The sequence below is a fragment of the Mya arenaria genome, chromosome 11 (assembly GCF_026914265.1).
Source record: "Mya arenaria isolate MELC-2E11 chromosome 11, ASM2691426v1".
NCBI lineage: Eukaryota > Metazoa > Mollusca > Bivalvia > Myida > Myidae > Mya > Mya arenaria.
Window position 1 is genome coordinate 26,513,942 of NC_069132.1, and position 288,358 is coordinate 26,802,299.

At 34.7% G+C, this 288,358-nt stretch overlaps 12 protein-coding genes across 15 annotated transcripts; 8 read left to right on the forward strand and 4 right to left on the reverse strand.

The window, feature by feature from the left end:
* Positions 1 to 3,094: 3,094 nt before the first annotated feature.
* On the reverse strand, positions 3,095 to 11,856 carry LOC128209642 (uncharacterized). Its single transcript, XM_052913759.1, has 9 exons — positions 10,885 to 11,856; positions 10,470 to 10,544; positions 9,854 to 9,895; positions 8,718 to 8,885; positions 8,254 to 8,478; positions 7,571 to 7,813; positions 6,352 to 6,451; positions 6,160 to 6,216; positions 3,095 to 5,845 (listed from the first exon to the last, which is right to left on the reverse strand). Exons 1-9 carry the CDS (start codon positions 11,504 to 11,506, stop codon positions 4,960 to 4,962), a joined length of 2,418 nt encoding a protein of 805 aa, XP_052769719.1. The 5' UTR covers positions 11,507 to 11,856; the 3' UTR covers positions 3,095 to 4,959.
* Positions 11,857 to 33,435: 21,579 nt separating this feature from the next.
* On the forward strand, positions 33,436 to 50,754 carry LOC128207279 (fibrillin-2-like). Its single transcript, XM_052910114.1, has 30 exons — positions 33,436 to 33,739; positions 35,514 to 35,748; positions 36,322 to 36,472; positions 36,784 to 36,937; positions 37,486 to 37,614; positions 38,336 to 38,449; positions 38,729 to 38,851; positions 39,128 to 39,250; positions 39,574 to 39,699; positions 40,365 to 40,487; positions 40,818 to 40,940; positions 41,200 to 41,322; positions 41,841 to 41,963; positions 42,222 to 42,344; positions 43,061 to 43,183; positions 43,682 to 43,804; positions 43,983 to 44,105; positions 44,894 to 45,019; positions 45,199 to 45,321; positions 45,558 to 45,680; positions 46,145 to 46,267; positions 46,468 to 46,590; positions 46,828 to 46,950; positions 47,381 to 47,503; positions 47,791 to 47,901; positions 48,978 to 49,091; positions 49,548 to 49,664; positions 49,807 to 49,932; positions 50,168 to 50,186; positions 50,320 to 50,754. Exons 1-30 carry the CDS (start codon positions 33,667 to 33,669, stop codon positions 50,414 to 50,416), a joined length of 3,660 nt encoding a protein of 1,219 aa, XP_052766074.1. The 5' UTR covers positions 33,436 to 33,666; the 3' UTR covers positions 50,417 to 50,754.
* A 1,651-nt stretch (positions 50,755 to 52,405) lies between these two features.
* Positions 52,406 to 57,113, forward strand: LOC128209538 (HHIP-like protein 1). Its single transcript, XM_052913612.1, has 8 exons — positions 52,406 to 53,063; positions 53,373 to 53,461; positions 54,804 to 54,985; positions 55,254 to 55,403; positions 55,632 to 55,767; positions 56,052 to 56,188; positions 56,689 to 56,776; positions 56,978 to 57,113. Exons 1-8 carry the CDS (start codon positions 52,602 to 52,604, stop codon positions 57,063 to 57,065), a joined length of 1,332 nt encoding a protein of 443 aa, XP_052769572.1. The 5' UTR covers positions 52,406 to 52,601; the 3' UTR covers positions 57,066 to 57,113.
* Positions 57,114 to 59,317: 2,204 nt separating this feature from the next.
* On the forward strand, positions 59,318 to 68,604 carry LOC128209047 (coiled-coil domain-containing protein 85A-like). The gene is made up of 6 exons (XM_052912866.1): positions 59,318 to 59,397; positions 60,481 to 61,204; positions 61,582 to 61,706; positions 62,518 to 62,622; positions 62,901 to 63,002; positions 63,665 to 68,604. Exons 2-6 carry the CDS (start codon positions 60,520 to 60,522, stop codon positions 65,078 to 65,080), a joined length of 2,433 nt encoding a protein of 810 aa, XP_052768826.1. The 5' UTR covers positions 59,318 to 59,397; positions 60,481 to 60,519; the 3' UTR covers positions 65,081 to 68,604.
* Positions 68,605 to 70,373: 1,769 nt separating this feature from the next.
* On the reverse strand, positions 70,374 to 89,929 carry LOC128209787 (carnosine synthase 1-like). The gene is made up of 14 exons (XM_052913994.1): positions 89,804 to 89,929; positions 82,074 to 82,258; positions 78,398 to 78,581; positions 77,653 to 77,891; positions 77,251 to 77,508; positions 76,798 to 77,070; positions 76,390 to 76,618; positions 75,590 to 75,759; positions 74,829 to 75,047; positions 74,031 to 74,247; positions 73,670 to 73,832; positions 72,780 to 73,063; positions 72,171 to 72,257; positions 70,374 to 71,617 (listed from the first exon to the last, which is right to left on the reverse strand). The coding sequence occupies exons 2-14, from the start codon at positions 82,248 to 82,250 to the stop codon at positions 71,106 to 71,108; spliced, it is 3,012 nt and encodes a 1,003-aa protein (XP_052769954.1). The 5' UTR covers positions 82,251 to 82,258; positions 89,804 to 89,929; the 3' UTR covers positions 70,374 to 71,105.
* Positions 89,930 to 95,708: 5,779 nt separating this feature from the next.
* On the forward strand, positions 95,709 to 97,794 carry LOC128208224 (uncharacterized). Its single transcript, XM_052911699.1, has 2 exons — positions 95,709 to 96,254; positions 97,458 to 97,794. The coding sequence occupies exons 1-2, from the start codon at positions 96,066 to 96,068 to the stop codon at positions 97,761 to 97,763; spliced, it is 495 nt and encodes a 164-aa protein (XP_052767659.1). The 5' UTR covers positions 95,709 to 96,065; the 3' UTR covers positions 97,764 to 97,794.
* A 1,517-nt stretch (positions 97,795 to 99,311) lies between these two features.
* On the reverse strand, positions 99,312 to 121,772 carry LOC128208217 (E3 ubiquitin-protein ligase FANCL-like). 3 transcript variants are annotated; one of them, XM_052911688.1, is made up of 13 exons: positions 121,581 to 121,772; positions 115,431 to 115,588; positions 114,455 to 114,574; positions 112,878 to 112,934; positions 110,799 to 110,893; positions 109,923 to 110,019; positions 109,017 to 109,236; positions 107,294 to 107,377; positions 105,593 to 105,638; positions 104,604 to 104,685; positions 101,690 to 101,806; positions 100,727 to 100,798; positions 99,312 to 100,026 (listed from the first exon to the last, which is right to left on the reverse strand). In XM_052911688.1, exons 2-13 carry the CDS (start codon positions 115,509 to 115,511, stop codon positions 99,997 to 99,999), a joined length of 1,101 nt encoding a protein of 366 aa, XP_052767648.1. In that variant the 5' UTR covers positions 115,512 to 115,588; positions 121,581 to 121,772; the 3' UTR covers positions 99,312 to 99,996. The 3 variants fall into 3 exon arrangements, with proteins under 3 accessions (XP_052767648.1, XP_052767649.1, XP_052767646.1); XM_052911689.1 differs by lacking the exon at positions 121,581 to 121,772 and adding an exon at positions 119,004 to 119,047; XM_052911686.1 differs by lacking the exon at positions 121,581 to 121,772 and adding an exon at positions 117,319 to 117,560.
* Positions 117,714 to 137,217, forward strand: LOC128208220 (GTP cyclohydrolase 1-like). Of its 2 annotated transcripts, XM_052911693.1 has the most exons (7): positions 117,714 to 118,088; positions 120,421 to 120,504; positions 126,151 to 126,260; positions 128,349 to 128,404; positions 129,561 to 129,592; positions 130,491 to 130,575; positions 130,991 to 137,217. In XM_052911693.1, the coding sequence occupies exons 1-7, from the start codon at positions 117,779 to 117,781 to the stop codon at positions 131,118 to 131,120; spliced, it is 807 nt and encodes a 268-aa protein (XP_052767653.1). In that variant the 5' UTR covers positions 117,714 to 117,778; the 3' UTR covers positions 131,121 to 137,217. The 2 variants fall into 2 exon arrangements, with proteins under 2 accessions (XP_052767653.1, XP_052767654.1); XM_052911694.1 differs by lacking the exon at positions 120,421 to 120,504.
* Positions 137,218 to 139,548: 2,331 nt separating this feature from the next.
* On the reverse strand, positions 139,549 to 151,372 carry LOC128208222 (eukaryotic translation initiation factor 3 subunit K-like). The gene is made up of 8 exons (XM_052911697.1): positions 151,286 to 151,372; positions 148,981 to 149,079; positions 148,328 to 148,448; positions 147,226 to 147,300; positions 146,362 to 146,428; positions 143,736 to 143,813; positions 142,421 to 142,546; positions 139,549 to 139,907 (listed from the first exon to the last, which is right to left on the reverse strand). Exons 1-8 carry the CDS (start codon positions 151,336 to 151,338, stop codon positions 139,876 to 139,878), a joined length of 651 nt encoding a protein of 216 aa, XP_052767657.1. The 5' UTR covers positions 151,339 to 151,372; the 3' UTR covers positions 139,549 to 139,875.
* Positions 151,373 to 151,525: 153 nt separating this feature from the next.
* Positions 151,526 to 155,679, forward strand: LOC128208223 (tetratricopeptide repeat protein 9C-like). Its single transcript, XM_052911698.1, has 3 exons — positions 151,526 to 151,910; positions 154,233 to 154,421; positions 154,745 to 155,679. Exons 1-3 carry the CDS (start codon positions 151,619 to 151,621, stop codon positions 154,864 to 154,866), a joined length of 603 nt encoding a protein of 200 aa, XP_052767658.1. The 5' UTR covers positions 151,526 to 151,618; the 3' UTR covers positions 154,867 to 155,679.
* A 7,312-nt stretch (positions 155,680 to 162,991) lies between these two features.
* On the forward strand, positions 162,992 to 168,658 carry LOC128208225 (calmodulin-like). The gene is made up of 7 exons (XM_052911700.1): positions 162,992 to 163,149; positions 164,317 to 164,347; positions 164,501 to 164,644; positions 165,558 to 165,663; positions 166,040 to 166,176; positions 168,044 to 168,098; positions 168,555 to 168,658. The coding sequence occupies exons 1-6, from the start codon at positions 163,147 to 163,149 to the stop codon at positions 168,070 to 168,072; spliced, it is 450 nt and encodes a 149-aa protein (XP_052767660.1). The 5' UTR covers positions 162,992 to 163,146; the 3' UTR covers positions 168,073 to 168,098; positions 168,555 to 168,658.
* A 9,854-nt stretch (positions 168,659 to 178,512) lies between these two features.
* LOC128208221 (N-alpha-acetyltransferase 40-like) lies at positions 178,513 to 187,363 on the forward strand. Its single transcript, XM_052911695.1, has 9 exons — positions 178,513 to 178,748; positions 180,252 to 180,296; positions 180,532 to 180,582; positions 181,280 to 181,332; positions 181,609 to 181,704; positions 182,471 to 182,629; positions 183,217 to 183,300; positions 185,660 to 185,737; positions 186,270 to 187,363. The coding sequence occupies exons 1-9, from the start codon at positions 178,743 to 178,745 to the stop codon at positions 186,448 to 186,450; spliced, it is 753 nt and encodes a 250-aa protein (XP_052767655.1). The 5' UTR covers positions 178,513 to 178,742; the 3' UTR covers positions 186,451 to 187,363.
* The last annotated feature ends 100,995 nt before the right edge of the window (positions 187,364 to 288,358 follow it).

Sequence of the window (288,358 nt, forward strand, 5' to 3'; positions counted from 1 at the left end):
TGAAGTTAGCAGCCTAGCGGCGTGAAGTTAGCGGCCTAGCGGCATGAAGTTAGCGGCCTAGCGGCCTAGCGGCCTATCGGCCTAGCGGCCTAGCGGCCTAGCGGCGTGAAGTTAGCGGCCTGGCGGCCTAGCGGCCTAGCGGCCTAGCGGCGTGAAGTTGGCGGCCTAGCGGCCTGGCGGCCTAATTATTTTTCTATTTCCAAGCAATTGTTAATGCGTTTTTTTTAAAAAAACAATGATAACTCAAGATTTTTTATTCATATAGTTACATAGCGGCCTTAAATTGTTATTTATTAAGAATATTTTTCTTTACCTTTCATTCAAAAACAATTTTAAATTAACTGTTTTATGCACAAATTATCACTCTGAAACGTTTTTCAACTTGTTTTCAAAAAAGTCGATCAAGCACTTCAGCGACCTAGCGGCATATCGGCGTGAAATTAGCGGCCTAGCGGCCTTTCGGCCTAGCGGCCTAAATTGAATCCCATTTCAAAGCATGTTTACATGCATTTTCTTCTAAAACAATGACATATTAACTGTTTGAATGCACAAATTAACACTTTGAAGCTATTAGCGATAATCAACATATTTTTTTCAAAAAAGTCGATTAAGTAATCAGCTATTTCAAAGCATTAAACATGCCTGATCTTCTTAATCAATGATATATTTACTGTTTATATGCACAAATTATCACTCTGAAGCGTTTTTCAACTTTTTTTCAAAAAAGTCGATCGAGCACTTCAGCGGCCTAGCGGCCTAGCGGGTGAAGTTAGCGGCCTGGCGGCCTGGCGGCCTAGCGGCCTTAAATGGTATCCTATTTCAAAGCATGTATACCTGCATTTTCTTCTAAAACAATGACATATTAGCTGTTTTTATGCACAAATTAACACTATGAAGCTATTAGCGATTATCAACATTTGTTTTAAAGCGTCGATTAAGCAGTCAGCTATTTCAAAGCATTAAACATGCATGATCTTCTAAAACAATGATATATTTACTGTTTATATGCACAAATTATCACTCTAAAGCGTTTTTTATTTTTTTTTCAAAAAAGTTGATCGAGCACTTCAGCGACCTAGCGGCCTAGCGGCGTGAAGTTAGCGGCCTGGAGTGATAATTTGTGCATAAAACAGTTCGAAAAATATTCTGAATAGATAACAATTTAAGGCCGCCATGTAACTATATGAATAAAAAACTTTGATTTATCAGTGTTTTAAAAAAAACGCCTTAACAATTACTTGGAAATAGAAAAATTAATTAGGCCGCCAGGTCGCTAGGCCGCTAGGCCGCTAGGCCGCCAACTTCACGCCGCTAGGCCGCCAGGCCGCTAACTTCACGCCGCTAGGCCGCTAGGCCGCTAACTTCACGCCGCTAGGCCGCTAACTTCACGCCGCTAGGCCGCTAACTTCACCTTCATATACACAAGTGCAAACATCATGCTTAATACTTTGTTCTAGAACTCTTGCAATTGATATAAGAAAATGATGCATTCTGTGTGATTCCAATGATCGCCAAACATAATATAGTTTTATTTTAACACATTTGCAGTGGAAATCAATCTATTTAACAATTGAGAATGGTTCATATTGACTTTCAGAGGCGGCTCTGGTGTCTACATTCGACATAGGATGCCACGCATTGAGTTTTTCATTTTTTTTTGGGGGGGGGGTTCTTTTTTTCAGGTTAGCTCTATAAGTTATTGTACTAAGGGTTGGTGCTTAACATAAAACATAATTTGGTAAAAATATTTAAACATGTGCATTATCCCTATACAAAAAACACATTTTAATTCGTTTGAGAGTGAAAAGGTTGTTTGTAGCTCAAATTAGATAAACTATGTATAAAAGGGAAGTTCTTACTAATTGTTTAAATAGAATTATATACGAAAACGCAAATAGCTGTGTTTGTGTAAATGGAACCAAATATTTTAAAATGCATGGAGGAAGTTTATCTCCGCTACTATTTTTCCTCTTTGTAAATGATTTGCATAATATTCTTGAAAAAGTTGTATGTTAAATGGTACAATTGTGTCAAAACATGATAACGTTTGATCGATCTTATCGAAATTATTCGTTTAAGTAAATATTGATGAGACCGTATTTTTTTCCAGAATCGTATTTGGATTTGAAAAATATATATTGAAATTACTGTAAAAGATGGCAAATACCTATTGACACTACAAAACAAAGATTCTATATTTTCAAAGGGAAGACATATGGATTATGAATTCTTTCCATGCAACATAGACTACGATTAGTCTAAAACGATTAAAAAATATTTAGGCGTTTTATTTTGTAGAAATGGTTTAAGGCAAAATAGTATATTGCAAAGCAAGCTACTAAAGCTATTTTTTATAGATGAAAAAAAAACAAGATATTACTGTCTTTCAAATAAATTTATTCAACAAGATCGTTATCTTTTTGTTTTATGGATGTGAATGCTGGGAATATGGTAACACTACTTTTCTGGAAAAAGTTCAGCTTAATTTTTTGAAATATATTTAAGGTGTTAAAATAGTACAACGTATTGTATTATTTATGGCGACACGTGCGTTTAACCGTAACATATTGGCACTCGGTTGATTGACCTTTGGCCTTTCACAGTGTCTCTGTACAATAATGTTTGAGCAGATTAAAGTTTTTCGAAAATCCTAGATAATCACGCTTAAAGTTTGTGTGTGATGTTACATGATATGTTGAGTGTATGTGATGTCTTGATGCCTGAACAGACTATGATATTCAGTCGATTTATACCTTTACATGCGACCTCTGGTGTCGCGACGAGGAAAGGTAGGCTTACACTCAAATTAACCAGTAAAGAATCATACCACCGATTTCCAAAGGAATGCACCTTTTAGGATATTCTTCTATTATTTCTTGAGTCAACTAAGCTAACTACATCAGAAAACCTCAGTCTTTACTTTCCCCGATCGGTGTGTATTTTTGCTGTTAATCAATGGGACGCTTATCTTGAAAAATTCGATTTTTTAGATGACTGCATAACTGCTTTGCCGAAATAATAAAACCGTACTCGACGTCATCAACGTCTAAGCATTAGACATGCAATACATGTTCTTAAGTAAAAACAAAGTCAATGGCAAATAATGATTTATATATTCAAGCAATCAAAATATACAGTTGATGTGTATCATTATGTTCGTAATGAAGTTCAATTTTAAACAAAAAACAGTTCCATTCGTTTAGTTAGCTTTACCTTTAAATGTATACTGCAAGTATACTGAGCAATACGACAAAGCGCTTGTTTATCGATATTTCAAAACAGTTATTCATAAGATACAAGTCTCATCTTATTAAAAACGTAAACCCTTACCTACCCTAAACTGTATATGAAATTCAATTCATCAATAATTTACATCGCCTTTAAACATATTTGATATGGGTAGGGGTCTGGTGTCTAAAAGTGTAAAATTCGTTATTTCAATATATAGACAGAAAAGCCAAATTTCATGATATGTTAAGCTATTAAGTTTTATGTTTGCCGAGTTTATCTTGATATTATCAAGAATAAAATTAACATTATTACAGGGTGACATGAGAATTCTCAATCGACTCACATAAGGATATATTTAAATTATTTTTGAAAAATCTGAAGATCGCGTAATTCATTGTAAAATTACAAACAAGTAATAGTTAGATGACAGGAAGTAAATTCTTAAATAAGAAGATTAGGCGAACGAGCCCTATTAACTATTAAGAAATTACTTCAGGTTATCTGAGTTACTTAGCATACAACCTAATTGGCTGATACATTGACAACGCAAAATCTGACGCAGGGAGTGTGTATCGGAAGAGTGGCAGTGGGCGGACCTTTACACACCGCAAAAGGTGAAATTCGTAATGATTTAGTCTAGTACTTAATGAATTGACTATCTGCAATTACATGTGCTTAATAATGTAGGTTGTATTCTAAGTCATGAGTGGTATTCTCGATTCAAGCATGTTAATCCATCATACCTGACACGTGATTCCTGTTGTGGACAGTGCTGGTTAAGTCTATCATAAACCCCCATAGAAGTCGAGTCAACAATGTTAACATACAATGTTATTAGGAACTTTTTCGCGTGATTTCAATTGTTTGCTCGTCATGGCGTCTGTAAAAACAACGAATGCAAGTGCATGCAAAGCAGTTTCTATGTCAAATGTTATGGAGTAAAACAAAATTATTACTTATGGGTTTCCATGACGGAACAATAATCCGACAACAATTGTTTTTTGGATATTATTTATATTCTAAAATGTAACTTGTCTCTGAACACCAATATATTGGTCTTCCATTTATAAGAACTAGGCATTTGCAAGTCCTGCTAGCATATAAATGATTTGTAAGGGATTGTAGATCAAAATAAATATTGGTCATCCCTAACATATCCGAAAACTGTTGAAACATATGAAATAGTTTAACCAAACAATTTGCTACATTTAGAAACCAAACCCACCCACGGTATCAAAGCATGCTCACTCTTTAAACATAGTGCATGAACCATACAATAGTGGTGTAGAAGAAAATCCAACTTAAGAAAAAGTTGATACATATGTTATAGTGTCATTTGCAGTTGCATTAATTTCCCTTGTTTTATCTTCAGTATTCTCATTAATCAAATATCCACACATAAATACGTTTCCATTTGTGATTTCACCTTCTTCAATTTCAAGATCGATCAACATTGGATTCGTTAATTCTGACACATAAAGCCATTTACCGTCATCACCCAGTTTTAAACACCATGGGTTTTGAAAAATATGTAATTCTTTTTTTTCAGTGACATACGTACGAGGTTTGATAAGGATAAATCTAACGCATGTTGCACGCAAAGTATTATCGTTCTGGTGTACGAGAATGACCCTCAGAAAAAGGTTCAAACATCAAAGTTTACTTTGAAAAGCTCGTATTAAGAAGTTGTCGATATTATACCGACTAATGTCAGTATTTCGTATTGATTTACATATGCATATCAAATATTTTCAGGTCACTGCAGTTGTACATGCCAACGACAAGCTGACCTTTCCTATTCGGAAGTTGATCTTCTGTGTCCGACAAATAAAGAACACTGTCTGGAGGGGAGATATCATCTGAGTTTAAGACGACTTTTGTCTGCCTTGTTTCTGTATGGATCATACAAACAACATTGTTTAAATATCCACACATAAATACGTTTCCATTTGGCCCAATTGCAAGTCCTCGATGCGTTTTTATGTGCTTTTCAGTTGGCAAGGCCTGAACTTTTGTGATTTCACCTTCTTCAATTTCAAGAACGATCAACCTTGGATTCATTGATTCTGACACATAAAGACGTTTTCCGCCATCTCCCAGTTTTAAACACCATGGATTTTGGAATATTTTTTCATTCTTTTCAGTGACATATTTAAGATTTCCAAGGTCGTCTCCAAATTCTATCCGTGCACGGGGACTCTCAAACGAGATGTAGAACGTTCCAGATTTGAAATCGATTCCCCTACATCCTTTGCCAACAAAAAACGATTTCTCCTCTCTCAAACCATCTTCTTCAACAACAAAAAGTGCCACTTTTCCAGCTTCTGGGACGGTAATTGCTGCGGAATGGTCATTTACCGCACATGCATTCCAAGGATAGCATTTACGCTGAGAAATGCGTAATACTGCTACGCATTTAGCTGCGTTTAGATCAACAAGTTTAACGCTGTTGTTTTTCAAATCGCAAGCTATGATTGTCTCCTGGCACAACTGACAAAGGCCGGTTATTGCAGGCTCCACATCGCCTTCCATTTTCATATTGATCGTATCAGCTAGCTTCGTTTGTACGTCTTTCTCTGGTATCCGACTAGACGGAGACAGTTCCGATTGCGATCTGTGAAATTAATTATTTTCATATTTAATTAAAACCTCTATAAAAACAAAGGTTACTATCAATATGAATCTGCCTACTTTTCAGCTTAAACAGCCTGTATAGATTATCGCTGTTTTGAAAACTGTATTAAATACGTTACGTTACGTATGTAGTATAGCATAAAATAAAGCAAATATTTGAAAGGCAAAATCTTATAAAGAAAGGGCCCGAGCTCCTTTATTATGCAGTCGTTCGTTACTAAAAACCATCAAACGATATGATTTGTTTCGTGTCTAATAGACAACTAAGGGAGTTTGTAACTAAAAGACACTTGCCTTTTTGCTGGTGGTATAATCGTTGAACCAGAATCAATCTCACCCGACGATTGGGCGCTTTAAATATAAATACATAACATCATAATAATCGATATTTAATAACAAATTATTCAATCATTGCATTTAAAATTACCTTCGTTTACATTATATATATATGTATATGATGGCATACACTCCATCCAGTGTACTTACTGTTTGAGCATCTTTTTTCTGATCGTTACGTCCGTCATAGATCTTTCTTGGATGGAATTGTCTCGTTCGTCAACAGGTTTAAAACCGGATTTAGATTTCTCTGTCAAAGTATATGGCGAAATCAGTATATACAATTCAAAGGACTGATTCCCTTCATGTGTAAGACTATAACTATAACATCAAACACGAAACCTCTTACTTATGCATTTTCCACAGTAGTTTGAATATTTTGTTGAACTAAAGTCAAATCTTATCTTCGTCCAATGATATTGATTTTACATTCTAAGTTATGTACCCTATTTTATTCTTTATAATCTTAGGTTGTTTTAGTCTGACAATTAATGTTTTCAGACCTGGCTATTAATAGTGTCCGTGATATTTCTCTTTTTCTATCATTCTTAATTAAAAATGAAAATTCTTTCTTTCTTTTTTTGTATTGTTTTGTGTATCTGTTCATGAATTTTAACTTCAGAAAATAACCCTCAATCTATTGCATTTTTATAAGGACAAACCACAATAACAAACATTTGTGTATTAGAACTTTTTGTTTTCTACTCCGGTCATCCAGACCTTAAATCTTAAGGTTAAAGTTTATGAAAGTAAGTGTAATTAGTGTGAGGAACTGTTGACTGTTTCACGGACATTTTACCGCTTATTTGATAATCACATTTTAAGTCTTATTTTGAACTTTAATTAACTTCATTACATAGAAATGTTCACTTTGACTTGTTTATAGTAATTTAAATATATATATATATATATATATATATATATGTATATATATATATATATATATATATATATATATATATATATATATATATATATATATATATATATATATATATATATATATATATATATATATATATATATATATATATATATATATTTCCGTATGAAAATGTTATTTTTTTTCAAAAACAACAGCATAACATTTTGGGGTACCTGTCAGAAGCGAATGGAAACAAAAAAAATGATAGGATAAAGCAAAATACAATAAGATAAGGGAGAACATCACCTGGGCCTATGATTCAAACTGATTATTACAACAAATGTACAGAAACTTATTATATATTTATGTATAACAATAAACACCCCAAAATACTGTGAGAAGTGCGTTAATGCATCATATATTGTAAAACGCAAATACACTTAAGTAGGTTGTGCACAAAACTGCATGAGCATGATCGGTATGAAATATTTGAAGCATATTTACCATGTAACAAATCCGCAAGTCGTATCTCAACAATCAATTCTTGGTCTGGAAAGGTTGTCCTAGCTGCCTCATGTAGCTTTGCGAATATGTCGTGGATTTCTTCATTGTACTTGACATCCATTTCACCGAAAGTATTTGTAAGCACTACCTCAACAGCTCCTTCTTTGGTCTCATTAATCGGTCCAAGTGTCAAGCTTTCTAAATCATCACCAAACTCTTCAACTATCTCGTCAAGATGGTTTGCTTTAAAAAATTACGTAGTGGTATTAAGTTGTCGTTAAGCAATGCAAAACGAAATAGACATTTTGAAAACTTCTCAGTATAGCAAAGAATACTCTAAATCAAGAACATCAATTGTTTTAAGTCTAATATAAAAACAAAGGAAGGCGTAATTCTACTACACAATACATTTGATTTGGATCTATAAAGTTTCATGATGTGCTTTCTGGTGGTTTATAGAGTTAGCAGTGAAATAAAATTGATATTTTACTGTTCTAACCAGTGAAGGTATCAATTTGTTCACTGTTTTGAAATTTAAGCCCGTTCCAATGTTCAAATCAAAAGTCATTGCGCACAGGGATGGGACACAATTTTAACAACTTCCTTTCGGAAATGACGTTAGGTTCGCAAACAGTTTCGCGCGCTTTAAATAAAAATGTACATATGCATTTTAATAAGCTCACCGATATCTGTAACACACTGATCAAAATCTTCCTTATATATGACAATTTCTTGGGAATAACTCTCATGCCCAGGAAGTTCTTGTATGGCATCAATGACAGGCCGAAACACTGTGTCCAGTTCGCGCGATTCATACATATTCAGGAATGTGATCATCGCCGTTATAGATTCACTTTGCATCGTAATTTCAACGCAGGCATTTCTGATAGCCTTCGGTTTAATTTTCACTGTAAGAAATCAAAATTAATAATCCTTGAATATGAATATGATTGTTGATTTTTTAAATAAAATTTGAAACAGTATATACACATATTGCCTAAAAGTCATGCAACATCTTTTCTGTTCTTAATGATAAGGCTTTTTATGACTGATAGTTTTTAAATCATAATTGAATACTTATATATTATCATTTCTTTTGGGGACAAATGTGAAGAATTTACAAAAATCAAAATAATTTTTTACTTACTTTTTGTAAGCTTCTGGCAGACCTCTCCGACAGCCCTTTTCAAAACTTGGTGTTCCGGTGGCCATGGTGGGCACGCCACCTTTGGTGCGGTTTCTTCACGAAACATCTTGCACACGACGTGTGTTGTGTTATGGTCCTCTGGCTTGAATAGCAATGTCGTTTTGATCTCTGAAATATATAAACAAACAATGCCTTTACTTTTTTAAATAATAAGAGCATAACTACAAAACTGTTATCATTCTTGTAAACAGTAGTGCGTAGAATTTATATTTTTTTAAAAATCAATACTATTGATTTATATGAGAACTTAAAGCTGAAATGAGGGGTCTTTAGAAATAAAATTAGACTAGAGCAATCATTTATGTTGCCGGAAAAAGAGAAGACAATTATATACCACTAAAGCACATGCATTTCAAAGAAAGTTTGTGCATGTTAATAATTGCTAATACCACTCCTAGAACATTAACATATAAACATGTTATTGTTATCGATTGAAAGGATTGTCATATCTGATACAGTCTGTTCAAGAGACAATGTTTTACAATTGTCCATGCTTTTAAACTATATAAAAACGATGGCTAATGACTTTTTTGTCTCCATTTGGTGAGAAACTTCTTCTAAGATAAATGTTTTCTCGTGAAGATGTGTTTAGACATATTGACGTAAAATGGAATCAAACTCTATTTAACATCAAACGAGATTCGCTATCTTTCACTAGCACACGGACTGTACACAAAATACCCATGACATTCCCAGAACATGACATTCCAAACAGATGTATTGAACTTGGCAATTGCATCCCATTCATTGATTTAACACTTAATTGGATTTTAAGGTATTGTTTGAGTTTACGCTACACAAGTGCTTTTTTCAGATTCGAGTTGGTGGGTATAAGAGGAATGAAAATTATTCTCAAAATGCTGGAACCTGATTATTTTATGGATGTTATGAAGTTGTTTTCTGAAGATAATAACATATGAATATCTTCAATATATGAATTTTGCATTAGTCATTACCAAAAATAATAATAAACTAATGTCTCATTCGTCTAAACTGGAGATACTTTCAATTAAAAAAAGAGTAAAATTTGAAATAGTTTATATACGAGAACAAATGCCATTATCTTGTTTTCGTACCTGGGGTTATATCTGCCCTGGGAGGCAGCACTTCTGTCGATCCTGCAAGACATGGAATCACAGTTATCTAGATTTAGACAATAATTCACATTTGTTACATTTGAAGATCATAATTACCGTGAATACTGATTTGAAAACATACAGAAACAAGCTCAGTAGCCAAAAGTTTAAACATAAACCCCGTTTAATGGCACAAGTTTATTTTCAAAATTGTATCCATTTTAAATTTATACATATATGATAAACCATTCTATTGATTGCAGATTATTCTTAATGCCGTCATCAACAAGGGATCGTACATATCAGCAAATCAGGTGTCGAAAAAGAACACTTAAAAAAAGACGTAAAATATATCTATAGTCTATAGCCTTTATATCATTTTTAGGAAGACGTTCAGTGTATAGGCCAGGAAATGTTCATGGTGACTTCTTTCTAATTTGTACTAGGTAAATCGGCTATCAGAAGTAATTTGTTGTAATACGATTTTTTTTTCTTTGGTTAGTTTTTTATCCTTGCAAGGTGGGTAGGTTTTGAAATTGGCACCTGGCCCTAAACAAACACTCGACTTCGTATGGCCTAATGATATACGTAAACACAGGAACATGTACATACATACCCTTTTGCCTTCTTTTATCCCTTTCATCACGCAGGCTTACAATTCTGGCCGCTCTTTCAAGCTTGTCTACAGCATCTGCATATCATTGACAAAATACAGCATAATGAAAGATATAACCGGAGCATTAATAGCCGCCTTCTTTAGTTGAAAGCAGTTTGAGATCAATAATAACACAATGCCTATTCAAGCAGAAGTGATCTGCAATGTCAGTTTTTCTTTTGTGTTATAAGTGGGACCCCGTGCTCTTGCTTATATTATACATGCATATTGACAAAGCCATTTACATTACAATAATTATCAGTATGCCATTGAAATTTTAAAGTAATGAATAGCATTTCGTAATCTTAAAACGAAAGCTATGTTTGGTTAAAGTATTGTATTATAATAGAAGCACAATACTACTTTTGATATTTACCACGTGGAAGTTCTTGAAGTATTTCTTTATTGTATTTTTCATTCATATGCCAATTTTGAAGAACATGTATCAACTGGTCATTTGGCGGTGTTACTTCCTCTATTCCTTTGTCATACAATTTCTTTATTTTTGTTTTCATTTCTTCCCGATCCGAATCGTCTTCTATAAAACGTATGCATGTGTCTGTCGCATTTTCTAGCAGCCGAGAATATTTCGCATATTCATTTTCAGAAAGTTTGGCTCGAGCATTCTGAAATAGTATATCCTTTAAAGATTTCAAACTTTCCACCGCTTGTTTAACGTTCGTTTCATCGGGAATGTCACAGATCTCTGACAAAATAAAGCAAAACATGTTCAGGTCCCAGTTTTCAACATTGGTGTCTTTCTTTCGACCAGGAAAGAACACCTTCTCTTTAGCCTTGCCTGTCTCCCGACTCAAAATTTTACTTTTCTTTTCAAACAAAAGATCGTCCAGAGTCCAAGATTCCGTTGATTCTGTTTCAGCCGGTTTAGATATTAGAACACACCTTTTTAACATTAACTTAAACATAAGATATGAAACGCTGATTAAACCATCCACCAGTTTAATAAAACGTAGATTTTCGTCCGTTTCAACATCCATTTTTGTGTTTTGTGTATCTGTTCTTATCAATCAACAAGTCAACTATAGATAATTCACTCTTTCGTTTATACTCTATTCAAATTGTGGCCAATGAGGTAATACAATCCAAGAAGTTTATCGATGCATGTAAACATAAACATTCTTTATAACCACTTTTAAAACACGACGCAGTTGCGGTAACTAACAACTGTGTGCACTGTCCACTTGTAATATTACACATTTTTCCAGTCCTGCATCAGGTTCAATCCTACGCAATTCGTATCAGATCAATGTTCATCTTTTATCATATTTGAACAATATGCGTCTCACATAAAACTCGCATTATTCAGATTTTATATTACGAACTAAAGGGAAAAGGAAATATAATACCAGGTAAAGATTAACTTCAGGATACGTGGTAAACCACGCATGTGTTTATGTATTGTCCAAGGTCAAGGTACTAAGACACTGGATTGGTCGAACTCGTATGGATGTAGACAAACTGTAGACAAACTGTAACGCAAACTTTAAATAAAAATAGGGCATTTTTATGCCATAATTTTTTTTTACGAAATATCGTAAAATTAAAAATATGAGTCAATAGCATGTGTATAATAAAATTTCCCGAAATACATATCTGAGTGGACAATCCGTCCTACTAGAAACATATTATTTTGTAAAAGTAGTGCCTGACACAACTGATGAAGGGAAGAGAAAGAAAGAACTGAAACAATACATATGGTAAGAAAATATGAGGAAAAACATAAACGTAAACGATGTGTTCATAATCAAATATGACATGAAAACAGTTCCTCGACCTTGTTATACAGACAGATAATTAAACGGAAGGTGGTGGAGGTGGTGATGGTGGATTTTGTGAAAACTAAAATAAAATGCCGAGGCTTTTGCCCACACTAAAAATAAATCTGTCTTCAGTAATGGCTACAATGTATCGCGATTTGCTGTTCAGTGCCACTTGAGATAAATCTCAAAGGTGATTGGCTAAGGCTATAATTAATGCGGAAGCTTACTGTCGACATGGTTAAATACCACTAAACTAATGTTTGAACAAATCCTTAAATAATTTTATGTTATCATAAAATTTCATAAATGCTTAAGTTCCGACAAACATGTAATTCTGAGATTTGTTTCTAAGGATGTGTTTCAGCATGTTCATAAGTAAGAAAAAAGGGTCATGGTTACACTAGGTTTCGATTTGAAAACAGTCACTTGAAATGCAGTTTGATTAAATTGTGTGACAAAACGAGTTTCTCATGATACTTAATTCCTTTTCGTAATTGACAAACATTCAGAATAATGTCCTTTCATTGTTGTTTTCCATGGAAAAGGTAGTCCAAGAAAATATGTCTGTGCACGTTTATAAAACAGATTCACATAACTAAGCCTTAGATGACTCAGTTAAAAAGCTAATAAAATAAATTAAACGAGTTAATTTGCAGTTTGGATGTTTTTGCTTAATCTCTCAAACTGTTATTTCCTCAGGAACGTCTGAATCTGAAGTAACTACACCTGTAACTACATCTGCATCTGTTAATTCATCAGCATATGTAGCTACATATGCAAATATAACTACATATTCATATCTAACTACATATCCCTATGTTATTACATCTGCATCTGTAAAAACATCCGTAACGATACCTACATGTGTAGCTACATCTGTATCAGTATCAACCTCCGTAACTACATCTTAAATAACATCTGTAGCTACATCTATAACTAAATCTGCACTTAAACTTCTCCTCCATATGTAACTACAAATGTACATCTGTAACTATATCTGCATCCGTAACTAACTCTGTAACTTTATCCGGAATTGCGGATGATGTTTATTTTAACCTGGTATATTTCTAATACGACCTAAATCCATGCTTACTCAATGCACTGTACGTGTTGAAGGCTTACACTGCCGTTCACAGTCGGAAACAATCGATTCCAAAAATATTCTGTTTGCTTCAAACTCACTGTGTGGGAATGGACACCGGATATAGCTCGAAAAATGATCAATTAATAAGCATTTGATTCTGACACATGGTAAGTTTTTTGTTATTATTATTTTATTTTATAGTGATATTTATCAAATTCGAAGAGCTTCGAATAGATCAATCCTGTGCAATACACGACTATAATGGAAATGTGTCTCCTCTTTTGTATAATAGCAAAATTCTCGCCGAATGTTGCATGATCGCTCACAAAGGTTCAGTTATGTGGTACGATTTCAAACATAAAACAACAAATAGAAAATAAGAATGAAAACTGAATCGAGCGATTTCATTGTAATTACAGCATCTAATATTGTGTATGATATCAATACGATATGTTTTGTTGTTATGGAGATATTCATCCTTTTTGATGACCTGAAGATGTATCGGGGATAGCTGAAGCAAATAAAAAACTGCACAGGGGATAGCTATTAACTGTACTGAGGATAGTTGCGATGCATTTATATTAACGAGACTGTCATGATGGTTACGTCTTCTTAACTCTATGCAAGCTCAGGGAAAATTGTCCAATGTTGTCCATATCGAGAAATTAGAGCAATAATGTTACTGTTATATGTAAAGTATACCTTACATAAATGTGTCCCTAGTTTGTATATATAAATAAAGATGATCGGTCCGTATGTCTTTGCATTCTAATGAAAATTCAGTTTTATATCATCAGCTGTCCATATCATAAATATAATATTGACCAGTGACGCCATACAACTAGTAAGTGCGGCTTGCTATTTTCACAACGACGTAGAAACGTCGCAAGAAAACTTCATTAGCTTTGTTTAATAAAACACACCTAAAGCGCTTTAAAAGTATTTAGTGGTAATATAAAAGGTTCGGTATAATATAAAAAATATTTACATTACACTTCGGGCACCAGTCAATTGTAACCACGGCCCCCCAGGTCCTGGGGTATACCGGGGATAGCCGGGGAAAAGGGCCGTGTTTTTATTTCCATGTGCCCACGCAGGGCCGGGTGGCCGCGGTGGTTTTGCCATAGCGCCAAATTTAGCGGAGATTGGGCCTTATGTAGAGTCTCTGGGGTGCGGGGGCATTTGGCCGGTGTTTAACCATCAGTTTGTTCCCGCAGGGCGGCGATTTTACCCGGGGTTGGCTGGACCGAAAGTCAAAGTCCCGGCTATTTTTGCAACGTTTTTGCCCACTAAGTCATCAATAATAAATAATATATTGTGATCAAATTTTGTTCACTTGAAGCTGTTTCTAAGCTTGGATCGATGTTGCTATTACTTAGAACAGGAAATGGTCTCAGCTCGTTCACTTCACCGAGAAACTAAGTATTGTGACCAACCTTGAAATATAAGCAGCATGCATACACATGTATACGTTCATTTAGGAGGACATGTACCAAACGATTTGACTACATGTATATACATAATCTGAATCACTGCGCGCATATCCATGATTATCACATATCTATACGCCAATTATTTTCACTACGCACAAAAGAGTTCCAAGGAAAAAAATACATTTTAACTTTATTCTGTTTAACTGAGTTGGGAGAAAAAGCATCTTCCAGAGCCGCTCGTGTAAGATAGGTTCATCCTAACCCTCTCTCAGGGTTTTCTACGGAAACTCGGTAAACCTCGTTTCCGCAAAACACCCTACGCTCGGGTTTAGATGAACCTATCTTACACCCTCGGCCACGGGAGTTCCTTATAATCATATCAGCAGGCCTGCACGGAAACATCAGGCTTACCATCTATAATGACATTTATGTCTGGCAATGTCTCAAAAACGTCTGCTGAGCAGGACGTATATTGGCATATAATCACATGATCGGAACCCTGAATAAAATAAAAAAAAGACGATAATCACCTTAGTGTTAAAACCCTCATATATGTGCATTTTATCATGCCAGTGGCGCAGTATAGCAGTGTAATAGCAGAATTATATTGGTATAAATGATTTATGTAATGGGTCTGGAAGTTTAAAAAGGTGTTTCCTTTTTTACAGATACATTTGTTGGCAATATGAACATCCAAACCGACATTGAAAAGTTTATACGTGTGTGATCGCGTTTGTTATCTTACAAAACAGCACATGTCGGCCTTTTTCGTGTGTCGTGAAGATCATGATTATACTTACTTTGCTATGTATTATGTTATATTGAACGAAAGTGAGATCAGTTAAACAAACTTATTGCAACTCTAAACAGTGTGTTTCCACCATTTTAAATGAATCAAAAGGCAGTCTATGTCTCTTATAGAGTCCCGCCTTCGTTTTATTACAGGTGTTTTATTAGGTGATTTATCAACCAGTTGATTCCCCGACAAATCTGTTTCAAAAATAATGTTTTGAGAGTGCTCAGGCGGCGGTTTTGTTACAAGATTTATCCAAATGTTTTAAGAAACACCGAAAGCGGGCCTGTGTAAGCGGCGTACAGCGTTGTCAATCCAGGCAATGTGAGTTACGTTCCTTTGAAGTTGAAAAACGCTTTGTCTACAGGTACATAAATTGTATATAATATGATGCTACTGTGCACTTACCATGCTAGTGGACCTTGTTGGACATTGTGTTTTTGTTGTTATTCTAATAGTTTGTTTCCATTATCAGCTTACAGTGTTACTGTATGAACCTATATAATATATGCTTTCTAAATTAAATGTTTGACAATAATTGTTAAAAGTTAACAAATGTGTTGTTTTTTTTCATTTATTTATTATGTTCATAGATTGCAATGGTCATATATTAAATGAGTTTGAATAGAATGATGGAAAGACACACCTTATATATATTCAACATTACTTAGATGTAACAATTATCATTATTTCATAGACATATTAATACGTGGTAATACAAATAAACAAAACATAAAACTTAATTAATGTAATAAGAGTTACAGAAAAATGTTTCTGATCATCAAATGTATGTAAAAAACACCCATCTAAAACTTAAATTAAATAGTTCATCAACAAAAAACGGAAAAAATGTTGATTTTTATTTTTTCCCTCTTCCTGCGCACAATATTTCAAGTATCAAAATACGACTTAGGTGGAAGTTTTATGGGAAATGATTTCGCAAAATTTAAATCACCTTTATTTCGATTTTGCTCCCCATATGACACTTACGACACTTTTACATGATCAAAATGTTTTATTAGCTGTTGTGTTTCATTATGTTTGCGGTTTTTAGGATTTGTAAGATTATGTAAATATTCAAGATATGAGACCCTAAATCAAGTTTACTGATGAACATGGCATACTCGTATTTGGGTTTATGTTTTATTTGAACATTTGTTCTTGAACATGATACGAGTTTATTGATTCAATACAAACGCTCATCTTTAAAACATTGGGTGTTTTGTATGTGACTGAAAAGTCGTATTCATTTTAATACTTGCGTGTCCTTGTTTTACGATCGGCTGAACACTTTCATAAATATTAAACCACATGCGTTTCTTAGGCACGGGCAATAGGAAGTTCGATTTATTTGTATGTTTACCATATCCATTGGAACACATAAAAACTTGAGAAATAGAAGCTAAAATAGAAAAAAGAAAAATGTCTCAAGTTAGCAAAGGTACACGCGTTGTCAATAACATATAAGATGGAATCACAACAATCAGTTTTAAATTTTCATTTTGTGTTAAAAGATTACTTTTATGTAGCTTCAATTTCAACTGGTTACAAAGAACAATAGTGCGTAATGCCATAGCTTCACGAATGAATACTTAATCAATGCCATTAAACATGGAAGTAACGTTAGTTTTAGGATGTAAGGACCATCTCATATCAAAGTATCATATGACCATGTTTTGCGAACCAATACCTGCTATTATTTCTATGAAACAGATTGATGTGTTTGGGTTTTAGTTCAGGCAAATCTTGTTTTACAACTAATAACTTCAACATTTGCCCGGTGATAAGATGTTCCCTGTTATTGAAAAGCCGTATTCATTGTTTTAAAAGGGGCGAACAATTATTTCTTAATATCACCTCAATTACTCTGCATAACAAATAGTTACATTGAGGCATACACTGAGAGTCTGCGACTTTATATGACTTAAGGTTGTTACGTTCAGGAGACACACTGGAAATGCTGTTCGTCATAATTCTTAAAAACTTATTTCATCTGTTTGCTTTATTGTTTTCCCTTTTTTCATTAAAGTAGCTCAACTTTGTGGATACAAATGAAAAGTTGATTTGAAATTTCTGTAATGAAGACACACAATACATTATATCAATCTGCTTGATTTTATTGCAAGCGTGATTTTTACAATCTTAGCTAGATTTCGAAGACACAAAATCTGCATAAGGCCACATCAAATTAATATCTTGTTTTATGGATTTGCTAGACAAAAATTGGGGCGAACGGGAGAATGTTTTTACTTTTTCCGTTTCAAAGAGATAACGAAGCGGCGAAACGCTATCTTGATAAAAAAAATCGCAATCTGAAGGCGATCGTTAAGTTGTATATACTAATTACTGTCACATATATGCATATGCAGGTTTTGTCAACATATTATCATTATTTATACAGAAACAGCATCAAAGTAAATCACCATAGCACTACTTTTACATGAACACTATGCAAAAGACCTAGGCCAGGAGGACTTGTAATCTGAATAGTCGTCGGAAGCTGATGTTGATATAGCATTTTGCCTCATGAGTCGGTAGAAGAGACCCAAAGGTCAACTGTAAAACACTGGCAGAATCTCTTGTCAGCCATGCTTATTATTGTTGCCAGATGTTGAATCATGGTCAAATCCTCATGTACTTTCTTCACTCCCCATTCTCAAGGACAATTAACTGCCAAGATTGCTAAAACTTGCCCATCTTATTCCTTGTCTCGTTGATGTCCCATGAAGCTGAAACTACGTGAAACTGCCTAGCACAAACAGACTTTCTGCTTTTAGGGTGCCTAGATTTCCTTATCTAAGATTGCTTCATGAAATAAAATGGACTGTAATATCCGAAATGAATGACAGTAATTTACCACGACATTAACTTCTTTACAATGGTTGTAATCAACCCGGTTTCAGGTTCAGTCTCAGGATAGTACATACCATCTGTATGTGTTACACACAATTTAGACAATTTGACAAATACGACAGCATATATTTAGCATTTATTTTGTAAACCTTTCAAGAAATTCTACTAAAAATAATCAGTCTCGGCAAAATTCTAGGTGCGGACTTATTTTTTTCTTAAAAGTACTTCTTTGCATCTCGGAAAAATCAGGTGCGGTAGATCCGACAAACAACTGATCAATTTGTTGTGATACTTTCAAGTTATCAAGTTTAAACACGTTATTGATTCTAATTTTGATTTTAGAATGAAACCGCAAAACATGAATATATACAAAAGTAATGTTTTCTGACATCCTTGTAGAACTGGTTTGAATGACATTTTCTTTATTGTTTTCTCATTATTACTGCAACATCACTTAGTCAATAAGAGTGGTATTAAATACGTTTATTTCTATCATATGCTAGTAATTATAGCCTCATCGTTATGTTGTATATATACTTTTAAACACAAATGATTGGCATTTAATTCAAAATACATTTTTCTCAATTCCCATATAAACCCGTCCCTAAAATACCCCAGGGGGCCTATGCTCGGCATATATACGCCACATAAGACTATACATCCACCTGGATAAAATTGCTGAATAATCTGTTAACGTTTTAAATTAATCCTATGTGTATATTCTCATATGATTTGCAACTTTGTATCCCATATGTAAATGGTTATGTTTTTAAGTGTCAAAATATGTTTTCCTTCAACACTGTCATTGAAGTACATGTTGAAATATACGTTGAAATAAACGTTTAGGTACACATTGAAATATGTCGCTCACGTTGAAATACACGTTGTCGCTCACGTTGAAATACACGTTGTCGCTCACGTTGAAATACAAGTTGTCGCTCACGTTGAAATACACGTTGTCGCTAACGTTGAAATACACGTTGTCGCTCACGTTGAAATACACGTTGTCGCTAACGTTGAAATACACGTTGTCGCTCACGTTGAAATACACGTTGTCGCTCACGTTGAAATACAAGTTGTCGCTCACGTTGAAATACACGTTGTCGCTCACGTTGAAATACAAGTTGTCGCTCACGTTGAAATACACGTTGGAGAACACGTTGAAAAGCGTTGAAGTACGCATTGAAATACACGTTGGAGAACACGTTGAAAAGCGTTGGAGTACGCATTGAAATACACGTTGGAGAACACATTGAAAAGCGTTGGAGTACAGGTTAAAATACACTTTCGAGAACATGTTTAGATGAATTATTGTGGAAACTTTCAATCTTCTTGTAAATAACAACTTTAAATGATCACAAGAAAATTTCCAGGTCCCGTTTCTTGAAAATCATCAGGTATTTACTCAACTTAGTAAATTAGTTAAATAACGAGAGTACTTCAAAAGGAATTTAATCTTATTTGTTCTATCTTAAATTCTGATTGTTTTGCTTCCATTACTACCTAAGAAAGATGAAAGTAATTATATATCTGAAAAGGGTTAGCATTAATGCATACGGCAATTTATTGCAACATATTCATTTTGAGTAATTACCTAAGTACATTTCTTGCTCTATAAATAAACCTATTTCAAATGTTGACCAGGTTTTTATTTCAACAAAATTTATGGGAGAATTCGTTTATTATTGAGTCAAAAACATGAACAATTTCGAGCCATGTCTGGGTGTTATGTGGTTAAACAAGTTGAGTGTGTTGAAGTTAAGTCTAGTCAATTCTTAAATATTTTCGAAAACTAGGGCCTGGTTTCTAATATTGAAGATTTTTTTTAATCCAAACGGAATACTGTAGTTTTTTTTATCATAACATTTCAATTCAAATCTGACATAACCATGCTACCTGCATGATAAGAGTTCGATGGCACAGCAAACAGATCGCGCGTCACGAAGGGTAAACATAGGAAATCCACCTTGTTCTGTGATATGTGTTTGTTTGTTCAAGGTAACAAGAACCCCAGGCGTGTTGAAACTTTGATGTCCATGAAAACAGTATTAACTTAAGATTTTGACTGCATTAAAATGATGCATTTTTGGTTGATTATAACCAAAAAAGTGAAGTATCCATTTTACTTTATATGAATATGGAGTAACATTGTTATTGCAATAACTACTGTTACATATAAGACATCCTGCATCATCCTTGGATGGTGAGTATTTACATATAAAAGGAACTAGATACCCGATGATAAAATTGCAAGAAAAAAGACAATTGTCAAATACTTACATATAATTGACCTCACTGTGTACGACGCATTGCATCTTACTGATTTATTACATCGCTTACGATCTGCGCATTTGTATCCTGAAATTTACTAGCGGCGTGAAGTTAGCGGCCTAGCGGCGTGAAGTTAGGGCCTGGTGGCCTAGCGGCCTAGCGGCCTGGCGTCCTAATTATTTTTTTCTATTTCCAAGCAATTGATAATGCGTTGATTTTTTTTAAACACTGATAAATCAAAGTTTTTTATTCATATAGTTCCATACCATTGTTTGGAAAAAGAAAAAAATAATTAGGCCGCTAGGCCGCTAACTTCACGCCGCTAGACCGCTAGGCCGCTAGGCCGCCAGGCCGCTAACTTCACGCCGCTAGGCCGCTAGGCCGCTAACTTCACGTACATAAATTTACTGGGGTTGTCTACCACGTGAATCCAAGTAAGTTTTAAAATAGCGTCGGTTTATTTATCTGTACTCATCTACATATATGATTTAAATGGGAAAGCATTATGCGCTATTTTAGATGAAACAGCAACATGACTGTTACGTTTATTCGTTCAATCATGTTAAATGATTATTATTGGCTTCATTCTTGCTTGCATTGACAATTCTATGTTTGTTTTGAGGACATATGGTGTTTTTGTCGAATTTTATTCCATCTTATGTATAGCCTTTAAGTATTTTTATTTAGATGTCAATAAATGGTCAGAATTTCTTGATACGTTTCTGTCCGCATGATTTAATAATGCAAATCTCAAAGGAAATTATGGTTTGTATGTGTGCACATAAAAACAGCAATATAACCCATTTCCAAGGCTCTCTGCATTCTACCAATTTTCGAACAAATCGCGAAAATACACCTTATAACGTTTGACTTTTACAAAAAAGATGTGGGTTCGAGCTACTGTCCATTGGAATATGAGCTAGAAACGCTATCGTGTTGCCTTTCTAATCTTGTCGCAAACAATTATCGTTAAACTAAATCATTTAAATAATCGGATAAGATGTTTGCGATTTTCACAACGACTAAGGTTTGAGTAGTCTTAAATAGATTGTGTTATTTACTTTCAGGAAATGGAGAGAAAGGTATCTGTTTTCCACCCTGTAAAGGCGCTGTTACCCTAAAACGTTAAATTCGTTGTTGTCTTTATTTAGTAAGTTTAATGTATTGTTAATACATTAAAATATAGTTAGGCTATATACCGTAGGCCTACAGATTTTAGTACCGCAATTCAAAAAAGGTATCGTCACATCTACCTTTCGAGATAACATGTTGAAAGAAGAATTAACGCGCCGGGGTTGCAAAATGGTACATATGGTGGTATGCAGTTTAAAATAGTGCGAATAAGACCACTTTATTTAAATTCGTAAGTAAGATTTTAACGTCAATTTGAATTTGAAATCTAGCCGAAGAATCTTGAATAAATCTTGCGCCGAGGGAAATAGATTATTATAGATAATCACGCAGAAAATGGAAAAGTGTTGACTAAAATACCCAGTCTTACATTACATAAAACAAGTAGTAAGAACATCCTCAGCTAACATCGGGTTTCATTTAATAAATTTTACACTAGCAATAAACTTGCGAGATGAAATCATTAATCCTAGTATATACAGGTTATCAGTAACTGTTATGAAACTAGCTTATTGTATCAAAACATACATATCAAGTTACGTTACCAGTTTTAAGATAATGACAGGCAACTATCGGTTAAAGTTTAGGGCCACTCAAAACACTTTTTGAATCAATTGTTATTGCCTGTGAAGAAAATGGAAAAAAGTAAAATCACGCTTGTCTCGCAACAACCTTTCAATGCTATCAGCGCTTTCATTTTACTTTTGCAGTCGAAACTAAGACGAATGTACCTTTTGCAGACCTTTAATTTTGATGCATCGATTCAAAGGGTTTTCGAAATTAATAAACGTAGTAGTTATCTTAATTGTAGTCATACCCTAACATTTATACGTGAAACTAAAAGTTAAAAATCTTCCACCACACTAGGTATGACTAGGCAGAGTTGACAAACTGTTTAGAAGTCACGAATGAACACGCTCTCATAAACCGGCAGTTATTATCATTCTTTTAAGGACAGGTAATTCACCAGTTATCATTTTCCAGCGACTACCTTACGTGTACGAATTAGGGAAATTGACGGAAGGCACGAAAGTAGTAATCACGGGAGTTTCAAAAAGAAACGCATCCAGGTAAGTCAACACTGTGGATGCTTCGGTGACTAATTTCTACTGTTTTGCTGTATCTGATTTAGTGTGCGTCCATATATACTAAGCACGAAAAGGAGCAATCGATAATTGAGTGTATTAAGATAATTAATTGCATTACTTGCCTTCATAATGACCCACGTTTTCGAATGGTCTCTTTTGGGGATCTGCCCAAAACGTCTTCTTTTATAAGAACATCTTGGGGCAATTGTATACAACTGAACAAATGATATTGTGGTTAGTTTGCACATGCAAAAATTGAATCGGTCAACAGTCAAAATTGGTTAAATGTTGACGAATCAATAAACATTTCGACTTACTTTAACCAAACCAAAGACTTTACCGGTTTTATTCAATTGGCAGCCATACTGTTCTCCATAATGTTCACGCAACCTGTGTCAATTACAATAACTTATGTAAGTTATTAATAACAACTTTTATCATTTATTTTCTTCTGGAGTGAAATTGGCCGACTTATAACAGTTATAGACTAACAAACACTTTATAGATTAGCAGGTGTAAAATTCTCAAACTCAAATTCTAAGGATTTGTGCAAATATCAGTCCAACACCAACTACTCTAATATTATTGTTAACACTCATGTTTTCCTTTTAAACAACGAAACATTATATCAATTAAACATAAATTATGTTTGTAACAATATTAAAACATGATCGAACGTGTTTACCCAACGCTATCCATTGTAGATTTAATATCAATTTCGAGAATACTGCCGATGGACCCGATTACTGCGACACTGCTTTTGTATTCGATGTTCGCTTTAACTTTGGGAAGAACAAAAAGGTTATTGTGAGGAATACAAGGCTGCATGGTGTTTGGGGAACGGAGGAGCGAAATGGAATGACATGGAGGCCGTTCCCTTTCGCTATTGACGAACCATTCCAGATAGAAGTTGTTGTCAAAAAGGAGGAATTTGAGGTAAAACATATTTTCAAGAGTTTTATGTGGCATTCACATCGAACGCACAATTTTAATAAGTCAAATCCGAAATATTGACGAAAACAATGGTATTGTCACACAAACAATTAAATATAACAGTGTTGCAACTAGAAGTACTATCAATGATCTCATTCCATTTTTCCTTTATAGTTTGGATGTATTGTGCATTTCCAAATATCGTGTATAGTTAAGCGTTTTTGGTATATTTATATGTTTAACCATATTATTGTATAAGTCTTTTCTAATCACAATAATCTGTTTCAGGTCGTGGTTGACGGTAAATCTTCTTGCCTGTACAAAAACCGGGTGTCACTGAATCAACTTGAAAGCAGTAGCTTTTTCAGAGTAGATGGTGATGCAGAGATTGAAAAAATTGCTGTGTATAATTAACCATTTGAACAGTTACGGGTCTTCCTACATAAACTAATTTCAGTATCTCAAAATATGACATAGAAATTGACACAAAATTCGTAATTTGTATTTCTGTGTCACCTAAAAGGCGGCACATAGGTAAAACTTGTGAAAAACACGCCAGAATCGTCGGTGTCGTTAGCAAAGACTGATGTGGATAATAATAAAGTTCTTTGATAATCCAATGATCTATGTAACAGTGTTTGATAATTATGTCCCTTTTTATTTAGCCCGCGTGTAGTGACAAACGTATAGGGATCATGCTGTCCGGTGTCTTAGTCATCATCCGCTGCGCAATACTTGGATGATATATTGAAAACTACAAGGGCAAACCGAGTAGTTAAAGTAACGGCAAATACCCTGTTCAAAGACACAATAATATTGCACTGAGGTAGAGACACACAGCGTACAAACAATACAAACAAAACACACAGGGATCAAAGTTGCTTATCATTATTTGTTGGGATTAATGCGTAGGAACGGTCATCGACACGTAAGTTTACTGGGGGGGGGGGGGGGGTTAAACAACATGTTATTTATGCATATCCATCACACTGTCTCGACCGAGTGCGATCAATGCATTGCACCATTAACTCTAGAGTTATGGATCTTAATTTGACAAAGGTTTATCAGTCCGCTCTATAACATGAGCATTTCTTATCTTATATTTCCAAACTTGGTTATAATTTGCAAGGGCATTCTAACCTCGAGAAGTGCGGAGTTATGACCATTGAATTTTCAAAATAATACCATATTCACTGTGTCCTTTTTCTTACTCAAGCATTTTATATAGAGCATTTCCCGAAAATGCTAAAATGTTCCGAACATACTTAAATGGACCCTGATGCTGTTCATATACACAGGTTGATTTAACAGTATGTTGGTCTTTCTAGAGGAAAGAAGAGCTTTAATTCGGCTGTGTTAAAGAATAACAGCAATCGCACATACAAGGGATGGCGTGACCAATGTCGTTGTATAGTAGTTTCGCAGCAGATATAGGATCTTCAACAGTAATATGCAAGGACGTGTCATCTGCAAAGAGAATAATAGGTGTCTCTAGAAGAACAATTTCGTTAATGTAGACTAAGAAAAGAAGGGACCGAAAATAGAACCTTCGACACTCCAGCAGATTCTGTGCCGTGGATGATGCAGAATGTTAAGACACGGTGCTCCCTTGCATCGCTGAGAAAGTATATAAGCAACGTTAGTGGGACACCTGACGTACCATTTGAAGGATAGAAGACTGTACGCCTTACGGGGTGAATCGCTTAAGACGTATCGCAGGATAATACACATTTCACTTCTGTTTTATCACCGTGAGCAAGACGGAAACAGTGATGCATAACAAGTTGATTTACGGGACCCAATTTCTCGAAACTTCTTAAGTCTCTTATAACAGGATTAAGCTAATCTCAGTATTTTTGTTGTTCTATAAAATGTGTTATATTAATTTCTTCAATAATTTTTAGAAATTATGTAGGAATAATCTGTACGATTATCAGAATAGACCATTTTCCATTTATCAAAATCCATTTTCAGTATGTATTTTGGCTAATTGAAATAAGCTTAAGAAGATTCGAGAAATTGGGGCCGGAAGATTTGTGCTTGACTGAAATGAGGTCAGAAAATCCGTCGCGCGTAAGAAGTTAAATATATACTCATTCACGAGTCTTTCTAAAACTTTCCTTAACACTGAAGAGAAATTTGCCTATACTTACCAACATCAAATGTCTTATGAATGATACATACATAAGCTCATTTCTAACGACGATGTACCTTTCCTGAACGTAGAGACCGTTAAAGATAAGGCAATTTCATTCACTGGTCCCCTAGGACTAAACTAAATTGATGAAATCCGGTCCATTTGTATTGGAACACTTTAGTTTAAGATCTAAATAAAATCTATAACGTCTTGAGAAGATGTTCCAAAAACAGATTGCGTGTCTGTCTCTGTAAAGTTAGTTAAGTGTCCTTCATTAATATTCAGGTTTGAATGAGAATGGAAGAAATTATTCAGCTTATTGGCCTTATCAGTGTTTGATTCAAAAACGTTGCTTTTATTGACTAGAGCTGGAAGTTGAAGTTTGATAGGAAAGATGGTCATACAGAACTGTTAAGAATATTCCAAAATAAGAATTGTTAATATGATTTGTTGAAGTTCTCAATGCGCAATTATGCAAAATATTTTGCTCAAAATATGCAAGCACGTATATCAGAAGATTTTTCTAGAATGGCTGACGCGGGAGGCTAGCGATAGGCTGACACCCACCACGTGACCACTGGTCACGGCTTGGAACGCTGATAAGCCAAGCACACACCACGTGACCACTGGTCACGGCGTGGAACGCTGAAAAGTCACGCTTTAGATGTAAACGGTTAAACCCGCACATTAAGCAAGGGATGATTCAGTTCAACCCGCAGATCCATAAAACATTTTATGTCAGCATAAAATTATATTAATGTATTGCTACTGAATAAGGAGAGGCTGGCCATGACAAGTTCAACTAAGTGGGAGACGTGAATAATAAACAACAGTCAGTGAAAAGGACATTTATTCAATGTTATACTAAATAATAAATACGAGTTTGACATCCTCGTAATATATTATTCACGACTAGCACATTGGGCGTCCAAATAACCGCCATAAGTGTAACCACACGACGCCCAAAGGGAGGAACGTTGGCATGGCCATAGGTGCTGTTAAGGATGATTAGCTTATGAAACTGGGAACCTAATCTGTGTGAATTCAATTTTAACATATACGAAAACATTTTAATTTATGTTTTCCTATATAACGTGAAAAAGCGATGTAGAAGATACAGACGGATTTCCCAGAACCGGGGCTTCCGCCCCGGCTTCACAATCCGAATTGTCATGTGACAGCAAAAGCCTAGTTCGTTTTGACACGTTTGAAGAGGTATCCGGAAAAGCTGTGGCGCTGGCCGTTTTCTTACTTCTAGGCCGTCCAGTCCGCCTCTCAGTTAACACCTTCTTATTTCGACCTGCAGTCAGGGCATGACGAGAGTTGTCTCGACTTGTTCCATGTAGTGGAATTGGTGCTTCTTTGTTAGTGTCTGTGTCGGGGCAGCAAGGACAACTAGATACTGCGGCAGCCTTACGTTTTTGACGCCGCATCTGAAAAATATCAAAACCTATAGAAAAGAAAATGTGGTTGCATTATGCACCGCACAAAGCAACAGAAAAAATGTCATGCTGCACCAAACAAGGTTGATCCGCGCTACAACGTGGTCGCAATGTGCACCGCACAAAGTCAAAAGATGTGCACAATGCACTAAATAAAAAGTTGACCCGCGCCACACCGTGGTCTCAATGTGCACCGCACAAGGTCAAAAAATGTGCACCGCACAAAATAAAAAAAGTTGACCCGCCCCACACCGTGGTCGCAATGTGCACCGATCAATGCCAAAAAATGTGCACAATGCACTAAATAAAAAGTTGACCCGCGCCACACCGTGGTCGCATTGTGCACCGCACAAGGTCAAAAATGTGCACCGCACTAAATAAGATTGACCCGCGACACACCGTGGTCGCAATGCGCACCGCACAAGGTCAAAAATGTGCACCGCACTAAAAAAAAAAGTTGACCCGCGCCACACCGTGGTCGCAATGTGCACCGCACAAGGTCAAAAATGTGCACCGCACTAAATAAGGTTGATCCGCGCCACACCGTGGTCGCATTGTGCACCGCACAAGGTCTAAAATGTGAAGACTGCAAAAAATAACAATGACCACACCGTGGTCACATTCCAAAGCCACCTGTGGACACCTTGTGCACCACACAGATAAGAACATGAGCATACCCCACTGAAAACAGTGAAATCATGCCGCACTGTGGTAACAAACAATATTATACAATTAATAAAACTGTAAAGATGTATTTTCAACTAATCAAACTGAAATATCAAGCATAAAGCTTATCGTAATGGAATATCATTGACGAAGTTGAATATTCTTCATAAATTAAAGAAATGCAAAGCTATTCCAAACTTTTGCGTAATGTACCAATCTAGTTATTGAAACATAAAAACGTAACTTGCGTATCACTTGACTGTGGTACGGAAGGCTGCAACTATGGCTGCCCGAAGATTTGACAAAAGTTTGAACTGCCCGTCTCTGGAAAGGTGGCAACCATCCGAACTGAAGTGTTTTGCCTTTGCCTCTGCCGACCAAAATCCATTGGATCGCCATAGATATGCACGACCAGGAAAACGGGAATGCAGATTGATGTGAAGTTGTATGTTCAAAGCATCCACTCGATCATTGAACCACTCAATGTCAACTGGGTAACGGATTTGCATAGATGCTGGACATCGATGTAACACTTGGCATACTATGGCCTGTGTAATGTTCAAAACAGAAAGTGCACTGTCAACTATATCACAAATTTGATTTGTAATGCCCTGCACGGTTAATTTAGAGTTATATACGTCATAAGTGCCAATCAGTAATATGAGAATATCCGGAGAAAAGTCGGCCACTGTTCCAATTTTAGTTTTGAGAACCGCTGCTGATGCCCCAGGAATGCCAGAGTACTGTATCATGAGCCGTCCGTGTAAACCTAATTGAAAATTAAGCGAATCCTCCTCGCGAATGAAAGTTCGAAGTCGAGATACAAAAGAATGTCCAAAAAATTGCACTTTCATAGGCGCGGCCATTTTAAATCGCTTATGTCCTTAAGACACACATATGGGTCAAAGAGGCTTACATCCACAGACTGAGTACTCCGTTTTCTAAATAGCGCAAACCGTACAATGTTTCACAACGTTAAAAGGCATCGGAAGGTTGCCACCACTATATTTTTAATCCAGTAATAGGACGAAGCAATTCCTATTAATAATGCGTAAAGTATATATATACCTTCGCACACAATATATCGGTAAAATTATGCAAAATATTTTGCTCAAAATATGCAAGCACGTATCTCAGAAGATTTTTATAGAATGCAAGACGCGGGAGGCTAGCGATAGGCTGACACCCACCACGTGACCACTGGTCACGGCTTGGAACGCTGATAAGCCAAGCACCCACCACGTGACCACTGGTCACGGCGTGGAACGCTGATAAACCACGCTTTAGATGTAAACGGTTAAACCCGCACATTTAGCAAGGGGTGATTCAGTTCAACCCGCAGATCCATAAAACATTTTATGTCGGCATAAAATTATATTTATGTTAAATATTTAGAGACGCAGCATTATAGGAAGATTATTCTTGCATACCGGACGTGTGTTTCTAGCACACCGGATAGGCATTTTCTGTGAATTTGGCCGTGCTAGAATATAAGTATCTTCCATGGCCGCTCCTGCGCGATGGTTGGGATGAACCTATCATACACGAGCGGCTATGGTAGATGCTTTTTCTCCGACCTCAGTTAAACAAAATAAAGTAAAAAATGATTCATTTTTCGCTAGAACTCGTTTGTGCTTAGTGAAAATAAATGCGTATTCATATGTGATAATTCGTGGTTGTCATTGATATGCGCGCAGTGATTCAGATTATGCTAATTATCAAATCGGTCTTTAAATAGTTCTGAGGAGAGTGCACCATTATTTCTTGAATTGAGCATGAACACTTTTTTATGGTGCCATTAGAAGCGAGAAATAATTAATTAGGATTTTAAACAGAACATAACAGAAATATTATTCGACTTAAGCATAAAAAGCTCATCGTCACAAAAATATGTATAGAAATAATGCATGGCATTTGACAATAAGAACATAAGTTCTACTAATAAATAAATCATAAGTTTGATATAAATATTGTGAGAGTGTGTATAATAATAACAAGAATGTTATTAATATTAAGGTATAATATGAAAAGGTAATGATTTCGGTGTTATATAAATCTATGTGAATTTCTCTCTTTATATAAATACTGCTCTACGTTAATTAATACAGCCGCAAGGTTCATGCTGCGTGGTACATACAACTTTGAAACAAGCTCAGTAGCAAAAAGTTTAAACATAGACAGGGTTTAGTGGCACTGGGTAAACGCCAAAGACATAGAACATAAAATCACAAACAAGAAACATAGAACAACAGCACAAAACTCCACAAACAGAAAAACAAAACAGACATCAACAACAACAAAAAACAACACGCACACAAAAGGAACAAGAATATTTGTACATCTTGTATGTCCTAAGGATCTACAGATTAAGTTTATGATACAATCAACATAACCAAGATGGAAAAAAACAGCAAATATTTATACTCTATTAAGGACTCACGTAATTTAAAAGGACTTATCACAGTAAAGCGCTAACTTCCTTAGGGTGGTTTGGTTTTTATCTTGCATTAAAACAATATATTTCATCAAACTCGTAGGAGTGTAATAATACTTCGGAATATATTGACGTCTAAGGTCCGCATATACTGGACATTTGAGGACGAAATAAAATTCGTCCTCAATATCATTTAAATTACAGAGTGAACATGTTTCTTCATTTCTAGGATTCTTATTGTGTCGACCTATTTCAATATTTAGTTTATGGGATGATAAGCGTAATTTGGATAAAATACTTCTATACTTTGTATTTTCTACAAGACTGAGATATGAGGATTGTTCAGAATTTGTCTGAATTTCTTTGAAAACATCTAGAGACGAAGGCAAGTCTATCCCAGACCTTCAATTGATGATACAAATATCTCTGTGTCTACTTTTTAATACGAGAACAAATACGTCCATTTTTACCGACTCAGGGTATAACCATTATTCATAAAGACCAGATAATTGGAGAATTTCCTTAACCTTTGATGCCCAGTTCGTAGAAGAATGATTTTCAACACTATAAATTTGATCCTGTAATATAACATTTAAAATGCAATTATCTTGCTTGACTATATGAAGTTTTAAGAAATATTTATCCATTCTTACATGCCTTTCGTTATACAGTGGGAACCTGCCCAACTCTCCATACAACGCCAAAGTTGTGGGTGACTGTTTTACATGTAATACCTATGTACAAAACTTTTTGTGAACTCTTTCTACCACGTCCGAATTTATATATCCCCAGACTTCAGAACCATAGTTAAGGACTTATAATACGTATGCATCAAAAAGACTAAACATTATATCTATTGGCACTTTAATATTACGGACTAGCGCCATCAAAGAGTGAAGTGATCTCAACCCCTTTCCAGCTTAAGTTTTTGTAGCTTGCATGAATGCGACGCCACTACTAAATAAAATTCCTAAATAATTAAACGAGCTAACAATTTCCACTTCCAATTAACAGTAAGGTTCCATTTGCGACAATATGTAAACTACTCTGCAATTCTGCCTTAGTCTCTGATACAATAACCGCATTTCAATATCATTAAGAAAGAGAGGAAAAAAAATCGGCGAGGCTATCTCTCCTTGAAACAGGCCAACGTCACTATTAAAAAAATCTGATAATGTTCCCAAGTGTTTTACACATAGTTTCACTTCGTTATACATTGATCTTACTAGGGACATAACTTTATCATCAATTCCCAACTTAATAAATTTATTCCAGAGTCTGTTTCTATCAATTCAATCGTAAGCTTTTTTATAATGAATTAAACAACAGTAAAGCTTTTTCAACAGTAAAGCTTTTTTCCCTTTCAAACTGCTTTTTAATCAATGAATGCAAAAAGAAAACAGGATCCACAGTACTGTTCTTATTTTCAAATCCGAATTGCGCATCTTTTAATATACTATTTTCCTCCGCCCACGCTTTTAGTCTTTCATTCAATATAACAGTGAATAATTTTGAAAAACAGCTAGTAAGAGTTATTCCCCTTTAATTATTTGGATCTGATTGATCACCCTTTTATGGATTGGGAAAATAACACCAGATGCCCAAGAACTTGGAAATGACTTCATGTCCAATATATGATTAAAAAAGAATTCAATGGCCCAATGATAAGTGGAATCGATACCTTAAAATACTCGTATAACACATTGCCTTATTTGAGCCTAATTTCCCAATTGCTTTTTTAATTTCATCATTTGTGATTGGTGCATCCACTGATTAAATATTGCCACAAGACAAGGTTTCCATGATGCTACAGACGACAAGGGAGGTAATTGTGTGATGACAATAATAAAGGAGTTCCATACGGGTTCTTGTTTTATCTTTGCCCATTGGCAAGATAAGAATTTCTAGCATGGTCAAATTTTTGGATCTAGTTATCACCGGAAAGGCATCCCCCAATGCCAGATGAGTCACGCGCTGTGATGTTATACTTACAATTTCTTTTAGTATACACTTTATATAATCATCATTATGAGATTTCAATAGATGAGTTCCATTAATATTAACATTAACTTTTCAAAAATATACCCTAACAAAAACAAAATAACCCTTAAAAGACGTAATGTCGATGGAACGTATTGACGTATGCAGTGCATACAAATTACTGCGCGTCATTACGATTTTTTCTAACCGGAACGGAAACACATGACAGATTAATAATATCATTAATAAAGCCACAAGAAAACTTATTTAGTGAAAATTTGCCTATTTCTAAATTGAATTTATAGAAACCTTACTATGTCTGGACATAAGAAATTAAAATAAGCAACATGTAATGGTCATACGAGAGTATTTAAAATTGTTAGTGTTCAAAGTTTTCACTAAGATGCTTTATACATATTGCTCTATAATTTCAAATTAATTTAAATTTTATCATGATAGGGATCATTTATAACTTACATCCGTAGCAACTTGTATCATGTCTCAACTTTATAATAGTATTAAGTAGTATGCATAAATTGTTCGCTTTTGTCATAATTCACCCTTTTAAAAATATGTATCTGCGTTTTAATATGATATTCAGCAAGGGTAATTTGGGCGCGGATATTCCGTCGGACATATAAATAATACCTGTATTTCCATTTTTGATGTAGTCACAATGTAATAAGAAACCATACTACCTTATATAAATTTTATATACATGCAGTACTCATTGTATGTACGGAAATTACAGATTTGCGAAAAGATACTCATTTTGTCATTTGATCATCCGTTACTAAAGCATATTTTATAATTGCAAGGAAATTAAGTAAAACCCAGACAAAGAAGAAGAAATAGTAAGACAGATATAGTGATGAGTTCAGCTCTAGCTATTATATTGTCTAAGTTTTGAAATATTATATCCGATGACAAAGCAGTGCTTTATAATAGCGGTGACGAAGTTTGTGTGCCAAGTCAGAAGACAATAGCTAATTGAGCTATACTTTAAAACACTGCGGTTATGATTAAGTTAAACTAATATAATTACAGTTTAAATCTTTAAAACGTAAACATTGATGAGTTTGTGTGTGTTTTCTTAAGAAATTGTGGTATTTTTTACTCATAAAGCGATAAAATGTTAAACATTCATACATTTGTCTTTAAGATAATATTTGGATTAAGTTTAGTTGGTTCTACTTCAACACAAGGTACGTCTATATTAGTTATATGTTCGATTCTCGGTCCGGAATCATGTGGGTTTGGTTTGTGCCCATCTAGCCGGACTTGTGGGTTTGGTTTGTGCCCATCTAGCCGGACTTGTGGGTTTGGTTTGTGCCCATCTAGCCGGACTTGTGGGTTTGGTTTGTGCCCATCTAGCCGGACTTGTGGGTTTGGTTTGTGCCCATCTAGCCGGACTTGTGGGTTTGGTTTGTGCCCATCTAGCCGGACTTGTGGGCTCATGTTTCTCCCACATCAATGGCCTACACTCTCGGTTAACATCGTCTCAGAGAAAGTTAATAATATAATGTTGTTCACAATCGTTGTTTAATAAATTAATGAATTTTTCAAATAAGCTTATGTTATTTGTGTTTAAAAAATCAAAATGAAGCTTTATTTACATTTATTAAATATGTTAACTTATTGTTTCGATTGATTTCCGGCATTTAAATTACATTATGTAAACAGTGGTTAGTGCACTCACTTCCCACCTAGGCGACCCGGGTTCGATTCCCGGCCTGGGCTTATATGAGTTTGGGCTGTGGTAACCAAGTCTGACAAGTGGGTTTCCTCCGAGTACTGCGGTTTCCCCCACAACACAAGACCACACTCTCGCATAACAGCGTGCCAACGAGAGTGATTAATATAAGTTTCAATAGCTTGTTTCACAATCGTTGTAAAAATAAATAAGTTTAAACTAAAATGAAACCGGTTTAAATATTGTCACAAAATGTTTTGACAAATATATTATATACATTTTTGGTAGAATTGTGTTTACATACGTTTAACATTTTAGTTTTAACAAAAATATGTATTTAAGGGGAAAAGGCATTAAGCGTGTTTGACCCTATTGTCAATCTTCGGGATAGGAGTGTTAATAGAAGCTAAAATTTTAATATTTCTTAAAAGCTTATGTTTTATAGTATTTCCTTTTTACCAAATATCTTAATCCTGTAAAAATATGCTCTGTTTAAATAAAAATACTTATAGTCGGAACGGGTTTCATATTGCACGTAACACATGGTATACATTGAATTTCATTTATGCGGAAAATGTGTGCCCTTATAATACTGAACTGATAATAGGTCCGATAATTGTTTAGATTCTAAATAAGATATTTGATATATTTGTGATATCTATTTAGCTGTAAAGCGTTTAACAATTACATGAGAAAACTTGATAAATACATATCTGATTGTTCAGCATTTTTAGTTATACCACTTTGCAGTGTAAGTCAATATATACCATTTATAAAACTAGAATTATGAACGTATCATGAAAGATAAACTTAAAATTCACTCGTAGAAAGTGAAACACGACTGTCCTCTACATTAAAATCTTTCGTGTTTCTCCTGATTAAGAATACAGGGTGTCTAACACTTATGGAACATTTCTGGTTAAGCGGTCACCCTTGTAATTTTATTTAACGCTTATTGTACATCAAATAGAATGACATATCTGCTAAGAGAGTATGTGATGTAAAAAACAAGTAATATACATGTACTACCAGAGAAATTAAACGCATTGTATTTCATGATCGAAGCCATTTTAACAATCTCCTGTGTTGGGGTTGAATTATGACATTGTAATTACAATAAACAACGACCAAACAGCATACACAATATACGATATTGAGTGTAATATTTACCCAGTCTATGCGTTTTGATTCCGATTACTCATGACTGCCATCTATGATAATAAATTATTTAGGCGTGGCTCTTGTTCTCATTCCTTTTAATGCCCATGTGTCCATTCTATCCGCAGATTGCACATCCGGTACGGCTGATATCGTCTTCGTCGTGGACGATTCTCATTCTGTCCAGCGCTCCAACTACGAGCTGGTGAAAGACTTAATAGTTGATATAGTGAACACGTTAACAATCGGGCCTGACGCCGTGCAGATTGGATATGTTCGATTCTCTTCTACAGTAGGACACGAGTTCTACTTGAACAGTTACAACACCCAGGCGGCTGTTGTCAAGGATATATCTGGAATTAAGTAGGTGGTTTCATAGACAGAAACATGCAACGGCATAAACACCCCTAACATGCCGCAAACATACACATTCAGACATGATTTTATGAATAAATGTTTGAAAATACCAGACACCTCTTATGATATTTTACTGAATGTGTGTTGCTGTTGTTGTTTTTTGTTTTTTTAAATCTGTATTGCTGTGTGCATTCTAATTTTTTTCCAACATCGTACTATACCAATTGTACAAATTTCAAATGATAATGATTCTTAATAAATAATGCTTCTCCTTAATCCACAGTCATAGACACGTTGTAAATGGATTCCATAGATCTGCTAGTCGAACAAGTTAACAATACACGATATGCATAAATACGTTTGCAAATTGGATTAAAATTATTTACTTTTATATCTGAGTTTTGTTTCATTAGCCACCGACTTAGTTTTAATTTTTGTCGTTGCTTTTACAAGAGGAGTGAGGAAAAACCCTGTAATATATCACATTTAAAGGACACTACATAATATAATTAATACAAAATTTTACATGGAGCTCTTTAATGCAAGATCAAATAAAACAGCATACAAACTTAATTTCAGGTTTAAAGGTGGTGGTACTGACATCACACGAGCCCTGAGTAAGGCCCGGGAAGAGCAGTTTACGTCCACTAGAGGTGCCCGAGACTCCGCTCAGTGGGTGATTGTTCTCATCACTGACGGTACCTCTACAAATGTCGAAGCCGAGGCTGAGGTACATGCACATGAATTGCAATGCCACCGCTAAATGAATGTTATTGCAAGTACTGATGACATATCTCTTCGGTCGTCAAAACTTTAAAGCAGTATTGATTAGGTACTTTGTCTGAATGTTTTAGTCTTGTCTTTTTCTGATAAAAGCTATTGGAGCTGCGAACTTTTGATATTTTAACAATTGAAAGACATTTTTTACTTTACGTCTGAATCTCGAGCTTATCGGAAGGGTTTTAAACGTTTGATTATCTTCCGCCTGCCTTTGTGGTATTGTTTTAACGTCAAAGGTATTCACCCTGATTTTGAATTCAGAATGTCAAAGCAGCAGGGATCAAGATAATTTCCCTGGGAATCGATGAAGCTGATGAAACTCTCCTGAAGTCCATATCTGATGCTTTCTTCTACATTGTGGACTTTGATAATCTTGGCGATATTATTGGAAGTCTTGTGACAGCCACTTGTGAAGGTAATGTTTTTACTCCGTTGTTGAAAGTCATGGCGTTGTAATTTTCAAACATATTCCTGTTTGACAAATATATATAATAAATATAATTAGTAATGCATTATTGAAAATGGATTCAATATCCATAATTTACATTTGCGAGAAAGTGGCTAGCTCCTAGATTAGTTTAAACACAAACCAAAAAATATCAGCATAAGTTTTATCATGTTCTTATACTTAATAAAATGCGCATTTTACCAAGGCTTTCGGCTTGAGCGCACGTGAGTATGGTTTGTGGAAACGAATCCGGACAAATGGGTTTCCTCTGGGTACTTAGATTTCCCCCACAACACAAGTCATATTATTTTGTAACATCGTGTTAACAATGGTGATAAATATATGTTGTATTAACTTCGTTGTGAAATAAATATGTTTAAACACATTGATAGTACCAATACTATAGTTTGCTTAAAACTAGTGGTAGTAGAATTGATTACTTCAAAGCATCCCCTGCATTTACTTTTTTAATTCCGATCTCAACAATTTCAATTTCATTATTACTCATTACTTAGCAACCCAAGAGCCCGCTTTACCCTGCGCGTCTGGTCCTTGTCATAACAACGGTTCATGTACAGACGTAGGAACGGACAACTTCACCTGCTCCTGTCTTGCAGAATACACCGGAATATTATGTGAATCAGGTTGGCTCTTTCGTTTAACGATCGTTTAACTTTCAAAAATAAATACAGCCAAGCAGAGAGACGATAATATCTACAAAGCCTATGCTTGCCATGGCCTGTGGTAGTATACTGTACATGGTTCAGGACAAAATGAGAATACATCTGATTATATAAAATTGCTTTTGCTAGATTTCGATTTTCAAACCATAAACTAAACATTGAACTTGGAAGAATATAACTACTCCACAATACCAGAGACTTTGTATATTTTCATTATTTTGTCTGAATCAAAATTTGACAGTTATTTATTGTGAATATCACGTATTCTTTCAATGACCAAAATTCGATATTATTCGTAAACAAAATATTTTAGTTGATGTTCATCTGGTAATAATTCAAATGGTTTTTATTCTCTCATGGCTAATAAAAATGATACTACAATTAAAAAACAAAAATGTGTATCATCTGTTGAACACGATACATATGTTTATCTTTTATTGCAACTACAATGAATTGCTTTTGTAGATTGTGTGTATTTTGGGCCGGTGGCCTTCGTTTACTTGAATAAACTGAATTGAATTGAATTGAAATCAGAACAAGACATCAATTTAGCGTTCGTAGAATAAAATGAAACAACAATAATTTTATATAATCTCGTTGCTCTTATTGAAATAAGAAAATTGTGTTTACCGATGAAAATTTATGTTGTTTGTTGACGTGCATCCGATCTTCATTACCACAGTGTACGATCCGTGCGATGAATCGCCATGTCTTCATGGCGGTGTGTGTAACTCCACGGGCATCATTTACGACTGCGACTGTCCAGCAAATTACCAGGGAACCAACTGTGAAACAGGTATAAAACGAATTTGTATTTAACTATAAGCTTACAGCCCATGAGTAAGATATAGTTAATATAAACATTTCTACATGTACATGCAATGTTATTACTGCTGTTTTATTACTTATGAAAAAAACATGGTTGTAAATATCTGCATTCTTTGTTGTTCGTCTATGAGGGTATATGATTGTTTGATAACACTTAACTGACTTTAATGGCAATATTGCTATTTGAAATTAAAATGAAAACTTAAAATTCGTATGTGAAAAGGCTATGCTTATTTTTTAATTGCAGATGTGAACGAGTGTAATACAGGTGCGCATGACTGTGTCCACATCTGCAACAATACAGATGGGGGCTACATCTGCTCTTGTGATCCAGGGTTCAGTCTCAATTCGAACGGAAATTCATGTGATGGTGGGTGGATTTATATAACTTAATTATAGTTGTAATAATTTCCTGTGAGGAGGTCCTTGTGTTATGTAAGCTTAAAATTTAATTTAAATTGTTAGGTTTCATGTGTTATTGAAAATGAGCATGCGCATGTTCTGGGTTGCTATTATGCAAACATTTACCAATGCAATATTCTAAACATGTTTATGGCCTTTTAAAGTTTCTAGACAAGTTTTATACCTTAACACCCACATACCTTATTCTTTCCATATTCAATATTTTGGTTCGCACCCCATCTAGATGTGAATGAATGCCTAACAAGCGCTCACACGTGTGTCCAAGGATGCAACAACACTGTTGGAAACTACACCTGCTATTGCTGGGAAGGATATGTCCGGGACGATGTGTTAAACACATGTATTGGTGAGTGACAAGGCTTTGTGACACTGCAATATATTAAGGTATACTTTCTGCTGCAACAGCACTGTAAGTCACTACACCTGCTGTTCATAATTCATTTTCTTGTTTCACCATTTTTTCCTAGTTCTTCAAAATGAATGGTGAATTTCTATTTTCAATGCAAAATTTAACGTTTTGGTTTCAATTAATTTCCAGTGTCATCAACACCACAAATGAAAGTGTATTTGAGTATAAGAAACTACTAGCGTAACTAGGATGTTTATCAATGGATTGGGTCTGTAAATAAACTTATCGAATAGAATTATCTTTATATCGTATTCACCCAGATATCAATGAGTGTATGAGCAACTCCACCAACGACTGTGCACTAGGATGTGAGAACCTGCCAGGCTCCTATACGTGTACCTGCGAGCAAGGGTCCATGTTTAACCAGACATCCAGGGCCTGTGAAGGTAGGTGGACTTGGCGTTCAGATCAATTAGTTTAATTGAAGTTCCATTTACGGCTGTTTTAATTCGTGACTTGTGCAAGTATTGCTTGTAAATTTCCATTATACTATATCACAACCTGATTAGAAATCGTGTATTCAAATATTCATATCAATAAATGATAATGCAATGAAAACTGCAGGGAAAAGCTCCGTATCTAAAGATCTAACGAACATTATGTGTATAGCCATACGGTTTAGGCCCAATAGAAACTAAACGATAATCACACAACGAGTAAAACAACACTGACAGACCATCCACGCATTAATATAATGATCTGATAGACCACACACGCATCAAAATCATCACCTTTATAAATATAATAGTTGGTGGTAACCGTTGTGGTGCAATCAATGCAACCGGCGTTCATTTGGGTTATGAACAGGATTCTCGAAAACTCATATTTGTTTCAACATTTATGAACTAAGTGTTGAAATCACACGAAAATAAACACAAATTAAAAGGATGATTTGGATTTTTTTTCAACTACAGAAACTCGTAGTTAATGTTATTCAACTGCTTCAAATAGTAATTTAAAGTACAATGTATGTTTTTATTAACTAAATGTAAAGCATAAATTTTGATAAATTTTAAATTATTCTACTCTTTTTTAATGAATGAACCAAAAGACTTGGACGAATGTACAGACGGTAGCCACACCTGTGAACATCAGTGTGACAACACAGTCGGGAGTTACACCTGCAGTTGTCATGCTGGCTTCTCTCTCGACAGAAATAATAGTACCTGTTCAGGTCAGTCGCTTTTATTTGCCAAACATACAGATACTTTGAGTGTTACCGTGATAACCATACGTATTCTGGTGTTCAACGACAATTTTCCAGTGCCTCAGGCACAACAATCAAATGGTTATTTCACATAGTTTATCTTATCTCAGTTTTGTTTAAAAGTAGTAATTTGAATTGGAAAATTAAGCTTCAAGAAAGAGAATCTTGTACAGGTACATAGTTACGTCTGGCTGAAGTATGCATATCACTCATAACAAATGGTTTGCGCCATGGCGTTTTCAATTATGTTAAACACAATACTAACTATAAAAATAAAAATATGAAGTTTCTTTACAGACATTGACGAATGCGTGTCTGAGACGGACGACTGTAGTCAACTTTGTACAAACATTGAGGGCGGTTTTACATGTAGCTGTACACAGGGATATCTCCTTGACGAGGATAACAAAACATGCTCGGGTGAGACGATTGCATTGTGCATACCTTTGAATTTGTAAAAGAATGCTGCAAATATTGAGATTGCCTCATTATCTATATATATATATATCATAACCTCTGTGGTTAACATAATTAAGGTAGCATATACTGTAAAGTAGCAGTGGAAGCTGATGGGGGTGGGGGTGGGGGTACCTGTGGGGGTTAATTAACGTTTGTGTAATTATGATGTTAATATTGCACTTTGAAACAAATGAATTGTTGTCGAGTGTTGATTTCTTAGATGAGAACGAATGTGCAGTCAACAAACACAACTGTGACCAGCTGTGTTTCAACATCGAGGGGAGTTTTACATGCGGCTGCACAGATGGATACAGTTTGAATGATGACAACACAACATGCTCAGGTTTGTACTTTTTAACATGTTACATAACATAAATGCATGCCTTTTTTTACAAAATACCAAATTACAGGATTCAGGTATAAATATTTTCTATATGACTATGCAGCCTAGTCATTATTAACTCAAAATATTAAGTTGATGATGACTAGGCCTTCTACGGTTGTTGTACCATCACAACACTCATTTAGTCCAGATACACAAAAATAAAGACTCCATTACATTCTTGTATCTGTTTGTTCTAAACAGGACTTTACAATATCCAATATGTTTCTCATAGACCTCTAATATAATCGTTTAATGTTAATTTTGAAGTCACTGTATAAAAAACCTGCTCTTTTGCACATTGGCAAAATTTGAATTGGAAAATTAAGCTTCAAGAAAGAGAATCTTGTACAGGTACATAGTTACGTCTGGCTGAAGTATGCATATCACTCATAACAAATGGTTTGCGCCATGGCGTTTTAAATTATGTTAAACACAATACTAACTATTATAAATAAAAATATGAAGTATCTTTACAGACGTTGACGAATGCGTGTCTGAGACGGACGACTGTAGTCAACTTTGTACAAACATTGAGGGCGGTTTTACATGTAGCTGTACACAGGGATATCTCCTTGACGAGGATAACAAAACATGCTCGGGTGAGACGATTGCATTGTGCATACCTTTGAATTTGTAAAAGAATGCTGCAAATATTGAGATTGCCTCATTATCTCTATATATATATCATAACCTCTGTGGTTAACATAATTAAGGTAGCATATACTGTAAAGTAGCAGTGGAAGCTGATGGGGGGTGGGGGTGGGGGTACCTGTGGGGGTTAATTAACGTTTGTGTAATTATGATGTTAATATTGCACTTTGAAACAAATGAATTATTGTCGAGTGTTGATTTCTTAGATGAGAACGAATGTGCAGTCAACAAACACAACTGTGACCAGCTGTGTTTCAACATCGAGGGGAGTTTTACATGCGGCTGCATAGATGGATACAGTTTGAATGATGACAACACAACATGCTCAGGTTTGTACTTTTTAACATGTTACATAACATAAATGCATGCCTTTTTTTACAAAATACCAAATTACAGGATTCAGGTATAAATATTTTCTATATGACTATGCAGCCTAGTCATTATTAACTCAAAATATTAAGTTGATGATGACTAGGCCTTCTACGGTTCTTGTACCATCACAACACTCATTTAGTCCAGATACACAAAAATAAAGACTCCATTACATTCTTGTATCTGTTTGTTCTAAACAGGACTTTACAATATCCAATATGTTTCTCATAGACCTCTAATATAATCGTTTAATGTTAATTTTGAAGTCACTGTATAAAAACCCTGCTCTTTTGCACATTGGCAAAACCGACACTCAGAAGAGAAAAGTGAAAACCATTAAAAAACGAAGTTATCTCAGTGAACAGAGTTTTTGTACAAATGAAAGAAAACGTACTTTTTACGACACGTCATTAGGTTGTGCCGTCTTGTTTTAGCTCACGAGTTTTAAAATATAAACGCATGAAGCAAAATCAATGTTCTTACACAGTATCTACGTATTTTTGAAAGGTATAACTATTTGTAATTTGGCTATGCGTTTATAAAAGGATTTCTCATGTTTAGGTAGGCATGTCCTCATTAAGTGTCCTGTTTCCATTGTCCATTTTCCAACCCAAACTATTTTCCTAAAGTCAAACAACGTGTATTCTAAATAAACTTTGATACATATTTTTAGACATAGATGAATGTGGTCTGGAGACGGACGACTGTAGTCAGCTGTGTACCAACATTGAAGGTGGTTTTATTTGCAGCTGTAAACAAGGGTATCTTCTCAATGAAGACAACAAAACATGCTCGGGTGAGGCAAAAATACAATGAACATTTAATAATTTGTAAATGCTAAAAAAAACATTCTGGAAGAGTTATCATTTGGAAACTTGCAATACACTCTCATTTGAAAAGATCATTAATACTATTCATCGACAGCTATGATAATTGCAACAATGTCTACGTTCCATAGCATCGTCTTTTTTAAGCAGTAATATATTTTCAAAAATCATTTTCAAGACATATTCAATGGTCCCGAAGAACCAACAAACTCTAATGTTGTTTTTATGCACATGAGCATCCCTAGAGCTGCCAGGTGTTAAATAATATCCAGCCTATCTTTAGAGATTAAACCCACCAAACGAGATCTACATATAACACATTAGTCCGTGTACATTTTAAGTAGCAAAGACACAAGACGATTCACGTTGCATTTTGTTTTATAAAAAAATGTGTTCTTTAGATTACACTTTTAACTTTAAAATTTGAAGTGCATGAATGAAAGATAGTTGAGTACAATGTAATTCAGATGAAGACGAGTGTAAAGTTAACACGCACAATTGTGGCCAGCTGTGTTTCAACACCGATGGTAGTTTTAACTGTGGTTGCAGGGATGGATACCTTTTAACTGATGACAACACAACGTGTGTAGGTATGTATTTAGACTAGATGCCATGTACAACCAAGAATGCCTTATTTTGTTTAGAAAAACGTTCTGCAAACATAAGTAAAAATGAATAAGGAATATTTTTTAAGTCAGACTCGTATATATTCTTTCTGCTAAGAACAGTTTCTGAATACGAGTAACACCTATATTTTACTGTTTGCAGACCTTGACGAATGTTTACAAAATACATCAGGGTGTGAACAAACATGTACTAACACGGAAGGAAGTTTTAATTGTTCCTGTAACTCTGGATATATTCTGCAAGATGACCTCAGGCTTTGCGCTGGTATAATGGTTTTATATATTTGACTTTGTAACAAAACGTATATTACAAATAACCTTTAAGAATGATAAATTACATCTAACTGTGAACGTGCGAAGAGGTATGTGCTTATATAAAATCGTGTTGTTATAATCTATTTCGATTTAATTTTGGTTCTTATGACACTTATATATATATATATATATATATATATATATATATATATATATATATTGATAGATGTAGACGAATGTGAATCCAAAGTACACATTACGCTTATAGCTTGGCCTTTGTCGTGAATACTTAGCTGATTTTACCCCTCAGTGAACTATTATATTAGCTGAACGGTTCAAGGTGCTAACCACAACATTTATTGATAAAAATATTTATGTAGTCCGTGTATATTGTGCATATGGTAGTATTTTATCCTTGTTGAACAATCTCATGGTGGAACATTTAACAGCTGGGCTTTTGCCTTTAGCTTCTATTGTATTGTTGAGTGGACCACATAGGATTTTGTGTACATAAATAGTTCAAGTAACAGTAACTCTTAAGACTGATTCGTGTAAGTTTGCTTAGAATTTCATGAAAGGCAATTATGAATAGCGTATATTGTTTTAGTTGCTTCGGAAACACCATTACAATGAATTAATTTTAATCACTGAGAAAGCTCGATTAAAAACCAATATCATTTTTTTGAAGTAAATTGGCAAAAAAAATAGTATTTTCTTAACTAAAATGAGGTTTTTACATTAAAACAACTAAAACAGTACCAAGGCACAATGGTAATATAAATGCATGTGTTGTTGCAGATGTAGACGAATGTTTTGATGATCAATACCAGAGGTGTAGCCAGATATGTATCAACAGCCAGGGAAGCTACTCCTGCAGCTGCGATGATGGATTCGTATTAAACACCGATAGATTTGCCTGTGATGGTATGGATAATCTTGTTTCGAAACTAAATGATGTTACAGACTAGTTACACACTAAATGGACGTTTGTATTTATCATTATTCGATAGTTTTTGCTTCATACTCATAAAACTACCTACTATGCAACAACAAGACAAATAATTCACATTTAATATCGCGGTTCTATTACAAATCTTTTACAGATACTGATGAATGCGCCTTAAATAAGGGTGGGTGCTCCCATATTTGTAACAACACGATTGGAAGCTTTGAATGCAACTGCAACAGTGGCTATACTCTCAACACAGACCAAAGAACGTGTAGAGGTACTTGCCCTTCAAAAACAAATCATTTGATCAACTCCTTTCATTTGTTCCATAAATTATTGTAGTCATTATGAACTTTGCTTCTCGAGAAGGTCCATCAAAATTACATTTTATAATATTTCAAACAATGATGAATAAAGATATTTTATTACTCACAGTGGTAGAGATATCAAATCGTCTAAACGTTTGCTATCATTATCACATTTTGTTAATACAAACACACGTAACCTTTGCAGATATAGACGAGTGCCACCTGAACACCGATGACTGTGCCCACGAGTGTACAAACAAGAACCCGTTTTACTCGTGCTCCTGTCAGCAGGGATACCTGACGTTTGACGACGGCAGAACCTGCTTAGGTAAACACTCATTTAATATATATGGTTTTAGATGTATTTATTATTTTATTTATTCAAAAGCACCTACAATGGCCATCACATGAACGGCAAATGGTTTAGAAAGCCGGAACCCCAAACTAGATTATTTTCAGATGTATCAAACTTTGGTACTAATTTCGTTTGGTATTATTATATCATTAATCCCACGATTACACAAAAGCTGCACGAGTACTATACGTGTACATTTAAAATACAGTTAAGCAAAAATTGAGTTGTTAACAACCGCCATGCAGTAAATGTCACAGGAAAAAAGTGCTTTTCAACAAACGTTGAAAATACACAGAAAAGGGCATATGACATTTCAAATCATTTAAAACTATATCATTTTATTTGTTGACGTTTTAATATTACACCATCTTTCTTGCTCTTATATTAACTTGCACATGTGCAACTGTCGAGCCTAATTTTCATCTCGTTTATTGTAGATGCCGACGAATGTGCCCGAAATGTAGATGGATGTATGCAGGAATGTAATAATACTGTGGGTAGCTTTCTATGCTCTTGCAATACGGGCTACCAACTGGAGAGCGATCTCAAATCGTGTCGAGGTACCAATCGCCAATACCACAGTCGCACTAGTTTTCCTTTTATTATATCCTAATTATCGTTGGTAACGTATTATATTCTTTTTAATTCGCAAATAGTCGTTTTTCTTTAAGCATTAAAGCATTTCACAATAGTTTTTGTTTTGTACATGTATTATTTGTATTCATTATTTCTTATTTATTGTGTATGCGTGTACTACCAGATGTGGATGAGTGTACCGAAGGAGGCCACCAGTGTTATCAAACATGTATTAACAACGAAGGCAGCTATACTTGTGACTGTCTTAATGGTTATAAACTTGGCGTTGATGAAAGATTCTGTGCAGGTAATATAGTGTTACTTGCCAAATATCTCGCATTAATCCAAAAGTATTAAAATAGCAAAGACGGTGTCATCAAATGTTTGCGAGCTGTTGAATGGTCTATGTTGTCATATGACGTTAAAGTTGTTATTAAGGTTATTTAGATGATCCAAATATTACAAAGTTGAATTCACATACCATGCATACACTTAATGCTGAAACTACAGTATACTCGTATAAAAGTTATTGAATGTATTACAGATGTGGACGAATGTGCTCTTGAAATCCACGACTGTGGACAAGTTTGTACAAATAGGATCGGCACATACCAATGTTCGTGTCATACCGGGTTTGAACTTCTTGTGGACGGCAAAACATGCTCTGGTAATGAATAATTTCAAACGTTATCCCTTCTTGATACATCTCGTATTTCGATGTCATATTTGATTTCGCGAATGTTTATGCGCCCTATTAGAATTGTTCGTCTGCGCATGCCAATCTTTACAAAATTGGAATACATTTGTGTGACGATTTATAAGTTAAATATCAGTATTTCGTCATCTTAAGGGCTACAATCAGAATTTCATGAATTGTTAAATGAAATGTTTTGCATGAAAGAGCATCATGTCCTCTTTTTTTAAAAGAAATGTTACATTTTCTCAGTGTTTTACTTGGCCTTCCAAAAAGGGCACCATTTTAGTCCCCAATATCAGATATGAGTGGAAATGATATTTGGTATGCTTGTTGGTGTCTTCACAACCAATCCACTATTAAAAATATACTTAAATAGTACAAATGCACCTGTTTACTCCAGACATTGACGAATGTGCCCTCCGTACCAGTGATTGCAAACAAACGTGCAACAATACTGTAGGCAGCTACCAGTGTGGCTGCTTTGTGGGATTTTACTTGGAACAAGACGGAGTATCTTGCCAAAGTACGTGTATGATTAATTACTTCAGAAAGTCATACATCGAAGAATATCACGTTTCAATTTTTTTTCATTTGGTTCATGAACAATTATTTTTAAATAAGTAGTCAAAAGAAAATAGCAAATATAAAAGCATGTCGGGCAATTTTGCTTTGTAAGCACCATCAGCTGTCCGTTGTCCTAAAGTAGATTAAAAAATAAAAATAAACGTGCAATGCCATACAGCTACACTTGTTTTGCCACTCGCGAAAACAGGGAATACATTTGCTATTTTTATTATTTGCATTTCTAAGACATTGACGACTGTATCGGTGTAAGCTGTGTTCACGGTTCATGTAAGGACGGACTTGCAGCTTACAACTGTGTCTGCTTTTCTGGATACACCGGAAGCCTTTGTGACAGAGGTATCATATTTTGCTTTGTGGTAATTTTCGTAGAAAAAGTTGATATTCATTATTTGAAGAAGCTGGGATATATAACTTTGTACTTGTCGGTTGCACACTCGGTCGATCAGACCTTGTTTGGTTGATAACTAGAAAACGCATGGTACAATGTCCTCAAACTTTTAATGCCTCTTTTAACGTCAGTAGGTCAAAGGTCACAGTCGTTTTGATATGAAACACAAAAGCTGCTAGCAGTAACTTTGAACATAGACATCTTTTCCGATTTGTTACTAGAGTATGCTTAGTCCTAAAAACTTAGGTATGTAGGTTGATAATGACCTGGCGATGACCCCTACGGAGTTTGGGGTCAAATCGACCTTGAACCAAAAAGACCTTGTCCGATAAATATAAAAAGAACGCTTTGGCCTACGGTTCTAAAACTTCAGGGGGAGGTTAGGCATTACCTTAAGATTCCTATAGTGGACTGATTAAAGGGTCAAGTTAGCCAAGTAGACCACAGTTATGGCCATCTTTCAAAACATGTATCTTTAAAATAAAACAATGACTAATGATTTAGTTTCGGCTGTTTTCTTAGTTGCAAAAATGACCACTGTCGTATTCTTATAAACATACTGTTACCGTCAACTGACAGTTAAAAAGCTATCTGCATATTTGTACAACTCATATTACCCATATTCTTAACTTTATAGTATCCATTTTAACTAATTGGCTGCTGTCAAGAGGACGCATACATGTTTTTGTCAACTCCTATAACAACATTTATAACGGGTCAATAACTTAACTTGCTATCTTTAAACATGGAAGTGGTGTTGGTCATAACCTTATATTACCCAACGGACAATATATGCGAAATGACTAATTGGCTGCCATTAAGGGGGCCTACATGCTTTACAAACACCATTTACTTCTTCGTATTAACTTCTCCGTGTCTTATTCCATTGAATCAGTTGACAATTATCATACGTATATAATAATTATATATTTGCCGGTCCGGATTTATATAATCTTCTAAAGTATCCTTAAACCGATGTTGAGGTAGTTATCATATTACACTCTCGTATATTTTATTGAATCAGAAATAGACGAGTGTAGCTCGAATCCTTGCCAAAATAAAGGAACTTGTCAGGATTTGATAGCCGGTTATGATTGTTTCTGTACAGAGGGTTATGCAGGTCGGATGTGCGAAACAGGTAAGTAGAAATGATCAACTTACATAAATACAACAATTATGTTGAGTTTTTAATATTTTGTCAGAATCGATATATATCACAATGGAAACTATTAGAACAAACGAAGTAGCAACACAATAACAATGACCCAGATAAGAGGTACAAGGATCACGGCCTAATAGACACTTATAGAGGAACGCGCAACGCATAAGTACAAAAACAACAACAACAACAACATATGCGTTAAAGTCATTAATAGGTCAATTATTACATTAGGTCATCAATTGTCGGTTTGCAAAGAGGCGTTGCACACCAAATCTTCATTGTCAACGTATAAATCTTATTTAATATTTTAATACAATTAATGAGCACATTGTATATTTAAAAAGAACCTTGTTTGTATAATTGTTCGAAGACTGATACCTTGTAATCTATCTATCATTTTATAATCAATATTACCTATCTATCTCGTTACAGACATTAATGAATGTACGAGCGGCCCATGCCTTAACGGCGGCGTATGTGTTGACCATGTAAATATGTTCTCGTGCAATTGCACGGGCTCAGGGCACGAGGGAAACCTTTGTCAAACGCGTACGTATAACGGCTTTTACGTTTGCCAGACCTTGATTCAAGGAGTGAAACTTATGCATGATCATTGTTTTCTAGTGTGTGTATTGTTTTAGAAAAATCTGAGCTTTTTCAACAAAATTTATGAGTAAGGTTATTTTTTCAGCTGAATTATTTTTCTCCGATAGAAACTATGATTTAATTCGGACAGCCGTGCCTGCCGCAGCTGGAGGACTTGCTTTATTGTTGACCATGGCATTTTGTTTCGTTTTGATACGACGACGACGAAAAGGCGCGTACTTTGTATATTTACACAGCTATAGAGATATGTGTATAAGATTTATATTAACAGGATTACTCCATTTTAAACGAGATCAGTTTTGCATATTTCTAGCTATAGAAATAACTTTTTAAAAAGTACAAGAGATTAGTTCGGAAGTTGAGTGTACTTTGTTTTGAAAATGACCAAATGAAGCATGTTAAAATGATAACAAAATGAATAATTGATTCTTTTTTATTGTTTTCAGAAAAGAAAGAGCTTATACTGTAAGTATATTCAAAATACTATATACAAATCAACATTGTTTTATTGTAATGACAATAATTTAGAAAGTAAGATACGTTTTTTAACATTAATTTAGTTGATTCATTATATATCTCTGACGTTTTGATCTTACAGAAACGATGAAAATCCAAGGAGAAACAAGGATGCCATTGACGGCGAACTGTTTGCAGATGTTTCCAACGTAACGGTTGAATCATGGACTAGATTTTAGAACTGTTGTTATAAGTCAACTGTACGATTGGAAGTTATACTAGAAGCGATAAACATATTTCATTGGATCTTTACTCTTTATGTCATTTTTGTCTGGAAATTGTCCCAATAACTTGACTGATCTCAGCTTTTATATGTACAAAAGTGTCATGTTTTATTAGATTTTAGTGTACATTTTAAATAAGCATTGCTCAATTTTCTAACATCCAGTTGATATCTTATGCGTCATTATCAACAGCATATCATTGTTGAGCTATTTTCATGTGTGTTAATGTTTATGAGTGACTGGGTGCTTACTGGTTTGGGTTGGCATTAATGAATAATACTACCACACCGTCACATTGTCTTTGTCTATGTGCGCCTTGCAGGCGGCAAATGGTTATCAGACCGTCTGTCGATTTATCCGTCCGTCTGTCCGCACGGTTTCCGATCAATAACTTGCCAACGCTGGGAACCAGATATCTCAAACTTAGTTGGGAGGTTGGTTATGACTAGCAGATGGGCCATATTGATTATAAATTCAGTGAGTCAAAGACTAAGACATGGTGACCTTCAGCTGAACATCCGTTTCCGATCACTTACTGTAAAATGCTGGTTCACAGAGACCTCATACTTGATAAGGCAGGTTGGAAATGACCTGCAGATAAACCCTGAGGAATCTGAGGTCAGTTAATCAATTGTCAAGGTCGTGCTGAGAATAATTTGGAAATCCGTTTCTGATTAATAACTGAACAATACTAGGACCTAGAGACGTCAAACTTGGTAGGCAGGTTGGTCATGGTCGTGTAAATACGATAAAGACATTTACCTACATCATTTATATAAAGTCATCTAGTTTTAAGTATTTTGTTTCTTCATTCACTTAAACTTTTAAGTTATATTTCTGTCACCTCTTTTTTATTCTGGATCTTCATTAAGAATTTGAATCCTGGCAAAAATCATTTCATTTATGTATAGTGTTAAATGTTCAGTATTGACCAATATGTGTAAGTCAAAGATACACAAATTGATATCCACTCCATCTTGCATTGACCAATCTTATTCGTGTTCTTACTTTGCTTCTTTCTGTTCTTATTCTACAAATGCATCCTGGTGTTCTGCCATAACGGAAATTCCTTGAGTTTTATCTTCAATATAATCAATATGGCTTTTGTGACGATTATTGTAGAAGTATATGCCTTTATCAGTATTATAAGTACCGTGGGACTATTATTTAATTATATTATTACTAATACTCATTATTCGACGGAGGTATTTTCTGTTTCACCCATCTTGTTTTGTGTGTTATATAATCATATAAGAGATGTTATAAGTGTTATAATGTAAATATGACTGTACTATAGAATGCAACTAATGTAATATACGTATAAATAAAGAAGAAGAAAAATACGAAGATTTATCATTGAATAGTGAATTAAGGTAACCGATGAACAAAAATTTGAAATTTGATGTCTGGTGACGCCATATGAGTATGTTATCATTTCAAAGGGTTTCATGGGTAGAAAAATAATGCAGTCGAACCCCGTTGGGACGAATTTCAGGAACCGACGAAAATACCTCGAGTTTCGGGGAGTTCGAGCGAAGCGGAATTGGTAACCTTAAGTATAAAGAAATGGTCCCTTCCATTAAGTTCGAACCAACGAGGAAATCGAGCCAAACGAGTTCGAGCTAACGCGGTTCGATTGTATGTAAAAGAATATACTGAAAACAATATTACAAACAAGCTTTCTTGGCCATCAAAGATTGAAAAATAGGTCATTTCGAGTCCGATTCCAGTTAAAATAAAGAACAAAAGTGAAAACTGCAATTAACTTAGTCTATAACGTATTATCGATTTTACCTATTAGTGATCAGCCAGAAATAACCTTTCATTTGATAACAAAATTATATGGTTACAAGGCATCAACATTTAACATTACCACCAACGTCTCGATACACTGACAAGGTTGTGTGTACAGTGGGATACATTGAAGGAGAAATCAAGTGAACCATGTGCTTTATTACCAAGCCTTAATTGGCTGTTAACTTACGACAAGCCAGAAGTGTTGAGGATGTAATTCATACGTGAAGTCAATCAGATGCGTCTGCCTCGTTACGTTGTATTGATGTATGTTATAAGCGTACTGAACAGGGAATTGTAATGTACGTGACAACGTATTTTTACGTTATTATACTATATCGACATCATGACTAGACGGTCTGTGAAGTGTGTTGTGTTTATGTGTTTGTTTGGATTTATAGCAACGGAAATTGAGCAAAATAAGGACATATGCTTCTGTTTATCTGAGGAAATTAATGGTCTTCGAAATCCAATTCATATCGAACCAGTGACAGAAAATGGAGATAAAGTGTATCTAATTGGGGAACAAATCGGTGTCGTATATTTGTACAAAGGCGGTAAATTGTCTCCTTATATCGATATTTCTCAGCGGGTAACTGTAGAAAGCAGCCAGTATGACGAACGAGGGCTACTGGGATTTGCTGCACATCCTAACTTTGAAGAAAATAAGAAGTTATATACCTATTCCATTAGAACAGTTGGCGGTTCTGATTATGCCGTGGTCACTGAAATAACAGGTGGAGATTTGGAGTCCGAAAAAGATTTACTGTACATTCAACAACCTGGAAAATTGCAAAATGGTGGACAAGTAAGTCATCTTCATTAGTTGATTCTTTATTCATATTATGCTGGAAGCACTGGCACAGGATTTTCACGATTTTTATAAAAATCAATAATTTTTCAAATTATTGGCATTGTAATTTTTAGTTTGGAAAATAAGAGTTTTTTTTCTATTTTTTTTAAAAATACTTCGAGTTTGAAAATCCGATGCCAGTGGTCGGAAGTTTTCGTCCAGAACATATTAATTCACATTTGACATCTTTAAGCATGGCTGGTTATATATAACGACTGTTAAAATTACTTGTATATTCAAAAATATTGACTTGTCTTCATACAGATGTTGTTTGGGAAGCTGGATGGGTACCTTTACATTTTTGTTGGCGATGGCAACCCCAGCAGCTATGCGAACATCCAGGCACAAAACGGGTATTAAACGAGCATAGAATGCTCTCTTTATTATTTTCTGTTTTGTGTCTTGTCATATTTTTGTTATCTCTCGTGCCCCGTGGTACATACATAAAAATAATACTTTAAACTTAAAACTTGACAACACCACACACTACGGGGTTAAGTTTACTTTAAAATGATAACTATTACAGAGAATTACATGATTCGTATGATTGATAGTGCTATGGTTTTCAGTATAACACACTCACACACACACGCACACACACACACACACACACACACACACACACACACACACACACACATATATATATATATATATATATATATATATATATATATTATGCTTCAAAATCACATTGTTTGAGGCTCGTGAACGGAGTTGGCCATTTAGGAATGGGCTTTATATTTAATGATCGTTTAAGTATTATTTAAGTTATGCGACTTGTTCCACTCGATTTAAACTTGTACTTCTTCCATGTCTTAACAGTTCGACAAAAAATATGTAAATAAATCGTATAATATAAAAATAAATCTATAAAAAGGAATATCGATTGTAATCAAAACCGCAGGGTGATTTATAACGTCAAGATGTAATGGATTCACATCGCAGGACACAATTTGATTGAAAATGTAAATTTGATTTTAATCAATGATAAAAAATGCAGTCGGTGGTCTGAACATCGTGCGCGAAGCGACGTCTAACATATATCTGGTAAAAGTCGTGCAAGGCCGGTTTGCTAGTTTCTGTCTATTTAAAGTAACTCGTAAAATGCACTTTTTATTACGAAATAAAGTGTGGCAAATCATAAGGAGTGTTGAAACAAAAATGCCAGAAGCCGGAACTCTTCAGCAAATGTTGATATTTGCTCAAATATCGCCTTTGAAGACCACAATTTTCATTAACGTTTATAATGCGATTAAAATTAATTATGGCTGTGGTGTTACGTGATTGGTTGATTGACATTATCACGTGATGTTATCGATGTATCCTCAATGGGTCAACATATCCACAACTAGTTAAAGTCCGGTGGCAGTGTGGACTAGCCGGCTTTTTTTTCAAAATTCTTGACTTTACCGGCGTGGGTTCGAACCCCACTAAAACCAATATACTTTTTATGCTATTACTGTATATCTTTCTGCAATATCGATAACATAGAATAAATTAATGATAAACTAATTGTTTTCAGATGGAAAACTAATTTTTGAGCCAAAAACATGAGCGAGTCACTTTAAAGCAAATGATATTCTAGGAGTGAAACAATTAAAACATAACTCTGATAGGAAGTCATACGGTCCAGCATTTTAATCCAAACGCATCTATAATTACTTGAACTAAACAACGTTTTATCAATTATAGATCAAGTCTTCTCGGAAAAGTTCTTCGAATTGATGTTGACAAAAAAATTGTGTATGACGATAAGCTTCAATATTACTCCATACCTCACGACAATCCAAAACGAGGCGACTGGAAACCGGAAGTATACGCGATTGGTTTGAGGAACTCGTGGCGATGTTCTCAAGACAATGGCGATGAAAAGGGTATGCATATGTGGTGATGTTTTGTTGTTTCTTTCATTGATTTGATACTTCCAATGCGTCAATAGCATGTTAACCGTTCAAAGAAAATTGTGTTGGTATAAACGGAAGTGGCTTAATTGATTCCAAATTGTGGTTTAAGTGAAAACACTATATTTAATGACATTTTATACATAGTGTATTGTGGAATTTATTATAAAATGTATAAACACGTATAAAATATGTTATTGTCTAAAAACAATCTCATCAGCGCCATTACTCGTGTTTACAGGGAAATTGAAGGGAAGAATATTTTGCGGAGATCTTGGAGACGGAAGTTCTGATGAAATCAATCTGATAGAAAAAGAGGCCAACTATGGTTGGCCATTGAAAGAGGGATATAACTGCACACATCTCTCTGAGGCAAAGTGTCAAGCATTAGGTTTGTAGAGTGGACAACTTTGTCAACCTTCTTGTGAACTTGACAGTGCAAGTCGTTTGCTTTTTGATGGAACAAATTTAATGAAATCAAAATAAGTGATTGATTGTCTGATTCAAAATCTTATTTTATTATTCATACAAGCTGATATTGACGATTTATATCATAGGAAATAATTTTTTATACAAATTGCTTTATTGAATATATCTTAATCTTATTGTTGATATCAAGTAAACGACAAACTGCCTTTGATGGCGTTCGGGAGAAAGAAAGATGAGGCGAAAGCGTTGGTTGCTGGTCCTTTATACCGGGGAACGGAACTGGGAGATCTTTACGGGAAATTGCTTGTAGGAGATGTATTCGGAGGGTAAGTGGTCTGTTACGTGTTCATATACAAAGCGTATACTATAGGGTCTAGTGAAATTATTGGTCTGACACAATAAACATGTTACAAACAATAATACATGTAACTATATGCAGTATACACTTTGCGACACTTTGGTGTTAAGATGATAGGACAATTCATCCCAGTCTTCGCTTTGCGACCGAATTGTTTTCCTTTAATGTTTACGCGTGATTCAGCCAATCGCAAACGCATTGTCATTATTTTGTTAATTTCCAATCTGACTACAATTAAAACTTTCCTTACAGAGCCCTTAAATTCTTAAGAGAAGAAAACGATATTTGGAAAGACACAGATCTTCCTGTGTGCAATAAAGAAAGGTGTGGGTGTGACGCCAGGGAAGTCTTGAGCTCCGCCTTACTTTCCTTCGGACAAACACATGACGGTAAAAACGAATGAATAGTTCCTGGCTTTTTGTAATATGTTTCTTACATAAATAAGCCAACAAATGCCATACTAGTAGCTGACAACCAATCTATTGAGCAAACATTCTCGTATGTTCCCGTACTTTTCCACAATGTAGTTGGTTGGTCCTTTGAGATCATCATTAATTGTTATTACATTGCGATATGATCGGGCAATAGTACGGTACCATGTTCATAATTCTGAATTTTCTGGTGGGAAAAACATTGTGTTTTGCGTAGTCTTTCATTTTGATAATGCATTGATCGTAGAAACATTAACAGTAATTATATTGACTTTATTTTAATTTATGTAATGGTATATAGACTTTTTAAATGTATCGCTAATTCTTTAATCTGAAATTTAAGTTTTAAATGAACTACGCTTTAAATTTGCGTGGTTCGTTCTTCATGTTTTTTAACAGGTGTTTGTTAACATTTTGCGAATGATGATAACCAATTCAATAAAAAACTTTTCTTACAGGTGAACCATTTTTATTAATGATTGATGACGTCACGTTTGCTCCTGGAAGTAATAAAGGCAGGCTTCTTCGGATGCGTCCGCCTTTAACGTATGTATCGATAAATACGCTATATCAAACGCAGTTTCGCTCATAATCTTATCGAATATTTGTTTTTGTTTAAATAATTCATATTCCATCTCAATTCACAATGTAAAGGCATGTTACAAAGGGCAAAAACTAACGATTTTTTACATATTAAGTATCACACTACATGTACATAGTATGTCATGGTGTCCCTGTATCTTCCAGGTCTACACACGTTACATGCGGGTCAAGGTCTTTCACGGCTTCAACGACAATGATGCTATTTACAATTTTGCTTTGGTTATACAAATGACTTAATATCACAGCTGTCTTCGAAGTGATTAAAAATGTTGGTAAAGAGGTTGAAGCCATCCTTTTTGGTACGCGGTATTCATGTGTTTGTTCTTATCGAATGTGCTCTGGACCCATGAGAGTAAAGAAATCAGAGATATAAGACTGCTGATCAGATCAGATCGCAGATATTTATTTTTCCGTTCGAAAATTAATGTTTATGGCTAAAGGCGTTACTTACGGTTAAAAAATGCATAAAGCATCACTTTTTGAACTTAAATTATATGAAAATCTGTGATCAGTTTTTTTTTCAGCTGTCTTATATCACTGGTGTGCAGATAGTTACGCAAAGATTTGCTCATTCAAAGACAAAAAAAAAAAAAAGTTGTCAAAACGGTAAATCTTTGAGAGTGCAACTTTAAAGGCGTGCGACAAGTTATTACATCTGTATATCAATACCCCAATAACGCTGCATATCTTATCAGTCAGATCAGTCTCTTTAATCAAAATATCCCATTGTCTTAATATACAGAATTCATGGCCGGTGGGCCCAGTGAGATAATAAGTATCTTCTATGATGGACAGGCCACGGCTACATGATACGTTGACAAACATATTATTTGGTCTATATAACATTTCGTTGGACATAAGAACATTTCTTACGGACATGATAGGATCTGTATTTGGTCTTATAATATATCACCTTTACGAAGATATCAGATTTTTAAAATAATAACACTATATTTGACAAGGATCAAATGATGGTTGGATATAACAATTAAAACAATAACACTGTGACGGAACAAAGAAATTACAGGATCGCTAAATTAGCTACATGGAGACAAGACAATTATGCCGTCGGGTATAACAGCAATATTAAAAAATGTTTATTGAAAAGAAATCACGTCCAATTTGACAAGATAATGATGACATGCAGTTTAACAACCAGCCGAGGACTCGTTTTGGCATGTAATATGTTTCAACGGGAAAGTATGATGTTTAGACACAAAACATAAGAAGAATGTCTAAATAACAAAACAACACATATGTTCGAAAAGGTAGAACAGCTATATATGTCATCAACATAGCTTAATTAAAGTGACAGAAAAATGTCTCAACACAAGACTATGGAAGCGTATATCATACATACATGTATATTGATAAATTGATCATGTAGTCTTGTTGACAAGAGTTATAATATGACATGTCGCCAAAGTTATGTCGACCACTTATTCGTGGTTATGGCGACAAAACTAGTTGAACATGTAATGGACTAGTGGATTTAGGGTGACCTGAAGTAACCCCAAAGCCCGTGCAAACATTTTATGCCATATACATTTCGATTTTGAGAGGGGTGCACGTCAAATGGTTGCACCCCAAAGAAATGTTCAGCTTAGACGTCAACATTTAACATTTAATAAATTGTGCTGTTAATCGCGGCAAATTACTTAATCGAATATTTTCAAGTGTATGTTGTTATCCTTGGCTTCATGATGTTTTGTATTGTATAATATTGCTAAAACCGTCCTCTCATTACTATTCCATAGTTTCCATAAATATTCAATATTTAATATCTATACTGAGTACACGTAGTAAAAGGGCGTCTATCTTTGTATTAATATAAATTTTGATATATAGCCTTCAAACTGTTCACCTGTCGCGGTTTGTTTAACATTTTGCTGTATCAGGTAGTGAGAAACATGCCTTTTGATGCTTATTTAAGGTACTTAAATAAATAGTTCGAAACTTGAATCTTTTCAAAAGCATGTTGCGTTCGCTTCTATATTCGCGTCTTTAGTATGGTGATCATGGACCGCAAGTTGAAGTAGGCACCAACACCTCTAGAGGACACCAGCGACGGACACACAAAAAACGCCGACAAACTGTCAACGTTCACCGGTATACAATGAACGACAAAATGCTCATAAAGTGTTGATTTGAATCTCTGTAGTGCATTATGCCGAGGTCACATATCCGTACTATATCCGTACAATTCATGATATCGTATGATTCCACCAACCGTTTTAAAATCCGTCCGGAATTCATGTTATCGTAGCTTCTGGTCTTGCGCCTACGGGCCCAGTACGATATTTTTGGCAATCGTATGATAACCGTAGGGAAATGAACGTGTGTTCGTACGGGATTCCAACGGTATCCGTATGGCATATCAGTACGCAGGACAGTAGACAAGTAAGGGTAGGTCATTTCATGTGAAATTATCAGTTGAACGTAACCCCAAAAATTAATTTACCGGGATAATGTTTACCTGTACACCGCCTGTCAAAATTTCGCCGCCATGTTGTTTAACACAGGTGTAAATAATATTTAACATTATTCAACGTTACAGATCTACGGTATGAGTTAAAAGTAACTTTGTGAATGTCTTTTTCTATACTGTGTCGTATGAATTCCGTCAGTCCAAATGACATTTGCTCTCATTAATCTACAATCCAACTAATATAACTGTCATACTCGTAACATCTATTAGCTGAATAACATTTTAATGATTCATGTTCTTATAATTAGTATTCATCTATTTATACATGTACGTTTAATCTTGTAGTGCAAACATACTTTAAACTCTCTAAACATGCGCTCGATGTAGGGCTTGACTTAAAAATGTACATACATGTATGACTTTTCTTGTTAATAGACTTGTTGAAATCCATCCCACAAGATAATCTTTGTTTTGAATATTTTCTCTCTTTTTTGGGGAATGTTACATGTATTAAACTTATAAAGACATATAATGTTGAACCTATAGTCCACCTAAATGGCAATCCACAAGTCTTTTGACGATTTTTTTTAACTATGGCAGCTAGACTCGTGACTTCCACCATCCCATCAAAAAGTAGCGAATGGTCCTTGTGTAGAGAATCTTCGTGGCCACAATATTGAAATTATCTCTGTTATCAATTCAAATTTCTAAGAAAATATTATTGCCCACTATTAAACACGTATCTATTTATGTCATTATTCCAAAAAAACGTGTTCAGATATCATAAAACACTTGTCGATTGTTTATCAAGTATCCCGATATCTGTAAATCTGGGACAAATTTGTGACCCAGAATATATTTATGTAAAAATAACTACTCTAATGACAAATTCAATCCAGTTTAGATCACTGTCGGGTATATATTGGACAACTTTGTCATTATTATTCAACATCGATGCCTAATATTACTATTCATTCTTTCGCCCGGTGTTAAATGGTAGAGAGTTGTAGCATTACAGGGATACATAAGAAATGTTAAAATGATATAAAAAGTATCCCTGATTGCTCATTATTGTAGCTAGTTTAACCTATAAAGACAATGTTGAACAATTTTGTTGTGATGTGACTTAGTTTTCATATATGGCTTCTTTTGTTATACACAAAATGTATAAGATCTCATAGATAAATATGTACATGTATTACTGTTGCATCTGTTTCAGACTATCGTTTGTGCTTAGATAACCAAACCTCTAGCCAAAATGGATGGAGCGGGCGTCAACTTGGTACCCTCGTCCAATGTTTCGACAAGTTCAAGTGCTAGAAGTACACCTGTCCACATGGCCTACAAACCAATCACTCCGAGCTCATCTCTCCTAGCTCTTTCCAAAACACCAGATGATGAAATTCGACGGAAGAGCCAGGATGAACTTTTGCATATTGTGCGACGACTTGAGGCGGAAAGCCGTAACATTGTTGCAGAACATTCTAGTATTTTAAAAGATGTGAACAAAAAAATGCAGATCTTACTGTTAGAAGTTCGAGGCCTGAAAGATATCAACCAAAACCTTCAAGATGACAATCAAGAACTAAGGGACTTGTGCTGTTTCTTAGATGATGATCGACAGAGGGGTCGAAAACTTGCTCGAGAGTGGCAGAGATTTGGACGATACACTGCAAGTGTTATGAGAAGCGAGGTATCAGCCTATCAAGAGAAACTGAAAGAGCTTGAAGGCAAGCAGCAGGAGCTAATCACCGACAACCTTGACTTAAAGGAACTATGCTTGTACCTAGATCAGGAGAGATTGAGGGCATCCCAACCGAGGGATGAAGGCGATGGCAGTAGTAGCAGCACAGTGGCTGGCAATGAAGATGGGCAGGCTGACATCGAGCTGGTGCCTGTCAGTGAACTTCAGGGGGGAAGGAATACTGTCGATGGCAACACTGGTATGTAGACACAAATATTAGAACTCAGGGCTTAACTGAAATTTGGATAGTGAAATGAAAGTGCACTTGATTTACCAAAGTTATGTTTAGGTACTGTGTTTGGTAATAATGATTTAATTATATGATTTAGTGATTAAACATATACATGATTGTTTACCTTTTGGTTTATGTTTCACTTTTATTTCTTTATCTGATAAATATAATGTCACAATATTACTGATTTAATCAATGAGTGCTCACTTAAGACTTTCACTAAAATAGGCTGTGGTAATTGTTCAAAAACTTGAACTGCTATAAATATATTGACTATTGAAAAATTATATGTAATAAAGCATCCATCATTTAATGTAATAATATTTTGAAAATTCTTGTTACAGGTAAAAGTGACTACATCAGGCAGTTAGAGAACAGGGTAAAGTCATTGGAGAAAGAAAAACAGGCCAATGGACCATGCTCTCAGCAAGGCTCATCAAGCAGCCTTAGAGAAGCACCTCTTGTTCAGGTTTGTGTACTGTAAAGTGGGTCTTATACAATGTATGGGCTACTGCTGGTGATCACCATTTGTGACAACGATTGTTTTCACACACTGTTTGTTTTTTACAACTTGTACATTTTTTTATATTTTTGGAACAAACTTAAAAAAAATGAATAATTTTTGGACTGATTTTTTAGCCGTGTTTTGTTTATGAATATGGTCTGGCGAAGTCAAAATTGGTCATAACAGGCAAATTGTTGGTTATTAGAAGCCCTGATTGTAAGGTAGTGGTTGGCTGGTAATCACCAGTGGTCTATTAATTGTCGCTGCGGGCTAAAAGTCACTGACTGGCGACTACATATTGTCGGCATCAAATACTGTTTGTTTTTGATTGTTTTGTTTGATAATTTGACACAAATAAACTTTTCACTTCTTCATTTAATTTTATTCTTAAACCATGCAATAAGTGTGATTTTTTTTTACCTGTACATACTAACTAGATGCGAAAACTCACAATGAAAAAGTATTCTTTTTAATTTACTGATAATTGTCAATTAATCTGACTAATTAGTAGTTCTGTCCATTTGATTAATCAATTATGAAAATCCAGCCGATTGCCCATCAGTATTGTAAGTCATTTCAAATTATACTGGAATAGTGAACACTATATTACTTTTATTCAGCAACATGAGAACAAAAATCTAAACGATTTATGAAACTAACGGGATCCATTGTTAACTTATGCATGTAATAATAAATTATAAGGAATGATTTCCTTATGAAACTCTTGAAAACTTGTATCAAACATTGTGATTATTGCTAGTTCATGTATGTGTAGGTCACTGGTACCCAGCGAGTTGGACCAGATGGTACCCAGGCCGGGGAGACCAGTGGAAAGGGAACCAGCCCTAACAAACCAGAGGCAGTTGTCCATGCCATGAAGGTCAGTTTTAACTTTCTCCTTCATGTACGAAAAAAACAGAGCTTGCTATAATATTAAGTCTCTATTGGCAGCAATTAAGTTTTTAAAATAAAAACTACTTGCTACCTGAAACACTGTCCTTCAGTTATCACACTACAAAGTACTTCCAATTGAGAAATTGTTTTGAAAATTACAGTGTGCCCTGGTTGAATATTTTCTCTCTCTGGGAATGTTCATTCAGCCAAATACTAACATGTGAAGTATATGATATATATATATATATTCCTATTCATTTTAAGGTGTTGGAGGTGCATGAAAACTTGGAGCGGCAGGCCACAGAGGTGGGAGAGGAGAGTAGCCTGGATGACAAGGAAAAGGCCATTGTCCGGGAAATGTGCAATGTATGTATCATTGGTTTAACATAAATAACCTTTTTTCCTCAATAATTGAGATATTAAGACAGCTCCATTACTTGAAGTTGATGTGAAGGTCAAAATGCTAGATGATGAAAATGGCAATATTAGGCCATTATTAAAAAAATTGTGATAACCTTACCCAACAAGTTTTGGATTATGTAGGTTTGGATTAAGTATACACGTTTTGGCTACAAACTCCACTATGTAAGATAAAGATGTAGAAAAAATTGATAATGCAAAGCAAAGAACAACAGTATGATTCAGGCCCATTCTACTTAGTCCTGGTGTTGTCTTTGTTACATGTGTAATGTATGCAAACTGTCACATATATTTTCTATTACCTAAAACAATTTAAAGGAACCTCTATTGCAAAGGGCATGGAAAATCTAAAATGATAGCCATTTATTAAAACCATTCATTGGTATTCATATGGATATAGGTTTACTTTTTCACCTTGACAGTTCACACTGCCCAAGTTGTTGGTATTTGTGTATTACATGTACATGTAAATCCAAATGACACTGAGAATGGATATATATATTTTATAAACAAAGACAGACAACATTAGACATAATGTTTACCTACATGTATCATTATGAACGCTATATTCTTGTATGCAGTTTTAACAATATTTTCCCAATCCTCAGGTTGTATGGCGGAAGCTGGGAAGTGTAAAGGCAGAGAAGCAGCAGGGTGATCCTCCCCCTCCAGCAGGGCCCCCTCCAGGTCCTCCCGTGTATGAGAACCTTGGTCCGGCTCCTCGCAGTAAGAGTACACCACCCAGCCTACCTCACCACATCTCGCAAAGTAGCGTATCCCCTGAGGACAACATCTACCCTCCCGGCTATCAGCAAGTGCAGTCACATGGGCAGAGGCTTCAAGGAGGTCAGGGAATGTCAGCCGTCCCGGGTGTGGGACAGTATGACCCTCGGGACCCTCGAATTGAAAATACTGGAGACAGGAGACATGGTGCCATTGTTAATATGAACTCTAGTTATTCTGCTGGTAGCAGTCAGCAGTATGGAGAGGCTGAATTCAGGGTGCCAGACAGTTATCAGTTGCAAGGGGTGGGTCCCTATCAGGGCCAGCAGAGAAATGTGCCACCAAGCTCTAGCCAATCCCAGCGCCCCCCTCCAGCATCCTTCCAGCAAGGCCAGGATGCGCACTCCGTTGCTTACTACGCCACAGGGCAGCCACAAAACAGCCAGGTTCACTCATCAAGGTCTACTCCTGTCACTCCGACCCCACAGCTCCAGACCAACTCACCTGCCCCTGGGCAAAGAATGGAGCCCCGGAGTCACTCCTCTGGGCCTGCTAGAAGGGCTATCACACCGAAAGGGACAGAGGTCTATGAGGTTCAGTCTCCAGTCCCACATAGGGCACAGTATTCAAGATCTGAGCACCAGATGGCTCAAGGTCAGGGCCCTGTGTATCAGAATCATCCACCTACACAAAGGGCAGATAATTCATATGAAAATGTACCTAGTGGATATAACTACACATCATCACAACAAAGCTTCAGCTCTGGTCCTACTCGAACCCAAGATTCAGTCAGTGAAAATTATGATTACCAGCCTACTTATTCCAGTTACTCTGATGACAATAACCCACCCAACAAATACCCACAGACAAACAGGCCAGTCAGTCAAAATGTAACTTCACAGAATCCAAGGCCAACCCAAAGTCGCCATGTTGCCCAAGGTCAACCACAGGGCTACTATCAAAATATGCAAGGGGGTCAGCGGGGCCAGACTCCATCAAAGTCAAATGTCCGAGACCCGTCTCCTCAGGGATCGAGAAAGACACTCCCGTCTCAGCCCCATCCCTCAGCTTCAGGCCCTCAATTAACCACACATAGAGCCACGCCCACCAAATCTGGCTATCAGTCATACCCAGGACCACCAAACCCCCAGGTTTCAGGTCAGCCCAACCCCGCTGGAGCTCCCCCAGGGTATAACGCACCTCCAGCTTATGATCGCCGCACCAGTTATGCTGACAATAGAGATGGGAATCATCAATACCCTGAAAGAAGAGACCCTCGAGAGCAATACTACAGGAAGTGATTTTTGCAGTTTGATAATTTTATATTTAACAAAGACAGATACACATCGGATCATCTCTCACAAACTTGCTAGAAAATAAACTATTTTGAAAGTATATTGAACAGTCAATTAGGTTAAAATGTATAACCTAGATGTATTTGTTAAATTTACATGATATTCTAGTGTTGCTAGTAATCTTTATACTTTTAAACTTTTATAGATCTGCTATACATATACACATTTATCAATTCCATGCATTTATCTGATGAAATTTTGATATTCTTAACCAATCTCAGGTTGTTAACACTTTAAGGGCATCATTTATTTACATGCACTTCATCATAAGTGATCAATTATTCACCTTAAAATAGCTATTAACCTTCATTGTAAATACTTTCAAGAATTCACAAACTAGTGTGTGTTCAATTCTTGATCTCTGCTACACATTCATGTGTATTTTTAGAATAGATTGTCTACTTTTCACTGACTATGATTAGGATTAACATGTACAGTGAAAATGAAAGAAACACTTACATTTTTAGAGCATCAGATTCTTCTTCAATTTTAGGATGATTGTCATAGTTACCTGCTTTTGTTTGTCTCTATAGCTTTGAGGAATCCATCCTCGGTACCCAGGCTATTCATCACGTATTTAATATATTCTGTAAAGTTATCTAAACAATATAGCATTTGTTTCGAAGATGTGAGGAATCATGCATTTAGAAACTTGAAAATTCACGTCCATGTGTCGAAATTACATAAAAACAATTGAAAATTTACTCTTACCATATATTGAGGGATTTTTAAGAGTCATCCTAGAGATTTTCAGGCACTGCAGTTATTACCAATATCAATGTATGCTTTGGTTCTTTGATTGTAAAATATATTAAAAAAAATAATTTCTGTCTCTGTATATATACTTTCTTGAAGAATGCCTGCATTTATACATTTACAGATAAATGTGCAATCATTTGGCAACTTTATAAATATATTGTAGTAGTTATTGTTCACCTATGCAAAATAGTTGTTGTATAATGGAAACAACATGTGTACAACTTGTGCACAACATTTTGTGCTATAGAATTTTGCAAACAAATCCGTGTTAATTCATAATCATTTTGCATATAATACATAAAATTATTAAGTTATATTGTAGTGGTAAAACTTAACTACAATCAAACAGATATATGAAGAAATAAGAATTTGTGATATTGTTACAATAAACTAGAATAAATTAGCAATGACATATCATAAAACAGATGAAATATTGAGAGTTGGTATAAGTGTTTTTTATTATGGATATGTGTAACTGTTGTCTATTTTTATACATTTTCTATTTAGCTAGTCTCATGGAGGAAAACCAGTCCAGGTATTGTCATAGCCTTGGTGCCATTCATGCTGGCTTTATGCAACTTGGTCCACATGTTGCCAGAGACAATAAACCAATGCACGGCAAGGCCCATAACTCTGGCTTTAATTATTGTCAACTACTGGGGTAATGCCCCTTGATTGACTGGAAAAAGAAACGGACAAGCATTGAAGTTCGCTCTTTGTTATTTTGTTCTATTGTCTATGAATATAAAATATATTTATTTATATTGTGTAACATTGTATTCACATTGTTATAGTATTTTTGTCAAATTTTGATAGGAATATATACAAATGTATTATGTATTAAGTTTGGGCCGAACATATTTTAACATAAAGACCCATAAATAATTCTGTATGTTTCATAAAAGAATGTCATGCATTTTATTCAAGTACTGTGCCATATCTTGCAAGTGTATTTAACCTTACCATACTTGTTGTTTTCAAAATGATTTCCATTTGATTTTGTGCATTAGTTTTTTGAAGATGATATTCAATATAACAGTGGTCACTTAGAACATAAGTTGCACGACACAACGATCTTTTTGTTTTACATTTGATAAGATTCTTACCTGCATTTAATTTATCCTGATCTTTTTCAAGAGAATTTTTACATTTAATGTTAATAATTGTTTGTTGGAATCTGATCCATATTATCATACATAATATACAGTATTAAAAGGGAATATCATTATTATTTTAATGGTGCTTCATTCAAATTTTAGATGAAATGTAAAATTGCCAAAACTTCTGAAAGTACAACCATGATTGAAATAATGAAAGAAAAAGTAATTATTGTTAATTACCTTTGCTTTGACTACCAGGTCTTTGGCCAAAACATTAATTTTTCGTCACATTTGTGCAAAAACTTAATAATGGCTCTATGCAGATATCAAGATCCTGCCCATGGGTGGCAAGTGTTAGTTCCTCAGGCACATTTTTAAAAAACGATATAATATAATTTTATTTCAGTTTTGTTTTCATCTAAAAACATAAGGAGAAAAATCTCATGATAACAATATTTTTCACTCTGCTGTTCCAACCAAAAAAAACTATTTTGGCTTGTTAACAGAATAGAAAATATTTTTGAGCATTAAAATAATGCTTGGATAAAATAACTGCCATTAATCATTAGAACTATTAAATCATTATTTATTTTTGGATTTACATGCTGAACCACCAATGTTTTTATTGCTTTGTTTAAAAGTGCATTTAGTTGTATTTAGTTTGGTGCAGACAAGGTGCTTATCAGAAAAGTGTTGTTTTTTAAATGTTGAATACCGTTGGAAACAAGTCACATGTTGTTATGGTTGACATTGTAATGTTTTATGATGTTCCTGTTATCATATTTTAGTGTAATTATTTTAGCTTCAGTTTGTTTTTCATCCACATGAAAACATACGCCAAGAAGTAATATTTGATTTATTGTAAAGTTGTACATGTGCTGTTGTTGCATGTTGTTTTTGGATTTCTCTTCAGAAAACAGCAAAGAAATTGTTGAGATTGACACAGTGAAGCATAACATGTTAAAGGCACTATTTATTGGTTTAAACCTTTCAAAAGAACATTTCAAGGATACAGAGGGTTAGAGCATATCAATAATAAAGGATTTTCTGAGGTAATAATACATGAAAGGTAAACAAGTGATATAAGCGCAAAACAAAATAAATCAGGACATAATTGAGAAGGAAGCTTATAAGCTTACACTAGGCCTCACTTCTGTCACTTTTTCAAGCTGCTTGTAATGGAGTAAGGTGTACTATTGATTGACATGGTAAAGCCACTTAATATCGATAAATCACTGTTTTAAACATGCACAGGGAAGACATACCTGCGAAGGGAAGTAACTCTGTCAAATAATAGAAAATATTCATTTTAGAAACTCTCGATGAATGCCGGTATTAACTATGTCAAAATCTATATGTAATTTTTCCTTTGCTTTTGAAAGATATATTTTATGATCAGTACAATCTGGATGTGCTTGTTTTTGGCTGACATGTTTTATTTGGATATTGGAAAGCATTGCTGGACTATATATGCCAATTATAATGTACATTTTGAGTAACTTTGCAACATGTGTGCAGTTCATTTATGATGGAAAATTTCTGTTTTGACACTATATTGTTCTTGAATTGAAATTTTGTAAAACAGTATCATTAATAAAAGGTATATAAATATTGAAGTTTGTATATTTTAATCCATTTTCACCTGTCTATGAGTTAGGGTATACTTTTTAATTAGTTTAATTAATTAATTAACATGATATACTTTAAGGTTAAGGTTGACAAAAAGATCTACCATTTATGGTTCATTGTCGCAAGAAGTTGACCGAAAATATTTCCCTTTGCTGAAAAGCAGCAATAACCATATTGGAAATTTGATGATTTGAGGTTTTAACAGTCTCTGTTTTTCAGATAAGTTTCTGTGATTTTATATAAAATTACTGTTTTGTGTTTTGTTTTCATAAAAATAAATAGCATATCTGAATTTGAACACATCAGGAAAAAATGTCACCAACATCAACTATGGGAAATACTGCCTTTGCAGATATAGTGGGATCATGGTCTTAAATAGCATATGGATGAACTGACCATATTAATGGATTAGGCCAAGAGATTCCCTAATTTGTCATCTTAATTTTCATGAACCGTTTAACCTCCTTTTAATATGTTTCAAAATGACTTGTATTGTTCTTATTTCATTCAAATTAAATGTCATTTATTGACGGGAATTGATTTAAAGACAATCGTCACTTATACAAGTTTTCTGAAATAATGCGCTCTATTTTTTGCAACTAAATATTGAGGTCGTTTAAACACCCTTGTTATACAAGTTCAAATTCCTTCACCTCATTAAAGACATTTCAAATAACCCTATACAAGTTTAGGAAGCTTGCAGTAATGACCCGCACCTTTGGCTACAATAGGCCAACCCCCGCACCTGGGCCCCCAATGGACCGACCATCGTACCTGAGTCTCCAATGGGCCGACCCTCGCACCTGGGCCTCCAATGGGCCGACCCCCGCACCTGGGCCTCCAATGGGCCAACCCTCGCACCTGGGCCTCCAATGGGCCGACCCTCGCACCTGGGCCTCCAATGGGCCGACCCTCAAACCTGGGCCTCTGGTGGGCCAACCCTCGCACCTGGGCCTCCAATGGGCCGACCCTCTCACCTCGGCCTCCAATGGGCCGACCCTCGCACCTGAGCCTCCAATGGGCTGACCCTCGCACCTGGGCCTCCAATGGGCCAACCCTCGCACCTGGGCCGACCCTCGCACCTGAGCCTCCAATGGGCTGACCCTCGTACCTGGGCCTCCAATGGGCCGACCCCCGCACCTGGGCCTCCAATGGGCCGACCCTCGCACCTGGGCCTCCAATGGGCCGACCCTCGCACCTGGGCCTCAAATGGGCCGACCCTCGCACCTGGGCCTCTGATGGGCCAACCCTCGCACTTGGGCCTCCAATGGGCCGACCCTCTCACCTCGGCCTCCAATGGGCCGACCCTCGCACCTGAGCCTCCAATGGGCTGACCCCCGCACCTGGGCCTCCTATGGGCCAACCCTCGCACCTGGGCCGACCCTCGCACCTGAGCCTCCAATGGGCTGACCCTCGTACCTGGGCCTCCAATGGGCCTCCCTCGCACCTGGGCCTCCACTGGGCCGACCCTCGCACCTGGGTCTCTAATGGGCAACCCTCGCACTGGGGCCTCCAATGGGCTGACCCTCACACCTGGGCCTAAAATGGGGCCACCTTCACCTCAAATGGGGTCTGCCTTGCACCTGGGCCTCCAATGGGCTAACCGTCGCGCCTAGGCCTCCAATGGAGCCTCCCTTGCACCTCAGGAATGATATATCTATTACCAATAACCTTTCAGCAAGTTTTACCTTCCAATATACCACCATTGCAATTTTTACTGTTATAACAATAACTGATCATAACTTCGCAGACAAAATTAAACTTTATTGATTTTCTGAAAAAAGCATAAATGCAAGCAAACAACAGAATTGTGTCCATCTATTAAACATTGATAAAAAAAATCAAACTACATACTACTGAGAACAAAGTAATGACTGTTCATGGTTTTTTTAAACATTTGTTTATCCTTTCACTACACATTTATTTTTTGTTTATCTTTTACTACACATTTGTTTATTTTTATTTTTTTACTACTCGTTTGTTTATTTTTTTTACATTTTTTTTTTGTTTTACAACAACAAACATTACATTTTAAAAACTTCTGTATACTTTTCGTTTAATCAGAACAACTTTATACATCAAGACTCAAAATTTTAACTTTCACTTTCAGTTATGGCACATGGCACAATTGAACTGTCTGGTTCTGTTTGGTTAGGAATGAGATGTAAAATATTGGCACACGTAAAACCTTTTAAGTGTCAAATGAGATTCCCTATATTACATGAGCTTACATTAAAACCAAGGCAAAAAATATGTGTGGATAGGGTTGCATGTTAACAGTTAATTGTGAGATACATAACGTGTAAAGAAACCTTATTTCCCTTGTAAACAAATGTTCAAAGTAATTCAACAGAATGTGGAGATCTCATGGAAAGCGAGCTATCTCCATTGTAGGTTTTCCTGAGTAAGAAACTGGTCTTAAACTCCGCTAGGTTGTCCTAGATCCTACAGGAAAGTGTCCAAAAATATTTGATAGAACCCTGTTAGGTCTTCCTCAGAACAATGTCCCAAAAACATTCAATAAAGCTGCCCACATCGTAGTTTTCATTGTCAAGTTTGTACTGCTTGCAAAACTTCATCAGCTTCTTTTTGCCCTCGGTGTAGGAGTGTGCGTTCACGGCAACGTTAGCGAAGGGCTCTTCAATGTTTGCATTGAAAGTCGCGTCGTCGGCGTCGGAGGAAAACTGTCGGTACATAATGTCACCCTTGTTATCACGAGCTAGAAACTCCTTTCGTATCGACTCGTCGTCAAGGATGTGGCGATGATGAGACGGTACGAGCATGATGCCCATCAATAGTTCCTGAGGCTTGTGTTTTGGGGCGTGGGGTTTAATCCCACAGGATATCATGTAGTTGTACAGAACAAGGTCGCAGCCATACAGACGCTTGATCCAGTCTCGATTGTAGAAACCACCCATGCGTCCGTTGATTTCGATCAGTTTTGGTCCACATGAGGTAATAATCATCTCAACGTTGTATGCACCGTCGCTGAGTCCTGTAAAATAGAGCGTAGATCTTTTTTTACTGTTTTGTACATGCGAGAAAATTACTGGCTCTATGTATACAAGTATTGCTATTATTGACATATGTACCGCGTTCTTAAATGGTTTACAAGTAATTGCCAAGCTTAAGCACCCCAACCACGGATGCATCAATGCCAGGACGACAGAGGGAGGGCTACCTTTTTGTGCGCTTTGTCATCCAGTATGTGTATATTGTACAAGTATGTTTGACACATCCAAAGGCAGAAGGATTTTATAAGAGTATCTGTGAGCCTTGAAGAACAACTAAATAATCTACAAAGGTCCCACTGCAACCTGTGCTTGTAACCGTAGCTAAAAATGCAGGTACACATACGTGTACAGTTCCGCAACCGTGTAAATTTTTAGACCTTTATTCTAGAGTTAAAGTCAATTGAAAACTGTTGACCACAATTACATGTTACCCTACCGCATATGTGAAACACGTTTACTTATCAAGAAATAACGGAGACAAAGGCTATGAAAAACAGATGATCATCAAATACATGACGAATATTTCCCCCTTACCAATGTCAAGACAGCACTGAAAAGCGGCCACGATGAGCTGACACTGCTTATCCAGCGGGAGACACGACGGCATTATAGCGGCAGTTTCTGGAAACATAGAATAAAAATGTTTAAATGCAATCAATTATTAGCATCGCCACCTGATCAACAATGACAGAAAAAAAGTTATCTATATTTCTTTAACATGATATTGCACATGATCGTGACCAATTTGGATGACAGTGGTAGGAATTTTTGACCTTGCACAACAGAACTTTGTGACCGGGTCCAATGGGTGTTTTTATTTCATTTACCACATTCACGCCCTATAGAATTAACATGAACACTTTTAGGGTGAACGAGAGCAGTCACAGACTGCCATATCCCTCGCCGAATTAAGAACAGTATCAACTTTACTTTCCAGACCATTACAACCCTTCGTCTTAAGAAGGGGATTAAACACACACCCTTTCTTCGAATGAATTATACACGTACATGTCACTAACAACTGCAATTTATTGTTGTTGTTTTTCAAACACAGTTTGACAATTTTACACTAAACTTTCTATTTACAACACTGTTAAAATAAAGTATTTTTTTTATACTAGAATCTTTAAGTAGTATGTTTACCAGTGAAGGAGGGGACGTTGGTCGGACCATTGTCGGATATGAAAGCAGCCACGAGTTTTCGGTCGTACATAATCAGGTCAATATCATGCTCGGAGCCCTCGTAGTACTCCATGACAAACATGTCATTGCCGAAGCCCAGCCCGATACCACCGAAATCATCCTCATTTTGAAGCAGGGAAGTGGTCTCAGCGTACTTCTTCACCAGTTCGTCTTTGTTTTTCACGAGGTTGACGCCCACCGCGCTGGACCCGTGCTCAAGTTTAAGCATGGCTGGGAACGTCACGCTACAGAAAAAAATGAAAGAACACAAATTTAAAAAAGAAGTACAAAAAGGATTTATTAAAAGAAAAATATTTGAGAGTGGAACAATGCAAACGAACCATGACATATTGATTTTAATCTTTCTTTTGAACTCTCCATTCATAAAATAGCTTCAATTTTTATGATGGGAATCCCTAAACATGTACGTCTCAGCTTGTCGACTTTTGTTCGTGGCTGCAGACTCAATGCCCAAATGTTAAAATTGTTCCCTTAGGTGTCTTCCACAATTCAAAAGTGGGCTGGGAAGGCCAACAATTAAAACGTTTCATAATTCATTTTTTATTTTGTTTTGAGTTGCTTTAATTTTCAAGAGTAAAACATAACAAGAGCAACTTTAACAATGCGGTATTTTATACGAGATTTCTTGAAATTCAATTTCCATTTTTATGGAAATATCTTTCAACAGTATAAATGTTTCATGTCAAAACGTTTCTGACGAAACACTTAGAAATGTGGTGGAACAATGCAATTTGATGGTTGGACATGCTACATCCGATTCGGAGAGTGGTGGGAGTGGTTGGGGCCATGTTGACCCGTCCAACCCAAATCTACAATACATATACTATTACCAATTGCTGATTTCCTCAATGTCCTCTGGTTTTTTGATGAGGTAAGCCTTGGAGGCGTAGAGATCAGTGGTGAGGAAGTGGGATTTCATGGCACTCTTCTCCACCAAGCAGTTCTGGGTGCGAGACTTCTTCTTAGCAGTCAAAGCGGCCTCGTTGTTTGAACCTGCGGGGTAAAACTGGATCAGTGGCCATATTAACTTAAAAAGAAATAAATTTAGCAAATGGGCTTTAATTGCTCTAATTCACTCCTATTGGATGCCGAAGCAGAGTGGCATAATTGTTAAAATCAACCTGGTTCTGCTGGAAAATTGTCACAAAAGCAAACTGTGAGGTGCGTTTACTTTCAAATAAATTCACTTACCTCTGAGCCCAACATGTGTCCGAATAATAGCGGACAATGGAACACAGTCTTCCCAGAACGTGAGGCAGCCGGCGACCTTGATGCCCATCTCCTTGATGATATTAAGGATCTGGACAGCGTGGAAATCGTCCTTACTATGGTCAGTGAAGTCGTATTGGATGAAAGTCTTGGTGTACTCCTTTGCGAAGTGGTCAGCGTTGCAGTCGACCATTATCAGCTGAAAAGGTAAAACTATTCTTTATAAAAAAAGTTGACAGTATAATTATTATACCACACGATGTCTTCATTTACTTCAAAATATAAATGCCTTCTCCTACCTACCAAGTCAAAAACATTTAGTTTAGACGCCACCTCTCTCGGGAAGGATACAAACATGAGCACCGCAGAGCGAACGTAGTCCAACAAAGGGGCATAATTAAACGATAATAAAAGCAAGAAATGTGGGCCTTGCTCAAGATGCGGCGCGTATTGTATCTGGCAACATGTACACTCAATTTAATTCGAATATCTTAAAAAAATAACTTTATGGCCAAGTTTGAAGCTTTTGGCACAATGCTGACGTCATCAAGGCTAACACAATATCTAGCCAATTTTCTTCAAAAGACAGACAAGCTCATTCAAAACAAAATCATTGTCTATGACCGCACATGAACATTGTTTAATGCTTATGCCACGGTAATACTTACCAACGTAGCTTGACTTAAATGATTGCAATTTAAAAACGAAGTATTTAACCACGTAATTTCTTATATTCATGGAAAAAAAAATCATCCACATAAATATCACAATATTATTTACATCAATTCCGTATTTCTCAGTGTCAACCCAAATGCGACGTTTGCTGTGTCCGCCTGCGCCGACGATGAGGACTTGTTTGCCGCGTATCAGCCACCTCTGGGAGCGGGCGATAGCGTTCCGCACGTACGGACGGATCGTTCGGCCGTGGACGTCACCATGATTATAACGCGAGTAGCTAGACGTCTTCCAAAACTCAAAATCGTCTATGTCTGGATCTGCCTGAGGTTTAGATTAGCTGAATCATAGTTTATTGTTCACTCGAAAAGCAATCAAGAATACATCCATGCATACACACGAATATCACATAAAAATAACAAATTGGTTGGACAACAAAGAGATATATGAGCTGATATGTGCTTTTCGTCTGTTTTCTAGGTAGAAATCAGCACTGATGTATGTTTGGAGAGGACAAGCGAAAGTCCCCCTTGTGGGTCCCTCGCCCATATATATATATATTTATATTAGCGGTTATATTGAACGTATTAACATCATGTTTTTTCAGCCCTTTTTGGGACCGAAATTCTGCCCCATTCCCCTTTTCTTTGGAGGAGCATTGACCTCGAATCATTTAGCAAATGTAGCAATAGTGCCATTCATGAATATATGTCGATTAGTTTGTTGAATAAAAGGTTTTAAAACTGTTCGGCATTATTTCCCTTTTTGCCAAAACAACGCTATTTTCCCTTCTAAAGGGCCCCGAAACCATAAGCTTAAAGGGGAAAAACACTGTTATCTAGGTTTTTTTGTTATGTGGACAGTACCTGTAGGTAGGACATGATCTCATCGACAGGCATGGTCTCTGCTACCATCTTGCAGCCCAAGGCCATGATGTTGTCCATGATTTGGCAGGCGTACATGCAATCGTGGCTGTTCACCTCGATAGCCACCGCCGTCAGCTTCCCGTTCCGCTCTCTGACCACGTAGTCAATGCCTGAAAACGTTAACATAATAGTCATTATTATTTCTATCCCATGACTATTTCTATCCCATGACTAGGAGCATGGTGCATATACATCTGTGGGCCGGTATTCATAAAACATGTTAAGTTGTTTCCTATATTAAGTCGAAATTGTCATAGTCAATTTAAAAGAAAAGTATGAGTGTTTATAGTCTTAAAACATGTATTTTCTGAGAATGTTTTATAAATCAAATGGCGGATGACGTACTTATGTAAGATATTTTCTGAATAAACCGCCCAAATACTGACGAACATATATGTACGGCTTTTTTATCTGCCATAAAGAATTTACATTTCTTGTGCATAACAGGTAGCGACCATAGACGAAGGTATGACTGGGACCCATTGTTGAAATATCAATTAGGGTGGTTTCACTTTTTATAAATTAATATAATTCATGCATATATGCATAGTAAGCAGATCTTTTTTAAGAAGTTGCTTGGTGTACTCGTAATTGAAATTTCTCATTCCATTTTAGCAATTAATGAAGTTGGAGTTAAACTCCACAACCATGCAGCAATATAAATCGGTTGTCAAAAGTCCATCATTAAGATCAAAATTTCTTAACTCAACATCCATTCAAACATCAAGCATCAAACTTGCCAAATAGATCAGTCTGCGCGTAAAGCTCTCCGCGATCTTCCGCGGTCAATGTCCGCTCATAGTCCACGATGGCGTCCATGTAGCGCTCCGACTGGCCGCGCAGCTCGTGCTCAAACTTGAATATCTCCTCCACCTCGATGTTGAATGACTGTAGGGTGGTCAGGAGGGACAGTGTTGTGGTGTTATCTCCATTGATTGGACCTTCCGCGGATGCGATACCACAGATAATCTAAATAAGCAAAAACAGTGTATTTTTGTTTTTAAATGTGGGTTTGTTTATTTTCGTATGTCCATAATGACAGCTAATCTGAGTCGCTTGTTTTTCAACCATTATTATTATATCTGACACAATTAATGCATATCATACATGCACTACAGTAACCACCAGCTATTCAAACCGAAACATACCGGCACACAGACAGCTGTGTTGTCATGGTCGCGACTGATGATTGCGCGGCAACGGAAGCCCATTCCATCCTCTGCCATCCAACGCCGCTCCTTCTTGTTCCCTGGCCGTGGACTGAGATGCTCAATGCACTCCTCTACCAACACGGAACTTCCGGGCTCAATTTCTGCCAGGAGTTTCCTAGCGTGATTCATAATGTTGTCGAGATCATCAACCTGCATAATGCTGACGCCGACGCTGCCGCAGTACATACGTCCCGACGGCTTTACAACAACCTAAAGCATTTAGATAGAGAAACATTTATAGTTTAATTTCAAATCAAGCAAATGACCAAAAGGATGTCTAACAGGGAATCATCCTAGGTCTAATGCTGGGTGCATAAATTCAGTTGTAGATTTGACAATAAATACTTCCAAACATGTGTTTCTACACTATAAACACATTGATCTACACACCCTTCTAATGCCCATCATTTTTTCGCTTTCAAGAAATCGTTTTATTTCATCTTCTGCGAAGTCGCACTCGCTGTCGTCAATGTTAAAGACAACCATCTTTGGATTGGGCGTGGTCACTTTGTGCGTGGTCTTGTAGCAAAAGGCCAAGGTCACTGGAATGTCAATACCCACAGCCGCCATCGCATTACGGGTCCAAACTTTGTTGTCAGTCGACTCACAGAGTGCCACAGAGCTGCTCATAGGACAGTCCAGACCGCGCTGTAACGAATATTGAATTGACCATACAGTGACAATAGAATATGTATCATTCAGTCTGCTTATCATTTTTACCTACGTTAATGGGATCGAACGGATTAAGACACCGATTCAAATATATTCAACAAAACACAAATATTTTCTTACCTCGATCTCAGGGCCATCATTTCGTTCACCGCTAGTACAAACATCGGTGAAGTAGTTGACCAAATACGTCACACGGCGGGGTGTTTCAAACTCTTCAAGTTTTGTGACGCCGGCAGCGTGAAAGGTGATGGCCTTGTGCACAAACAGGGAGAAAAGGCCCTCATGTTCCTTGGAGGGTTCCTTCGTCAGCCAGGAAGAGGATAATATCATGTGGAATCCTCCAGGCACCTGCCGCCCACCTGCGGGATAAACAATTGAAAATAAAACAAGGTATGAAATAACAGCCTTTCACTCCTGATTTAACTCGTATTTGGTTCGATCCCCACGTGGGACACATTTCTATTCGCCTACTAAAAGGGACTTAATTACGGGACCAAGATCTAGAATATATTCACTAGCCGAGCTTAATGAATTAAGTTAATTAATTAAAACTTACTTCCACTGGTCACAGTGGTTGCACTGGTGTTTTAACACAGCTGTTTTTGTATGTTTGTTGTTATCTATTTTTATGGCGTGTTTGTGTGTGTATGGGGGGGGGGGGGATAGGATGGGTCCTGAATACAGAACTGCAACCTGTGATATCATGATAACACATGTTCAGGTGCACGTTTATTTAAGGACTTGCAATAACTTTTTATGTCGCATAAACAAACATCTTCGCCAGCTGGTACTCAGGGTTTAGATATAAAATAAGTGGTACAGCCTAATATAGTCATATTTTGGTTTTTATCTCATCTCAACTAACCTTCAAGCAGCATGCCAAGGCTCTCATGATGGCTGTGGAGAATGGTCACACATATGCCTTCCTTGTTTAGTTTGGGGGCCGGCTTGACTCCGAGGTGGTTTACGGTCTCCGGATATCCAGTCTCGTAAAGGCTGTACTGCAGGTTGTTGTATGCCGACTTGATGTTGACATCCTCCTTTGGGGGCTGCAACGGTGATGATAGTAAAGAGATGTCATTGTTATTTAAGAAGTGCTCATACTGCAGGCTGTGCAGTTTCACATGCAGGCATTGTTGTTGTATGCCTACATGATGTTGACATCGTCCTTAAGTTAATTGTACACATACTGTTCTACTTTAATATACCAAAATACATGTACTTATTGCAGTGTTAAGTCTATCTTTACACTTAATTAGGTTAAAAAAACACTGCGCTGATATCTTTGTTGAGAAGCATTAGGTTCATATCTGCGTGTCCAAAAAAAGGATTTGTCCTTGACATATGAATATCATAACTTATGTTACACAATTATAATTCAATGGTTTGTTTTGGAATAGAACATGATGATGAGTGTGGTCATTTGATCATATTTCAAAATGAATCACTGGACATGGCCTTTTCTATGTTTGCCTATGATGCTTTTCCAAGGCATCTGTGTACGTGATTATATACATGTATACAGTACATTCACCGTGATCATTGAAGGTCACTGAGTTTCCCATCAATCTTCATGAAGTTTCTGGTATTCATCATTCTCGTCCACCAGTGCGATGATGCTTTGCGACTTTATCAAACCTCTGATGGATTAGAATGGTATACGTGGACATTTTGTATATTACTATTAAACCTTGAGCCACCGTACCACAGTACCTAACACTTCATCGTTTTTGTTTTACATACGTTATCATGAATATAAACATGACAAGTCAATGTATTTTATTGTATTTAAATCAGTTATACACATTCGGTGCATCAGTACATTTATCCATAAAAACACTTTTTACATGTTTCTTGTTACTTAAAACTGTTGAACACGAATAATGAGCAAGAGAACTTGTAACGTGGTACGGTGGTACGGGTTTTAGAAAAACCAAGGTTTTGAAAAGTGTATATTTAGAAGGGGGAAACCAACGGTATTAACTGGTAAGATCCAGTTCCTTCTCTAAGAAACCACAGGCATTTGACTCAGTGAAACTGACAGAAATAACGATTTCGGACAAAAACTGGCTACAAATACTTCCTTAAAGAGAAGTATAAGTGACCATGTTTTTGTTCGCAATCGTTATTTATGTCAGTATTTGTTAACAACACGACTTTAATACATCATTTTAGACCAAAAGCTGAGTCAAACTCCTGTGTGTGAAACAAGCCGGAATGAAAGTCCGGATTAAGCCGGAATACTGTACTGTATGCGCTTATTGATTGAGTTCGTCTTCCACATGCATGGTTAAATTGGCATGAACCAGTTCACGATGAAATCACGCCATTGTCCAATGTCATAACCTACTGGATAATAAACATGTGAACTGTGCTAGGAGGTGAAAAGGGGAGTTAAATAATTACAGTAGAGAGAAACGTTAAAGTGCTTAGCTGAGTCTCAGATAGTGAAATGAAAGTAACGTATGGGAAATACCACTCGACCAATGACTTAACTATGTGCCAATGAGGTAGATAAGTCGTGGAGCCTTGCAAACTAACGGACAATCGCCGGACTTTTTCTAGGAAATCAGTGCAGACCCCCCCCCCCCCCTCCCCGACAACACCTTAACATTTATTACGTGATTTTAAAAATTAAAGCAACAATCATGTCGCCCCACGCTGACTCGAGTTCCCCGTTTAAAGATAGCGCTGAATGGTTTCCTATTTAAAAAATAGCGCGGACTGGCTTTTCCACAAATGTGTGGTAAGCAATGTGATACATCATAAGATTCAATGCGTTGTCCACCAACGGTATCAATTCTTATGTTAATTTTCGACAATTTCGTTTTTTCTTGCAGTTGTATCATCTGGTGTATAGTCCCTTTAAAAAGTCACGTGATATGCAAATTTCGTAGTGACTGCGCGCTTAATTAAGACTTTGTTTTCGGTTTAGTAGCATACAGTATGCTTGTTATTGCGATACATATATTTTATTATTAAACTGGGGGTTAAAAAACGTCTATAAGGTTAGCAGAAGTTATTTGCATATATATTAAAAAAATCAGTTCACACTACTAAGAGATACTGGTACTTAAACAATCAGCCTTGACTGCTGTATTCACCCCCAGAGGACATTGACCTGTGTGTGGTTGAGCCAACAATAAGGTGTTTGTTTCTCTAATCAGTTCACATTTCTTAAATATACTGGGACTAAAAAAACAGCCTTGACCGCTGTATGCGATCCAGGCGACACTGACCTGTGTGTTATTAGGCCATAATAGCTGCCAACAAAAAGTTGTTTGTTTCGCAAACCGAGAGATAGCAACATGAGAATATGAAACAATACTTGTGCAACTGTAATTAAATAGCAAGAACAGTTCTGTTCTGCAATAATTAAGGAGTTTTCCGACAAAAGATTTTTTCAGATCTTGAAGCAAGCTGGGGTTCAAGTACGTCCATTAAAATGTAATTTGGATACACATACAAAACATTTCAAACTTTGGAGCATATCAGGCAAACGGCGATCCCTATCGATTTCTCCTTTCCTAAGTATGTCAAGAAAGACTTGTTTAGCATTCATTTATCTATTTGAAACTTGGCTAGATTGAAGTAGATAAGAATTTCAGAAAAAAATGAGGGTTTCTCCAGAGCAATGAATTTAGTTTACATCACTAAATGATACTGGGACTTTAACAACCAGCCTTGACCGCTGTATGCACCCCAGAGGACATTGACCTTCAATGTCATTAGGCCAACAAAAAGTCGTTTGTTTCACTAACGTGTAGATAGCACCTCGGGAATATGACCCAATAACTGTTTAATTAGAAATTTAACGACAGAAGATTTTATCAGATCTTTTGTAAAAACAGTATTTGCATAATTTTCCCAGAAATGTCGTTATACAAAATTAATGTTTTAGTGCAAAAGTAACCAATCAAAAATAACCTGTGGCTTTGTGATTGCAGCTTTTTACAGAAAGATAATTGCATTTTTGTAACCACTGTAACCTTCTTTCATAAAGTTTGGTCAACTCCTTTTATTACCAAAACATCTCGCAAAGGGTGTTTGTTTTACTCCAAAAATATTCTTCCTCAAACTAAATAAAACATAACATTCGAAGCGTTTTGATTTTTTCGCTCCCCACCCATTTTTGCAGTGAGTAAAAGCCCTCTGTTAATAACACAAAATGTCTGAATAAGAAAAAGTGTGCACCTGGTAGGTTTTGGAGGAAAAAAAGTAAGGGTCGGTCGGATTAGTGTAAACAAACATTTTTTGTATTGGGCCTGATATTTTAAAGCTTTCATAATTACGATAAAATATATTTACTGAGACGAAAGTTGAAGAAGAGGAGTGAATTTAACATTGAATAATAAGTATGCAACCACGGTGTCTAATTCATATGCAACATTGTATCAAATGCACAATTAAATCTGCATGGTACTGCATGCCATTTTATTAACTACAGTACTGTACAGTATACACAAGAGAATGTATACTGTATATGATATCCAGTACAGTACTGTGCATGCTACAGTACAGTACTTATATCAGTTACTCACCTTCACTTTAAGTGTGGAAGGGGGCCCCAAATCCACGTCGGTATTCCAGAGAATTGCATCAATCTCCACATTATAGGAGTCACAAAGATCCTTTAACTTTTCCTTCAGGGTTTCGTCGGTATCACTCCCGCCGTCGTCATCGTCGGCATTCCTGTTCTCAGTTTTTTGACCATCCATTTTCGATGCTTTACAAAGTTTAAATCAAATTAAGTTTGAATAATACTGCACAGTTTTGAATATATAGGCTCTTTGCAAAGTGTTGTGCTAACCTCAAGCGCCCGCTTTTATAGTTGCCTATCTAGCGAACAGGAAAGAACTGCCTGCTGATCGATCAACCAAACAGAACCGGAATGTATCAAAGCGCTGTAAGTGCTGAGCGGCTGGGGCAGTCATTGTTTTGATCAGCTGTTTTTTTATATGGTTTTCTTATTTTTTATCATTTAAATTATTTACTATCCAAACATTATATATATATATATATTACAACCTTATCACATTTAGTGATGTTTAACCTGAAAACAGTAAAAGATCTATAGATGTTTCTATGTGGCAAATTACACCAGTTCTGAAGCGTCTACTCATTGTTACATGCCTTCTTTTAATTAATTAACACATAACAGTTAATCAAAGCATGGTTATACCATCTCAGACCATTTCCTACTTTCTATATTTGTTGGTTCTGAAGCTGAATGGTTTGTGATTTCAAAAACAGGCTGAACATGTTGGATCTACTTTGTCTACTTTTTTGTTTACATTTTCACCAGATTGTTTATACACGTATACCGGATCTGGTCACTTTATCGAATTCGCAATGGTTACGTTCAACTAATTTTATTTTTCTTATAAGAAAAGTAAGTTTTTTTCTAACGTTGCGTAATGTTTAATACACGCTTGCGAAACAGTGGCTCAAGCTCTTTTAGGAGCTGTATATAAAAAGAGCCAATGACACTTACGAGCTTGAGCAAAAGAGCGCACATCATGATAAACAGTAAGTATGCCTTGTTACTTTACCTAATATTACCATTATGAGGTTTATTTGAGAAATCGGGGAATGCAGTGCCATATGAATATGTTTCATTTTCACACGTGTTTCGGTTATTTTATAAACATACTGTTAATGGAGTAATAAGAACGATTCTCTCTCAAATACAAGCATGTTTACAAACGAGAGTAGAACCGTTTCATCATTTTTCAGCTGATTTTCACTATAGAAGCTTACAATAAGAGAACACCAGAATTTGCGAGTGCTTTAATATGCCGGAATGAGCATTTTATACTCTTTTTTGGGTTGAGCTGGAGCCAAACGCCAGGGAGCTTGAGCCAAAGCGTGGAGGCCGAGCCAATACGATTTTCATAATAATGAACTCATGAACTCAACTCGGTGTATCTGGAATACCTACTATTTGATACTTGGTTATTCGAATATTTAACTACCTGCTAGTTGGTAGATTCGAATAGTACATAGTAGTAAGATATTGATGTTTAGCTACTCGACAATATCCAGTTGGCTAATTGCGAGTATCCAACCACCAACCAGTTGGTAGTTGGGGATTCAGATTTGTCTTGTTTTATGGTTGAAAAGTGCACTTGTGAAGAAATTATTTTATGCATGCACACATATGGATCTTCAGTTCGAACACTGTTATATGTGAGGGTTTTTGTTCTACCACGAAGGTCACCACGACCTTGACCTCAAAATCAATATAAAGTTCATACCATGGTCATGATTTGCCGACATGGAAAGTTTAAGATCCCTGAGCCTTAGCGTTTAAATATGTTTTTAAACTCACTAAAATACATATGATGTCATAATAAATGTATTTTAAGACGCACTATTTTGTTTAATGACGCCTTTTTAAGAATGCGCAATGATATTTGTTATGACGTGACGTCAGCAGTGGACTACGGCCGTTTTATATATATGAGGTACGTATATTTTCTATCCACATCGTAAAACTTGGTGCTCTTTGTTAAAGGATTTATTGTGTTCTCTTGGTTTTTATGAAGTTTTCCAAGATGTTGGCAATGACAACATTTGTCTCGCAAATGTATGACAACGCTTAAAAGGTCAGTTTATTCAAGGCTGGAATGGAAGATAACAGGATTCTACTTGGCCGCAATTTCTCGAAGCTTCTTATGTCCCTTATAACAGGATTAAGCTATACTCACTATTTTGTTCTTCCATAATTTGTATAATATTAACTTCTTTAAGAGTATTTATACTTAGGATAGGAGTTATGTTTATGATGATCCAATTAACAATTTTTCATTTATCAAAATTCAATTTCAGTATGTATTTTATCTAATTCAAATAAGCTACTTAAGCCTGTTAAGCTTAAGAAGTTTCGAAAAATTGGGACCAAGGCTAAATTTTATAGATATATAACTTGTTTTAAGCCTCAGCCATATTAAGATGTAATAAATATTAGTCAATTTAGAATAGCTTTAGCAAAATTACGAGTTTCCTTACATGAACTATGTATAGAGACTGGTAGATGGGCTAGACCTGTCTCAAAACATGTACATGAGAGAAAATGTATCGAATGTAATATTTTAGAAGACGAATACCATTTGTTATTGAATGTCCATTGTATAATGATATTCGAAACTCTTTATTGCCATCCTAGTATGGCCAAATTTATAGAGTTAATTAACACTTAAAATGAAGGAACATTTGAGTGTATTTGTTTACAAAGCTTTTCACATTATGTCAAATAGACATTTTGTTATTATGTATTTCTTTTTCACATGCTCATGCTGTCATGCTTTATGAGCTGAGTTGTTTGAGAATAAAACTTGAAACTTGTTACAGCCTAGTATACTAGGCATTATCATAGTTTGTCCATGCACTCTTCTGTTGTTAAGATATGATTTCATGCACGTTGATTTCTAAAGGTAGAATATTGTTTATTGTACATAATGTATTTGAAATGTATACATAAATATGTATTACATATCCCTTTCAATCATATTTCAATGTAAGCATATAAAACGTCACAAACATGCATATCATAATTATTTACCTTAATATATTCCCTGTATACGCTCTAGGTAATTACATTGAAAGGGCAGATGTTTTATAAACTCGGAAAAGTAAGAGTAAAATTACTCGAACAGTTGATTTATAAATGTATGCATGTTCTAAATCTAATTTTGTATACAATTTATGAGTTAATATGTTACCGCGCAAGTACATATTATTTGTATTGATCTCCATTGTGCACTTTATGACTCATGGGTCTACGACCTTCTGGTTTGTTATAAATACAACTTGAAACTTGCAACTGAAAACTTGTATTGCGGTATGTAATGCGTTTCGATTCATGATGAGTATATTTTAGATCTCTTAATTAAATATTTCTACTCCGTTTTGATCAGGATGCCATATTTTACTCTAAAATTTCAAATTTATACTTATTCGACTCTAAAATTTCAAATTTATACTTATTCGACTCTAAAAATTTCAAATTTATACTTATTCGACTCTAAAGTTTCAAATTTATACTTATTCGACTCTAAAGTTTCAAATTTATACTTATTCGACTCTAAAAATTTCAAATTTATACCTTTTCGACTCTAAAATTTCAGATTTATACTTAGTGTTCTAATAAGTAAATTATACACCTACATTAATAGCCATTTATTGGGTGATATGTCTGACATCCTTTCTATAATTGGATGGCGACTCCTTACAATTATTTTTTCTTCAAATGTTACCAATTATGTTTACATATTGATTTACTGTTGGTTTAAACATATTTATTTCATGAAAATATACAAGTGACAACATATATTCTAAATGTTTAAGAATTTGATCGAAAGCTAAAAGCTTATAAAGATCATTTCTTCTGTAGAAAGCAGTTCAATATACTAATGTGGTTGTCTTTTAAATATAAGTGCATTTATAAATAATACATCAAAATACATCATAAATGTATGTATCACAATGGAACTTAACAAATGTTTATGTGTTAACCGGGAAACAACATATATGGAGATCCATGAGATATATAATATAAAGAATAATCATTGATTTACTGTTGATGGATGTCATCATGATGATCTGTATTAGTCAGAATAACATGACTTGTGTTCATATTTATACATAGTCCTTCATTGCACCTTTTTTTTTGTTTCTTCATAAAATCACATTTATTTTAGTCAGATCTAAAACTATAAGATTTTGGGCCAAATCATTCATAGCAACAGACAAACCGAATTGGAATCATTGGCATCTGTGTTAAGAACAAAATTAGATGATTTATAAGTACTGGCCATCATCTATATATCGCGTTTTTTTATATTAATAGGATGTTGGTTGCTCTTTATAGGAATACTATACTATTGTGTGATTTGGTATTTAACTCAAACTTTAATATTGTTAGTTTTTTTTTTCAATTATTAAAATGCTAAAGTGCTGACCAATGAGCTGACGATATATAAAAAGAGTGATACCGCTGAGCTATTACTGACTATTACTAACCATGCCGATATTGGATTTGCCAATAAACATGGAACTTGATAAAGAAGGAACTTCTTACTAGTGAAATGAAAGTAGTATGTAGAGTTGTTTTCATTTTTGTAATATCAGTTTATTAAATATTAATTAATAATTTGATATTTCTATATTTTGTAAGAGCGTTTAGTTGCAAGCCACAAGCAAACTGGTTCACAACATTCAAGGTCGATCATAATAGAATTTTTTTTATTTAGTTTTACGGGAGCTCTTAAGAATTCAGTTCCTGTTGGTCATATATTGACGCCAAACAATGAATCTATTAATACAGCCGCGGCGTCTTATAACCCTTTTAGTGTTGAATACATTTCTGTATTGTTAAATAACGCGTGTAATGTGAAACATTGCAACACTCTGTAATACTGCGCATGGTTATGATATTCCTATCAAAAAAGCTGCACTGACTCAGGTATTACCGAACAATCTCTATTATTTGTCAAACATTCAAACTATTCGGACAATAGTCACCCGCTTCTTGACTTCGGCCGAATATCTGTTTTAAAGATACTTCTTGCGTATGAAGTGGTGTGCATAATAGGCATATGGATCTGCAACGTATTTAGAAATATAACTCCCCGTATACACGTAAAATATTGTTATCAGCTTGTTTCTTCAATTGAACATAATTTTGGATTTTATCAATAAGAGTCAAATAATCAAGAGAGTTTCGTTTATATATGGAAACTGAATACGGAAGTAACAGACATTCAATGCAGTGTGTTTAGATAGTAATATTGTATTATCTTTCGCTGAAGCGGTTTCAGGATTTCACATGCGGGTTGCATTTGGTAAATTGGCGCCAAAACTTAGGACGTCTTTCCCAAAGTGGTATCGTGGGTTTTTTGATAGTAATAGTCTAGCATGATGCATTCTGGTATAAGCATTGGATATCTCTTCTTCCATATTGATATAAAAAATTCAAGCACTTTGATACTTAAAGGGAATATATAAATCACTATGGCAAAGATACAGATGCATAGACATTATTTTGCGTACAGTTCAAAACCAGTTGTTTGGGATATTCCGGATCAGTAACAACATTTGCATGTATTATTTGTCCAAAACCATTGCTATGAATAGTATTTTTTTCTATTAACTGAAAGACTAATTATTCCTAAGTTGAAATTAAATAGTTTGAGTGTTGAGGCTGTTATTGATATTTCCACGCTTGGCTTGACTTGACCAATTTGGTTACTTCCGGTTCATTATCTGGGTCAGTTATGGATCAACGTAGGGGTGTTCTCAGAGTAATTAGGAAACGTTGTCAAAGGGTAATAATCCACCGAAATTGAAGTATATAATGTACTCACATTGAATATACAAGTTAAGGCACACATTTGTTCCAGTTATTCAAAAATCCTAAGCCTTTTGAACATGACATAGTGAAATTAATAAAAGGGTCATGATTTAACTAGATTTTATTATAAACAATATTAATATTATTAATTTATTATATACAATATTAATGCTAGCATTAATTTAAATAACAAACAAACACAACAGTTAAATTTACATGTAAAGATGCATTGAGATTACAGTTATAAATGATTGGAAAAACAAATAATCACACTTATAACATTACATACCCTATAAAAACGTATACAAGTTTGCCTGTATCATTGTGGGAGAACGGACCCCGGATATAGCTAAAAAAGTGATAAGTAAACAGACAAATATGCAGTTGTTTTTCTTTACCAGAGGTAAGATCTTGCTGTGTTAACGCTTATCTACCGTATCCACAAATGAAGCAAGTATTTGAACTAATAGCTGAATGCTAACTTTGGCCTATGGTGTACTTTATAATGCTTACGATTTCGCAGACCATGAAAAATATTACCTCAAATCTGAGATGATCACTTCAAAACACACAGAATTTCGACAAGTTATTTTTAGGAAATATATTGAATAAATAAAAAATCTGAATCGAAGGATTTTACAAGCACAAGCTAAACTATTTTCATTGTAAAAACTGGCAATGTAACTTTTAAAATGTTAAAGATATGCCCTAAGAAATGTTCACAGAACCGTGTACTGGGGATATCCGTCTTATATACTGAGGGTAGTTTAAAAGTTGAGAAATGTGTACTGGGGATAGCATGTAAAATGGGACAAAAATGATAGTAACACTGTTTATATACAAGATACATGTGTGTCCATTTCAAACTTTTTCGTTTACTCCAATCTTTATAAATATTAATGAATATGTATCATACGTACATTTAATACTAATTTAGTATCCAAGTGGTGTGCAAGTTGTAGTAAGACGTATCATATTTTACCAGAGGCTGATGGGTCCAGGCCAACAACTTTTAATATCATCTTCTTTACCAACTATTCAACTCTTGTTCAATTACCTACAAAATTACTTTATTTTCAGAATAACAATGCAGTACAGATGTTGTTATTGCAAACAGTACTTTCAAGAGTAAAATGATATAATCTGGCACCTGATAGATAGGCACCACACTGAAGAGATAAAATTACCATACATATGTATAGCAAACACCACATACGTTCTACGGTCATATGTTTGTGTTCCTCAATAAATCAGATTACCGGCGTATTTCAAATATTTAAATATTTGCGACTCGAAAGTTCATGCTTGTGAAAATCACACCATGGTTAACTAATCTACTAGTATATGAATGAAACAGTTTTAAGTACATACAGATACAAAAAAACATCAACATTTTTCGCTCTCATCCATCGATATGGACAACATCGAACGATTTCCCATGAGCTTGCGTAGAGGTAAAAAGCCGTAATTATTATCACAGTCGTGTTATTCTAAATACATCGTTACTATCCTCCGTACACTTAATAGCTATACACTGTGCAGTTATTTATTTGCTTCATCTATACCCAGTACACCTTCAGGTCATCAAAAAGTATGGATATCTCCGTAACAACAAAACATATCGTATTGCTATCTTACACAATACGAGATGCTGTAATTTCAATGAAATCGCTCGATTCAGTTTTTATTCTTATTTTCTATCTGTTGTTTTATGTTTAAAATCGTACCACATTACTGATTATTTGTGAGCGATCATGCAACTTTCGGCGAGAATTATGCTAATTTATACAAAAGAGGAGACACATTTCCATCATAGTCGTATATTGCACAGGATCAAGCTATTCGAAACTCTTCGATTTTTGATATACATCTTCATAAAATACAAAAAACGATAATAAAAAAACCCAAAAACCTTACCATGTGTCAAAATCAAACGCTTATCACTTTTTGAGCTATATCCGGTGTCCGTTCCCCAAAGTGCGTATTATAGTATCAAACAACATGATATTACATGTTTTCACTTAACAAATGAAACCTTCATAGCGTAACTTTCTTCAATTTTTCCAATGATGAGTGTAATAGGGAGACAGATGCAAATGTACATGATGGACATGTGATGAAATATGAGCATCAAATAACAGCACCCCCTCCTTTCAGGTGCTGGCCAGGGAGGAAATTTGGACACATTTCATCAGTTGTAATGGCATAAATGCCACCATCCTCATCTATGACACTTACGTAAAACCCTGCCAATAATTTAGGTGCATGCGCAATTGGGAGGCCGCAATATCTGAAAAATGTAATTGTCTACATTTGTCTGTCATCATTAAATTAAACCATAATAAACGTCTCAAGGATATTTGGACTGAAAATATTCCTCTAGTGTGTTAACAAGGTGTTTCCATATTTGGGCTATGTGCCTAGTTTTTGACCCCAGATAACCCACATTCGAACTTGACCTAAATATTATCAAAACAACATTTTTAACAAATCTCCAGGATATTTGAGCTAAAAATGTTACCTTTAGAGTGTTAACAAGGTTTTTCCATATTTGGGCTCTTTGACCTAGGTTTTTCCATATTCGGGCTCGTTGACCTAGTTTTTGACCCCAGATGACCCATATATGATTTTGAGCTAGAAATCAACGAAAAGGCATTTCTGACAAATTTCCAGGATATTTGTTATCTCAGATGACCCATATTCGAACTCGTCCGAGTAATTACTGGGACAAACATCCTGCCCAAGTTTCGTGACAATTGAGGCAGAAATGTGACCACAATACAATGAATCAGTTTACAATATAATACATAGGAATGTGCATTGAATATATATGTCTATATATGTCGCGATATGGTCGGTCGCGAATCATGGCATATTAATACATGAAAATTGATTATAGTGTTATTGTTTGTATTTTGTCAGCAGTTTCCGAAATATACATCACAAATATATCACAAAAGAAAATTATATATCTTCCAATGTTGTTCGACTTTATGACTCATCTCTGGGTAATCTTAAATATGTTTGCAATAAAACCCTTTACTGGCAATCAATTTAAGCTTAGATCAATAAATACAACTCTACAACACTACATTCCAAGAATGATATAATTACAAAAAAATACGAACAACTACAACTGATGAACACCGACATACATCCGAGGTTGTTTTCGATAAAAATGGACGAGGAGATCCGAATGACTGACTAAGGAGTTAAATCGGCTTCAAACAACCAATTTTAAGACTTCATCAGGATATGATTTTTTTCTAATATATTCATATTGCCTATACGCGGCTGAATCGACATTATTCTGACAAAAAAATCATAAAAAATCAGCCAAAGTTGCAGTATGCGTACATGATCCTTTATGATCCTAAAACTGTCCATTTCCAGCTCTAAATAATGCACCTTAGAATGCACCAGATTGCACCAGGGCTTTCAATATTTTCTTAGGGGGCATACCCGAACCCCCTTAGCACAATAATGAATCCACATGAACAGGGGGCTAGCTACGCCCCCACATGGCATTCGTACTGATTTTATCAATGTAGTAATGTGCATATAGGAGACCTAAGACAGTGAGTGGTTCTAACAGCTGGGTGAGAGGGTGAGACGCCATCCGCGAAAAATACTTGGTCGGATCTTGTTTAAAGGAGTTTTGATGCATGGACAAATGACACCTTTTCACAGGATTTCCCTGCTTCAGAGTTTGAATTAAGACGCCCTGGTGGCGAAAAACACTGAATTCTGCATACGTATCAGCGCAGATTCGCCTGAACTAAAGTAAAGATAATTTTCAATCTGCACGGCAGAAATAAAATTGAAGATTGTATTTCAATATAATTTATAGATACTTACTCGAATGGTTTCGAAAGACATAATGACATGAACTCAGATTCGGCCTCCTTTTCCAGCGGCTCATCCGTCTGTAAACGTTTAATAATGAAGATGATCTTTATGACGATGATGATTACTACTACTACTACAACTACGACAACGACGATGATGGTGATGGTGACAAGGACGACGACGTTGATGATGATGATGATGATGATGATGATGATGATGATGATGATGATGATGATGATGATGATGATGATGATGTTGTGATGAACGATGAACGATGATGATGATGATGATGATGATGATGATGATGATGATGATGATGATGATGATGATGATGATGATGGTGATGATGATGATTATGAATTATGATGATATTGAATTATGATGATGTTGAATTATAACCAAATGCAACTGTTGGATTTTATTTAAAGGGACTTTACACCAGATTGGCACCAAAAAAAGTTTTTTTTCTGTAACGAATCTCAGGACAATTATCTAATAGAATATTTTACGCTTTGATATCATAATTGTAAAAAAAGTACCAAAATGTAAAAAAAAAATTGTGTCGGAGACGGGGTTCGAACCCGTGTCGCCAGAATTCAAGTCCAGCGTCGTATCCACTGAACTACGACGGCTTACTCTAAATGGGTGACATAATTTACATATAGACCTACCTCGGTAATAACACGTGATAACACCGACTAGCCAATCACGCATAAGGAATGAATTCTGCCTGGTAGACATACCCAGTAATCTTTTTAAATGGAAAAATACAAAATAAATAATTAACTTAAATAAATTGTAAACTATGTGGTACGTCAGTAAGTAAGTTTCAATGCATTGTACACATCGATGCAAAGTTTATGTCAGTTTTCGACAATTTTCTTTTTTTCCGCTATTTTATCATACGGAGTACAGCCCCTTTAAGATTAAACATATTAAGTAATACAGCATATTAATGAAAAGCTAATACATGTACTTTTTTCAGGGTTCAACACTTAAGGGAGCCCGAGAGTCAGATACTCATAACTTTAGGCACTGACTCCTAGATTTTAGAGCTTGGGTCCCTAAGAAGTTCACTGTTCAGGCAAGGGAAGACAATTACAATTATTGTTAAATTTTGGGTTACAACTTTTTAGTATTTAGTAGAGTTACTGAAAACCTCAAAACATTCTAACACATATTGTTTTGAAAATAATTAGCATTACATGAACTTCTATTTTTTCCATGGCTTGACATTTTCATTTTGACGCAAACTCCTACTGAAATTTGTTGGTGGGTAGTCCGACGGAAACTCGCATAATCATGTAGTGTGTACTGTGTTACATTGACAGCTGAAGAAATTAATAATTCTAACATTTAAGACAACCAAAGACTATCAGTTGAAAATTAAAGAATAAAAATGAAGTAATAATATCAAGTTCTAAATGTTTTTGTCTAGTGAAATAGGTTTCCACATCTTACTCAAAAGGTACAAGTGTTTTGGGAACCTAGGTTTTTTTGTATTGCCCTGTTGAAAACAAAACACAAATTTGAGATTGTGTTATTTCCTTCGATTCTGTTAGTTTGTGTTTAGCTTTGGTTTTGACATCAACATGCATTACTATTGAGTGGAATTTAATTAATAAAATGTTCAATGTTATATTTCTTCGATATTATATATTATATTTCTGCAATTAGCTAAGATACATACAAATTCAATTTAAGGTAAAACATAATGATATTGGTGCTCTCATTAATGTTTTTACAACAACGAAATATACGCTAAAACGCACCTTCAACGGCCACCTAGCTAAAAAAATATTTTGGTCATGCTACGCCCCTGGATAGTTTCGCTTAATAATATCTGAACAACTTTATTTTCATTCACTTGATTTAAAATGTAAAAAAGCACTTAGACCTTTCCTTTAATTTGACTACGAACATTTTAGAAAATTGACTTTTGTACAAGAAATAACTATTAAAAGGTGTTGTCAATGATGAATACCGCGCGTATGTACGCGGAGCTTCACTACCATAACAAGAAAGACCACTAGGCTGCTATCTCGATGGATAGTTTCAGAAGTTATCTCATACCATCGATCTGAATTCAATCACAATTCGGTTCAGTGCATGGAAACGTTGGTGTTTTATTGAAAATCCTTAAATATAGGCACAAAGGACGTTTTTATTGGCTGCCTACATTTGGACACAATAACAGCATACAGCGTGTCCGCTCTCCATTATCTACTAACTGAATAAAACTCTTTGATACGATTTATAAATACGCCGACCGTATGAATTCAAATGGTTTCAGATGTAATCTAATAACTTTATTACATATTTTAAGATAAATCGGCACGAACGCTGGACATTTTTCTAAAGATTTAACTGATATGTTTAGGGTTCTTTAACGCTTTCTTGAGAAAATGTGAAAAATTATAGATTGATTTCCTTGGAGTGTTTCTTTAAAATGCCGTAGAAATGGAAACCAACCGGCACCACTTCTATAGATTACTTTCATAAAAGAAACGCGACAGAATCGATTCCCAGAAAATCACTTGCTTTACAAGACCAATAAAGAACAATTTGTTTTAGCCAGTGGACATCTGGAAAACACCAGGACGTTTATTGTCCAATCTAGACCCGTAATACCGCCATTAATCACAATTGTGCACTGGCTTCTTGTTTCAAAATATATGTATGTTGTGTGGGAAATATGTAGCACAAATACGAATGAACGAATGCGTAATATTAGTACTAGACTGTCACATGGCCGGATTCGAGCCAAAAACATCTTAGATGAGAGACAGAAATCTTCAAGTAGCTCTTCTTCTGTTCATACAAAATCATATACCGACTGCAAGAGTAAACATTTAAATAAGAGTTCGGTCACAATCAAGTTGATAAGAAAAAGCTTAATTCACAGTAAAATGGATGTTGTTGAACACACTCTCACAACAGTAGAACATTTACGGTAAATAGAGGAAATCTTTTAAGTTATAACTGTCTAAGAAAAAGATGCACGTAACCATCATGATCGCTTGCAATCCGGCTGGTGAGATAGGATCGGGCGTTTTGGAATAACACTTACCTGTGCAGTACACTGGAGAAAAAAGAAAACGCACTTCGTACATACACAATTAACATCACAGTCATAGTATTACTGTTACAACATTTAATGAATAAACTAGACTACATTATTTGCTACTGTTCAAACGGTACTAAACGGAAACACACGGAGAGTGTGGCCATGATGAGGACCACTGTCTGGTGTATAAGTGAATTTGAGGCCGCCATATGTAATAATGGGCATTGTTAAGCCGGCGATTTTGCTAAGTTTGTAAGAATCATCCGGATGAAACCGTCTTCCCCATCGGAATCAAAACAATACTGAACAGTGTTTTCAATGCATTAGAAACTGTTGGAGGCTCGTCTTATATTGTGAAATTAAAGAGGCACTTTTACCCCCTAATAAGATTTACCATAATTAATACAATTGTTTTAATATACCAAAAAGGATGAATAAATGTCGAAAACAATGGTTTTTATGAAGGATACCGCCGGGTTAAATTTGAAAGAAAGGTACAGAAAACACGGTATCTATACCTTATGAGACGATAGAAAATCACAGTAAATCTTTTAGCACTCACCAATCATTTAATAGTTTTGCGTTTTCAACTATTAAATAAACGGTTACAATATTGTTATCAGTTATAAATATGTTCCATAAATGCATTATTTATTACGTAGTTAAAGGTTTATCAGTCAAAATGTTTGTCTGTTATGCGTATGTATTGATTTTGAATAAGAGTGTCACTGAACGGATTATATTTTAATACGAAGAATGACGGAAGAAGAATGGTTTCAACTAGCATGTGTCTTACAACTAATAACCGCACTGCATAGGTTTATTAATATACTTGTTTATATCCAGCGTATTTATTTGTTCACTATCTAAGAACTTGAATGTGTTGAATGATTTTTGTGCGGCAGTGTACCAGTATAACAGAGATGTTTCGACCGAATAGTTGGTAGATTTTTTGTAAGTTGTTTTCAGTGGAACACGAACGCGTTCATTATAGCGTGCCAAAGAGATTCAATCTCATAATGATATTATACAGGATGCGATTTATATAGCTACGTAAAATATAGTACAGGATTATTACACTCATGGTGATTCACAATTACAACTCCACAACCAAGAGAATGATACACCCATACAAACGAACCGTGACTTGATTGAAAACAGAATACTTTGAAAACTGAACACTTTGGATAACACTTTGGATTGATTGTTCGAATGTGAACCCATACCGTTCTTCTAGACTGCATTCAACAGAACTTGACGTGAATGGAATTATCGGCCAAGGTGGTCCAGCGGTCTTCTACCATCGCCGCCGATGGGGATGCTGTTCCTACGCCGACGGACACCGGGTCCCCGTGCGAGGTCCGGAAATCGGTTTCCATGGATGTCGGAGAGGCTGAGGCGACACGGACCACTCTCTCAGCATTTAAAGGATTCAATCGCCGGTCCATACGGGTAATCAATTATGCGAGATCAAACATGTTTTTATTGCTGTTCAAAAACACGTTGATTTGATTCTAATAGTACCACCAAACAGGTTATTTCGACTTATCACGAAAAACCAAGAATAGAAGGAATGAATTGGAAATAGAAGGATAACATGAATTTATTTTTACTAGTAATACGCAAAATAGTGACTGCTTCGCTTATATTATAAATATTACTTTTGGATACTACGGTAAATCCATTCCAACTGACTATAAAATTTTCTCTCTTTATTGTGAGGAGTTGAAATGACGAAAATTGCCTTTTGTCTGAAACATTTCTGTAAATTATTCTAAGAGTCTGCCTGCATTGCTATGCCAACAGCGTATTCCATGAACCGCGTTCCTATTCAATATCCTCTCGAATTTCAAGGTATAAACATGTAATTTCACCCCGACCTTGTTAGCATTCCACTCCTTCTTACAGTAAACATGTACATGTATTACAACCATCTGTTTCACTAAGATATAACTAAATATCTACATCAAGTTGAAAGCGAAATGATGGGTCGTCGTTGTATTATGCCAGAAGCGTGATTGATCATTACATGATTTATTACACGGAGAGACAGGGCTCGTAAAATAATTACTCAATAATACCTTGTTAACGAGAGGCCTAGCATTTTCTCCCAGCATAAGCCATCATCCTGTTAGCCAAAGATTTCCACAATCTTAATGAATTGTGATTCGACGGTGTTATATTCCCAAACATGGTTCGATCAGGCAAAACTAGTTATTTTCATAGGGTTTCTTTGCATCTTATATCTGACTGGATAGAATCTACATGTAGCCTAAACCGCAATTTAAAGTGCTGTATCAATTTCGTTCGGCATAGACGTACAGTTAACCAGGTACGGAATGAATTGTGCATGCTTAAAAGCATTGCAGACTAGGAATGAAGGTAAAGCATTAATACAACTTCAGATTTTACTTAACAATATTATATTCATACAGTGTCGATGTTGGCTTATTTGATTAATTAAGGAAAGCTTTAACAATGCTAATTATTGAATAATTCTCTAAACCGTCATATTTGTCGTATGAAAATTGTACAATGAAACGCATACAATCATTGAATCTGACACTAGCCTGTATGTTTTATAACATTGAATATCATATCCATAATATCATACACACTGAACATTTATTTTTAGTTCATTTGCATTTTTTTCAGCGGCGTTCGAGCAAACGTTTCGAGAGACCGGAGCCGACGTACGGACAAGACACGGAATCGTACGAATCGATCCGTCAGCGCGTGTTTCAGGAACGTGCCGTCACTAACGCTATCGACGCTCTCCAGGAACGCTGGAGAATGCTGATGTTCATGTACAACGATTGTGTGGATTTAAATGAAACAAGAAAGCAGAGAAAACTTACAAAACTGTGCATTATACGTCAGTTTGAGTTGACCATAATCGTGGTTTTATTTCTTTTAATGTGTTTGCCAATATTCATTTTAGTGGCTATAATACTGAGATAGCAGTGTGTGAAGACAATAAAACTCTAGTGAGGCTTTTGTTATTTGCTCTGATCGAAGCAGATATTGTTTACAAAAATTCGTCCAACATCTGAAATGTTTGAGGATTATAAAATACCTCTCTGCCCTATATGACATTTGATATGAATCTGAAGGGTATGGAATACTGTATGTATACAATGGGTAGTTTGATTAATAGTTCTATATTTTGACATTTAACACTGGAATGTCGCATTAATATTAAGATCAACATCAAGTTTCTTAACAGTTAATTGTGATGGTGTAATATATAATAAACGATGGCATTTTGCTGGTAATACTAAATAGTATAAATGAGCCAGCCTTTAAACTTGCTATATTGACAGAACATACGTTTTGACGTACCTTAAAAATAATAATCACAGCATGGTCAAAAAGCAATTCAATGTTATAACATGTGTTTCTGTGAAAGCAACTTTGAACAAAATTATTCCTGCATATTATGCTTGTCGCCGTGGCAACCATCACAGAAAAGTAAATGTGTATGTATTTTCTTTTAAAAAGCATGGTTCCATTCATTAAAGATATATCCCAAAATGAGAACAAAACAATTTATAGTTTGTGACAATTACAATTTGAACAGTTATATTTACTTAAATATTTAGTTTACGTAATACAACTACGAATAAATAATGTATGCTACTATTGACCATATATGATGTCAGGTTTACACATACTAGCATATTAAATGATGTCATAATAATTGGGAAATACATGAACTAGGTCATCATGAAAAACACTTGAAGGGTGTGTTGCTTTCACATGAAATTGCATTTCTCTGACAGTTTTCATGACTTTCCTTTCAAACATTTAGTAATCAGAGAGGATGCATTCTTCTTTCCTGACTCAAATGTGTACAAAAGTTGTACTAGTGTACCTTATGCTCCTATTTTTGTAAATACTATAATGTAATTTGCACCCTTCTAAAAAAATTACGCTTGTTACCAAATGCGCTTCAAATGATGAAAATGCCCTTTTAGTTCAAAATGAATACACTTTCAGTTCAGAATAAATGCGCCGCAGTCACGAACAGTGCACTTTTTCCAAGTTTTTAATTTACTCCGTAAGAAAAATACGCTTAAAATACGGCGCCAATACCGCTGCAACACACTATTTTGAGAAGGGAATCTAACAAACAAAATATTCAATCCTTGCAATGTTATTGCAAACATGCAATTTATGCTGTGTTTGTATTGTAAATACCACAGCGCCTCAAAGCGAACACCGATGCTCTTCTGTTGTTTTAAGGGGCATACAGTAACTGGACAAATATTAAAGTCCGAGTAATGGGCCTTACAAAACATGTGGGTGTTGTCTCTGGACAAATGTGGACCAAGTTTCATTTGAATATCTGGAAAGTTATTGCCAATGTGAAAGTCTTTGCACTTCAAAACCAGGATGCCACCAAGGCTAGCACAATACCCTGAGTGTAAATTGTATGCTTCCTACATAAAACATAAGCTAAAAATCAACATAACTACATTCCAGGAGGTTTTCATAATTTACACAATGTAATTTAAACACATCTTTATTGTTGAACACAATGTAGGAGATGTTTTACACAATTAACATGCTTAACAGTGTCATGTTTTTATACATGGACAAACACGTTATTTAGAAAGTTAACAAGATAAAACAATGTCAATGAAAATGTTCGCTGACACTTCAAACAACATCATTACATTCAGCAATGTTCTTCATTTTCCATTTATACTTAAGCAGGCTTTCAAGTGACAAATAACCAAAAAGTAGAGATAAAAGTAAGAGTATTTATTTCAAATAAGAAGGTGTTATATGGTTATTTAATTGCTCTTATGAAGCAAACGAACAACTACTGAATATTTTTAGCAATTTTGAAGTGAATGTAATTAATAAACAACAACTTTCTTCCAAATAAAAAAGAACACTAGAACTAATGATGAAGTCTTTTATAGTTCACATATTCACTGATAAAATGTTCTAATTGGTTTTAGATATGTTCACTGGTTGCTAAGTTTTAAGGCTTGCATTATCATTAGTAAGCTTACAAAAACAATTATTTTAATCCTCAAAGACTCTTCAGTGTTGAACACAACAGTGACACTATGAGCTGACATTTCACAGTGATGCTATTAACAAGCAACATTTCTTTACTAAATGTTCTAACGCTTTTATGGCTGAGTTCCTGTTATTAGCAATAATGGTACATGTGTTGAAGTCATCTTGCAATAAGCTTCACTGTCATTGCCTGAGAAAGACAAATAAAACAAAGTGTGATCATTATAGCCATTATAATCCCTCAAAAGAAAGACGAAAATAGAATTTGAACGTTCAATATATTTTATTCATATCAAATGTATAAATGGTATTCTAATAGATAGGAAAAGAAAACAATTGTTGTAGACAAGTATGTCTTTGGTAGATTTCCTTTTCCTGAGTAAAAGTCACTTCACATATTCATGGGTTGATTAAACAGATCGCCTTCAGTAACATGTTCATGCACTTAGTAATAGGTATTACAGTCAAACCTGGTTGAACGGCCACCTGCTTTAAAAGACCACCCGCCTTATCAGACCACTCCAAATTCCCCCGTATGCTTTAACTATAAAACATACATGTACATGCATTAAGCGGTCTCCCTGTCTAATGCAGCCGCAATTACTATTTTTTGACCCCATGAAGCCATATAAACACTTATCCCATGTCACTGACACTTCTGCTAATAATTAAAAAACATAACAGCCTCAGATATTTTCGTCATCAAATCAAAATGCATACTACATCACATGATTGCCCTACATGTTTACTAATCGAGAAATCATGTTTGATCGAATGACAGAAATATCCGACGTGTTATAATTTTGTTTAAAATTAAGGCAGGTGGCCTTTCAAAGCAGGTGGCTCTTCAACCAGGTTTGACTGTAATTCAGAACTACAGATAGAGTCACCTTTTCACAGTAAGGACAGGAGCCAAAGATGGTGTTGAAACTTTGTCTGCTGGATGGGAGAGCTCTCAGCCACTGAAATTTACACAAGCATATAACTTTTTATGTTTTTAAAGCACATTAAAAAGTCAATAAAACAAGTAAATATGAGGCTCATATTAGAAATTGATTTGAATATTTCAATGAAAAAGTATGTGTTTGTTTTCTCTTTTTATGAGATGATAAAAGTGAGAGTGCAAGGATATGTTTATGCACATTCTGCATTCCTTATCCAAGATGCTTAATTGAACAATTAATTCAGCCAAATTAATGGGATTTGCAACAAATATTACCAAAAGTGAATCATTAGTTCAATAAATTTATTTTACATACATGTAGTTCAATCTGATATGTCTGATCTTTTAAATAATGGCTTTCAAGTTTGAAATGTGTTTATTGCCAATGACAACCATGGCCACACAAGGGCTATGACAATACCACAGCTTTAAAATATATGCCAGCTAAGTCTAGATATCCAATGCAATGTTTACAGGCTTAAAGGACAGAGGTCGTTTACAGGACCATGAACAATGTAACGAAAATGTACACTATAATCACGTTCACTTCAAATTAAGATGAAATATAGGTAACTTTTATTATCCCTACTCATGAATAAGTTAAACAAGACTATCACAATAGTCACAACTTGAATTTTTATAGTTTCAGGCATTGAGCGTTGTTACAGATCTGAAAATATTTCAGGATCATACCTCAACACAACCTGTGGAACTGCTGAAGGCATGAAGCCTTGTTACCTACCTTTAAATATTTCAGTATCATCCCTCTACAAAACCAGCCTTCCTGATGGCATCGAGCATTATAACAGACCTTAAATGTTAAAGTATCGTACCTCTATAAGACAAGCCCTGTTAAAGGGCTGATGGCATCGAGCATTATAACAGACCCTGCAATGTTAAAGTATCTTACCTCTACAAGGCAAGCCCTGTGGAAGGGCTGATGGCATCTAGCATCATTACAGACCTCATCTGGAATCTCATCCTCCAGTCTGTATGCATAGCAAATACCACACTCTGCACTGAACTCCTGAAACACATGATTATTATTGCATTTGATTTCATGAATTTTCATCATCATCATCATCATCTCTGTTGCCAACATCATTGTCATCATTACTGTCATCATCATTTTCATCATCATCATCATTATCATCATCATCATTTTCGTCGTCATCATCGTCATCATCATCATTATCATCATCATCATCATCATCGACGTCGTCGTCATCATCATCATAATCCTCCTCCTCCTCCTCCTCCTCCTCCTCCTCCTCATCATCATCATCATCATCATCATCATCATCGTCGTCATCTTCAGTATCATCATCATTATCACATCATCATATGAATTTCTGCTTACGTCTTTAAAAGTATAAAATTGTAACAACAAAGGAGATTACTAAATACATACAAAGGGGGGTAAACATGGAATTCCCATTCATGAAAAAATAACCTTGTTACTGCCCTTCAATGCAAATAAAAGCTGCTTAAAACCAGTTTAATCTAAACATCAACTAGAAGCAAATACAACCAAACTGAGCTGCTTTTAAGACCAGATAATACTGGTTCTATCAAGGAAATCTAGATATTCATTCTTGTTATTACCTGCACTTCTTCAAAGAACAATTCTCTAAGTAAAAAATTGTATATTGTTTCTGTCATAATCATAAGATAAAGTTCTTCAATGCTTTGGGAGATATTTCAATTATTTCAAGCAAAGACAAACTAACAGAATTGAATGAATTTACAAATCTCAATTTTCAACAGGGCAAGACAAGAAAAGCCCTGGCTCCCAAAACACTTAGACCTCTCAAGTAAGAGGTGGAAACCTATTTCACTAAACATAAAAACATATAAAACTGAATATAATTACTTTATTTATATACTTTATTTTCAACTGACAGTCTTTGGTTGTCTTTAATGTTAGAATTATTAATATCTTCAGTAATCACACTACACACTACATGATTTCGAGATTTTCCATCGGACTTCCCACATTCAAATTGTGTGAGTTTGCATCAACATGAAGAAGTCAAGCTGAATATTTCATAGTCAAGGAAAAATTAGAAGTACTTGTTATGCTATTTAGCTTCAAAACAATACTAGTTAAAATGTTTTTAGGTTTTCAGTAACTCTACTAAAAACTTTGTAGACCAAAATAAGGGCTTGCCTGAACAATGAACTTCTAAGGCGTCTGACAGACTCCCAAGCTCCAAAATCTAGGCGTCAGTTCCCAAATTAATGAGTATCTTGACTCTCTGAATCCCTTTGGTGTTAAACCCTGGTAGTTATCTCATAATAGTATTAACAGAAGCTGCAGTTGTTTATATGTTTCATCCAACAGCATTTGGCTATAATTCTCAAGTGACCACAGGTCATAATTCCTAAAGGATTTTTGCCAATATGTTTGGACTCTGTTATGCCCATTGTCATTTAAACATGCACACCATTTCTGCTTTTGAGACCAGATAATACTGGTTCTGTCAAGAAAATCCTGAATATCCTTTTAGATCATCATACTTTTTATTACATTGAATTCTTCAAAGAACAATTCTCTAATGGAATCATTTTATATTGTTCCTCTTATAATCATTATAAGATAATGTTCTTCAAAGCTTTGGAAGATATTTCAATATAAAATTCATTGATAAGTCAAATTATGAATTTTCAAGCGAAAACATGTAACAGAATTGAAGGAATTTGCAAATCTTAAATTTGAGTTCTGATTTCACAGGGCAAGACAAGAAAAGCTTTGGTTCCCAAAACACTTGGACCCTTGGGTAAGAGGTGGCAACCTATTGCGCTAGACATTAAAACAAATATAAAAGGATATTATTACTTTATTTATATTCTTTTACTTTCCACTGACGTATATTTCTATCTTAAATATTAGAATAGATATATAATTTCCTCAGTAATAAGTGTAACACACCTCATGATTTTGTGATTTTATGTCAGACTTCCCACATTCAAATTTTAGGAATTTGTGTCAAAATAAAAAAGTCAAGCATAAAATTGAATAGTCAATGAAGAAAATAAGTCCATGTAATGCTTATTACCTTCAAAACAATACTGTTTCAAATGCTTTAAGGTTTTCAGTAACTATGCTAAATACCCATAAGTTGTTGCCCCAAAACAACATGCATTGTAATTGTCTTCCCTTGCCTGAACAGTGGACAACTAAGGAGTCTGACAGACTCCCAAGCTTCAAAATCTAGGATACAGTGCCAACATTTAGGAGTCAGTGCCAATATCTAGGAGTCAGTACCAAAATCTAGGAGTCTGTGGCAAAATTAAGGAGTCAGTGCCAATATATAGGAGTCAGTGTCAATATCTAGGAGTCAGTGCCAATGTCTAAGAGTCAGTGCCAATATCTAAGAGTCAGTGGCAAAATTTAGGATTCAGTGTCAAAATTTAGAAGTGTCTGACTCTCAGATTCCCTTTAGTGTTGAACCTTGATAGTTTTCTCATGATGGCCTCTAAGTTAAGTATTAGCTCAGCATTAAACAGAAGCTGCAGTAGAGTATATGTTTTATAATAAAAAAATAATCCAGCAGTTGCATTTGGCTATAATTCTCAATTGACCAAGGGTCATATCATATAGCATTTTAGCCAATATGTTAGAACATAAATTTTTATGCCAATCGTCATTTTAAACATTCGCACCAATTCTAATTTGAATATTTTTAGCACTTACCAAGTCAATGGCCAACAATATTTGTAGGACAGGAACAATGATTATGATGATGATGACAACCATACTAAATCTATGACAATACTTAAACATGAAATCTTATCTACAAAATCAGATAAGCTCAAAGTACCTCTTTGCTGTGTGTGGATGGGGATGGAAATTTAACATCAAGTAGGTGCTCCAAGTTCTTTAACAAGCTTCCATTCTCATCCCTGAATCATCAAGGCGCAAAATGTATGACTTTCATTTACTCTTAAAAAGGTTTCATCGATATACTTTATTAAATGTAAGAAATATGGACATTTAGTATTGAGAGTTTTGTCTGCATAAACAATAGCCACCTCTACACCTTTTCTCCACTTTCACTTGGGAAACATTCTCAGTCACCAGAGTGATGAGGCTATGTGTTAGATTTATCATGATAGACCCTCTGATGAATGAGAATGCTTGGGAAAGGGAGCTTCAAGGAAGCTCAAGTGATTATGAAGTGAGAGACACCAAGTGGTCAATTTGGTATTCACCATCTTCTCTCAATCTTCACATTCCGCACAGCTTTGTGGATGACTGGTACAGAATATCACCCAGCAATGGTCAATGGTTCTTAATCACATAATTAAATTATATATACTGTAGCCGATTTGAAGCTGGATATTTTTGTAGCTGTAAAGGCTCTTCAGAGCTTATGTTTAGCAAATTGGACATCAAATGAAAGTAACTTACATCGACCTTAGTCAGAAAGTTCCTGGTTTTTCATATTAACTTGATGTGTGTAACATTATAGACCAAGTTTCATTAAAATCTTTGAAAGTTTGTTAAAATGCAAAGTGCAAACAAGAAAATGTTAAATATGCAATTACTGACTAAAAATCTTTGCAGAACTTTAAATGGACATCAAAAACCACTGTGATGTTCCTGTGTAACTACAAAATTGAAGAATAATGCCTTCTTCACCATAAACATAACCATATGGTGTATATATTCTCTACAGATGTTCTGATAACTAAGTATGAATTGACATTAGCGATAAAAGTTCCTAAAATAATAGATGATCATTTATTTAGAATATTGGTACTCGATTTCCTTTAATAAAAGCCTTGATAACATTGTACCAGTACTTACCAATCTGAAATATTGTTATTCATACTTTGCCTTAATGGTGCAATTGCTGAAAAATATAAAAAAATGAAAACCATCAAACTGTTGTTACACCTTTGAATAAAGTATTGATATTAAAAATTAATAAAACAAGGGCTGTGGAACAAATGCCAATGCTGGTCTGTTTTCCCAAGTTAAACAAGGGACAGTACTCACCAATTAATTAAAGTCAGAGTTATGGGCCTTCATATACATGTAAATATGAATACAGGTTTTATTTGAATATCTTAAACGATTTTTAAGTTATGGCCAAGGATAAGTATTTGCACTACAACAACATTGAAACCATGGCTATCACATTACTTTAACTTCTCCCTTCCCCAAACAACAACAAAGATACCTAAAAATGTAAAATAAAACTTACTATTCAACATCTACATGTACATGTATGATGAATTATTTAAACTCAATAAAAACATATTATAAATTGGCTTAAAGTTCAGAACATCAATTCCAGTAAGTTTAAAGAGGTTAAAATGACAGTCACATAACTTTTAGCTAGTAATATGGCTATATGTCATTTTACTTGCAGGTAGTTTAATCTAGTTTTATGACAGTAACTTGACTTGCAGTCAGATTCAGCTAGTAATATGACAGTCACTTGACATGCTATCAGTTTAAGCCAGTTATATGGCAGTCACTTGACTTGCAGCTATTTTAAGATAGATATATGATATCCACTTGACTTGCAGCTACTTTAAGATAGATATATGATATCCACTTGACTTGCAGCTACTTTAAGATAGATATATGATATCCACTTGACTTGCAGTAACTTTAAACTTGGTCAGATTACATGAATTGGTCAGATTTGAACAACTTGCAGTCATCTTAAACTACTGGCATGAACATCAAATAACTAGGCCACAGCTCGCCTAGAAACTTGAAGTCAGTTTAAGCTAGTGGTATTAAAGCCATATCACTTGTTCAGGGCCTCGAAACTAGTAGTCTGACTAATACAGATCGAAGAAGGTCTTGATTTGAGGGCACAGGTAGACAGTTTCAGCCTACATGTTTGTGTCTATCAGAGTATTGTCCCTTACATTCCAGTTTCAAAGGCATACCAACATGAAGGCAATGTAGGCCTAAGCCTGCACATGAATAAAGAAAATGGTATGTTTTACACACAAAAATGCTCCAACATACCTTGTAGAATAAGAAAAAACTGGATCCCCAAAACAGGCCTCAATATCGCCAAAATACTCATTCTCAAATCATTTTACAACAAACCATCAATAGTTATTAATAAGTGTATAAGATTTTACACTTTTTTAAGTGCATTCTCTCATAGATTAAAATGATGAAAATATAAATGGTCAATATCTTATTTATACAAAAATAATTCTAGAGCAAATATTGTACTTGAGTCAAATTTACTATTTTTGAGTTATGAATCAAGTACATTTTGTGCTCTAGAATATTGAGCAATGATGTTTTATCAACATAATGCCCAGGAGAATGAAAATAATAGTATAACATTGGCAATTAGAGAAAAAAGAGTTGAGCTTGAAATTGCGAAATGACTTGTGTATTTTTGTGATATTGAGGCTACAAGTAAGCAGCAGGACCAGTCCTGTTTTAGGAGTCCAAGCCCCTGGCCAAGACTCTCAAACAGGTTGGTCCTGCTACATCCCTGGTTAAGAATTTGTAAGTTAAGTTGTTTACCATGGTCAGAGCCTAGAAACTTGCAGTCTGGTAGAGCCCGAGGATTGACTGGGTCAACTGTGATTTGGACAGAAACGCTCGAGTCTGGAAATTCAAAACAAGCGCTTCTTTTAGTCATCCATAGTCAACATTTATGAGTGGCGCATCTCAGGAATTGTAACAAAGTGAATTACTTTTGACAAAAGCAAGTTATTGATAATGAAGTCATTGGGTGATTGCAAAGAAGCAGGAATTCAGAAGGCTTTGTTCGATCTCCACTGGGAATAAAGACTTTGGTTTATTAAACATTCTGATATTTATTATACATACTTGAACACACCTGACCCAAAGGGATTTTAACACACAATTCTGATCCAAGAATGGTTTTTAAACAACAAATTTGGCAGAATATTGCAAGTACCCGAAGGTGCATTTGTAGATGCATCAAGAAATTATAACTTTTACAGTAATTGAATGTTTTATTTATGAGAAAAATTAGAGCAAGCAGGTGAAATAAAAAACTAAACAGAACATTTTGTTTTAAAACAGGACAGGCATAACTGAAAAACATATTTTTCCAGTGTGTTTAATTAATATCAAGAACGAGAATCCTAAACAATTCCCTTTTACATGTAAAGTAAAAAAAACACCTACAAAGTATTCATTTTTTATAACTGTTTCATCAGTTAGGAAGTTGTCAGAAAATGAAATGTTTTCGTTGTTTAATGGAACATGGTGTCTTTTGATGATGGAACATGAGGGCATATGCTCAACTTGCATGGCTAACTACTGTAGCCATTTAGTGAACATCCAAGTAATAAATGGACAGTGTGTGTATACCATGTGATAAATTGCGTCATATATGCTACACCGGAAGGTAACATTTTGCTTCGAATCAAGACTTATAACAAAGATAACTTTTCTTTTACTACACCATTTTAAATGAAACAAAGGGCAGTCTATGCCAGTTAAAGTGCCCCGCCTTCAATCTTTTACCAGAGTTTGATTAGGTGATTAGTTTCACCCAACACTTCGATAAACCTGTTTCCAAAATAATGTTTTGACAGTGCTCCGTCAAACGGCTGTTTTGTGAAAAGGTTTGTCAAACTGTTTTAAGAAACTAAACTCTCAATCAAACTCTGGTTAAAGACCGAAGGTGGGGCTCTGTAAGCAGCATAGACTGCGCCATGTTTCATTTCAAATGGTGAAGAAATAGTGAAGTTATCTTTGTTAAAAGTAGTGAAGTTATCTTTGTTGAAAGTCTTCATTTAAAGCAAAATGTAGCCTTCCAACGTAGCATTTATGAGGCAATTTGTCACGTGGTATACAAACACTCATCAAAAATCAAGCCTCTTTAACAAAGGGAGACAACCAACTGCACTCTCTGAGTACAAGTTGTCCTTCTTGGACTGTAATTGTTCAATCTTGATAATTTCAAGGGACATTCAGTCATGCATAAAAAGGAGCCAAGCACTTATGGATATCTAACCACTGTATAAGTTTAATCAAAATACAATCAAAACTCAAGATTGAATCATATTCACACCAACATCATACACTGCTCCATTGCAGTATCTTTTCTGGCCTTTGGCCTCTACAGCTAAAAATAAAAGCAGCCAATATGATGTACAAAACATCAGTTTGACGTGGCCTTATAGTTAATAAACCAATCACTGACAGCAAAAAATATTAACTTCTTCACAAAAAATGATAACAAATATTATTGTTAACAGATTAAATTTACCTATAGCTATTCTCCTGTGTCTTGCTGAGAAAGCTGGCTTTTCTGGCTCCAAGACCCAAGTGTTTGAATCAAGTTCACCAACCAAGGACCAGAACTCTTGATAAGACTGGACTGCACACACAAAATGCTGGTAGGAAGGAGTCAGCCCCCTTGCCCCTGACCAATGGAGCTCAAACTTGACAGGAAGCTGGACAGAATATTTAGGAGCTTCATGGGGATACTGAAATTGTATGAAGACACTGGAACTTCTCATATCCTTACACTAGTTTAAACATATTTATTTTACAATGATTGTGAAACAAGTTATTACTACATTATATTAATCACTCTCGTTGGCACGATTTTACGTGAGAGTGTGGTCTTGTGTTGTGGGGGAAATTTTCTAAATTGTTTAAAGTGCCCTTATCAAGACCTTTTTCAGTAAATGAGTTGGTCTGCAATATATGTTACAGGGTGAGAAAAGTATGCAGCCAGACTGGGGCTCGAACCCAGGACCCCTCGCTATCAGGGCAAGTACTCTACAGACTGTGCTACCGGACCACTTACTTGCCATCTCAACACCTGATTAGGTAACATACTCCCCTGCTTAGTTGGAATTTGTCCCAGAATTAACAGGATTGAGAACAAGCTAAACATGATCTCGACAAAACCATCGGAAGGATATATAGTCATGGTCCCTCATCAGGAGCCATTTGTCACAGGGTGAGAAAAGTGTGCAGCCAGACTGGGGCTCAAACCCAGGACCACTAACACACCATCTCAACACCTGATTAGGTAACGAAACCGTGAAGTATATTTAAATGAGTTATTATCGAAGAAGTGAATGCGATAAATGTTTTGATTCAGATGGCTGAGCAGATCAGCCATTGCAAATGAAGCAATATTTAAGCTCGTTAAATGATATACCTGCTTGTTTATGTATAATTTCAGCACGTGTGTACGGCCATCTGAATCAGTGTAAGCCAGATGAATTTCTTGGAAATCGTCATCCACATAGGCTAACCTGAATAAAAAAGCTTTGAAAATGAGTGTTTCAGTCCTTTGGAATTAGAGCAAAGTTGTTTAAATGATTTATAACTAATCAATGTACATTAAATGTTAAAATAAATCAATCTACAAGTCTTAGCATAAAATCAAATGTTTACACATGTAAGAAAATTCGTCCTTTTTTGCATTTTCCATCCCTATAAGGAATAATAATTGATTCAGAACTCATTTCCAAGGTGGGCTTAATGGTGCATCTTGCAGCAAAGTATACAATCTAGAACTTATAATACCATTTAATAAAAATTCACAAATAGAAACAGAATTCCATTATCATTTTGCATATGAGCAATGACATGAAGGGAACAGGTCTTATAGTGTTGTTTTAAATTAACAATTTTGGGAATCATATCAAGGATATTGCGGCTCTCTTATCAACGCACTTACGGTAATTAATATTTCTGAATAGTACCGGTAATGATATCTATTTTGAAACCAATTGCTTTATTAGGCAGTCTAGTGTGTTTCATTTTCAAGTTCAATTTCAATTTGATTTGTGAAACTACATATAATATGTAATTGAAATTCTTAATCATACAATATTGTGTCATATGCTTGTTGGTAAGATTGCATTCATTATATATTAAAAAAAGCATTTACAATTAGACCTATTTTTGTTTGTCGCGTCTTATACATGTATGTTGAATGTATAAACAAACTTCCATTGAGCAAAACTTCTCCACCCCCCATCCCCTACATCAAACTGTATGACCCGTAGAATTTTAACTTCTAGCGTACTTTTCCCATCCCAGATCCTCAATGTCTGTAATGAGCTGGCGGCATAGCTGTGACGATGACTCTTCAAATCCCGTCTCTTTTTCCAACTGACGCTCCTACAAAGTATAGACAAATCCATTAGGCAGTTTCCATTCATTTTATGGCCAAGATGTGAACAAAAATATTATAGGAGGGGTTCCATTATTTTTATTACATATTGTTGAAAGAGTTCTTTTTGTTGTGTTTTTATTTTATTTTATATTTTCAAATTGTTTTTATCATATGAAACCGAAACCTTTGCAGCACAACAGTTCCCATAATTTGAGAGCAATTATTAGCCATGAGTAACTGAGTTCCACTTCGTGTGGAAAGTGGGAAGCCATTAACATCTATCTACAAAGCCCTATTTGATGTTTTAAGTACAATGCAGACACCCACTACAGACAAATAATGTTTCAAAATGCTGAAGACTGTATGACGCAATTCAAACCATTAGAGTTGGCTCCGATATTGAACTCATTCACAATAAACTAGCTTCCGACAACACAATTACAAAAGCAATAACTCCTACAACCCACTTTACTGCATCAGATTCCGATACTAATTATAAACTGTTAAATGCATCTTGTTGATGTAAGGAATTTATTATTCTGACAAATATTTGCATAGAGATAAAACCGTCTTTTTACAGGAACTGATAATCAATAGAATTGTTAGCATTGTCAGCAGCAAAATGACAGAGAAACATGGTGAAATCAGAACATTCAAAAGCAATGGAAATCATTGTCCATTGTTTATTGACATTGATTTGAAACATTAATCTGATGTTCACTAATGCATGCAAATTTGCAAATTCTAGGTATTATTTTTATAATTGCGTAAATTGAAGAAAAAAATGCCCTTTAAATTATAAATAAGTTAATATTGTACCAGTCAACACCTCTTTTCCCTATCTATTTTTATTTAACTTGTGTATGCCAGGATGTCATTATAAAGTTAAATTCAAATATGGGTTAAAATTAGTTCATATATTAATCTCTTTGGAAGAAGCAAATTTTTCAAAGAAATTCAATTTTTTGCCTTTGTGTCTCGAGGCAGCTAGGGTCAACGTCCAGTAAAGTACACATAGTTATGGAACTAATAAGACCTTGTTTACAAAGTCAACATATGTCTAATTTGCTGAAGCATCTAACATCCTCCAGACTAATTCCGAGGGGCTTATGATGTCAGAAAATCTCATCCTTAGATATGCAAATGAAAAACAAGAAAGAATTTGCTTGGCGTGTAACCTAAAGAAGAAAAAAAACATTGTCTACGGCTTCAAATTCCACTAGTAGAAGCTAAATTTATGTAGTTTATATACTGAAGAGCTGATAATTGCTTTCAGTTGAATAGATAAAATGACTTTCATATTAAACTTAGTACTTATGCAATAGTATGATACAAGCTCGTATTAATATACTAGTCAGTAAGTCATACTGAACTAATGAAATGATAAATATATAAATTAAATAAAATATTATGTAAATATGTTACATATACCAATGACAACAGGTCAGAAACTATGTTAGTTACAAGTACATGATCTGGGCAAGTCAGCTTAGTTGGTAGAGCACCGGACTTGCAGGCAGGGGGTCCCAGGTTCAAACCCAGAATCACTTGCACCAAACATACCATTTTGAGCCTGTGACATGTATATACATGAGACTGAACTCAAGGGGCTTGTAAAGGGGTATGAAGAAGCTCAGAATGCAGGCTGTCATTTTTATTAATATTATTTGTTACATCAGGATTAGTCAGGATTGGGTAGTGAATGAAGGAATGTTGAGTACTCATAGGGGAGAGGTCACAACCTCCTTAATCTAACCAGGGTGAGAGTGGTTTAGTGGTATAAGTGTCTCCATCTCACCCAAATGGTTGTGGGTCTGACCAGCGGTTCCTTCTCATCATGACCTGTCTAAATGGACCGTGTCATGCCATTACTGATTTCTACCCAGGATATATGGCTTCAAGAATGATTCTATAAGCTTTCAGCTTTTATAACAATCAAGCTTACAAAAAGTAGTGCAAACTATAAATTTAATTTAGCGTTCATCTTACTGCCACACTTTGAAGCTCCTTGAGGAAGGAATGAAGTGTATCACACTGCTGCAGTCTCTGAAAATAACACCAACTGATAAATGTTATGGTGAAGGACATGTTTTCCATAGACATATTAATAAACAAAATGGTGAAGGACATGTTTGCCATACACATATTCATACCTGAGATGGTCAACAAAATGTTTGCCATACTCATATTGACACATGAAATGGTTAATAACATGTTTTCCATACACATATTAATACCTGAAATGGTCAAAGACATGTTTTTTTATACACATATTGACACATGTATGAGATGGTGAACGAGATGTTTTCCATACACATATTGACACATGTATGAGATGGTGAACAAAATGTTTTCCATACACATATTGACACATGTATGAGATGGTGAACGAGATATTTTCCATACACATATTGACACATGTATGAGATGGTGAACAAAATGTTTTCCATACACATATTGACACATGTATGAGATGGTGAACGAGATGTTTTCCATACACATATTGACACATGTATGAGATGGTGAACGAGATGTTTTCCATACACATATTGACACATGTATGAGATGGTGAACGAGATGTTTTCCATACACATATTGACACATGTATGAGATGGTGAACGAGATGTTTTCCATACACATATTGACACATGTATGAGATGGTGAACGAGATGTTTTCCATACACATATTGACACATGTATGAGATGGTGAACAAAATGTTTTCCATACACATATTGACACATGTATGAGATGGTGAACAAAATGTTTGCCATACACATATTGACACATGTATGAGATGGTGAACGAGATGTTTTCCATACACATATTGACACATGTATGAGATGGTGAACGAGATGTTTTCCATACACATATTGACACATGTATGAGATGGTGAACAAAATGTTTGCCATACACATATTGACACATGTATGAGATGGTGAACGAGATGTTTTCCATACACATATTGACACATGTATGAGATTGTGAACAAAATTGTTTTCCATACACATATTGACACATGAGATGTTGAACGACACGTTTTCCATACACATATTGACACATGAGATGTTGAACGACATGTTTTTCCATACACATAATTATTGACACATGAGATGGTGAACAACGTGTTTTCCATATCCATTATAATTATAGATACACTTAATGGAAAATTATATTTTTTCCATACACATATTGAAACACGTAATGATGAACCACATATTTTCCATACACATATTGATACACATACATGTTATGTTGAATGACACGTTTTCAATACACTTATTGATTTATGAGATGGTGAACAACTTGTTTTCACTACAAAAATGATTCTTTTTAAAATACATGTATTATAATAGAATAATATTATATGATAAAATGTAATGTACATTTAATAAATATATACACATGTGTACATTTATTATGATACATGTATATGGACTACTTCAGAAAAGTATTTATTGAGAATAACAGGGAATATCAGGAAAAAAATATTACTCTAAACTTGAACACATTCTGTCAATTACAATCATATACAACACTTAATGATAACAATGTTACCCAGCTATACCTGTTTTAATATTGATGAAAAGTTCCCAAGAACTTGTCGCAATTTCCAATCACAGTTCACTTGGCCATCCTGCAAGTTCCCACTTGATGGTAGCTTTACTTCCAGACGAAATAGCTTGTTCTACAAAGCAAAATTCCCAAAATGAGTCTGGACATCAAATCTTTTCTTCAAAGAAAATAGCATATGATATAAAGTTAAATATCCCAAATTAGTCCTTTCATGAAAGCTTCATTTTGAGTCGAAATAGCATGTTCTACAATGTAAAAAAAAACACAAAATGAGTCCAGTCTTCAAAGCTTCACTTCAAGTCGAAGTTGTTCAACAAAAAACAAACTTGATTGGTTATCAACAACTGAAGCATTTTCAACTTAAATCTTGTGTTTTATGCCAGAAGTATCAAACAAACTTTATAGCCTCATAATTTGTGCTGATTGGAGCCTTACTGTATTGTTTGTTAAAACTTATAATAATTTGTTAGATACAAAATTACTTCCTTCAAAGAGAAGATTTAATAATCAGGCCCAAATTCCTCGAAACTTCGTAAGTCCCTTATAACAGGATTAGGCTAATCCCACTTTTTTTGTTGTTCTATAAAATTTGTTATACTTACTTCTACAAGAATTTTTAGAAATTATGTACGAATAATCTGTATGAATATCAAAATAAACCATTTTCCATTTATCAAAATCCATTTTCAGTATGTATTTTGGCTAATTGAAATAAGCGACTTAAGCCTGTTAAGCTTAAGAAGTTTCGAGAAATTGGGGCCTGTACTGATAAATGCATGTATCTGAATAACATTGGGCTGAACAACTTCTTTGCACGTCATTGAATTTTTATCTTTACCTACAAAATTAACTAAAATTTATACCTTAGTCCTTTTAATCAAATAAGTAAACCTGGATTGCTACTGAAGTTATATAAATATTGGTGATATATCATCTAAACATTATAAATGTAAGCAACTTGGCTGTACCTTTATGCTGATGTAGCCATTGTAGTGAAACCCATCAGGTTCTTGTGGAATTAGATATGGGAAGTCAGTAAGAATATTCATCGTTCTTTGACATGGTCAGCTTATTAACATACATGTAAGTAAATCAATCAATCAATACACGTAAGAAGTCCGTACTTCTGAAAAAAAGAGATAAATATAGGTTTGGTAAGAACATAAACAGTCTATATAAAACATTACTGCAGAACAAAAGAAATAATTTTTGAGGGTCTTTTTTGTTCAGTTGTGTTTTCGTCCAGTCTATTGCCACACTTAAATGGCTTACAAGTGTTTCCATCTTAAAAAGAAGAAATGTTTAAAATAACTAATGAGTATTCATCTATGTGTTCTGTGGTATTTTAGTAAGTTTTGAAAATTCCTCTAAAAGGAAAACAAAGCTAATTTCCGCCCTCTTATAGGGCAGAAGCATCTATCCATCAAGACTGAAAACTATGCCCAGAGCTTTAACTGAATTCCATTTACTTAAATGTGCCTAGTTTAAATCTGTAAGATTATCAATATTTATTGAAAATTGATAGTGATTCTTTCATAATGAATTATCAAAAAAATCTTGTGAATATATCCTTAAGAGCTGGTGTTTTTTTTGTTAAGTTCCTTGATTTGTATTATCATTTCTGTCCCATGTACCTTCTCTGAAAAGAGAACAATACTTTAGCCTAACATAAAACTGAAAACTTACTGAACTTAAAATATTAAAAAAAATAATTAGCAAAATATCCAGTTATTAATCATAGTATTTTTTAAATACCAGTCTTAAAAGATGACCATGACTGTGGTAAATCTGGTGACCTTGAGCTTTAATCTGTTGATCTAAAAATTAACAGGAGTCTAAAGTAGAAATCACCTGGTCATGTCCAAACTTGCTATAAAGTTTGAGGACTGCAAGTGTTAACTTTATTTTGATTGGACAAGATTTTTGTGTTCAAGGTCACTGTATCAAGGTTGATGACCTTCCGCCCAAGCACACCCAATCAGACAAGGTTATTGCGTTCAAGGTTACTTCGACAATGACCTTTGACCTACATGTATTAACACAAAATCAATAGGGTCATCTGCTGGGCATGACCTGCACCACCCTACAAAGTTTGAGGACCTTAGGCTCAAGCATACTTTAGATATCAACCAGACAACCTTTTTGTGTTTTAGGTTGCCACAACTTTGACATACCAGACAACCTTTTTGTGTTTTAGGTTGCCACAACTTTGACATTACTAATCTCAAAATCAATATGGGTCATCTGCTGCCAGGTCATTACCAGCCTCCCCACCAATATTGAGGTCTTCAGGCCCAAATTTATGTTCTCTAGTTATCCATCCGACAAAGTACTAACAACCAACAGACGGAGTGACCTTTGAAAGCGAAATATACCTGCTTTTTTTTAATGGGGGCATAATGCACCAGTCAATTGTAACCACAGCCCCCCCAGGTCCGGGGAATGTCGGGGACTTTGACATTAGGTCCAGCCAACCCGGGCTAAAATCCCAACACTGCGGGAATGAACTGATGGTAAAAACCCTGCCAAATGCCCCTGCACCCAAGGGACCTTAGGTTAGGCCCATTCCCCGCTATATTTTGTACAAAGACAAAACCACCGCATTCACCCGGCACTGCGGGGCCACCTGAAAGGTAAAAACACGGCCCATTTTCCAGTCATACCCCCGGACCAGGAGGGGCCGTGGTTACAATTGACTGGTGCATAATAATTCATATTAATTAAAAAATATGGTTTGGTTTTATAGTTGAGGGTTGTGAGTATAACAGGGGAATTAAAAACATTAGTTTAAAATAAAAGACGTTAAAACGGGATTCTTCTAATCCATATAAAAAATCGTGAAATCCGTCAACTTACAATTATTTGGACTAGGAGTAGGAAAACATAACGTCATACTGTACTCATAAGTCAGTTAATAAGTGTCCAAATTATAAAATGTTTCCCTGAACGTCCCAGCTAAAGGCTGGCGACCCGAAAGGCTGATAGATGCAAGCCAACAGACGATCAAAAAAATAGTAGTTAATTAAGAAATCGTTTTATTCGGAATAAAACACTAGCCCCAGATATAAATAATCAAATCACCATCCGCTTAAACTAACTTTCAGTTTCACTTTGTAATTACATAGACGCTTGAATACATTCGCCCATTCGGAATGAATATAAAACAAGCGTTTATTGATCCAGATGATATATTTAATACACGTGATATGTTCACGTGATACGTAGTGTATAAAAATAGGATGACAGTCGATATATACATCACTGGAAGAGCAAACTGTGAAAGTCAGTGAAGATATTTGCGAAAGTTTTGTTAAAGATGATGAATGACATTTCGAACGGTGCCATTAATGGAACAGATTTAAATATTGAGGACAAGTTAAGAAATATGACAACAGCGGACAATACTTTTGAAGGTGACTCGCGATTAAAGATGTCGACCAGTGCAAACAAAAAAGTTGATGAGGAGGCAAATTACGAAAATGCTGTGGCGGCGATGTCACAAAATTACGGCAAAATTCTTCAGAACCTTGGAGAAGATACAGAAAGGCAGGGACTAAGAAAAACACCAGAAAGGGCTGCAAAAGCAATGATGTTTTTTACGAAGGGATACCGAGAAAATATTCATGGTATGATTAAATTAATATTTACAGTAAACATATATCATTTTTATAGAAATATTCTTATGAGTTTCCTATCGATGTTTTAACACATAAATAACAACAATTTGTACTGATAAATATTTTAAAGACATATACAATAATATATAATGTGTATCATACATTTCAATGTAATTCTCTATTTCAATTGTATTCACTTTATTTTGGCCATTTAACTGGTAGCTTAATTTATAGATGAGCTCATTTTATAAAGGGGTTTTAAAATATATTTTAGATTTTGATAATTGACAGTAGTAAAACTCATGAATGTATCAAGTTCTTTAACTCTTCAGAAGAATGCTGTCAAAATTAATCCTCTTTGTTCACTTTGAACAGTATTATAGAGAACAAAAGTTTTTTTTCAGGCTACGCAACTTTTGGAAACTTGTAAAAAAATTGTTAAAAAAAAAAAGCAAATGGAGAAAACTTCATTTGAGATATTTTTTCAGAGGGAAAGAAACCTATAAAGAGACCCTTTAAGACATCCTGCAATATGATGGTTACATGTATATTGGTTCCATATTATAAAGGGTACAAAAATCTAGCTACCAATTTGGTAATGATTACTGATTTTTTAATAGACTGAAGCAGCCACCAAGTTGGCAAACAGATATTTTCATTTAAACCTGGGATATATATCGGTAATATTTTATACTCCCAATTTAAAACTCAAAGCAATTATATCACTTAAATTTGATTTTTTTCTGTTATTTTAAAAACAATAAGTATTCTCACAATTCCTGTATTTTTATATACTTTATTTAGTTTGATTTTCAAACCATCATTAATTACCTGTATTCAATTAAAAACAACAACAATTAAAAACAAATGGTCAGAAGTCACGGCATGCATCCACTTCAACAAGTAAAACAAAATACAGTTTACCTTAAAACCCCATTTTGAGGACTTCTTACAATCATTTTGAGTGCAATATTAATAATAACAATACATCTTATTAGATGTATAAATACCACTAGTTGTCCTCAATAATGATAAACTTAACCACGCTTTAACCATTAATGATTAAAGTATGTACATGTTACCTGTAGTATATTTGCAAGTTATTTTATTGTACGTATGAAGGATCAGCAGTTAGTTAATTACTAAAAATTTAAAGATAGGGAATAGAATAATGAAATTATAAGTCAGAAAAAAAACAAGGAATGACTATAAAGGTTTACTTACCATCATCAGAATTTTTTTTATGACTACATTCATATTTTTTGTTTGTTAAAACAGTGTCACCAGAATTGCACTAGTTTGTTTTAATAAGAAAAAATGGTTATCTTTAGTGATTTCAATATTAAAGCAGTGCTCCAGTCTTGATTTGAAAAGGACAGGGTGCTTAAAGTTGCACTCTCACAGATTGGAATTTGCCAACTTTTTATTTTTTGTCTTTGAACGAGCCAATTTATATGAAGAGGCATGGAAAACAGTGCTATTTAAGACTGTTGACAAAATATCATATCGCATATAAGTTATACAGTTATTGGTTTAGTCCAAAAATTGACGTTTTATGCATTTTTCTTAAACCACTAGTAAAGCTTTTAGCCATAAAACATCAATTTTCGAACGGAAATATGAAAATCTGCGATCTGATCTTTTGTCAGCAGTGTTATATCACTAGTTTGCAGATATTCACGCAAAAATTGGCTCATTAAATTTAAAGACAAAAATAAAAAAAAGTTGCCAAAACGGTAGATCTGTGAAAGTGCAGCTTTAAGGTCAGAAAGGGCACTTTTGATGCGCAATGAATGAGCCTTAATTGGGCACTTGCATCTACTTTAAATTGTAATAGTTTGTTATGAAAACTTGAGCTGTTATCTTGACTTTAGTGTCATAATTATGTATATTTATCATTTTTATACTTATATCTGAAAATTGACTCTATCAAACAAAAGGGCACAGTAGAAGGTTTTAAAAAAGCAGGAGGGTGCCGGAATAAGACAGAGGGGTGCCCCACCCTGCTGTTTATACCTAGCTGAAGCACTGAATTAAGCATTGTTCTATCAGCCATAAAAAACTAGCTATCAGGCGCGTAGCTGACAGTATGCAAATATGCAGTTGCATAGTGAAATTTTGACAGTTCAAAGTTTTTGTCATACCAAAACCCCCAAATTTGAAATAAAAACCAAAGGGGGGTAGGGGCTGATGTGGTTAATATGCTGTCCGTCATCGATCTGCGTAATCCAAAATTGGCCCTAGCTATGCGCCTGGCTATTATAAAAGGAGTAGCATAAAAAATATGCTAAGTCACTCTCATTGACATGTTGCTGCACGAGACTGTTGTCTTGTGTTTTAGGGAAAACCCGATTGCATGGAGAAAACCCAATTGTCGGGCAGGGTAACCAACAACCAATCTCACAACCTAACCCGGGACACTCTGGTGAGAAGCATGCACCCTTACTACTGCATAAACTTCACACCTACATATGATTTAATTTTGATAAAAATTTTTTTAATGAAACACTAAATTAAGTACTTTTGAAATTTCCTCAAAATGGCTATAAAGTGGTTCAAATGCTTTTTGAAACAATTGGATGGAAGAATTTAAAAAAATAAATAAAATGCCATATTGATCAACAGTTTATGTGCCACACCTCTTGGTTGGAACTTCAATAATATTTGCAGTTCACAGTAATTTTGAAATACTCACATCGTTTCGTGATGAACAGTATATGTTATTATTATAACTTCTATAACTTTGCTGAATGAAGTAAGCCGCATACATGCCATATCCCCGGCGGGGGGAAAAATCCCCCGGAATTTCGATCCATCCCCGCCGAGAGACAGGCGGGAGATAAAAATCCCCCCGGAATTTAATTTTTTTTTTTTTTTTTTTTTTTTTTGAAATTTTACATCAGGCAATAATGACAAAGTGAAACCACAGTATGTGAGTGAAACTCTCCAAAAGGAAACTTTTACAACAAGTGATCAATTAATTTGTAGTAATTATCAAAGGCAAAGAGATATTACTCTTTTGGAAGGAAGTAATTAATAATATTTATTCTATTCTCTTATTGTCTGAAAGTCATCAAAGCTGATAGAATTAAGCACAATTTTTTTAAAGACTTTGGAGGAAGGTAAATTTAATTTAATTGTCTCGAAAACATATTTTTCCAATGACATATTTTGTTCTGCAAGTGCATTACAGTATGACATGACAGAGAACATAAAAATATGATAAATCGTGACATAAAATAATTCTGTATAATGAAAAAGTTAAGAGGTTTTCAAAGCAAACTATATGTGAATACATTTTTTCATACTTGCGTCTAAAAATACTTTAAAATTTCGCCAACTTAGACCTGCTAAAAAAATCCCACTGAATACAACCAAAATCCCCCTGAATTTTCAACCTTTTGAACAAATCCCCCTGAATGGTCTCCAGAAAATATGGCATGTATGAAGCCGTTAGTTGCCGCTCTGCTTAGATTGCACAATAGTTAAAAAGGCAATTACCATTTTTTTGTGAAACTGAGTTTGAGTACTTCCATGGTTGAATCAGCAGAAGAGAGCTTTGCTTGTAGATGACAAATTCATCCATTAGTCAAGGAACACAAGTAAACATCTAATTTGGCTTAATAACTTGCCATTAAATGACGAAGATGATATTGTAAGTCTTTAAAACTCATATTCAGTTATGGGAGTAGTCTTGAACTGTTTTAATGAGTGTTGATCATCTTTTCATGACGACAATCTTTTCAACCACCGTGACTGTCATGCGTGAAAGCTCTTGGGTAATTATCTTGAGAATAAACAACAATCAAAAACAACAACCAAACAACTAATCTTAAATGTGGTAAAGTTTACTTTAATTTGTAACTAATATTTCAAAGACACTAATTGTTATGCCCCCCTTCGAAGAAGAGGGGTATATTGCTTTGCACAGGCATGTCGGTATGTCGGTCGGTCGGTCGGTCGGTCCGTCGGTAGACCAAAGCTTGTCCGAGTGATAACTCAACAATTCCTGGACGTATGGTCATCAGACTTCACATGAAGGTTGGGCCTGACCAGTAGATGACCCCTATTGATTTTGGGGGTCATCAGGTCAAAGGTTAAGGTCACAGTGACCTTTAATGTTAAAATAATTTTAAAGCTTGTCCGAGAGATAACTCGACAATGCCTGCACCCATGGCCCTCAAACTTGACATGGAAATTGGGCCTGAGCAGTAGATGACCCCTATTGTTTTTGGGGGTCATCAGGCCGAAGGTCAAGGTCACAGTGACCTTGAATGATAAAAGGTTGTCCGAGTGATAACGTGACAATGCCTGCACCCATGGCCCTCAAACTTGACTTGGAGGTTGGGCCTGACCAGTAGCTGACCCCTATTGTTTTTGGGGATCATCGGGTCAAAGGTCAAGTTCACAGTGACCTTGAATGGTAAAAGGTTGTCCGAGTGATAACTCAACAATGCCTGCACCCATGGCCCGCATCATTGAATTGAAGGTTGGGCCTGACCAGTAGATGACCCCTATTGTTTTGGGGGGTCATCGGGCCAAAGGTCAAGGTCACAGTGACCTTGAATGGTAAAAGGTTGTCCGAGTGATAACTCAACAATGCCTGCACCCATGGCCCTCATAATTGAATTGGAGGTTGGGCCTGACCAGTAGAAGACCCTTATTGTTTTTGGGGGTCATTGGGCCAAAGGTCAAGGTCACAGTCACCTTGAATGGTTAGAGGTTTTCCGTGTGATAACTTGACAATGCCTGCACCCATGGCCCCCAAACTTGACTTGGAGATTGGGCCTGACAAGTACATGACCCCTATTGTTTTTTGGGGTCATCTGGCCAAAGGTCAAGGTCACAGTCACCTTGAATGGTTAGAGGTTTTCCGTGTGATAACTTGACAATGCCTGCACCCATGGCCCTCAAACTTGACATGGAGATTGGGCCTGTCCAGTACATGACCCCTATTGTTTTTTGGGGTCATCTGGCCAAAGGTCAAGGTCACAGTCACCTTGAATGGTTAGAGGTTTTCCGTGTGATAACTTGACAATGCCTGCACCCATGGCCCTAAAACTTGACATGGAGATTGGGCCTGACCAGTACATGACCCCTTAAGTTTTTGGGGGTCATTGGACCAAAGGCCAAGGTCACATGTACCTTGAATGGTAAAAGGTTGTTGAGTGATAACTCGACAATGCCTGCACCCATGGGCCTCAAACTTGACTTGGAGAATTGGCCTGACCAGGAGATAACCCCTATGGTTTTGGGGGTCATTGGACCAAAGGCCAAGGTCAAATGTACCTTGAATGATAAAAGGTTGTCCGAGTGATAACTCGACAATGCCTGCACCGATGGGCCTCAAACTTGACTTGGAGAATTGGCCTGACCAGGAGATAACCCCTATGGTTTTTGGGGGTCATCTGGCCAAAGGTCAAGGTCACAGTGACCTGGAATGGTAAAAGGTTGTCAGAGTGATAACTCGACAATGCCTGCACCCATGTCCCTCAAACTTGACTTGGAGGTCGGGCCTGGCCAGAAGATGGTCCCTATTGATTTTAGGGGTCATTGGGCCAAAGGTCAAGGTCACAGTGACCTGGAATAGTAAAAGGTTATCCGAGTGATAACTCGACAATGCCTGCACCCATGGCCCTCAAACTTGACTTGGAGGTTGGACCTGGCCAGAAGATGGTCCCTATTGATTTTACGGTCATTGGGCCAAACGTCAAGGTCACAGTGACCTTGAATGATAAAAGGTTGTCTGAGTGATAACTTGACAATGCCTGCACCCATGGCCCTCAAACTTGACATTTAGGTTTCTGGTGACTAGCTGATGACTCTGGATTTTGAGTTAATAGAGTCAAAGGTCATGGTCATAACACACTCTATCCTCACACTTTAATGGTCATAATCTTAAAACTGCCTTAACGGCAACAAATCAGCTGTCATTTCGGTCCATGCATATTTCATTCAATTGTCCATATAATCCTGACAACATGGCGCTCAGGGGGGGGCATAATGTTTGACAAACATCTCTTGTTTCAGCTTATTAAACAAAGAAAAAAACAATACGTCAAAGACTATATAACCATGTTGAAGTGACGTACAAAACCTACATGTATTCATATTGCCTCAGTTTCTTGCACGTACATATTCCAGCCGCAGGGGTACTTGCGCACATGTATGCTTGAAAGGGTCATGTGTTGTCACTTATCAAAATTCTGTAGGCTGGGCGTTTAATTTCCATAAAGACCACAAAATAGACAGTAACCTTTGCTAAAAGAAACACAAAATTTACATGATATCATGCATCTTTCTTGTTTATTTTTTTAAAAGAAATTCGTTTAATTGACAATTACTATGATTTTTTTTGCGCGAGAAAAAAAATAGCAGAATTATTAAAAAAAAAAAACAACTGTGCATACAGATGTTAATTATTTTAGTGAAAAATTAATAGATTACTTACCAAAGAATGACAATGTCAAATTTAATTAATTCAATGTTATATATATTATATGTTTAACTGACATTAACTGATCTTATACTATTTGCTGTAGTATAATTGCCACTAAAAACTCTCTTTTAATCACTGTATAACATGCTTGTTCATTATCTTATATCAGACTTTTCTTAGTTGCTTATTCCATGAAGTTCATGTTTAAAAGAAATTGGAGGATTGTCTGAAACTGATTCCATTTTTGTTGTCCTTCCAGTATTAGTATTTTTTAGCGAAGCAAACATTTACAAGATACTACATATAAATGGAAATAAAATTCCATGGTTGCTTTGGCTGCTTTCTATGAATATCAAGTAAGTCTCAGATTAGGACGGGATTGTCTGTTTCTGCTTTGTAATGTCATCAGAGATTGAATGTGCAAATATGCCGTATTGTGACGGGGTTGACAATGCAAACGAAGTGCTGTGTTGATCAATAGCTCTAAAGAGCTGGAATGGCAAGAATCGCAAATTAAGGGAATGTTTGAACATCATGTTCCTGCGTTCCCATTAAAACCTTCTCAGGCAATGTGTAGGTGTCCAGCTTTATTGTGCTAAAAGGAGAAAGTGTTTTTATGTCCTGCTATTGAAACCCCCGGAAGAGGACTTCGGTTCAGCCGGTCCGTTTATAGGCTCGGAGAGTGATGTTGTGTAAACGATAGGCTTTGTGACAAGTTTTTATATTTAAGTATTAAGGGGCGAAAGTGTAAAGGTTTTATGTGACATCACAATTAAGAAGAAGATAAAACATTTTCGCTTTCATCTGGCGTTCGTTTGTCCTCAGCCAATGATCAATAGCAGTCCTTTATTGAAAGCAAGATCAGATTGGATTAATAAACAGACTAACAGACTTTAATTGATTTCTGAACTGTGTGCATTGTCAGAATGAGTTTGATTAATATGAATCATTTAAGATTTAGTAATTAAATGAAAGTTGATACCTATGTAAAATAGCTGCATGCATAAATTGATCAATGTTTAAGCAAAAATAATATTTTGAGTTAAAAATAAGTTTTGAATTATAGAACTATAAGTTTGAACAATATTTAAGCATTATACCATTGTCAGAGTTAAAAATGTATAAGATATTATTAAATTTTGGTTTTGATATAAATATTAAGTTTTGTGAGAGTCATTTTTAATGTCCCTATGCCCCATAAAAATGGGGAGGGTGCATATTAAGATTTGCCCTTGTTTGTCAGTACATGCGTCCGTTTGTCTGTAAGTATTATGTGAGCTTGTGTCCCTCAAAACTCTCAAACTATTTCACCTTAAGCCAAGGAACCTTGGTGGAATGATATTTAGGTGATGAAGTTGTGCACCGGGGGTTTCGTTTCCCCACTGCATGTAGTAAAACCAAAGTTATGGTCCTTGAAGTAGCAAATATAGTGGAAACTATATGGAATAATGCAATATTTAAGTATGGTAATTCTTGTTATATCGTCATGATTTCAAGTCTTTTTCAGATGTCCTGTATGTTGCCATATTTGATGTCTAACAAGAACCATGACAAAGAAATTAGGAAAACAAAACCCTGACAATAACAGAAATCAATGATTTATAAATTATACAATATTTTTCATTACTTCAGATGTGCTGAATGATGCCATATTTGATGAGGACCATGATGAGATGGTGATTGTCAAGGACATCGAGATGTTTTCACTGTGTGAACACCATCTTGTTCCATTTATTGGCAAGGTATAAGATATTTTCTATTGGCATGGTATGAGATATCTACTTTTGGCAAGATGTGATATATTTACATTTCGCAAGGTATGGTATATTTAATATTGGCAAGGTATAAACCTTTGATTTGGCAAGGTATGAAATTTTCATTATTGGAAAGGTAGGAGATAATTACTATTGGCAAGGTATAAACTATTTACTATTGGCAGGATACAGACTATTTACTATTGGCAAGATACAGACTATTTACTACTGGCAAGGTACAGAGTATTTACTATCGGCAAGATACAGACTATTAACAATTGGCAAGGTACAAACTATTCACTTTTGGCAAGATACAGACTATTTACTATTGCCAGGTACAAACTATTTACTATTGGCAAGGTATTTACTATTGGCAAGGTACAAACTATTTACTATTGGCAAGGTACAAACTATTTGCTATTGGCAAGGTACAAACTATTTACTATTGGCAAGGTATTAGCTGTTTACTATTGGCAAACGATGAGATATTTACTATCTGCATAAACATGGACTCATTTGAAATAATGATTCCATTAAGGCTGATCGTCAACTACTTGGTTCACTGTATTTTGATAATTGGCATATGTGATTAATTGGATTCATATATTTGAAAGTGGCATCACATTTAATGATTATAACCTGAGATTCAACTTTAAACTGTACACAGATTATACTTCATGTATTACAAACTTAACTACCATTTTCTTACTGTCGCTGTTACTCCCATTAATTCAATTTGTTAACCAGGTTTTCACATAGTAAAACCTGGTTATTAGAATGACAAATGTCATTGTCCGGGTGGGCGGCCGGCCGGCCGGCGTCAAACTCACCTATGAAGCTGAATAATTTCAGTAAGGGTTGACATATCTTGACCCAACTTGGTGTAAAGGAAGAGTTTATGTATACCTTTCATGATATTGCGTTTGGGGTTCCTAGCGTCAAGGTCAACTGTTACGAAAAATAGAAAAACGGTTGAAACTGAATAACTTTAGTTAGGGTTGACATATCTTGACCAAACTTGGTATAAAGGAAGAGTTTATGGATACCTTTCTTGGGATTGCATTTGGGGTCCCTAGGGTCAAGGTCACTGTTACTAAAAATGGGAGAATGGTTGAAACTGAATAACTTTAGTCAGGGTTCACATATCTTGACCAAACTTGGTATAAAGGAAGAGTTTATGGAGAACTTTCATGGGATTGTGTATAGGGCTTCTAGGGTCAAGGTCAAGGTCACTGTTAGTAAAAATAGAAGAATGGTTGAAAATGAATAATTTTAGTGAGGGTTGACATATCTTGACCAAGCTTGGTATGGGCGGCGTCAAACTCATCTATGAAACTGAATAATTTTAGTAAGGGTTGACATATCTTGACCAAAAACTTGGTATATAAGAAGAGTTTATGAATACCTTTCATAGGATTGCATTTGTGGTCCCTAGAGTCAAGGTCAAGGTCACTGTTACTAAAAATAGAAAAACGGTTGAAACTGAATAACTTAAATTAGGGTTGACTTATCTTGACCCGACTTGGTATAAAGGAAGAGTTTATGGATACCTTTCATGGGATTGCGTTTGGGGTCCCTAGGGTCAAGGTTACTAAAAATGTAAGAATGGTTGAAACTGAATGACTTTAGTCTGTCAATTATTGAAAACCTGGTTTCGTCGCATTGCGGCATTTCTTGTTCATTTTGAAATAAATTTGTTCGAAATGAAATACTTGTTAACATGAACTATAACCTACCTGTATACCTCAAATTATATATTATTATAGTGAGGTGTTTCATAGGTTAGGCGAACATGCACATTTTTTTCACCCAACATTTAGTTTAAACTTGTCTTATTTTTATGTTTGTAAAAAAGTAACATTAACTTAATTCCAAGTCACTCTTGTTGGCACTATGTGTGCAAGAGGGTGGACTTGTGTTGTGGGGTAAACCGGAGAACTCGGAGAAAACCTACTTGTTGGGCGTCAGATGACCACCAACCATACTGACATGCGCCACATACTTTTTTGTCAGCATCCTCAACTTTTTTCTTATACAAAAATTTTGATGAAGGTTTTATTTATTTCATTCTTTCAGGTTTCGATAGGCTATCTTCCAAACAAGAGAGTGCTGGGTCTGAGTAAATTAGCAAGGTACAATTGTTTACTTCTTATTTAGAGCTGAAAATCATTGCAGATTAAGTCCATATAGTACTTCATCAATATATTTACAAGAAACCTAATAAGCTGATAAAATTATTATTTCCGAGATCATTAAGGCAGATAGATTCTTAGAACCTTAATTAGTATCTGTTTGCAACTCTTAGAAAGCAATTTAGGTAAAAAGTGTGCGTTTAATGAAGAAGACACGTACATCTTTAAATTACGTCTCGATCAATGGGTAAACTGTCATGTTGATATGTTCGTTAATGGAAGACACATATCGGAGCGTGTTTTATTTTCTTCCACTTCCTGCTGTTTCTTATATAGATGGTGATCATGGTATGGATGAAAACAAATTAGCATACACATAAATGGCTAATAGATTATTGTATTAGAATCCATCTTACCATTTGTAGGACAGTATGAGTAATATCTTTAAAACATTTTAGCAGATTTGGGAAAACAAGATCTTAAAAAAAGAAGAGTTTCAGCATTTACAGTGAAAGTCCGTCAAAGTGCACAAATGGAGTGAGAGTGGTCTTGGTACATATGTCCACCTCTTACCCAACATGTCAAGGGTTTGGACCCCAGTAGGGAAACTTGGTAAATCAAAAAGTACATTTAGCTGTGATGGATTGGAGAGTGAGTCATAATGTCTTCACAATAATAGATTAGTAGGTCTATGCGGTATTCATTGTGTCCAGTATAAATTATCTAACTAAGGCGAAAATGAACTGCTAATGATGGGTAGTAAAGGGAGTAACATTCACTTCAATTGATAAAGAAGATTATTGAAGAAACATCTGGACCTGCTGTTAACCCCATGTAGTAGAGACTAATTGATTAGTCAGAAGAGAATTTAAGGTCATAATGCGGTGATATAGTGCTTCACCGAAATATTTATTTAAAAAAAATGGGTTTGTAAGTCCATCAATTTCTTTTTAGTTGCCAATTTTTAGATCATTGTTGTCATTTTTTAATGTACTTTTGTCTAACTGACTTTACATTTGAAGTATCAGATTCAGACATAGATTTTAATGGTAATTTCCATAATGTTGAACATTTTATTTTTTTGCCGCAGATATGGTTTAGAGCAATCTCAAGAATGAATAACTCAGTGAAATTGTTTCTCTTCTTTTGTTTTCAGAATTGTTGAAATTTACAGTAGAAGGTTACAAGGTAAATTTTGCTTCTTCATTTTCATAAATAAGTGTAATCACAATAAGACCCGACTGCCAAATGGACAGTTCAAATGGCAATTGGGCCTGTCAAATTGGAAAATTTGGAAAAATAAGCAAATTTTAAGTAGAATAAGTATAGAAGCTGGTAGTTTACTTTTCTATTTGAGACGGTTCAACTAAACTTATTGAGAACCCTGTAAATGATTTATTGGCATTTTTTTTTTCAAAAGTAATATACTAATACTATGGATAGATATTTGAATGGTTACTAAAACAAATTGGTACTTAAAATACTTGGCCCCAATTCCTCGAAAATTTCCTAAGCATGACAAGCTAAAGTAGCTTAATTATTCCATTAAGCCAAATCCCATACTTAATCTTGATGTAACTAAAGAAAAGCTACATATCCTGATAATCATCAAGATAAGTTCCTTTTAATCCTTTCCATCATTTAAATACGCCTTTGAACTCTTCTATCCTTAACCAATAATACATGTAGATATGCCCCTTAACATGATTTGTTACATAATTTGGAGATTAAATAGGGGCAACTGAATTGTGGCCAATTTTCTGTGAAGGAAAGAGTTAAAATCAAAAAGCTTGTATGAATGTAAATATTACATGAAAAAATATCAAAACAGTAATAGTGAGCTTAGCTCAATCCTGTTACAAGGGAACTTCAGAAGTTTCAAGAAATTGGGGCCAGGTACTCAAATGTTACGGTTTTTTATTGTGTCATAGTCATTTCTTTGAATCAAAATATCAAATAATTAAGATGTTAGATGGTATAGTTTGCAAAGAAAAGTAGAACAGTTCCATTAAAAAAAAGAACAGTTTCAAAATTATTTTTTTATTCAATTTTGAATAAAAAATATCATGGTAATTACTTTTTACAGTTCAGGAGAGACTAACGAAGCAGATTGCAGTGGCGATAACAGAAGCGATACAGCCAGCAGGAGTGGGTGTCGTTATAGAGGCAACGTAAGTTCAAATAAAAATTTGTATGCATCAATTTAATTATATCTTTCTGATGCTTTAGAAACAATGGCATGTAATACTTACTTCAGTACTTATAGAAGATTTCTCTCCTGGAAAAGATAATTTTGAAAAAAAACCCACTAATTTTCTAGTGAAATCATTTGGAAAATGCAGTTATTTATATGATAGGCTTGTGAAGTGACTTTGAAAAAAAGGAAATCAGGCGTTATGTGCCACAAATGTATAGAACTAAATGCATAAGAATGGTAACCACTTGATATAGCCATCTACAGTAATATTATCAGCTGCTACAAAGCCACAGATTTAGGGCATGTAGTATACATGTGAAAAAACAATGTTGTATACAGTACTTGCATATTAAAATAATTAAAAACAGTTTTTTCTTGGATATTTTCAGCCATATGTGCATGGTCATGAGAGGTGTACAGAAACTGAACAGCCGCACAGTCACAAGTACCATGTTGGGCGTATTCCGGGAAGACCCCAAAACAAGGGAAGAGTTTCTCACGCTTATACGCTCAACGTGACTGTTTAAGGCACAATGTTTGAGTTCCTCGAGAACATGGTGCTGTGATATCCCTGTTGCTAGGGAAACTGTTAACCCTGTTGCTGGGGAAACTGTTAACCCTGTTACTAGGGAAGCTGTTAACACTGTTGCTAGGGAAACTGATAACCATGCTGCAAGGGAAATTGCTATCCCTGTTGCTAGGGAAACAGTAGACATGACAATGCTACATTCCATAACAACCAGATGTTGTAAACATTGGAGGACATTGTGTTAAATTATATTTTTACGTACAGGACATTTTATGCTTTTATATTGTGTTTTTAAACCATTTTTGAGTTGTTATCCCAAATTGATTGCCCTGTTGCCTGAGTTGTCAATCAAACAATTGGTTGACTAATAATGTTATATCTTTAAAATAATAAGCACATGGTTGCATTATCCATTAAAATCACAGCTCAACACAACCTCTGGCAAATGATGTTGACACATTGCAATAGTTTGGTGATTCAGGTCAATTATTTGAACTTCCATCACTTGATGTTTTGCATTATTCCTGACAACATAACAACCAGACGTTGTTACAATTCAGAGAACATTTACTACATATGTTATCCATTGTATTGCATGAATTTGACCACGAGTGATGTTGGTTATTTCAAATATATTTATTGTTTGTGTATTTCTTGAAAGAACACTTCGTATATGGACTTAAATCAAGACTGTTCCATCACATGATATTAGGCCCAACGGTTAAAACCTAATATAATGATACACTCATAATAGACTTCACCATTAAAAGGATTTTCTCATGTTTTTGGACCAAATATTTGTTTTCCAGGTAATGCATCTAAAAACAATCATTTTATCATTATTTTAATCTATGATATAGAAAATTGCAGAAAAGATAAAATTATAGTAAAAGAAAAGTGTTTTGGTTTCAGTGGGGTACAAACCCACTCCGGTAAAGTCAAGAAAAAAATAGAAAATGGATGCCTTAACCACTTCACTAACTTCGCTCCTTTTTTCCAACAGAAATCAGACCTCATATGACCCTTTTTGCAATTTGTCTTTCTACTCATAAAACTCTTTCAAATGATATCAAAATCATATGGGTTTACTGGTTATTTTATGAAATTACAAATTTTGGAAACCTATGCATGTATCTTTATATGTACCTTTTGAGGTGTCAAAAACATAAAATGAAAAAAATGAACAAAATAGTACCATTACTTTTATGTACAACGAGATCAAGAAAGTTTATTCAATTATCATAACAAACTATTCATATTTAAAATAACTAACATGACCCATGATCAAATTTATGCAATATGTAAAGGCTCATATATGCACTCCTGGTGAAAACAAATAACATGTATCACAATATTAGCAATTATACCTATACACTGTAAAGGGACTAGGCACCAGATGGTACCAAAATCGGCAAATATAGTATTTCCTCAAAACAAGCCTAGAAATATCAATACGAGCTAGTTAAAGGCTGATAATGCATAATTTTACATGATTTAAAGAATACTTTTGCCGTTGTTTTTTCCAGCTGAGTTCACCTGTTTTAAAAGTAAATAGGATGTACATGGTAGACAAACAAATTTCAAAATGGAAAAGTACACAAAAACTGTATTACTTGTACACACTGCTTTGAATTTTGCTTATTTGATAACTTAAAGTTTAAAGAAAGATAATTAATTATTACACTCTTTGTTCAACCTAAAAATATAATAATAATTCAGTGATAACATAGCCCAAACTTTAGGCAGATACTTAAATACCTACTGAAATGCAATAAAAGAAAAGAAAAAAAATTGTTTTTGACTATATAAGATTAATACGTGTTGTATGTACAGATAAAATATTCAACTATACATAATACGCTATATCTATTGACAATAACTCTAATGAAATCTATCATAATTTGTGCATTTAAGCTGCATGGTGAATTTATAATGTTCACTTTAACCATCTGAAATTACTGATATGACCATATAACTTTTGACAAGATTGGTACAATAACGTCTGTATTCATTTCAACACAAACATAAAAATGATATAAAATATCATCTTTAAGTGTGATTACTTTTAAAAACACTTTTTTGTACTTTTTCAATTGACTATTTGATTTTCATTTGAAAAAAAAAATGTATATTACTTGAGATATTAATTTGATTTTCAATGTAGTGTTCATTGACTTTTACTGAAACCATAAATACATATTTGAACAATTAATTTTTTTACGATGCAAAAATATTTATGTTGTGAAATGGGCAATCACCATGATATTGAAAAACTTACAGACTGTTTCATTTGATTGAAACTCGTTGAAAAACGCCCCTTGAATGTGCACTTTTAATTTACATGCCGAGTACGGACTACTTTTTGTATGCTATTTCATGAAGATGCTTTATGAAATATAAGACCTCAAATTAAATTGCCTTTGTGGATGAAATAATTGATAAAAAAATAATAGTTATTAAAATTTTGTTATTTAAATTTAATCTAGTTTTGTTTTAATTTGAAATTGAATGTATTTTAGTATGTAGAATATGGGACCAACATTTTTTTTATTGACGTTTACTATTTTATATTATTGGACTTATTGCATGGTTGAAATATTTGCTTATAATTATTTTGTAACTTGACTTCATCTAATTGTCAAAGAAAGCTTGTGTAGTTTGATTCAAATATGTGTCTTTATCATTATGTTCTAAAATATTACCAAAACAAATTTAAATTAATAAGGAAACATTTAAGAATATTTTAACAACTGAAGCACGAACAAATATATCGTCCATTTTGCATCTGCATAAATGAATATTTTTTGACATTATAGACTAAGTTGGCCGCAATTAATAGAATTGTGGTACAATTTAAAACAGGGTAGCATTTGCCACATGTGTAACTATTGTTTGTATCATTTGTGTAGTAAGTAATAGTAAGAGTCCACTTTTGGATTTCTGATAGATTAAGTGGGCAGGTCTGGCGGGGACTAAACATTCAGAAGACCAAAAATAGTTGCGAACATTCTTAGTGTTCAGCACAAAATGCTTCTATACTGGCCAGTTTGCATGTGCTAGCTTCTAAATAACTCACTTTATTAAACCAATTACTTACAAAATAGTGATTTGCGGTTATTTTCATTACTAAATGGAAATTATGTGGGGGGTTTCGTTACTAAAAGGAAATTTGGCAGTTATTTTCGTTACACTAAATGGAAATTTGGCAGTTATTTTCGTTACACTAAATGGAAATTTGGCGGTTATTTTCGTTACACTAAATGGAAATTTGGCAGTTATTTTTGTTACACTAAATGGAAATTTGGCAGTTATTTTCGTTACACTAAATGGAAATTTGGCAGTTATTTTTGTTACAGTAAATGGAAATTTGGCAGTTATTTTCGTTACTAAATGGACTGTTATTTGCTTAATTAATTTTTGTAGGTCAGAGCTCTTTTAAATGATTTATTATGAATCTCTTCGGTGATCCCATTGGGGGAACCTAGAGTCCAAAAAATGACGACTTATATAAACTCAAATGACATCACCTTCAAGAAAAATTTAAGTTAACCAAGTAGGATTACATAACAAACTACTAACAATGTGTAAAATGAATGAGAGAATCTTTAAAAATTATATAACATAGCAATGATTGCCTGCATATGACGAACATTTTCCTCCACATGAATTGCACATTCTAACCTAATATTGTACAGGTTCGAATGAGGGGTAGTGCATTTTTTCATGTAAAAGAAATTTTGAATACAAATCAAACATTAAATTGTTGTATTTTTTTGCAACACATATTAACCAAGTTTTCACAAAGTGAAACCTGGTTATTAGAGTGACGTATGTCATTGTTCGGCTGGTGTCAAACTCACCTTTGGTTTGAAATAACTTAAGTTAAGGTTGACCCATTGTGACCAAACTTGGTATATAGAAATAGCTAGATTATAAAAGACATTTCATGGCGTTGACATTTTGTGACCTAACTTGGAATATAGGATGAGTTTATAGAGACTTTTCATAGGATTGCGTTTAGGACCCTAAGGATCAAGGTCAAGTTCACAGTTATTTAGAATCGAAAAATAGGTTGACTACAGTCTACGAAGACCTTGATAGCATTTCGGGCTCTTATAGGGTCAAGGTCAGTCTACGAAGACCTTGATGGCATTTCGGGCTCTAATAGGGTCAAGGTCAGTCTACGAAGACCTTGATGGCATTTCGGGCTCTAATAGGGTCAAGGTCAGTCTACGAAGACCTTGATGGCATTTCGGGCTCTAATAGGGTCAAGGTCAATATCACTGTTAAGAAAAAACAGTTAAAACTGAATCTCTTAATGAAGGCAGAAATTCTTCTGTCAATCAATGAAAACCTAGTTTTGTCGCATTACGGAGTTTCTTGTTGTAGTTTAATATTAGTTGGTTGTGGCCTTAGAATGTATTTATGATGGTGTTTTGCCATGTTTTATGTTTTTTATTCTTCCTTGTATATGTAAGAGTATGCAAACTTGGCTTTAAAATAAACATGTTTTGAGTTTAGTTTAGTTGAGCACGGTCTGTCTTTCATATATTAATACAGAGCCGATAAGCGAAAATTTCTCTCTCAAAAGAAAATTAAATAGAAAGGCTCAATAATTGTTTTATTATTGGAAGATAATGAATTCATTTGTTTTTAAATCATTTTTAATTTGGTCATATTGTCTGCATGATGATCATTTTGTTTATTTAATTTTTATCATTTATTAAAGAATGTAATCTACAATATTTCTGTGATAAACTGGCACTTCATATTACATGAACCATGATTTCTGAATTCATTCCCAATGGATTTGTATGCATGTCATACAGATATATTATTTAGATTATTAAGACCAAGTCATTGGACCAAGTTAGTATGCAGTTGAGCTTATATCTATATAGAAGTTATATTTTATTTGATGTATATTAGTCATGTAAGGAAAATAAAACCAGGTTGTGCAGAGATATCATTTTGTTAATATTACAAAAACATTCAGTTTTTCAGTGTTTGCCATTTATCATCAAATGTCACTTCGTAATCTTGTTATTTTATTTAAAGGAGCACAATAAAGGTTGACACAATATATTTACTTTTAATTTGAAAGCATTATTATGTTTAACTCATTTGACTTAATATAACAGAATATAATTTGTGTATTGATAAAAAAATATTAGCCTTTATTAATGGACTTTTTTAGATAATAGCTACATAGCCAGAAATTTCTATGTCTAAAAATCAGCAAAATATTGCTAATATTTTTTAACTGTGTCCCTTTAAAACAATCAATTGCAGATTCTATTTACCTTTGATATGTACATTCTACGGAAATTAGTCAAAGACTCCCAGGCCCCAATATCTCAAAATAACTTAAGTCAAATCTCATTCTGATTCTCATCAAATTTTACTATATAAAATCTTTTTTTTTTTTATAATGAATGGTCTAGATTCAATGAAAATTAGTTCTTTAGGAAAAAATGTAATTTAAAGTACAACCCATTGTTTATTAGCAATAACTAGAGTACATTTTTTATGGCGCTAGAATTAACTTTCTTTCAAATTTTACAAAATGTTTTTATCAGCACTTTCTGAGAATATTTGTTTTTTTGAAAATAGTAAAACATACAAAATTTGAATCATATTACGTTTTACGTGGTTAAATAGGTTGAGGTTTAAATTTGACAAGTATTTTTGTGATATTGCGTCGGTCTCATAAGAAAAATCATTTTATTATTGTACAATATTCTACAAGATATATTAGATAGATCATATTCTAGTCAAAGGAAGGACATTTATTTCTTCATTGATCTACTCATAATTAAGACAGATATTAGCATTTATTACAGATCTACACATGTACATTGTTTGTATAAATGCACCTTAAAAAAGTTCAAGCAATTTCTGTTTTCGAACAGGACTTGTTAATTTTTACTGTTATCATGGTTTAAACACTTGTTAACATTTAATTTTTAGTAGAATTTACTTTCTTGATGTTAATTCGGGTGTAAATATTTGTCTGTGTTCAATGTTTGCAGGGCGATAATTTTACATGTTACCACATGTTTATGTTTGCTTAAAAAATATATCTCAATAAAGTATTGTAATAGTTGTTTTCTTGTCAATTCCTTACAAACATTAAATGTTGAATGGTTTGTTACAAATATTTGGCCCACTGTTATAAAACATTCAAACAGTAAAAACAAGTAAAGTGTTTTTATACCCAGCATTTAACTTGTTTTTACTGTTTAAAGATGCACTCTTACTCCCAAATAAGATTTACCACAATTAATAATATTGTTTTAAAATTTCAAAATGGATGAATAAATATCAGAAAAAAATGATTATTATGAAGGACACCAAGTTTAATTTGAAAGAAATGAGCATAAAACAGTATTTCTACCTTATGAGACTGTAGTAGTCTACAGTAAATCTTCCGCTATCAAATTCACCATTACAATCTTGTCATCAGTAGTTAATATTTTCCATATATGCATTATTTATTAAGTAGTTTAAGGTTTATCAGTCAAAATTTATGTTTTTATACATGTGTATGTGTTGAATTTAAATAGGAGTGTCACTTTAAATGTTTATAGCAGTGGGCCAAATTTTGTAACAAACCATTTATACAACTTCAGTTCAACACACCTTTTAGAACAGATTGTGTTCAAACTAGGAATTAAGCTTTACAGAACACCAACAGTGTTAAACTGGCAGTTGGTCAAATAGTGATGCAAGATGGTAAGTTGTCTGGTTCCCTGCCTATTAAAGAACAAATTAAACAAAGTGGTTGGGGCAGGTAATCCAGACTAAATGATTAACACCATTTGGTAAGGTCAACGATTGGCAGTGCTAATTTATTCTAAAATCCAAACATTATTTACTGTATTGTTGGTAGTTTTGACCATTTGTCCTCAAGTGTACCCTTGACCTTTAATCCAGCGAGTTAAAAACAGTATTAAGATATTCAATAGAAAGAAAACAGTAGGAAGGAATAGTCTTAAGCTGGTGCAAGAAATCAGTTTTGCTTGGCCCAAATTTTGTTTGCTGATCCTTGGTCTTGTGCTTAACAAACTTTCTCTTCATAGTAAACTTTTGCGCCAAACTTCCCAAAAATCCTACCCGAGTCAGGCACATTTATCCACTAGGCTGCAAGTTTGATGATGGCTGATAATTATAATCTGCTTTGACATTTTTGAAAAGCGTACTCCTTGTCAGTTTTTTACCTTGATAGAAGTGGCGTAGTGCTTTATATAGAAGGAATATATTGATTTATTTGATCACCCAATAACACTGGTTTGACATACTTGTGTATACGTAACATTCACAGGCTAGTTTGGCGAAAAACTACATGGTAAATATATTTACAGGACGGGTACACCAATTTTCTAACATTTAATTTTTGAACCTTTAATTTATATTTTTTTTCTGAGAAAAATTATAGGCCATGGCCTACAGGAAGATGCACCCCTGGTTACTTCTGATTTTGACCAAGAAAGTAGACTGGAATGCGAGTCACAAGATTTTAACAAGAACTGGCTGACTTGCAGATGCCAACACTGTTATTCTCAGTCAATCAAGGGGCATAACTTGCAATCATTCAAGCCAGAGTTACATAACCTCCTCCAATAATCCATATTATTGGCGCCGCACTGAAGTGCACGCCTATAATGGAATGGGAATTTATTTTAGTTATTGGTAGGAGCGGTTTTTAATTCAATTGACAGTTGGGTTTTATTGTTATTTTATTATGATTCAGAAAAAGCTTGCTATCAGTAAACAATATTTTCAGTACACAATCCCTATAGCTGAATTTTAGCTATTACAGGAATATTGCCATTTTCCGCTTTTTCTTGCCCAGAGCATTACTTTAAAACTACTTATGGTATTGAAATAAAACTTGGTATATGGATAGGTGGCAATGACAAAAAGTACACAAGCACCCTAATTCTGTCATGTTCATTAATGTACCACACCCCTAAAGAAATCTTCAACTTGAAACTCTTCAATTTCAATGCTTTAGCCTATGTTGTTAAGCAGAATACAACAAATATGAGAATTTCATGGATGCGGTTTGATGCACCATAATATGCTTGTTGGTCTTGACAAGTCCTTGTTTTTCAACATATAACAAATGCATAAACTATTAAACAGCGCCCTTTGATGCTTTGCATCAATGGTCTTTCTTGTTGTTACTGGTAACAGGTGTAGGAAGTTTCATATGAATACATGAAACGTTCTTGCGTTATGGCCAACATTCATACATGCTGACAATGCAGCTACCAACGGCATCAGGACTTTGACAATACCATGACCTTTACCTTGAAAAACAGACGCTGATGAAATAATTCCTAGAATAATCCATGTATTCTATCGTATAAGCAGTTCACTGATAACAGGGTAGGGTATAAATAACAGCAGATGGAGTTTTTCGGGGATTTTAATACTACAATGAAGTAAAATTTTACATAGCTGAATTTACAACATGCCAATGATCTGCATGGAACACATAAAAAATAATAACTTAACTCCATTATTAAAATGTCTGACAAGGGAAAAAATACCTTGTAACAAATATCCTGAACAACACTTTTCGAGAAGTTTTTTTCATAATTTAATATAGCTTTCTTTAAAACAGTTCTTGAATCATTACAAATGCAACCACATTGTTCTTTCCATGCACTTTGAGTCATCTTGCAAAGAGGAAGTGACAATGAAAAATTATTTCACGGTGAACTCTGCAGCACTTGACTATCGATGGGACGCCATAATAGCTGCAACACCTGAAATAAAGGAAAATAATATTCAATTCCTTATATGTTGCACTTGATAATACTGCTTGTCATTAAATAATATAAGATATCAGAAATTGTATAGTTGAGAGTAAAAAAGAATGTATGCTGTATACATGTACATCTCTCATCAGAGAGGTCAAAGGTCTGAGCTCCACCAGGGATATTTTCGCAATGCGTCTAAATTGGGCACTCTCCTACCCAAGGAGAATGTTCAGTTACTTTTATATACCGGTAACATTTACTCGACTATTTGTAAGACAGTTTAATTCATCAATTATAATGAGCCATCCTTCACATCCTTTCATCAATTTTTCTTCTATTAATACCAATGACTGAATATCAACAAAACATCTAAAATTAAATCTAAACTTGTTATATACAATTGATCATAAGTTTCATGAATGTAGATGCAACCCTTTTGAAGGTATGTGTGACATGACATTTTTTACACATTCATACTAGAGTTATAACTTTTGTTATACAATGTGAAACATCAAATAAATTGCTCATGCTCATCATCATTCATATCAAGTTTCATGTTTGTAGGTGCATAATTTTGGAGGTAAGTATGGCTTAAGATTTTTCAGAACAATTTGTTTACTAGTAAAGTTAATGGCCTTAACTATTGTATGACGAAATACAATGTGAACAAGAGCGGTCACAGACAGCTATATCCCCCGCCTCATGGGGGCATTTTTTGTAACAAAAGCCAATCAATGGTAAGGGTAGTTTCTCAGGAACATAAGAAATGCGTAAAATTAAGAAAGGGCAATAACTCTTCCTAAAATGGTCGAATCGCGAAAGCCCGACAATATGTGCTGCGTCACTATATAGTCATCAATCTGTGAAAGTTTGGTAGAAATTGCATGAAAAACTTAAGAGTTGCGAAGAAACCAATTTTAAATGTAAAAAAAAGGGCAATAACTCTTTCAAAAATTGCCGAATCGCAAAAGCCAGACAATATGCGCTGCTTCACTTTATGATCACCAATCTGTGAAAGTTTTATTTCTGTGCAAAATACCATTGTATAAAGTCTCAATGCAATACATCAAGTAGTTGCTGAGATATTATCCTATGTGTGCTAACATGCAAGACCTTAACCAGAATTTCTAAGTCGCATAATAAAGGGGCAAAAATGAGTTATCTTACATGATTAAATAAGAAGGTTAAATGGTTGGGAGCCTGTGTGTAAAGTTTCAATGCAATTCATGATGTACTTGCTGAAGCATTGACTTAAAAGTGGTTACATGCAAAACCTTACCAAAATTTCTATGTTGAATAAAAAAGGGGCCATTATTTGAATTTAATGCAAACTAGAGTTATCTTACTTGGTTATTTAAGTAGGTTGGATGGTTGAGTACCATTTTATAGTCTCAATGCAATTCATCCAGTAGTTGCTGAGATATTAACCTATGTGTGCTTACATGCAAAACCTTAACCAGAATTTCTAAGTCAAATAATAAAGGCCTATTATTTGCATTAAATGCAAACTAGAGTTATCTAACTTGGTAAATTAAGTAGGTTGGATGGTTGAGTACCATTGTATCAAGTCTCAATGCAATACCTCAAGTAGTTGCTGAGATATTAACCTATGTGTGCTTGCACGCAAAACCTTAACCAGAATTTCTAAGTCAAATAATAAAGGCCTATTATTTGCATTAAATGCAAACTAGAGTTATCTCACTTGGTTAATTGAGTAGATTGGATGGTTGAGTACCATTGTATCAAATCTCAATGCAATACCTCAAGTAGTTGCTGAGATATTAACCTATGTGTGCTTGCAGGCAAAACCTTAACCAGAATTTCTAAGTCAAATAATAAAGGCCTATTATTGGCATTAAATGCAAAGTAGAGTTATCAAACTTGGTTAATTAAGTAAGTTGGATGGTTGAGTACCATTGTATAAAGTCTCAATGCAATACCTCAAGTAGTTGCTGAGATATTAACCTATGTGTGCTTGCACGCAAAACCTTAACCAAGGGGTGACGCCGACGCTTGGGTGAGTAGTATAGCTCTCCTTATTCTTTGAATAGTCGAGCTAAAAATGGTCGAATCGGGAAAGCCCGACAATATGCACTGCTTCACTTTATGATCATCAATCTGTGAAAGTTTGGTAGAAATCGCATGAGAAATGTAAGAGGTGATGCAAAGAAATTGAATGTGGGATTGACGAACGGACGGATGCACATACGCACAGGCGCATGGAATCACGCCTACCATTACTATATCCCCTCGCCTATTCAAGGCGGGGGATAAATTAATGGCAGGTGCACAACTGCTCATGCTTACTCACATTCTAATAAAAGTTTTATGAATTTAGGTACAGGACTTTGAGAGGTACCACAAGTACAGGGATGCAATGTGATGACTAAACTTCTATAATTACTGGGTATACTGTATATAGATATGATTACACAAAATAAATTTTCTTTATCCATCACAATCCATCATAAAACCTATAATTTTATTTAGATATCATTACACAACATTATTTTTCTTACTATCAAATGTGATTTTCTCTGTGATATTTTTAGTTTTGATGTTATCCTCCTGGTTAGAGATAAACACGTTGAAGTCAGAGCCAAGATGCCAGCCATACTTGTTAATCCACTGTTTCACCTGGGAATCTGCAATTATAGAGATGTGTTCAACATGGGCAAACATACTCTCAGTGTGGCCATTACTGACACATACACAAAAAACATAACTAAAATTATTTTCTTAATGTGTCTTTAAAACACAATCTTTATTGATCATGAGCATTATATAGAGTATAAAACATGACTTGTCATTCAATATTAAGAACATTATAAACAAGTTTAGTAAAGTTTGAATGACCAAGAACGTATTTTAATTTATAGTGCTCAATACACAAAATGTTACAACATAACACAAACTTTATTAAGCTTTCCACAATGATATATCAAAAAAAAAAAAATGACATTATTTCACGACTGTGACATTTTTTTTATGAATGATACAAATTATATATATTATTTTAAACAGATTGAATATTTTCTTTGGTCTCTGTACAAGGAAAGAACATAGAGTAAGGCATATAGATCACTCAATTCTGAAAAAAAAAAATATTTCTAAACTACCGACACTTTTCTCAAGAATGTCATAATACAGAAGTCATTTACAGATTTGCTCCTTTAAAGTCTTTATGCTAATTTCTAGGGATGCAAACGAATGGCAAAATTGATATTCGAAAATGCAATAATTCTTTTGATCGAATATTCGATGAACAAAATGATTATTTTAGAAGTTGTAGTAAACTAGTATTATTCGCTTCAATAATAACTGGGGCCTTTTTACTCTTCTTTGTCGTAGCCAGTACACATGACAGACCCTGATTTTCCCCAAAATTAGCCTCTGAAATTTTCAGAAAAATCCAAACAAAAAACAAAATATTTTGACCAAACAAAACACAAAATCAACTAATTTCAATTCCATTGCATTCATATTTGTAAACAAATGGCAAATTAGATTGACAAAGATCATAAATTCGCAGTTTAATGGCGTTATGAACCAATGGAGGGTTGATCTGCTGGATGAGCAGCCTCGTTCGTCCATTAATAAATATAACTATGGAAAACCAAACCAGCTTGCGAACTAGTACAATAATAAAATAAAAACAAACATAGATTTTGACTCATCTATTGTACAAAAATACAGGAAATATATCCTTTAACGCTATACTATACAGTTACATTTCAAAGCATAAACGTTATAACTAGCCCATGTCACCAAAGAGTTGCTCATTTACGCTTTAAACTGTCCACACAAAACAAGAGAACAAAGTAACAAGCTTACCAGGTACGCCGCCAAGCAGCTGTGTGAGGTGTTCTAACGGTATGGTCTGGTATGTCGCCCCCACCACATGGCACACAACTGGAACATACAGACACAATTACCATAACGTAGGGATATAACTTAGCACTCGCCCACTCGGCAATGTCAACCTATTTCTGATCTGGGCGATTGAAATTCAAAAGTTCACCCGAGTGGCGAATCCGATTTTTTCGTAGGGGTCCGAATAATATGATAATTGCGATAGCCAATCACGCATCAGAAAAATCCAATATGGCCGCGCCCATGTAGACTTACATGGAAATTTCTTGACGGTGTTGCGAAGTATGCAAGGCCCAAAAACAAAAGCATTTTGAAGAATATAAACAAATAAAAGGCCAGTGCTTAAATACTCCCTTAAATTGGCATACTACCGCCCATGGCCGCCCAATACCGATCATGGTTTGGTTCGTTTTGAGTGCGTCTGCCTGTTTTGCAAAATATTTTTGTAATTACTGTGAGTTGTATAAACTTGACAGTAATTAAAACATGAAACTAGTGATACACCTAAAAGGTCCCTTGCTATTCCAAAGGTTAAATAAAGCCTTTTGAAAATTATGAGGCAGCAAACATATGGAGAACCTTAACAAAGCTGCATATGAAAAGTTATGTGTAATGTTTTGAACCTGTCATTCCCTTGTAATAAACAATGGGTGAGTCAGTGATTTTAATTTGATGTAAATAAAATGTGTTAACAAAATGTTGGGCTTGTGGGTTTGTTGCTGGGCTCGTTAATTTAAAAAGCTACGAGCCCAGCTGGCTAGTGGTCCGGAAAAGTTAAGTTATATCCCTGATAACAAGGAAACATTTAAACATTTGATTCTTATTGCTGGTGTGTTTATGGTGCATGAAGTCTTGGTTACAAACTAGCAAATCTATGACGATATTTCAGCTTAATCTCAAGCATATAGGGATAGATCCTTATTTTTGTGCATACATTTATATCATATTATAATGAATGCACGGTGTTAGCTTCATTATAATTACAAAGTGAGGCCAGACATATATTCTTAAGCATTGTTTTACAATATCATTTCAAATCAATCATTATTCTTTGAGTTTTGTTTGAAAGAAAATACATTTCATGCATGTTAAATGTTTAACAGTGGGAAAAATGTCATGATGCGATTTCTTATTAAACAAAATAAGGTCTTGTTAATAAACACCACACAGTTTTACTTGTATTATGTCTTTGTGTATACCTAAATCATTGAAGCATGTATTTTACAAAATAGGTATATGTATTAAGAAAATTGTGGATACTTTGCAGGAAATCAAAAAGTGGTACTACATGTTTTCATATAATAATGATAATAACATAATAGCATTAAATCTTTTCATATCATAATTACATGACATGCTATGGTTCCATGTAACTATTATAGAATTATGTGTTGCATCATATGTTTCCATGTAACTTTAACATGCTATGGTTCCATGTAACTATTGTAGAATTATGTGTTGCATCATATGTTTCCATGTAACTTTAACATGCTATGGTTCCATGTAACTATTATAGAATTATGTGTTGCATCATATGTTTCCATGTAACTTTAACATGCTATGGTTCCATGTAACTATTATAGAATTATGTGTTGCATCATATGTTTCCATGTAACTTTAACATGCTATGGTTCCATGTAACTATTATAGAATTATGTGTTGCATCATATGTTTCCATGTAACTTTAACATGCTATGGTTCCATGTAACTATTATAGAATTATGTGTTGCATCATATGTTTCCATGTAATTTTAACATGCTATGGTTCCATGTAATTATTATAGAATTATTTGTTGCATCATATGTTTCCATGTAACTTTAACATGCTATGGTTCCATTTAACATGCTATGGTTCCATGTAATTTTTATAGAATTATGTGTGACATCATATATTACAATGTACCTATGACATGCTTAGTGTCCATGCAATTATGATATAATGATACATTCGGCATCACATATTTTCATGTTAATATGACATCATATATTTCCAAGTAATTATGATATGAATTTTATAGGAGTGCCACCACATGGTTCAATGTAGTTATATCTTTGACATGTGGCACCACAATTGAACATGAAATTTTGATGACAGTGTGGTATCACATGTTTCCATGTTATTGTGCTATGATTCTATGTAAAGCATCACAAATATTTCGGCTCAATGTCAAAAGCCTTGATTTAGAATGCAAAATACCATAACACTCAGATTAAACTGAATAATATTTATATCATTAACTGATTGTTCATCACACAAGTGGCAGTATAGGTTAGGCTCTGTGATTCCATTCAGTATATTGGTCAGTTATCTTTACAGTGCAATCAAAACCCTCAGACTCTAGTCTCAAAAACTTCAACTTTAATCTAAGTTTAATATTGAATAAGACCTCAGGGGCAGTTAACAAGGTAAGTATTATCCTTATCCTTAGATATGCCTCAGTGATTACATTAAGATGACAGGCCAGTTGTCTTAACAGTCAAATCAAACCACTTTGATCCTACTCTTTAACTTAAGTTAGATCTAAGTTTGATATTAAATCTGGTCCAGGCAAACATTTTTATGTGAAAGATATAGTCCTTCACTTACACTTTCTGATGGAGTCTTCAAAGCCCTCTACATTTTCTGTGAGGCCTGGTTCTTTTTGTAGGGTTATCTGAAATAAGGCATACAATAGTTGCAAAAGTGTCAAGTACATGTTTATAAACAAAATCACCACAAGCCAAAGCCATCTAAACTAAAGTTGTTCTCAGTCAATCAAGGGCATCGAAATCCATATGACCTACCAGCAAAGTCCGGTAGGATGAGTGGGTCTGGTAAAACAAGTTGGATAGTTGGGAGCACATATCTTAAGTTTCAATGCAATACATGATGAATTTGCTGAGACAATGGCTTTCAAAGCCTTAATGAAGGTGTTCATTATAAGCCAATTATGGACTTTTCTGCTTCGTGGATAGTCATTCTTATACATGAAGGGAAATAGTGTACAATTTCTTTGAAAACAGATCAAGTACAAAATAAATACAGATAGGATCTTAATAATTCATTTGTTAAGACTTTTTGCAAAGTTCTCAAGGGAAATATTGGATGTCATCATTAGCCTAGTCAGCTGCATCCAATTATATCAAACTCAATTAGTTATTTACATGTTCTCTTTTGGCTAGTTTGAATATTAAAGCAATTTGTTTGGTCAACAGTCATTACTGGATAAATATTGACCATCAATAAATATTTGGGCTAATTTTAACCGAAAAAAAAAGCAAGCTTAATGAAAACAAGAACTAGTAACAAATTCTTGGCACTCAACAACTTGTGAGGTATGCCTGGCATACATAGAGTACAATGACTAGTAATGCATGTCTGACCTACAATGACTAATGTATGCCTAGCCTAGAATATTACTAGTTAATAATTCAGACTGACCAAGCCTTGATATTAAACATGCAAGATTACCCAGAATTCCTGGAACTGACAAGTCTCCAGCATATCAGCAAGGCAAATCACACCCTTCACAGGCTCCTCTGTTTGCTAAGCATAAAGTTAAGGTGATCAAAATTTACACATTAACAAGCATGCAAACTCTGCACTGGCGCAAAGATTTTTGCCAGGCTATCTTGAAATCTCAAATTTTAGAGGCAAAGCCTGTTACAATCCAAATACGCCAAGAAATATGTCTAGTGTAGCTTAGAAACTTGGGCCTGTTCATCTGAAAAGTTTTGATGTCTGTCATTTTAACTTCAATATAGAATCAAAACTAACCTTCAAAATGTTGATTTTTCCCCTTTAAGATGATTTAAGGCACTTCTGGTCCTTTTTGTTTACTATGATTATGAAGCAAACTGTAACAGCATATCAGACTTACACAGACTTCTCATGGCCTCACAAAATGTACACCAGAAGAAGATTTTACACAGAAAATTGTCAGCTGTCTTAATTAACAATCAGACTTGAACATTTAATTATAAAGGAACACAACCAGGAGTACTTTCTCATAGCCTTTCAACTTGAACATGTTCATGTAGTCAAGTGTATAAATCTTTGATAAGTAGTCCACAGGCTATCCTTTGACTAGTTTGAATATTTAAATTATTGGACTGGTTAACAGTATTTATTGGATATTGACCATTTAATTAATGTTTTGGCTAATTCTGACCAAACCAAAGAGTTATCCAGTTTAAAACATTCAGCTGCAGTCGTTTCAAAGAAAATAAGAAAAGAAATTCATATCAGCTCATAGTTGTCCAGGGTTCTCAATAAGTTTCTGCTGAACCGTCTCAAATGGTAAAGTAACCGACCAGCTTCTACTTATTCTACTGAAAATTCATTTAGTTTTCCAAATTTGAACCGGCCCTATTGCCATTTGAACTGTCCATTTTGGCCGGCAGGCAGGTTTTATTGAGAACACTGGTTGTCATGGTCTTAAGTGACTGAGCAACCCCTTCATGCGGGCATTTCGGAGATACCCCATAGATTAAGCTAATTGAGCTATAACTGTTTTGTATAAAATAATCCTCCATTGAATGTAGTTTATGGTCACTACAAGGTGAAAGGATACCCTCACTGTGTCGATGAGACATTTACACAGCATGAAGTCTGTATGGGGAAGGTTGGTGAGAGCTTTTAGCAGAATCTGTGCGGTAACGTTGGTCTGGTAGTATCCGGGGTTAAACTGGTATCTGACAAGAGTATATAGCAATCTCAATTCAATTTTCAACCAATATTAATAAATCTATTTTTTTTTTAAATAAATCTTAATTCGAGATGTTATGTTGAGTTTCTATTACAACTACCATGATTGTTTTATCTTTCAGCAGCAGCAGTATAATCCATTTATATGTGCACATATATAAAGTTTTTTTACCATATAAAAAATAATGCAATGCAAACAAGACCTGAAATAGATTGTGTCTGCTTTCTTTCATGCAATTCATTACCTTTTTAATAGATAAATATGATATTTATGATGTGATATTTCAACAGTGTCCAATTTAAGTTCTTATTTTAAAACGCATGAAAAGCCTACCAACTTTGTCATTTTGTTAATCAAAATTTCTTTTCAATCTTCCATAAGTACCACTTAAGGCAGTACTCTCAGTTCAGGCCATATACTTGTTTATAATTACAAATAAATTATTACAGTCAGTTGAATAATACCTCTTGAATGTACTAAATAGAATGAAGTACACAAAGAAGTCAAGATGAACTCACAACTTGAGCACTCCAAGGTTTGCCTCCAGATCATATGTGTTTTCTTGGATCTGCATGTCCACATATCGCTCCAATGTCCCCAAATTCTCCGGGTTATACCTTTAAAATATTTATTTCTATAAAAATAAATTCAGTAATATTTACCGGTATTAATGAATGATGTACTAACATAGTCCATATAAACAGCCGCTTCAGAGTCTTTGACGATTTTTTATTTGGCGACTCTACGCGTCCATATCCCACTTGTTGTTTTCCTAGCCAAGAATGACAGATCCCAGCGCTAAGTATATTGAGCGGAAAGATAACGGGCACCTGTTAGATGGTGCTAAAAATAGTGCTAAAATGGCGATGCTTTGTTGACAGAAGTCGATCATAATTAGTGTTTCATGAAACACTCAAGTGTAATAAGAGAAAGGAATTGGCTAAAAAAAAATGTGTAACTTTGTGTTTTTATTTAATAATGAAGTGCTAAGTTCCGTGGAGTTACAGTTGAAGAATATATTTTACATTGGTATGGATCTGTTGACTTGTGGCGTTTAGGGAAAAAATGAATATCCAAATGTTAAAAAAGTTCCATAAACGCGCATTATTGTGGCTTACTCCAACTTAATGGCCGTCAAAGAGTCTTTTGACAATTTTTTTTACTATGGCAGACTCGAGACATCCACCATACCAGTAAAAAGTAGCGAACAGTCCTTGCACAGAGAATCCTCTCTGAGAATTATCTCTGTTATAAATTCAAATTTCTATGAAAATATTGTTGGCTACTATTAAACACATATTTATTTATTTCATTATGCCAAAAAAACGTGTTCAGGTATTATTAAACAGTAACATGTGTCAACTGTTTATCAAGTATCCTGATATCTGTAAATCTGGGACAAATCTGACAGGTTGTGTACATGTATTAAACGGTTTTCGTGACCAAGAATGTATTTATGTGAAAATAACGACTCTATTGACAAATTCAATTCAGTTTAGATCACTGTCAGGTATATATTGAACAATTTTGTCATTATTTTTTAAAATCGATTCATAATATTACTATATATTATTTCACCCAGTGTTAAATGGTAGAGAGTTGTAGCGTTACAGGGATACATAAGAAATGTCAAAATAATAAAAAAGTATCCCTGATCGCTCATTTTTGTAGCTATTTTGTGGCTAGCACCAACAATGAATAACAACATCGCTACAGAGAGATGCAAATGCTTTTATGTTCTTGTCAGGGTTTTTTCAGTTGAACAGATCGAATCACATGGGTTGTCACAAGAAAAGCTTGGCATCTTCTGGCTTAGTTGAATAGCAACATGCCATGCGTAATGGTAGTCCAAATAATTGTACGTTGATGGATTTTTTTTACGATTTTTGATATGGCAAATCCTTCACGTACAAATTTTGTACCAAAAGTGGGTAGTTATTCTGATCGGGATTCAAGGTTAAAGCATTGTGCGTCTATAAAATATCATAAAAACAAGAACTATTACCAGATAATGTTATTTTATAGTAGTTCCATACACAAAAAATAAATATCCAACAAATAATTATGAGTTTGATGGGTTTTTCTTCCTTTCATTCTGTCAAAACATAACGATATATTAATGAAGGGCAACTGCAAGGCTGTAGTTCACAGTTTTACAACAATCGGAACACTTCGGCCATGACCAGTTGTTTCGATTGTATTTACGAGGTCTATCTCAAAGCTTGTCGGATGTGGTCAAGTTATAACGATTGGGTCGAGTTGTTCCCCTTGGCATAATTGTTGTCTTTTTCAGTCAAGTTTTGATTTATTGGAAGGATAAATCATGTGTTTTAATGCATTTAATGCTTGTTTTCTGCAAAATAGCTTTGCACTTACATGGTAAAATATGAATATAAACCTTTACTATCCATTTCAAACATAAAATACTTCACTAAATACAATTTCAATATTTTTTTCACCTCCCCCGGTTTTAGCACAAACGTATGTAGACGTTAGGGGTTGGAAGAATTATTTTAGTCTAGCGTAATGGTGCATAGCGAGAAGGAAATCAGAGCTATGGTCCCTTTGGAGTGAATTTATTTAATCAATTATTAAATTTTATTCAATTATAAATAAATGAACAATAACTTACACATACAATATATTGAACAAGTGTCTAAAAATATCAAAGACCATAAACAACAACAAAAAACATTGCCAGTCAGTGCCATATGATGTCATAAACAAATTTCAATTTGTACAGAAAATATTTAAGAAGAAAAATATTCGACAATTCTAAACACATATTTCATTAATATTAAACACAGACAACTCCAGTTTTACCTGTCTATACCCTTTAAAAGGGTTGCAACTGTTGCCCTCATTGCATCTGCCATTTTGACAACAAAACACGTGCGGAAGTAGAATGGTTTACGGCACCGGTCGAATGTCGCGAATAAGATTTAATGCATTTCTTCTATAATTTTTAATGATTTTCTACATATAAAACAATTTGAGATTAATTAAGTCTTAATTGATGCATTAAGCTGTGTAATATAAAAATTGATTCCGAAACGAAATATTTGCTTTATTTTACGACTGTCGCAGTTCGACTGAACATGTTTTCCAGGAAACAAACATAAAATATTGTGTTTTGGGTAATAATTTCATATAGAAATGGCATCTAAAGTCTCTTTGCATAAGACTGATACAGAAAAGGTTGCACTTGCAATACAGTTTAAAACCGAAGGCAATGAGAGTCATAAAAAGCAAGATTTTAAGGTGGCAATTGGCAAGTACCACAGAGCATTGCTGCAGCTGAAAGGCATTGGCAGTGCAAAAAGTGCTGGATTGGGAGCTTTCATGTCGGATGAAGATATGGAAACAATGGGATATTCAGAGACAATCAGTGAAACCATGAAACAAGATGTTACCAAACTAACAGCTGATTGCTATAACAATTTGTCAGGTACAGTAGTGTTCGAGGCTACCAGACAAATCGGCCCCTTACCAAATCGGCCCCTAGCTCAAACGGTTACCTTTTCGGCCCCTTACCAAATCGTCCCCATCCCGTAGACGTTTCGGCCCCTGATTACCGAGACGTTTCGGCCCTTATTTTTATTTTATTTTTTATATCTAAATTTATTGTTTAAGTAAAAAACATGTAATTTCATTTTATTTTTTTTAATAGACAAAGCTTTATACATGCATACAAAGGTATAGATAAAAATAGATTTAAAGAAAATATCTATACACTTGAAAACATATTTTTATTTTATTTCTAAATATAAGTAAAAAACATGTAATTTCATTTTTTTTATTTTAAGAGACAAAGCTATATATATACATGCATACAAAGATATAGATCAAAATAGATTTAAAGAAAATATCTGTACACTTGAAAACATGTAAAGATTTATTCACGAGATATTTTATAAGACGAAATAGAGTTGAAGAAGAAATGTTTAAACTTTATTTATTTTTTAAATAATCTTTATATATTATACATAACTATGTTGCTAATATTATGTATAATGACATGTCCATTGTCTAACATCAGTCTTGACCAAACACCTATCGCCCGCCGTAGATGGCACCAACATTTTTCAGGAACTCCTCGCAGGTGACCTTATGCGAATCGTATGAGTCCCACTCATCCATGATCCTGGCGTTGATGTCCCTGTAACGCTCTCGATATAAGTTATAAATTTTATAAAATTCAGTTATTTATATTCAAATCAGGTATATATAAGGATGAAAAAAAAAAACTATTATTAATCTTATATTGAATACGTATGCAAAACCATACTGGCTTAAACGGTGATTTTAGACAGACGGTCTTATGGCGAATTGTCACATTCCACAGAGGTATCAGGCGTTGAAATTGTGACACTTTGTGTTTACAAGCTTATAAATACGTCTACAAGGTTTGTTCCGACTTTCCCAACCGCTAATTCTCACACTTTAAGATTAATACCAATTATCTCTTCGCACCTCAAACAGAATATTATTTCACTTTTTTTATTACGTATGTATTGTTTTACTCTTTTTAAAATGCATTTGAACTAGCAAGTTGTATCTTGTTTGCAATTCATATCTATAAAACAAACATTATTTCCTAATTATGTTTAGATAAAACACTAATTGTCAAAAATAATAATTAATAATTATTCTGGAGCAATAGTATACCACATAGATAACAAATTAATGGTTAAAATGTAAAAGGCATTTTTAAAAAAACGCAACACGTTTAAAACAAATGGTACCCACTTTTAGAAACGATTTAAAAGATATACTTACGTTGTTTATATTACTCAAATCTTCTTCAATCAACTCTAAATAACATTAACAAATTAAAGACAATTATTCATTCACACGTCTTTGAATGTCTTTTTCACACCCACAACACTAACAGTTTGCCTTGCAAAAAAGAACGCATGGTTCAAAGACAAATTTTCTTTGAAGTCTTTAATGATCAATTAATAATTAACAGTTATAACAAATAAAATTTCTTAGATTTTCTAACATTTTATATTAAAAATCAGGGTTAATAATTATTTAGATTTTAATTATATTTTTATATCAGTCATATCAATGTTTTTCATGCACATCTGTCTACTTTTAAATTTAAAGATTTTATATACAACTTATTAACAGATCTCATTGACATTTATAAGACGACCTACAATGTTTTTTTTATAAAAAATAAAATAAAATTAAGGGGCCGAAATGTCTCTATTGAAAATCACTAAGGGGCCGAAACGTCTCGAGTCATTTTAATTAAGGGGACGAAATGGCAGGGCCGAAACGTCTTAGGGGCCGATTTGGTAGTAGGCCGATTTGGTAAGGGGCCGATTTGTCTTGCTCCCGTGTTCGAGATGTCTTGTCTAAATAATCAGATTCTTTTAATCCCGATAATGTGGAAGTTTCTCAGAATCCCAATGAGTCATAAGAAAAATCCAAAGTGACATTCATCAGACCCCTGGTCAACTAATTGAAATTTGGTCAATAAATAGATCATTTAATCTTAAAGGCACTATCAGTCTGTATTGGTAGGCAGTACAAAGTCCCTGCCATTAATACCATGGTGGAAGTAGCAGGTTCCAACACTACCGGTGTCCCCAGATCCTGGGCCATAAAGGAACTCAATATTTTTGGGCAGAATGTTTAGTAAAAATTAAAATTGCATGCTAATTGTAAATGCATGCTAACTGTAAAAGTGCAGTCCCTGATATTGTTAAATGATAATGTCATATTGCATTAATATGATACTGACATTCTTGTATTTCAGCTTGTTTACTTAAGCAACCAAATCCAAACTATACAAAGATTCTGGAATATTGTGATAAAGTCATTGAACTTGAACCCCAAAATGCCAAGGCACATTACAGGAAAGGACTGTCCTATCTTAGCCTAGATAAATATGAACAAGGGCTTGATTCCTTCCAGATGGCATCAAGTCTTGACAGTTCATTTCAAGGTATGTGGATTGTAGTCTGTAATTCCCCTTTTTCAAATTCTTAGGCTCATCTGGTGCATTTAGTAAGAAACATATAATTTATTAAGTAAATTTATGTAATCAGTTTTATTTAACAAACTTGATTTTTCCTCAAAAACGATTTAGACAAAACAGAAAATAAAACACTGTCAAAAGTGAAACATTCTTTGTCAATATCACATGATTTAATTGGACCAGTGCTCGGTATATCAAATATGATTTGTAAATGAAACTCCAAATTCCTCAGACAGCATACATGTACTTTATGATACATTGTGTATATGATTTTCTATCTAACATTGCAGCTTCAAAATACATCCAGCAGTGTAAGGAGGGAATAAAGAAGCAAGATAAACAGCTTCGTGATGCTTACAAGGGAATGTTTGATAGACAAAAATCCGGAAATGAGACGCAGGAACATGGATGATAAAGGGTTCCCTGGTACTAGAGACAATATGATGTTGTATTGAAGTAACAGATAGAACCTTTAAAATGACCTCAACTGTGCAGTGATTACAATTTGGAACTCTGAAGTTTCATGTGTCTCTTCTGAGCTCTACTGGCCAGTGTTTTGACGCATCTGTTTACAATTTAATTCTTGCTCACTTATATATTTGATGTAAAAAACATGAAAATCTGATTATTTCTAAATGAATATCTAGAATTTTTCAAATTTCTTTTCAAAGATTATAATGTCAAAAGCCCATAAGCTTTAGGAGTAACGTATAGAAGTTGTGTTTTTGTTATCGAAATTACCCAATTTAAAATGATGCTTCGTTGATACCTGACATTGCATTATGCGAATGTATTGTACATCTATATGTATAGATGCATCTGATGGTATGATCTACTTTTATTTTGTAATAAAAAATAGTCTGAATTAGTTAGTCGAATCAATTAAATGACATCTGTTTAAAATATTTAGACTTGAGTCTTTTGTGTCATTAAATTATGTTTACACTATTATTTGACTTTTTTGTACAATAATGTCATTATATGATATATATTAAATTAATGTAATTCAACTACAGACAGTCCTTTCCTCACATAACTTCAGAAGTTGCTCATTTCCGCAAAGGGTTTTATTGTCTGTAAGGCCAGTGATTGCCAAATCGTATTGATTTGTTGAACTCGAAGCGGAACTTTGTGTTTTATGCATTGCTACTGTTAATACTAAATAATTACAAAATATTTACAGTCATGAAAGGTTATTTCGTTAATAAAACTCAAGTCAAACATTCTCACATTCGTTTGTTTTTCTCTGTATAAAAGAAAGAAAACAAATTCCATAAAAGTTCATCTATATTTTGTTCTGCTATTAATTTACCTGAATTTGTTACCTGAACAAATATATGTTAGTTCTATCAATATAATATAAAATGCCTATTATGTATTGAAATGAAACTTGCATGCATGAAGTCTATAATCAAATAATCAATGTGTAAGGACTATGCTGGATGAACCATGCCTCTCATGTGCCTTTTAACTCATCTGCTTATCAAAGAAAACAAGTGTAGGTATTGCCATAGCCTTGGCATCATCATCATAACAAAACTGAATGACTCTCAGATAATAAAATCGAGTCTGTAATCTTGATAAATATTTAAACCCCTGCTACAGAGTGGGGAGGGGATTATAGGAATGCCCTTTTCCGTCTGTCAGTCTGTCCGTCCGTCTTTCTGTCCGTAACATTTCGTGTCCGGGCTATAACTTACTTATGCGTTGATGGATTATCATATAACTTGGTATAAATGTTTTCCACATTGAGACGATGTGCAGTGACATTGACCCGGGTCCATACCTCAAAGGTCAAGGTCACACAAGATATATAAAGGTCAGAGTACACATGATTGTATCTGCGCTTTAACTTATGTATTGATGGATTACCATATAACATGGTACAAATGTTGTCCACATTAAGACAATGTGCAGTGACCTTGACCCGGGTCCTTACCTCAAAGGTCAAGGTCACACAAGACATTTAAAGGTCAGAGTACACATGCTCATGTCCGCACTATAACTTACTTATGCATTGATGAATTACCATATAATTGGATACAAATGTTGACCTCATTGAGTGACCTACTTATTGGGAACTTCTGTTGTGACAACATAAACATTTCCTGTGGATCTAATGAATTTCATTATTATTATTTATTGTTTTAGTTTATCGCCTAGCATCTTCTATTTTATATGGCACCTTTCAAGCTCACTTTGACACCTCTCATATATATCTTCTGCTTTTTGCACACTGTAGTGTTTTTTTAATTGTTCTAAGTTCATTCAAAAATAAGATAACAAATTCATGTTATAAAGAATAAAGATATATCTATTTGGATATGCAGACTTAGCTTTAGCATCAATTACTGAATTTGATCCAAGAACTCAACCCAATTGCAATTTGTGCCAGCAATCTATCATGACCTTAAGGGTCCATATTATGACATTGCTAAATAGAGGATATGATTAAGTGTTAAATTGAAAGTGTAAACAAGTTGCACTGATTTATACTTTGCGTACTCTGCCGAGCATTATCATTATGTGCAACAATTTTAATAAACAATCAACACAAGTGTGATATTATATTTATAACATATTTTTTATGCCCCCGTGGGTGGGCATATTAAAATCGCACCGTCCGTCCGTGTGTCCGGCTCAATAACTCGTGTCCGGGCTGTAACTTTCCCATGTATGGACAGATTTTGAAATAACTTGCCACATGTGTTCTACTTACCAAAACAACGTGACCCGTGTCCCTATCTCTAAGGTCAAGGTCACACTTAGTGTTTATTCACAATGGAGTGCTGCATATAAGCACATAGAGTGTTGGTTGTCGTGTCCGGGCTGTAACTTGTATGGACAGATTTTAAAATAACTTGCCACATGTGTTCCACATACCAAGATGACGTGTCGGGTGCAAGACCCATGTCCCTACCTCTAAGGTCAAGGTCACACTTAGTGTTTATTCACAATGGAGTGCTGCATATAGGGATATAGAGCATAGTTTGTCGTGTCAGGGCTGTAACTTTCCCTTGTATGGACAGGTTTTTCAAAATAACTTGCCACATGTGTTCCACATACCAAGACAACGTGTCACGTGCAAGACACCTTTCCCTACCTCTAAGGTCAAGGTCACACTTGGTGTTTTTTCACAATGGAATGCTGCATATAAGGACATAGAGTATAGGTTGTTGTGTCCGGGCTGTAACTTTCTCTTGTATGGACAGATTTTGAAATGACTTGCCATATGTGTTTGACATACCAAGACGACATGGCGCATGCGCATGCAATTTGTGCCAGCAATCTATCATGACCTTAAGGGTCCATATTATGACATTGCTAAATAGAGGATATGATGTAAGTGTTAAATTGAAAGTGTAAACAAGTTGCACTGATTTATACTTTGCGTACTCTGCCGAGCATTATCTTTATGTGCAACAGTTTTAATAAACAATCAACACAAAGACCCATGTCCCTACCTCTAAGGTCAAGGTCACACTTAGTGTTTATTCACAATGGAGTGCTGCATATAGGGATATAGAGCATAGTTTGTTGTGTCAGGGCTGTAACTTTCCCTTGTATGGACAGGTTTTTCAAAATAACTTGCCACATGTGTTCCACATACCAAGACAACGTGTCACGTGCAAGACACCTTTCCCTACCTCTAAGGTCAAGGTCACACTTGGTGTTTTTTTTCACAATGGAATGCTGCATATAAGGACATAGAGTATAGGTTGTTGTGTCCGGGCTGTAACTTTCTCTTGTATGGACAGATTTTGAAATGACTTGCCATATGTGTTTGACATACCAAGACGATATGGCGCATGCAAGACCCGTGTCCTTACCTCTAAGGTCAAGGTCACACTTACGTGTTTATTCACAGTGGAATGCTGCATATAAGGACAGAGAGTAAAGGTTGTCGTGGCTGGGCTGTAACTTTTTCTTGTATGGACAGATCTAAGGTGAAAGATACACTTAGTGTTTATTAACAATGGAATGCTGAATATAAGGTCGTAAGAGATAGGTTGTCAAATATGGGTGGTATTTTTTATGTTCAGAGACAATTTAAAATAACTTGCCATATGTATTTGACACGTAAAGGCAAGATAAATTGTTCATGTACTGACCTTGTTCATAGGTCAATTTCACATTAGGGGGCATTCGTCACATACTGTGACAGCTCTTGTTTCTCTTTAAAAGCAGTAAAACAAGTAAATTTGTTGAATTGATATGCACCGCCTGATTGGGCTAATTCAAGGAATGGAAATCAATTGTTGGTGAAATATATATATATATGAGTTTGAGTTTGATTGCAACTGTTTGAAATAAAAAAAATATTGTATATAATGTAGCATTAATTGACCAAGAAACCTAGTTTAGGACTCCATGTTACCTAGTTCCAAACTAATCTTAAATTTCACCAAGGCAAACATTCTGATCAAGTTTCATGAAAATTGGTCCAGATATATTGCAAAAAAATATAGCCTCTAGAGTGTCCACAAGTTTTTTTTTAAGATTTGACCCAGTCACCACATTTTTTACCTCACATGACCTACTAGGTTCAAACTATTCCAAGATTTTATCGAGGCAATCATTCTGATAAGGTTTCATGGAAATTAAAGCAGATGTATTGCCTCTAGAGTGTTCCCAAGATTTCTGTAAGATATGACCTAGTGACCTAGTTTATGACCCCATGTGACCAATTTTAATACTCTTGTAAGATTTCTTTTAGGCAAACATTCTGATCAAATTTGAACACAACTGACTATTCAATACCAATGTTTGGTTCGGGACACAATTTTTCAAAGATTTCATCTACTGACCTGGTTTCTGACCCCATGTGACCCAGTTACGAACTATTCAACAACAATCAAGGAAACCAGTTTTATTAAGTTTCATGAATATTAGATTGCCTCTAGTGTGTTCCCAATCTTTTTTTAGATTTGACCTTGTTTTTTACCCATATGACCCACTTTTAAAACACAGTCGAAATTTAACTTAAGAGAACATTCTGACCATGTTTGAACATAATCTGACCAATAACCACCATAAAATAGTTTCGGACAAGATTTTTGAAAGATTTGACGTAGTGACCTATTTTTTTTATCACATGTGACCCAGTTGAAAACATGTCCAAGAGTTCATCAAGGAAGCCATTCTGATCAAGTTTCATGAATATTAGACCATACATAATGCCTCTAATATGTTTAAAAGAGTTTTCTAAGATTTGACCTAGTGATCTAGTTTTTGACCCCATGTGCCCCACTTTACAAGCGGTCCATATTTCATCAAGAGGTACATCAAGACCAAATTTGAACATAATCCAACCAATCATTTCAATTCCGGACAAACAAATCTAAGATTTGACCTAGTGACCTTATTTTCGATCAAATGTGACCCAGTTTTGAATAAGTCCAAGATTTCATCAAGGAAAACATTCTGATTAAGTTTTATGAATATATGACCATGTATAAAGCCTCTAGTATGTTCCAAAGATTTTTCTAAGATTTGACCTAGTGATCTAGTTTTTGACCCCATGTGACACACTTTTTTAAGTGGTCCATATTTCATCAAGGGGTACATCATGACCAATTTTGAACATAAATTGATCAATTATTACCATGACGGCTCCAGACAAGATTTTTCTAAGATTTGACCTAGTGACCTAATTTTCGATCATATGTGGCCCAGTTTTATTTACGTCCAAGAGTTCATCAAGGAAAACATTCTTATTAAGTTTCATGAATATTTGATCATGTATAATGCCTCTAGTATGTTCCAAAGATTTTTCTAAGATTTGACCTAGTGACCTTGAATTTGACCCCATGTGACCCACTTTTTTAAGTGGTCCATATTTCATCAAGGGGTACATCATGACCAATTTTGAACATAACTTGACCAATCATTACCATGATATGGTTCCAGACAAGATTTTTCTAAGATTTGACCTAGTGACCTTATTTTAAATCTTATGTGACCCAGTTTTATTTACGACCAAGAGTTCATGAAGGAAAACATTTTGATTAAGTTTCATGAATTTTTGACAATGTATAATGCCTCTAGTATGTTCCGAAGATTTTTCTAAGATTTGACCTAGTGACCTAGTTTTTGGCCCCATGTGACCCCCTTTTACAATTTGTCGAGATTTGATCCAGGGGACAACGCCAAAACAATATCCTCCTACCGAAATCTTCGATTCGGCGGGGATAACAATGTTAGGATGTAAATAAAATATAATGTATTACTTAATCGAACATATTTAAGGCTTGGTATTTCATCGATGTTATAAATCAAAAACTCATCTGCCATCTTTTTTAGCCAAAATAACCTTGACATTGATCTTACCTACACTACACAATCTGAATAACTTGAATAAATATCCTTTTGTAACATGTTCATTTATCGAAGAATATTTAGCGATCAAACAACTTGTATTTCCTATTTACCCAGTCTTGACCAGTGGTAGTGTACAATTTCGGTCAGATTCAACGTTCCAGTCAGGTTCAGAGAAAAACAAAATTTTCTAAAAAAAACAAAACAACGGCGGCGGATATAGCTGTCCTTTGGACTGCCTTGTTGAATTGAAAAATGAACACGAATATCATTTTTTTAATTTACAAAAGCCCTGTTTTCATATATATTATGCAATATATGGGTTTAAATTTAGATCGTACATGTTGTGAGTTGCATCATCGCTGTACTTCCCAAGATATTTGGGTAACCATGACAACTATTCCACATGTTTCGGACCACCATGCATGGACGTTAATTATAACATTTTCTTGAAAATACACTTCAGTAAGACATGCATTGAAAGCTAAAGTTCTGTCAATTAATTACATAGAATGAAGTTTCTTAGAATTACAAATCACAAACAACATGCTTGTTCTTGGAATGAAATAAAATCAAGAGTGCTTTCAGGCTTAGATTTACAAAATTCTGTTAAAATGAATGTTTGCCGGATGCTGTTTGGTATTTTTTCATTAAAATAAAGTCAAGAACCTAATTTCAACAATGTTTAGAAACGTCAATGCAAACCAACCACGTCCACCTGGTTGAAATTGTTCTCCACTTATTGTGTGGACAAAGTTTTCCTCAAACGTTGACAAACTGACCATGAAAACAATAGGGGTCATATACTGGAGTTTAACTAAGACTGTTGGTCCTGACCTTTGACATACCGACCTCAAAACAATAGGGGCCATCTATTAGTCGAGGGCAACCAATCACTGAAGTTAAGTGGTCACATGCCGAATCGTTATGAGTTATAGTGCGGACAAAATTTTAATATTAGTTGAACTTGACCTGCTGACCTGAAAAGCAATCGGGATCGTCTACTGGTATACAGCGTATTCAACGTACGGCCGAAGTGTTTTAGTCCTAGGTCAAACCGTTCTCGAGTTGTTGTGCGGACAAATTTTGTATCATATTATTGACCGTGACTTTGACCTTCTGACCTAAAAAACCCAATATGGATCAAATAATGATCAAGGACAACCAGCCATTGAAGTTCAATGATCCTAGGCCAAACCGTTCTGAAGTTGAAAGCGCTAAAATTGTTTGCATAATACTGTTAGCCATACTCTTTGACCTAATGACTTCCGACACAATATGGATCTACTGGTCATGGGAAACTTACCAGTGCAGTTTCATGATCCTAGGTCAATCCCTTCTCGAATTAGTGAGCGGACAAGACATGGTCTACCAACCGACAGACAGACCGACCGTCCATCAGACCTTTTTACAAAAAGGGCGTTATATATTCTTAATATAACATTATCAGTAGTTATACACCTACTGAAATTTATCTCTGATGATTTTTTTTTTCATTTCAACTTTAAGGAACATTGAAATATTCAGTTAAATAAAAATCGGTGAACATTGGGCTGTTATTTACCATACTAGAGAATGTTTTCTTTTCATTCTTTTTTGTCTATACATAAACTCTATCGGAACGATTACCAGTAAGCGTATCTTAACCGTGCTGTTACTAACGTGCATATGAATTACAAAGCTATTTATTGAACGTTGTCCTTAGCAACATAGTACAAAACAGTTACTTAACCCCAAGCCTCGTGATTAAATATTAAAATCGCGCTCTAGTTTTAATCATATACCTCGTATTTAATAATTATTACTTAGAAAGCACTAGCAGATTCCAACGTCTGTCCGTTTTTCTCGATAAGGGGACATATACTTTTACAGTTAACAAAGGCAGAGTTATGTGCCTTGCTAGACAGTTTATGCGTATTGACTTGGTTACATGTGTCAGATGTTCAGACGAGTTAAAATGAAACGTCCCTTAGGAGCATAAGTGCTTCGAGTAAGATACTTACTCGTAATTATATATAATTACTTTTTAAGATAACCTCATTATCAATCGCCACCGCGCCTTATTCTGTTGGATGCCATATACAAATGTTTTGTTTCTTATTTGTATACAGTATGATTTCTATACGACGGAATTATTTACGCATTGCGAAATGCCGCATTATGACAAGGATAAAACAATACAAACTGATCCACAATTGAGGCTAATGAAATGTAATATCCACGAATGCTAGAGACCGGGCATTATCTGAAACAATCAACAATCGTTCACAAAGACATCCGGATACCCGTTAAAGTTCAGATATCTCGCAAAGATTGTTAGTTAATGTATCACTGTTTTAAGGAAAGAAGGAGGAATTTACATTAAATCATCAAAATGGTAAGTTTGATTATGTTCATTTGTATTTCTCCTGTCTTGTTTTTAACTGAAACTGTCCAACATATTCCTTGTCTTTCAAAATTATTCTAGTCGTTCGTTTTATTCAGTCAAACAAACCTCAAATTAATTAAACACATTTATTTTGTTAGTTGGTTTTCAATTTAATCCTTGTTCCAATTCGTGATTGCGTAATGCACCAGTCAGTTGTAACCACGGCCCCCAGGTCCGGGGTTATACCGGGGAGATGGGCCGTGTTTTTACCTTTCAGGTGGCCCCGCAGTGCCGGGTGAATGCGGTGGTTTTGTCTTCGCTTTAAATATAGCAGGGAATGGGCCTTACCTAGGGTCCCTGGGGTGCGGGGGCATTTTTCGGGGATTTTACCAACTGTTCGTCCCCGCAGGGCGGGGATTTTAGCCGGGGTTGGCTGGACCGAAAGTCAAAGTCCCCGCTATTCCCCGGACCTGGGGGAGACGTGGTTACAATTGACTGGTGCATAACCAATGCTGTTACTCTTCATATACATCGTATTTTTTTACTTTAAGTAATGTTTAAGGTTGTTAGTTTGTGCTTACAAAAATGGTTTGATGCGACACGTACAGTGAGTGGTTTACACAAGACTGACTGGGCCAGCCACTGTTTTATATCTACCGCTTCACCTGATTTAAATTAATGAATTTACTGAAATTAATGCATTGGATAACTTTAGATATACTTGCTGCCTTCTCATTAGACAAAATATAATGTTGACCACTTATGACTGTTTTACTTGCTTGATCACAATGAATGTCTCTTCTTCACGAAATATATAAAGAGCACAGCGGTTTGAGGGAAAATGAGCGACTTACAGAACCTTAATTGTAAAAGGCCTAAATTCAAGTTTTTATTGTTTCCCCTTGAACACCTAAATCATAACTAGAATGGATCCCAAAAGTGTCATTTCGTAATATTAGTTTAAACGCATTGTTACATTTGCGGGTAATTTTTAACTCAATCATATGGTATGTTGATTTTTTCCCCAATGGGATGCATCCTATGTATATATAGTTATGATTTATGTGTCACTGTTTATAAAATGAGAAAAATGCTCCTTCCAATTATGCCATGAATAGGCACACATATCATCAAACCATTGTAATAAAGGTTGCATGCCTCTTTCTATTTCCACAGGCTGAACAGATGACAGAGGATCAAATTGCAGGTCAGTGTTCATGAGATTAGTACGGAATGCCATCGCCTGTGAATGTGTTATTATAATCTAAAACGCGATTTTTGATAGTACGATATTCTGTACTTACGTCCTCCTGGTGTAAGCTCGGATACAATCGAAGACACATATGTGGTCGTTTTTCAGAGTTCAAGGAGGCGTTTAGCCTTTTCGACAAGAATGGTGACGGCACAATCTCCTCCAAGGAGCTTGGAATCGTTATGAGATCGCTGGGCCAGAACCCTACCGAGGCGGAGCTACAGGACATGATCAACGAAGTCGACGCTGATGGTAATTAAGCCACGTGGTGTCATAGTGAGTCACGTGGCGTTGTAGTGAGTCTCGTGATGTTGACGTGAGTAACGGCCGGCGTAGCGTCGCGTTTTGCCATTATCAGTCACGTAGTGTTCAAGTTTGTTAAGTGCTCTCTCAGTAAGAACGTAGACAATTAAGTGCTGTATGGTGTTCGATAAGTCGTCGGATACACACGGCTAAACCATTTCCTTTTCACTTCATTCAGCATCCTTGGCCAAAAAAAATCTCCATTAAAACAAAGTACCAATGAAATGTCTTCATTTGACACACACCCTTAAAATACGAAATGAGATCGAAATAACTAATGTATGATGAATGTAGGGTAGCCCTGTGTAACTAATGATGTGTTCGACGGTGTGTTCTGTAGTACCGTTGATCAGAACCTACTGGGACCGAGCTTTAGTGCTTGGATATATTGGTTGACACAAATGATAGGTTGTGAATTCTAGAATGAGGTCCCAGTTTACCCATTGTTTTGTGTAAACTGTCGGATTCGAACAGGCTTCTTCGACCACCGATTATGTTAATGTTCTTGTAAAATGGTGCACACGGACATGGTCCCTGGACCAAATCACCGTGCGGCCAAACTGCATGCCATACCGTCGAGGTGGACTGACCGGTGTCAAGATATCTGGTCAGGTTTCTGTAAATTGACTAAATTCATATCAATAATCAGTCCGCGGCAGTGGCCCGTGCATACGTGTTGTAGACCTTAGCATATATATCATTTACAATTTTAAAACGGGTGCATCCAACACAAGCCTCTATATATCGCACAATGTTGCACTTGTAGGGAATATTAACGATTGACAAGGGCAAACAGGGTGGAAACTTTCAACGACACAATGAGAATAACTAAAAACAACAACAATTGATGCTTGTTTTGTAGGTAATGGTACGATTGACTTTCCTGAGTTTCTGACGATGATGTCCCGAAAGTTGAATGATATGGACGGCGAGGAGGAGCTTCGTGAGGCCTTCAAAACATTCGACAGGTCAGTTGTCTCGATCATTAAACGTTTCTTAAAATAGATATGCAAGTGGTGGTATGTCAGAGACATTAGTATTGTCACCGTAGAATGGGGTGTCAAAAGACACGTCATGAGTGATAACGATACTCATCACCCAGAACAGAAGAAAAGATCAACAGAAGAACATATGGAGTTGGTGGCTGGCTCTTACATACGCGCACTACACTCCATACATTAACAGTTTTGCCCGATGTACACTAGAAAGGAAACGCGCAGTCGGTGCGGGACTGGAACTTAATGACTGCCGAACTTCGGAAAATAATGCGTAATTATTTCATTTACTGTGCAATAAAATCACCAATAAAATTCAAAGGCTGTCTATGTATAAATTGAATTTCAGAGACGGAAACGGCTACATCTCAGCGGCTGAGTTGCGTCACGTGATGACGAACCTCGGGGAGAAGTTGACAGATGAGGAGGTGGACGAAATGATCCGGGAGGCGGACATCGACGGGGACGGACAGGTCAATTATGACGGTAAGTGGGAGATGGGCAGATAAACGGGGTTTATGTTTAGGGTGTTGCTGAGATTGACGCACTATGATGTCAGAGGGGAGGGAGGGGGGCTTTGTTTGTGATGTGCAGGTCAACTAGAAGGGTACTAGCTTGTGAGGGATGGATAGGTCAATTATGATGGTGGATGTTCAGTGTGGCGCCGACATTGGCGGCGACGGGCAGATCAAGTAAAAAAGGAGGTGGGATCGGGCCGGTCAACTACGGGGTTAGATATACAAGGTGGGACCGGAAGTTATTGGATAACTAAGAGGGTAAGGGCGGGGCCGTTTCTGACGGACTAAGTGGGTACGTGTTTTGGATGGAGACGGGCATGTCGAATACGAGGATTGGCGTCCGCGGTTGGGTGGACATTGACGGACTATTAGGGAAGGTGTCCGAGTGTAGCAGACATTGACGTGGACGGGTAGGTAAGCTATGGGTGTAGTTGTCCATGGTGGGTCGGACATCGACGGACTATGAAGTTAGGTGCCCTAGGTAGAGCTTTCATTGACGGGGTGGTGGATCAACTATGATAGTAGGTGTCTAGGGTATGGCGGACAATGATTTGGATAGGCAGGTCAACTATGAGGGAAGATGTCCAAGGTGGACTGGATATTGCCAGGGACGGGCTGGTGTCTGGCGTAAGGCTGATATTGGCGGACTATGAAGGTAGGTTTCCGAGGTGAAACCTTCATTGACGAGGACGGACGGGTCAGCTATGATGGTTGAAGTTTAGGTTGTGGCGGACATTGACGGGAACGGGCAGGATAACTATGATTGTAGATGTTCATTCTGGGGCGGACATTGGCCGTCTATGAGGGCAGAAGTCAAGGATGGAGCAAACATTGACGGGGAAAGGCAGGTCAACTTTGGGATAGAGTAACAGAGTGGGCGGACTTTGACTGGTCAACTATAAACATATGTGTCCGTGGTGGGAAGGACGTGTACGGGGTGTGGCGGACAAAGACGAGGACGGATAAAACTCTAGGTTGGTGAGGGCATTGAATTACTTTGACTGTAGGTGTCCTAGGCTGATCTGATATTGACGCGGACGGGTAGGTCAACTATGAGTGTAGGTGTCCAGGACTGGGCAGACATTGATTTAGAAGAACAGTCCTTTATAAACGTAGGTTGGGACGGGCAAGTCAACTATGGAGGTAGATAACTGGGTCGTGGCGGAAAATGATGGGGGACGATACGGTTTATTATGAGGGTAGGTATCTGGATTGGGTCGGACATTGATGGGAACGGGCAGGTATACTAGGAAGGTAGGTGGGGACGGGCATGATAACTATGCTGGTATACATATGTGTCAGGGAGTTCGCAGGCATCAATGGGGACGAGAATATTTACTGCATGTATACAGTTATGTGGGGACGGGCTTGTCAACTATGCGGGAACGTGTTCGGGGTTGGCGGACATTGATGAGAAAGGGCCGGTTTACTTTGGGGGTAGGTGTGGAACCGGCAAGTATACAATTTGGGCAGGGTAGGTATCCGAGGTGGTACAATACAGACACCATATACCTTCAATTTTGTCCAAACGTACTAACATCGACTTGCGCATATGTACCCAAGTTTGTGCATAGCAGGTTTGGTTTCTTGGGCCGGAAACTTACACTGTTAACCCTTTGCGAGATACCAAGAGAACGTGCCCCAGGTGGAGATCGTACCCACGACCTTAAATTGAAATCAAGGTTTTGTATTAGAGTGTAGAGTGTAGTTTCTCCGATGTTATGGATCATTACTAGTTTAGTATACATTACATGTTTATACCGAAATGTTATTGGCGAGAAAATTCTCACGCTGAATTTTAAACAGGTGGAAAATGTAACGCTTATCCATTTCAGAATTCGTTACCATGATGACCAGCAAATAAATTCAAGAAATAAAAGGGCTTTCATAGTAAGTGTAGCATGCATTCATGAGGGTATACTAATGTTTTAGCTAATCTGTCAGTTTTAAAGAAAATGTCAAGGTGTTGTGAGAGCCTTGGTCGTCGTCAGCGTACAATACATTAAACCTTAACCATCACTTAAAAACGGTCAAAGATATACGTGTGTGGCAAGGAACAAAACTCTGGCTTAAATTGTTATTGAGTTATTCCCCTTTTCGTAAAAAAAGACGCACATTGGCATCTGTATGTTTTTTTTTGTTTCACTGTGCATTTTAGAACTTAGAAAGTCGATTTCAATTAGTATGTATCAAATATGATTTGTTGTTGTTGTTTTTTGTAAAAAATCAGTTTTATTAGTGATTAAAAATGTGAATAGAGAGTAACGATAAATCTTTTTTGTTTTTCCTTCTTATTCATAACTTCATGTTTGTAAAGTTTATAAAAACAAACCTTTCATTTTTCAGGTTTCATCAATCATTCCACTCCAGAAAGGCTGTTCCGTCCGGACATAATTTGCATTTTATACATTTGTACATACGTTTAGACTCAATAAAACATTTATATGTAGTGTCAGCTTCATAACTAACCAGCTGAGTTAGAACCCGATAAACAAATTGGAGCCAACGGATCCCAGAGGAAGCACATGACATGCACCGAGGAGAATTTGCTATAATATATTAAGGCATTCCGTCGAAAGTCACCAAGCACCAGCATTGGACGGTCTATTTATGCGGCCCTTAAACACCCAGGGTGCGCAGTATACAAATATAGCCCATGCCTGAGAGTGTTAGATAGGCTCCTCCCAACCCGAATATAGGATGTTTTGCGGAGTTTTACCAAGAATATTTGTGATAAGGTAATTTAAGAGGTAATGGAATTCATCTCCAATTCCGTTTGGAGTATTTCTGATCAGTCTCAGACCCTTTTCAACAGGTAAAACATGGTTTTACATAAGGCGTAAAAATGTGTTTGTTTGCGACGTTTCCATTGCCTTGAGATTATTATTTTTTCATTTGTTTGTTTTGTACGTATTGATTTTCCAAGTTTCAACTACACGTATCATTAAACTGGGGAGCAATAACATTTTGTTATGCGTTGAAAATGCTCCAACGCGTCTTCCGTCGTAATGCCAATAAGAGGAAATGGGCGTAAACAGGGACTTTGACTTCTTATTATTTTCAGAGGTAAATATAAGAGTGAAATGAAATAAGAATCGGGAAATGTAGTTCCACATTAGATTGACTATGGGTTGTGTTAAATGTACAAGTTCTGAACAAAAATCAAAATTTGATCGTCTCGAATTTGAATAACTTCCTAGAGCATTATGTCGACAACGTAAATATCTGGATGTTCATTCGAAAAGTATCATCGTAATGCACACGTCAATTGTAACCACGCCCCCAGGTCCGGGGGATAGCGGGGACATTGACTTTTGGTCCAGCCAATCCCGGGTAAAATCCCCGACTGCGAAGACTAACTGCTGTTAAAATCCACGCCAAATGCCCCCGCCTCCCGGAATACCTAGGTAAGGCCCAATACCCGCTATTTTCAGAGCGAAAACAAAACCACCGCATTCACTCGGCATTGCAGGGACACCTGAAAGGTAAAAACACGGCGCATTTCCCCCTGCTATCCACCCGGACCTGGGGCCGTGATTACAATAGACTGACGCATAAAAGATTTATGCAATTCTTGCCTATGGTATGAACCTTTTATTGACAAAAGTTGGCTCTTAACAGATTTTAATGATTAAATGTGTATGCTTTATACGTACAGAATAATAGAATTCAGGATATTAAAAACCATTTCTGACCTTTGAAAATCCCACTGACTGGATTAATTATTTTCTCGATTACATTTCGAAAATGTGTCAAGTGTAAAGGGTTGTATTTCTATGGATCGAGCTTATCAAAAATGTACAGTATGTTAGATTTTGACGGTTGTGTGAGGAAAACAGAGATCAGAATTGACTTACTGGATTTTGGACACGTCCGGAGTGGCGGTCCTTTTTTAACGATATTATTACTGACCAATTTCTCAATCAGTGCATTTAAATTTTATCAACACTGAAAAACCATTTTTGGAGATATGTTTTTGAATGGTTCCGTCATGTTGCTATTAATGTAAACCGAAATACACATGGCATACGGTTGTTAAATAACGTCGTTCATGTTGATGTTTCTGTCTATTTTATACAGAACTGGCACCTGTATAATACTGTTCGTCTCTTTGGCAAATGTGGGCACTCTCAAATATATCTTATAAATTTAAGAAGAAGAAAAGCCAGAGTTGTAATGGTGTGAGTATTGTGATTGTCTCTGCCACGCTGTATATCAAGTCTTATTTGAATAGCTTGAACGCTGTTGAGGTTTGGCCAAAGTTGCATGACGACGAACATGACAGCAACACAAAGGCTTTTAAAATGCATCGACCTTCGTCGATAAACGGATGACTTAAAATGCCAATTATATATTTCCATTGTTTTGATATTACATTAATTACAGTCGTAAAGTTTTTGAAATACAATTTTTTCGACTTTTTGTTTGATCGAAACTATAATTATGGACCCTTGTTTGCCAATTTAGCATTATTCGTTAGCTGCTTCATAGACTCCATTAACGAGCTGTCATCTTTGTCCAGCATAGTACTAATCTCAGAGCGACCGTGAACCTAATATAACGAAATAACTGCATGTGCGGCTCAAGGAATCGACGTTAGAGTTGGTGTAAATCAGGGGGCCGTACCGGCTTTTGACTTACGCACCTCTCTTAGTATCGAAATTTATTTGATTTAAATTGTTGGCATGGCGGGCGGGGGGGGGGGGGGTGTCTCCCCCTTGAAAAGTTCTTTCTGATCCGAAATGGGTGCAGTTTACTTTTGTTCTCCTATACTGAAATAAAAGGTAAACTTGGACGATTTAAGCGCGCCGTTTGCAGTTTTAACTCGCTAAGCTGATGCAACGAATCAAACTTTACTACTAAAGGCATTGAGTAACATTAGAACGATGTTAATCATTGACTTATTGTGTAGAGAATCAAATGTTTACAGGGCGTAGGGAATATCACACAAAAAGGTCTCTGTGGTAGCCGCTGTACCACGCACCCGGCTTACCCGAGGGTAGGATTCTACACCCGCCCCGCATGCACTTGAATTATATTTTATCTTCCCGGTGATGATACCTAACATTTTAACACATGCACTTTTTTAATATTTCAGGTTTTATTCATTTAATTAAATAGTTCGTGCGTATGTGGTAACTGACGTCCAGACGCGCAGTTACTTGAAGAAAACGGTAAATGTAAATTTGCAAATTATCATGGCCTTCTTATCATCGCGGTTAGGGCTTCGTAGTTTTGCAAAGTAGTTAACAATAGATTCAACATCATAGTCACCATTCCTTTATAGTTACTCGCATGCTACCAGTGTCAATAAGTGGCATGTTTACCGGTCTATAACCGTCTGGCTTTCAACCGGCGTATGAGTTGAGCTATTCACCTTTATAAACAGACGAGCATTAATTGCGATCGGCATGCGCTGCTTTTACTATAAGCTTGTCTATTTTAAGTTCACCACGCTTTTTTTAGACTTCATAATTATTTTATATTCTGCCATTATTGTGTTCTACTGACTTAACTCACCAAATGTTCGCTGTATTTGGAACTAGCACAGGATCCGTCCTTGTGCCTACACTCACTATTAAATCTCGACAGTCAATTAATAGTACATGTCATTTAGGCTTTTAGTTGACAGTTTGGTAAGATCAACTTGATTACATGTGCACAGGCCCGGCGCTGCCTCAGCCCGCCATCTAACCCATTCCGGACCATCAATTTTGTTTCCTCGTATTCCACCTCTCGAGTATCAGTATATATTTCATCTATACGTCGGCCACTCGTTGTCCACACTCGCTTCGCTCGCGTATCTTTATACAACATTGCCTTTTGAGATGTACTCGTACACAACACAGAGTGCACGCAATTTAAACGTTCCCGCCTTCTCTTACTGTAATAATTCGGCACTATATAACATGATCATGTTGATGCGCCGTAAAACCCATATAATATACAAATTATATAAGCCACTTAGTCGTCCTAATAGAAACCTCGTTATGATATTAGAACTATAGGTATGCCCCTGGATCTGCTAGTGCAACCTTTAGAGTGATTAAAAGTTACGTCCCCCCTAACCCAAAATCCTGGATCCGCCCCTGGTCCATCCTATTCGTAGAAGTCTACTTTAAATAATGATTGTTCTGATATGTTATGTACTGTACAGCTAAATTAATATGATGCTCTAGTCTGCATAGGTTAACTTTTCAACGATTGTTTTCAAGATAAAAAAATAGTTGCTTAGGCCAAAAAAAAAAATAGGTTCGTTTCCGGTCTCCTTCCCAAAAAAAAGAGGGTAGGTAGGCATTTTTTTTTTTTTTTTTTTTTTTTTTTGGGGGGGGGGGGAAAGTGATCTAGAATAGAAGGCGGCTGACTTTTATTCTAAAACAACCATATTAACTGCGTATGAGACAATTTTAAAAGGTACTAAAGCATAAAATGTAAATACAAGTCCATTCATTTATTAAGAACTGTATAATGTGTATTAATTATAATGTATAGATATACATTTTCTAGAATATAAATGCATGTATTGTTGAACATGTTTGTCTGTATGACAGATGTCGAAAAAGAGTGCCTCAGATTTGTCAATTTTTCATATTTACCAATTTCACATTTGTGCTATAATGCTATTCTTATATTTGATAGAATATTAAAATTCTAAAACTCTCCTGAAAACTTTGGGAGAAGTGACTTCTCCCTTCAGTCAATTTAGGGAGAAGTGGGGAGACTTTAAGGAGAAGTGATACTTTCGTAACACCTGATACAAAAACTATGCCATAACACACACCTCAGTTTATATTCACATTCAAACTGATTGCTATAACTATATAAAATGTTCATAAACTAGAAATGTGTCCATAGGACACGGATGCCCCCACTTCGGTTTTTTGTCACAGAAAATAAGCCATAATGATTTTTGAAGTATTTTTGGCAAAAAAGGGCCGTAACTCCTAAATGACTAAAGCGATTTCCATGACTATCGAACTTGATCAAGATATTATGGTCACAAACATGTGTTTAAAGTTTGGTGAGGATTGGACAAACAGTTTTCAAGAATTAGATCGGAAACAATCTTCGGGACGTATTTTTCAAGTCTTTTTTTGCAAATAAAGGGCCGTAACTCCTAAATGACAAAAGCGATTTCCATGGCTAAGGAACTTGATCAAGATATTATGGTCACAAACATGTGTTTAAAGTTTGGTGAGGATTGGACAAACGGTTTTCAAGAATTAGATCGGAAACAATCTTCGGGACGTACGTACGTACAGACAGACAGACGTACGTACGGACAAGGGCAACCCTATATGCCGCCACTTTGTGGAGGCATAAAAATGTATCATTTTTGGCTCAGCAAAAGTGTATGTGTCAATGTCACATAGTTTATCTCCAAATAGCATCTAAAAATGAAACAAAAACCAAGACAGCTAAGGATTTGAAACAATCAAAATGACTAATAAATGACCTGTCAATATAGTAGGGGGACGAATCTTATTTTGGTACGTTCGGGATAGGGTACGAATGTCACATTCAGCTAAGCTGTTATTTACTTGTCTCTGGCTAAATAATATGCTGACATTTAAGAACCAAATGACATTTAAATCACTGTCCTTGATGAAAACTTTACCAATACATAATGGGAGGTTGAGAAATTAACTCGGAAAATTGTTCTGACAAAATGGCGAACTCGCCGATATTTTTGACATCGTAAACAGGAGAAAAATACTGTAAGTATTAAAACTCTACATAAAGCAAAAAAAATAATATGTTTTTGTGTTTACAAATCAATTTTTTATCATGAACATTTCACGAAAACCAATTAAATATTTGGTGATACGTCATGTTTTTGATTTTCTTAGCGCCACCTTGCCGATGGCCCGAGATGGCTATGACCGTCTGCTTCAAAAACATCAATGTTTAAAATGTCTGGCATTGTTTGTTCAATACATATAACAATTACTTTTTAACTTCATCAATGCTTGACACGATTTTTCATAATTATGTCGCCTTTTCTATTTCATTTTAATGAACGTATATCATATTATCAGGTTCTTCTCAATGTACATTCTGATTGGTTAACTTTCAATAGCTCCGCCTACCGGCGATGTTTTGGTAATTGGATGACACGGCCCAATTATCGGATTAGGGGATTACCCTATGGCTAATTGCGATGTTTTGACTAATGGGACAGTGGCCAAATACTCGCTGATTGACAAATTTACAATGTGTTAAAATTTCGGCGAGGTCAATGTCGCTTTGATGACACAAATGGGCGATTTATTTGTTTTATTTATCATCAAAAGCGGCTCTGTCAATGAAAAGGGCACAGCGGGGCGTTTGAAAAGGCAGCAGGGCGCCATACAAGGGCAGCGGGGCGCCCCGCCACGCTAATTATGCTTAGCTGGAGCACTGTGACCAAAGATAAGAAAATTAACGGAAAGAAAGTACCGAAAAGTACTAAATATGCGCGCAGTTAACTTTTACACCAATAAAAAGTATAGGGTCGGCGCGGAAATAAGAGGGTCGGTCGGGCGACCGGAAACAGACCTATTTTTTTTTTGGCCTTAATGATATCTGTCATTACATAGCATTATAAGGGAGGTAACCCTTTCTTGTAAATGGGACATTCGGAACTCCTCGGCCATTTTATCGAAAAAAATGGCCGAGGAGTTCCGAATGGTAAATGGGATTGGAATTTTAGAGGTCTAAGGGAGATAACCATTTGTGCTTGCTGTGCTTGATTTAGTCTTAGCATGAATCGATTATCCATTGTTGATTCGGTTGGTTTCGGTTTCCCATAATCCTTTGCAAGCGCATGACTTCCGGTAAAATGTCTACCCTAGATATCGATAATGTATGTGTGTGATATTGAGCAGTGAAAAGGAGAGCATAAGTGGCAAAATAGATTGATAGGTGAGTAAAACATGTTAGGAACATCAGTTTGTATATTATTCTATAAATTTCAACCGTGTTTTGTAAATGTCAATGAAGTTTTCGACGTTTATACCCAACTTCAGTACACATTTAAGTGGGTGGGGTAAAATAACAAATATAATGGTAAATATTTTCATAGCGGTTCTTAAAGGTTCAAATACATATTGATTGTTATGCATAAAATTGTGGTTTGATGGGTTTGTTATTAAATTAAATGAATAATATTTTGCAATTAGTGTGGAATTGTTAAGATATGCAGCTTTAAAGCAGTCAAGTAAATGAAGCTTAAAGCATAATATGATTATGAAGGGCATTTAAATGTTGCCTGCTGTGCTGATATAAACAATAAACAGGTCTTAGAATAACAGCTGATAAATAATGTACTAGTAAATTGTAACTATTTAAATGATATCTGAATGATTTTAAAGCTGCACTCTCACAGATTAAACATTTTGACAACTGTTTTATTTTTTGTCTTCGAACGAGCCATTTATGCAAACGTGCAATAAAACCAGTGATATAAGGCTGCTGACAAAAAAGATCGGATCACAGATGTTCATATTTAAGTAAAAAAAATATTAAAAACATTTTTCTTTAAGCTGCACTCTCACAGAAAAAACATTTTTACAACTTTTTTTATTTTTGTCTTGGAAATAGCAAGACAACAAATAAAAAAAGTTGTCAAAATGGTAAATCTGTGAGAGTGCAGATTTAACAGCCTCTTTAGAGTCTTTTATACTTTATTTTTCTGGTTCACTTGGATGATGATAGAACTATTTTATTTAATTTCAGAGATGTTCATTGTGGCTGTTTGAGTCTGCCAAATTGATGCTGAACAGGAGTAGGCAGTTAATACCATTGATCTGATAGCAGCTATATCAGTGGTTTTACAAGATATTTTTGTGCAAAACACAAGAGACTGAATTCGGTTCAAGAGCAGAGATAAAATAAATGAAGTGTGTCAATATGAATAAAAACTTTCATTGACTGCGAGGACTAAAGAAAAAGATAACAGCCGAACAAGCTAGAGATTTTTCAAAAAGAAGCAAGATGGGTTTTTTTAACCCTTGGCAAATGAACCTTTAAAGGGATTATTTCATACCAAGGACAATTTTTATTGTTATTTAATTATATAATGGTATTATTAAATTGTAAAAAATGCTGTTGTTATCAATATGATTGTCTATGTTCTTTTTATTTCAATGACTGTTTAACTCCCATGGTAAATATTAAAGACATAAAATCGAGTTAACGTTTGTGGGCAATAACTAGCCAACCGGTTCACTTAGTTTGTAGGAGTGCTGTGCTAGTATACCGGCAGCCCTTGGTTCGAGCTTTTTCCTATCATGTTACTTTAGTATTGTTATAGTCAATAAGCCTAGGTGTCGTTAGCGTACTGTAGGCCGAATATTTTCTTGGCCCCAATTCAAACAGCCTTGAGATTTAAATTAAACTTGGTACACGTGCAAATTTCCGTAAACAATATGCTCATGTCCAGCAAGATTCTACATAATATTTAAAGACTTGAATGATTAAATACATCTGCTGCTGCTGTATTAAAATTTTCATAACTAAGATTGTTCATCATTGTAAATACAGTGCTCAAGTTTAAAGCTGCATTCTCACAGACTGACTGTTTTGACAAAAAAATGTCTGAAAACCAGTGATATTAGATTGCTGATAGAAAATCAGGGAACATTTTTACATATCTTGACCATTTTGACAAAAAAGTCTGTAAACCAGTGATGTAAGATAGCTGATAAATCAGTTAATCTGTGAGATTGCAGTTTTAAAGGTGCAGGTCCCTCAAGGTCAGTTGGTAGGAGATCTCATCAAATTCAACGAAGAATCATACATTCAATGATGCAATTCAACTTATTCATTTTCATTAGAAACCGCATATAATGAACACCATGAGCTGTTTGTTTTTTTTTGGGGGGGGGGGAGGGGGGGGATTATGACAAATTTATTATTTCTGTAGAAAATGTCTGATACTTTCATAAAAATTATAGCAGAACAAAAACAAATGGTTGTATAGAATTAAAATATTAATATTTATTTAATTATCTAATTCTATATAATAAAACATTATAATGAACATTGTAAAACGTAAATAAAGTACAAGGACATAAAAATATTTAATTATATATATATTTATATGATTATTAAATAATAATTTATCTTATGATAATAATAATAATAAACATAAAAAAAGGTGTTAAATATTTAGCACATATTATATATGTATGAATATCAATAACAACAGTCAAAAAACAGTTCAACCAACAAAAGAGATCCAACAAGTACTAGCATCCAACAAGTACTAGCAATGGGAATCCAACAATTATGACCTGACAACCTACAATAGCGGTTCAATCATCACTTTGTTGCAGTCAAATCAGGCTCAACTAGATATTTATCCATTAAATGCAGTCTAACCAACACTTGTGGTCAAACCAACACTTCTTGTCCATCCATTGAAAGTTGTTCAACCAAAACTTGTAAATCAACTGATTATAGCTGTCTGATAAACAATAGCTGTCTATCCAACAGTGATTCAAACAACACTTATTGTCATCACACATTCTGTCAAACAAGCAGTCCAACCAACGATGATGGTCCAACCAACACTTCCGGTCCAACCATTTATAATTGTTCAGCCAACACGTATGGTCCATCCAATATAGCGATCCAGTAAGCAACAGATGTCCAACCAACAATAGTGTTTCAACAGGCACTAGCTGTCCATCACTTTGCTACCAATCTAGCAGCCCAACCAATTGTAGTGATGTTCTTCATTGAAAGTAATGATCTCAGAAGATATCATCAGCACATTTGAATCATATCTGTAAAGAGAGGAATGGAACATAAAAAGTATATTTTTTATAAAAAAGGTAAGTTACTCACAGACTTATTTATGGATGGGTTTTAAGACAATCTGGACCCCGATTTAATTCCAGGCCTGGGTGTATGCGACTAGCCCGGTGGCCATCATAATATTTAAACATAACTAACTAGTTATAAATCATTCAGAAGACTACACAGGTGACAGGATAACTTTAATATAAATATTCAATTTCATTTACGTACATTCACAACTCGACATATACGAAATCTGCTCTGCAAATTTACTCCACCCACTTAATAAATCTAGAGTGTGATCGTGTACAATGGGTTAAATCTTTGATTTCTTCTACAAATATGAACTATTTATATACATTTTATTCTCACCATATCGAAAGGCGGTACTTTGATTGGATTAACTGCATCTCTGCTGTTGTATTTCTTCAAATTTGCTAGCGTCTTCCTTATTTACATTTTACCGGAAGTCATGCGCGCGCAAGGGATTATGGGAAACCGTAAAGTCGCGAATTCAAATCCAAAGAACTATTTTCTTTTTTTAGTTAAAACAAATCATCATCCAAAGTAAAAATAAAAAATGATTGAAAGTTCAATTATTTAACAAGATATTTTGATAAACTCAGATAAAATAGTATTACCGAAAAACGCTAATCAACACGACCATTGTTATTTGCGGGAAACCGTACTTTTATTTATTCCGAACATCCGAAAGCATACTGCAGAGCTGCTGAAATTTTACTTGACAGCATGGGTGTAAGTTTTTGTCACTTTGAGGATTGACGGTAGAAAGACCAGGCTTTTGTTAATCCTAAAAACATTAGATGCGCTTTCGTGCCCATCTTATTATTTGACTTGATTTGAAAAAGAAAGGAGTCGTAATAAACTGAATAAAAGAGAGTTTTACCACGTTTTCCCCGCTATTCCCTGGACCATGGCCAGTTGGGGGGCCGTGGTAACAATTGACTGGTGCATAAATCATAATGTTAATTGCTGTTTAAATTGTTTACAAAGCTGACACATTGTTGTTAATTATTGTGGTGAATCATTCAGCTTCCAACATTGATGTCAATATCCCTGTCAGATACTAGTGTTAACCAGTACAGACGATTTTGCCCCTGCGCTGATCGTATCTGCCATGATGAAAATGTTGAACTGGTGAAACATGTTTTTTTTATGTTTGAGTTAGTATTTTAAATTGAATGATGGAATAAGGAAGGTGGAAACACGGCCCATTTCCATGGCTATCCCTGGTATACCCACTGACCTTGGTTGGCCGTGGTTACAATTGACTCAGGTGCATTTGAGCAAAGTGGTGTACTATTATGGTATATTTCACTTTTCGCCCTGTGTATGCAGAGAAGTCACAGTAAGGAGAGTCATTCAACAGCCAGTCTTTCAACATCAAGGCTCTTATCACGAGTTATGGATAAGGAGCACATTTGTGCACAATAAAAATGATTGAAAATGCAATCATTTTTAAAATTGGCTAGTAACAAAATCCGTAAGAAAAAGCATAATTCACCAATAAATTTTAATGGATGCGTAATTAATGAATTCAAAATAAAAGTTGGAAAATCAATTTGTCTAATTTGGTTGATTTGGTCAACTTATTTAAGCTCAGTTAAAAATGGGTCATCATTTCCATGATTCAGTGGAAATTAACATATGCCCGCAAGTCCTGCACTGGTAAAATGCCTTCGGGCTTGCTCAAATTTTGAATTTTATATAGCAGGGCTTGTTCAAAAATTTGATGCTAAACAATAGTATAAGAATTCGGGTTTGTTCATCCAAAAGTTTCATTTTGATGACTGCTGATTAAGTTCATTGCGGAGTATATACAATGCAGCTTATATACAATCGTACACAGGTACAAACGGAAAATCATATGTTTCTCAAAATATGTCAAAGAAGAGGACAAAAAAGTCATTAAAAACTGTTCAAACTCTTTAACATATTTTTGATGTCATACTTGTTCTAGTCATTGTTATTTATATTTAAAGTGTGTTTTGATATCATTGTTTATTTTAGTATGTGAACAAGATTATATACTCATTTTGCATGATTGAGTTTGTACCTGTTATCTTATCAAATTAATAAAAGACATTTAAAAGTTACTACACATTTGAGATACCCAGTTTATTTCAAAAGTGTGAAGAAATACTCAATTGCAAAGACATCTTATCTGTAACTCAGTAATATTGTATTCTCTTTAAAACATTGCTTTAAAACAACCTTAAACCTTGTTTTATCTTGCAGAGGAAATCTGAAAAAGCTAAAGAGAAGAAGATGAAAAGGAAAGAGGTATGCAGAAAGAATCTTTTCAAGCTGTACATAGATTTATAATTACGGTACACTTAAATATGTAGATATTAAATACATGATCTTATACACATTTATCTTTAGTAGTTGTCTAAAACGTTGTGTTTTAAAGCATTGTGTAAAGCCCTTTTTTAAGCCAAAATAATTATTTCCTTCGTTTATTAATTTCGAATTGTCATTGCATATGTCAGAATGTAGTGTGTTCCTTATCCCACAGGAGAGTGCCCGTCTGGCTGTATCTGTAGCAAAGGTTGAGGCTGCAAACAAGGTGGGAGTTGGATTGATTCACCAATTTATTTTTAATTTGTCTGTTAAAGAAAGAATGTAGGGAAATTGTCCTAGCCTTTGGGGTCTGGCCTTTTTCAAGGCATTCCACAGGTCACATACTCTTACCCAGTTTCAATGGGAAAATTATTTAAATTCATGCAGAATGTTGACGAGTTACTCTTAAAAATTACATTCCAAATTCAATGTTTTCCAGCGCAAATGTTTGCAAATATATATGGAGGGGCAAAAACCTTTTCCCCAGATGTTTAAGAAAAAGACTTGACGTTTCACTAGGTGCAAACAAAATTGACCTTGGTCACAACTATAAAATGATTCAGGTATTGACATGAAACCTGTTCACATGTGAAGCAAGTGAATTAACTAGCTGAAATATTTGTTTTGTTTAGCTTCTAACCCGAGGGTTTGCAATCCTTTGCATACATGTAGTTTTTTCTAAGCCTTTTCTTTATTTTAATTCCTTATTGGCATTTGCCAAAGGATTTAGTGCTTCAAAGACATTGAGACAGCCAAAACACCACCTAATCCATGATTGTCTGCTGAACCATTCATGTTTTGAGAACATCAAACTTTCATGTTTAATGGTTTTTTAAAATATTTTTGACTATTACATAAATGTTTTACTATGTATAGTAATTAGCGTCATTGCGATGGTTTACATGTAGTTTCCCTACTTATAGCTTGAAGATCCTCTCACTCTTCTAGAACCATTCAGAAAGTTTGAGCGTAATGGGTAAGTAAAAGTCAGAAGTTTATGAACATAATAGATGTTTGGAAATAATGTTCAGCCTGCAAGTGTTTTTAATTGAGGTTTAATTTTTATAAAAAAAAATCAGGAAACTATCAATGATTTGTATTGAATTACGAAATTTTTGTCCTAATTTAGCAAATTTCATGATGCATATTCCTAAAAATGGACAAAAAGGCCTGGTTTGCCGACCAATCCCATTGGTGGAGACATGATAAGCACATGTACATTATAATTGATGTTCCAACTTGTTATTGACAGGATAAGTCTGACGATTGAATGCTGCCGTGTATCAGAGATGGACAAAGACACCCAGGATTTTGTGTTCGATCTCTGCAAGACTAACATGCAGGAATTGTAAGATAGATTGTTTTTTACTAGCTGAATAATTTTGTCTTTGATATGGATCCATATTTATCTAAAAATGATCTTAAAGTAATCAACAATATCATATTGTTGACCTTAATTATTTTATTTCCAAATATGATTTCCTATAGCATGTGACTATTTTTATATGCGCATACATAGAACGGGATGTATATATCACCTGCAGTGCACTAGCGGGCAGCATCCTGTATGTTGTCCAATCAATAACATTAGAAACATTTGTGCAATCATCACCAAATTTGGTCAGAATGTTTATAGGCATAATAATCTTGGACAAGTTTTTATAACCAGCCTTTAATATCATACAAGTCACTTGTGAGTTATCGCTCTTTAATTATAGAAAGTACCTAAAATCGATCTTGTCTTTTGAAAAAATTTCGAAGCCTTTATCCAATCCTTACCAATTTTGCTCAGAATGTGTATGGGTACCGGTATATCTCCGATAAGTTTGATACCCAGACATGTTGCTTCAGTCAAATTTTTTGGAAACCATGCTATATTTGAGGAAGCCTTGAAAGCAGTTTACCAGTGAAGTGTTTGTCACGTAAATTTCTATCACTGTTGTAAGAGCATCTCATGTTACCGAGCAGCTCTAGTGTGCATTTTTTCTACTCTCAATGCTTTTCTGTAGTCTGTGTATCTGTGTATCATTATATTTGTGGGCATTATGTACACAATTGATTTTGAAGTGTAGGTAGGTTCACGGTGTCTTCTATTCACATTGTGACATTTACAGATATGAGACATCTAGCTGGGGATGGAAAGACCGAGAGAAGCGCGAAGAAATGTTTGATGATCGGGCGTGGTACCTGGTTGCCAGGGACGACCAAAGACTTCCAGTTGCATTTGTACATTTCCGCTTTGACATTGAAATGGATGAGGAAGTTGTTTACTGGTAGTTAATAGTTATTTAGTTTACTTTGATTGTGAAATAATTTATTTAAGCATTCTTTCAAAATGAAGTTTTTTTTGCTTTCATTAATTTATTAATCCTCGGAATGGTAGTCAAGGCACATCACCAACAGTAAATTACAACAATATTTCAATACAAGCAAGCTACTTATTGCATGATGTCCTTACAATATGGCAAAAAACAATTACTTTTCTTCTACCCTAGTGATTGAAATTTCACACTTGATGTGTATAATTTAATAATAAAGGAAGAGGGTGTAGTAATTATTAGTTTTATTCAATTGTCTGTCTTGGTGATCACTAATCAAACCTGCAAACAGTACCCAGAGGCTGTGGAAAGAGTCTGGGCCAAGAGTAATACCCGGTACAGTTACAGCCAAAACAGAGGATGCGTTATGGAGAAAGCACATTTTGGAGAGTTAAACTGTTGGACGCAAAAGCTGGAGCAAAAGTGTTTCCTATTTTCTGTGCCGATATGTACATATTCTTGTGAAATTATGTAAGTTGAAGGCCTTTGAAAGCACAGCTTTGGAAAATAGTAGCAATCACGAGTGTAATTTATGGTTTCAGTTACGAAATTCAGCTCACACCTAATCTCCGAAGAAAAGGCCTTGGGAAGTTTCTCATGCAGATTTTAGAACTCCTTGCACACAAGTAAGTGGAGCCTGAACTATTTCAGTTACATATACATGTATGGTTATATTGGTAAAAGCTTTGTAGTACTATTCACGTTGCCGTCCGTTGCTTAATGACTGTCATCAAAATTAAATTATAATCACCATGCCCGAATACCTACATGGCTACTTCAGCTATTAGGAAAAGCAAGCCTGGTAAGATTTTGAGCCAATGATGACTAATCACTGCGCAAAATTTAAGGTATGGCACTGTAGAGGGTATTGTGGTTTGAGATTGTTTGATCTCCCTGACCCTCCGGTGCAGTACGATGTGAACTGTGATTCTCTGAGGCATTGTTACTCAAAAATACACTAGCAGCCAAAAATAAACATTCACCACTGTAACTAAGAAGTGGACTGTATACAAACTGTGTATGTTTAACAAACAAAGTAATTTCATATAAAACGCTTTATTCTGAAACTGAATGTTGATCCAATTTGCTTTATGTAGCCGATGATGACTAATCACTGCGCAAAATTAAAGGTATGGCACCGTGGAGGGTATTGTGGTTTGAGATTGTTTGATCTCCCTGACCCTCCGGTGCTGTACAATGTTAACTGTGATTCTCTGAGGCACTGTTACTCAAAAATACACTAGCAGCCAAATAGCAAATAGCAGCCAATTATATAGAACTCTTTCTTTTCTTTGGTTTAAGTCAGCCATTTTTAGCTCGACTATTTGAAGAATAAGGAGAGCTATACTACTCACCCAAGCGTCGGCGTCACACCTTGGTTAAGGTTTTGTATGTAAGCACCTTTCAGTCATTATCTCAGTAAATACATCATTTATTGCATTAAAACTTTAGATATGTATTTCCAACTATCTAACCAAATAAATTAATGAAGTTAGATAACACTTGTTTGAATATAATGCAAATTATGGGCCTTTATTATTTGATTTAGAAATTCTGGTTAAGGTTTTGCATGTCAGCACACATATGTTAATATCTCAGCAACTACTGGATGTATTGCATTGAGACTTTAATGGTACTAAACCATCCAACCTACCTGAATAACCAAGCTAATTAACTTTATTTTTCAAATAATGGCCCTTTATTTTTGAAATGCTGGTTAAAATTTTGAATGTTACCACATTCATGTTTATATCTCAGCAAATACATCATGTATTGCATTGAAATCTAATTTTACAGTGATCCATGTTTCGCCAAAACTTTTCAATCCTTACACTGAAAAGCAACGCAATAGTCGAGCGCGCTGTCTCTGTGACAGCTCTTGTTGTATTGATAGGCAATAGTTATCCAATAACTGCATTTCCGAACAATTTGTTTTTAGTTGCAAACAAGCCAAAGATAAACTGTGGTTTACTTATCCAGTTTCATAACTTTGACTGCAGAAGACAAACCTAGCTCAAGTCTGTATGACATGCAATTGTAAATTCATGAATACCTTTTTACACTTTTTTATGCCAAATTTGAAATGTACATATTTATTTATAGTGTGTTAGCGTCCCAGTATTTTGGTGGTAATAATATAATTACTCTGTTTACCAACCTTTGCTGTTTAAGATAAGCCATTGTTTTTTAATATCAAATATATTATAAAAGACAAAGTATACTGTCCAGCTTTATAAATGATTTCAAAGACTGCATGTTTTTATAGAATGTTTGTGTTTATACTGAATTATTGTCAATTCAAACATTGTTCATTAAATATGTTCACCATTGTAACTACAAAGTGGACTGAATACCAGCTGAGTGTATATGTTACAAAGCCTTTCTATTTAAAACACTTTATTCTGAAACTGAATGTTGATCCAATTAGCTTAACTAAGCCAATGATGACCAATCACTGCGCAAAATTAAAGGTATGGCACCGTGGAGGGTATTGTGGTTTGAGATTATTTGATCTCCCTGACCCTCCGGTGCTGTACAATGTTAACTGTGATACTCTGAGGCGAAACCTGAAGCTTATGCTCATGAATGGTGTTATTCGAGAGATTATGATGATCAAAATATACTAATTTTTGTTAATTTTCTCAGATATTCCCAAACACTGTAAAGATAGCTTTAATAATTCGAATGATTTTTATTTGATTAACTTTTAAAGGTTTGAGATTTGCAATATTTTTTTTGTCAAAGATAAGATTTTAAAATTGAATAATTTGCTAGATTTAAGTGAACCACCAGATGGTCTGGATATGCTGATTACAAATATTTTCCGTTTTTAGAAATAGAAGAACTTGCAGCAATCAAGTTTCAAATTTTGGTAAAATGACTAATGTCTTACTCTTAAGAATTTAATTGACTGAAATATTTCTCACCCTGTTCAGCATGAATATGTAGACGAATGTTTCTATAGTTTCCTCTCTGCGTTTGCAGAACTGAGATGGTGAAGGTGATGTTGACCACATTCAAACACAACGATCCAGGCTTTAAATTCTTCCAGGAGGCCCTCAAGTATGTTATATTTGTTGAGAATACGTACATAGGCTAGAGAAAAATAACTTTAAAAGTATCATCAAGATCATACAGATGGACACATATGCAGGTTTATTGCTCTTAATTCTTTTGAAGGAAAAAAAAATTGGATCGGATATTGTGATAGTCTTGTTGACATAGTTATCATTGTTTATAATGGGAAAAAAACCTTTACCTTTGGAATAAAGCCTGATATTCAAATGAAACTTGGTACACATGTTGCTAGAGACGATATGAAAACGTATAGCAAGGCCTATAACTCTGATTTTAATAATTTTCGAGTTAATCTCTGTTTTTGCATGAAAAAGTCTAAAAATTGATAAGCATTGATGCTTTCTCCGTGAGACTCTCCATGACGCTCTCTGTGATGTTCACTGTTGTTCCCCCCTTGATGCTTTCCATGATGCTCTCTGTAACGCTCTCTGTGAGGTTTCCGTGACGATCTCCATGACGCTCTCATTCTATTTAAAAAACCTGTGACAAAACTGAAATTTTGTGTATATATCTCCAGGTACCAGATTGATGACATTTCCCCTGAAGATGGGATGTATGAAGATGAATGTTATTACTGGATACTTAGTAAGCCGATCCGTCCCAAGAAAGCTTCTGGGGTAAGGCCCGCACCAACGGAAAAGGGGGCTGCCGGGGTCACCACTAATGGACATGTGAATGGCACTGCTGAAGTGAAATGATGACATAGTACAGTTGTAGTAGTTCAAATAGGTGAAAATGGAGCAATGTTTGTTCTAGAATGAACAAAGACCATATTGAGAAGTGGTAATTATTATTTATACGAAATTTAATGACCATAAAAAACTGTTATGAGAGATCATGTGATATTAGTGATGTGGAAGACAAAATACTAAGGACCAAACAGTAGTATTTGATTGTTAAACATATTGTTTTATCAGAGTGTTAAGAAGGGGAAAGTAAGAAAAAATGAGGTACACACGGGTAAAGAAGTTTTTGAAGGAGGTTCATATAATTCAGCATGTTAACAAAGTGCCATTTCTTCCCTTCTAAGAATGGGTTCCAATAAGAGACCTGTTCATAATGACCAAAATATTGTCATTCTTCATATATACAGTATACAGTTACATTTACTTATATTAAGTTATGTATAATGCATGCATTTAGCTTGTCATATATGTAACATCTTAACACCAAAGACGTAATACCTGATTATGTGTATACTTGAAGAAATAATCAGTCATGGACATAGAATTTTAATTTAGGTAATATTTCATTATACTTGTTTCAATTATATCACCTAATTATTGGATACAACTGTGTCTTAGTGAATATTAACTGCTGTAAAATGATTCTGTCAGTCAGACATTGCTTGTAGACAAAGACAAACCATTGAATTCTGATAAATGATATTGGACCCTTGGACCAGAATTAACTTTCTGTTTAAAAAAGAATTTGTTGGACTAATAATTCATGCATGTTTGTATCGGTACTTGCATGCTTTTTCTTATGTTTAAAATATAGATGTTTTAAAACAAAATGAAATCTCATACAATGCATTTTATTTCATTCATTATAATATCCTATTTTTGTGCAAAATCTCTTGTTTGTGAATAAATGATGTAAATTAATTTATATTTGTATCTTATTTGTCTATGTTCAGTGGAAATGACGCATCACTTTTATTGTGTTGCCTGTGAAGCATGGCATCAGAATGACTTGTTATGGAGTTTTCAAACTTGGTATGCACATAAGTTATGGTTTGTTGTCCCCTATTGATTGTGTGATGAAAGGTCAAGGTCATGGTGCCCTTATTAGAAAATTTGGCACCCCCGACAGGGTACAGCATACAATTTGCTGAGGGTTAGGTAACTAACGACCAGTCTTACGTAAAAAAACAAAAAATTTAATATCTTATCTTCATGGGTGAAAGTTTTCAGTATTGATACTGAATTCAGTATTTTGGAAAATATTTATCCTATATAATGTATTGTAAAAATGGCATTTCCCTATGTAAACACCCTATTTTCAGTATTTTGAAAAATTCAAACTTTCACCCATGTATCTTCAACATCAACTTGTTTTAAGAGCTGACAAATATGCCTCCTACTTGTTCTTGAAAGAAATTATTGAAAACAACAAATTCGTTGAATTGAAATGCAATATGGCTGCGGATTGATGGACTCTAATGAATGTAATTGTTAGATATGAGTTTGTTTGCTATTGTTTGAAAGATTTGACTTAATGACATCATTTTTAACCACATATGAACCACTTTATAGTGTGCTAAGATTACATTAAGGGAAACATTCTGTCAGACCACAGTTTGAAGTATGACTGATCAATACTAATGTTTGGTTCTGGATATTTTTTTTGAAAAATGACCTAGTTCCCTAGTTTATGACCTCATGTGACCTAGTTTCAAACTATTTAATGGTTTCATCTAGGAAAAAAATCATTAAGTTTCATTTAAACAATTTTGTAATCAGTAAAGTAAAATTAAAGACCATATCTTTTCTCAGGTTCGTCATATTTATATAAGTATTGGTATACATGTTCAACACTATAACATTTAGGTCAAAATCGACTTTGTTTACAAGCTACCAATTTTTAGCTCCACTGGCCAAAGGCCAGAAGAGCTTATGCGATGGTAATGTGTACGTAGTATGTGCATTCTTGCGTCCGTGCGACTGTAAACAATTGCTTGTGAACATGATACAGTCATCAGTTTTGATTGTATCTCGATGAAACTTGTACAGTATCTAGATATCCATTAGAGCTCGGTTCCTTTCAAAAACCAGCCAGAGCCGCCTGTGCATGCCTAGATTATGGCCCTTGATAGTATAAAAAATGCTATTGTGGAAACAATTGCTTGTGACCACGATACAGTCCAGTTTTTATTGTATCTCGATGAAACTTGTACAGTATTTAGATATCCATTAGAGCTCGGTTCCTTTCGAAAACCAGCCAGAGCATGCCTAGATTATGGGCCTTGAAAGTATAAAAAAATATGTGCGTCTGTAAACAATTGCTTGTGAACAAGATACAGTCTTCAGTTTTGATAGTATCTCGATGAAACTTGTACTCTATTTAGATATCCATTAAAGCTCGGTTCCTTTTGAAAACCAGCCGGATCCGCCCATGCATGCCTAGATTATGGGTCTTGATAGTATAAAAAATGCTAAAAGCCAAGTCTACATGAGCGAAGTCTATTTTAAGCTTACATGTAAAGTCGCAATTGCTTGTGAATGTTTGTTCAAATTATGCCCCTGGGTCATTACTGGCCACGCCCCCGGGTTCACAGGTTTGGTATACTTGGGAAATGTTAAAACCATTTGTCTGAAACAGCTATGCAGATCCTTGCTATTTTGAACAAGGCTTAAGTTAGTGGTCTAATACCATGGTTGTTTAAATTATGCCCCTTGGGTCAAAACTGGCAATGCCCCGGGGGTCACAAGTTTCCTAGGGACTTATTTAAGAAATATTTTCAAAATCTTCTTGTTTTAAACCCCAAGGCCCATACCTTTGATATTTGTTGTGAAGCATCACATGATGATCGTCTAGCAAATCATTTGAAATTACGCCCCTTGGGCAAAGCTGGCCCCTCCCCTTTTGACTTACTTTTTAATTTTTAAAGCTACAGCAATGGAATTTTGACCATGTGTACAGTTTTGCAAATATGCATCAATGCTGTCCTCGGATGTCCTTGACTTTGACCTTTTGACCAACTATTTATTTTTAAAGCTACAGAAATGAAACTTTGACCATGAGTACAGTTTTGAAAGCAAATAATTTTTACCCTCAGATTACCTTTATTTGGCACATATTAAAATAGTTCATGCAACCACACATGTTGAACGTGCAGCGTTTTCAGTTAACCCAAACACAAAAAGTGTACTATATATGTGTTGCCTATTTTACTCATACGTACATGCCCTGGATTGAAAATGACCACAAGAGCCATGCCAGTAGAGCATAGGCCCTCTTGTGCCTCTTGTTATAGAGTCATGGCTCTTTTTCAACATAGAATTTACCAAAATTAGTGTACCTGCCATAATGTATGATATGTACGATGGATTTACAAAATGTTTGGAACTCGTGTTAAAAAATATAAAACACAACCAATTGTTTTAAGGTTACAATACGGAGTTATGACCCCTTTTCACATGAATACTTTTCCTTTCCTGTGTCCAGGTGGCGTGTAGGGTAGTCTTCACTAGTGTGAGAGTTCTCTAAGAGTTCTACAGTATTGTTCGGTACAAGACCACCGTGACACCATTGACTCAGCAGGTGCGTGTGATGTACGTCCCTACCATTGATGGAGTCAGAATAAGTGTTCGATATATATATAATGACTTCACCTAAGTAAGAGATGGTAATGATTTTTGATATCTAAGGTTATATGATATTCGTGGTAGTGGTAGTAGTAGTAGTAGTAGTAGTAGTAGTAGTAGTGGTAGTGGTAGTGGTAGTGGTAGTGGTAGTGGTAGTGGCAGCACCACCACCAGCAGCAGCAGTAGAAGAAGTGATGGTAGTGGTGGTGGTGTAGGAAGTAGAGGTAGTATTAGTAGTGATAGTCGTAGTAGTAGTAGAAGCAGTAACAGCAGCAATAGTAACACCAGCAGGACCGTTAGAAGAGCAGCAGCGGCAGTAGTAGTAGTAGTAGTAGCAGCGGCAGCACAAGCACCACCTGGAACAGCACCAACTGCAACAGCATCACCATTACACAAACCGGAAGTACGTAGTGAAAGATGGACGATCCGCCCGAGTTCTACCGGATCATTTAAGCGAGATTGGGGTCAACAGATGGATGGTGAGGAGAAGAAGGAGAAATTTCCTCATTATAGAGGCGGTTGATAAGATCAACAATAGAATTGTATACATGATACTAACAGTTTCTATTTCGGGAGTCAGTCAGAGGGAACAACAACACCGGGAATTATCTCCGATATTGACAGATTAGTCTGCTTGAACGACACCAACCTAATGTTCTCTTGGTCTGACTGGGAAGCCGGGAGGAAAAACATGCAAATGGTGAAGGAGGAGAGGTGCTCTCCACAACATTACCTGTTAAGGTGAACATTACCTGTTAAGGTGATAAGACAAAACTCACCCGAACCAGTTATACATTTCAGTGGTGAATTCGATGTAGTTGACAGTATAGGCCGTGTATTATATCTTAACACAGAATGGGGAACGGTTACCCTGAAGATGTCGATAGAAGAAAACATGAATTACTTCTCAAGTGGCCCATCTCATAGCCCTTTTAAAATGTACGCTATCGTGTTCGCGCATCGGTGCAGGTCACTTCCGCTAGAATGCCACGAGTGGTTTAAATGACCGAGGCCAGGCCATTGGCCGACACCGGAACAGTTCATAGACGCAATGGAATGTGGGTGTTTTCTTTTTCCTGATGGACACTTTGACAGTCGTGTCAAATTTGTTGAGTGGAGAATTTCTCCTAGTCTTATTGAGAGAACACTGATGTTTAGTAGGAAAACATTACAGCTTAAATGATATGTGGTTCTGAAGATTCTAAAATCACACGTCATCAATCCCCTTTAATTTAATAAAGGAAAGCTGACAAGTTTTCACGAACATAATAAGATAATGCGTACTTTTGAAAAGACAACTGATTTGTTATCTGATCAACTATGTAGATTCTTTGTCATGTATATTGAAACAATGCATGAATGTGTACAGGAGTTCCCTACGTCTCTTAGTAATATATTTTTCAATATCTCGAAACACATTCTAAGTATTATGGAAACAGCTATTGCATCATGTTGTATACACAATGGTTGTGTTGTTCCTAGGAATATACTCTCTCTGTTTGCAAGTTCCCTAGATACGAATGTAGCGGCATCAAGACTGAAGTTGGCTTCTTTTTTCGTCTGTCATAATGAGCTTGAAAGAGCAGCAGACGTGCTGAATGATGTTAAACGTAGATATGACGACAGCGTGCAAGCTGTATGTGGATTTGGAAGAACGGATCCTTTAGATAAAGAACATCACAAACCACTGTTCACTACCAGTATTGTTGATAACGATGATGTTTTCTTAACAAACAAAACCGCATTATGTGTTCGCTACTTGAGACAGGAAGTCTTCTGCGCACCACCAATATTGTGTTTTGAGATGGTGAGGGGAATAAATGAGGATATTTATCAGAGACATTAGTGAAAGTATTTGGATGAACTGGGCTGCTGTGGACGCCCTCCCATACCTCTACTACCTGCAGTACATGACGTTTCGCGATCTCGGTCAGCATGGAAGACAACTACAAGCATTCAAGAACTTACTAAACTGCTCCTTGACAACGACCCTAGTTCCCATCTCTACCACGCGGGGACGTGTGCCAACCTGTTGAGGCACTGCCTGCAGATGGTGGGCCAAACGGAGTGTGCGTAACTTCTGTACAGGATGACCATAGTAGCGAAGCTTAGGAACAACGCGGCAGTGTAACGCCGCATAGCGGCATCGCCGCATAAACGTGTTTTTTTTTCGTTTATGCGGTGATTTTCAACGCATGAAAATGGATTTTTTTATGGGGCAAAAAGGCACACTTTCGCCGCATAAAAAGCAATAAAAAACATATACTAGTACAATAGTGGTTAAAAAAGTTTCATCAAGATCGGTCTTAGTTTTTTATGTCCACTTAACCAAGCTTTGAACTAGACTTTTAGAAACGTAATTTTTGACAAAGATTTAGTAAGATCGGTTTAAATGTGAACTAAACCAATTGATCTTTCTGCGAAAACGTTTGAAATGACGTTTGACCCGACTTAAGAATGGAATAAATGTTACGACAAAGCACAACACCGTCATTAGGGACATTCAGAAAACTGAATCGTCCTATGACATAACATATATTCTTGTTGTCAAACTGACGGGCATGTACCCTTGACAATGCGCACTTTCAACATGTACGTGAAGTAAGCGGCCATGCCTCCTAGCGGCCTAGCGGCGTGAAGTTATCGGCCTAGCGGCGTGAAGTTAGCGGCCTAGCAACTTGAAGTTAGCGGCCTGGCGGCCTAGCGGCGTGAAGTTGGCGGCCTAGCGGCCTAAAATTGAATCCTATTTCAAAGCATGTATACATGCATTCTCTCTTAAAACAATGACATAGTAATTGTTTTTATGCACAAATTAACACATTGAAGCTATAATCAACATTTCTTTTCAAAAATGTCGACAAAGTAGTCAGCTATTTTAAAGCATTAAACATGCCTGTTCTTCGAAAACAATGATATATTTACTGTTTTATGCACAAATAATCACTCTTAAGCAACTAACTTTTTTTTTCAAAATAGTCGATCAAGCAGTTCAGCGGCCTAGCGGCCTAGCGGCCTAAAATTGGTTACTAATATAAACCATTTAGACATGCCTTTCCTTCTCTAAAAATTGACAAAGTTATGGTTTCTATCACAAATCACCATCCTTAAACGAATGTCTGCATTTCGCCCAAAACTCGACCAAGCTGCCTAAAAATCCATTAAAGCGAATATCAGCATTTTTATTTTTTGTATTTAGCAAAATTGTTAAACCACAGATTTATCATTGTTTTGGAAGAAAACGCATGTATACATACCATTTTAGGCTGCTAGGCCACCAGGCCGCTAACTTCACGCCGCTAGGCCGCTGAAGTGCTCGATCGACATTTAAAAAAAAAGGTTTATAATTGCTTAAGAGTGATAATTTGGGCATAAACACAGAAAATATATTAACAAAAAAGAAGGGGCATGTTCACATGCTTTGAAAAGCTGACTGCTTGTTTGACTTTTTTTAAAATGTTGATAATCGCCTCAGAGTGATAGTGTGTGCTTAATACTCAGGTAATTTTTCTTTGTTTTATAAGAAAATAGGATATCATTTTAGGCCGCCATGCCAACGTCATTTCAAACTAATAATAGGGTCATCATGGACTTCTTTCTTTCATTGATTGTGTTTTAATGCACTAGTCATTTGAACACTCTAAGGGTTTATTTTCAACTTTTATTTTGGCTCAACTTGCATGCCAACTTTTCCCATATTTTCTTTAAAATGAAAGTAATATGCAACGCCCTTATCTTAATCATCACCATAATCAACAACATCATCATAACCACTATCATCATCACCACAATCACAACCACTACCACCATCATTATCCCAACAACCATCATCATCATCATCATCATCATCACAACCACCATCATCATCTCCACAATCACAACCACCACCATCATCTCCACAATCACAACCACCACCATCATCATCATCACCACCACCATCATTATTACCAACGCCAGCATCATAATAACTATCATAATTATTATCATCATCATCATCATCATCATCATCATCATCATCATCATCAACAACATCAACGTCATCACCACCGTTTTCGTTGATTTATTTTTAGCTTTATAATAAATGGTTAGGTTAATCCTCTTTATGTGGCAAAAAGGCACTGTTGCACCCCATATAAGCATTTTCTGTTTTAATGCCATGAGCGTCGCCGCCGTTTATGCGGCGATGCCGCTATGCGGCGTTACACAGCACATTGGCATATTTACAGACTGATTCATGGCATCGAGATTTAGATAGAACGATTGATAGTAAAGTAATAAAATATGTATTATAATGCAGCGTAGGAGTACGAACAATGCGGTAAAATGATCTAAGTAAATCAAATCTATCAAGCATGTTTAGCATTTTTTTTAAATCAGTCTGAAAGCTTACATAGATGGAAAGAAGTCAAGGGTCTGATAAAGTAATATAACCATGCTTAACTTAACTTCACTGTCATATTTTCATAACAAAACGCGAAAAACCTACAATGTTACGCTGCGTTCTTGGTTTATATGTACATTCGTAGTATTTCAATTATTACTGACTACTGGTACATAATTTAACTGCTTTGGTATATCATGCTTGTAAGATTTGTATTATGTAATGTCAATTGACTATGAAATGTTAAATGCATGTACATTGTTGAATAAAAAAAGCATATTAAAAAAACAACAAAAAACGCTTTGTAGTCTCTTTCGTTGACTATGAAATGTTAAATGCATGTACATTGTTGAATAAAAAAAGCATATTAAAAAAACAACAAAAAACGCTTTGTAGTCTCTTTCGAATACAATTATTATGCCCTTACATTACTATGGCGGGGAATCATTGGAGCATGTGTCATGTATTTGAAATACTACAACGCGTCTTCGTTTGTGGTGCCATAGAAATGGAGGTGAACGGTGATGGCGGCTAGTTGATCTTGCTATTCAGGTTTATATTAGTAAATTAAAAAAAAATAACCAGGGAATGTAGTTCAACATTGAATAGAATACGGTTTGTGTTAAATATAAAACTGGAACAGAAATCAAAATCTGAGCATCTAGAACTTGCATAACATTCGAGAGCTTAATGGTGACAGCATAAAGTCTGGAAAAGTGTTATAATTTCGAGGGTTTTAGCAATTCCATCACACATGTGTAGCTTGATATTCACAAAAGGCTGCCTCTTCACAAATTTAGAAGTTTTGTTATTCTTTTGCCGGTCCTTAAATGTCATATGACGATTATTGGTGTGTAATATTTCTAAAAAATATATTGACACAGTCGTGAGATTTGTAGGTTAACACTTAGTTATAATATGTGTTATTAGATTTGGCACAAAGGTCAACAATACGTAAATATTAAAGCGAGACAAAACAGTTAGGACATATTTTAGAACACACTGAACATTGCAGAATGTGTGCCTTTTTAAAGGTTAGACATTTAAGTCTGGAAAAAAACAGAATATAAATAACGACGATCATTTGCAATAACATATTATTATTAATTTTGATTTGCTCATATCTTATTGCCTCAAGACACATTTATACACTAAAAGAGAATATAAATAACAGGGGAATAGGAACAGTGTAATGTAGCATCGTTTCAGTTCATGAAACAAGAACGTGCAAAGAGATCCGGCCAATACCTTTTCCTACTCCAGTTACGGCCCTTTCATCAACCGTGACCTTGATAATAATAAAGCATAGGACGCTGTCACAAATGCTATGCAAACAAATGTCATATTTATGAGCACATGCATAGGGTGAGAATAATGTTTTATATAACTCTGACAACAGTGCTTTCTTATTAACTATGCATTTTTTTCAAAACTTGTAATGAAATTATATTAATGAGATGCTTAATACCCTGTTGTGCAAAACAAATGGGATACTAGAAGACGCAACAGGATTTGTTTTGTACACAGGCTGGAACATGTTGTGAGGCAATTTTTAATTCATTTGGTTACTGTTATGTTTTCAGAGATTTCATTTTTATTTGTAAACACTTTTTAAAAGAAGAACGCATAATAAAACATTTAGTAGTTAATGACGAACAAAAATATCGAGCTTAGCTTTAATTCGATATGAATAAGATCAGCCGATAAAGCAGATTTTATTTTGTTCGAGAACTCATCTCAGGTCTTTATTAATAAAGAATGGGTTGTTGGAACATTTGTATTTTCCGTATACCTACCAGCACGTTTATCGACTGTTCAAATTGTATTATTAGTAAGAGCATCAAAGGAACAATGTACGTTTACAGTATTTGATGTTGAGAAATGTTGGCCTTGTGTTGGTTCCAGAGGGTTTGCTCTACTTTCACCGAATGTTCTTCGGTTTGTTAACCTGCTGACATATATAAATCAAAGTGCTGAAAGCACTGATGGACTAGGGCTTCATTCAGGGAAATGTTGACAACCATGTTCTAAGCATTGAAAAAATCGGCTCACATCACAAGGGGTCACTGTTTAATGGGCTAGCTTAAACTTTAGACTAAAACTGCTTGCAAGCTGGAAAGGAAATTTGAAAAATCTAGTTAAGTGTGTGTAGAGTGAGAGGGGTGGGGGGTGGGGGGGGTGGGGGGGGGGGTAAAGCGTTAAATCAGATAAAGTCTTAGGTCTTCTGAATTTCTCAAAGTCGTTAAATCAGACTTGTACAAATTAATTTACGTGGTTGGCACACATACTTCTTTAATTTGATCAATTCCTTTTATATCAAAGGACTGTTATTTGCAATTTTAGAGAAGATTTTCAGTGATGTAATTATATACTATATAGAAAACCTGTCACCTCTTTTTCAGGGGAGCTTTAAACCACAGGGCCATACTTTGAACAATCTTTGTAAAAGACATCTACATTGTAAACCTATGTCAGACTGCATACACAATGCTATTAGGAAGTAGTTTTTATTTAAAAAGTGAAGAATTATTTTCTCCCTCTTAATTTGTGCTTGGTATTCAATTCATATAACATGTTACCATGATAACTTAGTGCTGTTGATAAATATTAGGCACTGCCTTCTGTCTAATGCTATTCATATTACTGCTGCAGACTTTTGTACATAGCAAAGCAAGTTGAGTAGACTAAGATGAGATGAATATCGTTTTTAAAGTATGAAATATTGAAATATCTCTTAAATAACATGGTGTCAGCAGTTCATCACACTGCTAGTGAGAATGGAATACCAAACATAATTTTATTCTTTATTTTATACCCATCATCAATCCACATGCAATACATATCACAAAATACTTTAACCCATATTCCGCTCCAGTGCAATACGGCCATATACCACTCTTGTGACGTCACGTCATAACAAGTATGTTGCGCAATATTAAATTGACGTCATTAAACCAATGAGTGCATCCTTAAAATGAAATTTGTTATGCAAAGATGTGGCTTCTAAGTGATCTAATTAGTAATGCATATAATAAAAGGGTTATTAGTACTGCGTTTTGATCCGGATATTGCGGAATGTCATATTTGATTCTGGTAGTTTTTTGTAGATTTTGATTTTACTCAGCTTGTGCCTTGTGAAATCCGAATCTGCAAAAATCTACCTGAGTCGAATACAACCTCCTGGATCAAAACGCAGTACTTATAACCCTATTATGTACAAAACCTGTTACCCCGTGGACAGAGCATCTTTAACCCACAGGGCCATTGTAACTTTGAACAATCATTGTAAAAGACAACTACATACATGTACAAGAAGGAAGTAGTTTGGAAAAGTTAAGAATTATTTTCTCCATCTTAATTTGTATGCATTAGATAACTCAATAAATGCAGCAGTTGGCCATTCTTGTATTGTCCTCTGTCACTGTCCTGATAGCTCCCTATTTCAATAGATGCAAAAGGTTGTAGGTTCATGATTCTCCTGGTCCAATATGTCATACAGAAAGAAGATGTTGAATGTAGAATCAAGAAGCTTTCTGTTCAGGCACTCCAAATTGAATAGTACTGTAACATTTGGAGTGCCAAGGATTTGTTGGATTCATAGGCAACAGGTATCAGGTGTTGCAGTACATTTGGAAAATACTTTTCACCCGTCCTTGTAAATCTAAAAAAGCTTTCATTTCGCAAAAGTAGTTCATATAACTATTATATTAAGGTTGCTAAATCAGAGTTTGAATAATTCTGAAAACTAGATGTGCCTTTAATTGCACCAATTTGAACTCCAACTCATAATGTCAATTAAGCTGGTTATGCAATACTGCAGTTCCTTGGTGTGGGGATTGCTTTATTTACTTGAATAAACAAACAGTTCTTGCGTTGGAAAGTGCAATGTATTAACATGCATTTTTCTTGCCCTGACTCCATCCAAGCCTTAAAACTTAGATCAACATGTACTTGGGGCTATGTGTAATATCAATGAGAACTATAGATTATGTTCAATTTAGTGCCACTTATGATATTTCATTCCACATACAAAAACACTAATTGTTCAAACCAATATCCTATGTTTTGATAAAACCATTGCCAAGTTGGTAATTTGAAAAGACAAGAAATTATATCTGGTCAGGGTTTGACATAGTCTTTCTAGACAGCTGGACTTGTTTTGCAGTTACTTTGAAAATCTTCAAAAGCTAAACTGAACAAGACTTGAGCAAAAAACTCACAATACCAAAAGGGTTTTAAAGACTTACGAGATCATTCTCACATCACCTATACCATTAGTTCTTACCTACAAATTTACGTCAACATAATAATTAATGTTTTACATAAATATTGCAATGAATAAAACATATTGCAATAAGTGCCAATAACATAGCAATCAAGTATGATCACAATAGGCCTAAACATGAGATTTCAACATTTTCCTGATAAACAATAAATAATTTTACTTAACAATTTTCTCATTTTTTACACAAGCTGAAAAAATGGTCTCTTTTTGAATACTTCACATATTTCATGGCTTTCATCATTCAAACTAACATTTCGCTTGTTATTTCAATATTCAATGATTGTGTAAACATTCATAAATGATGGTTAAAATTAACATGCATGCTAATCATGCCTACCAAAAGCACCTGACTGACCAATCAGTATCCAATTTTGACAGGACTTATTGGTAGTTCATTGAAATCCACCATGACCTCCCACAATCTGCACTGATCAACAGTAGTTAATGAATTGTTTCAATTGTTCTTATTTTCATAAACTTAGAAAACAACTGCAGTGAATAAAATTTATTCCTCATCACTGAGAGAAAGTTTAGAAAAATGAACGAAGCCGAGTTACATTTAGTAGGATATCAAATCCTACAAATGTATTCATCATTTTATATAACCGTATTGAGTAAATGTTAAATTTTTGAAAGTCTAAAAAGTTTCATTTTTTGGTATATCAAAGAACATTTGTGTGTATATTTTTGATGATATTTTGTGATTCATTTAATTTCATTCTTGTTTCATTTAGTGTTCAATCCCAAGCTTTCTTGTTCACATTTAAGTGCAAGAAAAGTCACTGATCTGAATAAATTATAATGTAAGGTCACATAAAGGATATATTGTGCTTTTTAAAAATAACATTTTTTCATCTGTTTAAAATTATGTCAAATGAAGTGCATTGACATTTTGTTATGAGTTTAAAGCTGCACTCTCATTTTGACAACTTTTTTTTATTTTTTGTCTTGGAATGAGCCAATTTTTGCGAAAATCCATGGAAACCAGTTATATAAGACTGCTGACCAAAATGTAGATGGCAGATTTTTATATTAAAGTAAAAAAAATGATGTTTTAAGCATTATTCTTAAACTTTTAGTAACGGTTTAAGCCATAAAACATTAATTTTCGAACGGAAATATGACAAACTATGAGCTGATTGTTTATCAGCAATCTGATATCATTGGTTTGAAGATGTTTACGCAAAATTTTGCTCTTTCCAAGACAAAAAAAAGTTGTAAAAACGGTAAATCTGTGAGAGTGTAGCTTTAAACTATGACAGGAATAATTCAAGGGAAGGATTTTATTTTATTTCTAGCATTAAAATTGTCTGAATCGCATGAAAATTTATAAATGATGTAAGGTATTCTGACATTGGTCACACTTTTTGAACTTTGTGCTGTCTTCTTTTTGTTTGTCTCAAATTTATACAGCATTGGCTTCACTTGTTGTTTATGAAAGGGACTGTACACCAGATTGGCACCAAAAAGTGTTTTTTTTTCCTGTAACGAATCTAAGGACACTTTTTTTAATAAAATATTTTACTCTTTGATATCGTTATTGTAAATAAAATACCAAAATGAAAACAAATTGCAGTGAAGTGTCGTATCCACTATGCTATGAAGACTTACTTTTACTGGGTGGAATTTTCCAGATGTATACCTAACTCGCTAATATCATGTAATAACATCAACGGCAGATCACGCATAAGGAATGAATTCTACTCGGTAGACATACCTAGTAATCTTTTTTTTAATGGAAAAACACGAAATAACTACTATTAATAAATCATTTGTAAACTATGGGGATCATCAGTTAGTAAGTTTCAATGCATTAATCACATCGATACCAAGTTTATGTCAATTTTCTACAATTTTCTTTAATTTTTTGCTTTTTCATCATTAACTGAGTACAGCCCCTTTAAACTGTACCTTATAATGTCTTTGACTTATCAAATATTTAATAGTAATGGTCTACAACCAAGATTTGTTTTAATTATCCAGGTTTCAAACTGCATTGTGTATGCGATTGGAAAGGTAATCTTGAAAGCTCACTTAGTATAATTTTTACAAATAACATTCACCCTGCAAGGTACTCATATTTGGATGATACATAAAGATTTGCACAGTCCTTTATGTATACTTGTATTTATTGATAAAGGATACCTTTTTCAAATCTTTGATTTAGATTACAAAGTATAACTTCTATAAATAAAATTAATAAATATATAATCTTAACTTTATCTGAATACACAAGCTAATGCATCAGTCAATTGTAACCATGCCCCCCGTCCCCCGGTCCCGGAAAAGCGGGGACTTTTACTTTCGGTCCAGCCAACCCCAGCTAAAATCCCCACCCTGCGGAGATAATCTGATGGTCAAGTCCCCACCAAATGCCCCGCACCCAAGGGACATTAGGTTAAGCCCCATCCACACTGTATTTTGCATTGCACAGGGAAGACCTGGCACTGCGGGGCCACCTGAAAGGTAAAAACATGGCCCATTTCGCCGGCTATCCCTGGTATACCCCCGGATGTGGAAGCCGTGGTTACAATTGACTGGTGCATAATGATCCACAGTGATCCAATCTCATGCCAAGATGATTTCTGGTCTGACATCGCGAGGTTAGATATTCTTAAGCATAAAAAAGCCTGGACAGCATTTGAGAAAGACTGTTGTGAGGTTAAATCTTCATTACTTTACTATTCCACAACATTGGGTGATAATGGAACTTTATTGAATATTTTGATTTTAATTTTGTTCCCTAAACGCCACAAGTCAACTGATTAATTAATACAAATTCAATTCTATCTCCACAATATTCGGCACTGCATTGTTAAATAAAACTCAAAAGTTACACTTGTAAATTATTTAACCAAATACCTTTCCCTCAAATATTTCACAAATTTATATTGATCTATCAACAACAATGCATCACCATACTGTATCTCTGACTGATTTTTGATTTTCATTCTTAGCTAGAAAACAAAAAGTGAGCACAAAGCATCTTCAGAAAAAGAACTTGTAAAGTATGCACCAGTCAATTGTAACCCCCCCCCCCCCCGGATTTCCATCCAGCCAATCCCCGGTAAAATCCCTGCCCTGCGAGAACGAAATGGTGGTAAAATCCCGTGAATAACCCCGCACCCCGGGGATCTAAGGTAAGAGCAATTCCCTAATATATTTTGAGGGAAGACAAAACCACCGCAATCACCCGGCATTGCGAGGACACTAGTTCTGGCTTCCATAACTTTAATGTTGATATTTATTTTTTTGATGTTTACAACACGTCCAAAAAGGTAATATTTAATGTGTTCGCTGAAGTTCTTTAGCTACGAGGACACCTAAAAGGTAAAAACAAAGCCCTTTTCCCTGGTATATCCCCGAGGGGGCCGTGGTAACAATTAACTGGTGCATTATATAAGAGAGGAAATCATTGTTTTATCAATGGCGATGGTTTATCACAATGTCATGTACTTACACTGAGAGTGGCTCCAATATTTTTCTATGCACATAGGTAAACAATCATCTTATTCACAGATGCTGTGCACATATTCATACATTTGGCTTCATTTAGAATGAAACTTCATAAATAAGTATGCGCATATTTGATATTTTTTATCTCCATTTTGCAAAATTGAAATCACATGATTTTTTCAAACGAACTTGTATTGCTTGAAAATTTACGTGTCAAATTAAAAATGCTACCCACGGTAAGATGAAAATAAATCCGTGTGATGGTGGTAATTATTCAATGGCGGCTTTATTAATAAATTTCCTCAATAAAACACTATGAAATTCACATCATCTGCATCCGGAAGTAGTGATAACATACATGTCTGAATCATTCGGCCTCTCAGATCCGAGTAAATTTTGAGGTCAATAAGTAGACTGGTATCCTGATTTACTTCTCCTCAAAAATATAAAGTTATACAGGTACGCGGCATATGGTTTTTAGTTAACATTAATAGTATTTGAACAATAAAAACCAAAAATCATGTTGTATTTAAAAAAGTGCTAAGTGCCATGCGATGATTAGTTAAAAAAACTTTGTATCGAAAAGAAAATATCACGGAAACAAGCAAATTATGTCGAAAAAAAGATCAGGGACCGAGTTCGGAATACCAACATTGTATACAAAGGATAACAATACTTTTTTTAAACCAACTTTCCTGGTTGTTTTCTACTTAGACCGCACGCTTTATTCGCTTTACGTATGAATTCACAAGACATTCGAATGCGCGACGGGCACCGCGGTTAGCTGATACTGGTTTCTTTTCGGATAAAAGAGAAAGAGAGTACCAGTCTATCAATACAGAGCATTTAACGAAAAAGTTTCAATGCGTACTTTTCCAACATGTTCATATTCTTATTGCATATAATCTGACCGTATGCAAGAACATTCATGTAGTTAACCCGATTAACTCACTCGCTACGCAAATTCTTGTGCTTCATTAAAAGAACATACAGTAAGCTTGAATTGTTAGGAGAACTATTTTTATTGGATGTTTTCATTGTAATCAGTTCTGGTACTACTTTGATTATTTAAATTCGGCAATCCAATCAAAATACAGCGTATGAATACATTACGTCAGTGAAACCCAGATGCGGCTTGAGAATGCAGATAGCGCGTTTATGGCTATGAACTAGACCACAAGTGCCCTAGTCCAAAAAAGCGATAGCACAAGAGACTGCCACAAGGGAATGCTCAAAACAGTATTCATTCAGTCAGGTACAAATCTAATTAGTATTAGCTTTCTACTTTTTTATTCGAGCATTTTCAGATCCAATTGTTCAAATTGAGTGAATGATTCCTGAGGCTGAAAATGAACACATTAATGTTAAAAATCTTGGGATGATTTTTGTTTTGCTGTTACATTATAGTTTTTTTTAGTTTATTTCCAAATACATCTAGACAAAAATGCCCATGCGTATACATAATATGATTACGAAACATGTTTCTAAACATAGTCAAGGTCCAATACATTCATATAAGCAACTGATCAACATTATAAATATATCAATTCATGCGACCAAATGATATATCATCAATAAACTTACATTTAAGCGTGAAGTAATTAATGTTAACAAATAAAATTACCCGTAATACAATAAATATCTTTCTCTTAGTTCCATTGCCTTATACACATAAATGGCAAGGTTTCTGTTTACAGTTACATTTTGCGATTTAAATAATTTAATAAATTTAGGTATATTCGGTGCAGTATAATAATATGTTTTTAGGTATTGCTTTCTTAGTTCTTTATACAGTTGACATTCAAGAATAAAATGAAATTCGTCTTCAAGTAAATTACATGCAAGGCATTTTCTATCACAGTGTGGTATTGCTACTGGTTTGTGCCATCTACCGGTTTCTATTTCTAATCTATGTGCAGATACTCTTATTCTCGTTAAAGCAGACCTATATTTTACTATATTAACATTTGACAAATAAGATTGAAGTTTAAAATCTGCAAACAATATGTATGATCTAGCTCTAGTAGAATTATTTAACTCGGATATCCACGTTTGTATAAATATATCAGTTATTCGTTGTTTGACTGTAGACATAAATAAGTTAACATCTCCAACACCTTGGTACATCCAAACATGATTAAAGCCTAAGGTTTGGAGTAAATGCCTCACCAAAAAAGCCCATGATTTAAAATTTGAAGTATCATATAAATCACAATACATTTGATCATACACTATCCTAACGTATCTAATAGTCTCCATTTGGATAATTTTCATCCAATATCGTATTACACTTGTACAACGTTTAGCTAACAATGTTGTTCTACCAAGTTCTCCATATACAAAATTGTTTTGAGTCTGTGTTCTAACACATAATAAATCCTTACAAAAACTCAGGTGTACTCTTTCTAATTGTATACTATTTTGTAGTCCCCATACTTCCGAACCATAGCTTAATATTGGAAAAATGAGTTTATCAAACAGGTCTAATCTGTGCTTAATTGACAGAGTAGGATATTTAGTTAAACAACTTTTCAGTTTAAAAATCGCTTTAAGAGCCTGTCCTGATAAAGTATCAAACGTGGTAGAAAATGACCCTCCAGGTGTAAAAACAATACCCAGATAAGTAAATTTATTCACTATTTCCAACTCCTGACCATTATATAAAAATCTTAAATTTCTTCTCAGTCTTCCTCCTTTTTTAAAAATCAAAACTTTTGTTTTCACAGAATTTACACTTAACTTCCATCTATCACAATAAGCTTCTAATAATACTAACCCTTTCTGTAGTCCTACCTCTGACTCGGAAAAAATAACAATATCATCAGCATACAATAACAAGAACAACTTAAGAACACCCATATCAACGCCACTAAAATCATTTGTAATCAAGTATTCTTCAATATCATTTAAATACATGGAAAATAAGAAAGGAGATAACGATTCCCCTTGACGTACACCAAGAAAACTATCAAAATCCTCACTGATAACATTATCACACTTAACACGTGATTTAACACTTGTATACATAGATCTTACTATATCTAACATTTTGCCTCTTATTCCAAGCTTTATAAGTTTAAACCACATGATGTCTCTCACAACATAATCAAATGCTTTAGTAAAGTCAATAAACGCTGTATATAATTTTTTGTTATTGCTCAACAATCGTGAAATAATACCGTGTAGGACAAATATATTATCAACTGTGCCCATATTCTTTCTAAATCCAGCTTGTGCTTCTATGTATACATGGTATTTTTCAGCCCACTCATTTAATCTCTCATTTAAAACTTTTGTAAACAATTTTCCAAAGGTACTTAACAATGTTATCCCTCTATAATTACTAGTATTGTTGACATCACCCTTTTTGTGAAGGGGTATAATATATCCCTCAGACCACTTTTCTGGGAAATAACTCATATCAAACAATTTATTGAATAAATTACATATAACATTTGTAAATTGTTCATTCATTGAACCATATTTGAAAAATTCATTCAGAAAATAATCAGGTCCAGCAGCCTTTCCATTATTTAGTTTTCTACATGCTTTTTTTATTTCATCTACTTGTATTGGAACATTCAATTCATTAAACATAACATCTATTTCACCATTCAAGTACCTTTCATTGAAATATAAAATGTCTTCATCTGGTTGAAAATATTGTGAATCTGGATCATTTATTGACTTAAAGTAATCTAAAAATTCATCTGATGTCAATGAACGTGGTTTCTTTACCACAGAGCCCTTAAGCAATCTCCAATACATCTTTGCATTTTTGAGTCTAGCTGTTTCTAACATTTTGGTTTTATTTTTATCATATGTAGGCCATGTATTTGTTCTGATATATATGAACCTGCACAAGGGAATATCCAAAGAGCATCCGTTTTGTCTAAGCTACGAAACTAATTAGAACTCGCTTTTAGATCTTCTCTTTTATTCGAACATTCTATATCCAAATGCTAATTGATTCCCGAGGTGGAAAATGAACTAATTAATTTAAACAAAATTGGGAGGATTTTTATCTGCTGTTAGCTTAAAGTGACACTCTTATTCAAAATCAATACATACACATGTAAAACAAACATAAATGAGTGATACACCCTAAACTACTTACTACATAATGCATTTATGGAAAATATTAATACCTATTAACAATATTATAACTGTGTATTTAATAGCTGAAAACGCAAACATATTAAATGATTGGTGAATGCTAAAAGATTTACTGCGATTTACTTATATGGTCTCATATAATAAGGTAGAAATACCGTGTTTTCAGCACATTTCTTTTAAATTAAACTCGGTATCCTTCATAAAACCCATTTTTTTCGACATTTGTTCATCCTTTAAGGTATATTAAAACAATTGTATTAAATGTGTTAAATCTTATTTGGCAGTAATAGTGCATCTTTAAAGAATCACCATCGGGTCCGTGCATATAGAGACCTAGCCCAAATATTATAAATACTTACGTCGTGTCTCAATCTCCACCCATATTACTACATTACAATTCATCATGATTAAAACTGTTAAATGTGTTACCTTTTTAAAAGTGCGTTCTTTTATACATTATGTTGATACGAATATTTGGCCAATATTTTGAACAAAGAGAATTGGAGAAAAAAATGCATTTTAGTAATAACTCAAAACTGTTCAGTTGAACTTAAGTTTTACATAAAACACGACCTTCCTTTGAAATACTGATAGTTATAAAATATTGATAAAAATAAATGTGAATTTGTATTGGATTCACATGCAAAATATTCTGGTAATCAGATGATTTTGTGCCATATTTGATTAATACGGCAGTTTTCAATGATATCTTACTATCGCATGAAGTAATGAGGCATGCTTGGATGCGGGCATTGACGTCAGAAAATATTATATAACCGATATCTCTTTTCTAAATATGTCTCAAGTAAAATTGGAAATGTGATCTTACTCAATCTAAGCTCTCTCTCTCTCGAGCCAAAGGGAGATCCTTTCATAAAGTATAAAGACTATTTCTCAGAAAATTGAAATGAAATCCATAATTAGCAGAACTGTTGGCATAATTTTTTTTTATAATGCTAATATAGACATTTATGGAAATCGAATTTCTTTTAATGTATCCCACGTACAACTAAGCTTGTCATTTCTTCCAGCTATTAGCAATACTGCTAAATTAAGATATTTTAGGACCAAATGCCGATTTAATTATCATTTGCAAAAGTATTTCTTGCTGAAAACTAATATGTCAAATAAACCACTGAAGACAACATTATAGCCTAGGTAAAGAAACTATTTCATTTTAACTAAAATTGGGATTGAAATTGCATATTTCAAAATATTTCAAGGCCAAAAAAACAACAACATAAGATTTAATTGACATACTTTGTTCGTTATTCGTTTGACATATTCTTCCACTACACAGCATACCCTTCCAAAAGATAACAAAATAATATGGGGTCACCACATGTCCACAATTTACGTTCACATTTTTTATTTACAAAACATGTTGACACAAATAAATCTCTGCTTGAAGATAAAGGTATTTAAACAGAGTATTTATGTTGGCATGTTTAGTAAGTGCAGTAGAGGTCTCTGAGAAACAGAAATGTTACAGATATATATATTACACACTGGAACTTTTCAGCTGAGGTTTGAAAGGAAAGATTATAAGTATCTTCCATGGCCGAGAGTGTTAGATAGGTTCATCTCGACCCGAGCGTAGGGTGTTTTGAGGAAACGAAGTTTACCGAGTTTCCGCAAAACACCCTGCGCGAAGGTTGGGATGAACTTATCTTACACGAGCGGCCATGGAAGATGCTTTTTCTCCCACCTCAGTTAAACAAAATTAAGTAAAAATGTTTTTTTGCTAGAACTCTTTTGTGCTTAGTGAACATAATTGCGTATGGATATGCGATAATTCGTGGTTGTCGTGGATATGCGCGCAGTGATTCAGATTATGTTTATAGTCAAATCGGTCTTTAAATAGTTCTAAGGAGAGTGAAGCATTATTTCTTGAAAGGTGCGTTAAAGCTGTTTTATGGTGACATTTGAAGCGAGAAATAATTAACTAGCGTTCTAAATATTGCCACAAGACAAGGTTTCCATGATGCTACTGACGACAGTCTTCAACAAGGGAGGTAATTACAATGTGGTGACCATTAAAAGAAGTTCCATATGGGCATTTTATCTTCGCCCGTGGGCAAGATAAGAATTTCTAGCATGGTTAAATTATTGGATCTACTTATCTGAGGTGGGAGAAATAATTTCCCGTAAATGCCATGATACTGTCACAGCAAAATTTACTGCAACACGAAAAGACAGGCAAGAAACGTTGAGATAAACAGGTTCGTAGTTTTATTGCATATTACACAGTGTGTGTATACCACGTGATAAATTACGTCATAAATGCTACGTCGGAAGGCAATATTTTGCTTCGAATGAAGACTTAAAACAAGAATAACTTCACTATTTCTTCACCATTTGCGATGAATCCTAGCGCAGTCTACGCCTCTTAAGGAGGTCCGCCTTCATTCTTTTACCAGAGTTTGATTGAGAGTTTAGTTTCTTCAAACACTTCGACAAACCTTTTCACAATACGGCCGTCTGACGGAGCACTGTCAAAACATTGTTTTGGAAACAGGTTTGTCGAAGTGTTTGATTAAACTATTTACCTTATCAAACTTCGGTAATAAAACGAAGGCGGGGCTCTGTAAGCGGCATGGACTGCCCTTTATTTTATTTAAAATGGTGTAGTAAAAGAAAAGTTATCTCTGATTTAAGTCTTCATTTTTAGCAAAATATTGCCTTCCGCCGTAGCATATATGACGTCATTTATCACGTGGTATACACACACTGTTACAGGTCATTACATTAAGAGACACGTTACTTTCAGCAATTGGGAATAAACGGAACAATTCATGTTATTTTGATCTTTTGTAATACTTCAATTGAAAGTATGATGTACCAGTATGCAGCTATAAATTATAAAAAAAACACTATAAAGTTTACAAATAGTTTTACGACCAGATAACTTGTATTTTAATAAAGTTATTGGGAGCATTGTACCTACAATGTTTGCCATGAAAAGTTTCAATGAAATCGTAATAACCTTGTATTGCCAGTTTTTGATTTTTGATCAACCCGTCATATTTTAGCTTCATGCATCACAATAATTTTCGCTCAGCTCTCCTTATGCAGGAACGTTTTCTGGTCCTTCGAGATCCAGGAAAGATTTTTACTGTCTGTTTGTTTTGAAGTTGTCAGTTTGTTGGAACCACTTTTTCTGACACTGAATGATATTTGGTTTGAACATGGGAACTTGACGGTGACGGCACAACCATATATGTAACTTAAGCTTTTCATTTAGGACATAAGCACCCGACGAACATAAAAAATAATGTTGTTATGTCGTCTTTATAAATTAGATATAGAAAATAAGACCTCGGTTTTATAAACATTGTTAAACTGCCGTTTTTATTTTTTGAGTTCTAAATAAATTGATTTTATCTGTGTAAAAATATCTCTCTGCATGTATGTATCTTTCTACCTTACAATGTTATATACGTTTCTTAAACCATGTAGTACAGTTAAACAAATGCATGAGTTGGAAATATATTGTACCTTCTTTGTTTTGCTATAAATTGTGAAAAGCAAAATCATACTTAATGCACATTTTCTTGGTTAAATTAACAATTAAAATAAAGCGTTTTTACTTTTGGAGAAATGGACATCCTCTAACACATTGCTATATATATATATAAATATGTCATTCATCACATACATATAAAATATCGAATATGCCAACGTTCGACATGCCATACGTATCGACCTAGATGCTAAAGACACGCACACGCACCCCCCCCCCCCCCACACACACACATTTTGTTGTTGCAAGAAATCTTTACGGTGACAGTAAAATGTGAAACTGTTTTTGTAGTAAAAGTTTCCTTCTTATTTCACTTACAAAAAAGGAAAGTTAAGATTTGAGAGATTTGAAGGAGGGATATTATGGCATGGACAAGGCTGGGTTGATAACACTTACATCAAAGTATAGCACTATAAATTTCAATCACCTTATATCTGTAGAAACGTCATAAGTACGTTTGTTTTTGTTTTATTTTACTAATTTTATACTCATTTTTTATACTGGCTAAAGGTAGCACACCCCTAATGGGCGACATTTCAAACTATGATCAGCTTGATAATTTCTTAATGTGTATCATTTCCTGGATTCAAAAACCAAATGTAAAAGAAATTTACTGTCAAATAACAATTTTATTTAAATTTGAATACCCTACCCCCATTTCAGAATTGTCGATAAAAACGACATCACCCGAGAGACAAGAACAATCCTTTATTTCATTTATTTTTCAACATTTTGGTAATAATTTGGTATCAGGGTAACAAGAAATATATTTGCTTTAGAAATAATACATCATTGATCACATCACCAACAAATATAATCATACTGTACTGAAATAGCCATATGGTATTTCAATTTTAACACACTGTTTTGACCGCGTAAAATTGGAACATCGATGTTCATAAGCAATATAACAAGTTATAGAAATACTAATGACCTGCTCTTTACTAATAATTATCTTTAATCTTTTGGGAACATTATGCCAAAAAATCAAAATATTTTATCGTCTCATTTAAAAAAAGATAAAGTTTGAAATTCCCAACCACCTATTTCAGCCGTGCCTGCAAGTTATAAAATCTTTACAGAAGCTAATATTTATGTGTAAAATATGTATTTAACTAATTTTAAATGAAAATACAATATTAACTTTAGTAAAAAATGTAAGCTAATGAAAACAATAGAAAAAAATAAATATTTGTGCTTCCGGCTGGATTCGAACCAATACATTGAACCCTCAAAAGATTTGTAGTCCTATCCTTAACAACATAGGCTAAAGCATTTAATTGAAGAGTTTCGAGTGGAGGTTTTCATTAGGGGTGTGCTTCTTTAAGTACAATTCACACATGACGAAACTATGCCACTTAGATCATCTTAATTTAATTCACCCCCTTTTCCCCTTCAAGGGGGAGGACGTAATTTCGTTTCATGCAAACATTAAGTGAGAAAAATGTTTCATGGCAAACAAAATGGCGGATTTAGAATGAAAAGTACCGATTCTGGTACCAACTTTTGCCTGTTTGCATGAAACGAAATTACGTCCTCCCCCTTGCCCTTGCCCCAATATCACCAACAGTACTTAAGTCAAATCTCAATCTCAGACTAACCTCATTTTACTACATTAAACCATAGGATGATTCGAAATCTTGCATGTTTTAGTCATTTTGAAAACGTATCTTTTTATGGAATGTGTTGATAACAGACGTATTTTTTATTTATTTTTTATTTTAAAGCAAAATAAAAACTTGAGTAATTGTTAAACAAATAATGAATTGTACTCAAATTCTAATGGCTATTGTTTTTTATACATTGGAATCCTGACCGATGGTTTAAATCAACAAATTCTATGATAGAATGCGCTCTTATAAGGTATAAAAACATACATGAGTTTCGATGTTATATGGTAAAATGAGTTGAGATTGAGAATGAGATTTGACTTAAGTATTTTCGTTGTAATTGTACCTGATCTTTTAACTATAGTTATCGTTATGTTATAGACGTCATCCACAGCCTAACAATTCAGCCTCCAGCCTCTGGAATTAACCGGAGTTTCTAGTGAAACCAGACCGTGGCAGACGTCAACCTCCGTGGATAAAACATTTAAGTATCACATTGCTCTTCCTGTGGGCATTAAGGCTTTTCTGACACAAAACATATCAGATGAAATGCCATGTCATCAATGATTTATTATTAGTTTTCAATTAGTAAGTATGGAATATCAACACTCAGTTCTCTGGTAAAAAAAAGGAAACAGGACACATCTGGAAAAAAACCTATCGATCCTGATAACAGCTTATCTTAGTTTTCTTGAAGGCGACGAACTACACCTCATTGTTTGCGTTTAGAAAATAATCAATATCATCAATAAAAAACCCTGATATGGTAATGAAGGAAAGGAGACTTGGCCCGATGTCCAACCAATGCCAAGCTGATTGACGGAGGAGATCCAAGCGTTGCAAAGTATGCGAACTATATATCTTCAAATTGCCGTCTATTTCATGTCCGTGAAGTCAACGATCTGGCAGCCTGTAAGAGTAATTAGCAGCATGACTTTCTTGCACGATGGTAGCTTGCACTCACAACAGACTAACAGCATGGCAGAGCAGTGTGGCAGTCTGGCAACGTGGAAGTAGCAGACTAACTGTGTGACAATCTAGCAGCTTGGAGTTAGCTGCGTGGCAGCCTGGCAACGTAAACCTAGCAAACTAACAGCTGGCAGTCTGGCACTGTGAAGTTAGCTGCGTGGCAGTTTGGCAGCGTTGGCAGTCTGAGAGCGTGACAATCAGGCAGCGTGAGGCAGCGATAATTGAGCAGCCTAAAAGCTCGGCAGCATGGCAGTGAACATATCAACTTAACAGCGTGGCAGTCTGACAGCGTGAACTTAGCACTCAGCCTGGTAGCGTTATGCTGGTGGCGTAAGAGTCTGGAAGACAGGCAGTGTTTAGTTAACAGCATAACAAAAGTCTAGCAGAATGAAAAAAAAAACAGAATGCACAGTTTTACAACAACTACATCAATTTGTCAACTATTTCATTTGAACTAATCTATATCTATTTACACAGATTTCGCAGCGTAGGGCGGTTTGGAATTCGCTATGATATTATTACTAGGCCACTACACATGTTTTATATCATTTTCTTGCTTAAGTTTACCTCTATTTCTACCGCCTCCCAAAGCCGAATTAAGGTTTTCTAACATTTATTTTCAAAACCGAAAGGAATAAAAGGAGCGTTTCTCCTTTCAGTATATCATTACAAAATGTCGCATTTAATATACACAGTAAAACCTCTCTATGCAGACCACCTGTGAGACTTTGAGTATACTTAAAAGGGACTGGATTAAGTGGTCGTATTACTGAATATAGGGGTGCCTTATCTGTTAATTTTACAGACCATCTTCTGACGTCCTGTAGCAGCTTGAATATTATCATTGCTCAAGACAAGTTATTCAAACATAGTCTTGTGTCAAAGGCGAATGACAATTTCTTATTGCGCATTTGTTCCAAGTTGTTAAAATTGCTAGATCGTCTAGATACCAAACATACTTTTAACCTTTAAGGAAGCAACAACATTAAAAAACAAGCGTTATCAAAGCCATTTTTGTTTGTTTTATATATGAGTTTCTCTAATCATATATCCATTTACCGCATATTTTTAGTGTATATCTGTACATTTCGTAAACCTATTTAGTTTCTATTGACAGCAATTTTAATAGCAAAGAAATGTGAAGAAATCACAAAATTAACAATTAAGTTATCAATGCTCACAATAATAGAAAAGGAAAATGAGCACGGATATCTTAAAAACGTCAATGTATGGATCCGGGATTTGAAGTTTGACGTAATAGTGCCGTCATTAACCAGTGAATGACGTTCACGTCACTTCCTTTCTATGCGTTTGTTCATCTTCTTTTAAAGGCGTAACGTCTTTGTTTGATTTAAATATATATATATTCATATATATATACATACGTTTATATTATTACTTGCTACTTTAGAGGGGCGCTCTTTGTGAATGCAACTAAAGAGACTGACTTTGCCCCCACACAACCCTGTGTTCAGTCAAATAGATAACTGATGTGTACAACTTTTCTTTTTAGAACGGACTATTGTTGTCAATTAAATCTAAAGCACGTGAACACGTAACATACAGGTATATTTAATACTATTGTGTCTGTTGTAGGATCAATTTATTTACGAGGGATGATAGTAAATGCTTCTTGATACATTGCAACTAATTCTAAATGCAACCTTTTTGAAAAAAAGACATGATATTATATTCTTTATGATATTATTTTTTCAGGTTCTTGTGGTTTTTGACCGACATTAAAGGACATATGTTTTCATTTGCAAAGTTGTCTCATGAGATCTGAATTACTGACGGCAAAAGAACAGTTGTATTTTATATTAAGTTTATTGGAGAGAAAGTAAGACGCTGAAGAGAACGAACTATTTAAATTGATATATGTCTTTCTGTTTCGCTGAGAGAAAATTTGACACTTAAATAAGACTGCATATAACAAGAGTTTGAATGGAAAATACGCTACTGAGTGTTTCAATTGTCATTGTTCAAAGGGAATATACACATTCGTCACATTGCTGCTGTGTTTAAATTACTCAAAAGTTTCCACTAGTTTACTCAACGCTTACAACAAGAAGAATCGGAGCATTTTTCCTACAAAAAGTTACAATCGAACCTCTGTATCGATGCTCTCTATCTTTCATAAATATCTAGACACAGACATATAAATAAGACCTTGATTATGGCATTTTTTTTCCTTTTACGCAGTGAATGAAAAGTGCAAAAGGTTTTTCTACTTAGTATCGATTTTACCAGAGATATTTACCGTCTCCTATCAAACATCCCGTAACTTACCTCAGAGCCGTGACATATTTTGTTGTTGGACGGTGCCCCTCAGGGCCCGTCCTAAGTAGGCACATCAGCCGAGCAAACTACAAGCCAAAGAACGCCAGTGCGCTCAGTAAATAGTTCTCATCATTGTTTTGAATACACAGCTGATTTAAAGTGGCTGTTACATAGTTTTTTTCTAAAATGTCTGCGCGAATAGTGAGAGAAGTGGGTCATGTATAATTTATTGACAATTGGTACTGAAATCAAATTTTTATATTGATAAATCATTTCGCCAATATTGACTACTACATGGAAATAGTTCCACTACATTACTACAAAAATGCATTCGGAACTCCTCGGCCATTTTACTGTATCGATAAAAATAAATCCGTAAATGTTTCGAACTGAATACTGAAGTACATTGTTGCTAAACATAATTAATTCAATACTTTAAACTATCGAAATATTTTGAAATATATATCATACTGTAGACTCTTTAAGTAGAATCATCAAAATATGATATGTTAATGGCATGACCCAAAATGACCCGGTTTATCCAAGATGGCGGATGAATCAACACATGTCCGTGGAATTTCCGATGTCAAATCGGATTTAAGGCATCACACTCGAGTTTTACAATGGATTGTTAGTGCTAAAAAGGAGAATTAAAAATAATTAATTGAATAACATCATCACCTTGTGGTCAAATTGGCTGAATTTAACGCAATACAATTAATGACTGATATACATCTGGTGAAAGGTCACCCACGACTAAAAGTAAGTTGCAGTAAAACACGGATATATACAAACTTAGTGAAAATCCAAAAAACAATGACGTCGTTTTGCTTCGTGCCAATAATTGTTGCAAATATTGATGTGAAAAATAATGATAATATAAATAACTCGAAACAACTTGCATCTGCGTCACAGTTGTCATCTTTCTGCATAAAACATACATTACAGTACAGTAGGTACATCAGATTTTCTTTAAAATTGTGATATTAATGCGCCAGTCAATTGTAACCACGGCCAACCCAGGTCCGGGGATATACGGGGAATAGCGGGTGAAATGGGTCGTGTTTATGCTTGTCAGGTGGCCCCACATTGCCTAGTCCAACTACATATTGCCGGTGGTTTTGTCTGTTTTAAATACAGCGGGTAATTGGCCTTGCCTAGAGTCCCTGGGGTGCAGGGACTTTGGTGGGGATTTTACCAACTGTTCGTCTCCGCATGGCATGGAATCTAGCCGGTGTTGGCTGTACTGAAAGTCCAAGTCCCCGCTATTCCCAAGATCTGGGGGTGGGGGTGGGCGTGGTTACAATTGACTGACCAGTGCATAATTTGGTTCCTTTTATGCCATGTTGATCTGAGTCCTACCATAGTAAAATATTTTCTTCAACTGTAACAACACTTCTATATTAAACATTGCATTGCAAAATAGGAACACGAAAGTTTCACATAATTTATCTTGAGCCAATATCATTGTTTAATCACACAAGTGTGTATAATTACACAAGTGTTTCATTAAACACTTAAATTCCGATCAGCTTCTGTCAACATAGCATTGCCATTTTGGACCTGTCTAGCTGATACGCGTCATCTTGAAGCTCAATATACATCAAGTCGAAAATTATAGATGTGTTCACTATGTGACGTGCCATATCAAAAATGGTAAAAAATCATTCAATGTACAATTATTTGAACTAAATAAACTTAGTGCTTGAAATGTCATTCTTAGCTAGGAGAAAAAGTTGGATGTGGACATGAAGACTCGCCAAAACAAAACTTGTCCAAGACTCTGAAGTTGCTGTTTATTTGGACTAGTCAAGTATTAAACTTTTCAACAAGATAAAGTTACTATAAATGATCCTGGCATTAGGACACGGAGCTAGCCTGTCTGTATTATCTGGATGGTGCTAAGCCCCTGGTGAGCCTTAAATGCCTTGATTTGAAATCTGCCACTTATTATTCTCTATCATTGTCTACGAATTTTTAAGGTAAGTGTAAAATACAGTATCTTTTGTATGTTAAAATTAACATTGGTAAAAGATAATGCATAACTTAATTGTGCATGCTGGGGATATCGATATTGTATACATGCATATAGCTTTACGGATATTTACAGTGTTTAAATAGCTCAAAAGGGTCTTACTCAATGAAAAAAAATTCAAAATACTAGAATGTAGACAGGGTTTTGACATTTTTTGGCAATTAATTAAATTCAAGGGTGTAGCCAAGCTGTACTAAATGTGGGAGGCTATGGGATGGGGAATCCCTGTAACCGTAGGAGGTTGGGGGGGGGGGGGGGGGGGCTGCTCCCCACGATTTTTTTTAAGTGATTTTTAAGGCTGTGTTAGCTATCTAGCACAGAGAAACAATGCTTTCTATAGCTGATCTACCCTTTAAGGTTTTATTCTGATGTCAAAACATAACCCTCGACTTTGATGCCATGTTTGGCCATTTTTTCATTTTTCAAATTGATGTTACGCATGTGCGTAAGTGTGTAACGCTGGCTACGCCCCTGAAATTGTTCTGTTGCAATTTTGGGCAAATCATTCTCATTGGTATGCCTATCAAGCATCAAACATGTATGTCTAAAAAAGATCAATAAAAACAAGCCATATTACTGAAATGTTCAAGGCCAACAGATCCCTTCAGAGAAAATCATGCATAACCCTTTTATCTACATATATTCTCCCTCCAAACAGAGACCTGGTATGTTAATTTGCATATTTAATCCAGGACATCCACATACTATGAATGCACTTCCCCCTTTGGCAGAATGTTACATTACCCTTATTTGTTATTTCAATTTATTTCTGAAGACAGCATGAACTTTTATAGAAAAGGAGTGTCAGTAATTTAGTCTGACAGTCTGTGATTTTTTTTCAATCAGAAGGAAATTTTGCAATTTTTACATGGCCATGTTTTGACATGCTTGCACAGTGTGTGAATTGTGATCAAAATTGTGCTTGATTAATTTTGTGCTAATGCGTATATCATGGACTTGACATATTTCTTAGTTACCAAATGGCTTGTTCCAAAGGGTAAAGCATTTGGAAATGTCAGTTCAAACCTGATAAATATGAAATTCTTTTCCTTAATTCAATTTTGATATTTTCAAAACACCCTCTTTTTTAAAAACTTGTTTTAATAGATTTTTATGGATAAGAAGACTCTTAATTTGAACATCAACTTGTTTAGACTAAGAAATAATGAGCCCTTAAAGCTGCACTCCCACAGATTGACTATTTTAACAGCTTCTTTTATTTTTTGTTTTGGAAAGAGCAAATTATTGCGTAAATATATATGTGCAAACCAATAATAAGATATCTGATAAAATATCAGATCTTAGATTTTCATATTTATGCTCAAAAATTGATGCTTAATGGCTTAAACTGATACTAATGGTTAAAGAAAAAATGCATAAAACATCAATTTTTGAACTTAAGTATAAGAATCTATGATCTGATTTTTTGTCAGCAGTCTTATATTACTGGTTGTCATGGATTTTCGCAAAAAATGGCTCGTTCGGAAACAAAAAATAAAGAAGTTGTCAATACTTTCAATCTGTGTGAGTGCAGCTTTAACAACAAAAATAGAACAAACCTACAATTAAGCAAATGAAATTTCAGATAGGTATAAATGAAGTGCTATCCTTAATCATTAACAATTTCATTCTTCAAGTTGGGTTTTTCCTCAGCCTACTGTCACTCACCTGATGCACAATCCCTGCATAAGATTTTACGTCGACAATGAATTAGACAATGAGGTTGTTTTCGAAGTCAATTAAATGACCTAAAGTAACTAGCTTAATGATTAAGAAGGGCTCATTATCATCAATCACTCCACCCATTCTGAATAATGTTTATTCATATAGATTTTATTTTTTTCGTGTTTTTTATTTACTTGTATACTTTATATCCAGTTAAATACAGCCATCACACATTTTTTTCTCTCCTAAATACACATGGGGATATCAATATAACATTGGTCTATTTCTATTGGTCAAAAAAATGTCACGACTCCCAATATTTATGAAACACCGCAGTTGGTCAAGGACAGGTCACGCGGTGACACCACATTTTTCCATTTTCCAAATTTAAATTACAACAAAATGGCGTCTTTATTCGGATTTGATGAATATTTCAATGAATAAATAAAACATTTAAACAGGAGAACAGGTTGTCAACGTTATACTTACATTACAGGGTTAGTAGGTGACATAGTATTGGAAATATGGGGGGCAATAATCCATATTTAGGTTCGAGCTTCACTCCACCGCAATATGGTTTCCTTTACATTGAATATCCCATATCGCGGGTTACCTACTGACCATGGAACTTATAGTATCCTTCCACATGTTTTTAAACAAATTCATAGACAAGAATGTTTTTTTCAAATGACAATTTGTCATTTTGTATTCATTGTGATGAAAAAAATGTAAAATTAAATTTCCAACCAATTCTTAAGAGGAAAATGTGATATTTATCTTATCTCCTGATAAAAACTTTCAATCACGTTGGGTACTAAATGGGGTACTATATGTTGGTTTAAATAGGAAATGACGTCATGAACACATAGTAATCTATGACTTCATCTTACCGGTGACCATTATGATGTCACAATTAAAAAGAGTTTAGTTTTTTGTTGTTATTCCTTTCTGCTGTACTTGATATCACCTTTATATGTATTCTTCTTACAAACAGTGTCAGAATGATCGCATGATTCTTTGGTTTGAAATTTTTCCTAATACAATTTTTTGCAATGCATGCTTGTAGTTCAGAGAATAGCATCGCTTCAATGGTACATGTATCCTGTTTTTAGCTCGACTATTCGAAGAATATGGAGAGCTATACTACTCACCCAAGCGTCGGCGTCACACCTTGGTTAAGGTTTTGCATGTAAGCACCTTTAAGTCATTATCTCAGCAAATACATCATGTATTGCATTGAAACTTTAGATATGTATTCCCAACTATCTAACCTACTAAATTAATGAAGTTAGATAACACTTATTTTGAATTTAATGCAAAAAATGGGCCTTTATTATTTGACTTTGAAATTCTGGTTAAGGTTTTGCATGTAAGCACACATAGGTTGATATCTCAGCAACTACTTGATGTATTGCATTAAGATTTTATACAATAGTACTCAACCATCCAACCTTCCTAATTAACCAAATAAGATAACTCTAGTTTGCATTTAATGCAAATAATGACCCTTTATTATTCGACTTAAAAATTCTGGTTAAGGTTTTGCTTTATTATTTGACATATAAATTCAAATACATCATGTATTGCATTGAAACTTTATACACAGGCTCCCAACTATTCAACCTTCTTAAATAATCAGGAAAGATAACTCTATCTTTTATATTTTATCATTTTTGCCCCTTTATTATGCAACTTAGAAATACTGTTTAAGTTTCAAGTATTGGACTTAAAATTTTCCATGTAACCACATTCATGTTAATATCTCAACAAATACATAATGTATTGCATTGAAATCTAATCTAATTTTACAGTGATCCATGTTTCGCCAAAACTTTTTAATCCTTACACTGAACAGCGGCGTAATAGTCGAGCGCGCAGTCTCTGTGACAGCTCCTGTTTACTAGAGAAGTAAAACAGATAAGTTGTTTTTGTTGTCTTTACTTAAAGAATATTTTGATAAAAAGATACTAAAACTCGTCATCATATAATAGACTGTATTATACAACTCGTCAAGGAAATATGTTAGTAAGATCGACAAAGGCTAAGTTATTTACACATTTCCTGAAGTTGTTGAATATGTTTTTTAAAGCTTCATCAATGAAAACTTGACATCAGTACTGTTTTGAAAACAAACATATATTTATATATGTCGTTCTCGGATGTCCCTGACTGGGACCTTTTTGACCTAATTATTTTTTAGAGCTATAGCATTTTAGACAGTTTTGAAAACAATATTTAATGTTGTCTTTTGATGACCTAGATTGTGGCCTTTTGACACATATTATTAAAATTTGAAGCTTCAGCCATGAAATTAAGACCATTGATTCGAACTCAAAAATCAAAATTGTGCTTTGATAACGTTGTCCTTTCGACATACTTTCCTATTTTTAAGCTACTTCAATGAAAGTTTTTTAGTACAGTTTTCAAAACAAAAAGCAATGATGTGCTTTGATGACATAGAATATGATTTTTGACATACATTCTATTTTTGAAGCAACAGCAAAATTTTTAGACCATGTGTATAACTTTTAAAACAAATATCAATTTTGTACTTGGATAACCTTGATAATTACCGTTTGACCATCTTTTCTATTCTAAGGTACTGCAACGAAAGTTCAGTAAGTTTTGCAAAACAATTATCAATGTTGTCCTCAGATCTTCTTTACTGTGACCTTTTGACCCTCTTTCATCAAATGTACTGCTTTAAGAATAATTATGAATGTTGTGTTTGGCTAACCATGATTGTGACATTTTCACTTACTTTTTTATTTTTGTGGCCTCTGCAATAAAATGTTGCTATGTTTGGAAAACAATTCATCATTGTTGTTCTCGGGTTACTTTAAAGGGACTGTACACCAGATTGGCACCAATTTTGTTTTCCTGTAACGCAACTCAGGACAATTATTTAATAGAATGTGTTAAGCTTTGAATCATAATTATAGAGAAAGGACCAAAATGTAAAAAAATAGCAGTCCAGTGTTGTATCCGCTGTGCTACAAAGGCTTACTCCAAACGGGTGGTATTTTTAAGCTATATACCTTCGTAGACATACCCAGTAATATTTTTAATAGAAAAATACAAAATCACTGCTTAGCTAAAATAAATTGTAAACTATGTGGTACTTCAGTTAGTAAGATTCAATGCATTGTACACATTCATACCAAGTTTATGTCAGTTTTCGACAATTGTTTTTCTTGCAGATTGATCATCGTGTGCACAATTGCTTCAGCTAAGGCCTACGTTTTTAATTTTGAGTACAACATTGAACTTTGGACCATGTATACTGTTTTAAAAAAACATCTGTTAATGTTATGCTTCAGTTATCTTGACTGTGTCCTTTTAGCGTATTTGTTATGCAACTGGAATGAAATTTTGACTATGAAGTAGTTCTGCAAACAAACATTAACGATGATATTGCCAGGTGACCTTTTCATCAACTTTTCAAAGCTACAGCATTAAGATGAATAATTATGTTTGGAAAATAAATATCAAGCTTAGATATTTGGTTTGAAGCATTGTCTAATTGTCCTCACCTAAGAGTGTTCAAATTATGCTTCTATATTCAAGATTAGGTTCCGATGATTTTCTGTGTTTATAAGAGAAAGGACTTAGTTCTATACTTGCAGCAGACCGAACAATGTCACCGTCCATCAGCACTTTCAGTGCTTTGATTAACTTACTTAGCTGACATGCTAGCACTGGCTATACTTACGGCGGTCTCTACAGAGCTCCTCAAATTAGATTTCTACGTCAATGCGATTTCCTCGTATGGCTTTACCTTCCTAGAAAAGGGAAATGGAATAGCACCTTGGGAATTGTGTGTTGAATGAATCTGAAATACTTATTACTGCTCTGGTAGTCATTCGTTTGTGTGCGGAAATGGTCCGGATTAGGGTATCCGATCGTCATATAAGTGAAAGTGTGCATGGGAAATGGTCCGGACTTAGGGTATCCGACCCTCAAATAAGAGTTTGCATGCCTGGGGACTCCGTATAATCTTGAGATAATTCGAAGCAAAAAAAATAAAATAATAGTAATTGTACTAACAATTATATATCAATCAAGTTTCTTGGCCTTCAAAGTAAGTAACATATGACATTTTACGTCCGGTTGAAATAAAGAACAACGGTACGAATTATGATACCTTTATTTATTCATTTGTGTTTGTAATTTTTTTTACATAAAAATTATTTGCATGGTATAACCCAAATGAAAATTACATGGGGACAACAGGCATAGAAATTAAACATTAGTTATGGATTTTATCACCAAATTCAAGATTTAATTTATTTATTAAGGTAGCTTAAACATATATATGCTTCTTGTTACATGATATTATGAATTAAACATACATATAGCTTGGGTAGAAATATATCAAGTTTGTTTGCATTCGTCGGTGAATCGTTCTTTAAATATAATGTGGATTCTTCACATAATTGGTTTAACCAAACATTTGCATATTATAATTTATAATTCTCACAGGTCTATAAATATAAAGTGCAATCAGAACTGGCGTATTTGTGGGTCTGATTTCTTAAAACGCTGTCTTGATCATAGTCTGCTAATTTATGAACATTTTTTTTCTATAGTAGACAGATGATTATGTTTCAAATAATTCCATATAATTTCATATTATTTCTGAACACTGTTAAAATAATAATTATCAAATTATATAGAACACAGGGCAAATACAGGTGTACAATACGACCATACTGTCTCTCGTAACTACTCGGCTATTTTCGGCAAGCTTCGGGATAGACATCTCAAAGAGGCTTCAAGGTATACGAGCATGAGATAAGGCCGCAGGCAATTAACTCAATTATCATTACGCTTAGGAGACCCATTTTGTAACGTAAACAATGTACTGAAATAAATCATTTTGATTCGTGTCTTTATTATGCTTTGGAGAAACTTAAAAATGAACTCTCAGGACCGGTATATAGTCACTACATCTCCTTCTTAAGACATTGTATATGTCCCTTGACGGTTGAAAACGGCTACAACACGTTTTCAATATAGGCGCCGCCATGATGGACTAATTTAAAGCACCGTTTTATTACCGAGTTCATATCTCTTGAAAAAAAAAACCCAATCATTCTCAACAAACACTCTAGACTGGTTTTATGACACACTGTTTATGTTAAAGGGACGAGACAACAGATTGATTATACAATTGCAAGAAAAAATAGAAAGTTGTCAAAAACCAACATAAAATAGATATCGTTGTGTACAACGCATTAAATCTTACTTACTGATGTATCACATCGCTTACGACACATGTATATTTCGCACTTTTTGAGTACTTTTCCATTTCGAAAATTACTGAGTTTGTCTACCATGTAAATCCCAGTTACTTTTTAAACAGATAAAGTCAGCTAAGAAAACAACAAAGTATTCTTTTTATCATGTACAATTATGCATCAACAGCATATTTGCCGAACGAAGACTGTTTTGCAATGGTTTTAATGGATATCGCTCGAATAAATTTATCAATGAGAGTGAGATATGATAAACAAATAATAGCAATATGAAGTGTCGCTTAGCATTGCATTTTATCGGCTATGCATCTTTCAATGCTTTGAACTATTTAACGCGGGGGATGGCGATGAGGGATTTAGAAAAACTGCAAACTGTATTGTCTGTCTAAATCTCAGTCTTGAAGCACGCACATTTGTGAAAACCCATAAAGTCAGAGGTGTTCCACACACCAAGAATCATTTGAAATCCTTGTATATTTCCCTGATCATGGTCACAACCGGCCTGTCAAGTCTCTTTCGCCGGGAGTCATCTTGCCAACATATTTACACCTCAACTTCCATTCCCTAAATGAACTGCCTTTTGGCAATTGCGTTTATCAATTAATGAACGCAACATCTTCGGATATGTTCGGATCGTAATTCAGTGGCGGGTTCACGGGGGGCACATAGGGCCCGTGCCCCGCCCCCATCTGGCCGGCAAGTAAAGTTTTTTGGGGGCACATCTTTATTAATTTAACTGTACAAATAAGTTGTTTTGTCACAATTTAAATTTTATATAAGCATTTGAGCAAATAAACAACCTGATTATCGAGTATAATATAGTACACGAAACGAAGAAGTCTTTTGAAAAATGACATCGGGGCCCGAACATTCGATAAAAAAAAATCTGCGCCGCATTTTACACAGACAGCTGATCAAAAGTAGACAAATATGGCTGCAGTTATATGCGTAAGTTTAATGTTTTCAGAATATATCATATACCAGAAATATAAGTTGTTTTAAACTGTTAACATGTGTACATTATATGTTAATAATGTCATTGTGTGCCAACAAGATATGTCACATATATAATGTGTGTGCATGACGAGCATTTAACAAAAGTTTAAATTCAAAACGTTGCCGCTTTGAAACTTTCCATTTCGGCCTTTAATAGTATCGTCTAGTTCTCTGTATTATGCTAGAGCCTTTGTAAATTAATACAGAATAATTTATTTGAAACCCTTTTTGGAATTTGTTGTCAAGTTGTTTTTAATTCAGTTAACATAAATTTATGACAATGACATCCGAAGTACCTACAATATCGTCGAGTGCAATCTATATACTGTAGTATAGGTTTATATTTTTTTTATAGCACTATTTTTAAAGCATTAATATGAGTGTCTCAGGTGGCCGAGTGAACGACTTAGCCTGTTAATCCGTCGACCCTTGTTCGATTCCCCAAAACGGCTTGATATCTTTTTTTTTAATGGTTTATCTCAGTAAATGATATCTTTTTAATTCAATTTATCTGCCAAACATTATTGACAGTGAAGACATATGTTAATTCCATGTTTTTATATGATTAAAATAATTCATTCAAAAAAAGTTTGACATGTTTATAATTAGTTTTGCCCCCCCCCCCAGGCCACTACTTTTATATAAATTGGTTTACAAAACCAGCGGGTCTAATTTTCCGAAAAGTACAAAAAATAATAAAAAATGAATTTCACTTTTTTTTCCAAAATATTTTCCCGACCGTTGATTTTGGTGCGAAACGAAAGAAAAACGAACAGTATGTGTACGAATACAGTAGATCTCGACTGGTTTGTTGTTCCGTAGCCGTATTCGCCAATTTATAGTGATAGCATGTGAGCCAGTCAACTGTTATGGCAGCGCCGTTGCCAATGGCGGAATTGACGATAGCAGTCATTCTTTATATGAAATAATCAATTAAAATATGCAGGAGATGTTAAAATAACAATAGCAAAATACATTGGCAAATTTAACAGCCGACACAAACAATAACTGTCACGTGATTGTTGTTTTCCCACGCAAATTTATGTCATGAAAATATTGTTGTTTATAGATGAAAAATAAAAGTGTCAGCGGCTGCTATCGAATAAGTAGACACAAATATCTGTAAATTATATGTGAGAAAAACATTTTATAACATTATATGGTTAAATATCAAATAACAGTGCACTTAGTGCGAGTGGTGAAATCGAAAGTAAAATTTCTAAGTTGACACCGATGACCTAGTTTCACAAGTATGGTCGCTTGGGTTTATGGATTTTAAATCACAAAATGGTTTGGAAATACTTGTCATTGAGTCAACGTAAAGCTTGTGTTTATTCATGTTTGGATTAATAGTAGAGTAAAATCAATGAAAGAGTTGAACACATGTGTCAATGACATTTACTAATGCCAGGAGTTGTGTGCAAAACATTTAGATAAAACAACAAGGAAAACTATTTTGAATAAGTCCATTTTAATTTTTAATGAACTTGATATTTCACTATAAATGAGATTTGTTGTTGTAACCAAGGAATACTCTTTAAAATGAAAAATGAACAATCATGAAGTATAGATGCCCGGTGAACGCATGATACACAAAATGGCGGAGTTGGGAGAAGGTGAAAATATCCGATACATAATTATGGATTTCTCTGTTACTATCATTGGTACATAAAGTTAAGTCACAGGCTAGATTTATTATTTTGCTTTGCGATTTTTATGTACTGATGTGGTAATTTGCTGCAAGATTTGAATTTGAAATGGATTTGGTGAACATCCCATGGTAAATATCCCGGTCCGAAAATATCCGGACTTACCATGGATTGGGTTACAGACAACTAGGACCCCGCATGGTAAAGGTTATTGAAACTCAAATCTAGGTCTAGTTTGGTTTTTAGTTTTTCAGGAATTGTTTTCACAATATTAAAGCTCAAATGTCTTCATAAAATGTTACTTCCTTATTTACAAAATTGGAAATTATTTCACTCTATTGACATTTTCCAATATTGAAATAACTGAAACAATGTTTTGAAAATGTAATGTATTTTCTAGCACACCGGATAGGCATTTCCGGTGACGTCAGCCGTGCTGGAAAATCCCATCTGGCATCCCCCCATGCCAGATGAGTCACGCGCTGTGACGTAATACTTTTTATTTCTTTTATTATATACTTTAAGTAACCATAATAATGAGATTTCAATAGATGAGTTTCATAAACATTAACATTGCAAAAATATATCTTCACAACAAATCGAAATAACCCTTCAAAGACTTGATATCGAAGGAACTTATTGACGTTGACAGTGAATAAAAATAACTGCACGTCATGACGTCAGTAAATATTATCGCACGCGCTTTTTGGTGAAATGTACAGAAAATGAGCTTTTTTATGCAGTTTCTTCACACAAAAAAAAAATTAAGGTATGCTAGAAAAATATCTATCATGTGTATCCGTTCCGGATAGAAAAATCCGACCCTCGGGCACGCTGCGTGGCAAGCCTCGTTACCAGGCAACGCAGGTGCCCTCGGGTCGGATTTTTCTATCCGGAACGGCAACACATGACAGATATTATTAGTCTTAATACAGTGCAGTTTTTGTGTATATTAATGCGTAAAATTCGCCGTCCCTCTTTTTCAATTTAATATTGGTAAGTTTTTAAGTGTTCTGCATTCACTTTTGCTTTAGCATACCCCTAAAGCTAAACAAATGTCTTGCTGAGTAATATTCAATGTGTCTTTGATAAAAAGTGTAGTTTATACATGTAAACATGTTTTATAATCAATTTCATTGATGTTTTATATGCACAGTATGTAAGATTTAAACTGTGTGTTTAATTAGAACTTTGAAACTTTGAGTGTATTAAAACATGCATTAATAGCAGTTTAAAAATTTAAAATGTCAAGTAAATGATATAAATTTTCAATGTTTTTATGTTGTTCTCTGACTTTCACCCTATGTGTATGTTTTGTGACTTTTTTCCTTTTTTTCTTCTTTTTTTTCGACCACCCGGTGGACAAATTTTCCAAAATATTTTGTAAACCAAAAAATAAAAAAGGAGTGGCCCTATTTAGAAAGTCCAGGGGCAGTGATTACGAACAGTCTCAAGTCTGAGTTCAGACTCATAACACATAATTGCAAAACTTATATTTCATTGTGAGTTTCCTTCTATCAGAGCATTGATAGTAAACTTTGCTGAAAGATATTGCTATTTGAATATTTTACTAAAATTTACCTATTTTTTTGTAAAATAAATAAATTAAATATGATTTTTTTCCTTTTTAAAAATGCTTTTCTGAGTCTGAGTCTAGACTTGGACTTGAGACTGTTCGTAATCACGGCCCCTGGATCCGCCGCTCATAACAATATACATGATTTTTTTTATCTTGTTATTGCTTGTATTGTGTCAGCAGGTGCCGTAAAATATAAATAACGGTTTAATTATGATATGTTAAATATATCGTTGCCTTAAGAGTTTCAATTTTACATTGAAAAGTGATTTCATGTGGTTGATTTTTTCCCGCGTAATCGTGACGTCATTTGATAAAACGTTTCCGGTTACAGGCGGGTCGTTCTATTTACAGAATGGGTAAGAAAGGAATACTCAAACGTTTTCTTAAATGAAATAAAGTATTTTTTAAACAATTCTTGAATGAAATAATGCACTATTGGTGCACATATAAGTAATGAATTGCGGGATTGATGTCACTATCGGGGATATGAACGCAATTTGGCTGGTCAAAGTACGCGTGGAGTCCTTTGGACTCTACACACTTTGACCAGCCCAATTGCGTTCATACCCCGATGATGACAACAATCCTGCAATTAATTCCTTAATACTCCTCCATACAAGCAGTCGTTAAACATCTCAAGCATAAGTAAAAAAACCCGTCTTATTAACTTTACTGGAGAGCACTCAATTATAACGGGAACCATGTTCACCTGTAAATTAGTTTTTTTACCTCTTTGGAAAGAGTACGGGATTTTTTTATGTACTTTCGGGGCTCATACATTTAATTAACACCGCCGGTTCACACCTAACATCGCTGTATAAGATTGCTAAGAAAGGCAATTCACATTAGCCAACGCTTGTTTTCCTAGTGCAGTCTTCAACTAAAAACATCCCGTATCTTACCTCGGTAAAGTGATATCGTTTGTTGCAAACGCAATTAGCTGACTTGTACCAGCTATAACCACGGAAATGCATATTGTGATGTAAGAGCTGCTCTCCGTAAATTAGATTTTAAGCCGTTAAGATGTCCTTCTAAAATGTTACATTCGAGATATGCGGGAAATGTAGTATCGCATTCAGACTTCTATTATGAGCGAATCTGAAATTTATAACTTCTAAGTTAACTTTAGAGACATTTGGAATTATGATCCAGACAAGACGATCGCGATGTGATAAAGGTCGTCAGAAAAGCGGTATATCGTGATATTTCTGATTAATTCAATGTTTTAACGTACTGTACCCAAATCTGTAGTTGGACATTTTGGGAGTTGTTTCTATATGAATAACAGTAAGCTTCTATATATATATATATAATATAATATATATCGTAAGAAACAAACGCCAGTGTGTAAAAGGCAGTAATCAACACACTGCACAACACGGAAAGGAACTCTATTAGTTTATTTATAACGTTCCAATCCTAAAATTTGTTTATGTATTTATATTGAGATGTGGTTAATTTTTCGCTGAATAGAATATGTTTAAACTAACACACTGCACTACCACGATATGGAAGTAGTGTGATATGAATTTTATAATGCCACGTCTGGATAAAAACTTTTTAATTTATGAGTAGTGTACTTCTTGATTTCACCTAGTGACGTGATTGTTAAAATCCCACTTTTTATAAACGAAGTAAGAAAATGTTGAATAAGAAACATTCAGATACGGAAATGAGACATCACTTTGGAACTTCTGTGATGAGTGAATTTGAACTATCTATGTAACGCTTGCTAGACGGCATAATTTCATTACATAATTAGTGTGACAATTTGCATACCGGGCGAGCTTAGAGCTGAATTATTCAAAGAAGTCACTTAAAAACAGCAATAACAACAATGACAATAACGAAAATCGAAAAAATGCATAATAAGTAGCCAGCTTTTTATAAGAAGAACTAAAAAATGCTTATCCCCGGTAACTCTTACTCCCAAATCAGATTTACCAAAGTTAGTGATATTATTTTAATATTCCAAAAAAATATGAATAAATGTCGAAAAAAATGGTTTGTTTTATATGTGTATTTATTGATTTTGAATAAGTGTGTCATTTTTAACAGTCAAACAATTACTCGAAATAAATTTGACTTACGAACATCACGAATGCGATATACTTCCCGTACAGCACCGAACCATATAAGCTATATTTAATCACTGTCGGAGATAAACTTTTTAAAAGACGAAAATGAAAGCCAAAATTGAAAAACTTTCAACACATGTAGGAATGTGCCGAAATATTTCGAAAACGATCGTTATATTCGTTATGGCCGGACAGTATATCCGTACATGTGTACATTGAAAAATATAGAATAAAATAGATTTTTTGTGGCGACTTGCCCAATAATCTTTTGTCAGTTGAAGGGGGCCGGTTTTCGGAAGAAGAACAAAGGCTTTAATCGGGCGCAGAAAGTAGGTTCGTTATAAGCGGTATTTCGTTATATCCGGCGTCAACAGAGACCAGTAATTGCAATTCAAGAAAGCGTGCCATTGACATGAGTGTGTATCATGACATAAGACTAGAATGATCGTCTTTTTTGAAAAAGAAGATTCGGACCGAGTTAACGGTGTGTTAACAGTTATTATGTATCAGCGTTCCGTTTATACTTGATACAGATTCAATGAATTAAATCGTCCGAATGCTATATATTATTTACTACCATGTCTTTAAATGGATGATTAGTGATAGTGCAAATGCATTGTTTAGCAGTTCGTCTTTTTATTTTGAAAGAGTTATAGATTCAATATTAGTTTTTTTGTCACTTTAATAGTCATTTTAACTCCGAATTTAGAGTACCCGCAGCGTATCTTTAAGATATTGATAACGGTTCTTTTGACGGTATTCTCGGTACCAGAATGGATGCCAGTCTTGTGAGTAGGACGTTCAATGTAGAGATACAACAAAGCGTAAGTTTTATCGAAAGTCGATTGTTTGCCTCTAAAGTCGGTGATAATCGAAAATAGTTTTTAAAATCGATTATCTCTTGTAGTAAGATTAAATCATACAAGAACATTTATTTGAATTTGCATATAAATTGGATTTTTTTCCATAATAATGAATGTAAACTAATTATGACTCCTTTACTCGATTTGACTACCATTTAGTGTTATTTTAAAAGCAAAGGTGAACATTCAGTTTGACGAATATGATATTTTATTATTGATGAATATCGGTTATAAACATATTTCTGCAGCGGAACTTTCTCTTGCACAATTTTATTTTATGAAGTCGATAATTTATTCCGGTTGTTTTGATCATCGATGAAGGTCTTGGTCCGATTTTCAATCCCACACGTTCACGTTTGCGGATATTCACGCAGTGTTACCATCGTTGACGCTCACAAAAACCTGTTTCACAAGTAGATTTCAAAGCAGTTGAAGTATTTGTTTGTTTGTTGTAAACACACGTCTGTCAAGGTATTCAGTGTTTATAATTAAGATCTGTACCTTGGCATTATTTACTTTGTGGTTTAACAAGAAACAATATATCACTGTTTTTTCACATTTGTTTTTCACATATGCAGTTATTTTGTTTGGTTCTACAATACCATTAACGTTTATATTATTCTTAAATACAGCATACCCCTTGAAATGTTGCTAGGTGAGGTTATGGCCCAAATTTAAAACTCCAAACATTTGCTACTGAAGTGATAACGTTTTATACTAGTCATTTAATAGTATATTCTTAATATTTATACAGTTAGTAAAAGTATTTTGATAGAGTAAATTTGACCTACAAAATCGTTCAAATTGCTAGGATTTTGCTTATTTTGAAAAGGTGGCCTCCATTTTAAATATTTGTCTTTCACTTACAGTTCAAAACGTTAACATCAACCTTGTGTGGGCATATGCAAGTTTTTTAATTGTTACGATCCAGAATGGACCTCTTTCAATAAAAATATAAGTCATAAAGTGAAATTAATTAAGTGTAAATTTGTTATCATTTTGCTATATATGTTTGTGTAAGTATAATATTTTCCAGTATTTAAATTAAATGAAGAGTAAAAAGTTGAGCAAATGAAAAACAACAATATTTTGGTACAATCAGAAATATTCCTAAAGAATAAGAAGTTTTATGTATTTTTCAAGTACAAGCAAGCTTAATTAACGTATCATTTCATACATGTTTAGGTTTGTTTGAGAACGAAAAAAAATTACAATCATAATATCATGCTGTTTCAAAGGTATTCGCATTTAAACGCAGAGGGCCTAATAGGAGAGTATGATATTATTTAGACCATCAAGACAACAACGTACAATGACTATAACCTAATTGTCCCTGGTTTAAAAAAAGATATTTGCATTTGTGTTACCAGGATATTAATTGAAGTCATTTTTCCCATGCCTTTCATATTTAAAAAAAAACCCACGAAGAAGCCACACTACAGCTTTGATTGGATAATCTAGAAAACAAATGTACTTAATAACTCATATTGTCAAAATATTTTTCTGTTTGTTGGCAAAGGGAATTTCAACAAAACGATGCTAAAACAGTCGTTTAATTTGCCCAACTCCTGATCTCACCTAAAACATACCGGGATATTTGTTTTACCCTACCACAAAACTAAGTGAAACATGAAGTTATCAAAACGTTTAGGTGTTTCATGTTTATACGTACGTGCTTTTCAAGGTATTTATAAGTTCATCGTTACTATATGACTTCTTCAAAAGAAACCTACATGTACGAGTAGTCTCAATTGCGTGGTATATTTCATTCATACAAGGAATGATAACAAATCTATTATCTAACACATAGTGCTGCATTGACCACAACAACATGTATGTAGCCACGAAGTCTTCCATATTTATTCTAACATGTATATACGCTCATCCAACGGGATGCTTTAAACAAAATCGATTTGATAAGTCTGTAAATGAGAATTGTTTATTCAATTTCACTTGTTAGCTGTTCCTTGTGACATTTATTAATTATCTCCAAATCTTCTGGTCTTGGGAATTGCTAAGTCGTAAAACGAGGCGACAAAAATACTGAGTTCTATATGCACTAATCAATTAACACACATCTTTTGCAACATGGTTTGGGGTAATAAGAGGTTGACCCAATTAACGAAAGAAGGCTTTATCTGACTTTGGATCAGAAAGCATTTGTACTTTTCTTCAGAAAAGCCTGTTGACAATTTATTAAAATATGCTTTTGTTTTTAATTGACTGAGAATAGCCATCAACAATGTCTCGTAGCTTCTTGATGACATACTTTAAATAAGAAAGTTATTAAAAAATAATAATGAAAATAACTGAACTAAATTCATTTCATGGTTGCAAAAATGCAAAATATCTTTCTTAGCCATTATCTTCCATTACTGTACCAGTTATGTCAAAACTCGGAACTTTACAACACTGTAAAATTGCGCTCTGTCGTGGTTGATTGGTTAGGTTTTTCACTGGAGATTTGAGACTAATTGGAAGGATTTATTTAAAACTAAAGTATATGCCTTTTAGTAGATGAATGATTGTTTAATGGGTTATTAGCGACTGTTCTTATAAGACCTTCTGTATTTAAATATACATATTAGTTTATTTAATTTAATTACTTTTGTACATATATATTTGTATATATATGCTCATTTGTTTGCATTATCTGTTACTTTACATACACATTGACATTATATGTTATATCATTATGTGTTGTTGACGATGTACATTGTACAAGTCAAAATAAATTGTCTGTCTGTCTGTCTGTCTTTAAAGTATAAAGGAAAAAAAATGTTGTATAGATTCACAGCTTAAAACTTCAGAGTACTCAATGATGGCATTAACGAATCTCGCCAGGGTATCTCACATTGTTGAGTTCCGTTTACACGAAGATACTAATAAATACGAAACCCTTATATAAATATTATTGCAAGAAGAAATTACAATTTTCAGACCATCGACTTATTATTTCACACAGATGTCTAAAACTCTTTGACAAAAATGATTCCTGGTTGATGAGAGCATATCCAGAAAAGCAAGACACATACAGGAAAATCAAGAATAGAAAGGTCAGCAGATTTGCTACTGATAACCTCTGGATAGACGATGATGGAGATGAGGTTGCGTGTTCACAATATTGAATGAGCCTTTATATTGCATAATTTATAAACTCGATAAATTAACGTCAGAAGGTACCACAACCTTCTATATTTCAACGTCGCTTAGTACCTTCTGCCATTCAAACGAACGAATTATAACGATGCATGCTTGGTTTCAAACATTGACGTAAGAAGTAATATTAAAACGATATCACTGATCTGCAAACATAGTTCAAAGCTCTTGTGAGAATATCATTAGCTTTTTCTTATAACACAAGTGAGATAAAACTCTGACAAATATTTATATAACGATAACGGTAGCATTTAATAACTAGTATTGCTAAAGGGGCCTTGTCGGCGTTTTCATGTTATCAATAATAACACTTTTTATAGTAATTTGCTAACAAATACAATGGTGATAAATTGAGATATTATATTAATTTTATAAATATAATTATAAAAATGAAAATTACAAAGTAAATGAATAATACAAAGAAAACCAAATCGCCGGAAGCATGTCTCGGAACCGTATTCTCGGAGTTTTATGCAACTTAAAAACCGTACATTGTCGAAAGTTGTAAACATTTGAATGTTTGTAGTTATTGTCTTTTGTGGATTGTTGGAAGATAATTAAAACAAAGTCCTCAATTTGGCAGTAGGAAGTTTGGAATAAATAATTTTCACTGCCGACTATACTCCTTTAATTTATGATAATCTGCATAACGATAAAAATGGCAGGATAGCATTGTATTTATTAAATTTCAAAATGAGTGGAAAACTAAGTAGAATCCTAGCAAGGGTTTCGAATAAAAATATTAAATATCGCCATATGAAATTGCAACGTTCATGGAACACATTTTGAAGTAGTTGAAATTTAGGAGGTAATACATTATACTCTGAAAATGCAACAATATGGCAAAGGTAATGAAACAAAAACACAAAAAAACGTAACAGTTTAATTCTATTGTGCATCATATTGAACTCTTTGTTACCTTATTGTTAGGCAACGAATTTATCATATTAACTTTTGAAGTATTGAATGATCCTGACTTTTACTCCGCTGAAGACTTTGAATATTAAATCATTAACACCATCTTGTCAATGAACTTCACCCATCAAAGAAACACCGATTGCCACCGCCAGCAATTTGGCGTATTCATTTATGAATCACATGAAACTTATAAGTGAAAAAGGTGGCTCATTAGTGCGCAAAGCTTTCATACATGAGCACAACAAAACATGAACCAAGCACTTGGTTTCACTTCAACCGGCCAATTAACTAGTAGCTTTCATTTATGCCCGCAAGAACTGCGTGGTGACAAAGAAACTTTTGTAAGAGTTGAAACTGATTGCCCGAGGCCGCCGTTAAGGCAGTACAAATTGATATTCCTTTAAACGCAAATGGGCATTGGGGTCGTGCTTTGTTTAACTGACTCATTTTGCTTAGTTTATTGCAAACACTAGTTTTAAAAAATTCTATTAAATTTAACATTCTTTCATATTTCGATCTTTTGTCAAATCAAATTTACCCTTTTTTACCCAAATTGTATTGAAATTGATAATAGCTTACCAGTACAGTTTATAAATAGCTGTCTCTATGTCTTTATTTCTGTAAAAGGTAAATTGTAAGTTTAATCTTCATTGATGCAACACCATCCGAAGTAATGTACACCATTTAATTAATAATAATTATAAGTGGTAATGCATTTACACTCGTAAGAGAGTACTTTCAGCACTATTCCTAATCGATTCTTCATTTGGATTCAATGTTTTCATCTATATTTACAAACCGACGTTTTTATTAAAGCAATCTTTTCTATCGGCACAATTATGTTATATTCTATATGCATTACTGACTTTGTCAGTTCAAATGGTTTGCTTTTAAATGATCGAAAAGCCGAATGATTTTGCAAGTTTTACTGCTATGTCATTGAACTCACATGTTTCAATTGAGTGTCAGATTTTGGGGTTATTAGTTAAATGTCAACGTCATCATCATTGATTTCATGAGATTCTTCATATCGGCCTCCAATTGGTCCATCGGTTTACCTCGCGTGACATCAACTCCGCCACATACAAAATAACGCTCATTCAACATTTTTACGACAATGCCAGTAACTGCACCTTTTATTACCACAATATCAATGTTATCAAGGAGGGCTTTGCGTTGATACCTTTCGTGATAGATTCACCGATTTTAAGAAGTTCTGTCCACATTTTGGTCAGACGTAGACGTAGGTGTAGTGTTCATTCGTTGAGACACAGCGCTCTTTTCGGGGTGTGTTCTATATTTATGCTACATAGCGCAAACAATTTCCTTTTTTTCGTCAAATCAACTATAATCATCCGGTGAAATGCAAGACGGACATGATGCTGTTGCCTTTGTCGTCATTTTCTGTTCTATGTACTTTGATGGTTTCAGAGATTGGATGCAATTTCCTTTTAATGACAGTGTGTTCTGAATTAAGTTTCCCTGACGTTCATTTACTTTTAGTATCGTTTCAATTTTGGAGTGGAGATCTTGTGAATATATTTGATATTGCTTTTTGAAGCTAATTAATTAAACTGTCTTCAGTTTCTCCGATCTGCAATGCTGTTTGCATGTGTCAATTCACATCAGTTGTTTGATTGTTTGGTAAGTTTTATAATGTCCCCATGAACTGTCTGTTACAAACTGTTTGTTTTTACACTTGAACACTTAACTTAATAATGACGTACGAGGTCCGTAAGCCAAAAGATGCACACAAGATCTATGACAAAGATGACAGTCTTTATCGTCTGCATTTTGTTTAAAATTCCAAAACACTATTTAACAATACTATATCCATGCATACATTCCACCGTTATATAAACGATAATGCTGAAATATGTCATCTTATCAACGAGAGTAGCATGGAATCTCGTGAGATCAAGAAGTGCAGTTGTATACTGGTTTTCAGAAATAGAATATCCACTTTAACTTTGACAGAGCGAATACGGTTCATTTAACTAATTGTTTTAATATGTATTACAATGCAATCAAGAATAAACTAATTTAAGAATCGATCATATTATACGCCCGTTGATACACATGTCTACTTTAATGGTTCTTGAATATACCTGCAGTTTATAAAAAAATAAACGTCACTTTCAACTGGAGGCATTTGCAACGTATATTGGATGCTGCAGCTCTTAATTAATATCTAATCAGCCTATGGCACTCAAATCATTTGAATTACCGCATGGCTAATTTCCTGTGAGTTGCTGTATATGGTTTATGTCGTTGGCACTTAATTATGTTAAGTACCGCATGGCTTATTTACTGTGAGTGGCTGAATATGGCCTTTGTCAGTTGCGACTTTGTGCTGAGTGGCTGTATATAACACGTGTCATTTGCAGTTAAAGCTGCACTCTCACAGATTTACCGTTTTTCCAACTTTTTTTATTTTATTTTTGTCTTGGAATTAGCAAATCTTTGCATAAATATCTGCTAACCAGTGATGAAAGACTGCTGACAAAAGATCAGGTCGCAGATTTTCATATTTCCATTTCAAATTTAATGTTTTATGGCCTAATCATCAATTTTGGGAGGGACATATGAAAAGCTGCGAACGTTTAATCTATGAGAGTGCAGCTTTAACATGGCTTGGCTGCATGTTAGGCATGGAAGACTGTGTCTCCATAAGAGTCATCGTTGATATTTAGCTTCTGGGCTTGTCCCTGTAGGTCCGTCATATTAGTATGTTAACAATTCACATTTTTGAACTTGTATATTGTACATGTATATGTTTACTGTTAGGAATAACTTAATGTTCTTTACTATGTTTGTTAAAATATTTAAAAATATCCGAGAAATATCACTCGGCATTCGCGCGCTATGGATTAAATTCCTAGATTTGCGGAATCCAGTCCATTGTGTGGATTTGATCTCGTCACGAGGTATTATTAACGCTGGTATTGATAGGCAAACAATTAATTTGTAGCATTTAATTATAATCTGAAGAGTGTTTTTGACAACAGTTGTATATTTGGTATGTTCTAGTATTTTGTCGTTCAGTACTTCAAACCGGAATATACTGTATAGCTCTGTCTCGTACAAAACAACTTTACTGAAACATTTTACATTTTAGAATTCATGCTGTTCTTTGCACCCAGATAAACTCAAATCGTTTCCGCTAGGTGTTCGTACTTATAATATATAACAATATCAACCGGCTGAGATAAAAACGCACTATAAGGCGGAATCCGGGTCTGCAGTACACTGGGAAAAGTAAACGCTGTGAAAAAGTATGAAAGACGACATGACCAGAATATGATCATTCTTAAAAAGATCATACTTAATTATTCAGGTGCACCCAATGGTATTTCACACACTGGCTATAATCAAGAACATTCATAACACTGAAGCGAAAATTGTTAAAGCTGCTCTCGTCAATCTTGATATTACTTTACAAAAACAGGAACGGAGAAATTACCTTGGGACTTCTGTGTTGAGTGAATCGGAAACCATGCGCTATGAATCAGTAAACTATATCAGTATTATACTGATAATTTGATGAACAACTGGCTACTGGGTTATTTAATATAAAAGCTCAAAATCCGTAAAGAGTAACTCAAATCAACCGGATGCATGTATAACATTTATGGATTCAGTCTGAGAAACATTTTAAAGTTCTTTTGTACGGAGTAACATTTTATTGAAAAATACGAAAACGATTGCGACACAATAGAGGGATTGCATATCATTTTTAGAACAGTCATATGCACGTGTTGACTACTTATTGTGAACTAAGTCGTCCAGATATGTGTACAACCTCCATACTATGAACACATATGGAAGCTGCAATCTACTTAATATATTCCTTTTGTCCAAGTACTCAGTTTAATTATCTCTAAGCTAAGTAAATTCCAGAAAACTGAACTACTGAAAGACAAAACCAAAAATAGGTCAACGAGTGTACACTGGTTTGATAGGCATATTTGAAATTGATTTTCACCGGAAATACGATGCTCGAAATGAATTTGTTTTTACTGACATTCTCAATTGCACAATGGCGTCAGAAGGTAATATTGGAACGATATCGCTGATCAAAGCTCTCGTCAGAATAGAAATAGCTTTTCTCAGAGAAAATGATATTAAGCTCTATAGATATTAACACTAATATTTGAATAATGATAACGGCGACTATAGGTGTTTTTTTCTGGAATTTATACATTATTATCGCCATAAAGATGAATATGGCAAAGCATTTGTGATAGTATCAATAAAATTTTATAATGAGTTCGGACATTACATACTATTTATAGAACAATTTGTTTAGAAATAGTGTTATCGTCATTTGGTAATGCAAACATTGAAAGAACTAACTCATTTAAAAACATTTGGCATTGAAGGCGAAATAATTCATTTTCCTTAAATGCATTAATAATGATCAGTATTTTCCTACTAAATTTACGCAACACTGACATTTTAATTGACCTGAACTTCAAAATTGGAAAGTAGATTACATTTATCTAAGGGCAAAACTTCAAGGTTTTGCATTAATTCGCAAGGTTATCTTATAATTCGATCATTTGTAATGTAAAGGTATCTTTGTACCAGAATTTGCACAAAGTGAATATAATTCAAAGCAACTTTAAAAGGACATTTTAGAAACAGTCGTATGCCTACCTTCCTGGAACAGGTCAAATGTTTTCTTAATTTTCAATTTTGAATATATTTCAAATTTTACTAGAAAACATTGCACACCATTTAGGTTATGCACTTAAATACTTAAGAGAGTAAATTCCAGCAGCTTCCCTTATGCATTACTACTACTACTACTACTACTTCTACTACTGCTACTGCTACTGCTGCTGCTGCTGCTGCTGCTGCTGCTGCTGCTGCTGCTGCTACTACTACTACTACTACTACTACTACTACTGCTACTGCTACTGCTACTGCTACTACTACTACTACTACTTCTACTATTACTACTACCTCTACTATTACTATTACTACTACTGCTACTTCTACTACTACTACTTCTACTACTACTACTACTACTACTACTACTACTACTTCTACTACTACTACTACTACTACTACTACTACTACTACTACTACTACTACTACTACTACTACTACTACTACTACTACTACTTTTTATGCTGCTGCTGCTCCTGCTACTGCTACTGCTACTGCTTCTTCTACTACTAGAAGTAGTTAAAGAAACAAAAGAGTGTTAAGAAGGCTTTTCTTTGATTTGACCAAGTGACCTAGTTTTGACATCGGACGAGAGAACATGTAATCTATATATTGTAAACGAACCAATCATGGACACCGGACAAATGGACGACGAATATCCAACAGTCCTTAAAGCCTACCATGAGCATAATTGATTAAAAGTATTTATTATCGTAGTACTGTGCTAAAGCCATCAGTGTGTGTATTTCACGTGGTAAATTACGTCACAAATGCTACGTCGGAAGGCAATATTTTGTAGAAGTGTTTGAAGAAACCAATCATCTAGCTGTACTTCGGCAATATAACGAAGGCCGGGCTCTTTAAGCGGCATAGACTGCCATTTGTTTTATTTAAAATGGTGTAGTTAAAGTAAAGTTATCTTTGATTTAAGTCTTTATTTTAAGCAAAATGTTGCTTTCCGACGTAGCATATATGACGCAATTTATCACGTAATATACACACACTGTTTGTTGGCAAACGGAATTTCAACAAAACGATGATTAAAAAGTCGTTAAATGTGCACTTCAGAATTTTTTTTTATATGAATATTTGATAGATGCAATATAAAGTGTTACTAAAATAGTCATTTTAACTCCAAATTTGGTCTAACCCCAACGTATCTTTGAGATAATGAAAACACTTCTGATGGTTGTATATCTTTTACCAGGAAGGATGCAAGGCTTGAAAGTAGAAAGTGTACTATTAGAGATACAACAAAGCTCGATATATCGAACGTCGATCGTTTGCCTCTAAAATCGTAGATAATCGATAGTGATTTTTTTCAGAATCGATTATTTCTAGTAGAAAAATATATCCTATACAAACATTTATTCCAATTTCTATAATCAATCGGGAGTTTTTGCCAAAATAAAGAATGCTAACTAAATATGGCTCATTCGCCCAATTTGTCTACAATTTAGATTTTTTTAAATCAATGGTGAAAATTTTCATTGACGAAATGTGATGTTTTATTATTTATGAATATCGGTTATAAACATATTTCGGCAACGGATCCTTCTCGTGTAAAGACATAATTTACGCTAATGAAATCGATAATTTATTCTGGTTGTTTTGATCATCGATTAAGGTCTTGGTCCGATTTTCAATTACGTGCACGTTTCTGGAAATTCACGTAGTGTAGCCATCGTTGATGCTCACCAAACCTGTTTCACGAGTGGATTCCAAGGCAGTTGAATTATTTGTTTGATTGTAGTAAACACACATGTTTTAAGGTATACAATATTTGTAATTTAGATCTGTACCTTTGCACCATACACTTTGTGATCTAACTAGAAACAATACATCACTATTATTTTTTTGCATGGTTTGTTTTCCACAAATGCAGTTATTTTGTTTGGTCATACAGAACCATTGAGTACGTTTATTTTATTCTTAAATACAACATAACGTACTGACATTCTGACGTTAATTTATAAGAGAGTACTTTCAGCACTATTCCTAATCGATTCTTCATTTGGATTCAATGTTTTCATCTATATTTACAAACCGACGTTTTTATTAAAGCAATCTTTTCTATCGGCACAATTATGTTATATTCTATATACATTACTGACTTTGTCAGTTCAAATGGTTTGCTTTTAAATGATCGAAAAGCCGAATGATTTTGCAAGTTTTACTGCTATGTCATTGAACTCACTTGTTTCAATTGAGTGTCAGATCTTGGGATAGTTTGTGAAATGTAAACGTCATCATCATTGATTTCATGAGATTCTTCATATCGGCCTCCAATTGGTCCATCGGTTTACCTCGCGTGACATCAACTCCGCCATCATACAAAATAACGCTCATTCAACATTTTTACGACAATGCCAGTAACTGCACCTTTTATTACCACAATATCAATGTTATCAAGGAGGGCTTTGCGTTGATACCTTTCGTGATAGATTCACCGATTTTAAGAAGTTCTGTCCACATTTTGGTCAGACGTAGACGTAGGTGTGTTGTTCATTCGTTGAGACACAGCGCTCTTTTCGGAGTGTGTTCTATATTTATGCTACATAGCGCAAACAATTTCATTTTTTTCGTCAAATCAACTATAATCATCCGGTGAAATGCAAGACGGACATGATGCTGTTGCCTTTGTCGTCATTTTCTGTTCTATGTACTTTGATGGTTTCAGAGATTGGATGCAATTTCCTTTTAATGACAGTGTGTTCTGAATTAAGTTTCCCTGACGTTCATTTACTTTTAGTATCGTTTCAATTTTGGAGTGGAGATCTTGTGAATATATTTGATATTGCTTTTTGAAGCTAATTAATTAAACTGTCTTCAGTTTCTCCGATCTGCAATGCTGTTTGCATGTGTCAATTCACATCAGTTGTTTGATTGTTTGGTAAGTTTTATAATGTCCCCATGAACTGTCTGTTACAAACTGTTTGTTTTTACACTTGAACACTTAACTTAATAATGACGTACGAGGTCCGTAAGCCAAAAGATGCACACAAGATCTATGTCAAAGATGACAGTCTTTATCGTCTGCATTTTGTTTAAAATTCCAAAACACTATTTAACAATACTATATCCATGCATACATTCCACCACTAACGTTATATAAACGATAATGCTGAAATATATCATCTTATCAACGAGAGTAGCATGGAATCTCGTGAGATCAAGAAGTGCAGTTGTATACTGGTTTTCAGAAATAGAATATCCACTTTAACTTTGACAGAGCGAATACGGTTCATTTAACTAATTGTTTTAATATGTATTACAATGCAATCAAGAATAAACTAATTTAAGAATCGATCATATTATACGCCCGTTGATACACATGTCTACTTTAATGGTTCTTGAATATACCTGCAGTTTATAAAAAAATAAACGTCACTTTCAACTTGAGACATTTGCAACGTATATTGGATGCTGCAGCTCTTAATTAATATCTAATCAGCCTATGGCACTCAAATCATTTGAATTACCGCATGGCTAATTTCCTGTGAGTTGCTGTATATGGTTTATGTCGTTGGCACTTAATTATGTTAAGTACCGCATGGCTTATTTACTGTGAGTGGCTGAATATGGCCTTTGTCAGTTGCGACTTTGTGCTGAGTGGCTGTATATAACACGTGTCATTTGCAGTTAAAGCTGCACTCTCACAGATTTACCGTTTTTCCAACTTTTTTTTATTTTATTTTTGTCTGAGAATTAGCAAATCTTTGCATAAATATCTGCTAACCAGTGATGAAAGACTGCTGACAAAAGATCAGATCGCAGATTTTCATATTTCCATTTCAAATTTAATGTTTTATGGCGTAATCAATTAATTTTGGGAGGGACATATGAAAAGCTGCGAACGTTTAATCTGTGAGAGTGCAGCTTTAACATGGCTTGGCTGCATGTTATGCATGGAAGACTGTGCCTCCATAAAAGTCATCGTTGATATTTAGCTTCTGGGCTTGTCCCTGTAGGTCCGTCATATAAGTATGTTAACAATTCACATTTTTGAACTTGTATATTGTACATGTATATGTTTACTGTTAGGAATAACTTAATGTTCTTTACTATGTTTGTTAAATTATTTAAAAATATCCGAGAAATATCACTCGGCATTCGCGCGCTATGGATTAAATTCCTAGATTTGCGGAATCCAGTCCATTGTGTGGATTTGATCTCGTCAGGAGGTATTATTAACGCTGGTATTGATAGGCAAACAATTAATTTGTAGCATTTAATTATAATCTGAAGAGTGTTTTGGACAACAGCTGTATATTTGGTATGTGCTAGTATTTTGTCGTTCAGTACTTCAAACCGGAATATACTGTATAGCTCTGTCTCGTACAAAACAACTTTACTGAAACATTTTACATTTTAGAATTCATGCTGTCCTTTGCACCCAGATAAACTCAATTCGTTTCCGCTAGGTGTTCGTACTTATAATATGTAACAATATCAACCGGCTGAGATAAAAACGCACTAAAAGGCGGAATCCGGGTCTGCAGTCCACTGGGAAAAGTAAACGCTGTGAAAAAGTATGAGATACGACATGACCAGAATATGATCATTCTTAAAAAGATCATACTTAATTATTCAGGTGCGCCCAATGGTATTTCACACACTGGCCATAATCATGAACATTCATAACACTGAAGCGAAAATTGTTAAAGCTGCTCTCGTCAATCTTGATATTACTTTACAAAAACAGGAACGGAGAAATTACCTTGGGACTTCTGTGTTGAGTGAATCGGAAACCATGCGCTATGAATCAGTAAACTATATCAGTATTATACTGATAATTTGATGAACAACTGGCTACTGGGTTATTTAATATAAAAGCTCAAAATCCGTAAAGAGTAACTTAAATCAACCGGATGCATCTATAACATTTATGGATTCAGTCTGAGAAACATTTTAAAGTTCTTTTGTACGGAATAACTTTTTATTGAAAAATACAAAAACGATTGCCACACAATAAAGTGATTGCATACCATTTCTAGAACAGGCATATGCACGTGTTGACTTCTTATTGTGAACTAAGTCGTCCAGATATGTGTACAACCTCCATACTATGAACACATATGGAAGCTGCAATCTACTTAATATATTCCTTTTGTCCAAGTACTCAGTTTAATTATCTCTAAGCTAAGTAAATTCCAGAAAACCAAGCTACTGAAAGACAAAACCAAAAATAGGTCAACGAGTGTACACTGGTTTGATAGGCATATTTGAAAATGATTTTCACCGGAAATACGATGCTCGAAATGAATTTGTTTTTACTGACATTCTCAATTGCACAATGGCGTCAGAAGGTAATATTGGAACGATATCGCTGATCAAAGCTCTCGTCAGAATAGAAATAGCTTTTCTCAGAGAAAATGATATTAAGCTCTATAGATATTAACACTAATATTTGAATAATGATAACGGCGACTATAGGTGTTTTTTTCTGGAATTTATACATTATTATCGCCATAAAGATGAATATGGCAAAGCATTTGTGATAGTATCAATAAAATTTTATAATGAGTTCGGACATTACATACTATTTATAGAACAATTTGTTTAGAAATAGTGTTATCGTCATTTGGTAATGCATACATTGAAAGAACTAACTCATTTAAAAACATTTGGCATTGAAGGCGAAATAATTCATTTTCCTTAAATGCATTAATAATGATCAGTATTTTCCTACTAAATTTACGCAACACTGACATTTTAATTGACCTGAACTTCAAAATTGGAAAGTAGATTACATTTATCTAAGGGCAAAACTTCAAGGTTTTGCATTAATTCGCAAGGTTATCTTATAATTCGATCATTTGTAATGTAAAGGTATCTTTGTACCAGAATTTGCACAAAGTGAATATAATTCAAAGCAACTTTAAAAGGACATTTTAGAAACAGTCGTATGCCTACCTTCCTGGAACAGGTCAAATGTTTTCTTAATTTTCAATTTTGAATATATTTCAAATTTTACTAGAAAACATTGCACACCATTTAGGTTATGCACTTAAATACTTAAGAGAGTAAATTCCAGCAGCTTCCCTTATGCATTACTACTACTACTACTACTACTTCTACTACTGCTACTGCTACTGCTGCTGCTGCTGCTGCCGCTGCTACTACTACTACTACTACTACTACTACTACTACTGCTACTGCTACTGCTACTGCTACTACTACTACTACTACTACTACTACTACTACTACTACCTCTACTATTACTATTACTACTACTGCTACTTCTACTACTACTACTTCTACTACTACTACTACTACTACTACTACTACTACTACTACTTCTACTACTACTACTACTACTACTACTACTACTACTACTACTACTACTACTACTACTACTACTACTACTACTACTTTTTATGCTGCTGCTGCTCCTGCTACTGCTACTGCTACTGCTTCTTCTACTACTAGAAGTAGTTAAAGAAACAAAAGAGTGTTAAGAAGGCTTTTCTTTGATTTGACCAAGTGACCTAGTTTTGACATCGGACGAGAGAACATGTAATCTATATATTGTAAACGAACCAATCATGGACACCGGACAAATGGACGACGAATATCCAACAGTCCTTAAAGCCTACCATGAGCATAATTGATTAAAAGTATTTATTATCGTAGTACTGTGCTAAAGCCATCAGTGTGTGTATTTCACGTGGTAAATTACGTCACAAATGCTACGTCGGAAGGCAATATTTTGTAGAAGTGTTTGAAGAAACCAATCATCTAGCTGTACTTCGGCAATATAACGAAGGCCGGGCTCTTTAAGCGGCATAGACTGCCATTTGTTTTATTTAAAATGGTGTAGTTAAAGTAAAGTTATCTTTGATTTAAGTCTTTATTTTAAGCAAAATGTTGCTTTCCGACGTAGCATATATGACGCAATTTATCACGTAATATACACACACTGTTTGTTGGCAAACGGAATTTCAACAAAACGATGATTAAAAAGTCGTTAAATGTGCACTTCAGAATTTTTTTTTATATGAATATTTGATAGATGCAATATAAAGTGTTACTAAAATAGTCATTTTAACTCCAAATTTGGTCTAACCCCAACGTATCTTTGAGATAATGAAAACACTTCTGATGGTTGTATATCTTTTACCAGGAAGGATGCAAGGCTTGAAAGTAGAAAGTGTACTATTAGAGATACAACAAAGCTCGATATATCGAACGTCGATCGTTTGCCTCTAAAATCGTAGATAATCGATAGTGATTTTTTTCAGAATCGATTATTTCTAGTAGAAAAATATATCCTATACAAACATTTATTCCAATTTCTATAATCAATCGGGAGTTTTTGCCAAAATAAAGAATGCTAACTAAATATGGCTCATTCGCCCAATTTGTCTACAATTTAGATTTTTTTAAATCAATGGTGAAAATTTTCATTGACGAAATGTGATGTTTTATTATTTATGAATATCGGTTATAAACATATTTCGGCAACGGATCCTTCTCGTGTAAAGACATAATTTACGCTAATGAAATCGATAATTTATTCTGGTTGTTTTGATCATCGATTAAGGTCTTGGTCCGATTTTCAATTACGTGCACGTTTCTGGAAATTCACGTAGTGTAGCCATCGTTGATGCTCACCAAACCTGTTTCACGAGTGGATTCCAAGGCAGTTGAATTATTTGTTTGATTGTAGTAAACACACATGTTTTAAGGTATACAATATTTGTAATTTAGATCTGTACCTTTGCACCATACACTTTGTGATCTAACTAGAAACAATACATCACTATTATTTTTTTTGCATGGTTTGTTTTCCACAAATGCAGTTATTTTGTTTGGTCATACAGAACCATTGAGTACGTTTATTTTATTCTTAAATACAACATAACGTACTGACATTCTGACGTTAATTTATAAGAGAGTACTTTCAGCACTATTCCTAATCGATTCTTCATTTGGATTCAATGTTTTCATCTATATTTACAAACCGACGTTTTTATTAAAGCAATCTTTTCTATCGGCACAATTATGTTATATTCTATATACATTACTGACTTTGTCAGTTCAAATGGTTTGCTTTTAAATGATCGAAAAGCCGAATGATTTTGCAAGTTTTACTGCTATGTCATTGAACTCACTTGTTTCAATTGAGTGTCAGATCTTGGGATAGTTTGTGAAATGTAAACGTCATCATCATTGATTTCATGAGATTCTTCATATCGGCCTCCAATTGGTCCATCGGTTTACCTCGCGTGACATCAACTCCGCCATCATACAAAATAACGCTCATTCAACATTTTTACGACAATGCCAGTAACTGCACCTTTTATTACCACAATATCAATGTTATCAAGGAGGGCTTTGCGTTGATACCTTTCGTGATAGATTCACCGATTTTAAGAAGTTCTGTCCACATTTTGGTCAGACGTAGACGTAGGTGTGTTGTTCATTCGTTGAGACACAGCGCTCTTTTCGGAGTGTGTTCTATATTTATGCTACATAGCGCAAACAATTTCATTTTTTTCGTCTAATCAACTATAATCATCCGGTGAAATGCAAGACGGACATAATGCTGTTGCCTTTGTCGTCATTTTCTGTTCTATGTACTTTGATGGTTTCAGAGATTGGATGCAATTTCCTTTTAATGACAGTGTGTTCTGAATTAAGTTTCCCTGACGTTCATTTACTTTTAGTATCGTTTCAATTTTGGAGTGGAGATCTTGTGAATATATTTGATATTGCTTTTTGAAGCTAATTAATTAAACTGTCTTCAGTTTCTCCGATCTGCAATGCTGTTTGCATGTGTCAATTCACATCAGTTGTTTGATTGTTTGGTAAGTTTTATAATGTCCCCATGAACTGTCTGTTACAAACTGTTTGTTTTTACACTTGAACACTTAACTTAATAATGACGTACGAGGTCCGTAAGCCAAAAGATGCACACAAGATCTATGACAAAGATGACAGTCTTTATCGTCTGCATTTTGTTTAAAATTCCAAAACACTATTTAACAATACTATATCCATGCATACATTCCACCACTAACGTTATATAAACGATAATGCTGAAATATATCATCTTATCAACGAGAGTAGCATGGAATCTCGTGAGATCAAGAAGTGCAGTTGTATACTGGTTTTCAGAAATAGAATATCCACTTTAACTTTGACAGAGCGAATACGGTTCATTTAACTAATTGTTTTAATATGTATTACAATGCAATCAAGAATAAACTAATTTAAGAGTCGATCATATTATACGCCCGTTGATACACATGTCTACTTTAATGGTTCTTGAATATACCTGCAGTTTATAAAAAAATAAACGTCACTTTCAACTTGAGACATTTGCAACGTATATTGGATGCTGCAGCTCTTAATTAATATCTAATCAGCCTATGGCACTCAAATCATTTGAATTACCGCATGGCTAATTTCCTGTGAGTTGCTGTATATGGTTTATGTCGTTGGCACTTAATTATGTTAAGTACCGCATGGCTTATTTACTGTGAGTGGCTGAATATGGCCTTTGTCAGTTGCGACTTTGTGCTGAGTGGCTGTATATAACACGTGTCATTTGCAGTTAAAGCTGCACTCTCACAGATTTACCGTTTTTCCAACTTTTTTTTATTTTATTTTTGTCTGAGAATTAGCAAATCTTTGCATAAATATCTGCTAACCAGTGATGAAAGACTGCTGACAAAAGATCAGATCGCAGATTTTCATATTTCCATTTCAAATTTAATGTTTTATGGCCTAATCATCAATTTTGGGAGGGACATATGAAAAGCTGCGAACGTTTAATCTGTGAGAGTGCAGCTTTAACATGGCTTGGCTGCATGTTATGCATGGAAGACTGTGCCTCCATAAAAGTCATCGTTGATATTTAGCTTCTGGGCTTGTCCCTGTAGGTCCGTCATATAAGTATGTTAACAATTCACATTTTTGAACTTGTATATTGTACATGTATATGTTTACTGTTAGGAATAACTTAATGTTCTTTACTATGTTTGTTAAATTATTGAAAAAATATCCGAGAAATATCACTCGGCATTCGCGCGCTATGGATTAAATTCCTAGATTTGCGGAATCCAGTCCATTGTGTGGATTTGATCTCGTCACGAGGTATTATTAACGCTGGTATTGATAGGCAAACAATTAATTTGTAGCATTTAATTATAATCTGAAGAGTGTTTTGGACAACAGCTGTATATTTGGTATGTGCTAGTATTTTGTCGTTCAGTACTTCAAACCGGAATATACTGTATAGCTCTGTCTCGTACAAAACAACTTTACTGAAACATTTTACATTTTAGAATTCATGCTGTCCTTTGCACCCAGATAAACTCAAATCGTTTCCGCTAGGTGTTCGTACTTATAATATGTAACAATATCAACCGGCTGAGATAAAAACGCACTAAAAGGCGGAATCCGGGTCTGCAGTCCACTGGGAAAAGTAAACGCTGTGAAAAAGTATGAGATACGACATGACCAGAATATGATCATTCTTAAAAAGATCATACTTAATTATTCAGGTGCGCCCAATGGTATTTCACACACTGGCCATAATCATGAACATTCATAACACTGAAGCGAAAATTGTTAAAGCTGCTCTCGTCAATCTTGATATTACTTTACAAAAACAGGAACGGAGAAATTACCTTGGGACTTCTGTGTTGAGTGAATCGGAAACCATGCGCTATGAATCAGTAAACTATATCAGTATTATACTGATAATTTGATGAACAACTGGCTACTGGGTTATTTAATATAAAAGCTCAAAATCCGTAAAGAGTAACTTAAATCAACCGGATGCATCTATAACATTTATGGATTCAGTCTGAGAAACATTTTAAAGTTCTTTTGTACGGAGTAACTTTTTATTGAAAAATACAAAAACGATTGCCACACAATAAAGGGATTGCATACCATTTCTAGAACAGGCATATGCACGTGTTGACTTCTTATTGTGAACTAAGTCGTCCAGATATGTGTACAATCTCCATACTATAAACACATATGGAAGCTGCAATCTACTTAATATATTCCTTTTGTCCAAGTACTCAGTTTAATTATCTCTAAGCTAAGTAAATTCCAGAAAACTGAACTACTGAAAGACAAAACCAAAAATAGGTCAACGAGTGTACACTGGTTTGATAGGCAGATTTGAAAATGATTTTCACCGGAAATACGATGCTCGAAATGAATTTGTTTTTACTGACATTCTCAATTGCACAATGGCGTCAGAAGGTAATATTGGAACGATATCGCTGATCAAAGCTCTCGTCAGAATAGAAATAGCTTTTCTCAGAGAAAATGATATTAAGCTCTATAGATATTAACACTAATATTTGAATAATGATAACGGCGACTATAGGTGTTTTTTTCTGGAATTTTTACATTATTATCGCCATAAAGATGAATATGGCAAAGCATTTGTGATAGTATCAATAAAATTTTATAATGAGTTCGGACATTACATACTATTTATAGAACAATTTGTTTAGAAATAGTGTTATCGTCATTTGGTAATGCAAACATTGAAAGAACTAACTCATTTAAAAACATTTGGCATTGAAGGCGAAATAATTCATTTTCCTTAAATGCATTAATAATGATCAGTATTTTCCTACTAAATTTACGCAACACTGACATTTTAATTGACCTGAACTTCAAAATTGGAAAGTAGATTACATTTATCTAAGGGCAAAACTTCAAGGTTTTGCATTAATTCGCAAGGTTATCTTATAATTCGATCATTTGTAATGTAAAGGTATCTTTGTACCAGAATTTGCACAAAGTGAATATAATTCAAAGCAACTTTAAAAGGACATTTTAGAAACAGTCGTATGCCTACCTTCCTGGAACAGGTCAAATGTTTTCTTAATTTTCAATTTTGAATATATTTCAAATTTTACTAGAAAACATTGCACACCATTTAGGTTATGCACTTAAATACTTAAGAGAGTAAATTCCAGCAGCTTCCCTTATGCATTACTACTACTACTACTACTACTACTTCTACTACTGCTACTGCTACTGCTGCTGCTGCTGCTGCTGCTGCTGCTACTACTACTACTACTACTACTACTACTACTACTACTACTACTGCTACTACTACTGCTACTACTACTACTACTACTACTACTACTACTACTACTACTATTACTACTACCTCTACTATTACTATTACTACTACTGCTACTACTACTACTACTACTACTACTACTACTACTACTGCTACTTTTTATGCTGCTGCTGCTCCTGCTACTGCTACTGCTACTGCTTCTTCTACTACTAGAAGTAGTTAAAGAAACAAAAGAGTGTTAAGAAGGCTTTTCTTTGATTTGACCAAGTGACCTAGTTTTGACATCGGACGAGAGAACATGTAATCTATATATTGTAAACGAACCAATCATGGACACCGGACAAATGGACGACGAATATCCAACAGTCCTTAAAGCCTACCATGAGCATAATTGATTAAAAGTATTTATTATCGTAGTACTGTGCTAAAGCCATCAGTGTGTGTATTTCACGTGGTAAATTACGTCACAAATGCTACGTCGGAAGGCAATATTTTATAGAAGTGTTTGAAGAAACCAATCATCTAGCTGTACTTCGGCAATATAACGAAGGCCGGGCTCTTTAAGCGGCATAGACTGCCATTTGTTTTATTTAAAATGGTGTAGTTAAAGTAAAGTTATCTTTGATTTAAGTCTTTATTTTAAGCAAAATGTTGCTTTCCGACGTAGCATATATGACGCAATTTATCACGTAATATACACACACTGTTTGTTGGCAAACGGAATTTCAACAAAACGATGATTAAAAAGTCGTTAAATGTGCACTTCAGAATTTTTTTTTATATGAATATTTGATAGATGCAATATAAAGTGTTACTAAAATGGTCATTTTAACTCCAAATTTGGTCTAACCCCAACGTATCTTTGAGATAATGAAAACACTTCTGATGGTTGTATATCTTTTACCAGGAAGGATGCAAGGCTTGAAAGTAGAAAGTGTACTATTAGAGATACAACAAAGCTCGATATATCGAACGTCGATCGTTTGCCTCTAAAATCGTAGATAATCGATAGTGATTTTTTTCAGAATCGATTATTTCTAGTAGAAAAATATATCCTATACAAACATTTATTCCAATTTCTATAATCAATCGGGAGTTTTTGCCAAAATAAAGAATGCTAACTAAATATGGCTCATTCGCCCAATTTGTCTACAATTTAGATTTTTTTAAATCAATGGTGAAAATTTTTATTGACGAAATGTGATGTTTTATTATTTATGAATATCGGTTACTCCTGCCGAATTTCTCCATACACAGAGAGACTTTGACAATTTATTTTAATTTGTTTGAGCATGGCAATATTGTTTTGTTTTTTTTTGTTGTTAATTTACATTTAATTTTTCAGTGCACAGTATGCACATTCATTTATAACCGATTTCTGTCAACCTTAAAAGTTTCTGATCCTTAATTAAATTCAATGCTTTCACAATCATAAATTACTTCCTGCCATACATATTTCTCATTCGGTGCAGGGGCCAATCTGATTTTGGTACGATCAGGATAGGGTACGAATGTCACATTCCTTGATTACAAACTTATCAGGAGATATTCTATGAAAATTCTTCTAACAAAATGGCATCATTTTGCCAAAATTTCTGGCAACGTAACTTATTGAGGACAATATCGTAAGTGAACTCTTCATGAAGCAAGAAATATTTATATTGTAATTACAAAAAAAAAAAAAAAAAAAAAAAAAAAAAAAAATAATTTTTTTTTGAAGATTTCACTACAACCACTCATATTTTTGTTTATATGTCATGTTTTTTATTTTTATTTATTTTTGTACGCTTCAACTGCAACTATGTTTAGATTGAGTTAGCTTGTTTGTACAATACTTACATGTATATCAATTATGCTTTCCGTAATTCATGCTTGACATGATTTTTCATAATTATGTCACTTTCTCTATCATATTTTGGCAAACTTGTGTCATTGGATCAGGGTCTTCTCAATGCACATTCTGATTGGTTGACTATCATTATCATTTTATATCGGATGGGACAATGACCAAATACTCTCTTATTGACTGATTTACAAGTGCAAATATTGTCGACAAGTCAATGTCACTTGATGTGACATATAGATGAAGTAAGGGAATTTTAGACGAGCACTTTGCCAAAGTCAGCTTTTCGCGAGAGCCCTGGTGTATATATATAGTTCCGCTATTTTGGCTGTTTGTTGGGTAACTATTTTTTGCGGAGTTAGGCTTTTGGGGCGGATATTTGTGTACCTCTTTTTGTAGAGAACAGCTATTGGGGCTGATTGTTGTATTACTCTTAAACGACTTTTGTGGGGTTCGGCTATTGGGGCCTATTGTTATATAACTCTATTGTTGAGTATGGCTATTGGGGCCTATTGTTATATATCTCTGTTGTAGAATTCGGCTTTTGGGGCCAATTGTTGTTTACTCTATTGTGGAGTATGGCTTTTTGGGGACCTTCTGTTGGTTTACTCTATTGTTGAGTTCGGCTATTGGAGCCTATTGTTATATTACTCTATTGTGGAGAATGACTATAGGGGCCTATTGGTATTTTACTCTATGGTGGAGTTCGGCTATTGGGGCCTATTGGTATATAACTCTATTGTGGAGTATGGCTATTGGGGCCTATTGTTCTATACCTCTATTGTGGAGTTCGGCTATTGGGGCCTATTGTTCTATAACTCTATTGTGGAGTTTGGCTATTGGGGCCTATTGTTCTATAACTCTATTGTGGAGTTCGGCTATTGGGGCCTATTGATCTATAACTCTATTTTAGAGTTCGGCTATTGGGGCCTATTGTTCTATTACTCTATTGTAGAGTTCGGCTATTGGGGCCTATTGTTCTATGACTCTATTGTAGAGTTCGGCTATTGGGGCCTATTGTTCTATAACTCTATTGTAGAGTTCGGCTATTGGGGCCTATTGTTCTATAACTCTATTGTAGAATTCGGCTATTGGGGCCTATTGTTCTATAACTCTATTGTAGAGTTCGGCTATTGGGGCCTATTGTTCTATATCTCTATTGTGGAGTTCGGCTATTGGGACCTATTGTTCTATAACTCTATTGTGGAGTATGGCTATTTGGGCCTATTGTTCTATAACTCCATTGTGGAGTTCGGCTATTGGGGCCTATTGTTCTATAACTCTATTGTAGAGTTCGGCTATTGGGGCCTATTGTTATATAACTCTATTGCAGAGTTCGGCTATTGGGGCCAATTGTTCTATTACTCTATTGCAGAGTTCGGCTATTGGGGCCAATTGTTCTATAACTCTATTGTATTGTGGAGTTCGGCTATTGGGGCCTATTGTTCTATAACTCTATTGTGGAGTTCGGCTATTGGGGCCTATTGTTCTATAACTCTATTGTGGAGTTTGGCTATTGGGGCCTATTGTTCTATAACTCTATTGTGGAGTTCGGCTATTGGGGCCTATTGTTCTATAACTCTATTTTAGAGTTCGGCTATTGGGGCCTATTGTTCTATAACTCTATTGTAGAGTTCGGCTATTGGGGCCTATTGTTCTATGACTCTATTGTAGAGTTCGGCTATTGGGGCCTATTGTTCTATAACTCTATTGTAGAGTTCGGCTATTGGGGCCTATTGTTCTATAACTCTATTGTAGAGTTCGGCTATTGGGGCCTATTGTTCTATAACTCTATTGTGGAGTTCGGCTATTGGGGCCTATTGTTCTATATCTCTATTGTGGAGTTCGGCTATTGGGACCTATTGTTCTATAACTCTATTGTGGAGTATGGCTATTTGGGCCTATTGTTCTATAACTCCATTGTGGAGTTCGGCTATTGGGGCCTATTGTTCTATAACTCTATTGTAGAGTTCGGCTATTGGGGCCTATTGTTATATAACTCTATTGCAGAGTTCGGCTATTGGGGCCAATTGTTCTATTACTCTATTGCAGAGTTCGGCTATTGGGGCCAATTGTTCTATAACTCTATTGTATTGTAGAGTTCGGCTATTGGGGCCTATTGTTATATAACTCTATTGTAGAGTTCGGCTATTGGGGCCTATTGTTGTTTTACTCTTTGGTGGAGTACAGCTATTCAGGGCCTTTTGTTATTTTACTCTATTGTGGATTACAGCTATTAGAGCCTATTGTTTTATAACTGTATTGTAAAATGACTTTTGGGGTCGTTTGTTGTTTTCCTCTATTTGGCAGTTTTGCTATTGGGACATATTGTTCTTATAAATTACTCTATTGTTGAGTGACCTTTTGGAGCATATTGTTATATTACTCTATTGTAAACTGCGGCTATTGGAGCCTTTGGTTATATTTCTTTTTGTGGAATGTGTGTATTTGCCGATAGTTGTTTAACTTCTGTGGAGTAGAGCTATTTGGGCCTTTTTGTTGTATAACTCTTTGGTGGGGTACAGCTATTGACACCTAATTTTAGATTACCTCGATTGTGGAGTGCGGCTTTTGGAGCCGATTAGTGTTTTCCTGTTTTGTTGAGTAAAGCTATTGGGGTATTACTCCATTGCTAAGTACGGCTATAAGGACCTATTGTGATATTGCTCTATTGTGGTGTTAGGCTATAAAGATCGATTGTTGCTTTTCACTCTATTGTCTAGTCCGGCTATTGGAACGTATTGTTGCATTATTCTATTACAGAGTACGGCTATTGTACTGCCTGCTGTTGTATTACTCTATTGCAGAGTACCGCTACAGGATTCAGTTACGGTATTCCGCTATTCTAGAGTATGGCTTTTGGGAACCTATTGTTGTATTATTTTTATTTTATTTTTTGCATTACTCTATTGTGGAGTTCGGCTTTTGGGGCCGATTTTGTAATAACCTATTGCAACCTATTCTTGTAATACTCTTATATAAATGTGGAGTATGGCTATTTAGGCCAATTTGTTGTATTTCTGATGTAGAGTGCAGCTGTTCGAGTCTATTGTTGTATTAGCCTATTGTAAAGTACAGCTGTAGGCGCCTATTGTTTTGTTGCTCTATAGTAGAGTACAGCTGTTGAAGTCTGTTGTGGTATTACTCTATTCATTGTAAAAGTGCAGCTATCGGGAGCCTGTTGTTGTATTGCTCTGTTGAAGAGTGCAACGGTTGGAGCCTGCTGTTGTATTGCTCTATTGTGAGGTACAGCTATTGGGAGCCTGTTGTTGTGTTGCTCTGTTGTGAGATACAGCTATTGGGAGCCTGTTGTTGTATTGCTCTATTGTGAGGTACAGCTGTTGGGAGCCTGTTGTTGTATTACTCTATTGTAAGGTACAGCTGTTGGGAGCCTGTTGTTGTATTGCTCTATTGTGAGGTACAGCTATTGGGAGCCTGTTGTTGTGTTGCTCTGTAGTAGAGTTCAGCTGTTGGATCCTAATGTTGTTTTACTCTGTTGTAGAGTGCTACAGTTGGGGCCTGTTGTTGTATTACTCTATTGTAAGGTACAGCTGTTGGGAGCCTGTTGTTGTATTACTCTATCGTAAGGTACAGCTATTGGGAGCCTATTGTTGTATTGCTCTGTAGTACAGTACAGCTGTTGGAGCCTATTGTTGTATTACGTTTTGGTAAAGTGCAGCTGTAGGGGCCTTTGTTGTATAACTCTATTGAAAAGTACAACTGATTCAGCCTGTTGTGGTATTCCTGTGGTTAGAGTCCAACTGCTGAAGCCTTTTGTTGTATTCCTCTGTTTAAGAGTACAATTGTTAGAGCCTATTGTTGATATACTCTATTTGGGAGTACAGCTGTTGGAGCCTATTGTTTTGTTCCTCTGTTGGAGCCTTTTGTTTTATTCCTATCTGATGGAGTTAGCAGTTGGAGCCCATTTTGGTTTTACTCTGTTGTACAGAACACAGGGTGGAGCCTGTTGTTATATAACTCATTTGTTGAGTTCCGCCTTGAGAGCCTATGAATGTATTACGCTGTTGTGGGGTACAGCTGTTTGGGCTATTGTTAAATGACTCTTTTGTCGAGTACAGCTGTAGATGACTTTTGTGGTGTTTCTCTGTTGTAGAGTGCAGCTGTTGAAGCCTGTTGTTGTATTTCTGTGTTGTAGAATACAGTTGTTGAAGCATAGTGTTGTATTACTCTATTGTAGAGTACAACTGTGGGAGCCTGTGGTTATCCTTTATGGCTATTTCTATTCAGAGACTGGAGTCGTGGGCCTGGTACATAGATTAGAGACTGGAGTTGTGGGCTCTTTCTCTCTTTTGTGTGCTTTTTCTATTCAGAGACTGGAGTCGTGGGCCTGCTACATAGATTTGAGACTGGAGTTGTGGGCTCTTTCTCTCTTTTGTGTGCTTTTTCTATACAGAGACTGGAGTCGTAAGACTAGTACATAGATATAGGAGACTGGAATTGTGGGCTCTTTCTCTCTTTTGTGTGCTTTTTCTATTCAGAGACTGGAGTGGTGGGCCTGGTACATAGATAGGAGACTGGAGTTGTGGGCTCTTTCTCTCTTTTATGTGCTATCTCTTTTCAGAGACTGGAGTTATAGGCCTGGTACGTGGATTAGAGACTGGAGTTGTGGGCTCTTTCTCTCTTTTATGTGCTATTTCTATTCAGAGACTGGAGTTGTAGGCCAGGTACATGGATTAGCGACTGGAGTTGTAGGCCTGGTACAGGGTTTAGAGACTGGTGTTGTAGGCCTGGTACATGGATTAGAGACTGGAGTTGTCGGCCGGATACATTGCTTAGAGACTGGAGTTGTGGGCCTGGTACATGGATAAGAGACTGGAGTTGTAGGTCTGGTCCATGGATTAGAGACCGGAGTTGTGTGCCTGGTACATGGATTAGGAGACTGGAGTTGTGGGCCTGTTACATGGATAAGAGACTGGAGTTGTAGGCCTGATACCTGGATTAGAGACTGAGTTGTGGGCTCTTTCTCTCTTTCATATGCTATTGCTATTCAGAGACTGGATTTGTAGGTCTGGTACATGGATTAGAGACTGGAGTTGTGGGCTTCTTCTCTATCGTCCATGATTGACCACATTGGCACTCTCTTATAGCGCTTGAGTTGAGGTTGGGGTTTCTAATGGCGTTTTATTTACCTCCAACTTTGTTTCGGTCATGTATATTGTTCGTTTGTAACGATATACGTCATTTAATGTGAATAAATGACATTTTTCAATTTCCATCCTGGTTTGTCAATTACTCGAAACAAATGAACTCAACTCATACTTTTAAGAGAGTACTCATAAAATTTAATTTATTGCCTTAGAAATAAATTTATTTATGATACTTTCAGGGGACATAACGCATTACGTAGTAAATTATTAGTACCGAGTTTACAATTTTGATAGTATTATTTAACCATCTCATCTTGCGGATAACACAACGCAATAATTTCACAGATAACTTATGCCAACCTGAATTACGCAGTATTTTCATAAGCTTTTTTATCCCACCCTACCTCACCCAATCTATAGGCCAGTGCGTTTTACTTAATTTACCTAATAAGGTCCTTTCCATTTTCGCTTAAACGCCATGCCTGTTTGTGTTGATATTCTTTTTCTATTATCTTTTTACTTTCTGCTATAATGTTATCTTACATTTGCTATACTGTTATCTAACCATTTGTCTTACATAATGGATTCTGTATTATTTGATATGTTTTATTGGAGGGCGTTTTATTTACCTCCAACTTTGTTTCGGTCATGTATATTGTTCGTTTGTAACGATATACGTCATTTAATGTGAATAAATGACATTTTTCAATTTCCATCCTGGTTTGTCAATTACTCGAAACAAATGAACTCAACTCATACTTTTAAGAGAGTACTCATAAAAACATATTTCGGCAACGGATCCTTCTCGTGTAAAGACATAATTTACGCTAATGAAATCGATAATTTATTCTGGTTGTTTTGATCATCGATTAAGGTCTTGGTCCGATTTTCAATTACGTGCACGTTTCTGGAAATTCACGTAGTGTAGCCATCGTTGATGCTCACCAAACCTGTTTCACGAGTGGATTCCAAGGCAGTTGAATTATTTGTTTGATTGTAGTAAACACACATGTTTTAAGGTATACAATATTTGTAATTTAGATCTGTACCTTTGCACCATACACTTTGTGATCTAACTAGAAACAATACATCACTATTATTTTTTTGCATGGTTTGTTTTCCACAAATGCAGTTATTTTGTTTGGTCATACAGAACCATTGAGTACGTTTATTTTATTCTTAAATACAACATACCCTTTGATATGTTGCTAGGTGAGGTTATGGCAGTGTTGCACACCCAGTGTTGAATCCCCTATATTTCAATTATGCGCTCCTCATGTGATAACGTTTTTAGTAGCCATTTAATAGTATATTCTAAATATATATACAGATAGGAAACGCGTTTTTGGTATCATAAAATTGACCTACAAAATCATTCAAATTGCTAGGAATTTGCCTATTTTGAAAAAAAGTAACCTCCGTATTAAATATTCGTGTTTTGCTTACAATTCAAAAGCGTAAACAACAACCTTGTGTGGACATATAAACATGTTTTTTTAAAAATTGTTACGGTACTGTACATAATGTGTCCCTTTTAACAAAGATCTTAGTCGTAAATTGAAATTATCGTAGCGTAAATTTGGTATCATTTTGCTATATATGTTTGTGTAAGTATAATTTTACCCAGTATTTAAATTAAAAAAAAGAGTTAAAAGTTGAGAAAATGAAAAACAGCATCACTTTGGTACAATCAGAAGCAAGCATAATACGGGTATCATTTCATACATGTTTAGGTTTGTTGGAGGACTGAAAACATTTTAAAAACATAACATCATGGAGTTTTAAAGGCATTCGCATTTAAACGCATAAGAGGATCATATTATTTAGACCATCCAAACAACAACGTGCTATGACTATAACCTAATTATCCCTGGTTTGAAAAAAATATATATTTGCATTTGTGTTTCCCCTTGCCTTCCTTATTTAAAAAAAAAACACGAAGAAACCACACTACAGCTTTGATTGGACAATCTAGAAAACAAATGTACTTTAAAACTCATATTGTCAAAATATTTTTCTGTTTGTTGGCAAACGGAATTTCAACAAAACGATTCTAAAAAGTCGTTTAATTTGCCCAACTCCTGATCTCACCTAAAACATAGCAGGATATTTGTTTTACCCTACCACAAAAACTAAGTGAAACAGAAGGTTATCAAAACGTTTATGTGTTTCTTGTTTATTCGTACGTGCTTTTCAAGGTATTTATAAGTTCGTCGTTACTATAATGGTTTCTTCAAAAGCAACTACATGTAGTCTCAATTGCGTGGTATATTTCATTCCCACAAGGAATTATAACAAATCTATTACCTAACACATAGTGCTGCATTGACCGCAACAACATGTATGCAGCCACGAAGTCTTCCATATTTATTCCAACATGTATATACGCTCATCCAACGGGATGTTTTAAACACAATCGATTTGATAAGTCTGTAAATGAGAATTGTTTATTCAATTTTAATAGTAAGCTGTTCCTTGTGACATTTTTTAATTATTTCCAACTCTTCTGGTCTTGGGAATTGCTAAGTCGTAAATCGAAAAGGCGACATACCGAGTTCTATAATTATGCACTAAGCAATTAACACACATCTTTTGCAACATGGTTTGGGGTAATTAGGAGTTGACCAAATTAACGAAAGAAGATTTTATCTGACTTTGGATTTAAAAGCAATTGCATTTTCATTCAGAAGACTCTGTTGACAATGTATTTAAATATGCCTTTAATAGCCCCAGATTACAAATTCAACAATGTCTCGTAGTTTCTTGATGACATACTTTAAATGAGAAATATATATAAAAAAAAATAATGAAAAAAACAAACTTAATAAAATACATTTCATGGTTACAAAAATGCAAAATATCTTTCTTAAAATAGCTATCAACACTTCAAAGCCACGAAGTCATTTTGTATGGGTAGCGTTAAATATTTGGACACAAAATCATATTTATTTTGTCAAGAAATTTCTGAAAAGAAATGCAAATAATTTTATATTGAAAATCTGACAAATTATTCTTTCGTTAAATTTGCTCAACTCCTTATTATTGGTTATTATTAAACTTGGAAACTAAATAAGAAATGATAGTTTTAAACTGATCATTTGTTTTAAGCGTGTATATTTAATGAGCCTTTATATTGCATAATTTATACACTCGATGAATTAACGTCAGAAGGTACCACAACATTCTATATTTCAATGCCGCTTAGTACCTTCTGCCATTCAAACGAACGAATTATAACGATGCATGCTTGGTTTCAAACATTGACGTCAGAAGTAATATTAAAACGATATCACTGATCTGCAAACATAGTTCAAAGCTCTTGTGAGAATATCAATAGCCTTTTTTAGAACAAGTGAGATAAAACTCTGACATATTTTTATATAACGAAAACGGTAGTATTTATATAAGATATTATGTTAATTTTATAAATATAATAATAGAAATTAAAATTACAAAATTATAAATGAAATAATACAAAGAAAACCATATCGCCGGAAGCAGGTCTCGGAACCGTATTCTCGGAGTTTTATGCAACTTAAAAACCGTTCATTGTCGAAAGTTGTAAACATTTGAATGTTTGTAGTTATTGTCTTTTGTGGATTGTTGGAAGCTTAGTAAATCGAACTTATCAATTTGGCAGTAGGAAGTTTCCGACTGCCGACTATACTCCTTCATTTTATGATTATCTGCATAACGATAAAAATTGCAGGATAGCATTGTATTTACTAAAAATCATAAAGGATTTCGAATAAAAATATTGATATCGTCATATGAAATTGCAACGTTTACAGAACGTACTTTTAAATAGTTTTAATAATACATTATTCTCTGAAAATGGAATAATATTGCAAAAGTAATATCATACTGCAACAAGAACACAAAAACCGTAACAGTTTGATTTTATTCTGTATCATATTGAGTTTATCTTAAAGGCAACTTTATTGCTTGGCAACGAATTTAGCATATTAACTTTTGAAGTATTGAATGATCGTGACTTTTACTCCGCTCAAGACTATGAATTTTAAATCATTAGCAACAATTTGTCAATCAACTTCACACATCAAAGAAACACCGATTTCCACCGCAAGCAATTTGGCGTTTTCTTTTACGAATCGCATACAGTTAAGGCAGTACAAATTGCCATTCTTTTAAATGCAAATGGGCATTGAGGTCGTGCTTTATGTAACAGACTCACTTTGCTTAGCTTATCTGCAAACACTAGTTTTTAAAAATGTCTACTAAATTTAACATTCTTTTACATTTTTATCTTTTGTCAAATGAAATTTACACGTTTTTACTCAAAATGTAATGTGATTGATAATAGTTTACCAGTACAATTTAAAAATAGTTGTCTGTATGTCTTTATTTTTGTAAAAGGTAAAATGTAAGTTTAATCTTCATTGATGCATCACCATCCAAAGTAACTGCACACCAATTTTAATTATAAATCGATAATACACTTACACTCGTAAGAGAGTAAATTCAGCACTATTCCTAATCGATTCTTCATTTGGTTTTTTTTTCATCTATATTTACAAACCGATGTTTTTGTTAAAGCAATCCCTTCTTTCGGTACAATTATATTCTATTCAAAATTCATTACAGACTTTGTCAGTTCAAATGGTTTTCTTTTAAATGATCGAAAAGCCGAATGATTTTGCAAGTTTTACTGCTATGTCATTGAACTCACTTGTTTCAATTGAATGTCAGATCTTGGGATAGTTTGTGAAATGTAAACGTCATCATCATTGATTTCATGAGATTCTTCATATCGGCCTCCAACTGGTCCATCGGTTTACCTCGCGTGACATCATCTCCGCCATTGTACAAACTAACACTCATTCAACTTCTTTACGACAATGTCAATAACTGCACCTTTTATTGACACAATATCAATGTTGTCAAGAAGGCCCTTTGCGTTGATACCTTTCGTGATAAATTCACCGATTTTTAGAAGTTCTGTCCGCATTTCGGTCAGACGTAGACGTAGGCGTTTTGTTCATTCGTTGAGATACAGCGCTCTTTTGATAATGTGTTATATAATTATGCTACATAGCACAAACAATTTCCTTTTTTGTCAAATCTACTATTATCACTTCCGATGAAATGCAAGACGGACATGATGCTGTGGCCTTTGTTGTCATTTTCTGTTCTCTGTATTTTGATAATTTCAGAGATAGGATGCAATTTTCTTTTAATGACAGTGTGTACCGAATCAAGTTTCGCTGACGCTAATGTACTTGTAGTATCGTTTCAATTTTGCAGTGGAGATCTTGTGAATATACTTGATATTGCCTTTAAAAGCTAATTAATTAAACTGTCTTTAGTTTCTCTTACCTGCAATGCTGTTTGCATGTGTCAAATCACATCAGTTCTAAATTGTTTTGGTAAGTTTTATAATGTCCCCATGAACTGTCTGTAGACTTATTTTCATTATTTGTTTGGCCATGTTTTATTTTCCAAACACTTTCACCAGCTGCGTTAAACATCTGCAACTTTGCACCGCACCTTTCTGTCCATTTTTCCTGTACGTCCAACGTATCAGATGTGTAAACACGGGTCGAAAGAAAATGCTGAATGGACTCATTCACGTCCCCAATAATGGGCAACTTCCGGTTGACCAGCAGTAACTAACGAGATGCGCAATTAGGCGGAAATGAAAATCTTTCCCCAAACTACCAGGAGCTCAAAGATCGACATTACTTTAAATATGGTTATGAAGAAGATTTTGAAAATCGAGTTACAAAATTACTATTTTTACTGTTCGATAACTTGCACTTATTATCTGCAAAAATTTATTGATTGGAAACGAAAAGTTACCATATCGTTGACCTTTGCCCTATATACCAAAAAAAAACAATAGAGTTTGATGGTCATGCATTTTCTTGCATACCGAACGTGTGTTTCCGGTCATGTGACCGGTGCTGGAAAAACTCTTCTTACACCCCCATGAAAGATGAGTCACGCGCAACAACGCGCCACTTCTTATTTCTTTTACTGTATGGTTTATGAAAAGTATATTATGCAATTTCAATAAAGTCACTATTACCGTTAAAGAAAAGAGTTTTATTAATGTGACCGACTTAAAAACGAGCGTACTTTAAAATCTCGCAAGACCAAGAAGCTCAGTTAAATACTAGGTGAATGTCATGAATTGAATAAACGTTTTCACTCCGAACGTTAAATAGACAAAGTTCAATATTTAAAGCAGAACAGTTTGTTTTAAAATATATATCAGGGCAATCAAGAATATAGACATGTTTCTGTTACTGTAACTACTACTGTAACTACTACTACTACTACTAATATTACTACTACTACTACTACTACTACTACTACTACTACTACTACTACTACTACTACTACTACTACTACCATTACTACTACTACTACTACTACTACTATTACTTCAACTACTACTACTACTACTATTGCTGCTGCTGATGCTGCTGCTGCTGCTACTGCTACTACTACTACTACTACGACCACTAATACTACTTACATTTTTACATACATATATTTTTATAAATATTAAATCATATATGATTATGAAAAAATATATTTGCCCAATAAACCTGGATAGAAGTTGTTAAACAAACAAAAGAGTTAAGAAGGCTTTTCTTTGATTTGACTTAGTGACCTAGTTTTGACATCTTACGTGAGAACATGTAATATGTACACTATAAACGAACCAATCATGGACGCCGGACAAATGGACGACGAATATCTAACAGTCCTAAAAGTCTACCATGGGCGTAATTGATTAAAAGTATCATTTATCGTAGTACTGTGTTATAACCATCAGTGTGTGTGTATACCACGTGGTAAATTGCGTCATAAATGCTATGTTGGAAAGCAATATTTGTAGAAGTGTTTGAAGAAACTATTCACCTAATTAAACTAACGAAGGCGAGGCTCTTTGAGTGGCATAGACTGTCCTTTGTTTCATTTTAAAATGTTATAGAAAACGATAAATATTTGTTTTAAGTCTTCATTTAAAGCAAAATGTTGCCTTCCGACGTAGGTATACACACACTGGCCATAATAAGTGGAATTTTCTTAGTGCGATCCCTGGCACACATGTCTAGATCCTTTTTATTGTTTATTGAAACGTACGTCGTCAGAGAATTATTGTTACAGGACGCTTTTGCTGGGTCATTAAAATGTGGAAATATTCACCAGAGAAACCTAATTTGCAGGATATTATGCTGTGGGCGAGGCTGAGTTGATAGCAATGGCATCAAAGTTTATAGCACTCAGTAAAAAAAAAATGCCACTACGATATTTTCAATTTACGACGAAAATCGACTAAATCAGTATTCAAACGGGCTTCTGATCTTTAAACTGTCGTTATCGTAGGTTGATGAAGGCATATTAAAAAAACCGATACACAAACCAAAAACAATGGGAAATCAACGCTTTACCTCTGGTCTGATAAACCTATATACAGATAATCACTGGATAAATTATGAAGGGGGAATTTTGCGCGTCCACAGTTCTTAATGGTACTTTATTCATATTGTATACTTATAACAAATGAACTCATCAAAGCTGACTATGCCCCTTTCTGTATAACAAAATATATGGCATGTTTAGCAATAAAGCATTGTATTTATTAAATTTCATAAAGGGTTTGGAATAGAAATATTGTTATCGTCATATGCAATTGTAAACATTCAAAGAAAAAAATCATAACTAGTTGATACTTAGGAGGAAAAACAACAACAAATCTCTGCGAGTGCAATTATATGGAAGAATATGAATTTCCTTCTGAAACAAAACACAAGAAACCGTAGCAGTTTAATTGACCTGAACATCACGTTCTCTGTTATCTAAAAGACGATCGAACGAACTTAGCATTTCAACTTTTGAAGCATTGAATGATCGTCGTTTTTACTCCGCTTAAAACCACAAAATGAATTTTGAATCAATTGCAACATCTTTGGGCTGTCCATCAATTTCACACATCACAGAAACACCGATTGTTACCGTCGGCGTTTGGGCGTATTCTTTTACGTAACTCGTTGACTTTATTACTGAAAAGGCGGGCACATTGCGACGTTAGGCTTACACATGTGCATATTTTGCATTGGTTTCACTTTAACCGTGAAATTAAGCCGTAACATTCAATTATGCTCGCAAAATCCGTGCGGTGACAAATGTCAAACTTGTTGAGGAGCCATACATCGCCGTAAAAGGCAGTATAAATTGACTTTACCACTACAGTTAAGAAAAAGGTGTATGCTTTTATTTCTGGAAAAGGTCAAATGTAAGTTTAATCCTCAGTCATTCATCACCTTCAAACCCGAAGTAAATGCACAACATTTCAATTCACAAAGTGACAATGCACTTAAACTCATAAGAAAGTAATTTCAGCAGGATTCCTTATTTGATGGTAAAAATTAGATAAGTTATAGTGTCATGAAAAAACAACTTATGTAATCAAACAGAACTGTCTGCAGAGACAAGCCAGTGACAGCACTAATCAAAATATAATGCAATGAAGTCTGCAAGGACAAACTTTAAAGGCAACCGTGATATTAAATCTAGACAAATCAATCAAACCGACACACAACACAATAATACAGTGGAAAAAAGATGGCCGAACATAGGAGCCACAATTTAAATATAAACCTGATAAGGGGCGCAAGGTGAATACTTACAGGCCACACATGCGTAAGTAAGTAATTTCAGCAGGCTTCCTTATATGATGGTAAAAATGAGATAAGTCATAGTGTCATGAAAAAACAACTTATGCAATCCAACAGAACTTTCTGCAGAGACAAGCCTGTGACAGCACTAATCAAAATATAATGCAATGAAGTCTACAAAGACAAACTTGTTATGCAACTGTGATATTAAATGTAGACACATCAATCAAACAGACACACAGCACAATAATACGTGGAAATAAGATGGCAGAACATAGGAGCCACAATTTAAAATATAAACCTGATAAGGGGCGCAAGGTGAATACTTACAGGCCACCCAGGCTTAAGTAAGTAATTTCAGCAGGCTTCCTTATATGATGGTAAAATGAGATAAGTCATAGTGTCATGAAAAAACAACTTATGCAATCCAACATAACTGTCTGCAGAGACAAGCCTGTGACAGCACTAATCAAAATATAATGCAATGAAGTCTACAAGGACAAACTTTAAAGGCAACCGTGATATTAAATCTAGACACATCAATCAAACCGACACACAACACAATAATACAGTGGAAATAAGATGGCCGAACATAGAAGCCACATTTTATAATATGAACTTGATTAGGGACGCTCGGGAATGCATACAGGCCAACCGTGTGTCAACATTGTTGGTTTGATGATTTTGAACGGAACTCATTTGGGCGCTCGAACTCACACATGTCCTTAAACTTTAAAGTCTATTTTAGTGGCTTCAAGATCACCTTGCTCCGAAATATAGGCGACTGGCCTGACTTGAAGAAAGTTACATAAACACAGAGAAAGTAACAAATCAAGTAACAACTACTCTACGCTTATATGCACTTATCACCTGCAAAATATTTTAACTTGTTGTTCGTAATCGAAAGTGCCTGTATTTCTCTAGTAAACGTAACCATGTCCTTAATCTTTGTTGTATTCACCCACAAATCAATAAATGTTACCATGAATATTAGGTGTTAAGGCTCTACACAAAGCTTTACAAAGGTTACTGAACGGAAACTAAAGTTGTCACAACGACGACGACGCGGATGGCGGTGGCATTAGACAGAATAATCACCTTGTGTCTTCCATGCTTCGCAAGCGGAACGAATTCTAAATGAAGGAGGAAAAAGATATGTGTAACTGTCTATGGTCAGATAATGGTATTAATTGTTTGTAGGTTGTTATTTTTAAATATTACTTCTGCTCTTCGTGACATTGTGATATAAAGGAGTTTGATTGTGTGGTTATATTATTTAACCAGAACAGCATGAGATATTACTGTCTAATAGTCAATTGCAGTTATCATTGTATTTTTTTCTTATTATCTTTGTGTCTGTAAGAAATATTAATATCCATCATAGTTTAATTTAAAAGATCGAGGCATCCATTCCACAGGTCTTAATGGCCAACCATTAGCTTTTTTTATATACATGTAATCAAACGTAAAATATTCCTGAAAAAGAAATCAATTCGATAAGTTTAAAATGAAATTATTTTAGAAAAATAATGATAGAAACCAACAAATAGAGAAATAAAGACAAAATACAATTTTTGCAAGGTTAACATCACTCAATCCAGATCAACTGCGCCTAGGTAGACAATACATTTCCAATCGATTTTTGAAATGTGTTAACACAATTCATATTTGTGGCATAATTTGCAGCAGCGAAAGCTGTCAGCATTCTAACGTCTGTAGGTTAGTTGGACTTACAAGTATAGTACATTTTAGAATAGGTGTTGTTCTTATCACTCGTAACATTCGAAATCATTTTTAAAAACCGCTAGACGTTAGTACTTATAACATATCACAAATGTTCTCGTCTATTAATCTTGAAAAACAAAATCCCATGACATTACTTGTCCTAAACAGGAACTGAGAAATCACCTTGGGAGTTCTGAGTTGATTGCATCGGGAACCATTGGCTTTGAATCAGTAAACAAATATTTGTATAATACTGATATCTTGATGAACAACTGGCAACTGGTAGCGCAAACTCCATAAAGAGCTATTAATGGGATGCATGTATAACATTAATGAATTCAGTCGACAAACAATGTTAAACATCTCAGGTAACCGCAAGAAAAGCAAGCTTCTGAAGGACAAAACACAGAAAGGTAAATGAGGTTACAATAGTTTGATAATCGAATTTGATAATGATCCAGGAAATAGGATGATCAATATGATTTTGTATTTACTCACAGTCTGAATTGCACAATGGCGTCAAAAACTAATATAACGATATCGCTGATCTAAGCTCTTGTCAATATATAAATAGCTTTATCGCAGAGGAAATGATATCAAAAATCTTTATATATTACCATTAATATTTGTATAATGATAACGGCAACATTTAGATTTTTTTTCTTAAATTGAGACTTAGTTTTCTGCATAAAGATTGGTATGACAAAGCTCTTGTAATAGTTTAATCAAATTTAATAACGGATTCGATCAAAGTATATGTAATGAAAGATGCCAGGACAAATTTGTTTGCGAAACTTTTTCTATGATCTTGAAATCCAGATAATCAAAAGTAAAATCTAAAAGACAAACAAAGTTAGTAACAGTTCCAAACTTTCATCCAGAAAGTCAAGAAGAATTCAGCAGGTCTAATGGAACCTGGTATGAGAATTAAATTAGTGAATTTTTTAAAAGCTCTTTATGTAATGATTCTATCACAATTATGAACCAAAAACTTTTACAAACTGGCTGTTTCTGCTAAGAAAAAGTGTCATAATAATGGCCGTTGGATTGCTTCTGTTTGTTCACTGTCGCCAGGAAAAAAACAACAAATGAGCAAGGAAGAAATCCGTCAGGAACATGTCTGAATCATACTTACGAATTTATTCAAACCTGTTGATTAACATCTATTAGTATGTAACTTATAAAATTATGCAAACACTATTATAAAGATATCTACATTTACGATTTAAAAATAAGTATGATATTAAAAGCAGTGTGCCGTAGCAAAACCAGACGAAAGACAGTTGTCTGCTGAAATAACGACATTATTACATCCAGTACATCAGATACTACCCATAACTGAATATTCAGTAAGCTTTTACGTTTCTCGTTGTTTAATGCCACGTCAAAGGGGAATAAGCCATAATAGTAAGTGTTTCTCATTGACCATTTCACAACTTTTTAAAAGTTGAAAAGGCGACGATATTTATAAAAATTGATAAGTTCCGCTTGGAATACTGTTTTTAAACCATTAGGATATTAATGGAAAAAACTCTTTAAAACGTGGGTTGTATCAGCGGAACACATATCTGGATGATGCCATACGATTGCCGGAGGCCAAAATGGAGCATACAATATGCATGACAAAGTTGGCAGACTTCATTGTCTGCTTACTGTCGTAGCGTACTTATGTATCATGCCCATTTCGAAAATAATACACATACACGTTACTATCGTTTTGTTTTAATTTAACCCTTGCTTCAGTTATCTTTTTGATTGCTTTAAATTTAGCCTAAATCAAAACATTTGCGCTCCTCTTCTGATCACATTTCAAATGGCAATTCTATATTCATTCAAGCTGAATTAGAAACGGTATTTCAATAAAATGTAACCTATACATATGAACAAAATTTTTGAATACATATATTTTAAAGACACTATTTCCATTAGTGTAACAATTATTGTTATAAACATGATAAGGCTTATTCTAAATCTTTCTAACGATAGTTTGGGGAAATCTCGTGAGATCATAAATTTTAGTTGAAAACAAGGCGAATGTGAAAAAAGAATAATATCCATACAATACTAGAATTTTAAATGGATCGAGTATTAAATATTCCTACAGCTATTTGTTTTAGTTTGTTTCTCAAGGCAACCAAGAGTAAACGAATCGAAAATCGATCGTATTTTACGCCCGTTGATAAGATATGTATACTTCAACTTTTATAGTTCTGGGACATATTAGTATTTTTTCATTCTGAGGAAAATAAACGCCAATTGTCAAGAGAAAGCTTTATTTTGAGACATTTTCAATTACATGTCCAGACTTACTTCAAGCTGAAGTATATATTTATATCTCATTTTAATAATATATTATATCCCCTATCCAAATGTGCCTCGTTATTTCACTGCATTCTAAAAATTGACGTCTATGGAATACGGCCGTACTTATTTAACAGTTAATCACATTATGACACTGAAACATTTACTGATAAAACTTGCATCGTCTGAGAATTGTTGCTTATGGACGCCTGTACTTAGACAGTACATTGTGGAACTAATTTATGGGAACATTTTCCTTTACAAGTGAAATCGGATTTACAGCCCGTTTATTATGATTTGGGCAGGATTGATTTTTTCCATTTCACTCATGTTGGGTTCCTTTTTTATACTGGCTAAATTTCAAATTACTCATAACGAAAACTTGCCACTAAGATAATTTCAATTGACGACAAAGATCGACTGAGATCGTTATTCAAACGGGCCCCTAATCTTTAAGCTGCCGTTATCGTAGGTTAATGACAGCATATTCAAGAAAAAACAGATACAAACAGCAAAAACAACTAAAGAATGTCAACGGTTAACCTGTGGTCTGAAAAGCCGATATTTAGATTTGATACAGAAAACCTCTGGATAAACGATGATGGTAATGAATTTTCGCGTTAACATTATCTAGTAAGGCATTTTATTGCCAAAATATACCAAATGAATAGCTAGACGCTTTGCCGCTCTGCATAATGATTTATACTGCATTTTTGGTATTTGTGTTAGAATTATATTAATCAAATATCATGTAGGGTTTGGAATAGAAATATTGTGAAGAACAAATTTAAAAGAGTTGACATTTTGAAGGAAATAAAATAGTGTCTAAAATGCAATAATATGGCAGAAGTAATATCCGACTGAAACAAAAACACTGGAAACCGTAGCAGTTTAATGATTTCAACATCATATTATATTCTCTGTTATCTAAAACACGATCTTACCGTTTGTAATCGAACTTAGCATTTCAACTTTGAAGCATTGAATGATGATGCCATTTACTCTGCTCAAAACCACTTAATATATTTCGAATCGATCTTTGGACAGTCCATCAGCTTTACACATCCAAACAAACTTTGATTACCATCGTCTGAAATCTGCGTATTCCTTTACGTAACGTACGGAATTGCTACTTAAGAGGCGGGCTTATTACCGAGCAAAGCTTACATATGTTCATAGTGTGCATAGGTTTGACTTTAACCGGTCAATTAAGCCGTATAATTGCTCATTTAAGTATGCTTGCAGTGACCGCGCGGTGACAAAAGAATGTTTTGTAGAGCCATAATTCGCCGTAAAGCACTTAAGGCAGTACAAATTGACTTTAACAATACAGTTTAGAAATAGGCGTATGCATTTATTTCTTGAAAATGTCAAAGGTAATTTTAATCTTCATTAAAAAATAAACATCCAATCCGAAGTTATTACACACCATTTCTATTCATGAAGTGACAATGCACTTACACTTGTGTAGAGAGTAATTCCAGCAGTATTCCTTCTTCGAGTAAAGGGACGAGACACTATACAATAGCAAGAAAAAAAGAAGAAAATTGTCAATAACTCACACAAAATTGACATCGTTATGTACAACAAATTTAATGTTAATTACTGATGTATCACATTGCTTACGACACATGCATCTTTTGCAGTATTTGCGCATTTTTCCAAATCGAAATTTACTGGGGTTGTCTACCAAGTAGATCCCAGTATGTTTAAATAAAAGAAGCGTTGGCATATTTATCTGTACTTGTAAACAGATATGATTTAAAGTGGGAAACCATAATGCGATATTTTTAAAATGGGGAAAATCAGATAAGAAAGGGACATGATTGTTTCGTATGTTCTTTTAAACATACAAACTGATGTATTATCGGCCTCCTACTAGCTCGCATTACAATTCCAGGCTTGTTTTGAGGAAATACTGTATTTGCCGATTTCTGTTGTCTAGTCGCTTTAAATGGTTAAAATCAAATAAGACAGTGTGTCATACAAATAAGTTTTATAATCCAACAGAAATGTTTGCAGAGACAAGCAAGTGACAGCACTAATCAAAATATAATGCAACGAAGGCTGAAAGGACAAACTTGTAATGCTATTGTGATTTTGATTCTAGACACATCAATCAAAAGGCAAATCTGAACCGACACATACCAGAATAAATAATACAGTGGAAATGACATGGACAAACATATGAGCCACACTTAAAAATATGAACCTGATTAGGGGCGCAAGGTTAATACATAAGGGCCACACATGCGTCAACATTGTTGGTTTGGCGATTTTGAATTTATTTGGGCGCTCGACCTCACTCATATCCTAACACTTTAAAGTCTATTTCAGTGGCTTAACTTCAGTGTACTTAACCTTTGAACTATTTACCCCAAAATCAAAACGTGCTTTCTAATGACATTGATCCCCTAGTTTCAAGGCTCTACACAAAATATTTCAAAGGTAAATGAACGGAAACAAAAGTTGTCACACCGACGACGACGCGGGCGACGGCGGCATTGTACACAGTAATCCCGTTGTGCCATCCATGCTTCGCAGGCGGTGCAAAACAGGAAATCCAGCTGAGGGAAAAAAACACTATTGGCGTATCTATATTTGGTCAAATAATGGTATTAAGTGTATGAAGGTTGCCGTTTTTAAATATTCTCTTCGTGACATGGGAATTCAAGGAGTTTGAATGTGTTGTTAAACCGAGACAACATGATAGATTACTGTCTAATGTTCAATGACAGTTATCATGTTATTATTTCTTATTATCTTAATGTCTGTTACTGATATTTCTATCTACCATAACTTAATTACTTCATTTAATAAACCGAGGCAATTATTACACAGGCTTTAACGGCCAACCATAAGCTGCAGTTTTGATGTAATCAAATGTATAATAGTTCTGAGGAAAATTATGAATGTTACACATAAATGTATAACATTAATTTAATTTCCCCAAAAGAAAGATAGAGAATAAAGAATAAGAGAAATAGAAACATAACGTTTTGCATTGTTAACGGGAACAGATCCAAATCAACTGCGCCGAGTTAGAAAGTAAATTATCTAGGGATTTATGCAACATCATAGCACTACTTATATTTGTATCAGAATTTATCAAAATTGCAGCGAAATTTGTCAACCCTAAAATGTTTGTGAAGGTAAGTGGTATATACTTTTGAACAAAGATGTTTAAGGGAAAGTGTTCAATAGCACGGCGGGCAATCATTGCATTGGAACCATACCATTTTGTTATGCGTTAAAAATGCTCCAACGTAAGTGCTAATGAGTGGGTTTTGGATGTTGGCAGTGAATATGTTTCTTAAATTTGATTAGGTGACTCGGTGCAAAATGTTCGATTCCGTGAACGCTGTGGTGCCAATTAATTTTAATTTAGTAGCACTCGGCACGCGCGCTATTGCGATATAAACCCTTAGGCTAGATTGGTGGAATCCCGCCAATTGTGAAAATGTGGTCTCTGCGAGGTGTAATTAACGTATTTATAGGCAAACTATTTATTATGTTGTAAACTTTAGTTGATAATAATTTGACGACTGTACAGCAGTATGTTTGGATATAATTGCAAATTGTGTGTCAGTATTTTACACTGTATAACTGTCTTATGCAAGATAAATGTACTGAAATATACGGAAAGGTGAGCGAATTCACACTGTGTTGTTTAGCAGATTTGACGCAAAATTGCACGATTGTAATTGATGCATGATAGGGTTCAAGCATTTACGTATCAAGTTATCCTTGTTCATATCTTGTCAGAATATTAATAGCTTATCTCAGAAAAAGTAATATTACCTTTTTAGATATTACCATTAATATTTGCTAAACAATCATTACGTTTTAACTAATTTGATGCACTATCATCTGCATAAACATGCATATGTCAAAGTACTTGTGATAGTATCATATAAATTGACTATCAAAATGGGATCGGAATAATCTAATATTCTAAAAGTATTGGTTGGGAAGCATCTGGTATTGCGAACGTTAATGCAAAGAATCAACTCATTTAAAAGCAGTTGGCATTTAAGGCGCAGGGAATTTTTCGCGTAAAATGCAACAATAACGCATTAACATTAACTTCCTACTAGTAAAATGAAGAAACACTAACATTTTAATTGAAGTTAATTTGAAAGTTGGAACGTTGATTACATTTGCATTTATCTAAGGGGGAAATTTCAAGATTTTGCAATGAACGTAACATTCTTTTTTTGTATTCTTAAGGTACCAGGATTAGCACGTACTGATTTGTTATTCAAAACTACTTTACAAAGAATGTTTATAAATAGTTGCATGCCTTCCTTTTTGAAAAAGGTGATTTTTTTTTAATCTTCCATGATGAAACAACATCACGTCTGAAAATATTGCTATTTATGAAAAAAAACCACACACAACAATATTATAAACGGCAACGCACTAACAATCGTACGCGATTAATTCCAGCATTTTCCCTTATGCAATTAAGGGATTGGGGGATCAACCAAGTAAGTGTGTCATCAAAAGATTAATTCAACTCCAGTAGAAATGTCTTCAAGACAAGCCAATTTCAAAACAAATCAAAATATATTGCAATGGAAGCTTCAAAGGTAAATTTGTTTGGCGAAACATTTTCTGTGATCTTTAATCTAGGCAATCAGAAAACAAATCTAAACAAAAGACAAAGACAAAACACATAAAAATAAAACAAAGAAAGTTACAGAGACAAGCTCAAAGGCAAAAGTTAAACAGTGGTTCTTTTTAGAGGTGAAAGGTAAATAAATAAAACATATTGTTTACTTAAGGAATGAATTGCGGGGCTGATGTCATTATCGGGGTATGAACGCAATTGGGTTGGTCAATGTGTTCGGACTACACACACATTGACCAACCCAATTGCGTTCATACACCGATAATGACATCAACCCCGCAATTCATTCCTTAATTGGGCTATTTGGGATACAGCCTGATACGGTCAGCGATACAGAACTTTCCAAGGTTGGGGGGGGGGGGGCAATTATATAAAATATTTAAGTAACACTTAACCAATAAATATTTCTACAAAACTATACAGAATCATATCTGTTTCGAGGAGATAATCAAGTATAAGGCAATAATATCCCATAAGTATCGTTGTATACAAGAGCACTCTTAATGTGACTTACCAACGAGTGAATGATGTGTCTCGTGAGATCAGTCTAATATTTGGCGAATGACAGAATTGAGTACTTATTTTCGCTTAAAAATTTAAATGGATCTAGTAAAATATTTCCAGCAGAACTGTTTGTATTAAAATGAGTCTCATGGCAAAGAAGAATAAACATATCGAAAGATTAACCGTATGATTGATAAGATATGTTTGTTTTAAGATTCAATTGTTTTAAGATATATTAGTTATTCTTGCTTTCTAGGGAAGTATATGTCATAGTCGAGAGAAAGATTTACTTTTAGACATTTCCAATCACATTTCCAATTTCACTTCAATCTGACTGAGAAAAATTACTTTCTTTTTTTATCATAAAATCTGGGATCAATTACGCAATAAAATATGCCTCGTTATTTCACTGCGCAAAAGTAAAGTCTATTTGACGTCATAGGAATACTGCCGTTTTCGGACCACCGCAGACCACTTTTCTGGATGTTAATAACCTAAGAGATAATTTAACTGAATACTAGGGCAAAAAATATCAAATACATGCTTAGCTACACATACAGCAGTACACGTTTAGTTTGATTTTCTATAGCGAAATAAAACTTTTAAACTACACTTTTATGCTAATTGATGCTTGCATAAATATATTTCCACGTGTCTTTGCACATTTTATTTTAACCGTGTACTGTGTACACATATCTGGACGACGTAGTTCGCAAAAAGTCGTCAACACGTACCAATCTCGTACCAGAAATTTAATGCAATCCCTCTATTGTGTTTACATGTGTGATAATCGATTTTGTATTTTTGAATAGTAAGCTATTCCGTACGTAAGAGCTAAACACTGTTTTTTCGACTGAATTCATAAATGTTATGCATGCATCCGTTTGAAGTTGATTTATGGCTCTTTATGGATTTTGCGTTGCTCCTTGCTTGCAAGTTGTTCATCAAATTATCAGTATTGAAAAGATATGTTTTACTGATTTATAAACAATTGTTTCCTAGTTTCACTCAACTCAGAAGTTCCAAGGTGTTCCTTTTCATGAAAAGTAATATCATGGGATTTTTTTTTTTGAGAATGATCAAATTCTGGCCATGTCGTCTTTCATACTTTTCAACAGCGTATACTTTTCCCAGTAGACTTCAGACCCGGATTCCGCCTTGCAGTGTGTTAAATCTCTGCGGATATATATTGTGAGATTATAAGTGCTAAAAGGTTTTAAAAATGATCTTGAGTGTATCTGAGGGATGAGAACAGCACTCATTCTTAAAAATAATGTTTCAGTAAGTTTATTTTTATGATACAGAGTTATACAGTCTATTCCGGTCTTAAGTATAAACAGACAAAACACAAGTACATACTAAATATACTACTGTTGTCAATCCATTATCCAGATTATAATTAGATGCTACAAGATAATGAATTGTTTGCCTATCAATACGGACGTTCATAATACCTCACGACGCAGAGACCAAATCCGCACTATAGACACGGTTCCAAAAACTAGGAATTTAATCTCATGCGCGTGAGTGCCGAGTAATTATTCCCGCGGATATAAATATATTCTTACAAACATATTTTAGAACATTAGGCGGTTATAACAAACAGTTTGTTAAAAATTAACATAAACATGCACAATATACAAGGACAGAAATGTGAAAGGTTTTCACACTTATGTGATGGAACTACAGGGACAACCTCTGAAGTTAAATATCAACGATGACCCTTATTGAGGCACACTTGTCTTTGCCTAATATGCAGCCAAGCTATGTTAAATGCAAATGACACGTATCATATACAGCCGCTCAACACAAAGTCGCAAATGACACGTGTAATATATAGCCACTCACAGTAAATTGCGGTACTTGAAATAATTTAAGCGCCATCGACATGGCCAGAAATGTGAACGGTCTACATACGAATGTGATGGACCTACAAGGTCAATCCCTGTAGCCAAACATCAACCCTTACCCTTTTTGGAGGCACATTTTTCAAATGATTAAAGTACCATTGACAGAAGCCATATACAGCCACTCACATGAAATTTGCCATTCGGTTCTGCAAATGATTTGAGTATCAGGGGCTGATTAGATATTAATTAAGTGCGGCAGCATCCAATAGACGTCAATAAGAATGCAGTTAAATAACGAGACATGTTTTGATGACAGATTTAATCTATTAATACAAGTAATACAACAATTGCTAAGTCAGCTTGAATTAAAACTGGATATATGATTGCAAATGTCTGAAATTGACTATGACCTTATTTTCAGTATGAAAAGACTACCATATATATCCCAGAACCATTTAAGTATGCATGTACATCAACGGGCGTATGATAATCTCTTTCTTTAACTAGTTTATTCCTGATTGCATTGAAATACATATTAAAACAAATAATTAAATATACTGTATTAACTCTATCTATTAAAATCCCTAAGTTACTTTTATATTCAATTTTTGACAATCTTCCAGTATTCACCTAAAATTCTTGATCTCACGAGATTTCGCCGTGCTTTTGTTGATAAAATGGCCTATTTAAGCGTTATCGTTTATAAAACAATAATATGGTTGGAATTATGCATGGAGATAGTATTGTTAAATATAGATCTTGTATGCGCAACTTTGGCTAACGGGCCTGGTATGTATTCATCAAGATAAGTGTTCCGCTGAAAACACAAACAACGTTATGACCGCTTCAAAGGGTAGCATTACTAGGATTTTCCATTAATATCCTAAAATAAACAACCGAAGCTTTTATAAAGATGTGATATATACAGTAAGGAATACTTACTATATGATTCCCATTTACGCGGTTCTGAAACACGAGAAACGTGACAGCTAATTACTATTTATGGCTATTATTTGAGGCATTGGTCGAATAAGACCGTTATTTCTGCAGACTATGCCTTCCGCCTGTTCTACTGCATTACACTGATATGATAGCCATATTCCACACAGACCTTTACAACATACGCACCACTCTGTGTAAATTCAATAACAGATACATACTCTGTGTAAACTTAATTACAGCCGAACACTGTGTATAATCTTGCAGCCAAACTCTCTGTGTAAACTTGATGACGGCCACACACTCTGTCTACATGTTCTATAAGACCCTTGAAAATATACTGTAAACATCGGTGCAGTTTAAAGGGATCAATTACTATTAATTTACTATTGAAATATTATTGTCATCATTTTTTTTAATTAGAACGAGTTCATATTTGAAAACTGAAGCTAGTCGTTGGCTTTTAAAATTGTTTTGATGGATACGATAGTATATCATTGTAAAGATGAGTCACAATTACTTCAAAACTGTCATTGCCCATTAGAACGTACTTTATCATGGTGTTCTGGTTGACGAATATACCCACATATTTCAACTAACCTACTGAATCTCCGCAGCCACATACTACCATCATCCGATCAAATCCAGTTATAATCTATTTCCGGATTAAAACTACTTTCTGCAAGCATCTGGCAATTCTGGAATTTCTTTAGGGTCGCCTTGCGAACCTTTGACGTCACATGGGATGATATCATTCGATGTCGCTATCGCCAGCGTCTTCGTCTATGCGACAACGTGCGATTCCGTTAGTTTTTAAATTGCTTGCATGCATGACCATGAAATAAAAAAGGCGAATCGAGCACGAAAGTATTTGGAACTCCTCGGCCATTTTTATCGAAAACAACCTCGAATGTATATGGCTGTCGGACTTTTCAACCCCAAGACTTTTCAACCCCTTTGTCATTTGTGAAATCAAAGACTTTTCAACCCCTTTGTCATTTCAACCCCTAAAAATGCTAAGACTTTTCAACCCCACATTAAACAAAGACTTTTAAACCCTTAATGAACGAAGACTTTTCAACCCCTTAATTTCTCACCTTTTTAAGAAAATAACTACAACAGTAAACAATTCATTTTGAAATTTCTTTTAAAAATCAAGAATATATTAAGACTAAAAATATAACAGACATAAAATTTGTAATACATACAAAATATACATACTTGAAACACATGATAATACAATAAGTCATTAAATATTTACATTGAAATAAATAAAAAAATAAGCTTGACTGTCCATTTAGCTATTTAGTCACTTAGCCATAAATCTTCCCTATCTCCCTGAGGAAATCCTCACACAATATATGATATGCATGGTACTGCTCCATAAATAAATTGAAACAGCATTTGTTTTTCTTTTAGTTTTTTTAAACACTTTTTTAAAAACATTTTGTCATAAAAAAAAGACAATAAAATGAGTTTAACTTTAAATAAAATTCTTCATAATATTTCAGAATATCTAGATTTAGAAGACAATGTTAAAGAAATACAAAAGTATACATTGAGTTAAATGATGTTAAAAATGTATTATAGATTGAGTTTCAAATGCTTTCAAATTACATCAGTGTAACATAAGAATTTATTAACGTTTTTTATTTTTCAGTTTCAAAAAATAAGGACATTCTATTATAAAGTGATATATATGTAAACAAACTGCCATCAGCATTATATTGTCTTTTCCATATATGCAATTAAAGAATGGGCAACATGTGTAACATGGTTATAAATTCCTAAGGGATTAAGGGGCTTCATAACACCTTTAATTGAGGTTATAGTAACTTGAAAGTGACAGTTAATTAAGGTTCTAATATCATGGCCATCATTCCAAACTATGGGCAGCTTGATACATTTTGTGTATAATTTTCAGGATTTAAAACCAAACAAAAAAATATAATATATATATTATTTATTTATACCCCCAAACTCTGAATTTTTAGATAATACATTATCAAGAACTGAAATCAAACTGTACTGAAATAGCAATATGGTACTACAAAAAAAGTTTCCACCGATGACCTATTTTAAAAGCAATGAATGTTTTAAAATGTTCAAGTTCAGGTTTTTATTGGCATTCTACAGGCACAAAAAGGAGAATGTTCCGTAAATTCTTCTTTGCATTCATTTTCTTTTGCAATTATTCAAATTTTTAAAGAACGAAATTATGGTAATAACTTTGTACATAATATATGTGAATTCGCTGAAGTATGTAATATCCTTCAGAATAATACAACAATTGCATGTTCAGGGTAACTAGGCATCAAAATCTTATTTTACCGTACCATTGTTAATGTTCGGAATATTATTTTGAAACACACTAACCATCAAGTGCTTAGTAAATCAAGGCAAACGCCTTTGTAAATTTCATCCAATACTTTGGAGAAAAGTGTAACAAATAACCCAAACAAATCTTTAATTCAATAACAATTGGTTAAGTTTCTTGCAAAAACAATGAAAAAGACAACACGTGGCTGACAGAAATAATAGTGGTTGAAAAGTCTTTGATATAGGGGTTGAAAAGTCTTCAATATGGCTATCAAAATATTTCAACTAGGGGTTGAAAAGTCTTTGATTTAGGGGTTGAAAAGTCCAAACAGGTAGGGGTTGAAACGTCTTTAAATAGAGGTTGAAAAGTCTACGGGTTGAAAAGTTTTCGTTTTGAGAAGGGGTTGAAAAGTCTTGGGGTTGAAAAGTCCTGCTCCCAATGTATATGGACAGTTTACAATGTCTTAAATCGGGGTTGTTTTCGAAAAAAATGACCGAGGAGCTCCGAATGGCACGAAAGGGATCAACGCAAAGTTGTCCTGGATTACATTGGTATTGTGACAATAAAGGCTGCAGTAATGGAGACAGTACGTTAAATGAGCTGGAAATAGGCATGTACAAAGAGAGTAGTTTGTATATTCGAGGAAATGATGTCACGAGAGGCTACCGATGCTGATAATTATGAAGAATCTCATGAAATCAATGATGATGTCAAGTGACGTTTACATCGTTAAGTGCGGCGATCCCGTTCATCCCAAGATCTCACACTCGATTTAAACATGTGAGTTTAAAGACATAGCAGTAAAACTTCCAATATCATTCGGCTTTTCGACCATTTTTTCGAAGAGTTCACATATGAAAATGAGAGCCGCATCAAAACTATAACTGACATGGCGAACTACATTTAAAAAGAATGGGCTCTAGTATGCTCGTGAGAACAATGAACAAATCGGTATCCAAAATATGGAATGGAAAGCTATGTATAGTAATACTTACAAATCAACGATAGATACAACATTGCGTAGTTTCAGCTATAAATTCCTTATGAGAATATTACCGACCAACAAATTTCTGATTAAAGTCAAATTAGTCCATTGCAGTCTATGTACTTTTTGCAACTCAAATGTTGAATCAATTGAACATTTATATTGGGATTGTCAAAAAATTCAACAGTTATGAAATAAACAAAACAACTTTATTACATTGACATCAATAAATATAACAATTTACAAACAGGAAGCCCTATTGGGAATAGTCAAAAAAAGCAAATACAGTAATATCTGTATTTTTTTAATTATCTTAATGAAATTTTATATCAATTCATCAAAATGTAATGACAGCCAATTATCCTTCGATGCATTTTTGCATTATCTGAAATTAAGAATCAAAATAGAAGAGCAAATAGCATTAAATAATGATAAGTATGAAACCCACAGAAAAAAATGGGAAGTATTCGATACTCTTAATAACTTATATATATATATATATATATATATAGAAAAAAAGACACATTTAGCCTAAGCAATGCATATTTTATTATTGTTTCTACTCATGAATATGAATAAAGTAATCTTTTGAACAAAACAGGGACATCACTCTGTGTGTGTGTGTGTGTGTGTGTGTGTGCGTGTGTGCGCGCGTGTGTGTGAGTGTGTGTGTGCGTGCGTGCGTGCGTGTATGTGTGTGATATAAATTATTTTTCAATACAACATAGAGATGTTTTAACATATATATGTTTTTGATATATTATGTAAATACGATTTATGTTGAAAATAAATGAGAAAAAATACCTTCCAGGAAAATAAAGAAACACACCGAATAATTCCCCTAAAGTTAACTGGCCGACGGGATATGCAACGACAGCACAGAAATGAAAAACTATCTCGATGTATAATTATCGTAACAGCTAGGTGCAAATTAGATTTTGTGAACCCTTTCAAACTGACATAGTCAGTAAGGCATAATAAACACAAAATATATTTGTTCCGAAAGAAGGGATTGCTTTAATAGAAGCGGTGATAAATTGCATGTATAGAAAGAGGAAAAATTAAATCGAAACGAAGACTCGATTTAGAAATCTCAGATATCAAATTAATATGGTTATAAGTTAAGGATAAACATGCAAGTTATTTTAGTAAATTTTGTTTATCGACACCCAAATTTCAACCAGTCATAGATTATTTAAAAAAAACATATTGTAGACTCTTCGATTATTATTTTTAGGCGATTCTAATATAAAATATAACAATGATTTGAAACCATTTGACAATTACAAATGGTCGGACTTCCTTATAATTTGACATTGAACACTTATCATCAAAACGCCAACTATGAAGACGAAAAAAACATCAACGATTTTTGAGCATGTTTCAACGTATTGTATCAGTCATACAGAGAATACATTTGTATCGTCCATATAACTCAGCGATCACTTTACAATATGTTTACTCATCTTAAGAAAAAATGCATTTTATAAATACATTGAAGAAAAATCAATAACGTATTGTTTCAATTTTTGTCAACACAGCTGTTATAAAAATATATTAAAAAATGAAACATAAAACCAGTTTGAATAAATGTGAAATATTAAGCCTACCAGGACAATTGGTTGAAATAATGCTTGTATAAAACATGTTTGATATTACTTTTATAATTATATTTAGTATTATTACTTATATTATTATTATTATTATTATTATCATTATTATTATTATTATTATTATTATTATTATTATTATTATTATTATTGTTATTATTAGTAGTAGTAGTATCAGTAGTAGTAGTAGTAGTAGCAGTAGTAGTAGTAGTAGTAGTAGTAGTAGTAGTAGTAGTAGTAGTAGTAGTAGTAGTAGTAGTAGTAGTAGTAGTAGTAGTAGTAGTAGTAGTAGTAGTAGTAGTAGTAGTAGTAGTAGTAGTAGTAGTAGAAGTAGTAGTAGTAGTAGTAGTAATAGTAGTAGTATTTGTAGTAGTATTTGTAGTAGTAGTAGTAGTAGTAGTAGTAGTGGTAGTAGTAGTGGTAGTGGTAGTGGTAGTGGTAGTGGTAGTAGAAGTAGTAGTAGTAGTAGTAGTAGTAGTAGTAGTAGTAGTAGTAGTAGTGGTAGTGGTAGAGGTAGTGGTAGTGGTAGTAGTAGTAGTAGTAGTAGTATATACATTGTTGTTGTTGTTGTTGATGTTGCTGTTGTTGTTGTTGTTGTTGTTGTTGCTGTTGTTGTTGTTCTGCAAAATAAGTTTGTCCTTGCACCTGGAATCATTGAATTATATTTTTATTGCTTTTGCGGCTGACTTGTCTCTGCTGATATTTCTGTTGGATTACAATGGCACTTTCCATGGCACACTGATTATTATTTTTTCACCTTTAATTGCATAAGGAATACTGCAGAAATGACTCTCACTCGAGTATAAGTGCATTATAACTTCATAATTAGAAATGGTGTGCAATTATTTCGATGGTAATACATCAATAAAGATTAAACTTACATTTGACCTTTTCCAGAAAGAAAAACATAAAGGCAACTATTTTAGGACTGTACTTGAAAGTAACTTAACGGCAGCTTCGGACAGTCAGTTTCAACTTTTCATTATTTTTTTCACCGCGCGGTTGTTGCAATTACAAATGAAAGATACAACGACTTAATTGGCTTGTTGAAGCGAAACAAAGTTTATGGCTCGTGTTCTATTCTGCTTATGTATTGACGCTTTGCTTGGTAACGAGCAGGCCTCTTCAGTAATAAGTTTCATGTGATTCGTAAAACAAAACGCCAAATTGCTGGCGGTGGAAATCGATGTTTCTTTAATGTATGAAGTTGATGGATAGCCGCAAGATGTTTCAATTGATGGTGTTTTTTAGCGAAGTAAAAGCTACGATCAGTCAATGCTTCAAAGTTGAAATGCCTTGAGTTCTTTGGCTGACAGTAGGATTGCCTTTTAGATAACAGAGAATGCAATATGATGTTCAATTTTTAATTTCAATTGAATTAATATATTACGGTTTCTAGTGTTTCTGTTTCAGTAGGATATTACTTCTGTCGTATTATTGCATTTTCTGAGAATTTGTTTTTAAAAGATGTCAACTTCTTTAAATGAGTTCTTTGAACGTTTACACCTTCATATGACGATGACAATATTTCTATTCAAAAACCTTTATGAAATTTAATAAATATTAAATTCACTTGCCATGAATATAGTCGGCAGTGGCAAACTCATTTATTTACATTTAGTAATGTAAACATAAGTAAATAAGGGGTCGAATAAGGCCGCTTGAAAACTTCTTTGTACCAAACTAACTGCTGCTGAATTTATAACGTTGTTTTAAGCATCTTCCAAAACAATAACAACAAACATTCAAAAGTTTACAACTTCAATGAAGTGTTTTTAAGTTGTTTAATACTCCGAGAACACGGTTTTGAGCCCTGCTTCCGGCGATTTGGTTTTTATTTTTTATTTGATTCATTTTCTAATTTTCTTTTTTACTATTATATTTATAAATTAAATTTGATATCCTTAAATGTCACCATAGTATTTGTTTACGAAACTACCATAACAAGTGGTATCATTGACTACATGAAAAGAAAGACAATGCCTCTTTAAGTCAATACATTTCAATAAATGTTAAGTTTATCGAGATATGTCAGAATTTAATCTCACCTTTTCTCAGAATAAGCTATTTATCTTCTGACAAGAGCTTTAAACTATATTTGTAGATCAGTGATATCGTTTTAATATGACTTTGTGATGGTAATGTTTGAAACCATGCATGCATCGTTATATTTCGTTCGGTTAAAAGGCAAACAACATTGAAATATAAAAGGTTATGGTACCTTCTGACGTTAATCCCTCGAGTGTATACTTATGCAATGTAAAGTGCCAGTAAATAATGTGAACACATTTACTCACCTCCATCAATTTTTATCCAAATATTATTAGTAGCAAATCTGTTGACCTTTCTATTTTTGGTTTTGTTTTGTGTGCCTGGCATTTCTGGATATGATGTCATCAACCATGAATCATTTTTGTTGGCAAGAGTTTTGGACATCAGTGGGGAAAAAATCAAGTGGATGGTCTGAAAATTATATTTTCTTCTTGCAATAATATTAGCACAAGGGTTTCGTATTCCTTAGTATCTTCGTATAACCGGTATTCATCAATAATAAAATATCACATTTCGTCAAACAAAATTTTCACCATTGCTTTTAAAATAGCTCTAAATGGTAGTCAAATCGAGCGAAGTGGCCATATTTGGTTTACATTCTTTATTATGGCAAAAGTACCCGATTTATTATGGAAAAGCAAATTAATATTCTTAAATGATATAATCTTACTACTATAGATAACCGATTCTGAAAATCATTATCAATTATCACCGTTTTCAGAGGCAAACAATCGACGTTCAATATACTACAGTGCACGTTTCATTTTCATGACTGGCATCCATCCTGGTACAAGATATACCGTCAACAGGATCGTTATTAAGACCTCGAACATACGTCTAAATTTGGAATTAAAATGACTATTAATGTAACAAACGACCTATATTGCATCTATTAATCATTCAAAATAAAGCGACGAATTGCACAAAAATGAAATTGCACTACCACTAAACATCCATTTAAAGAATTATAGTAAATAATTAATAGCGCTAGCTCAGTTTAATTTATTGAATCGGCCGGTATCACGTATAAGCGGTAGGATGATACATCATTATTGTTAACAAACCATTAACTCGGGAAGTGTATCGCAGTAATGGGATAAGAGTGAGGTTTGTGCACTTAAACTGGTTTAACCCCCCAGTAAATTTACATTTTACTGACCGTTCCAATGCGGTACCTAACAATCCTTGATAAACATACCTAGTTTTTATATATAGTATGTACACACTTTGCTTTTGTGGAGTTTTGTGCTGTTTTTCCATGTTTCTTGTTTGTGATTTTATATTCTGTGTCTTTGGCGTTTACCCAGTGCCATTAAACCGGGTTTATGTTTAAACTTTTTGCTACTGAGCTTGTTTCTGTAGCTTTTTGCATTAATATTGATGTTCGTAAGCTAGATTTATGTCGAATAATTGTTTGACTGTAAAGGCAAGTTACAGCGGATAAGCATTTTTTATTCTTCTTGTAAAAGGCCGACTACTTATGTATGTTTTCGATTTTTGTCATTGTCATTGTTGATATTACTGTTTTTAAGTAACTTCTTTGAAAATATCAGGTCTTAGCGCGACCGGTATGCAAATTGTCACACTGATTATGTAATAACAAGTTATATAAATAGTTAAAATACACTCAACACAGAAGTCCCATATCTCCTTTTCGTTTCTAAATGGTAGTGACATAAGACGTAGACGTATTAATTAAAGCTGCACTCATACAGATTGAACGTTATGACCACTTTTTAATTTCTGTCTTGAAACCAGATAATTTATGTGAAAATGCATGTAAATCAGTCATATAAGATTGCTGACAAAAAATATATCGCAGATTTTTATTTTGAAGTCAATAAATAATGTTTAATGCAGTTTTCCTAAACCGTTAGTAACGGTTTAAGCCATAAGACATTAAATATGGAAAATAAATATGAAACTGCTATCTGATCTTTTGTCAGCCATCTTTTATCATTGGTTTGCAGATATTTACGCAAAAAAAGATCATTCCAAGACAAAAAATAAAAAAAAGTGGTAAAAACGGTAAATCTGTGAGAGTGCAGCTTTAAGACCACGAACAAATATATGCGGGTGTGAAATAATGACACACTGTCTGTTCGTCTGTCCATATATCTGTACACATTGTGTTATGTCTTCCATAATAACTTGATTATCATTGAAGATTTCAAACTTTATAAATTTGCTCTTTAATGACAAGTTTTGTATTGTGTT

Bases quoted from the DNA above. Each gene is read 5' to 3' on its own strand.
- LOC128209642 (XM_052913759.1), bottom strand. From the start codon at position 11,506: ATGGATGTTGAAACGGACGAAAATCTACGTTTTATTAAACTGGTGGAT. The intron at 7,814-8,253 runs GTGAGCTTATTA...AATTTTTTAAAG, and splicing joins TCAGTGTGTTACAGATATCG to CAAACCATCTTGACGAGATA. The intron at 5,846-6,159 runs GCAAGTGTCTTT...TTAATTTCACAG, and splicing joins ATTATACCACCAGCAAAAAG to ATCGCAATCGGAACTGTCTC.
- LOC128207279 (XM_052910114.1), top strand. From the start codon at position 33,667: ATGTTAAACATTCATACATTTGTCTTTAAGATAATATTTGGATTAAGT. The intron at 44,106-44,893 runs GTATAATGGTTT...GTGTTGTTGCAG, and splicing joins TGACCTCAGGCTTTGCGCTG to ATGTAGACGAATGTTTTGAT. The intron at 47,902-48,977 runs GTATCATATTTT...TTATTGAATCAG, and splicing joins CGGAAGCCTTTGTGACAGAG to AAATAGACGAGTGTAGCTCG.
- LOC128209538 (XM_052913612.1), top strand. From the start codon at position 52,602: ATGACTAGACGGTCTGTGAAGTGTGTTGTGTTTATGTGTTTGTTTGGA. The intron at 53,064-53,372 runs GTAAGTCATCTT...GTCTTCATACAG, and splicing joins AATTGCAAAATGGTGGACAA to ATGTTGTTTGGGAAGCTGGA. The intron at 56,189-56,688 runs GTAAAAACGAAT...CTTTTCTTACAG, and splicing joins CTTCGGACAAACACATGACG to GTGAACCATTTTTATTAATG.
- LOC128209047 (XM_052912866.1), top strand. From the start codon at position 60,520: ATGGATGGAGCGGGCGTCAACTTGGTACCCTCGTCCAATGTTTCGACA. The intron at 62,623-62,900 runs GTCAGTTTTAAC...ATTCATTTTAAG, and splicing joins CAGTTGTCCATGCCATGAAG to GTGTTGGAGGTGCATGAAAA. The intron at 63,003-63,664 runs GTATGTATCATT...CCCAATCCTCAG, and splicing joins TTGTCCGGGAAATGTGCAAT to GTTGTATGGCGGAAGCTGGG.
- LOC128209787 (XM_052913994.1), bottom strand. From the start codon at position 82,250: ATGGATGGTCAAAAAACTGAGAACAGGAATGCCGACGATGACGACGGC. The intron at 73,833-74,030 runs GTAAGTGAATTT...TTTACCCCGCAG, and splicing joins GACACATGTTGGGCTCAGAG to GTTCAAACAACGAGGCCGCT. The intron at 73,064-73,669 runs GTAATAGTATAT...TTTTTTCTGTAG, and splicing joins ATTGAGGAAATCAGCAATTG to CGTGACGTTCCCAGCCATGC.
- LOC128208224 (XM_052911699.1), top strand. From the start codon at position 96,066: ATGGAATTATCGGCCAAGGTGGTCCAGCGGTCTTCTACCATCGCCGCC. The intron at 96,255-97,457 runs GTAATCAATTAT...CATTTTTTTCAG, and splicing joins TCAATCGCCGGTCCATACGG to CGGCGTTCGAGCAAACGTTT.
- LOC128208217 (XM_052911688.1), bottom strand. From the start codon at position 115,511: ATGAATATTCTTACTGACTTCCCATATCTAATTCCACAAGAACCTGAT. The intron at 105,639-107,293 runs GTAAACAACTTA...TATATTTTTCAG, and splicing joins GTTTCTAGGCTCTGACCATG to CAATTGCACCATTAAGGCAA. The intron at 104,686-105,592 runs GTAAGTACTGGT...TTGATGATTCAG, and splicing joins AATAACAATATTTCAGATTG to GGATGAGAATGGAAGCTTGT.
- LOC128208220 (XM_052911693.1), top strand. From the start codon at position 117,779: ATGATGAATGACATTTCGAACGGTGCCATTAATGGAACAGATTTAAAT. The intron at 120,505-126,150 runs GTGAGAAGCATG...TCATTACTTCAG, and splicing joins ACCTAACCCGGGACACTCTG to ATGTGCTGAATGATGCCATA. The intron at 130,576-130,990 runs GTAAGTTCAAAT...GGATATTTTCAG, and splicing joins GGTGTCGTTATAGAGGCAAC to CCATATGTGCATGGTCATGA.
- LOC128208222 (XM_052911697.1), bottom strand. From the start codon at position 151,338: ATGGCAGATGCAATGAGGGCAACAGTTGCAACCCTTTTAAAGGGTATA. The intron at 149,080-151,285 runs GTAAAACTGGAG...AATATTTTAAAG, and splicing joins CTTTTAAAGGGTATAGACAG to GTATAACCCGGAGAATTTGG. The intron at 142,547-143,735 runs GTAAGCTTGTTA...CTATAATTGCAG, and splicing joins GCTGCTTGGCGGCGTACCTG to ATTCCCAGGTGAAACAGTGG.
- LOC128208223 (XM_052911698.1), top strand. From the start codon at position 151,619: ATGGCATCTAAAGTCTCTTTGCATAAGACTGATACAGAAAAGGTTGCA. The intron at 151,911-154,232 runs GTACAGTAGTGT...CTTGTATTTCAG, and splicing joins TTGCTATAACAATTTGTCAG to CTTGTTTACTTAAGCAACCA. The intron at 154,422-154,744 runs GTATGTGGATTG...CTAACATTGCAG, and splicing joins TCTTGACAGTTCATTTCAAG to CTTCAAAATACATCCAGCAG.
- LOC128208225 (XM_052911700.1), top strand. The intron at 164,348-164,500 runs GTCAGTGTTCAT...GTCGTTTTTCAG, and splicing joins GACAGAGGATCAAATTGCAG to AGTTCAAGGAGGCGTTTAGC. The intron at 165,664-166,039 runs GTCAGTTGTCTC...ATTGAATTTCAG, and splicing joins GCCTTCAAAACATTCGACAG to AGACGGAAACGGCTACATCT.
- LOC128208221 (XM_052911695.1), top strand. The intron at 180,297-180,531 runs GTATGCAGAAAG...CTTATCCCACAG, and splicing joins AGAAGATGAAAAGGAAAGAG to GAGAGTGCCCGTCTGGCTGT. The intron at 181,333-181,608 runs GTAAGTAAAAGT...TGTTATTGACAG, and splicing joins AGAAAGTTTGAGCGTAATGG to GATAAGTCTGACGATTGAAT.